We start from the raw sequence: 288358 nt of genomic DNA, 5'->3' as shown, positions 1-288358 counted from the left end.
ATCCTACAGTTTGATTGCACTCCTAGAATGTCCATTGAATGTCTGTTGTGCTCAAGAAATACTATACATCTTGAGAAAGGATATGAGGAAATAAGAAAATACAGTAAGAAAATCTGCCCAAAGTATCTTTATAGGAAGGAAAAATATATGCTTCTCAGCCCTTCCTATGGATGCGTCTCTTGTGACTGAAATGGAAGAGGAGTCTGCAGAGGAGAAAGCATCGGCTCGGGGTTATCAAATAGACTGGATTTGGAATCCTGGCTGCTTGGTTGTTAGTGTTTCAAAACGCTCAAATTTCTTAACATCATTTAGTTTCACTTTCTAAATATGACAAATTACAATTGGCAACACCTCATATTTTCAGGATTGTGAAGAACTTTACACATAATGTATATTAATTTATTATATAATAACAATAACAAGAGACAGAGCCAAGAGACTTACTGCTTACAATAACAGAACTCCTGGCTTCACTTCCTCTTGGTGGCTCTGAGCTGGACAGCCCCTCTGAGCCTGGCACTAACACTTAGCATCTGGAATTCTGGTACCGAGAATGAGACTAACCTGAGCATGCCCAGCTATGCCTCACAATTCTGCTTTGCTCAGGCTTGTAATTATTCACAGGTAATTATCTTTGTCTCTCTGTCACAGCCATGAAGCCCATGGCTACTTTCCTCTATGGCTTTTTTTTCAAGGATAAAATGGGAGGGACCCTTAGCACTGGTCAACCAATCACCCAGGGGATCACAAAGCTTGGACATCAAGTCAAAGGAATGTCAACTTCCCCATTTGCTGCTCAGTGATGTTTTAATCCTGCCCTGGGGCTTTGGCCTTGGGGCTCAGTCTTTGTCTTGCTCAGACCCCACAGGCCTCTTCTCCAGGCCTTGTCAGTCACTCATGTTCTTCCCGTTTGCGACTCGAATTCCCCTGGGCTAGTAGAGACCTCAGCATTATGGTTTCTTCCAGAAGACTGACAAGTCCCTTCACCAAAAGCTTTCAATGAATTGTTTACCGTACCATTATCTCTTTGCCAGAAAAGAAATTCCATTAAGGAACAATTCTGAGAAATGTAGAAGAAGACATTTTCAGTTACTCTCAAGCTGTTTCCTCAAAGCTAAATGACAGCTGTGGATTTTTCTTAGGGGTGTAACTTCATTGTAGGAAGCAATTCTTTATCACTATCAACAAATGCTATTGGTGATAGTTAATCTGTATATTGTTGAAAAAGTTGAGCACCTAATGGGATTACCTAATTGAGAAGTTGGAAAAACTGATTTTTTTTTTTTTTTTTTGCCTATTAAATGTTATTTGGTTACAGGTAACAAATCCTTTGAAATGTCTGCAGTTATCAAAAATGGAAAGATGTGTGTTTCAGCTGTGGATGTAGTATGTGGAAGGGCAAAAAGAATATAGTAACTGCCAGCAATAAAAGGAGGATGATCTGCTATAGCAATAAAAAGGATGAGCTTCCATAACTATCCATCTGTGTCCATTTCAATAAAAAGGAGGATGAGCTGCCATAGCTATCCATCTGTGTCCATTTCTATCTGTATTTATCTATAATATCATCTATCTATATTATCTATCTGTCTGCTATCTGATATTGTCTGTTAATCAATTGTAGATATATTATCTATCTATCTATCTATCTATCTATCTATCTATCTATCTATCTATCTTTCTATCTAAATTTGTCATCTGTCAGTCTATTATCTATATATCAGCTGTCTACCATCTATTACCGATTATCTATCATCTATCTGTCATTTATCATGTCTTTAATCTATCACCCACCTATCTTTCTATCAATCAAGTATATATTATCTATCCTGGTTCTTAATGACACATATATCCTATAAAATATGTTGTTCAGCCAAATTTAAATGTATTATAAACATAATTCAATTTGAATGTATGTTGGAAATATGAGGATATCTAATATCAGAACAGAAATTGGTGTAAATCACACATTGGGTTACTTCCAACAGATGAATCAAAATTCAGTAAGTTGGACATCAACTCACAGTAAGAGACACATCTGTAAAGAAGTTTGCTCAACCTGATAAAAACATATTTATAAAAATGCAAGTGTAAAAGCTAATGATAAAAATTGTTCCCTTAATAATAGAGATTATTTATCATTAATATAAACTTACTAATCTCATAAAGCATCCCTAATAAAGCTATAAATCAATGCACAAAATAAAATATATGTAATAATTTTATAGGCTAGAATTATTACAATTTTAAAGCATTAAAAAGATGTAAGTAAAGGACAAATATATCTAATTTTTATGTAGAAAGATAAAAATTTAAGTCCTTTCCAAATTAGCCTATAAATATATCCAACATCAGGAAAAATTCTAACAAGTTTTACTTTTATCATGGAGAATTATAAGTTGATTTTTATTACACAATGTCTAAAACTAAATTGATGAGTAAGCAAGAAAATATTATCCAACAAAGAAGACAGATTTATGAAACCAATATAGTTCACAAAGTTGGTGGTGAAGCAATAATTTCAAATAATGCCTTGATTTTTTAATGGCCCAACAGTTCAGACTCACACTCACACATCTTGGTTAACACAGTGAATAGTTGGAGGTAATACAAGCCACTGGAGAAAGGATGGCTGATCTCCTAAACGGTGGGGAGAGACACTGAAGGCTTTCAAAGCAAACTTATCTCTCCCTCATACCACAGACTGAAACAAACTCCAACTGTGTGAAGAATGTCAACAAAACCAAGCATTAAGATTCTCAACAGGGAGCTCACCTTTCTCTCCTGTGGGCTCCCATTACAGACAGTATGCTAGTTGGGGGTGCCGGGCACCATCCACTTAGCACAGCTGCTGGATCCATTCCCCTAACACAGCTCCTAAATCCATGTCAGCTCCCAGCTTAGCCAATGAAACCCCACTGTACTCAATCACCATGGAGAATGATGACCAGGTGACCATGAAGTGGCCGAGCAGGTGGTATGACACAGCTAAAGAGGGTATAACACTTAGTCAACTAAGGAAACATTGTGAACACAGGGGCTTCTGATGAGGCAGACAGGCTTCTGATCTGGTGAGAAGCCAATCACACACACACACACACACACATGCACACACACAAGCATACACATGCACACACAAACACATGTGCACACATGTGCGCACACACATGCACATGCAAACACACACATGCACACATGCGTACACGTGCACACACACATGCATGCACACACACAAACACGCACACATACACACGCATGCACACACACACACACAGCAGAGAGAAGAGAGTGAGGGCAGAAACAGGCAGGGTGTTTTCTCAGCGGGGAGCAAAGCTTGCTTCTGTTCTTTGGCTATGCCCCAAGAAAGGTCATGTGTCCTGATGAGAACACTGGCCTGGGATTGGCAGAGTCCATGCCAGCATGCCCAGGACCCTAGGTCCAGTCTTAAGCATCCCAAGCACAGATGTTTGGATTTGGCACCATGCTACTCTTCCATATTAATATATTTTCCCTAATACTTAATCCCTTCCCTGCAATCATTTTAGTTGTATATAAATCAACAAATATAGGCATATGTACTACATTTTATTTTCCAAGTAGATAATGGCATTATAAAAGGGCAAAATTACAATAAATTTAGGTTCTTAAAAATGTACTAGGGCTCCCCCTCCTTCCTGTGGCAATCTAGGAATCATGGCTGATCCTCTAGTGAGGCAGATCAAGATTCAGACTAGTGTGGTGAAACAATTGGTCAAAGAAAAAGTGACCAATGACAAAAGAAGCAAGAAGAAAAGGTTGAAAAAAAATGAAGGCTTTCTGGGTCTGGGTTACCTCACTCAGGATGATCATTTCTAGTCCCATCCATTTGCCTGCAAGTTTCAAGATTTCCTTGTTTTTAATTGCTGAGTAGGATTCCATTGTGCAAATGTATCACATTCTTTATCCATTCTTCAGTTGAGGGACATCTAGGTTGTCTACAGATTCTGGCTATTATGAGTAAAGCTGCTGTGAACATAGTTGAGCAAATGTCCTTGTGGTGTGGTGGAGCATCTTTCAGGTACACGCCCAGGAGTGGAATAGCTGGATATTTAGGAAGCACTATTCCAAGTTTTCTGAGAAAGTTGCAAGACTGATTTCCAAAGTGGTTGTGGGAGAGGGCATGAGGGAGGGAGGGTGGGACTGGGAGGTGATCTGGGAGGTGGCTACAATCAGGATGCAAAGCGAACAAATTAAAAATACAAATAAAAAAGAAGAAGAAGAAAGAAAAAATGAAGGCTGAAAAGTCTTCCATTAAGAAGCAGGCAGGGATCCTGCAAGAATCCTGGATGATCCCAGATTGCCAGAGCCAGTTAGAGGCCCCATATACCAATTTTCAGTAGATATTAGAAAGTGAAAAAGTCTTGGAAGAAGCCGAGGAGTATAAAGAAACATGTGGAGTATTGGATTCAGTGAAGTTAGGAGCCTGAAATTCTTCTGTATTGGGTGTTTTCTGCATTAAATCCTGGGGTCTAATCTACTATTTGGTTTTTTTATTTTGTTTTGTTTTGTTTTTTGACCATTGCCGTGTTTAGTAATATGAAAATGAGGTTCTTTGTATGCAGTTATGTGTGAATTAAATGAGTTCATCTAATAAAACTGTTTACTTCATACTTTAAAAATGCATCAGGGTTCAAGGCATTAGGCTTCATGTTGACATTTTTCAAACATAATTTATTTTTTCTCATTTTCCCTCCTCCTTCCCCATTTCCCTTCACTCCCTCATCTCCTCCTACCCCAGAAATCACTTCTGATTTCCTGTCTTTGTGAGGACCAGACAAACTCCATTTTTAAAAAGAAATTCCATTTTGTGTTCAAACTTGCCAAGGGCTGAACCCAGATTCCAGGAAAACCATAAACTAGTCTAAACAGAAGAATATTCCCTAGCAACGCAATCAGCTCACCTTGGGAAAGTCCAAATATACTCTCTGCTGATCAAGCTGACCAGCAGGTGGGCTGGCACATAACAACAACCAATTAGGTGAAGGCAGGCCAAAGTTCCTAACCTCCCTGTGACTGTAACCAATCTTTTCTATGGCCCAACTTACCCCTACACCTATTAGCCAACCATGAAACGCCAAGGCTTGTAACTCCCTGCTTGCTGCTTTTCTGCCCAAACGCCATCCGATCATATGCTGTAAAACTCATTACTCTATCTAAAAACCTATAGAAACCCCTCTCAGTTGAGACTCAGGACCATTTCCCTGCATGTGCTGTGTCAGTGCATAGGAGGTGTGGCCCAGGCTCCAACCTGTAATAAAGACTTCCTTGCGATTGCATTTGGACTTGGTTCTTGGGTGGTCTGCTCAGGGAGTCTCTCAAAATTTGGGCATAACATCTTCTGTCAGTCTCTTAACCCTGCCATGTCTCAATACCTTTTTGTTTTTCTCTCATGGTCTATTTTACATCATAGTCTATACGAAGTCTCACACCCTTAGTCACATACACACATTAAACGTTAATATCCACATACGAAGAAAAACATGTTTTTGTCTTCTCAAGTCCAAGTCTCCTCACCTGACACAACACTTCATATCTGTCCACTTTCTGCAAATTCTATTTTATTTTTCACAGTTGAATATATATCCCATAGTTTCTTCAGTCAGTCAGTCAGTCTGCTGATGGTATCCAGGATGATTCCATTTCTGTGCTATTGTGAATAATGCACTTTTAAGAAATCCTTTCAATAAAGTTGCAATCAAGATACAAAATCCAGAAGCTGTCATATATATCAATAACAAACTTCTAAAGAAATAAATTGTACATAAAAAAAACTATTCACAATCCCCACCCCCAGCCCAATATCTAGGTATTAGCCTCACCAAGGAAATAAACAACTTTTTCAATAAATAGTCTAAAACTCCAGGAAGACACGAGTCAGTGGAATGGTGGTCCATTCCATGCTTCTGGCTTGGCAGAAGTGGCCTCACTGCCCCCAAACCTAATGGTTCCACACAATCACCATCAAAAAGCCAGTAACCATCTCCATAAAAGTAGGAAAGGCGCATGTAGTTCGTTTGGAGGTCCACTTGACGTTCACTTGTGGTTCTAGAATGGGGCAGCCCCTGTTCTGTGGTGTAGAATGAGCATCCTCATGCAGAGGGAAGAACTGAGTCTACGAATTGAAGAATTGAGGAAAACAGAAACAGAACAAAGAATAGCGTGGCCTTTGCTGAGAGAAAGCAGGAGTAACTTTCATGTTACCCCTGCTGAGGCTCTGCATGACCAGCACCTGTGTTTCAGAAAAAGTGCCCATCCCAAAGTGTGGTTGAATTTCCATGACACCATGATTCACATCCTACTTTTCCAAAACTTTGCATCAGATTCGTATTCTCCATGTCAAAATTTCTATGAGAATCCACAGTTTGGTAAAAAGCTTGCTCTGGTAAGCCCTAGCATTATGACTGTTCAGAGAACAGAGCAGAACCTGCTAGCTGGCAGCTTTACCGTGCAGCCATTGCGTCATGCTGTGAATATCTAGGACTGGGGTCGGGGTGCTGAAGTGGGATCTCGGGGGTCTCTATCCAGAGGGGCGTGTCCACATAAGACTCATATATAGTCCACATATTGTAAAATGAAAATAGGTGTCTAGGCAACTGTGTTAGCTACAGTTTCTCATTGCTATGATGAAAATTTCAGCAGAAGCAACCTAAGGAGGAAGTGCTGTGTCTTGGCTCACAGTCTAAGGATGCAGCTCACCATGGTAGGGCAGCATGGCAGCAGAAAGAAGACATAGAGCCTAGCTAGTCAGGAAGCAGAGGCAGACACTGCAGCTCAGCTCATTTTCTGCTTTTTATCCAGTCCAAGACCCCAGTTCATGGAATGGTGTCACCCACATTTAGGGTGAGTCCCCTTACTTCAATAGCACAGTCTACAAAAGTCTACAACCTCCTTCACACATATGACTGGACGTTTGTCTCCTAGGGCACCGCAGATCCTGACAGTCTGACAATCACTATTAACCATCACAGCACCTGTTCGTTGCGGTAACAGACTTCTGGTGAGAAATATTGCATAAACTTGGTGGTCTCTGCAACTAATTTTCTAAAATTTGATTGTATATAAGGAGCTTTGTTCGTTAGAACATTTATTCATAGAAGAAAGTTATTAAAATTATTCATTTTTTAAATGAAATGGGAAAACTAGGTAGAATTTTCTTTTTTAAAGAATAAGATGCTGGTCTTTGGGCCTGGAGAGATGACTAAGCTGTTAGGAGCACTTCCTGCTCTTACAGAGGATGCAGATCGGGTCCCCAATTTTGTGACTCCAGCTGTAAGAGAGCCGCACTCTCTTCTACCATACAGACAAACTTATTCATGCATACATTAATGAAAAAATTAAAAATAGATCTTTTTAGAAAGATGTCATACCTTTGTGTGCCAAGGCCTACCTAGCTTCAGCTAGAAGGAGATATAGCTCTGTACTCTAAGGTCAGGGCCAAGGGCCTTGGGTCACAGGGTTTCCATTCCGTGTGAGGATCAAGATTCTAAAGTGTTGTTATTATCTCGGTGAGGAGGGTGTGATTTGCTCTCTGGTTTTCCTAAACTACTGCATATGTCCAGCATTCCAACCGCTGTCTTGTAAAGCTATACTCTCTTTCTCTGCTTGTATGTTTTTTATCTTTATCTCTGCCATTAGAAATCTACTATTATTGTGGGAAGGAACTTCCAGATTCGGCTCTCACAGCCTGCCTGGTGTCTTGAGCTTTCCCACCTACAGCCTTCCTCCAGCCACGCGCTAGTCCGTACCCTGGCCAGTTCTATTCCAGACACGTCCCCCATCACATCTTCTCTTTGCACCCGACGTCTCCTGTACTCAAGGTGCCACCTTCCCTCTTCAAAGACATTTTAAAATATTCTAACTCTCCAGGATTCTCAGGGACCACAGATCCCTTCCTTCCTTTCTGTGTCTTCCTGAGGCCATTTCCCTCCTGCTCACATTTTTCTGAGGTACCTCCTTCTTTCCTGTCTACCTCTGTCTAGCCAGCATTGCCTTCTCTGTCCTGAAGTGTTCAATTAGTTTTCAAGTCATATAGCCCTGCATATGACGAGAAACCCCAAACACCCTGTGTCCTGCTAAGCCCTGACAGCAGCAAGGTGACAGAGAACAAATTCAGAAAGGGGCAAAGAGATCGCCATGAGGATTCCACCAAAGGCCAGGGGAGTAAAGGTGGTATAAATAAGAAAGCCCAGCAAGGCCATATACAGCAGGCAGGAAGGAGTTAAAGACATTCCCTGCTGGTCCTAAGCTGTGACATTTTATTGCAAAGTCTCATTCATACAGTTTTTATTCATTTGGGAGAGAAGATAGATTTGAGCATGTAGTGTGTTTTGGGGTCGATAGCAATCTTCCTATAGCCCTGTTTGCTTGCCTTGAATCAGAAGCAAAGGTTGTTATGGTCGGTGAGAATGCCAGAGCCCCCGGGTTTTAATACACCGTCACCTACAGCATCTCTCAAGGCAGCAGACCCCTCTCCTTCCTAGCATTAGCAATTGTCTTTTCAAATCCTATGCCACGTACAACGCTAGCCTGTGAAAAGCCAGAGGTCAGCCTGGGCTGTTTCCCCACACTTCTGTCTTCAGTACCTTGCACAAAGCCTCGTATTCTAAAACGCTCGCCACACTGTATCTGGAAAACAAGACCAACCATTGACAAGACTATTAACCGCAGATTTAACAGATGGATTTAGCTCTAAGGTAAGAACCCTATTTTAAACCCATGAAAAGAATGTTTGAGAGCTGGAAGCTCCAAAGTCTAAGATGTGAACTCAGGTCTGTCCGGCCTTGCTTCAGTCATAACTTCAGCTCATAGGCTGTTGGCCTTATACTGAGATCTACATTCTTAGAGAAAATTAAGAAAATCGATGCCGAGAGTCCCAGGACCAGCAGGTATGGGAGCAGCAGATAGACTGATGGGCCATCTTTTAGCAGTGTCATTCGACATGGAGTGTAGAAGCCTCTAATCTCTCTCTGCCAGTTTCTATTTCACACCGAGAAAAAGCCAATTAAAGCCCCGAAGAAGGAAACTGCATAGACAGCACTGTGTACACTTAGGTATGTGTGTGTGTGTGTGTGTGTGTGTGTGTGTGTGTGTGTGTGTGTGCACTGTGTACACACTTATGCACTGGGGGGGCAGCTGCTTCATCACTGAAGTTTCTGTTTTATTATGACACAGGAGTGTTCAGGATATATATTAGTTAGAAAAGACAGATTATGTAATAACTATAGTCATCTTAACTTTGGGAGAAAGACCATAGATAACATATATTTTGATGAAGGATGCACACACATACAAGAAGAAGCCAACAAAAAATGTTGGTGTTGATGTTAAAAGCAGGAGGATCACAGGGGATTTTAACTTCCCAGCTTTGATTTTTCATGTATTCTGTAAGTATTATATATTACTTTCAAATTCTTATAAATAAAATTTACCATAAATATATTTTATTTAAAAATTATAGAAAGTATAAAGATAAAATTATAGAAATTAGTCCAAAATATCATTCATGAATTGTCTCTGTATATTAAAATATTGATTTAATTTGTTGTTGTTGTTTTTTTAATAATAATGCTTTATTTTAAAACACCAAGCAGTTAAGGGTTGGAGAGATAGTTCAGTGCACTGGTTCTCAAGCTGTGGGTTGCAGGCCCCTTGGAGTGTAATGACCCTTTCACAGGGCTTGAATATTAGATATCCTGTATATCAGATATTCATATTCGCATAAAAGTAGCAACATTATAATTATGAAATAGCAAGGATCATAATTTTATGCTTGGGTGTCACCACAACACGAGGAACTATATTAAGGGGTCAGAGCAGCGTTAGGAAGGTTGAGAACCTCCGGCTTAGTGGCTGCTATGGTAGAGGTCCCAGGTTCAGTCTCCAGGACCCATAAGAAGGCTCACAAGGGTCTGTTCCAGACTCGTCCAGGGAATCCAGCACCCTCTCCTGGCCAACATGGGGACTGCATGCACTTGCTACAAAAAGCAGCACTGCCAAAAGCCTTATAAATCTGCATTAGAATGAATTATCTGTTCTCAAACATTGTTTCGTGACTTTGGTTTCCTTTCATTGCACATAATTATGCTCCGAAAATGATGCTCTCATCAAATATTCACAACACGAGCGCAATCACGGTATTAAATTTGGAGCTTCAGTCATTTATCTAATAACGGCTTACAAATGTAGAGCAAACGTGTGTAGAGCAAAAATATGAGCCTCAAATCAATGAGCAGTCAGCAACACGATGCTGCTAAGCATCGTCGTCTTTAGGGCCACGCTGAACTTATTTTTCACCATTTCTCTGCCTAGGTGCTGGCTTTTTTCCCAGCTTAGATCTGATCTCCTGCTGGGGTCAACCAACTGCTGAAAACACGGAGCCCTGGAAACCAGAAGACCGGGAAAAAAGTCCCTCACACAATGAGCCCACGGTTTCACCAGCTGAGCAGCTGTGTGCAGGGGAAGGGGCACAGAGCAGCAGCCCCTGCCGTGGACAATGGAGGTCCAGACACGAGGGTGGTCTAGGTCTGCATCCTTTCTCTATATGTCTCCACTGCGTTCTTTTCACCTGATGCCTCATCGATGTCTCACCACTGAATAGCCCTCCATGATGGTTTTGTGTGGCTTCATATCCTTTGTTGAATACTACCCATTATTAGCAGGTTCTAACATTTCCTTTGCCTTGGTCAACTATCCCATGAGGTCATGTGTTAGCCTCCTCCTTGACCCAAGAAACACATCCCTGTGTGAGAGTCTAAGACTGGACATTTCTAGAGGTTCCTGAGATTATCCGCATAGCACGCCTTCCACCATTCAGTGAACCCCATGGAAATCCAGGCTGCCTTGAGGCTTTACTAGGATGTGTGGCTTACCTCAGAGTCAGTTTCCCTGTATTTATACACATGGAATAGAAAACAATATGAACAAAAGAATTGAGCAGACAATACGTAAATGCAATACAATACAAAGGCAGAGAAGCATCCTGCTCCGGAAATAAGGGTCAGGAGTCTTCGGTATAGCCCTCCCACAATCCCCTTCGCTGAAGCTCACTCCCACAAGCTCCTTTGCTAATGGGCACCGTGAAGGAAACTTCTCCCAGGAGAATCAAAGATTTATCGGTGTCAAAGAGTTGCCCACACCCAGAGTTATAAGACCCTGCTTACAGACCAGATGGGAGTATTTGGGAGCCAGGATTTTCAGAATTTTCAAGATTTTCATTTAAGGATCTGCAATACTGATTCCAGAACCTGACAGAGGTATCCAAAACGTCCTCAGCCCTGCCACCTCTGAGTCACGTAAGGGGCACCCACAGGATTTGAAAAGGGTCCAGGGCAGACCTTAATCAGAGTTTAAAACAAGTATCAATTACTATGAACATTTTATAGATGATAATTGAAGTTAAATGTACTTTATGCAACTGATAATAACAGGTTTTTAAATCTGTTATTCAAGGCCCTGTGATAAATACTCTGCCATTCTTCTCCGTCAGAGACCTGAGTGCAATGCCCATTTTACTGTCATTAATGAGTCCACAGGGGCCTGTCTATCTGTTCACAGCTGTACAGCTCATGCAGTTTTTTCTCAAGACTTGTGTCATTCATTATTATTGAATATACACACTATTTAACTGGCGTTCATCAGGAACCTACAATAGACACCCCTTAGTGTTTCCAAAACCAGCTCATTTATCTTCATTAACTCAGGTGCAAGCTTCAGTACATTTTTTTTAAAAAAATGCTAATCTTATATAACTTCATTGTACAGAAAATGCTACGCAGAGTAATGCTGTAGGAGGCAAACCTGAGACACTTCTGTGTACTCTGCCCATTTTTTGTTTTGTTTCTTATTATAAAATTCTCTAGTTTTTAAAGAATAAATAGATGGCGTAGAATGATGTGCAAAGTCTACCGATTCATCCTTGGGAGGGAGACAGGAAATGGACAGGCCCAGGCAAATGAACGGGGAAATGGGAGTAACCAGACAAAAGTAACAAAAAGTTTTCAGTGAAAAATGTCAATTTGGTCATGGCCATTCTGATAGGCATTAGATAGAATCTTAGAGTCATTTTGATTTGCACTTCCCTGATGACTAAGGACACCGAGCATTTCTTTAAGTGCTTCTTGGCCATTCAATATTCTTCTGTTGAGAATTCTCTGTTGAGCTCTGTACCCCAATCTTAATTGGATTATTTGGTTGTTGGTGTTTAATTCTTGAGTTCATTATATATATTGGATATTAGCCCTCCGTCAGATGTAGAGTTGGTGAAGATCTTTTCCCAGGCTGTAGGCTGTCATTTTGTTCTGTTGATGTGCCCTTTGATTTATAGAAGCTTTTCAGTTTCACAAGGCCCCGTTTATTAATTGTTAATCTTAGTGCCTGAGCTATTGGTGTTCTGCTCAGGAAGTTGTCTCCTGTGCCAATGAGTTCAAGGATCTTCCCCACTTTCTCTTTTTATAGATTTAGTGTTTCTGGTTTTATGTTGAGGTTCTTGATCAACTTGGACTTGAATTTTGTGCAGGGTGATAAATATGTATCTATTTGCATTTTTCTACATGTAGACATCCAGTTAGACCAACACCATTTGTTGAAGATGCTATCTTTTTTCCACTGTATGGTTTTGGCTTCTTTGTTAAAAATCAATTATTCATAGGTGTGTGGCTTTATCTCTTGGTCTTCGATTCAATTCTATTAATCCATCAGACTGTTTCAATGCCAGCACCATGCAGTTTTTTATTACCATTGCTCTGTAGTACAGCTTGAGATCAGGGGTGGAGATACCTCTAGAGGATCTTTTATTATACATGATTTTTCAGCTATTCTTGATGTTTTGTTTTTTCATATGAAGTTGAGAATTGTTCTTTCAAGGTCTGTAAAAAAATTGTATTGATATTTTGATGGGAATTTCATTAAATCTGCAGATTGCTTTTGGTAATATGGCCATCTTTACTATGTTAATCCTGCCATTCCATGAACATGGAAGATCTTTCCATCTTCTGATATCATCTTTAATTTCCTTCTTCAGAGGCTTCAAGTTTTTTTATACCAGTCTTTCACTTGCTTGATTAGAGTTATACCAAGATACTTCTTGTTTCTTGTGGCTATTGTGAAGGGTGTCGTTTCCCTAATTTCTTTCTCAGTTCGATTGTCTTTTGTATACAGGAAGACTTCTGATTTTTTTAAAAGCTAAATTTGCATCCAGCCATTTGGCTGAAGGTATAGAAGTTTCCTGATAGATTTTTGGGGGTCATTTAATGTATACTATAATATCATGCATGAATAGTGATACATTGACTTCTTCCTTTCCAATTTGTATTCCCTTGATCTCCTTTAGTTGTCTTATTGCTCTAGCTAGGACTTCAAGTACTATATTGAAGAACCATGGAGAGAGTAGGCAGCCTTGGTATATCCTTGATTTTAGTGGAATTGTTTTACGTTTCTCTCCATTTAGTTTGATGTTGGCTATGGCCTTGCTTCACATTGCCTTTACTATGTTTAGTTATGTACCTTATATCCCTGATCTCTCCCAGCCTTTTTAACATGAATGGGTGTTTGATTTTGTCAAAGACCAAAAACTCAAGGATGTGGAGAAAGGGAAATACTACTGCATGGCTGGTGGGAGTGTGAACTTGTACAACCACTTTGGTAATCAATCTGGCACTTTCTCAGAAAATGGGGAGAACAGCTCTACCTCTAAACCCAGATATGGCACTTTCTCAGAAAATGGGGAGAACAACTCTACCTCAAAACCCAGCTAAACTGCTCCCAGGCATATACCCAAAAGGTGCTCCACCTTACAACAAGGACATTTGCTTAACTATGTTCATTGAAACTTTATTTGTAATAGCCAGAAACTGGAAACAACTCAGAGGTCCCTCAACACAAGAGTGGGTAAAGAAACTGATACATCTACACAATGGAATACTATTTCGCTATTAAAAACAAGAACACCTTGAAATTTGCAGGCAAATGGATGGATCTGGAAAAGATCATCCTGAGTGAGGTAACTAAGACCCAGAAGGATACACATGGTATATACTCACTTATAAGCAGATATTAGCCACATAACACAGGATAACCATACGTTCCACAGACCTAAAGAAGTAACAAGGAGAACCCTAGGGAGGATGTTTAATTCTCGTTCAGAAGGGCAAATAGAACAGACACTGGAAGTTTTAAGAGAAGGAACATGACCAGAGCCTACTCTATAGTTCCTCTGAAAGCCTCCACCCAGTAGGGGATTGAAGCAGATGCTGAGACTCACAGTCAAATTTTGGGCAGAATTCAGGGAGTCTTATGGAAGAGTGGGTGGATAGAAGGACCCAGAGAGGATAGGACCCCCACAAGAAGACCAACAGAGCCAACAAATGTGGGCCCAGTTGGGGGCTGTGAAAACTGATGCACCAACCAAGAGCCATGCATGGAGAGGAGCTAGGCCCTCTACACAGATGTAGCTGATAGGCAGCTCAGTCTCCATATGGGTCCCCTAGTAAGGGGAGCAGGGGCTGTCCCTGCCTTGGACTCTGTTGCCTGCTTTTAGCTCACTTTCCCCTGGAGGGGCACCCTTGCCAGGCCATGGAGGAAAAGGGTGTAAGCAGTCCTGATGAGGCTTTATACGCTGGTGTCAGTGGGTAGGGGAGGTGGGCTCTTCCTTTCTGAGGAATAGGGGAGGGGGAGGAGGGAGGGGGAGGAGGGAGGGGGAGGAGGGAGGGGGAGCAGGGATGGGGAGGTAAGGTGGGACCAGGAGGAGATGAGGGAGGAGGCTATAATTGGGATGTAAAATAAATAAATTTTTAAAAGAGTAATTTATTTTTAAAATGCTAATTTGGAACTGAGGAGATGGCTTGGTTGTTAAAGCTTTTATTATCACATAAGCGTGCAGGCCAGAGTGATCCCCAGAACCCAGTAGATGTCAGGTGGGCTTGGCAGCCTACCTATAATTCTAGCCCTGGAAAGCAGAGACAGGAGCTTCCCTGAGCAAGCTGACTAGGCAGACTAATGATGTAGGTGAGCTCAAGGTTGATGGAGAAGGCCTCCCTGCATGAATAAGGTAGAAGAGCAATGGATGATGGTCCCTGACATGAACCTCAGACTTCTACATGCACAAACACACATGGGTGAGAACCCACACAATGAGAAAACTTACATAACACTCACACACACACACACACACACACACACACACACACACACACACACTGGGAGAAACATTTAAAATGCTTATTTGACACCAGGACCTTATGTTTTTGTTTGGTTGGTTGTTGTTTGATTTTTCGAGACAGTGTTTCTCTGTGTAGCCTTGGCTGTCCTGGACTCACTTTGTAGACCAGGCTGGCCTCGAACTCACAGCAGTCCACCTGCCTCTGCCTCTCGAGTGCTGGGATTAAAGGTGTGCACCACCAGGCCCAGCAGGACCTTATGTTTTTCACAGAAAGGGAATGCTACATATCTCCACTTCTCTCCTTGTTCTTGCCACCCAGAACTAGCAGTATGTTCCTTCTCTCTGCAGTACTGTCTGTTTGCCTGACAAGTTTAGACAGAGTGGGGATCAGCCCGCCCTGCATTTCACTCCACCCTGAGTGGTCCATTCTAAAAGCTGTGGAGAGACAAATGCCTCTTTACACCCTGTGAGGCCATGAACAGGATTCTCCAAGGCGAGGGATGCAGATGGGGACAGAGTGCTTGTCTGACAAGGAAAAGCCTGAGTCCTATTCTCTGCACCACACTAAAAAGCAGTCTCCCTAGAGAGAGTCAAGAACTTCCTGGCACAGTCCACCACAGATGCCTGTCTTTGTGTGTGTGTGTGTTTGTGTGTGTGTGTGTGTGTGTGTGTGTGTGTGTGTGTGTGTGTGTGTATAAATGAAGCTGTGAAAGGCATGATCAGGACATAGACCGCGACAGCCATATTCTTTAGGATTAATTTCAAATGACCAGATCATATTTAGTTAAGTGTGACTGTCTCTGACCCATGTTTATTTGTACTCCATACATAATGTTTCTTACCAATTTCTTTTGTCGTTTTGTTTTGTTTTTAATTTTATTAGCTTATCAGCTTTACATCCTGGCCATAGCTTTCTCCCTCATCTCCCCCTGGTCCTGCTGTTGCCCTCCCTCCCTCCCTCCCTCTTCCCTCCCCCCACCTCCCCTATTCCTGAAGAAAAGGAGTCTCCCAATCCCAACCCAGCCCAGCTTATCTCATCAAGTGGCAACAGGACTGAATATGTCTTCTTGCCCCTGTGGCCTGGCAAGGTAGACCCGCCAGGGGAAAGTGATCTAAAAGCAGGCAACAGAGTCCTTGTCAGGACAGCCCCTGCTCCCCTTACTAGGGAACCCACATGAAGCCTGAGCTGCCCATCAGCTACATCTGTGTAGGGGGCCTAGGTCCTGTCCATGCATGGTCCATGGCTGGTGCTTCAGTCTCAGCAGGCCCCTCTGGGCCCTGGTTTGTTGGCTCTGTTGGTCTTCTTGTGAAGCTCCTGTCATCTCCGGGTCTTTCTATCCTTCCCTCCACTTTTCCACAAGGCTCCCTATGCCCAGTGTTTGCCTGAGTCTCAGCATCTGTTTCAATCTGCTGCTGGGTGGAGCCCCTCGGAGGGCAGCTATGCTAGACTCTCTTATCAATTTACTATCATTAAAAATTCTATTGACCTATTGAAAAAAAATAGGAAATTCTCAAAATGATTTGATTGGCAGACTCTTAGAATGTTAAACTATATTCAATAGATACCAACAGAGGGTTTATCTGTTGTATGCTTATTAAGTTTTTTTGTTTTGGATTTTTTAAAAAAAAATTTGAAACAGGGTTTCTTTGTGTAGTCCTGGATATCCTAGAACTTGCTCTGTAGACCAGACTGGCCTTTTACTCGCAAAGATCTTCCTGCCTCTGCTTCCCCAGCACTGGAATTAATGCTGTGCTTTGCTGCCACCTGGCTGTCAGTTAGGATTTTTCCTCACATTTATTTATGTGTTTATATGTGTATTTATTTATTTATTTAGTATGTGTGTGTGTGCACCTATCTGTCTGTCTGTGTCTGTGTGTGCCTGCACAAGTGTCATGTGTATGCGTTAGCATGTCTACTGAGGTCAGAGGAAAATTTATTGGACTTGGTTCTCTCAAATGGACATGATCAAACAAAATATTTAAATCTATATGTTATCTACAACTTTAGAAAAATTGTAAAAATTTAGTCATAAAAATCAATATTTTTGAAATATAAATGTTGAAAGGAAGTAAATGCAGGGCTGGAGAAATCGCAGGTCAGAGTGATTCCCCGCTTCAATGGGCCTTAGCCTGGAACGGTGAGCTGAGGTGGCCCATGTCACACCTTCATTCCATTTGTCCGAGTACTTGATGGAAGCTACAGAAGTGGATGTGGTCTCCAAATCACCAGCTAGGAAGGATGTCTAAGCACAGGCAGCCAGCTCCGTAGGGCAAACTCCTCCCTCTACATAGACTGCTGTTCTACACTATTGGACATTTACTAACATTCACCAGTAAAATGTAATTAAAAGCAATCCCCAGAAGTTTACTCCATAGTAATCCTATTGAGATAGATTTGAAGAACCACTGTAATTAGAGTTTGCCTATACAATGCAAACAAACAAACAAACAATCCCAATTGAAAAGCATGCTGACCTTTAAACTCTGAAGTATTCTAGCTATAGAATTGTTAATGTAGTTTAAGTTTTTAAAATTCTGTTTAATTTACTAGGAGATGATTATGCAAAACAATTTTGCCTACTATACTTAATAACAAATCTAATAAGTATAAAAGAAATATGCAACCTTTTTATTTTAAAATACTGATAATTTTATTTTTTTTTCCTTCTTTTTCCTTTTTCTTTCTTTTATTAATTCATTCATGTTATATCTCAATAATTAGCCCATCCCTTGTATCTTCCCATTCCTCCCTCCCTCCCACTTTCCCCCTACTCCCCTCCTTTATGTCTGTGACTGAGGGGGACCTCCTCCCCCTGTATATGCTCATAGGGTATCAGATCTCTTCTAGGTAGCCTGATATCCTTCCTCTGAGTGCCCTGAGTGAAGGGATGTGGTCAAATATGGGGCACCAGAGTTCGTGTGAAAGTCAGTCTCCACTCTCCACTCAATTGTGGAGAATGTCCTGTCCATTGGCTAGATCTGGGTAGGGGTTTGATGTTTACTGCACGTATAGTCGTTGGCTGGTGCAACAGAATCCAAGAAATGGAGGAAAAAATTTCTGGACTTGAAAATATTGATAATTTTAAAGGCAAGGAAGTTTCTTCTAACATTTGTTTTCAGTTTTACCATTTTTTAATGTCTGGGGCATTAGAACCAAATGTGTGAAGAAGATTCCAGTAAATGCTTCTTTTTATTTTATTCTGATTCGTTGGGAAAATCTTGATGCTTTATCTTACAATTTCTGAGTTTAGAAGATTTATTGGGGGTTTTTTGTTTTGTTTTTAACTATATGGGACAGGGAAGAGGTTGGATAGGGAAAGCAGAGCTTTGTTACAAGGCAATTGTAGTTGTCCTGAGAGGGGATAAAGGTTGGGAGAAAATAGGACTGTAAGATCTCGGAGAGGAAGAAGGTGTGGAATTGAGAGTAAAAAGCATGAGAACTTGATATGGGCTTACAATGGACCTTGTAGGTTAGTAACTCTTAGGCTTTCTTCTTTATGTCATTTTATTTTGTTTCATCCTGTGTTTTGACTCAAACTGAATGGATAATAGTCACATTTACTCAATTAGGCAGGTTGGCGAGCAGACTGAGGACACTGGCATTTCTAGCTTTCCATTTCTGGGCACCGGTTATCAGATGTTTCACACACTTTCAAGTAGTCTACAGGGCATCAGGTGGGGCTTACAAGAAAGAGCAGAGCCAAGACATACATTCAGATTAATTGGTCCGTGTCATTATATTCCATGGGGCTGGGAGAGACGGAGACAGTGAAACGTAAGAGAACACCTGCTCCATCCAGATGCTGCTGCCATCCGGGGTCAAGTGGAGGAGAGGGCTGGCTAAAGAGACAGAGATGTAGCATCCAGAGGAGAGGGAGGAGACCCAAGAGAGCAGAGCAGGCAGAAGGCAAGAGAAGAAAGGCTTCCGGAATATTCATTGAAGCCACGGTCTTAACTAGACTCACTTTGTTTCTCTTGTCTTGCGTTTTTCTCTGTTTGCAGTGAGATTTGTTATGAAGCCCAGTCTATCCTCAAATGTAATCCCTGGGATGACAGAGAACCTGTCAGCCTGGAATGGATATATGCCATTTATAGCACATTCAAACAGTTTTAAGGCATAAACAATAACAAATAAGTATTTTAAAGGAAGAAAGTACAGAATAAAGGAAATAATCTGATTCAAGGGAATTCAATCTTTTTAATTATTAAGGAATTTAGATTATTAAGGAATAGACTATTAAGGAATAATAATAGACTCCCCCACCCTAGCCCTCCAGATCTACAAGCTCTGAATCCAGAACTCAGCTGTCACATTGACTTTATATTGCTATGATAAGATACCATGGCCAACACAACTTCTAGAATTCAGTCTTTGCTATGGGGCTCAAGGTTCCTGAGGGTTAGGGTCCACGACCATCATGGTGGGAGGCTTGTCTGAAGGCAGCAGGAGGCATGGTACAGCCAGAGCATTAGATATGAGATTACATCTTGATCCACACACATGAGGCAGTTAACTTGAAATGGTGTGGGCTTATGAAACCTCAAAGCTGCTTCTAATGGCACAGCTCCTCCAAAGGCCACACTTCCTAATCCTTCCCAAACAGACCCACCAACTGGGGACCAAGTATTTAAATATATGAATCGACAGGGGGAGGGTTTCCTCATTAAGCCACTGCATCAACCAACGGAAGATGGAAAATATTTTGTAGGAGGCGGCTGTGTTTGTATTGAATACGTGTAGTTTTCTTCTTGTCACTTTTATTATGCTTTTGGCATCATGGTCCAACAAGCCCTTAAGTACAGCATATATTTCTACTCGTAAACATTTCAAAACAGTATGATTTATTTTATATTTTATTATTTTTGTAAAATAGTGGTTCATGGGTATTTAGTTAGGGTTTCTACTGCTGTGATGAAACACCGTGACAAGAATCAAGTTGGGGAGGAAACCATTTATTGGGTTTACACTTCCATATCACTATTCTTAATCAAAGGAAGTCAGGGTAGGAACTCAAACAGGGCAGGAACCTGGAGGCAGGAGCTGACGCAGAGGCCCTGGAGGAGTGCTGCTTATTAGCTTGCAGGGCCTATTTCTTATAGAACTCATGACAACTAGTAAGGGATGGCACCACCCACAATGGGCTGAGCTCTCTCACACTATTCACTAACTAAAAAAACAACCTACAGGCTTGTCTACAGCCTGATCTTATAGAGGTATTTGCTCAGTTGAGTTTCCTTCATCTCAGATGACTTTAGCTTTATGTATCAAGTTGACATAAAACTAACCAGTACAGTAGTTAAGGTTCAATAAGTTTTCCCAAGCAGATGCGTTTCTTTAGACAATGTTTTCAGAATCATCACTGGCATTATCTCTGGGTACAATGTTGGGGGAAATCTTTCAAGTACTTAGAAGTCCTGGGGAACATGCCACCAGGTACTGGGACATTGTGGTCAATAACTGTAGAAATAGTTTCTGATCATTTTGCCGATGCTTATAAAGTCTCTAAGGCATTAGATATAAACTAGATTCTAAGAGTAAATATTAAAATAGAATGTCTGTGATTTGCTTTAAAGCATTCCAAAGAGAAGCTGAGGCTGGAGAGATATGGCTTGGTGGCTGAAAGCACTGACTGCACTTGCAGAGGACCAGGATTTGGTCTCCAGCACCCACATGGTTGCTCACAAACGTCTGTGGCTCCATTTCCAGGAAACTGGTGCCCCCTTCTGGCTTCCACAGGCACTGCGTACACATGGCTCACATACTTACATGGAGGCAAACACTAATACATATAAAATAAAAACGAAAATATCTTTAAGACAATAATTCAGAGATGCTGGAGTGAAAGTCAGTGTATGTAAGATTTAAACACCGGGGTCTGGTGAGATGGCTCAGCAAATAAAGGTGCTTGCCATGTGACTGTGAGGACCCAAGTTCAATTTGTGGGATCCAGGAGGTGGAAGAATAAAAATGACCCTCTGAACTTGTCCTCCAACTTCAACATGAGTGTTAGGGCACAAGCACACAGGCACACAGTGATTTCTAATTAGTTGAAAGGAGTAAGCACTAGTTAATACGTAACACTGTGGACAATATCATTCCCATTACATAAGTACTTGTTTGTTTATTTATTTTTGTGTAATTACCAAAGCTCACACATTGCTTTACTTCTTCAATAGAGTAAATAATCTTTATAGTTTTCCTTCCTTGAGCCAAATAATTCCAATATGGTTTTCATGCCCATATAAACTCAAGGGCCTTTCAAGTATAATGCTAACTTATTTAATTTTAAACATTTGGGGGTCAAACGTGAAATAATGGCGGCCTACATCCCATCCCCTAAGCAGCAATGCATGGTTCATTTTCTTATTAAAGACATTTTTCTTACTATGCTTCCCATATTGTTTTTCATGCCCTCTAACCTTACTATGGAGCAGATAACTAGTTAATGGCTCCAGTAAGATAAGGTAGGACACAGGCATATTATTAGAGCTTTGGGGTGTTCCCATGGGCATCATAAGGAACTCATAACTCTTTGACCCTTTTAAAACTTAATTGGAGAACATATATCAAACTCGAGTATATATATATATATATATATATATATATATATATATATATATATATTTATATAATAGATATTTCTTTAATCTCCTTTAAACTAGGAGCATTGTACTTTTTTGTTTCCTGCACAATATTAACACTTTCAGGATCTTGGTTGGTTGTCTTCACAAAAGTTCCCTTCCTTCCTCTCAGATGCTTCTGTCTGCTCAAGTACAGAGTCATGCTGGATGTTTTCAGCAGAGCTTTCACACAGGTTCTGTGGCGTCCTTGTGGATGTGTCTCCGTCTGACCCTATGTTAGTAATAATGAAGATTCCTCACTTGTTTATAATTAATAATCAGCCAGCGTGTTAATGTTCTATCCTCCAACACACTTTGACCCAATGGCTTATTGACTCCTTGTTGCTCACAGTGGGGCACCGAGCTTGACAGTTAGACAAATGCTGTCCCACTGAGCTGTACCCAGAATCTACGGAGAGTCAGAGCCCCCCAAAGTGGCTTACTAGGCTGCTTGCGATTTTTCCTCTCCTGTTGCAACTTCTACATTTGTCTGGTTGGCTTTCATCTCTGGAAAAGAACATTCAAATCTGCTCCTCTTTGGTGTATTTTTATAGTAGTGCACTTATTTCCTTCTGATCTTCAGTTTTTTATGACTGATTTTCTCCATCCCGGGGGGGGGGGTCTCCTACCACACCCCCTGTCCCTCTGAGCCAGGATCCTGTCCATGGCTAGCCATCACTTCTCGAGCACACCCATCATGTCTGTACAAAGCACAGACACTGTTCTGGGACTTCTCCATCACAGCCCCGAAGCCACACCTACACCTAAGGAGACCTGTGTTCTCCGTAAGGAGAAATAGCCTTTGTGTGACCAGAATGTATCATACATGAAGTTGTTGCAGAATAAACTAGATAAGAATTGATATTGTAGTGCTATGCTTGGGCGCTGCTGAGCAAGCTGTCATTGCTGCAACCTATTTGGTTCTACAACTGCTGTTTTCCTATGTAATAGTACATCCAAGCTCACCAAATTGTAGGCATTGAGTATGTGCTTGCTCTATCTATCAACTGTAACTCAGAAAGGCTTAATGAAGGAAAGGAGAGGTAGGAAGGAAGAAAGGAAGGGAAAGAGCAGGGACCACACATTACCTTGCCCCAGCATGAATATTAGCTAGGTATTATCACTACTCTAAGAGACTTTTCTATGGGTCTTATACAAACCCAAGAAAAGTAAAAAGACGTTCAGATGCGTTTTGCTTATACACATAAAGCACATGGCATAGGATAATCCTATATAAATAGAAACTCCCAATAGAAGAACCTGAAATAAACTGCCATTATCACCTGTCGTGAAAACCCAGACCATTCATCTTTAAGAGTTAAATTATTAAAAAGGAAACTTTGGAAGATGATGGAAGATCTCTGATGCAGAGTGGCAGTTTAAGTTTGTTACATACACACACACACACACACACACACAGAGAGAGAGAGAGAGAGAGAGAGAGAGAGAGAGAGAGAGAGAGAGACAGAGACAGAGACAGAGACAGAGACAGAGACAGACAGACAGACAGACAGACAGACAGACAGAGACAGAGACACAGAGAAACAGAAAGAGAGAAACTCCTTCTACATAAGATTTTGAAGAAGGGATAGTGTTGTTTTAAATGAAAATCCCAAACATTCTATTTTACCAATAAAGACTCAGGAGGAGCCAGACGCTGAGGTGAAAATGTGCTAGCTCAGAGAGGTACAGAAAGCACCCAGCTGACCTTACTACCTAGGTCAGAAAAGGCCCAAAAGGCTCACTAGCTCAACTTATAGTCCAGGAAGAAAAGGCCAAAAACCCAAGGCCAAAGGATTGCTAGATCAAAAAGTCAAAGGCCCAGAGCTGAGGACCTGAAGAGCTAAACAGCTAAAAGCTAAAAGTCCAAGAACCAAAAGGTCAAAGAGCTGCTTCTACTTCTGCACTCTGTCTTAAATTCCCCTCAGCTCAAAGTCCCTCCTGCTCTTTAATCCCTGTCAGCTGGTTCCTTACTCTGCCTTTTGACCTAGGGTTAATTTTATTAAATCCTGTGTGCAGAAAGTTATTGGATTAAAGGTGTGTGCTAGGGCTGGCTGAACCACACCTTAATCTCCTGTTTACAATAAGCAGAAAGTTCTTAGATTAAAGGGTGTGTTAGGGCTCAACAGCGCCAAACAAAGACAGGCTTTCACACAAATATTCCGCAACAGGACATTTAAACAGCATTGTGGAAGATGGCGATTGTTGGTGGTTTTGAACTATCATTGAACTATCATTGAGAGAGTAACAGAGACTGAAACAGTGAAACAGTCTGCTCAGTTTGGACATGGGGTGGGGTTCACTTCACTTGGAAGTGAATTTGACTTCTACCACAAATTATTACCTAGGAATGGGCTCTGCTCAGGATCCTTATGGGGCTGGAGAGATGGCTCAGAGGTTAAGAGCACTATGTGTTCTTCCAAGGGTCCTATGTTCAATTCCCAGCAACCACACAGTGGCTCACAACCATCTATAATGAGATCTGGTGCCCTCTTCTGGCATTCATGCACACATGGGGGCAGAGTGCTGTATAAATAATAAATAAATAAAATCTTTTTTTAAAAAAGAGGATCCTTATACAGTTAAAAATATGACCAGATATTTTAAGGTTTTGAAAAATATTTTATTATTAAATTACGGTTGTACTCAGGGACCATGTTAATAACTGCATCACAGTGATGCCGTAGGAAAAAAGCCCACAGTGCTGTCCAGTGAGCAAGTCATGAAGAAACAGAAACACCTGGATTGGCCTCTACTCTTGCCTCCCCAAACCCTGTTTTAGGCCTTAAAACATAGCTAGTTCAGGTATGAACTGTCATAAATAGCCTGCTTGTGAGGGAGCAGTTGGCTGTTTTGTTTGAAGGAATCCTAAGACTCCAGGGTGACATCTGGTGGCCACAGACACATCCTCATGTAAGATGCTATACATTTCTGCCAGTTGTGAGCTAACTGAAAATTCATGAAGGACTTGTGTCTTCCCTGAGTTGTAGATGGTGCTCAACCCCCAACATGAGCTATGAAGGCGGATCCTTGTAAGTGAGGAAGCAGATGTGAGGCATTGTAAATCACATTCTAAAGTAGCGGCTCTCATTGTCCCTAACTCTTCAACCCCTTAATACAGCTGCCTGGGGGTTGTGGGGTGGGGGTGGGGGGTGGGCATACAGAGGAAGAGGACACGGCCTGTAAGGAGGAGACCTGGTAGGCTGTGGTCAGATAGTGGGGGAGGAGGTCCTTTTCTGTCTGAGGTCTAGGGGAGGGAAGAGGACAAAAGAGGAAGGGAGGGTGGGAAAGGTAAGATACAATGGAGAGGCTAACAATCGTGATGTGATCTGAATAAATTGTAGTAAATTAAAAGAAAAAAGAATATTAAGTAAGTAATATAAGTAATGATACGAGTGAGTAAGTGATATAAGATTCCAAGGACCAAAAGAGAGGCCCTTGGATAAACACTGCATATATAGCATATAGAGTCCTCTATAAAAAGTGCTTATCTTTCCATGATTGTGTATGAGAGATTTGGGAATGTGGAAATATGATGGTTTCAGGCTTAAAAAAAAAAAGTACAGTTCCTTATGTTGTGGTGACCCCCAACCATAACATTATTTTTGTTGTTACTTTATAACTGCACTTTTGCTACTATTATGGATTGTAATGTAAATATATGATAGGCAGGACTGGCTTAGGTGACCCCTATGGAAGGGTCATTGGGCCCCCAGGTTGTGAACTACTGTTCTAACAGAAAGCTGGGACTGGAGAAGACGCGCTCTGCCACACTGAGGACCGTGCTTCGCAGGGGCTATGGCCACAGTTCTAATAGATAGTAAATACGTAGTCAGGGGATATTTTTATTTCATTTATTAGCTAAATACATAAAGAGACTGAAATGAACAAAAATAAAATTTATTCTTTCTGTTTGTAAAACAGCAGAGTGTGGCTGGAGCTGAAGGCGCGGGTGAGAATGTGGAGAGAAAAGTTTGTGAGGGGCGACTGAGGTCAGGTGTTTTGAAGAACCTTCCAGACTGCCTTCAGAGCTTACAGACTCGTTTTCAAAGAGATTGGAGCCTTCCTGGGACCGGAAGCAGGAAAGCAACAACCCCTATGCTACGGAAACTCTCAAGTGGCTGAAAGAGGAGGGAAGTGTTGGAGGGAGAAAGGATCCAAAAATGGCAATCATATATGAAATTCTTGAGGAAGAGGAGGAGGAAGAGAAGAGCTGGGCCACATGGAAGAGCTCATTTCCAGGGAAAAGACAGGAAATCAAACAAAAGAAAACGTCTTTTTTTTTTTTTTTAATCAAAGGCTATGTCAGGCAAACAAGGAACTTAAAAAATGTTTTCAATGAGAACACCTTACAGAATTTATTTTCGTCTTAATTCCTTTACTGGTATCCTTTATTTCCTTAAAAAAAAGAAAAGAAAAGAAAAAAGGAGTTTAATAGGAAACAACTTGGGAGTTCTGGAGTTTCTTTTTCTGGGCTAGTATTGTCTGCCTAGTATTGTTGCCCCCTCTAGTGGACACATCGAAGAACTGCACCGATGGACAAGGACTTCCTCCTCTGTTGGGTAAAACACACTTGTTTGCAAGAAAAAAGGTAATCCCCCTTAAGAGCAGTCATAGGGGAGGGGAATAAGGGGAAATGGGAGGGAGGGAAGAATGGGAGGATACAAGGGATGGGATAACCATTGAGATGTAACAAGAATAAATTAATAAAAATTTTTTAAAAATTAAAAAAAAAAAAAAAAAGAAAAACTGAAACAAACAGGTAGGCTCCACCACGGTCTTTGGTGCACTGAGAGGTGGAGTCAGCGCATAAGCAAGCATCTCCTTCAGACTTTCCTGCGTGTCTCTCATGTAGACTGTAAAGAGGGGTGCAGTACAGGCAATGCACAGCCTCTCCTACAAGCAAGAAATTTGCCATCAGTTTCAGCGCGGATTGGGGGTGGGCGGGAGCAAGCTTGGCTGCACCTGGAGACACAGGCCACCTTGCCCCTTCCCGCTTCCAGGTGCCTGACCGCCATTATCTCTTTTTCTCTTCCTGGCAGATTTGTTTCTCTGCCTCCTCAGGACGCTGTATGCGGTTACCTGGCAAACGCTCTGCCCACTGTGCTTCTCCCTGGACCCCCAACTTGGCTTCTTTTACTTCGAAATAAGCATTCACGTTCTTCCTGTCATTTCCCCCCTCATGAACTGATAGTTATTTCCTCTTACCAAAGAATAATATTCTTTTGTTCTTATTTATCACTGTGTGTAGTAATCTCTCACCTACAGAAGGGAGTCATGGTTGTGGTCAGTTTGGGGTGCTTATGGTTAAAGTATCTATTACAGAAAAAGGCCACAGTTTAAATGAGCCATCTACCCAGTGCCACACTGTGATGTGGTCTCCTGACATACACAGCGCTGTGCCATCTCTCCAGTCCCAGGAGTTTGACTTTTAATGAAGTCCAGTTTATTAAATATTTGCATGGACAATGTTGTGTTGAAAATCCTTTGTGGGTTCCCTCTCCCGTGGGGGGCTGTTGGCCACAGCCCACTGAGGCCAGAGGTACAGAGTGAGACGCAGGGCTTGGAAGGCCTTAAGGATGAGGGAGAGTGAACACTCCCTGGAACCACTTCAGGAGATAGTCAGACTTTACTCAGGGAGAACAAAGTCTATACAGCCCTTGGAGAGTGGGCGGGGGGGGGGGGGGGCTTCCGGGATCGGTGTACATTATTGGTTGGATTCAGACACTTTTAGGATGCTTATTTTACACTTGGCAGCATGCTCCAATTATATGAGCAGGAACACAGTGCTTAATTATTCTATAGGTGTTGGGAGGGAATCTTGTCAAAAGCCACACATCAAATGTAGTTGGGGCATCTATGTCTAAAAACACTCTCCAGATGGAGTCAGGAGGAGAGCCAGAGGCCCTCTGGGGAGAGGGAGTCCTGCACCTAAAGCCAAGCTCAGGAGCTCAGAGTGGCTATCCCGACTGCAGCCCTTAACAGCAGGACTCTTCCAACAGTCATTCATGAGTTGAAGATGGATTTTCTCAGATGTACCTTGTAGATAGATTTTTAGTTTTGTATTTTGTCTTTATTCCGTGATCCATTTTTTTTTTTACTCTTGCAGAAGCTGTAAGAATGTGTCTGGGTTATTTATTCCCTCAGTGTCCATCTGTGCTGGACGCACTTGTTGAGGACTCTGTCTTTGATTGTCGGGGCCATCTTTGATCCTCCATCAAAGATGAATTGACCAATATTAGTGAGGCTGTGCTTCTGGGTTCTCCCCTCTGTTTCATCTATCTGTTTACCTGCTCAATAGCAGTCCACACCGTCGTAACCACTGTATGTTCTTATCCAGCAGTGGACTGACTATTTGTGGTCTTTAAGATTGGTTTATTGGAATTCGCAAAAGAAGTTGCTAGTAGTTTACTTAGAAGTGCGCTGAATTTGTGTCCCGGCCCGCGGGGTCTTCAACGGGTACCTGTGGAGGGGGCAGACGAGTGGGGTGACAGTAGACACAAAGAAATGAGGGTAAGTCTGGATTCTGATCAAGCCCCATTTATTGAAAAATTTCAGAGTTTTTATAGACACGGGGGCATGGATATTTGTGTAAGTGAGGGTTGCTATGGATACCTAACCCTGGAATGCTCCAGCAGGTGTCTACCTTTATAGCTGCTATAGTCACAGAAGATGGAGAAATTCCAGAGAGAAAGATCTGGTTAGTCAGGAAAGAGTTCCTGAAACTGCTGCTCACAGGCAGCTGGCCTTTAATCTGATTTTACCAGTAGTCTTACTGGAAAAGCAGGTTTATAGCCAGAAAGGAGTAGCTCTTACTATGAGCTCGGGGGTCTTAGAATGACCATCCCCCACAATAAACCACAACAGGTGTCTAACTGCCGAACCACAACAGGGTGAGCTGGTTCCTGGTAAATGACAGACTGCTGGAGAAATAGGAGCTTAAAGGTGTAGGTTTTGACAAGATGGCTGAACACTGGCCATATGGCCTACTGTCCCCAACAAATCTGTATATCATTTCAAAGGAAACTGACAATATTGACTCTCCCTGTTCATGATATGGGATATCTATTTCTATATCTCTTTTTATTTGTTCCATAAAAGCTTTTGTTTCCTTCATGTATGTTTTCTATTTTTAGATGAAAATTTAAGTGCTTCAATATTTTTGACATTAATAGAAATGACATTATGCTATTAATTCAAAATTTTTTATGTTTTGTTGCTCATAATAGAAAAGCAATAGGTTTTCTAATATTACCCTTATATCCTATGATGTTGATTTTATCAGTTTTGGTTTTCCTCTAATCAATTCATTAAGATTTTAAAAGACAGAGCATCGTTTCACATGACCACTGAAAGTTTTATTTATCTTTATCTGTGTCTATACCTTTTAGTGCATTCTCTTATGTTATTTCACTCTCTGTGACCTCAGGTACAATATCAAATAAGAATGCCTAAGAGAGCATATAAGAACACTAATACCCTTTTTTTGGTGGAAAATACTCAGTTTCTCGCCAATAAATATGAGATGAGTCATAGGCTTATAAAATGTTCTATTCTGTGTTCAGAAACCAGTCTAAACCACCTATGAGCAGTTTGTTATGAGTGAGAATGGAGATGCTCTCAGTGTCTTCAACAGAATCACTTCATTCATTTTCCTAGACTGCTGAAGCAGTCAGTACATTGATTGACATTAATTGTGGTCCCAGCCTCACATCCCTGAAAGACCTTCTCTGTGCTTAGAGGGAACCATTTTTGTGTGTTGTTGGGCTCAGTTTGCTGCTATTTGTTGAGGATTTTTGCAGGTACAATTATGACATCAGCTGTGGATTCTCTCTTGCTCCAGTGTTAACATAATGAAAGACTGTAGGAATTAGCTAGGAACTGTTCTCTGTGTTCTCTGGACAGTGTTACTGCTATCATTTACACTGTATCAAATACTGTGTTGAACTCACTTATGAAACAACTGAATTGATGTGTTATTTTGGAGGTTAATAGGTCTTTGTTTATTTATTTAATAAACAACACCTTATTCAGAGAGTCTGTTTCCCCTTCTTTGAGTGTTTACAACTTAGAACATTAGTCTAGAACATTAGTCAACTCAGGTCATCTACGTTATGGAAACTATTGACACAATTGTTTATAAATCATTCATTAGACATTTAATATCTGTGATACTGGTAACACTGATTTCTTCTTTCATTTATTATATTAATTTGTCTTCACTCCTTATTGGCTAATATGACAAGCACTTTATCACTTTTCTGTTCAAATAACTAGCTTTTGGTATTGTTGGCTTTTGTCAAATAGGTTTCCATATTTGGTTTCTTTGATTTCTGCTCTCTAACATTTAGTTTTTTCTTCATCATGCTTTAAATATCTCTTATGATATAATTTCAAATGGAATCTTAAATTTAGCCAATGTTCTAATACATGTACAAAGTACATGTTTTTCTCTAAGCCATGTTTCTACTGTATTATATAAAATTGATTTGTTCTATTTTTATTTTACTTTATAATGTTTTCATTTTGAAATTTTTTATTGGGCATGTTTTACTTAGTAGTGAGGGGATTAGTCTATAGCTATCTTATAGAATTTTCTCTAGTTTAGTTCTATATGGTTCTGAGATTATAATTTTTATCATTTATATAGTTTAAAGCTCTTAATATGAAGCTTACTGCATACAACATAGTCGATCTTTGTGTGATTGTCCAATGTGAACTTCAGAATATTTATCCTGCTATAATTTAATTAAACATTCTCTAAATGGCAATTAAACACAGTTGATTGGTAGAACTTGTCAATTCATTTACACACACACACACACACACACACACACACACACACACACACACACATTTTGATTTCCCCTGATGGATCTATAAATTACTGAAAGAAAATTTCTTCAAATCTCCAAGAATAGCAATAGATTTATCCACTTATTCCTATCAGTTTGTTAGGTTTTGCCTTATGTAGTTTGATACTCTGATGTTGGTTGCGTAGGTATTAAGGGTACATACACATACATATCAATAGCCTAGTTATCTGTACTAATTCTCCTTGGCCTGAACTCTGCTCCTGTGGTATTTACACGGGTCCTCCAGCATTCTTCTGAGTAACACTGGTGTGCACACTGGAGCTGTACCTGAGTCTCATACACATTTTAATCTATAAATCTTCTCTTGCTGCTTTTTACTTCTTCAGTGAAGCAGCCGTGAAAGCTTGGGAGTCACTATGGGTTCTCATTCTGAACTTTGCTGATGTTTCCTGTGGGAAGTTTTCTGCTTTCCTTGGGGTCTTACATTATCTGCAAAACTGAATACTTGATCAGATCCAGCTGAGACTTGTGGGGTTGCTATGCTACCGGGGTGTAGTGTACTTCTGTTGATAGACATTTTTATGTGTTTCTAAGAGGAGGAGGCTGGTTTGCTGTGATCAGCCTGACCTGCCATTTTAAATCTCTCTATTAGCAACTCAATCATTTTAATAGCTATGGATGACTGTTAGTCCCTCGGAAGTCAGGTGGCAGAATTCTTGCTTTGGGGTAGCTGCTGTATATATTTACTGAAATTCTTTATGAATATCTCTTCTGAATTCACAACTTGCTAACCTGCCTGAAATGCTATTTTTACAAGATTGTGTCTCCCAGTTTACTAGTTTCAGAATCAATGATGGCTCTACAGCACCTCCCAAAGGTGACCAATGAGAGATGCTTGTGGGTAAGGACCATTGAGAACTGATGTGTTTTAGTACATCCGAAGTTTCTCAGTCCATGGTCATTGTTTTCCTCTTCCCTTGCTAACATTACCCCATCTCTGGCCATCTCATTTTCCTTCAAATGGGTGATTGTGTCCTTGTTAAAAGGACATTTACCCATCTGTCTCTAATTGTTGAGAATATAACACAGAGGTCCTTTCACCCAGGAATCCAGATCGCCAGAGAAACCAAGAATGTGAAGCACACAGGGTTGACTTTCCAATGGGAAAAGTAGAAAGCCTATTCTTCCATACAGAAAGATGAACCTTGGAATTGGAAGTGATTAACAGCCCAGTGGTCTGTGTTATCTGTTGGGCCAAGCCATGTCAATCTCCTGAAACCAGGACCGGAGGCGGCTAGTAATCTAACTGACCCTTCCAGCAAGAGGCTCCCAAAACTCCCACAGCCAGGACCAGAGGTGTCTAATAGCCCAAATGACCTCTAAGCTATCAGAATGACCAAGACCAAGCCAGACCCTTAGGGACTTAAGCTAGTACAAGTAGCTTATCTCTATACCATCTTCTTAGAAGAAATGGCATGTACCCTGAGTTGATTCAATGTAATTGCACTTCCTTGTGCAAGTATCACACCAGGAAACTTTCTTCCAAATAATGCTGGGCTTAAATATTGGGAATAAATTGTCTGATATTAGACTCCCCATGTCTGATCCAGGTTGACAAGTTGATTCATACCAGGTTTTCATTCTTAGCTCTCTGCACAGTTTGTTTCTCTGTCTGACACCAGGAAGGACCTCCTTGTCTAATAGCCTGCTCCGTTTTCAATATGACAGGATATTCCTGGATATTGCATATATTTCCTGGTTGATATTTAAAAGCAGCAATTTCTTCAAGGAAACATACACCCTCAAGATTTACCTTCTTAACCCAGACCAGCCATATATGCAAGACAGTTTGAAATATTGCAATAGACACCAACTCATATTTGATTTCGTCTTGTATGCTGTGTACATTTAACCATTCATAGGATGCTTACCGTGGCAACACGGGTCATTATTGAAGGTGCTTCTCTGAAGCACAGCTCATGTCTCAGCCAATAGTCGGCATTGTTTGAAAATGAAATGTCCCCCCATAGGGGTTATTGTCAGTTGGTGCCCAGCTGGTGACACTATTTAGGAAGGTTGTAGAACCTTTAGGAGGTAGAACTTTGCTGAAGGAATGGGTCACTGTGGGTGGACCTTGAGGATTTTTAGCACAGCCCCCAGTTCCTGTTCACTGTCTGCTTCCTGACTGTGGAGGTCATGTGACCACACTCTTGCTGTAATTCCATCCCCACCTTCTGCCCTGACTTCCCTATCTTGGAATGATCCCATGAAAATGCGAGGCAGAATAAGTCTTTATGTTCTGAGATTGCTTTTTGTCAGGTAGCTGTCTTTGGGATGAGAAAAGAAGCTAATACAATGATCTGCTTGATGTCATAGCTTTTCACACACTATGACGTCACAGCACCAACATAGTGTTTGTCTCTGAAAACATCTTTGGTATATTGTAATCCTGAGGGCCATTTGTATGTGTAACATTGTTTATTCTTCCAACTTCCATTCTCAAGCCTACGCTTCCAAAATGGCATACCCTCCCCATGTAGATCTTCATCCCATTTCAACTCCATGTAAGGACCCAATATTTACCCCGGATGTATGAAATTCTCAATGCTAGATAACCTTTAACATTTCGTAATGTCTTTATTCCCATCATAATCTTTCATTGTCTCATGACGAAGGCATGACCTAGTCAAGCATATGCACAGCAGTTATCGGTCCTCACCCATTACTTACCACTCTTTGAACCCTATTTGTCAACTCTTACTCCGCCAAAGGATCAGCTGTGTCCTTTGAAGGGGAAATTCTTATTCAGAACCTCTCCCATGGGACCCTGCCTCAAACAACAGCAACAGCAACAGCAGCAACAGCAGCAGCAGCAGCAGCAGCAGCAGCAGCAGCAGCAGCAGCATTTTAAAAATCTAAATACCAGACTATTCTACCAGTTTTCACTGTTATTCAAATGATAAGGCTTTTTGGAATTGGTAGGTGCTAAGGTGCTAATCGTCGAGTTGGGTGGGACATTAAGGCTTGCTGTAAGGTGAGGAATGGAAGAGACAATTCCCAGTCAAATCCAGTTCAGAGCCAGAGCATAATTTGCAGCATGGCTTGCGATAGATGTGATAATGTTTAACAGCCTAGTCAAGGATGAGTTTGCAGCCAGTGAGGGTAAGTTGTTAAAGCCCTCATCTCCAGATATCAGTCATTTATTCCAATATCCCAGTCACCTATCTTTTCCTGAAGACCATTAGGCTTTCTCTCAAGATAGAACTTAAGCTCCTGGTCTGTCTTTTGAGGTCCTTTCCTCCAGGACTCTCCTTGCCTTTCTGTCTCCTGAGTTCCCGTTTGCACTGTTCATTCCACCTCTCTGTCAAACTATAGCACAGGCCTCTCCATAAATGTAACCAACGCGTTTTCTTTTATACTCAAACTTTGCAGATTCTCTTCTTTCTGGAAGAAAGGCAAATATCCCATTTTTTGTGACACCATCTCAGTCTCCTTCTTAACATCCCCTGGATAGCTTAATCCCATCAATTGTCACCTGAAATGTCCTGCCCCAGGGCTTCTGAGGGCCATGTCACCGTTCCGGGACCTCTCTCAGCATCCCATCCTATCTCCATCCTATGTAGCCCTTGGTCTTCTCTTTTCTGTCACACGTTTAGAAGGACATTGTGCAGAGCAGCTAATGATTGTTTCTTAACCTTGTATCTTTGTAATGTGCACAACTAACTAACACAACACTCAGCACACAGTGCACTTATAGTGTTATGCTTTATCTAAGAACCGCCTGTACATTCCGTGTGTGTGTGTGTGTAAAAACAGCTTGATTCAGACATTTGAACTTAGGCTTGAATTTCTAAGGCAACCAAGAGCTAACTAGATTGAGTGAAATATGCAATCAAAACTTTGTCCTTTTCCTTCCTGTTTTTGTTGTTTTGTTTTGCTTTGTTTTTGGTGAGGGCTACGGCAACAGCATCACTCCCTCCTCACCCCCAAATGATGACACACTGAGTCTGATTTCTATGTGATTTTTAACAACTGTCCCAGAAACCCACAGCCATGGAAGGATTTGAAATGTGAGAGATGACATCTGATGAGAATTTCCAGCCTGCAAAGAGGAGTGGCCCCAGTGGAGAAGCAAACCCCGAATCTCAGTTTCAGGATCCCTTTCCCAGCTTGCGACCTGGCTGAGAATGAGGCTTCTCTGGTGTCTTCTTTCCCTTCAGGGAAGTGTGATGGATGCACTGCGGGGCCAGAGGCCCTGGCACCAAGCATCAGCAGCAACTTCAGGCTTTATGACAACCAGAAATGTCCCTGGGCGGAGCCTATGAGACCCTACACCTTTCTAAGAAGTGAATGACAGTTAATGGTTGTCTGAGAAGGGGTCACATTTTCTTCAGTGCTGTAGTCACCAGTGAAAGCCCATGTGCTGGCAAATAGCCCCGGCAAGCAATCTTAACTAAGGTCAGTAGGGAAAAAAAAAGTCATAAAAGGAGGAGGAGGAGGAGCTGGGGACAAAGTACAGGTTTATAAGGAGAGGAAAAGGGCTAAGGGCAGGCAATGTATGGTAAATATAATTACCATATATATGTATATATGAAATTTTATACAATCATATATATATATGAAATTGTAAATAATAAAGTTTAAAAAGCACTGCCATAACCCTTTCTAAATAACTTGTCCATGTCCCTGGCCCTGGTGAGGAAGTGCTGGCTGTCAATTTGCAGAAGAAAGAGGGCTTCTTATGCATATAATATCTTAAAACTACCATGTTATTTGTTTCCACACGGAGAAGCTAGGAAGATGAACAGACACTCCTTCTAAGTGAGGATCCCTCTCAGGATGAAAGTCCTGTTCCTGCAGGTGAGGTTTTCCCACTGTTCTCTTTTGAAGGCAAAGGTGGGGGGCTTAACACAAGTTCTACTATATGCCAACACCCACACACCCTCCTCTAGATTCATGATTTCAGTTTAGACATTGACAACTTGGGGCTCCTGCAAAGAAATCTCCAGTAGCCTCAAATTGCTCTCACAAGTTAAAATGGGTAGAAAAGAAATGGCCATTAGATTATCTCACCCCCTAGCCCCACCCCAAGAAAAATAAAATAACACACAATGATCAGATTGTGCTCCAGCTAAACATGCTCCAGTATTCTTCTAAGATATAAAGAAATCTTTAATACAGCTGTCCTGTCCTGTGCCTGATAATGAAGAATTAATAGTAAAAAATAAATAGATAAAAGGGCGCAGGATTGGGCGTCATACAATGAGGTCAACCAAGGAGAAATTCTGATGTGCATACTCTTGGTGTAGAAAGAAGCAGACATCTTAGTGTAGAGGAATGTTAATTCAGAACATGCCTTCTCTGACAAGAGATCACATCCAAAGACCTTCTAGGTCTCTGTGATCTGGCTAGAATATAAACATGCCTTTAATTCAGAGACAAAGGCAAGCAAATCTGAGTTCAAGGCTAGCCTGGTATAGAGCAAGTTACAGGCAAAAAAAATCTTGGGTCCAGGTGTGGTGGTTCACACATTTAACCCCAAACAATGAAGGCAGAGTTAGTTTATGGAGGGAAACAGCCATGTTGGAAAGTGATGTCTATTGAGTGGCAGAAAAAGTGATGAATCAGAGAAAGATTTGACAGAATAGGATATGCCCAACTCTCACAAAAACAGGAAGTAAAGGGAAGCTACTTAAGAGAGCAACAAGAGAATGAGAGAGAGAGAGAGAGAGAGAGAGAGAGAGAGAGAGAGAGAGAGAGAGAGAGAGGCAGTTTTACCAGGAGAATTTTATAGAGGTTGAAGGCAGACTGAGCCAGAGAAGGAAAAGGAGCCAGAAGATTAGAGCAGATTGCTGGAGTGAGTTTGAGGCCAAGCAGAGCAATTCAGAAGCCGAGAGAGAAGACAGATTAAGTAAGTCAGCTGGGAGAGGAGTTTCAGCCGAAACAGCTGAGTTGAACCAGCCAGCCCAGAGCTCAGTAAGAATAAGAAAGGATGAGCTTATTAAGCGGTAAGTCTTAGAGGCTGGAACCATTCTAGGCCTAGGTTAGATTGTATAGAGACTAGAAGCTTCCAGAACTGGTCTAGGTAAGCAGACAGAGGCAGTTAGCCTCGCAGACAACAATTGAAACAGAAGAATAAAAGTTCCTTTTACATCTTAGCATGCAGGGCACTAGTGAGTTCTTAACAAGTGCACAACGCAATTTTGTCAGAATCCAAAAATGTAATAGATGTACACTAAATATTTGATGAGCAAGTAATGAAAGCCCAAATGTATCTTGGTTATTTCATTAGGTATGCACAACCCAAGGGGTAACTCATCAGAATCCACTGGCTTCTCCTCACAGGCTAACTGGCCACATTGAGCCAAAAAGCTGCCTGATGAAATGAGATTTAGAAAGGACAGAGGCAGAAGGAGGGATGCCCTCAGGGAAATAAGGAGTTGAAGAGGAAACCAGCATAAAAAACAACTGAAGCATCTCTGTGGCATGGCCTCACCTGCATCAGCCGTTTGACAAATTTATCAGCAAACAGAGTTATGGAGGAGTCGGGCCACTCTGTGGATTGCTACCATCGTTGCCTCTGCTTCCCTGATGGACAATTCTGATATTTCTCAACAGACATGGAATCTCGCAGATCAATACATTGTATATAATGTTGGAGCTGGGCAGATGCAGCTGGGATCCAATAAGAAGAGTGTATGTCACTGCATCCCTTCCCTCACCTTCTGACATCCATTCTCCTACCGCATGAACAGAGCTTGCTTGCACTGCTAATTAGAGGAAGTCAGAAAAGATCTTCAGGGTGAGGCAGCTCACTGCTTCTGTGCTTGGCTGTGTCTTGATGAAAAATGTAAAGTAATATTTATAATAGCTTTGGAAAACTAAGAATCTGCAGATGTTTTACACACATCACTGTGGTTAGAATGAACACATATCTGAAAAAAATATATATGTATTTTTTCAAGTGCCATCCTAAGTTAGCACCATTTTCTCTATCTTATTTTTTTCCCTTAACAATATCAGTTAGACGTGTGGTATGCTATACATATTTTAGATGCATAAATCTATGGATTTAGCCCCTCTTCACCTTAAATACCTTTTCTTATTTTTAAAGCAGTAGTTCCAAGGACTTACAGAGTTTGGTACATGTCAGACTTTCCTCTAAAATTTCCACCATGCATTGACTAATCCTTTGAAACTTTTCCAAGAGCCACATGCCTTGTCCTGAAAATTGCATAAAAAAAGACACCAGCATGCCAGACAGTTTAAGAACCTTACCCCAGATCACAGGACTTTTAAGTGGAATAGGATTCCCGATCCAGCCAGGGCATTGAAGAAACTGACCGAAGCTTTGGATTCAAGTAGTCAACGGTACCATTGCATCATGGTTGTTTATTTGTGGTGAGTTGCTTATCTTTTGCAAACTTTCCTATGTTCTCACCTTTAAAATAAGATGGTAAGGCACAATCCTTAGAGTTGTCATAAGAACTAGGACAGAGCCTCCCTGGACTGCGCACACTGTCCACTGTGCTGGTGAGCTGAGACAAGGAGGCCAGCACCTGTGTACAGCATCATGTTGTTTGGCTCCTTCATTTCCAGAATCAATCTTCCAGGTACATCCTGTAAATGATTAGCTCTGCTTTAGAAACACAGTTCCTGGGGCTGGAACCATACATGCCTCAGTGGCTAAGAGCCCTCATTGCTGTCAAAGAGGGTCCAAGTATAGTTCCCAGGACCAGATCAGGTGGCTTTCAGTCTCCCATCACTCCAACTCCAGGCAATACAACACACACTCTCTTTAGGACTCAGAGTGCACACATGCACACACACACACACACACACACACACACACACACACACACACACACACAAACACGCCTCTTCCTCAAGTCAGGAACAAGCAGAGGACATAGACGCTTGAGTGAGAACCTTCGCTCCTTGCTTCCTGTCTTTCCCATTTGTATTTTTTTTTCAGGCAGAGTCTTCATTGGGGTTTCTATTGTTGTAATAAAGCACCATAGCAAAAAGAAACTTGAAGAAAACAGTTTTGTTCCATCACATGCCTCATAGTCCATCACTAGGAAAATCAGGGAAGGAACCCAGAGACAGGAACTGAAGAAGACCATGGAAGAACGCTGTTTCCTGGTGTGTCTACATGATTTGCTCAGTCTGTTTTCTCATACACTCCAAGACTGCCAACAAGTGACACTAACCATAGACAGCTGGGCCACCCCAGAGCAGTATCGGTCGATAAAGTGCACAACAGGCTTGCCTCCAGGCCAGTTTGGTGGGAGCATCTTCTCTTTGAGGTTCTGTCTTCCCGAACAACTCTAGCTTGTGTCAAGTTGCCATGAAACTGGACAACACATGCAGCTGTGATTACTGTACATGTCTGTGCTGCTACTGATGAGATAACCAAACATTCTATCAGCTAAAGGCTCAGAACAAGCTGGCTTCTTTCCTACAGCAGCAGCCTCATTCACATTCATGATTGCTCTGATGTTTGGCTATGCACATGTGTGTGTATATGAGTATATAATGTCATATTTTAATAAGGAGAGGAGCATGCAAAAACACCACTGTATCATCTGATTTCTTTTTACTTAGTAATATATCCCATGTATCAGTTTTGTAATGCCACCTTTACTCATCTGTAATTCATCTCCTAGATCCAGAGTCCTAACCAAATTATTTATCATCAGAAAACATCTTATGGGGCCTGGAGAGATGAAGAGCATTTGCTCTCCAGTGAGGACCTGTATTCAGATCTCAGTATCCATACAAGCTGGATATCATAAACATATCTGTAACTCTAGAACCAAAAGAGGTAGAAAAGATGATTGCTGGGACTTGCTGGTGTTCACCCTAGCCACAGTGTCATACTAGTTGAGATGTTAGCCCCATGGTCAGCGAGAGACCTGTTCATAAAGGTACAGGCAGACAGTAATAGAGAAAAGGTCTCAGTGCCCTCTTGTGGATGCCACTTAAACACAGGCACACACACACACACACACACACACACACACACACACACACACACACACAGAGAGAGAGAGAGAGAGAGAGAGAGAGAGTATTTGTACCTGAAAGTTGCTCCAGATGTTGTTTTTTTGTTTTTTGTTTTTTTTGTTTTGTTTTGTTTTTTTACATAAAATTGTTGGTCAAAGCACACATGCTGTTTTGGGACACTTAGTGTGTATTCACATAATCTAAAAGCAAAGTGTTTGATGTTGCCTTAAATGAGGAGATATAAAAATGGATGTGCCTTAATCTGTTCCCCAAGATCCGATCCATCCTGTAGATTCATTCCCAGCTTTGCAACAGAACACCAGCTGCAGCCTTCCTTCTTCCCTGCCCACATCCCCTGTGGATCTCCCACACTCCATCCACTCCTAACCTCCCTCCCCTAAGTTGGTTTCTTTATTCCAGCCCCCAGCCCCATCAGGCACCTCCTGCTAACCAAAGGCCACGAATCAATAAGAGACAGGGCAATATGTTACCACAGAAGCACAGCATCCTTACCGCGGCAGTTTGTGACTGTTCCAACATAGCTGAAGCTCAAGGAAAAGACCTTAAAAGGAACTATATGAAGATAATAGAGGTCCGTAAAGAAGAAATGATAAATCCCTTAAAGAACGCTAAGAAAATACAAACAAACAGCTGAAGCAAACAAATAAAACTGTTTAACACCTAAAAATGGAAATAGAAACAATAAAGAAAATACAAACTGAGAAAAGTCCTGAAATGAAAAATTTAGTAACTCAAAGAGAAACTGTAGGAGCGAGTGTCACCAAAAAACAATACAAGATACGGAAGAGAGAATCTCAGACATGGAAGATGTAATAGAAGTGGATTCATTGGTTAAAGAAAATGTTAGATCTAAAAATTTCCTGACACAAAGCAAACAGGAAATATGGAATTCTATAAAAACAACCAAATTCAAGAATAATAGGAATAGAAGAATGATAAAAAAACCCCAACCTCAAAGGCCTAAAAATTAATTTTTAACAAATTCACAGAAGAAAATTTTCCTAACCCAAAGGAGGGAGCTGTAAAGGTACAAGAAGCACACAGAACACCAAGTAGATTGAACTAGAAAAGAAAATCCCTTTGCCACATAATAATCAAAACACTAAACATACAGAACAAAGAATATTAAAAGACGCAACATACAAAGGCAGACCTACTAGAATTATACCTGACTTCTCAATAGAAACTCTAAAAACCAGAAGGGAATACATAGATGTTTTAAGACTCTAAGCGACCACGGATGCCAGACCAGGCTACAATACTCAGAAAAACTTTATTTATTTATTTATTTATTTATTTATTTATTTATTCATTTATTTATTTTGAGACAGCGTCTCTTTGTGTAGCCTTGGCTGTTCCAGACTTGCTTTGTAAACTAGGCTGGCCTCAAACTCACAGTGATCCACCTGCCTCTGCCTCCTGAGTGCTGGGATTAAAGGCGTGCACTTCTTTGACTTTTCATGGTATTGAGTCAGCTTTCGGATGTATTATCCTGAATGAAATGGCTGGGTTTTTTTTCTTTTTTTCACTTTTAAAATTGGGGTGTTAGTGATAATGAACATATAATACATCTAATTCATTAAGTTGATAATACCAATGTAAACGTTGTTTAATAGTTAACGTTTGATGATTAACTTATTAAGACTTCCTTTGTTTATCATCAGACATTTTGCAGTAGGCACTGTGCTATTTGTTGGAAATGCAACTGAGTGTGGTTAGATCTGTGTTTACAATCTTCTGCCTTTAGTTCTGGGTCCGTGCACCCCGTTGATGGTCTGTGACTCAGACTTTCCATGGCAGCAGTACGTAACTACCAAACTGCATTTGAGCTGTTCATTATTTTAAATGCCAACTATTTTGTGTCCTTGGGTTCAGGGGCTGACTGGGGTCAATAAGGCAGGTCTCCTGCTGCGGCTTTGCTTGGACTCTGTCCAGGACACCATCAGGCAGCTGCTCAGGCTGGAGTCCTTTGGAAGCTTGAGGCAAATGTTGATCTTCTTCTTCTTCTCCTCTCTAGAACTGCGTTGTGACTGCTAGCTGTGAGCACCAGCATTCAGGAGACCTGGGCAGGGGATGTTTCGCTTGTACACTCTAGGGAGCCCTGCCCCGCTGTGAGAGAAATATGACTATTAGGCTTCAGAAGAGCCCACATGGGAAGTCACATGGGAAGGAAAGGTGGCATTTAAAATAACTGAACTGAAATGCAGTTTAGTAACCATCTACTGCTGCCATGGAAAACTCGAGTATCAGTGGGGGCCGTGGATCTAGAATGAAAAGTGGGAGGGCCTCACAGAGACTGTAAATGTGGATTTAGCCACACTCAGTGGAGCGGGGTAGGAGCTGAGCAGACCACAGAGTCAGAAGAGAAGCTGGGTGAGGAGCTGGGAGGAAACTAACAGGAGGTGATGAGGCAGTTGTGCTCTGAGGAGTTGATAATGGAGCAATGTTGATCCGATTTGTGGAGCAGACCAGATTCACAGAAAGAGGCCAGTGAAAGACAACCCAGCAGGTGAGACTCTGGGATCATGTTCTAGCCTCAGCTCTTCTGTCGCTGTGATACAATGCCTAGCCAGAAGCAACATAGGGGAGAAAAGGTTTATCTGTGCTCAGAGCTCCAGGGTACAGTCCCTCCCAGCAGGTAAGTCAAGGCAGGAAGTTAAAACAGATGGTCTTATCACACCCACGTCAAGAACAGGAAAGTGAATAATGCATCAGTGCTCACTGCTCGGCTGGCACCAAGAATGGCACTGCTCATTTCAGGCAGGGTCTCTCTCCATCAGTCAAGGCAATAAGCATGCCCACAAGTGAACCTGATGCAGACGGTCCCTCACTGAGACTACCTCCCAAGATTGTTCCTAGCTTATATCAAGTGGACAAATAGGGCTCTTCTCAAAATGATGTTTTCCACAGCCACTCAAAAGCCATAGTGAGTCCAAAGCAAAGGACCTCTGGTTCACACCTTTCTCTCTTGCCTGTGCACCTGTCCCTCTCCTTAGGCCAAACGAGAAAATATGTCTAAGAGTCTGTCCAAACATTAGGCTTGCCCCAAGTCATAAATTCGAGTTCCGTGTGAGTGCTCGAATTGATTTTTCTTAGCTCACTGATGAGAACTAGGTCCCAACCATAGAATGCCCTGCTCCCTGACCCTTTCTGAGATACTAATATAATTAACTTCTGGAAATTAACTTCCTTTCATGTCAAAGTGTGCAAGAATCTACGAGGTACTTTTTCTTCTGAAAACTACAAATTGCTAGCACTGAAGGAAGCAAGGCTGTAGTTGTTCATACAGACAGCAGAGCAGTCACAGCTACAGCAGTTATAACTGTATCCAGGGCGTCTGTTCTCTTCTTGAATTGTGTCCAATAATTATTCTGTTCCATGATCAGAATTTGGAGCAGGGGAAATAATAACTGATTACTGTTGCAGTAACAGTCAAATTATCCAGTGTTCACCTTCACTAAGACCCAGAATTCTCTCACTTAAAAATGTATTGACTTGTATTTTCTCATTTTTCATTCACCGTGGGAACTTCTACAATATGAAGAAGAAATGCATTCAATCTCAAAATCAAGTACCAGAAAGATAGTGTGTCTAAATGTTACTCTTCACCTAAACTATTGTATCATAGGGCTGATTAATGGCTCTGCTATCATCAAGAACCTGGCAGCATTCTTAAAAGTCTGACTTACACAGGCTCATAACTTTTTGAGAAGGCAGTTCAAAGATCTTCAGTCTCACTGTCACTTAAAAAATTTTCACACATGCTCACTCATAAATATCCCTGAGTTAAATTATTTTGTATCCTCCAAAAATGGTTTTATAAATCTGTCAAACAAAACATTAAATATTCCAGCTTCTCAGAAGGCTGAGGTAGGAGGATCATGAAGTCAAGACTTGTTGGGTAATTTATCAAGAGTGATCCAGATTAAAAGGCAAAAGTGAACCGGGCGTGGTGGCACATGCCTTTAATCCCAGCACTCGGGAGGCAGAGGCAGGCAGATCTCTGTGAGTTTGAGGCCAGCCTGGTCTACAAAGCGAGTCCAGGACAGCCAAGGCTAACACAGAGAGACTCTGTCTCAAAAAACCAAAAAAAAAAAAAAAACAAACAAACAAACAAAACAAAACAAAACAAAACAAAAACAAAAAACAAAAAAAAAGCAAAAGTGGGTCCAGAAGGCTGAAGATAATGATCCAATGTTACAGAGAATTTTGGGTGACTGTTCAGGCAGCAAACTGTCTCTGTCATCTTCTCATTTCGGAAGCTGCTAACCTGTATCCCCTGTATACTCAGGTAATTAACTTTATTCCTTCTCCAGTCTCTGATGGGGTTCAAGACCAGATATTTTAGTTTTTCAATTAAGCTTTATTGTTTAGGGATTAAGATATTTTTAGGCCTAGATAGATGTTTTATGTTGATAATGATGAGATATGATAGATATTGATTTACATTCAGAATTTTATACTCACCAAGATAGGAAAGATGTTTTCTTCAAGGCTGCCAAATACAAATAGCCAAAACACTAGGAATTGAACACACACATATATATATTTCCTGATTGTTTTATTGTTCTTGCTATTGGTAGTTTATTGTATATATGTGTAACATTATAAATGCATATACAAAATATTTAATAAAACATTTTTTCAAAAAACAAAAATGGTGCAGGGGCTACAGCACAATAGGAAAGTGCCCACCAGACATGCACGGAGCCCTGGGTTCTATCCTTAAGACAGCACAATAGGACAAGAGAAACAGCAACAGAAGTCCTGAGCAAAAGATTGGTGATGCGATCTGTCTTTATTAAGACCACGTGGTGAAGAGAAACAATGATTGGAAGCCTGTGAGGTTGATAAATGAACCCAGCTTCCTCGTGGGAGCTAGTTATTAAAGTAGGATATGATCCCACAATAGGTTGTTCCAAGAGTCTGAGATCCTGAGCCAAAACCACAAACATCTGACAACCTTATTTTACACTTTACAATCCTATTGTACATTTTAAGCATTGATTTGTAATTTTTGTATGTCCGTATCAGAAGTCGTTGTTACACTTTCTACTTTTTCTTTTAAATAATGCCAAATATTTGCATTGCTTTGAATTCTCAATGTTTTAGTGTTCAAACAGGACTATCAAATGCTTATTGGTATTTCGTAAAGAGTCATATACGTTAGCCTCTCAATCTATGCTAATTTTCTCTCCTGGAGAAGCTCTCCTGCATTCTTTTTCTGTTTCCTGGGCGTACTGTTCCTGTCTGGTTGTGGAGCCGTATCTTGGACTGAGCTTCCCCTTCCATGTTTTCATAAGGATCTCATGCACATCGTGTCATCCTCTTTCTAATGTTTCTGCTAAAGATGCCCTTCTCAATTTCCTTTTTAAAATGTGCATGATTTAAGGTTTTTCTTACATATTTGAGAAGAAAATGAGTTACAACAGGCTGATAATTTAGTTGGGTATAGGATTCTATTTTGAAGATTCTTTTTTTTTTTTTTTTCTCAAAATTGTGTGGGCATCCATGATCTAGTCTAGTATTCTGTGTGGTGCTGTAAAGAGCAATGATGGCCTCAAGCTGCCATTGGTGCCTTAGTCTTCTCCCTCTGGCGACTCAGCCTGTCTTCTCCTGGGAAGGTTTTAGAAGTGCTTCATTGTCCCTGGGACTCTCTAACATCGCGCTAACATATATGTGCTATGATTTTACCTTTGCTTAAAGACCTTTCATTTATTGTATTCTTTAAAAAGTTGTAATTACATTTATTTAGGAATGCGTTTATTGCAGGCAGATGGGACGCGTGTGCCATGGCTTGCTAGTGAAGCTAAGCAGATGACTCAGAGGCCGTCTCTCCTTCCACAATGTGGGTCTCATAGGTCAAATCGTGTGAGTATTGTCACCGAGTGCCCTTACTCACAGAGACATCTTGCTATCCACAAATACTTTATTCGTTTTTTAACTTTAATTGAATGTCTATGATTTATACTAGATGCACCAAAATCCCTTTCCTCCCTCAAGTAAAATAAAACAAACAGACAAACAAAAAATCTTGTCCCAGAAGCTGTAGTGTATCACGCAGTATTAGCCTTTTGTCCACATATGTTTACTTTCAAATGTTCATTGCTATGAGTCACGGGTGTGGTTGGAGGCCTACACTATCGTTCCCGGATCCTCACTGGTACTGCTGTCGGATATCCCGTTGTTGCTGTGTGTCAAGGAGATTCTTACTCTTTGAATCTGCAGGTCTGGCCCCTTCATGTGTTCTAGTAGGTCATACATGGGGTAGATGCTGGGGTGAGGTTCACTCAGAGCCCTGGATCAGGGTCTACTCTCTTGTTCTCAGGGCAGGGCCCACACTCCCACTCCCATGTCACCATGGCAGGGCCAGCTTTCCTGCTCCCCTGTCATCAGGGCAGGACCAGCTCTCCTGATCCTGTTTCATCATGGCAGGGCCTGCTCTCCAGCTCCTGTGTCCGTGGGGGCAGGGATAGCCTTCTACTCCTGTGGGTACTGGACCTTGTGGGCCATCAAGCAGGTGGCAAGTGGAGGCCCCTCAAAGTCTTCATTGGTTAGCTCACAGAAACCATGGATGTTGGCCCAGCTCAGCTTCTTTTCCTGGAGAACTTGTGGGCTCTGCTGATTCGCACCTCCCAAGTCTCTGGTTCCATTGCATGCTCCATCCACCATGGTCCCACCCGCCTTGGTGCTGCCCTTAGTATCCACCTCTGCACAATCCAGCTCTTGGCACCAAGCATGGCCCTGGCCCATGAGAGGAGGTCCATGAGGCCTGTAGTAGTGTGCGTGGTGCAGTCCTCGCTCAGGCTCGACTTGAACAGCACCCCCTCTTCGAACGCCATCTCCTTAGCCAACACTGTGCCAGCCGCAACTCAAAAGAGTCCCTGGGAGCTCACTTGAGCATGGTCCCATGGTCCTGAGGAGGGATGGCATGGACAATCCACATGACAGGATTTCCTTCTTTCTGGGAAACACCAGCACTGTGTTTTGGAGCTCTCAGTATGGTCCTTTGGTGGCTGTGCAGTCACTGCTGTTCCATGGACCGGACACAGTGTGTGATCGATGCCATCTTGGATGATCTCGGCTTGGGTATTTCTAATACATTGAGTTAAGTATTTCCTTTTAATCAGGCTGCTCTTGGGGGTGAACATTTCTGTGTAGCTCTGGAACACAATCATCCTCCTCAGAATGCATTGAGGACGTCACTTTTTGAACCGTGTGGACCCACGTCCGCCCTTATTTTATTCTTAATGATAATAATTGGCAAAATAAAAACTGACAGCTTGTATTCATTTCCTCACATTTTCTTTGTAATGTTATTTAGAACTGTGGAATTTCATTTTATATTATTTTATTTTATTTTTTTGCTTGATGAGACATAATACTTATATATCTATATGGGACAGATTGTGGAAATTCCATAAATGTATACAAGGCTGAAAAAATCAAAGTAATATTCATTTCTTCTCTATATACATTACTTATTTTCATGTGTTGAGAGTTTGGTGCTCCCTTAGGTATGTTAAATTATTTCGTAGACTGTTTTACCAACAGTTCCCATATCCGCCTATAGGATCCCGGTTCTACAAAATATTAGGGCTTGGTAGCTTCACACACACGACCCTTCAAAGCTCTACAAAGCCACCGCAGCACACGCACGTGCGCACACACACACACACACACACACACACACACACACACACACACACACGACCCTTCAAAGCTCTACAGCCAAAGCCACCGCCGCACACGCACGCGCCAGGGCTACTACACAGGGAAACTATGTCTTGCAAAATAAACAAACAAACAAACAAACAAACAAAGAATTTGCCCTTGATAGTGCCTTACCAGTGAAGCAATATACTCAGGCTGCTAATAAAATCCTTGTCCTTGCACTCACTTTCCTGCACACAGTAGTTTAACTATGAATGGATTATGAAAGAGAGCATTATGCCCTCGTTTATAAACCTCATTTATAAAGTGGGAGGGGAGAGAGAGGACTCTTTGTAACTCAGAATACTTTTTAAAGAACATACGTAGAGGCACACACATGGGATCCTGACATCTTAAGAGTGACAGGGAGGAGTGTCGTATGCTTCAGACACTCTCAAATAAAAATAGTTATGAATGTGAATATATCGAAGAGGTAAACAGGTAGCATCGAAAGGCCTCTGACATTCCATTTCAACTTAAAAATAATCAATTATTGGGACCAGGGAGATGGATGGCCCAGCAGTTAAGTGCACTGGTTGTTCTTTTGGAGGACCTTTATTAAGTTCCCAGCACCCACATGGCAGCTCATGCAAGTCCCAGAGCGTCCGATGCCCTCTTCTGAGCTCCACAGGCAGCACACACATGCGGTCCACAGCCAAACCTGAAGAAAAACAACCATGCACATAAAATAATACATTCTTAAACAGTAATTTAAAAAATTATTGAGGAAGGAGTTGGGGAGTTGAGAAAACTCCCATTCGGGGTCATTAATATTCATTTATCATCTCATATTATGTAACATATTTAATCCCAAGAAGGAGAGAATTCCGCAAACCCAGCAAGAAACAATAGAGAGACAGAGCCACATCAAATGGTGATCACCTTGACTGTAGCGATTCTGTTGATGAAACCTCTCCTAAGAAAATATCCAAACCCAACGTATTTTATCTAAAAATTAAAAGCCAATACCCTGTACGTAGAAAGCAGTCATACTATAATATATTGGCTTAGTGGTCTTTTTTACAGCCAGAAAGTATGAGGATGACAAAAACCACCTGGGTGCAAAGTAACCTTTCTCTAAGGTCCCAATGGAAAGTATATGAACGACACCTGTATAATACGACTGTCATATGGAAAGATGATTTTGCAAAGAGATAAACAGGAAACATTACAATATGTGCTGGTAAACATGGCTATTTCTGGTAATCATAGTTTGGAAGATATTTTTTTTTTCTTTTTCCTAGTCTGTTTATTTATTGTAATGCACTGACTCCTAGGAAATCAATTTATACTAGGGACAGTGAGATGGCTCAGCAGGTAAAGGTGCTTGCTGCCAGTCCTGACAACATGACGTCAATCTCCAGGGCCCATATAGTGTATGGAGAGAAATGACTACTGAAAGTCATCCTCTGACCTCTACACGTGTACGCGTGCGCGTGCGCACACACACACACACACACACACACACACACACACACACACTCACACACACACACACACATACATACACACATAAAATTTACATGTGCAAGTAAATATCAATAAAGCAGACAAATGTAGCACAATGTAATTAATACTGAAAATACACCCAAGTGAATGTTTCTCAGAGAATTTAGGAAAATACTGAAATATTGTCCATACAAGAGGGAAATAACATATTCATGTGGTTTGTGATTCAGAACTTGCAGAGCTGGATTTCAGCTATAGTATCTTGAGCATGGAGCAGGAAAGCAGGAAAACGGAGAAGAGGAGAGCATGCTATGATGAGAACAAACAACTGTGTGCCACTAGTGTGACTCACACACCAGTACCGACTGTGTCCTGTGCCACGGGTGTGACTCACACACCAGTACCGACTGTGTCCTGTGCCACGGGTGTGACTCACACACCAGTACCGACTGTGTCCTGAGCAGAGACTTATAAACAGTTCAAGGTGTGTGCAATGTTATTCACAGGTGGGGCTTTCACAATGGGGCTTGGGGGGGGCTCTTCACCCACAAATCTGGCCTAGGAACTATTTTGATTCCACTAATGTAGAGACAGTCATCGATGGATTATGTTATACTAAATGAGACACTTTGTTCTGTTGGCAGCTAACTAATGAGGAAGTTTTGACCCTGAACTCTACCAGCCTCTCAAATGTAAGGCAGGGCCTGTCTTTTCCAGGGAAGGTTAAGTGGGATGTGGAGAAGCAGGCAAACATAGAGGCAAAAGAGAAGTCTACTCCCAGAGAGGTGGGAAACAGGCTTGTGTGGTGGTTTGGGCTGAGCTTGGTCAAGGCTCAAGGGCGGAGAAGAGAGAGAGAGAAAAAAAAGTCTAATTAAAATATAAGTAAAAGTATCAGGTCGTATTTCAAAGTTGGTCAGTTGGCACAAATATCCGTTAACCATTCCTGACAGGCTAACTATTCAGGAGAGCCCTTGGCCAGCCTGCTCAAGAACAAACAAGAGCAGTGTCATGTAGCCGCCATTTGCTACTTTGTGGGCTCTTCCTCCTTTCACTCTTCCCCATCCCCTTTCTTCTTCCCTCTCAACTGCCTTACACTAGATATAAGAGATAAAGTCAGGGGTTGGGCAGGGGCCAATGACATCATTACAATACTTCCTGCTGATTAGGGGCATCGAGTTCCTTGGGGCAAGTTTTATCTTTACTGTCAGGATATTTAGTTTCTTTCTTTCCTTCCTTCTTTCTTTCTTTCTTTCTTCCTTTGTTTCATTTATTTACTTTACATCCTGATCAGATCTACCTCCCTTCTCTCCTACCTGTCCTACCCTCCCTCTCTCTCCTGCCTATCCCCCTTTCCCTACTCCTCAGAAAGGGAGAGCCGCCCCCCAACAACAACCTACCCCAACACATCAAGTCACATCAGGACTGAGTGTAGCCTCTTCCACTGAGGCTAGGCCAGGCAGCCCCACCATGGGGTCATGATTAGAAAGCAGGCAACAGAGTCCATGTCAGAGACAGCCCTTGCTGCCCGTTCTAGGGACGCACATGAAGACCAAGATATCTAATCCCATTGCCCTCCCTCTTTGTGGATGACTACTTAACAAACCATGACCAACAGCAGCTAACAACAGCCAAAAACCAACAACCAACAACCAACCATCAACAACTGATGATCAACAAATACCAACCAACAACTCCCCAACAACCCACCCCCTCATGCTTCTCAGGGCCCTAGCATTCATATACCCCCTGAAAAGTACCCAGAATTCCAAACATCACACGAGAGCAGAAACTATCTGCAGCTGGCAAAATCACGCCCCGAACAGAGCAAGAGGAAAATCATAGCTAGCTGCTGCAAAGCAGCCTGGGATTGTAACAGAAACATATTCTTATAATATTCCTATGTTTTTAAAGAAAGCAAAATTCTAAAACTCCCACTACAGTATCAGGAACATTTCCTCAAGCCTCTTGGGAAGGGGCTCCCTGAAAACTCTTTCTAGAACAAAGGTTTCTTTACCCTTTGTTATTGTTGTCTTCCAGGGCCACAGGATTCAGATAAACCCAGCACTGGCACCAGCTACACTGGTATAAACATGATGAAACAGGCTGGACTTGGTGGTGGTGCAAGCCTGGAACCCCAGTAGTTGGGAGGTCCAGACAGGAGGAACCTGAGTTTGAGGCCACACTGGGATACTGAAGGAGAGCTTGTTTCAAATGAAGCAGAATTACAGGAGAAATGACTCACTGGTTAAAAGCAATGGATGTTCCTCCATAGGACCTAGGTTCAACTCCCAGTACCCATATGGTGGATCACAAACATATGTAACTCCAGTCCCGTAGGATCTGACTCCCTCTTCTGGCCTCCATGGGCACTAGGCACACATGCGGCACACATAAATATATGTAGGGAAAAAAAAAACCTCTTACACATAGAATTAAATATGTAATTTAATTAAAAACATTTTCAAAAAGAATTTCAAATAAAGAGGAAATAAGCAATAAACAATGTTACATTTTTACAATCCTGTCTTGAATCCAGAAACTTTTCCTTCCCAGCTCCTATTGTGGGTTTTGAAAGCATCATGGACCTAGGCACCGGACCTGATGGAGTAAGACCTGGGACAACAGGATGGTATGGGAAACATTAAGCTACGATGGCAGAGGGCAGAGGACAGCAACTAAGTACTCAGCTGTTCCCACACTGTGGGCCCCTGTGAAAACTAGAGCTGAGGGCTCTGCCCAGAAGGTTGAAGGGCGTCTCAAGGATGAGGCACATGTGGACTTCCTCCCTTTGATGCGTATTAGAGGTTAGAAGGCATAATGGAAGTTCACTGGAGCTCTAGGGAGGGGAGGCTGGAGCCCTTGACAGTGACTGGCTGCGTGCATGCTGCGTGAATTCCCTCAACAAAGTTTTAGGTACCTACTGTAGGCTCCATGTCCCATCTACGGCCACAGTCTGGCAGAGGAGGTCAAGTAAGAGCAGTGGCAGTAAGCTGTGGTAACTGTTGGGATACAGAAGAGGGAATTGTGAGGGTAGCTGGCGGGACAGCAGTGCCTGGGAAGGGAAGTGGGGCTCCAGCTGGACCCAGAATAGGAGGCTAGTAAGGCATGGAGAAGGTGAGCAGGGAGGCCTTTCCTAGGAGCTCTACAACCTTGGAGTCAGTCATCCTGCACAGGTCACCATGTCCTGAGCACCTGAGAAGCCAGGCATTATTGAGAAGGGAGGGGCTAAAATCTCTGTCTACCTATTTGCAGCGGCTTCCTAATCAAGACACTGCATGGTTTGAAGGGTGAAACAACTGGGTGACCTGAGAACTGCAGAGGGGCCCTCCCATTTTCCCAACCCCCCCCCATCTCTCCCTCTCTCTGTCTCTGTCTGTCTCTGTCTATCTCTGTCTCTGTCTGTCTGTCTGTCTGTCTGTCTCTCTCTCTCTCTCTCTCTCTCTCTCTCTCTCTCTCTCTCTCTCTCTGTGTGTGTGTGTGTGTGTGTGTGTGTGTGTATGTGAACCAGACAACAACCACCACCTCAGGAGCCATGCAGCCTGTTTTTGAGATAAGGTCTCTCATAGCCTGGAGCACAGGCACTCACCCAGGCTGCTTCCTCATGGACTGTCTGCACCTTCCTGGAACTGGGATTATAAATGCACAGTCCTTAGCTCTTTGAAAGCCTGGTAGAATTCTGTGCTAAAACCATCTGGTCCTGGGCTTTTTTTTTTTTTTTGGTTGGGGATACAAATTGAAAAGGAAGAAGTCAAAGTATCCCTATCCCTGACTTCAAAGTGTACTACAGAGTAATCGTAATAAAAATGGCATAGAAACAGACTGGTTGGTCAATGGAATCAAATCAGTACAGACATAAACCCACACACATATGAACACTTGACTTTCGACAAAGAAGCCAAAACCATACAATGGGAAAAAGAAAGCATCTTCAATGGTGCTGGTCTAACTGGATGTCTACATGTAGAAAAATGCAAATAGAACCATACGTGTCACTTTGTACAATATCCAAGTCCAAGTAGATCAGAGACCTCAATATAAACCCATAAACACTAAATCTATTAGAAGAGAAAGTGGGGAAGAGCCTTGAACTCACTGGCACAGGAGACAGTTTCTTGAACAGAACACCAACAGCTCAGGCTCTAAGATCAACAAGTAATAAACGAGACTTCATGAAAGTGAAAAGCTTCTGTAAAGCAAGGGACACAATTAACAGAACAAAACATCAGCCTACAGATTGGGAAAAGATCTTCACCAACCATACATCTGACAAAGGGCTAATGTGCAAAAGATATAAAGAACTGAAGAAAGTAATACCAACAAACCAAATAGTCCAATTAAAAATGGGGTACAGAGCTAACCAGAGAGTTCTCAGCAGAGGAATACTGAATGGCCAAGAGAAACACTTAAAGAAATGTTCAACATCATTAGTCATCAGGGAAATGCAAATCAAAATGACTCTGAGATTCCACCTTACACCTATCAGAATGGCAAAGATCAAAAACTTGAGTGACAGCACATGCTGGTGAAGTTGTGGAGAAAGGGGAACACTCCTCCATTGCTGGTGGGAGTGCAAACTTGTACAAGCACTTCGGAAATCAGTCTGGCGCTTTCTCAGAAAACTGGGACTAGTGCTGCCTCAAGACCCAGCTATAGCACTCCTGGGCATATACCTAAGAGATCCCCCACCATACAACAAGGACATTTGCTCAACTATGTTCATAACAGCTTTATTCATAATAGGCAGAATCCGGAAACAACTCAGATGTTCCTCAAGGAAAGAATGGACAAAGAAACTGTGGTACATTTACACAATGAAATACTATTCAGTCATTACAAACAAGGAAACCAGGAAATTTGCAGGCAAATGGATGGAACTCCAGAGTGAGGTAACCCAGACCCAGAAAGACACAGGAGACCGAATCCTAGCATGGCTGCCCTCTGAGAGGCTGCATCCAGCAATAGAATAAAACAGAAGCTGAGACTCACAGCCAACATTTGGTGGAGGATAGGGAGAGATGGGGTAGGATAGAAGGACCAGAAGGGGACCAACAGTGCCAACTAGCCTGGGCCCAGGGGGGCGGGGCTTGTGGAGACTGACACACCAACCAATGACCAAGCATAGACTGAACCTAGGCGCCCTACACAGATGTACCCAATGGGTAGCTTGGTCTTCATGTGGGTCCCCTAAAAAAGGGGGAGTGGGAGCTGTCTCTGACAAGGTGTCTGTTTTGATCACTTCCCTCCGCTGGGGCTGCCTTGACAGAACACTGTGAAAGAGGAAGTGCTCAATCCTGATGGGACCGGATTTGCTGGGCGGGTTGGGGGAGGGGCTCCCTTTTTCTGAGGCAGGGTGAGGGGGGGATAGGGCGAAGAGGGAGGGGGGAGAGGGAGAGGAAAGACTGGGAGGAGATGAGGGAGGGGAATGTAAAGTGAATAACTGCATAAATAAATTTAAAAAATAAATAAATAAACGCACAGGCCTCCAAGCTAGATATTTTTACTGGCTTCCGAACTCCCTGCACTTGTGAGGCCAGCATTCTAAAAAGTGCAGTCCAGCTCTCCAGGCTCACAGGAGGCCCCCTCCGGGGAAACTCCCACCCCTTGTCAAAGTTCTCGGTGCTCTGGTACCTGGGCCCCTTGCACTTCAGCTGCAGGGTCACTTGAAGGACCGGCTGGCCCTGGTCAGCAGCAGGAGAGAGGGCGGCAGGAAGCAAGAGAAACCCAGCCAGCTTGGCCCGCTCCAGCCGGGGCGGGGCAGGCAGGTGGAGGCGGATCCAACCTGAGGCTTCTTAGGCGGGTCTGGTCACCTGTGGGTTTGGCTTTGCTGGGGGAGAAGGCGCCGGCTCCTCCCTCTCTGGGAATCTGCGCTTCAGTGGGATGGGCTGAGGACAGCCACTCATCGCCATCCCTTGGGTTCTGCTGGGAAAGCTGCTCCTGTATACTTTGGGAGACTCGCTCTTCCCCTAGGGAGAGGTGGGTGGGTTTTCTGTTTGTTTGTTTTGTTTTTGTTTTTGTTTTATTTTATTTTTAGGACTTTACAACTAGCTCCGCAGCAGGGGGAAGGAGCCAGTGGAAGTGAGCTCCTGCTGGCTATGACAGCTGAAGGCTGACACAAGGCTTAAGTGCTCTCACCTGTGGCCAACACAGCCCTAAAGAAGACCTGCCTGCTGGACTGTTGTAAGTTTGGATTGAGGGGGCAGCAAAAGCTCAAGGGGCGGCAGGGAGATGCCTGTTCTAAGAAAACTGCCAGAGGTGACCTGCTAGCAAGACGCCCTCCTCCGGGCTGGCATTCCTCTCCGGGCTGGCATTCCTGTCCAGCCGCCCTCATTCCTTCCAGCTCCTTTGTGTACAGTTAACAGTGGTGTGCACAGAGCCTGGCTCTGCCTTAATGTTCTTTCTTCCCCCTCTTGGAGGTCATCTGTCCAAGGAGTTCAAGGTCAGCTGTTGGACACTAGGCCAATTTGGAGGAATATTTTTCATCTGATGCAAATATTTCGAATCTTCCAACTCTCTTCTTTCATCTGGCCTCTGTCCCTGACCCTGTTCACATGCAGATTGTTTTTTTGTTTTTTGGGTTTTTTTTCTTTTTTATCTTCCCTAACTCTTTTTTTCCCCTCCACCTTTGAGATGTATTTTTTTTCTACACAATATTTTTTTATTAATTCTTTGCATCAGGATCATATTTACCCCCACTCCTTCCCCTGCCTCCACCCAAATCCACTCCACCTTCTCAACTTCAGGGCGTTTGTCTGTCTGTTTGTTTGTTTTTGTTTTTAAGTAACCCACAAAGTCCAATTTGGGCTGCCCATATACACATGTATCCTGGACCCTCCACCCCTCCACCGAAGCATGGTCTGTCTAGCAGGAGCCACGCCCTTCTAACTGCCCCTCCCTGGCCACAGAGCTGTTGGTAGCTCCTCAGCGAGGGGTGGGGGCCAGTGAGGCAAGCCCCTCCTCCTGTCTCCCGGGACTCTCAAGCACCCTGGGAAAAGAAAGTGAGCTAGTGTTTATGGGTGCTTGGAGTTCCTTCTCTCTCTCTCTCTCTCTCTCTCTCTCTCTCTCTCTCTCTCTCTCTCTCTCTCCTTCCTTCCTTTCTTTTTCTCACTCCACTCGTTCCTTCGTTTCTTTTAGTTCCATCAATACTAAAAGCCTCCAAAAATGTGTTCAAGAATACACCAAAGGAGAAGGGAAACTGTCTTCCTCGTGACACTGTAAAAGGAGCCTGATTTTTAAAACCATACAAATTGACCTTCTGTGTTTAGTCCAATACTGTTGCTTCTTTGGGGAATAGATATTTGTAAATTAGAACTTCCTTCTCAAGCTAATGTCATGCTTCCCCATATGTGACAGGACTTCCACTGTCTCTAACCAAGGGGGGACATGAGAAATATGGGGTTCTCATGTACAGAGACTCACTGAGAAACGGTATAGTTAAGTTCTAAGATATTTTGAGGCACATTGAAAGTATTGGTATCAGGGCATTCCAGGGTTTCAAGGATGCTTACTTGCTTACTTTTGAATAATAATAATAATAATAATAATAATAATAATAATAAAATAGAGCTGCTTACAATCACTTATAGTGGCAGCCCCTGTAACCGCTCTGTTAGCACATTGTAGGTGAAACTTCTCTGGATAATTTTTTAAATGTAATTATTTTTTCACTGGTTGTTAAGAGTTCTGGACCCTGCTCCCCCCTAGGCAGAATCAGAGGCCAGAGGTTAGGGTGGGAACCTGGTGGCAGCTGTTCTGAGCTTTAGTCACAGCTCAGTCTTGAAGTCCCAGTGAGTCCTTTGCTATATTGATTCTGAGGTCTCCAAAAGTCCTTAACCTGTGGTGTGTGTGTGTGTGTGTGTGTGTGTGTGTGTGTGTGTGTTTTCTCTTAATTTTCAGAATAAGAACTTCTCAGGAAGAGCACTTGAACTTTTTTTAGCATTCTGTATGTCCAGTGCTGGGGAGCATCGCTCTGCAGAATTTGGACTGTGGACTTTCCTCCTGGTTCCAGAAGGTATCCTGGCAGGCTGGACATCCCAGCAGCTGACTAAGGGTTCAGGACTGATGGGACCTTCGACAAATTACTCTTGCTTTTCATGTCTTATTTCCTCCTGGCTGGAGAGGATAATATTCTAACATGTACTGCGAGTTAAGTGGGCATGTAACATAAACACTGCAGGGCGTACAGCTAATAGTCATCTAACAAACGGAAACAATTTCCTCAGTGTCCATTTTTTTAATGATTGTTTTTTATTCTTGACGATTCTCTTTTTTATTTTTGCTTTGACACAAGGTCTCATGATTTGTGTCATGAGGCTAGCCCAGGCTAGCCTCAAATTCTCTATGTTGTTGAGGGTGACCTTGAACTCCCAATCCTTCTGTCACTATGACTAGTCTCTCTTTCTTTAATTAAGATAATTTATCTCAAAATAAGTAGCAAGTCCTACACGAATGTGTCTGACATCTAAGCAAGTACAGGATGAAGGAGCCCCAATGTAAGTTCACAGATGGTGACTGTGTTGCATGTGAGTGACAAGTGGCTTGTGAGCCCAGAGAGCAGACATGATCTTAGGCGGCTTTAGGATATATTTGAACGCACAGCCCCAGCCAATGGTATTTTCTTGGTCTGCCCGTTGCTCTGTATGCACACCTGAGAGCTGCATTCTTAGCGTGAGTATTCACACACTGCCCTGTCTAGGGAATGTGGAGTCTCACAGGGATTCACACTTGTTCCCAGCTAATGCACAAACTCCTTGGCTTTCCTTCAAAGCATTTTCTCTGTTGACTCTGGGTAGACCTTGCCAAGTTACTGCGCCTTTGGGCTTTGCTGTCCTCAGATGTCACATGGAAGCCTCACTACTTTTGAATCACCTCTAAAAGGGTGTTTCCTTCCCAAAGCTGGAGGAAGACTAAGCTGTGTAACAGCACTTTTCTGTGGGGTGAAGTGTCATCACTCAGCCAGTGTCCTGCCCTAGGACATGCATCTCGATTAGACACAGTGAAACACTAGCGTGTGCTTGTGCCCTGGGAGGGGGCACACATATCGCACATACCACACAAGCAGACCATGACAGGCTGGAGGGGTGGCTTCATGGCCAAGAGCACTTACTGCTCTTCCGGAGGATCAGAGTTCAGTTCCCAGAACTCAAGGCAGACAGCTCATAGCTGTCAATAGCACTGGCTTCAGGGGATCCCATACTCTCTTCAGGCCTTCAGGGGCACTCATACACACATGGCATACATACATACACAAATACACACCTGTAAAAATATTTTAAAAGCAGACCAAGAATATGTTAGCTGGCATCATTTGGAGTAAATTCTAAAATTACATTTACTACTATTGCTGCTGCCCGTGTTCTCCAAACACTACATGCTATGCTTTAACTAAGGTGTGCCCTTGGCCTGAGGTGGGAGAAGGTCACCCTCTCTGCACAGGTTCTTTTATCAGGAAAAAATATCAGCCTTCCTATGTGGGCCTGATGATATCACTTCTGCTTCCTTCTGAGCAATGTAAGTGAATGTTAGAAAAGAAATGGTACCCAAGAGGTATCAGGGATAAGTTCATCATTTTTGACTGAACATTTCGGTGGGGAAGTTCTTATGGAATTTCACCCTCTTGATTTCTCCTTGGTATTGTTAGATTTTAAATACAGAGGTCTTGCCAGGAGTGGCGGTGCACACCTTTAATCCCAACGCTCTGGAGGCATAGGCAGGTGGATGGCTGTTAGTTTGAGGCCAGCCTGGTCTACAAAGTTAGTCCAGGACAGCCAAAGCTACACAGAGAAACCTTGTTGCAAGGAAAAAAAAAATACAGAAATTTTTTCCTTTAAAATCGAACTTGAGTATGTATGAGTTTGCAAATGTTGTACAAGCTGGCTGAATAAAAATGGGTAGAGTCAGCCCTCTCTGCCTCTTACAACTATTTGAATTTAAAGGAGAGAGTTTTGCTGCAAGGTGTGGGAAAATTCTACCTATCACATAGGTACCACCAGTAGACGGGAAAAGGAATTTAGTACTTTAGGTTTCATTCATTGTAGAGAAAGTTTTTTTTTTTCTGCAGGCCCAGATTAGCTCTACTGGTTACTGAAAGCCTCCATCAGGCCAGGCCCTCATTTGTATCACACCATCATTATCTGGCCTAAGAAATTAGGTGAGAATTACTTTTTGGAGTATTCCTTCCCTTTGTTCATTTTCTTAGTTTTAGTCAATGGACTTGGACATTTGTTCGTTGTCCTGTTAGACATCAGGTCCAGCCAGAATCGAGCAGAGACTGAATCCAGCTGTTCAGCTTAAGTGTACATGTCCAGAGCCCTAGTCAACATTCTGACTTCTGGACTCATCCTGAGATGTCCCAGAACTTCAAGGCGATGCTGCTCTCATGGCAACCGTCACTTTGCGCATGTGGTGCACTTGCAAGTGTGTGTTCAATGCGTTCATGCATGTACAGGTGCACAGGTACCTATGTGGAAGTTGACATCAGCTGTCTTCCCTGACTGCTCTTTGCTTTATTCTCACTGAGCCTGGAGCTTGCTAATAAGAAGACTGGGCTGGATGGCCCGGAAGTCTCAGGAGTCTGCCTGTCCCCACCTCTCCAGGGCTGGGATTATAAGCATGGTGCCATGTCCAGCCTTTTAAAAGTGGGTTCTTGCATGGTAAATAAACTACCAACTGAGCCATGTCTCTACCATCACCACCACCACCACCTCCTCCTCCTCCTCCTCTTTCCTATAGTCCCTGTGTCTGTGTGCTGTGTGCTGTGTATGTGTTATGCAAGTGTGCAAACATGTGTGTGGAGCCCAGAAATTAACATCAGGTTTCTTTTATCTTTCTTCTCATTTCTTACATTTTGAGGCGTGGTTTTCAGCTCAGACCAGACCTACTCTGGCTAAACAGGTTTTCCCTTAATTCAATGCTTTTTTTTTCTTATTTTTAATATCAAAGAAAGCCTCATTTAACCGGTTTTCTCTGGGCACGTGCAGATGAAGGTCTTTCGGCTTCAAGAGTTACTAGAGGGAATGAGTTCTGGGCCAGGAAGGTGGAGCTGAGGCTCGTCATGAACGATTTTATTAGATTGTTCCACGTTTCCTCTGGATTCTGGATATAAATTCCCAGCTGAGTGTTTCAGTATTTGATCCGCCTCTTCTGGCACCCAAGAATCCACCTCACTCTCCATCCAGGGCAAATTCTAGCTCCCCGTGTACCTTTGGAAAGGAGGCTTCAGCCCTCATCCCTCAGGGCACACAGGTTCCATGACCTGTCGGCATCTTGGGGGAGGGGCATGCTTCCTCCAGGTGTGTGGGAGGCTGCAGAGTCAGGTACTTCATAATGGGGCACTGGGGTGAATCAACCCCCACTTTCTACCAGACTTCAGAATCCAAATATCTTTGTGTGTGTGTGTGTGTGTGTGTGTGTGTGTGTGTGTGTATGTGTGTTTGACATGGTTTGTGGATTTCTCCTCTTTTCAGCTTTGAGAAACTTTACTTAATTCTCCATGCCTGCTTTCAAGAAACATGGTATATTACAATTTTAACCATTATTTCAGAGTTGAGAGCCTCCTTGTGTACTTCTCATATTTCCGTTTACTTATTTAGCTTAAGAGACCGATTCTAAGCAGCCTACCATGCCCTGGGTGATGCCTTGTCCTGTGCTCCCCCAGAAGGGCAGGGTTTGGAGAATTCTGTTTACCAGCACTTCAGTTTTCTGTTGAACAGAACTCTGACAGAGAAAGCTTCAGCCTTTAAAAAATTTTTTTTATTTTATTATTTTTTTCTTTTTCCCAGTGAAATAAAGAAAACAAGTCAGAATGACCCTTGAATTGCTAATGTCTGTCACCTGAAGAAAGAGCAAATTATTTTCTGACCTCCGTGTTGCCGTGTATAGAACATGTGTTCTGAGTAGTTGGCTTTTTCTCACTGCCTCTTTTGCCAGCTGAGGTGCAACATAAACTATTTTAATTAATACCGTGTCACCAAAAGGGATTGAGGTAGCCAATTGAATTCTGCCAAGATAGAGTCTTTTGATGAAAACATATCTTTATTGATTGAGGATGAAAAAAAAAATCATTCTTAAAATGAAATCCAGAAGAAAAAAAATCACGTCCCTCAGAGAAAATTTCTGAGTGGCAGGCCGAGATTAACATCATAAAATTGAATTTGTGCTTCAAGCCTTTGATGTAATCAGCAGCTGGGAGATGGTGCTGCCCTAGCTGTGTGCCCTCCGATTATTGCAGAGAATGAAATAAGGGTTTCTGGTGTCCCTCCTCCAAGAAATACAAACAAGGTATTACTAGGTAGTTTCTTGCTAGTTAAAATGGGTTGGATCGATCCTAGGCCTCTTAGGCCCTCATTGGCCCATGAACGGTGGGAGTTGAGCATTTATTCATGCCCCAGGGACAGAATTTGTGGCTGTTGCTACAGAGTGACTTGGGTCAGTAGGAACCTAGCAGAGCAGAGCAAAGGGGGGACCTCTTTGCCAGGGACAGCTTTGGGGTGGACAGAGGCTGGAGAAAGGCTAGAAAGCAGCATAGTGCTGACTCTGCCTGCTCAAAGGCGCAGTCAGTCTGGGGACTTGTAATTGGAGGGCATGCCCAGCGTGAAAGTCCTCTCAGAGGTGTGGTCTTAGGATGCTTGGTCACTCTTTCAACAGGTCTCTCTCCTGGTTTTCTTTAGTCGTGGTACTTTGAAGGAACCACTGCCCACACCTTTGACACTGAGTGAGTAATGAGTTGGTTTTGTAGATTAAGTAGCAGAAATCTCTTGGCAGCTTCGCCCTCAGACTGAACAGCGGCTTGCCCTTCGGTCACCCTGTGGCTGTGTTCAGGTTGTACGTATTTTCTGTTGTTTCCTTTCCTTAGGGGTACAGGCTTGCTCATGTGGACCATACCAGGAGACGACGTACTCCTAACCCTCACTCTCAAGCCCTTTGCGAAGCGGGATGGGCTTTGAGGTCAGACAGACATAGGATATAATTATCCCTAACCAAAGGATTCAGCTTTGCCAAAGCCTCTTCCCCCCCCCCCCCCAAGAATAAATACTAAGTGGCAGGTATACGATGGAATCGGAGGAAAGGTGGGAAACACCCAAGTCCAGCGTTGATCTGGCATTTAGTAAGCGTGTGTAAGTGGGATCTGAAAAGGTTTCCTTAAGGCTGAGGAGGAGAGGAAAAGAGGGTGAAACTGAATGTGTTCTCAGAGAAGGGGAAATGAGAAGAGTCAAGGCAAAAGAGATTCACATACACACACACACACACACACACACACACACACACACACACACGTGCACGCAGGCAGACACACACACAAGAGAGAAAGAGGGAGGGAGGGAGAGAGAGAGAAAAAGAGAGAGAGAGAGAGAGAGAGAGAGAGAGAGAGAGAGAGAGAGAGAGAGAGAGACACGGGGGTGGGGGGAGGGGGGAGGGAAAGAGAGTGAGAGTTTGGTGGGGTTTTTGTTTGTTTGTTTGTTTATTTACTTTTTTATTTTTAGTTTTTCGAGACAGGGTTTCTCTGTGTAGCCTTGGCTGTCCTGAACTCTGTAGACCAAACTGGCCTCGCAGAAGCAGGCAGATGGCAGTGAGAGAGAATTTTTAAAAGACCCTGGTGTGGCCAGAGCACTTGTAACTATGTAACTAGCTCTGGGGAGGCGGAAACAGGCAGAAGCCTAGGGTCAGACCCTCAGCCACATTAGCCTATCAGTGAACTCTGTCAGCGAGAGACCTGGTCTCCAAGAAACAGGCCCATGTCGCCTGAGGAATTGTCCTCTGGCTTCCACAGGCAACTGAGTATAAATGGACAAACACTCACATTTACACGATCAGGTATTAGATAAGACGAGGTGTCTTTGTGTCATAATCCTCAGGCCCTGTGTCTCCACAGGGACCACCCTTCCGCAAGCACCCTGGACTTCTCAAAGTGTCAGCATGCAGTGCAAGCGATGAGCTTAAAGCAGTGGTTCTCAACCTGTGGGCAGTGACCTAAGGCCATCGGAAAACACAGACCTTTATAGTATGATTCATAACAGTAGCAAAATTACAGTTCTGAAGTAGCAACAAAAAATAATTTTATCCTGGGGGGGGCAGCACAACATGAGAAACGGTAGTTAAATGTTGCAGCTCTAGGAAGGCTGAGAACCAGTGGCTTAAAGGCTTCCCGTGCTGCTGGTCCTGTCCACCACACTGAAGGCAAGTGTACCTTGTAATCCCAGCACTTGGGAGGTGGAGGCAGGAGGATTACACTAAGCTGCATAGAGAGTCGAAGGCCAATCTGAATTATGAGAGACACGGCCCCCCAAAGCTCAATCTGGATTATGAGAGACACGGCCCCCCAAAGCTAGAGTGAAATGAAAGGTAGAGAAAAATGTCTCCCGGACACAGTGTGTTCCAACAGCACACAACAAACATATGTGTTAGTAGGTGCTGTTTTGCTGGGCATTTCAAAAAACCATAATATGCAGGGTCACGGTTCTATGGACATTTTTTTGACTCCTAAGGATATGCTTATGTGATATAATTTATTCCTTTTTATTTTTATTTTTACAAGTAAAAGCTTATTTCACACAGAGTTGTGGAGTTGAGGGGACCAGCACTGACGTGGTGTTGCCTCCACTTTGGTGGTGGAGGAGGGATCCCATGCCAAACAGGAACCAGAGACATGTTCTTACACGGATTAATTTAATATTTTCCGTGTGTCAACCTAACCAAATGTACTAGGCAATTTTTGTCATATATATTGTTCTTCCTTGCGAGAAAAACATATGACTCAATACTGAAGTGGGCTTGTAGAATTCACAGGCACAAAAACAACTGCTTTGCCAGCAACACAAATGCGTATTTAAAGTTAACCACAGAGTGACTCAGTGGTAAAGACATTGAGAGTTTGTTTTTCCCCCTTTCCTGTTCTCTGCTGGGAATCTAACCCAAAAGGCTCCTAATACATATTTTTTTTAATTATTTAATTAAGAATGACCATATGGCTCAGGGTTTTGAGAGCGTTTGGGGCTCCTCCAGAGGACCTAGATTTGGTTCCAGCACTCACTCCCACTGGTTTACAACTTCCTGTCACTTCAACTTCAGGAGATCTGACGCCCTCTTCAGGCCTCTCTGGGTACTGCACTCATAACACATAATTTTAAAAAAATATTGAAATAGATCTTTTAAAAATGGACTAAAGCATGCTAGATGGTTTTAGGTTTTTAAAAAATGGCTTCTAGTTTAACTATTTGGATAGTTAAGTGTAACACAATCTGAAACAAAACAACAACAAAACCTGAAAAAAACAAAATCCTTTTAAGGCCTAACCCTAAGGTTTTAAATGTGGGGACGGTATTTCTCTGAATTGTTCCAGACTGAATAGATGTGAAATTGAGTGTCACTCACTAGAGGTCCCCCCGGGCTTCTCGAGTTTCTTTTCCCACACTAACGCCCAACTCTCTAACAATGACTGCATGCAACACGCGCGGCGGTTTTATTTTGCTAGCGCTGTGGATCCACAGTTTAAGAAGCAGCAGATGAAGTGTGCAGGCGGCGCTTCCTGAGAGCCTGCAGCTGGGCAGGTAGAGCAGGGGACAGCGCTGGAAACTTAAGCTATGCAACAATGGGGGGGGGGGGAGCGGGGCGGGGGTTTAGGGCTGTTTCTTGGTTGGCTTGCATTATTGCGTATTCTGGGTCATGATTATTGGAAGTGCAGTGATTAATCTGCATATCTGCTTAACTCCTCGCTTGATCTCGGAGTGATTTTTGCATTGTTAGGACCACTGAGGTAATATCTGTCAAAAACTTTACCTTTTAAAAAAAAAAGATTTTCCAATTTGGTGGAGTACAGGTTTTTGTTTTTGATTTGTTTCATTAAAAATTGAATTATTTTTATTACTGTTTCAACTCCCTCTACTCCTCTTAGATTCTCCCATCTGGATTAAAACAAAACAAAACAAAACAAAACAAAACAAAATACACCAGATAGAAATCTAAGGGATAATAATAAAAATAAAAGAATATCAGATAAAGCAAAAACGAACAAATTGGAATAGGACAAAACAGCCAAACAAGAAAAAGAGCCAAAGAAAAAGTACAAGAAACACATATAGGTGGACATGTTCACACACACAAGAATCTCATAAAAAAAAACCAAACATCTTCTGAGATCTTCTTCGATGTCTTTCTGCAGAGTCTTGAAGTTTGATTATACAGTCTTTCACATACTTGGTTAGAGTTACCCGAAGATATGGTATATTTTCGAGGCTTTTGTGAAAGGTGCTGTTTCTCACTCTGTCGTTTACATGTAGGAAGACTACTGATTTCTGTGTTAATTTTGTATCGAGCTACTTTGCTGAAAAGGTTTATCAGCTGTAGGAGTTTCCTGGTAAAGCTTTTAGGATCCCTTATGTATGCTACCATATCGCCTGCCAACAGGGAGACTCTTTTCCTTTCTATTTGTATCCCCCTGATCGCCTTCAGCTGTCTTATTGATAGTTCTGGCTGGGACCTCAAGCACTGCACTGAGTAAGAACAGAGAGTGCACAACCTTGCCTTGTTTCTGAGTTAGTGGAACGGCTTTGCGTTTCTCTCCATTTCAGTTGATGTTGGCTTGTGGGCTTGCTGCAAACTGCCTGTACTCTGCCTTACAGTTTCCTAAGTAGCAGGCAATCATTTAGTCCTCCTGGTGGGGAGCTTGGCTTGAATGTTGGGTAAGGGTTAATGTGGGAGTAGTTATACATCCAAGGGTAGCAGACAGGGCCACGCTTTAGAAGGTAGAACACAGGATGTGTGTGTGTGCAACTCAGTAGATGCATTTATTGTTGTTGTTGTTGCTTTGCATTTTCTAAGGGGTGGTCTTATTCAAGAAATCTTCTGCTTTGGGAACGAACTTCTGTAAGCAGGCAGGCTTCAGACGACACACTTCTGTGGGGACCATGACAAGCACACAGGAGGCCTCAGGTTCCCATGGGTCTAGGCTGCTTCGTACCCTCTGTTGCCATGACAGGGACCACGCAGATGACAAGGGGCCTTGTAGAAACCCTGTCTTTTTCTTTTTCTTTCTTTCTTTTTTTTTTTTAATTTGCTTTTGCCTCATTTTCCAGGACAAAACTGGACTTTGCTACCAACCAGCCAGCTGTGTCATGGCTCCAGCCGTTACTTCCTGCTTGACGTCTCTGTCCTTTTGAGGTTTATGAAGGCAATTTGTGCACAATAACCAGATTAATTTGGTTTTTAGGTAAAAAATATTGTGTTGTAATTAACTCACAAATAAAATATCTCACTAATAGATAAAGGGGGCCACTCAAACACTTGCCCACTTCCAAATCCTGTGCAGATAAAACGGCCTTCCTGCATTCGTGGATCAGGATTTAGGGTTTTACACCTTCACTAACAATTATTGTTTTATTCTCTTATCCAACACAAAAAGTGAGAAAAAGGTGATGATTGAAACTAGAAAAAAACTGATTAGGCTTTCATGATCCTTGTGAATCAGCGTCATTGAATGAGAGAGATTCAGTGAATTTTAACACTGGAATTCCCGTAATCTCTGCTTAAACTCAAAAATCTATAATAACACTCTCTGGCTTAAAGCTGACCAAGTTATCTTTTCTGAGAAAAAAAAAACTCACTTAAAAAAAAAAAGCACCATTGATGTTTTGTTTTTTTTAAGGTGTTGTGTTTTTTTTACATATACATTTATATTATTATGCATATATACAGTAAACTACCTACAGCAAGAAGAACCATGAAACAATCAGGAATTATATAAATGTTATATTCTTAGTGTTTTGGCTATTTGTATTTGGCAGCCTTGAAGAAAACACCTTTCCTATCTTGGTGAGTCTAAAATTCTGAATGTAAATCAATATCTATCATATCTCACCAATATCAACTTAAAACATCTATCTAGACCTAAAAACATCTTAACTCCCAAACAACTACTGGGCAAAATGTCCTTGTTTTTACCACAGACAGAATTCTGCCTAAAAATGGGCAAGCTTGGATGCAGGCAGAGTCGACATGAAACTTTGCCTAGACAGGGTAAGCAAGTGCTCAACAGTTCCTGCTTCACAAATATGTCTGTCAAATATATTGGGACAGAAGGCTGAAGATGATGCTCCAAAGTTATAGAGAGTTTTGTGTGGCTGTTCAGGTAGCAAACTGTCTCTGTCATCTTCTCATTTGGAAAGCCACTAACCTGCACTCCCTGTATACTCAGGTAATTAATTTTACTTTCTTAAGTCTCTGATAGGGTTGAAGACTAGATACTTTAGTTAACAATAACAACAACAACAAAAATCTCTTGAAGCGATGACGTTAGTCCCTTTCAGTGGCTGTGGGTTTAGAAAGGACACAATGTTGCTCTTCTTCACTTGGCAGAAGGACTCATAGCAGCCACACAGGTCCCACCTGAGACTCAAGCTCACATCATTAACTGATACACTCTTTCCTCGCAGGTGTTCTCCTTCGGTCAGGAGGCTGTTATGAAAACTCATACCTTGTCCTGCGGGACTTTGGTATATTTTCTGGTCTGTCCTCAGCCAAAGGGTTTGGACTGGTCCGTCTGTGGGTCTGGGTGTGTCCTCAAACAAAGCTATTTATGTTAGTTAGCAACCCCAGTGTCCAGTAGACACCAACGGCAGATCCATGTGTTCCTCATGCTAGTCGCTATGTTGATCTCAGATAGGTGAGAAATGTGAGAACAGATTGTGAGGGAAAATGATGGAGGGGGATGTAGGAGAAATGTAATGGTGTCATTCCTTGGGGCTGCCTGGTATTGTCTCTATAGAGAAGGGGTTGGAAGAGCTAGCACTTCCCTCCCTCCCTTCCCCTCCCTCCCTCCTTCCTTCCTTCCTTCCTTCCTTCCTTCCTTCCTTTCTTTCTTTTTTAGAATAATCTGATCAGCAAAGGAATTTTCCTGGGTTGATCAGTAAGATTTTCTGGCAGGAGAGTCTGGGCCCTTTGCACTCTGTTGAGTTTGCTAGCAGAGTGCTTTTGGGTTCTGGCTCAGCTGTTCTTTCCCCGGGTTACCTTGACCAAGTGATCAACTTCCCAAAACTTTGATTTTTGTTTTTTGTTTTTGTCATCTGTAGAAAAGGAAGAGGTGCTTGTGACCTCCAGCACTGTTGTCTTCAGCTTGGGATTATTAGAGGCCCTCAGACACTTATGCAATGATTATATTTCAATTTTAAACAAACAATAATTGATAAACACGTTACATATATAAGCAGTGGTGTGTGTGTGTGTGTGTGTGTGTGTGTGTGTGTGTGTGTGTGTGTTTGTGTGTGTGTGTGGTTGTGTTAGCACTTTCAGGGTTTTGAATAAGCCACGTGACTGGTTGGTTTTAAGAGTCAACTTGCCACAACCTGGAATCAGTTGAGACGAAGCTTCAGCTGAGGAGCTTACTAGATCAGGCTGGCCTATGGGTATGTTTGTAGGGGATTGTCTTGATCCTTAATTAATATAGAAGGGCCCAGTCCACTGTGGGCGGCATCATTCTCTAGGCAGGGCGCCATGAGCTGTCTGAGACAGGAGACAGCTGTATGAGAAGAAGAGGCACCAGGTAGAATGGGTCCATTTGTTTCCCTTGACTGTGGCCTTGGCTTCCCCCTCAGTGATGAACTGTACCCTGGAAATGAAAGCCAAATCGATTCCTTTATTTCATAAGTTGCTTTTGGTTAGGATGTTTTATCACAGGGAGAAAAGTAAAACTGGCAAACAACACTTACATAAAAGAAGTATTATTCACTTTTAACTAGTTAGCTTGTGATTTTATTTACTGTATACGGCAGCTGTAATTGTCTCCCCAACAGTTGATTAGAGTTGAATTTAGAATTAGTGACAATGAATTGGATGTTGTCATGGCCAAATGTCCTGGATATACCCACAATGCCTCTGAGAAATAAATAGTAGTACCCATTTAGTAAAATAAACACAGAGACTCTCCTACTGGCAAAGTTCATGTTAGACTGCTGTAATACACCCTCCAGCCACAGAGAGAATCGTAGTGATCCTTTTCTCTGCCAGTCATTGAGGAGACACACTGAGCACCAGTTATGAGTGAGGCAGACAATGCGTATTCTGTGTAGAAATTATTAATCCAGTGTCAGTTTTCAAAGGTAATTTCTTCCAGTTTTATAGATGAGAAAAACAAGGCTCTGAGATTAGTTCCTCAGTGCTAAGATAGAGGAGAAAGAGACCAAGATGAATGTGACTCACCCGGTCTATCTTCCTTATCTTTCTCAAGAAAGTATATTTTCATTGGAAATGATAGAGATTATGATGTCCTGGGTACACACACAATGTGTCTGTTCTTATTGGTGAAATACAGGCAGAGGGCCTGAAGTGATCACTTTCCTGTGGGTGTACTTTCCTGGACCATCCTCCCTAGAGTGGCCATACCAATTCTGCTGTATTTTTTCATTAGCATGATGAGAGTTTACCTTCATAATTTTGTCTTTTATTTTTAAGTGTATGCATGTGTGTGAGCGTGTGTGCATATGTGTGTAACTGTGTATGAGTGTGTGAGTGTGTGTGTGTGTGTGTGTGTGTGTGTGTTTGCATGTGTGCTGGTGCACAAAAGCTGGAGCTGGGTGTCAGATCCCATGAATCTGACAGTCATAGGTGGTTGTGAGCTGACCCAGAATTGGGTCATCTGAAAAAGAGCAAGTGCCCTTAACTGCTATGCCGTGTTTCTAAGCCCCAACACCCACATTTTAGAGCCCCTCCCTCACTGTCTAGATTGAATATCATCACTGAAGAAATACTTAGTGAATGTCACGTCTGTCGAGCAGGGTGCTAGGGTGAGGGTAGGGTAGTGGCTCACTGCTCCCAGGGTGTTTCCTACGTGATGGCAGAGACCAGCTTGGAAGCCTTTCAGTATGTTTTAGTTGCAGTCAATCTGAGTCCTTGCTGAACTCCTGCAGCTCTCGTCAGCTGTCAGCATAACCACACGACGAGGAGGAGGCTGGATTCTAAGGGGCAGGAAGGTCTTCCCAAATCTGCCATGGCGTTTTTTTAAAATGACTCCCACCCCTGGTCATGTCTTCCTCTAGTTAGTGCTTTCCATCCCTTGGAAACACAGCTTAGAAAGTTTTCATTTATTCCCCAACCCTGCCCCCACCTTTTCCAGGTGATGTGTGGCAGGCACGCTGCCGGGAAGCTGCTCCCCCTCTGTATCAGGTTAGAGATCTACTGCTGGAATCCAGACAGCAGCTCTGCAGATCTGGCTGTAAAGATAGGCATGCCTCCATCTGCAGGAGTCATCTGATAGGCGAATTCTGGATACCAAGCCACTTCTACTACTTGTTAAAAAGACATGCTCAAAAAGGGGCAGAGTCATGATGATCTCACTGCACAGGGCTGAAGCCGAGATAGACACAGTAGACAAGAAGAGTGAAAGCCTGTTCCCTGACTTGGTGGGTTTTCATTCCCAGAAGACGATAGGAGGAGAAAATACAGGAAGGTACGGGGCAGGTTTCTAAGCAGGACCAACATGGGTAAAGGAGTAAAGGGCGGACCTGGGGACTCCTAGCCTCATGCCCCTTTCAGCCTGAAGGGATGGAGCTGATTTTAGTTAGGTAGTAAGTCAGTAGTCCATCTGTTAGTCCATCTGTTCATCCATCCATTCATCCATCCATCCACCCATCCATCCGTTTTTCCTTTCTGCATGGTGTGGTCCCTTGGCTTTTCTTGAGGTTCTGTTATTTGTCTGTAACACGGACTGTGCTCCAGTCTCCTGGATGACCACCAGCATCCCCATCACAGGACTTTTCGTAGAAACTAAAGAGAGTCACAATTCATAATTTGCCTGGTTTAAAACCGTTTACAGACAACAGTCTCAGAATCTTCTCTAATTCAAGAGCAAAATGCACAGTTCCCTTCTAGCTCGCCCCACTCTGTACCTGTAGGATAATTAGGCACAGTGTTCCCATCCACATGATAGGGATGTGCTGCCAAGTGCAAATCATTAAAGTGCCTGGTTTCAGCCAGTTATGTACACCTATCCTGGAAGCTCCCCTCCTCCCCCCACTCCCCAAGGACTATGTAGCTTTTGTTCTCCCTAAGTAAAGTTGAGCTAGCTCCCTGAAGTGGTTCCTGGAGTGGTCATTCCTTGCCTTGCTCAGGGCCTTCCAAGCTCTGTGCCTCTCTCCTTCTGCTCCTCTGGCCTTTGTGGGCTGGTGGCCAACAGCACCCCAGAGAAGAAGAAGAGACAGAGAGAGAGAGAGAGAGAGAGAGAGAGAGAGAGAGAGAGAGAGAGAGAGAGAGAGAGAGACTGTAACTATGGGCTTATTCATTTCCGTTGATAATTCTGTCCATCTGCTATGACCATCTTGGAGACCTCCCTGAGAAAAATAAAACATGATATCTAAGTAATTTACAGTCAAGCATTTGAGACGTTGTTATCTGAGAGTCGCTTAGGACTGAAGTTTTGTATATATTTCCTTGTTTACAATCTTGTTCCATATCTATTCTGATCATGTCAAAGGACAGTGACTACATTATTTATATAAGTTATATTGCATAATGCCAAACCCAAGGATACACTTGCTAATGTGAATAAAGATGGGAAAGGAGGCAAATTTATTTACCCTTTAAAAAGTCAGTCATATCATCCTGTGCCTCTTTTTTAATACCTGCTTTTGTTTGTTCATTTGTTTTGTTCTGTTGTTGTTTTACACAGAAACATGTGTTTCAAACTCATGATTTAGAATTTATTAAAGGATAAGTATGTGTCCATAGCTATCTCATCTCCCCCCCCACCAAATCACTAGGCATTCAAATTAGAGATATACTCATTGTAAGCTGAGGGCTGTGTTTTAAACTTGGCTTGACTTAATTGTTCGAAACAGAACAGGCAACCTTCTTGGGTACATCAGAGAAACTTGATTATAGGGAGTTTACATTTTTTTTTTCACAGACTATTCTCAAATTGCTGTGGTATGTACCTAAGAAGATTGGTACCCAAAGAATAAAGGTTGGTTTATTAGAACTGAGTAGATGAAACCATTGCCTCATGTATATTAGATCTTGGACTTGACTCTGGTACTTAAAGGTTTTCTTTAATCAGGGTTTTCCTGCGATGTATAAAGTACCTCAAACAACAGCTTAAGACTTATTAGGAGCCTCTCACATATTGATAGAAACATTTCAACTTTATGGAGTCACTTAAATTCTATTTTTATTTTTCATGGGGTTTTTGTTTTGTTCTGTGTTTTGAGACAGGGTTTCTCTGTGTAGCCTTGACTGTCCTGGACTGGCTTTGTAGACCAGGCTGGCCTCGAACTCACAAAGATCTGCTTGCCTCCACCTCTCTGAGTGCTGAGATTAAAGGTGTGTGCCACTGCACTCACATCCAGCTCAAAATAGAAACTTGACTGCAAATAATTGAAAGTCACAACCAACCTGCATTCCTTCTGTCGGATGAGGTGCAGTTCTTTTAGCTTGTGAGCTGTAAAGTGGGCTGCCATTTTACTCAAGACAGTGTATGTACGTGCTGGCAATATTCAGCAGTAGAATAAGTAATGTTCTAGCGAAGCATTAGGGTTTGGTTCCCGGCACCCACGTCACACAGCTCACAACCTCCTGTAACTGCAGATCCAGGAGATTGACACACTCTTCTGGACTCATGTGCACACACCCACACAGGACGCACGCAAAAACACATGATTAAAAATAAAGTACATTTCAAAATATAAACGATGTAGGCTGATCCTATATGTTTTCACTCATGAACATGTGTTTATTAGTCCTGCAACATTACAGCTCCACTTCCCTGATGTATCTAGCGCCCTGAGATAGTATATGATATATAGTTTAGATAGCTTATTCTTTTTATCAGTGATTACAGGCAACTCAACTCAACTGTGTTTAGTTCATAGATTAGTATTACTTTTTCTAATAGTGTATGGTTTTCTCTATATTGTTTTCTTTGGAATTCTTTGTGTCTATTTAGCTTTTCCTGCACATAAAATTGTACTTTTGATATTTAAGTTGCTATTTTTCATTCTTCTTTTTATTTATTTATTTTAAACAATTTTTTAAATCTTTTTAAAATTATTTATTTATTTATTTGTTTATTATGTATACAGTGTTCTGCCTGCATGTATGCCTGCCCACCAGAAGAGGGCACCAGATCTCATTATAGATGGTTGTAAGCCGCCATGTGGTTGCTGGGAATTGAACTCAGGACCTTTGGAAGAGCAGACAGTGCTTTTAACCTCTGAGCCATCTCTCCAGCCCCCTCTTCTTCTGTTTAAATATATGCTTTTAAGGCTAAAATATTCCATCTAGTAGGAAAATCTAAATTTGGCAGGTCTCATTATACAAGTCTTGTTTTAGGGCCTTGGTAATATCTAATTGTGATGTTTTTCTTGGTTGGTCAAGGACCATTTAAAACATATTGTTTCTATTATAAATATTTATAGGGGAAATACATTGTTTGTGTATGTGTGGTAAGGGTATTAGAGGAAACATAATTTAAAATTTTTTTTAAAGTTCTGGCTGAATGCAGTGGAACATGCCTGTAATCTCAGCATTCAGGGTGTCAGAGGCAGGCAGATCTCTGTGAGTTTGAGGCCAGCCTGGTTTATAAAGTGAGTCTAGGACAGCCAAGGCTACGCAGAGAAGCCTGTCTTGAAAAATACTTGGACAAATATTTTTTCCTGTGTAATATTACCATTCTCTAGTAAATGGTATATTTAATAATTGCACAGTGGGTTCTTTTATTTCTGGTTGTGCCACATGTGGAAGCTTTTGTAAATTGGACATGTTCTGAGATAGCCTAATTAAGAAGCTTTGTCTTGGGGCTGGAGAGATGGTTTAGTGGCTTAGAGCACTGGCTGCTCTTTCAGATGACCCAGGCTCCGTTCCCCAGCACCTGCATGGTCTTTCTCAACCATCTGTAACTCTAACCTTAAGGGATCTAATGCTTTCTTCAACTGTGAACATGCTTCACCCTCATACATGATGCACGGGCATCCATGTAGACGAGATACTCACACACAAACTCATAAAAAGAATCTTTATATTTTTACTAGCAATTTCCTTCCATGTACTTTTACTGTACTTTCTGGGATGTTTGAATGCGAATTTACATTTAATTTTGCACTTTTCTCTTTCCTATGTTGCTTTTTTTCTTTTTTCTTTTCTTTTTTTTTTTTTTTTTTTTTTGCTCTTAGTTTTTTCTCTTCTATTTGATCCATTTTTTTTTTTAATTTTATCTCTCTACTGGTTTAGATGTTAACACATATTTGTTTCTTTGTGCACACTATCATAATTCCTACCATAATAAGATTTAATCAGTATCCTTTCCTTCAGAGTAAGTTAACATGGCTCTAGTTTCTCTTTCACGCTATGACCTAAATTTTATGTTTCCCCTCTAGTGTGTCAGTCAACATCCATCTTTACAACTATGTTAGTCCTATTTGTTTCCTGTCGCTGTGATAAACACCATGACGAAAAGCAATCTGAAGTGAAAAGCTATATACGTTTCATATTTCCAGGTCAGAATTTCATCATTGCAGGAAGCCATGGCAAGAACCTTGCTCAACCTTATGTCTTACACAACTCAGAACTACCCGCCTAGGGCTAGAACTGTCCCCCTGTGGGCGGCGCCCTCACACATCAATCAACAGTCAAGACACTTCCTCACAGACATACCCACCATCACGCTGATGCGGTCTAGCCTTCACTGTTTGTACCATTGCACCTATGGTCTCACGAATATGACGTAAGGATGCACACTGTCTCCTAGTGATCTGTATCCCCAAACCTTAAATGAAAGAGGGATGAGGGGATGGGGTGGGGGGAGGGGTAGGAGATTACTAAGTAGTTTAGGTCAGGCTTTAACTAGTATCCTCCTGCCTCAAGTTTTTGAGTCTTTTGGATTATAGGTTTATGTCACAAAGCCTGGCTTTTTGTTCTATGCTTTTTTTTTTTTTAGATTTTAATGCCCTTGTTATTGTAATAATTTCTAACAGTTTATTTATTCTTTTAATGGTTAATTTTAGGTTACTCATTATTAGTTCCCCAGGGTACCCTGGTTGCTCATGGCTTATTATTTTCATGGCTGTGTTGTAACTTTTTATTGTAAATTTATTTACCATTGTAATTATATTTCCATAAGAATTCTCTTCAGACTTAGTTTGTTACAGCGTCTTTCAGAGTTCTATCCCCAGCCCTGTAGGCAAACAAACAAAATCCAACTTTAGTGCAGTATATTGACATGTAAAATACTTTAATAAATATGTAGAAAATATATACATTGGACGCATGTTTTATTCCCTGTACAGACTCATATGCCCACCTAGCCAGAGTTAGTATAATGAACACATTTGCCATCTTCAACACTATCAACATTTGTGGCCTGTGGATTATTCATCAGCTAAGGCACCACACTGCCCTTGCAGAGGATCAGTGGGCAGTAACCAGCACCCTCATCAGACAGTTCACAGCCCCTGTAATGCTGGCTTCTAGGAATCTGATGCCCTCCTTTGTCGTCAAAGAGGCTGCACTCATATGCAGAGAAACACATGCATGCATATAACTGCAAATACAATAAACTTTAAATGAGAAAAAATGCTCTCCATGTTTCCTTTGGGGTCCTCACACTCTTCTGCTACTTCGTTCGATCCACATGGCCTCGCGGTCCTGCCGTCTGCTTCCAGCTGTCATCCACTAATTAGAACTTTCTAGTATCTTACCCAGAGGATCATACAGCATTATTCTTTGCAGTTACCTGATATTTTTAATAATAATTGTTTTGGGATCCACATAGTGCGAGTCAACCGGCCATTTATTTTGTTTAGGAATAGTACCCCATTGGGTAGATATGCCTCTGTTTATCTGGTTACCTATTAATTGACACTTGGCTTGTTTACAGTTTTTAGCTATTGTGAGTAAGGCAGTACATGTAGCTGTCTTCCTATAAACACATGTTTTTTCTTCTCCTATTGAGTGAGAGGTAGAGTGTATTGGTTGGGTCATGGAGTCAATATGTATCTGGCTTGTCAAGAAATGGCCTCAATGTCTTCCATCACAGGTTCTCAAATACAGTTCATCCAGAACTCACTACGTAGCCCAAGTCAACCTTGAACTTGTGTCACGGCTCCTCCCTCAGCTCTCTCCATTGCTGGAATGACAGATGTGAGTTTCCCCAAATTTCAGAAAGATAACTATATACATTTCTCCCCCAGTTTCTCTGTATCTGAGATTCACCCAGCATGAGGAGTGCTCTGCAGGCCGTGGCCCTCTGGGGAAGAAAAGCTCCTCCCCACAGCATCACCGCTATCATGATCACAGATGACCAGCAAACAATCGTGACTGGAAGCCAGGAGGGCCAGCTCTGCCTGTGGAGTCTCTCACCTGAACTGAAGGTGCGTAAAGGCCATAGGTATTAAAGCTGCAGCAGCCACTCTGCCTCTCAGGCCTACAGGACATGCGGGTGGAAAGGGTGTCCATTATAGGACAGATCAGGATGCTATGGAAAAATTATGAATAGTGTTAATCTCAGCTACCAGCTAAGTACTAGCCCCCTTTAAGCTGCATGGAGTTTTACTACTTTCTGTGCTGAATTATATGTGTAAGTAAGTGAACTATAGACATTTAGGATACTTCTCAAGAATAATGGTCCATTAATATAAACAAAAGGCACTCCTGACAGCTACTATTAACTAAATGAGTAATATCTTCATTATCTGGACATTTCTGATGGGTTAGGCATCTTGCTGTTCTTTGAGTCTCTGCTTTCCTGTGATTTTTTTTTTAACAGACCACATCAAAATCTCTACATTCAATTTACTGTTTGCCGTCCTCTGATTTCAGAACCTGACCTCACCTAGTATTGGACCCATCGATTAGCAATTAATTGTTTCTGTCCCAAGTCATAAACATTTAACATATTGGAATAGATATTTGCTTAACTCTAGCAGCCTCTAGACCCAATTTGAACAATTAAACTAATGATGTACTTAAAGTGTACTGCCCTCATTAAGAAGCCTTTTAAAGATCAAAACTATTTTCAGCCTTTAAAGTCTGTCACTTTTAAACCTAAATTAACAATTAATTGTAATTCTATTTTATGGTGTAATTAATTAACACCGCCCATCACTGGACCCTTATGCTGTAGGGCTGGCGAGAGCTGCACAGCAAGCCAGCTCAGCTCAGTGTTTATGAACACTTCTGAAGGGGGTGAGTAGCACTGCAGAAGACGTGCTTTAAAAACGGTGGTCATATATATCTGAAGATGTATGCATTCTATTAACGTTTAAACTCAGACTTCCAAATGGCCTTAAAATCTCTCACTAATCTTTTAAAATCCTTTTTTATTGTATTACTTTCTGGCTGAAGTGGCTGCCTAGCAATGCGTATCTCATTATGAACTTAAGTAATTTGAATTCCTAGTATCCTGTGGGTTTTTTTTCCTATATGTTTCTGATATTCGTTTAGTATTTGAGCATTCTGAGAACATATTAACAGTTAGCTGGATTGAGTTCATACTTGCTGGGGGACACATATGCTGCTGTCCCAGGAAATTGCAGTAACCAAGATGCAGGACTTGGCTAATTACACCACCTTATGAGGATCCTAAGTAGGCAGTAGGCAGTCATGTGGTGGGCACTTGGAAAGTTCTGTCATGTTCTTTTAGAAGCAAGTCATCTCCTTGGGGTTTGAGCAGTAGTTCTTAACAGGAGGATAATTTGCCTCCTAAGAGATATTTGGTGATATTTTCAGACACTTTTGGTTGTCAAAACAGGACTCAGGAGATGTCACTGACATTTAGTGGTTCCTGTTAATGTCTTAAAGTGCATGTGTTTATCTAGAACAAAGGCTTTTCCAACCAAAACCCAGTCATACAGGTACTGAAGGCCACAGCAGACGTGGGGTGAAATGAGACTCACATCAGCATGGTGGGAGGAACAGTCATTGTATTTAAGGTAACACCCTGATCCTTTGGGAAAGTGGAGTGTGCCTGCTGCTGGACCCAGGTATGGACTAGGGTCTAAGAGAGATGAGCTAGGAGAAGAGATAAGATTTGGCCATGGAGATGTTTTGGTGCCCAGGAGAAAGACTGTGTATCTTCTGGGCAAGCGGAGCCTCTGGAAAGATCTGATCTAGGGATGGCATGAGCCTTGTGTTCTGGATGTTGTGTATGGAAAAGTAGCCATGCAATAAAATATTGTGTAGCACAAATACAGTACTTTATGTCTCTGATTTTTGCCTGCTGTGTATCTCATATGAGTGGCATTACTCAGAACTTATCTTTTAATTCAGGGCTTATTTCATTAGTCCATGGCCATCAAGGCAGGGAGCATGGCAGGCAGGCATGCCACTGGAGCAGTAGCTAAGAGCTTACATCTAATCCACAGGCAGGAAACAGAAAGAGAGTGAGAGTGGGTCTGCCATGGACTTTTGAAACCTCAAAGCCCACCCCTCAGTAACATACCTCTGACAAAAGGCCACGCCTCCTTATCCTTCCTAAACAATTTCCCTAACTGAAGATCGAGCATTTAAACATGAGCCTATGAAGACCGTCTCATCCAAACCGTCTCAGAGAGGCAATGGTGATCGCCTCTGATATTTGCTCTGCTGTGGATTTTTCTTTGTGGGTAGAGTATTTGTGACGTGTCTGGAGTTGATGTGGCTTTTGGTCCATTGGGGGGAATGCCACTCACATGGTACTGCACCCAGTGTGGAGTCTAGGGACAAGGGGTATTGTTTTCTGAGTAGTGACCTTTGGAAATTTCTGGGAACAATGTAAAATTAGAATTTATTAAGTGATCTTAAGAAGATAGAAGACACTCTTAGCACAATTTTAATATGACAAGAGATCTTTTAAAATAATTCTGATTGTGGTAGAAATAAAGGAAACCATTCTATTAGATAGATACATTTGGTAACCAGCCATGTGTATGTTTATGTAGTTTGGACAAAAAAAAACCCCACTGATTATTGGTCCATGTAAAATATAGATATTTTATTATCCACAATACATTTTAAAATTATTTTTGGATTTATTACGTTTTTTCTTCATTTAAGGAAACATTATGCATTTTCTTTAAAAATGATTTTTTTTTATTTTTAAAATTATGTGTGTATGTCTGTGTCTATGCACACATGAGTATAGGTGCTCACAGAGGCCACTAGAGAATGTATGATCCCTTGAAACTTGGGTTACAAGTGGGGTCTGAGCCCATGTGGATGCTGCGAGACAAGTTTAGATCCTTCCCCAGGACTCTTAACTGCTGAGTCATCTCACCCCCATGTTTTCCACCTTATAGTTTTCATTTTCAAAATCCTTTTTACAAAATAGGAATATAATTCTTATTTCAGTCATGAGATAATAAAAGAATAAGGACGTAAGGCTACACATTAAAATGCTCATAGGGCAAATGACACACTGACACTGTAAATAAGCAGTTGGTTGTTTTCTTATATGTAGAAAAGTTTATTTTATCATTTTTGAGGAGGGGAGTCAAATTTGGTATTTTTAAAATTCAGGACTAATTTTAAAGGTAGTTTAAAGTTGGCGGCTAACGTAGAGTTCGGTATCAAGACAAGGCCACACCTACTGAAGTACCTGAGTGGAAAGTACAGGGTTCCTCAACCCATGCACAGGATCACCCGCCGCCATTTTGTGTTCTAGTATGATTTCTGTTGCTGTGATAAATAATGTGAAAAAAAAAAAACCCTTGGGGGAGAAACTGATTGTTTGGCTTATAATTCCAGATGACAGTTTGTTACAGATGAAAATTGGGGCAGGAACTCAAGGCAGGAACTCAATCAGAGGCCATAGAGGAATACTGCTTATTGCCTTGTTTCCCATGGCTTGCTACTTGCTTTTTCATTTAGCCCAAGCCTTCCTACCTAGGGGCAGTATCATCCACAGTGGACTGGGCCCTACTACCTCAATTGTCAAAAAAAAAAAAAAAAAAAAAAAAAAAAGGTCAGTTTGATCTATGCAATTCTTCGGTTGAGGTTCCCTCTTCCCAGATGATTATAGGTTTGTGTCAAGTTAACAAGTGACACTAACTATGCCATGCTGTCACCCTGGAGTGGGGTACTGGGCACAGCAATGAATTGAGACCTTATGATTAATGACCCCCATGCTTCACATTATAGTTAATTTCTCCTTGGTGCCCCTGATGGACATTCTATGGGCTTATGTGAACTGACATATGATCACAATTTGTCTTGTGATACAGAATTATTCCATTGTTCTACATGACCCTTGTGTAAAAGTATGAGATTCTTAATCTCATGGATGTGGGCACCAATGTAAAAGTATCCTTTATTCACCTGAGATAATTGTAGTCTCTGAGGCTTAGCGCTGAATATTCTCACCCTTTCTAGTCTTTCTAAACTCTGCCTGGCTGGTTCAATTCAGCTGTTCTGGCTCTGACTCCTCTCCAAGATGACTGATTCAAACTGGCTTTGCTGGACCTCAGACTAATTTACTCTGCTTGGCCTCACACTGACTTTGGCCTCTTCTGGATCCTTCTCATTCTCTGGCTCATTCTGTTGTTTCCTGTGTCTGGCTTGTTCTCTCTCTGCAGCCTGTCCTTGTGTAACTGTCCTGGTAGACCGGCCTCCCCCATTCCCTGTTCTGTGCTGCTCTCTTTTAAATTACCTCTCCCCTCTCTGTGTTATGAGCTGTGGGCGTATCCCATTCTGCCAACTCTTTCTCTGATTGGCCACTTTGTCTGCCTCTCAGTTAGACATCAAAGGGGTGCTTCCTTCTACAAACTAGCTTTACCCTCACTGTTTGGCACAAACGGAGTGGACTAAGGGTGTGTCTGCATTCCAGCCAGACCGCACAGACCTAGAAAGTCTTTGGATGTGATCAGAGCAGCCATGTTGCTGGATTAAAATTCTTCTACAATGTCCTGTCCTCCCAAGCCCTTGATGGGTACCAGCTTTTTTTTTTTTACATCCCTAGTTCTGCCTTGTCTCAAATGTCACAGAGTTGGAGTCATACAGCAGTAGGCTTTTCAGGATGGCTTCTTTCAGCTAAGCAACACACATAGCTTTCTACTGGTCTGGCAGCTTAGCTGCTCATTTCTTTTCTCATCGTTTTCCTACAGTCCTGTAGCTTATGTTCTACCGAGGGGCAGCTTGGTTGTGTTTCCATCTTTAGTAATCCTGAGCAAGACCACTACAAATGTGCATAGGTTTTTTATGTGGATGCTGCTTTTCAGTTTGTGTGGGAGAATACCAACGAATCATTCCTGGGTTGTGCATGACCTTCAGCGTGGGGTCCTCCTGCTTTACTGCTGGAGTTACAGTCGTTCAATACCACACCCTGGATGAAATCTTTGCTTCTCCAGCCTGGGATCATGGTGGAACTTCTGTGGGTGAGAAGCACCCACACTGACTTATATGTATTCAAAGCTGAAATGTTGAGGAACTGGTCTGATGCTCATCTGAATCTCAGGATGGAAGCCAGCACATACCTTCATCTCTTTGGATTTTGATGTGCTGTGTATCAGTTTTCCTGAAACTTGTACACACACACACACACACACACACACACACACACACACACACACAAAACTTAGCATACAAAATTTCCTAATCAGAACATGAAAATAGTATTGATGATGATGATGATTATTATTATTGTTAATTATTATCCCTAGAAGTTGAAAGTTGTTCAAAAACTTCATTTCAACATTTTCAGATTTCAGCTAAAGAACTTCTTTTTGGCCACTCGGCTTCAGTGACATGTTTGGCAAGAGCAAGAGACTTCTCCAAACAGCCTTATGTTGTGAGTGCTGCTGAGAATGGGTGAGTGACATGTGGCCACGTTTAGCTCCATCTCCGTCATCTTCCTTTGTAGCTAAGAGGGTGGCGGGTGAGTGGAGGGGAGATGGACCTGTGGGTGCAGCGCTTGTACCCAAATGTGAGCGCTGGGTTTGCTTCCTAGCGACCATGATAAAAGCTATAGCCCACAGCTGAGGAGTGAGACGGGAGATCCTGAGGCTGCTGTCAATCCACTCTGGCCAAACTGATGAGCTCCAGACTTCGTGAGAGACCAGGAGAGAGTGTAATCTAGAAAAACACCCAATGTTGACTTCTGGCCTTCAGAGATTTCATGCCAGCTGTGGTACTGAAGACCTGTAGCTCTAACACTCAAGAGGCTGACAGGAAGACCACATGTTGACTGTCAACCTTAACCCAGGAAATTATATTCACGTCTATTATCCCAAAGTGGTTGAAACATAATCCACACAAAAACTTAGATGCAGTTGTACACCCACTTTCCATTTCTCTCTCTCTCTCTCTCTCTCTCTCTCTCTCTCTCTCTCTCTCTCTCTCTGTGTGTGTGTGTGTGTGTGTGTGTGTGTGTGTGTATACACATAGAAAGTCATTCAAAACAAAGTGGAGAGTGATTGAGGAAAATGCCCAATGTAGGCCTCTGTCCTCCACACATGCAAAGTGAAGGCACAACATAAGATAGTTGAACTAAATTTGGGTAAAATATTATTTTGATTATCTGATAGGATCAAGCTTTACAGCTGCATTGCAATGATTGCCAGAAAATCAGAAAAAAGTTGACATCATGGAAAACTATAAAAGAAAATGAGGTTGGAAAAATGGTTGTAAAAATAGATCATGTAAATGTTATTTTAAAAGGAAAATGGATGGGAAAGATTTATCAGGTATACCAAATAAGGTTGATGTGGTAGTATTAAAATTTTATATTAATAAACATACAGACTTAGTGCAAATTGGTTAGTTACATTTTAAAACAAAAAGTCTTGGTATTCGTAGAGAGGATTTCCATCTGTTAAGAGAAATTCTCACCAGTGGTTTTTTTATTATTTTATTTTAATTTTATATTAATAAACATACAGAGTTAATGCAACATGGCTAGTTACATTATAAAGCAAGAAGTCTTGGTATTGGTAGAGAGGATGTCCATCTGTTAAGAGAAGTTTTCATCAGTGGGTGAGAAGTAGGTAAGTATTAGGACTCAGGACAGAGATTCTGCCAGAGATGGCTCAGAGGTTAAGAACATTAGCTTCTCTTCCAGAGGTCCTGAGTTCAATTCCCAGAAACCATAGGGTGGCTCACAACCATCTATAATGAGATCTGGTGCCCTCTTCTGGTATGCAGGTGTACGTGCAGGCAGAACACTATATACATAATAAATAAATACATCTTAAAAAAAAAAAAAGACTAAGTGCATCTTAGAGGTACCTGCCGAGGCTCAGTGCAGATTTCTGGGCCTTAATCCAAAGATATGAGTTCACAGCGGTGACCTTGGGTCCTGTAACCTACATTTCTAGTACAGTCTGAGGCTAGCCTTCTGTTCAGACACCCTAGAGACTGTATTTGAAGTCTCCTGTGCCCATTTAGGGACAGCTGGGGAAGTGTGAGGGAGGCTGAGTTGGGAATCTTACAGTGTGGACAAACCATTCATTGACAGAGGACCAATCAGGGAAGAAGGTGTTTTCATGAGGCTTGTGAACTCCCAAACACTGTACAGATAGAAACAGCTGTCATCAGGTGGCTAGGAGAATAGGAGCTCACCAAGCACAGAGATAGCAATAAAAAAAAATTGAGAGAAGATAACTTTTAGAGACAGAGTAGGAAACAAGACAAGACAGTCCAGATCTGGGGGGCTGGAGAGATAGCTTAGAGGTTAAAAGCATTGGCTGCTCTTCCAAAGGTCCTGAGTTCAATTCCCAGCAGCTACATGGTGGCTCACAACCATCTATAATGGGATCTGGTGCCCTCTTCTGGCCAGCATGCATTGCATGCAGGTAGAACATATATATATATATATATATATGAGAGAGAGAGAGAGAGAGAGAGAGAGAGAGATATGTCGGCTCAGCAGTGAAGAACACTTACTGCTCTTCTGGAGGACTCAAGTTCAGATCCTAGCACCCACATGAAGGTTCGCAACTGCCTGTAAACCCAAATCCACAGGACCCGATATCCTCCTTTGGCCTCTATGGGAATTACACTCATATGTGCATACACGTTAACCCTATCTGACACACACATACCCATAAATAAAAATAGGATAAATCTTTAAAAACTGATTACTAGAGATACCAGCTTAAAATTAACTTACTCAAAACATAACAGCTTACCAAAAGTTTTTTTTTAAACCACACATGGCATTATCTAATAACAGCCACGGAGTGAGGATTGCTGGGGTCACTTTTTTAAAAAGTACTTTGAGATGTTTGTTGATTTGAGGAGGGGTCAGAAACTACAGTGCTAAACTATGTTACTGTGTTATTTTTATGCTGTTGACTACTTAGAATTCAGTTTTTTCACCTTTGATTTTTATATTTTTCACTTCCCTTTCAGATATATTGTTAGTTGTTTTATTTCTTGGATATATATATATCCATATATATATATGGTTTAAATTTTTGTCTTTTCTTCCTTGTTATTTTTCTCCTCCATGCACACAAATGCACAGTCATATGTGTTTGTGACATCCACATTTTCCTCCCTGCTGTGTAGAATTACATGCACTTTCAGGTTATCTTGAAAACTCTTTGGGATGCAGTTAGTTAAGAACAGAGGGAAGGTCAACGGATATTTTCTTCTCGTTCTAGGGCACACCCACCCTCCCTGCCTCAAACTGCAGGCATTTTGGGATGAGCATCCTTTGTTGTGCAGACTTGCTCACTGCCAGGTGCCTGCTGTTCCTCTGCTCTCCACCCACCAGATGTCAGCAGCGTGTTCCCAGTGCCAACAAGGTTGTCCCTGGGAAGTGGTCCATAGTAGGGGAAAAAAAATCAACCCAGTTTCAGAGTCAGTGGTTTAGAATATTGACTCCTAGTGTTTTATTAGAAAGTCAGCCCCCCCACAACCCGTGAAATTCATGCAATATTTAACATGATTAGTCTGTAATTTTTAATTTTACCTCAACTTCAACATTTCTCATAGTACCCATAAAGTTTGTTTTTCGTGTGTGTGTGTGTGTGTGTGTGTGTGTGTGTTTGTGTGTTGTCTGCTTTGAAATTTCCAAAACCAAAGAATATTTTACAATGCTGATTTGATTGTCTTTAGTCTTCTGAACAGAAATCACTTAGGTTTAAATTATTTTACCTGGTGCATTTCGTAGCTTCATTGTACAGACTGTGTCTATGTCTTTATAAAATGCATTAAAACAAGTAAGAGGATACCTAAAAAATAAAACCGGGGGATTTCCAAATATTACGTGTTAGGATTTGTTTATTTCAGTGGGGAAAAGATCAAAGAAAGAAATTGGATCAATGATAGGCCAAATTTGGCCTCTTGGTGGTGCTGTTTATTTTCAAGAGAGAGAGAGGGAGGGGGGGATGGTGGAGAGGAGAGCAGGATGGAGGGAGGGAGGGAAAAAGTGAGAGATCTTGCATACACAGATATGGTGTGTTATCCTTCCCAGAATATGTAGTTTAAACTCAGTGAAATAAACCGTTTTTGAATGATGCTATTTCCATAGAGAGACCTGAAGAAAACATGGTACTGTCCCTCTTGAAGGCCACAATGGCTGAATTCCCACAATTTTTGTCAGCCAGGGTAGCCCTAAAGCAAAGCTTGCAGGCTGTAGGCAGGGTGTCATTACCCAAACAAAATGATACAGCTACGGTGCGCCAACCCTGCTAATGACCACAGCATTTTCTTGCTCAGCAATCTGTAACAAAAAGCCACATGAACGATCAGGTTGCGCCTAAGTGCATCACTAAAGAAAAACTTGGAGGCACAAAAATTATTCTAGCCAATTGTGTGGAAATGGCACAGAATAATACAGCGTTCTCTGTTGTAGGGAGATGTGCCTGTGGAACGTGAGCAGTGGGCAGTGCATGGAGAAGGTCACCCTTCTGTACAGGCACACTGCTATTTGTGTAAGTCTGGCACATAGTATTTTCTATCTGAGCACTTAATATCTTTGGAGAATAGTCTCTTCTCAAACGTTCTTCCTTTCTTCATGATGAAAAATGCTACCAGTAATTGTCTGTTATTTTGGCTTTCCTCTCAATCCAAAGATATTGTTCAACAACAGTTGTTCCTGGTTATTTTATTTTTGTATCTTATCTTTAAAAATAATTGTTAGAGCCTGGCGTGGTGGCACATGCCTTTAATCCCAGCACTCGGGAGGCAGAGGCAGGTGGATTGATGTGAGTTCAAGGCCAGCTTGGTCTACAAAGTAAGTCCAGGACAGCCAGGGCTACACAGAAAAACCCTGTTTTGAAAAAAAAAATGGTTTTTATGTTGTTTCACATTTCCTAAGTGACACAAAACATCCACTAATACAATGAAAAATTTGACTTTAACGATGTGCTAAAACACAATTTTTTTTCTGGGTCTGGAGTTTGGCAGTTAAATCTGGTTCAGGAGTTAAGAGCATTTATTACTCTTCCAGAGGACCTGAATTTGGTTCCCATCATACAAAACCTTCTCTAACAACAGCTCCAGGGGGCGCTGTGCCCACTGCCAGCCTTGGCAGGCAGCGCGCTGATGTGCCCATACCCTGCCCCCCACTCATGCACACACGCCCATAATTAAAAGAACAGCTAAGCCTGTGCCACATTTTAAAATTGCAACTAGCTCTTTTTGTGGATTTCTTGATTTCGGCTATTTCCTTTTTATTTGCCAAAGGAAGAGAGACCTCGTTATAATTTCTACAATCACTTTTCAGTTCAAAGCCTTTTTATTTCCCCTGGTGTTGGAGGTTGAAACCAGGGCCTCACCTGAACCATACCTCCTGATTTTTAGGGTAGCTTTTGGATTTTGAGGGGGCAGATTATGAATAAAGGGGGTCATTTCACCACCCATACGTCTTCCTACTTTCCCCATTGTTTTGTGCTGCTGGTGCCTCTCCTATAGTAACCCTCAGCCACTGTTCCCTCTTCTCCTGGACCAGAGCCCAGTTCCACGACTCAGGGGAGGTAGAATGTCTATAGAACCCGGCCTTTAATAGAAAACACTTCCAAAATTTATTTGGTAAAGAATATCTCCCCAATCTTCTGGAAACGCTTTCATTCTTACCGGTTTTTATCCGTGCTGCTGGGGTAGAGAGGCCAGGTTGTTCTTCTGTAGCTCCGAGTAACACTGCAGGAATAGTATACCCGTCACTGTCCCATGATTCATACTATTTCTTTTTAAGAGGTCTCTACTTTCTCCTGGGGGGGATGGGATGGAGGTTGAAGCTAAGCTGAAAAATCAACATGGGAAGAGTGTGGGGTTACTTCAGGGAGCCTGAGGTGTTACCTAGTTCAGAGGTTTCCTTGAGTAGAGGATGACTAGAATTCAGCTGAGAGGTCTTTACACAGCTAGAATGGTGCCGATGCTACCCGTCTTTGAGGTGCTGTCCTTGGAATTCCGTCCTGTAGTACTACCACTGCTCCTTCCGGATGACGGGCGAGGGCTGGCTGCTGTGCTGTGGGGAGTACCAAGACGTCCTCATCCTTGACGCTGGCACCCTGGCTGTCCTGCACGCATTCTCCTCGCTGCGGTCCCCCGATTGGATGAAATGCATGTGCGTCGTTCACTCTGTGAGAGTTCAAGGTAATGGTGGGTGCCTCGGGACTCTAAGGCTGGGCAGCAGCTGGTGAGGTGAGGTGAACGCTGTTGCTGCTCACCATGTCCTGGAGGCAGCTCTTGAAGCCTTGCCAGGGAAAACCCAGATCCCCTCTACCAGTGGGTCAAGTTATTAGGAGCTAGCAAGGTGTGAAGACAAGAGAAAGAGAATCTGTTTCTATGTGGTGGTTCTCAGTTCTGCTTGGGGTAGTTGGGCTGTTTGTCCTGTCCTGTCTTTTCCTTTTCCTTCTCCCTAGTGCCTTGCCCTTCCTTTTCTTTTTCTTTCCTTGTTTTTCTTTTCCCATGTGTGTGTGTGCCTGTGTGTGTGTGTGTGTGTGTGTGTGTGTGTGTGTGTGTGTGCATGTGCATAGGGGTGTGTGTGCATGCGTGTGTGTGTGTGTGTGTGTGTGTGTGTGTGTGTGTGTGTGTAGCAGAACACCATTTCTGGATATACTACTGAAATTCAGTTTCTGCAGTGGGTACTACCTGAGTAAAGCGGGAACTTATTCTACATTCCTGTCTGCTATGGGTTCAACTTGACCAGTGCCTGATAGGAGCCACAGCTCTTCTTTTAGCTGTATTCTACACACACACACACACACACACACACACACACACACACACACACGGAGTTAGAACAAGGAATGAAATCATTCCTTTAAGCCAACAAAAATCCAGGTCCACCAGCTGACAGCTCATAGTCGACCTTTCTTCTTTTCGTAGAAGATTCTCTCTTGGTTGTGTCTGTGACCGGCGAGCTCAAAGTCTGGGACCTCTCCTCCTCCATCAACAGCGTTCAGGTTGGCTTGGAAACCACTCGTTTTTCCATTATTTCAATCACCAGTCATTGAGAATTTCAAACGATGAGGGTGATGCACGTTCACAGTTGAAGGTTTAAGCGATATATTTCCAGGGGTGGGCACTGAGCAGTTGAATTGTATTCTTTCATCCATGACCCCATGCATAATGTAAATAGATTTATTTACACACACACACACACACACACACACACACACACACACACACACACACAGTAGGGAAAGGAAAATATTATATTTTTAATTTTTTAAAATGATAGACATTGTTGTGGGAGCTGTAACAGACAGATGCAGCGGGTGGGGGGTCACTTTCCTGGGGATGCTGGCATACACATGTGCTTCCTAGTCTCAGACTAGAGTCAAAGTAACAGACTAGAGCGGAAGCACAGTGTGAGTTAGGCTGACTACCCAGTCTGAGGCAATTCCCTCTTGTGTTGTGTGCCACTCTTTGGGAGCACCCACGCCACCCAGCACTATCAGGAGCTGACATTAGGTTTTGCTGCGCTGTGTTGGCTATGCCTGTCTCTTCTCAAGGAGCTTGTCTCGCTACCTTTTGGTTTTAGTGACTATGGGGTTGGGTTTTGTTGTTGATGATGATGTTTTTATTTTTTCCCTTTTGTGCACCTCCCCTTTCTTCTCTGTCTGAAAGCCAGTGATTTGATGGTCTCAGCGCTCATCATGGTCCCTCATAGAATAGGTTTTGGTTGATTATCAATAATCAGTCCTTGATTTCTACTCACAGCTTCTTTGCGAAGTAATGTTTAAGACAAGACGCTGGGAAGAAGGAACCTTGGATACTTTCCCCTGTACAAAGTAGGAAGGGCATGTGTCAAGCCATCTGAGGAGGAACATGTCTTCTGCTTATGTGTACAATTCCTCAAATTTATATTAATTTTTTTTCCTTTTGAAGGAAAAGCAGGATGTCTATGAGAAAGAATCGAAGTTTCTTGGCTCCCCGAACTGCCAGATGATACGATTTTGTACATATACAGAGAGACTCCTGTTGGTGGTATTTTCTAAGTGTTGGAAGGTATTTAAAAGCACCAGTGATGTACAAATGCAATGCCATTTTTGTTGAGTCAGATAATGACAATACATTGTAAATATTGAGAAAAACCCTTTGAGTAATAACATGAAGGCATGAAATGATTAGCCGTTTGTGTCTCTTATGTTTTATGTTTTATGCCTCTTATTATTTTGTATAACACAGATATGGTATATGGACCATTAAATTCTATTTTTATCAACCACAAATCATGGTAATAATGAAAATAGTTTCTGAGGGCTGAGACGGCTGAGTAGTTAAGAGCTCTGGCTGTTCTTGTAGAGGACCAGGTTCTGTTCATGGCAGCTCACAAATGCCTGCGCTCCCTTACCAAGATACCTAGTGTTCTCCTCTAGGCTCCTCAGGGACTCGTGCACCATGATGCATACATGCAAACACTCATACACATAAAACAAAAATGAATTACTAAAAAAAGGAAATGACTCTTCAAATTAAACAATGTCTGTATTATTTTCCTTTCAGGAAGCTAATACCACATAGATGGATCATATTTCTGGATTTGTTTTTTCTTTTGTGTCACTGCCATGCTTTTAGGGAATGTTCAGTCCTTTCTTGTGACTATATTCAGTGATGATCCAATGGGCAGGCATCTTTATTTTCTTTAATGCTTCTCTTAGTTGCTATCGGAAGTCTACCTGGTTTGTACTGTACTGATATGTTGTTACCAAAGATTAAAATATGCAAGCTAGCTAAAGATTTCTGGTACACAAACATCTTATGTATATGGAAGTTTTAAGTTCTATGCTGGGACTACTCATGTGGAAAGAAGAAAACTATTTTAAGATGTAGGATTTGGGCTCCCAGGCTTAACAGATACAAGGTGGAATGGGCCAGCTAGAGACCTTCATCCACTGCATCCTACTCAGTAGGCTGTTGCCTTGCTGCCATCATCATCATCACCCCCCACAGTCTTGATAAGCATATTTCAAAGCTAATCCTACTGACAGACTCCCTCTCCAGCCTTTACTAAGGCACATTTGCACTGCCTTGCAGGTTTATGACTATTGTGACTTTTCCCTTCTGTGGACTGAAGTTAGTAGGGACGGACAGTTCTTCGCTGGGGGAGAGGTGCTTGCCGCACACCGGATCCTTGTTTGGACAGAAGACGGTCACAGTTATATCTATCAGCTGCCGAACAGGTGGGCTCAGATGGGAGCGGCATTCAGAACATTCAGGTAGAAAATGAACTTGGGGAGGTTTATTATGGAAAAGCCTCCGCGTGCAGCCCCTGATCAAAACCCAGAACAAAACAACTTTGGCACTGGAAGATTTCCTCTGGGCTTGCACGGCGCTCTGCCTTTGTACAGCACAGCAGGGATGAAGGCATGAGATTAGCCGCGTAGAACTTGTACAGCTGGCGCAGGGCTTTCAAAAAGTCACTCGTAATTATTAACCCAACAATTTATAACTAGAGTTTAGAAACTTGAATGGTGCCATCCGGCTTTTGAAAGTGGAAGGGGGGAGGAGGCAAATAAAGGGCCCTACATTTCTAAATTTTGCTTATAATTTCCCCCCCACGTAGTGGGCTTTCCAAATGCATATGCCCTGCCGACGGAGGAGTTCTTAAGGACACTATCTACCCTCACTTACTGTGCTTCACTTCAGTGGAGGAAAATAAGGTAAGACAAGAAAAGCAGCCTCAGATCAGCTTCTTGTTTTGTAATAGACTCAGCCTTGCAAAAAATAAAATCAAAGCATCGGATCAAGTTGTTAATGAGAAAACCAACTTTGAGTATTAATGGCTCCTGAAGAGAAAATGTCACCCTTAAGTATAGTTGATTGATACAGCAATGCCTGTTTATTATAGGGAAAGTGTAAGTGTGGAAGAAAATAAATATTAAAATTCTGATTTCACCACCATAAAAATTGACTGTTTGCCTACTGTAGCTGGGAATATTTCAATTGTGGAAAAGTTGTAAAAAAAAAAAAATAGTATGAATAACACTTACTTGTCCTTTACCTAGATGTGCTGATTATTGGAATTTTATTTTATGCATTCTCTCATACATATGCACACACATCCCATGTTTTCACTTGAGTCTGTTCCACAGCTCAGTCTTAACATTTTAATATACCTGCTCCAATTGTGAAACTTCACGGAATGGTTTTTATACTTGAAAAAGAAACCCTGCCTATACATCTGGCTCATTTTCACATGTACTTAGCTATTCTTAGGAGAAAATATCTTCTTCAAACAAGTATAATTAAGGTTTCTGGCAGATGATTGAGAATATAATTGTGAGCTTTCTACGTGGCTTAACTATACCTTTGACAGTTAACCACATCTGAAATCTAAGGAACTGTTTTATTCCAGGCGTGTTATTCAAAAAATGATTTCTGACCTGTAGAATCAGTCATCAGTTAATTATCCAAGAAAAGGTACTTCATAAGGAGGGAGGGCTTTAGCTCCGGTGACACATGAAGCATGAAATGATGCGGCTGTGTACACAAGGATAGGATGCTTTGCTTAATTAGGGGGCAGAGCTCTCGGAAGCCCCATAGCCATGATGCCCCTTGAACGTTTTCTTGCAAAAATGTGGTTAAAAAAAGATCTCTCGGCCAAAACTGAGCCCCCTGCCCCAGGTGCTTCTGGGACAGAAAAAAAAAAGCCCCTTAGCATTGCAGTGTGCACCGGGACATTTCTACAATCCTTCATGGACAGCAGTGAAGCCTTGTTCCAAAGCAGTGCTGTGGCTCACCCAGAAAGGCATTTTCACTATTCTGAAGAGCCTGCTGTTTGCTCTCTTTTGGCTTCACAGTGAATTTTTTACCAACACAGCTTTCCACGGAAGCCAGCCGTCACTCGGGAATTTCTACCCTAACAAGCAAACATCAAAGCTATATAAAACCACTGCTATAAAATTGGAAAGTTGGGGCTGGAGAGATGGCTCAGCAGTTAAGAGCACTGGCTGCTCTTCCGGAGGACCTGAGTTCAATTCTCTGCACCCACGTGGTGGCTCACAATATCTGTAGCTTCAATTATAAAGGACTTGCTGTCCTCTTCTAGGTTTCGCCAGCACTGCACACAGTTGGTACCCAGATACATATGCAGGCAAACGTTCATACATGTCAATTAAATAACTTTTTAAAATGGGAAGCTTTCTAGCACAAAATGAACCACAAAAAGGCTCATTTCCCAATGATTCTTCTTTAGATACCCATGTTTCTCTGCCCCTCAGCCCACAGTTTAAGTGGAAGAAATACACTGAGGCTAGTGAACTATAAATGGAATAATCTAGTTGTAGGAATTTGATCATCGTAAACCTAGAACAAAAGTCTTCTGTAACAGCGCGGCATTGGCTAGTTTGGAGCCCTACCATGAAATGACATCTGCCCACTTCAGCACCACTGAGAGTTCCCATTGCTTCCCACTGTGAGCCTGTCTGCTGATGGGTTTGTCTGTCTCCTGGAGGGGACCCCTGGCACTCTGCAAGTCTCAGCTGAAACGGAAGAAGGCTGCAGGTCCAAGGTGGGCATGTACACACAAACTGAGACTGATGGTGGTGGGGAGAGCTGACTTGTATTTCAGCGTTATCATTTACAAAGATATAAAACACCTCGTGACTTCGGCTGCCACCAGGAGGCCGTTTTCAAACTGACATTCAGGGAGAGATTAAGTGTAAGGTTTTAAACTTGAGAGCTTTAATCTTATGATGGGTCTGAGTATGAATTCTTAGAGTTAATAGTTGGTCAATAGCTCTGGAGAAGGATACAAAGGACTGCACGTTAACAGGTGCTGTTTTAACTGCCCAATAGCACTGAAACAGCTGAGAGAGGCTGGGCAGCTTTGGGAAGCAGTGCCATCATCATCAACCCATGTGGTTTTGATTCAGAGTTCTTAGAGTCAAGGCCCATTGCTGTCTCCATTACCATGGGTAACCCAAGCCCTTTCTCTTGCCTATATAAGCTGAAAAAGACCGTGACGGTACAGACTCATAGTACTGGATATTTTTTTTAATTGATGAGATGTTTTAATTAAATATGTACCTAGCCCTTACTGGTAATGCTTTCATGAAAGGATGTGTGCAGTACCAATACACAACACCAAGGTTAGATACTTGTGTCAACTCTCTGAACCTTAGCCAGTGATCTAATTTCTAATTTTTAATAGCATATTTATTTTTATTTTATGAGCATTTGTTGGTGTTATATATATATACACATGTGTGTATATATATATATGAGAGTATCAGAGCTGAAGCTACAGACAGTTGTAAGCTGCCATGTAGGTGCTGGGAACTGAACCCTGCTCTCTGAGAGAAAAGCCAGTATTCTTAATTTCTGAGCCATCTCTCCAGCCCCAAAGATTTCGTTTTGTTGTTGGTGGTGCTTTTGTTTTATTTTGTTTCGTTTCTGAGACAGGATTTCTCTGCCTAAGAGCCCTGGCTGACCTGGACTGTATTTTCAGACCAGGCTGGCCTCAAACTCACAGAAATCTGCCTTCCTCTGCCTCCTGAGAGCTTGGATTAAAGGTGTGCACCACCATTTCTAATTTTTAATGGAGGCTTTTGTTTTCTTCTACCTTAAGTCATGAATTATTTCATTTAATTCACTTAAACAATTTGAAACAGTGACAAATTGTTTGCCAAGGTTTAGTTCAGGTTTGAAGTCTCACTCTTCCCCGTGGTCAGGACCTTCAGTACCACATCCCCTGTGCCAAGGTCATGCTTTATTCTTCAGAGCCTGCGTTCTGTCATGGGCTACATGAATGAACGGAAGGAGCCTTTTTACAAGGTGCTTTTCTCCGGAGAAGTCTCAGGAAGAATTACTTTGTGGCATATCCCAGACGTCCTCATATCTAAATTTGATGGTTCTCCTGGAGGTAAGACAGCTCTGTTGTCCACCCCTGTCTCCTTCCAATACAGTGTCACATTCGGTAGACCAGGCTGGCCCTGAACTCAAACTCATAGAGCTCTGTCTGCTTCTGTCTCCCAAGTATTTGGGTCAAAGGTGCTACTCCACTATGCCTATATTGACACTTTCCATTATTTTTTATTTACTTTTAATTATGTGTATATATTTATTGTGAATATGTGCCTGTTAGTGCAGGCTCCCACAGAAGCCAGTGCTGTCCAATCCTCTTCGGAGCTGGGGTTACAGGAGATTGTGGGTGCTGAGGACTGAACTTGGGTCCACGGTACTCCAACTGCTCACATGGAAGTTTCTAGAACACTGCTTCACGGTTTAGTTTAGTTTAATCTTCTGTGATCAAGAATGACACTTTTCCATGTCTTATCATCACAGAAACACAGTGTCAATTTCTCCAAGTTTACACTATCTGGACATAATTTTATAAACCAATCTAACTTGCCTTGCCAAATACTTTTTCCCCCAAAATTTAGTTCACATTTTAACAAAAAACTCAGCTCTTTTCAAACTGGATTTACGCTGACATCTCATAGGAAGAGAGGAACTATTGTTATGTCATCTTCCCCAGCAAGGAAGATAGATAGATAGATAGATAGATAGATAGAGAGAGAGAGAGAGAGAGAGAGAGAGAGAGAGAGAGAGAGAGAGAGAGAGCTGTGCTTCAGCTGTTTCCTAAGTGTGAGCATCTTTTGTTTCCTCAGTGCAGGTGCAATGTGAGTGCTGCCCAGCGCTTCCATAGCCATGCCTCTGCTCCTGAATTCTGAGCTAAAATAAACCCTTCCTCCTTTAAGTTTCTTTTGCCAGACATTCTATCAAACAAATACCAATATAAAAAAGATATAATTAAAGTTTGGGGATCTAATGCACAAATACAACCAACATAATTCAGATGACCTTCAGTTGAACATCCCAAGATGTGTGTGTGTGTGTGTGTGTGTGTGTGTGTGTGTGTGTGTATGTGTGTGCTCTAAATGGGACTGAGCTATTCCACCAGGCTCATATTTCTGAAGAGATGACATCTTTGCCATATTTTCATATCTACGGAGAGTAAATAAGCCAACTTGTCTTTGTGTATGTGTTCCTTTCAGAAATTCCAATAACCACCACCTGGACTCTTCAGGATAATTTTGATAAGCATCACATGGTGTCACAGAGCATCACAGACCACTTCTCAGGGTCCAGGGATGAAGTGGGAATGACAGCAGCCATCACCTCATCAGAGTACGTTCCAAATCTTGATAAACTCATCTGTGGCTGTGAGGATGGGACCATCTTTATCACTAAGGCTCTGAATGCTGCCACAGCAGGACTTCTGGAAGGGGGCTTTTTATTAAAAGGTGACTAGATTTTTCTCCCTACCTACATAATTTATCTACTCTTCTACAAGCTCTACAAAAAAGGATGCAGAAGCCTCAGGTCCTTGCTAACATGTGGAGATAAATTTGCACATACTTTAAGACCAAATTAAGCATGCATACAAGTTTTGTGAAGACTTGAGCAGAGAGTTGTGCTGTCTCACCACAAGCTTTTCTCTCCATCTTAATTTCCATTTTGATGGCCACTGTGCAAAGCAGTTTCACTATATGTCTTGAAAATGTGTGTGCACACATGTGTATATGTGCATGTGTGAGCACAATTTCATACCAGCACACTGTGTGTTAATTGTGCTACTAAAATAGATGCCATACCAAGTTGTTATTAAATAAATATTAGTAAAATATTTCTGATGCTCATTCTTCATGAGCTCATTTTAAATGACAATTAATAATCAAAATCCAAATTGAAGATCTTTCTGTTAATCAGTACTTAGGTTTTGCCCTCTTTAGCTACTATGGAAGATTCAGAATCGATTATCCTTGAATGAGTACATCAATATTAGTTTGTGATTTTGATTTTGGAAATTAAGCTACCTAAATGGTTCCATAAAGGACTTATCTCAGTATATACATGAATATGCAATAATAACCTGTGAAATTGCAAGTGTTCTCCCAAATATTGGCTACCTTTTACATTTTTAAACATTTAATTCTTTACTAATGAGGAGTAAAATGGCATCTTCCTGTATTCATGTATATTTCCTTGTTAATTAAGTCTGTGTTCTTATTCATCTCTGTGCACTATGACAATATCTACTAAGTATCATTATACAGTGAGTCATCATAAAAGGTGGGGGGAAGATAGGAAGCGGTGGAGATTTCAGGATATATAGTAAAAGGTATATGTACGCGTGCATGTGTGTGTGTGTGTGTTTGAGAGGTTCAACTTAGAGCATCCATGCACTCTAGATAAGCATTCTACTGTGAGATCCCCACACGAATTTCCTTTCCCTTTCCCTGCGGCACTGCTGATCAAACCTAGGGCCTTACACATCCTAAGTTTCATGTTTTGTCTCGTTTTCTTTTTACATCATATTTCAATTAGAACGTCCACTTCTGGTCCCCAGTCTTTCACCACACTTTAGCTACTCACCGGGTGTGGGCGGCTGATGATTCTGTGATTGACAACAGGGGAATAAATGGCAAGGAGACCAGAAGAGATAATAAGCAGGTAAATGGCTGCCATTTAAAGTCAGAGAAAATGGGGAGTGTAGACATTTTAATCTAGGCTGATTTATCCTAATATCGAGAAAATAAACAGAAACCTGCACTTGACTGACAGCTTCTGAACTGGCATTCATTATGGCTCGCTATAAGGCCAGAACACGAAGCGAGACAAAAGAGCACGTCTTTGAGATTCCATTTCAGTTTGAATAGAGAGACCGCCAAATGGCCTTGTCCAATTTGGAGAGCGTGGGTAGCCATGATGGGAGCAGCTGGGGGCTAGTTGGTGAGGAATGGGTTTACCAGGAGGTCTCGGTTCTTGTACAGATCAGGTTTGAAAGGCCACGTGCTCATGTGCTTCCCAGATGCCAGGCACTGTGCTGAGAATATACGCATTTTACCCACCAGTCTGTCCCAAGTCAGGGTGGGCGTGGTCACCTGTATCTTAGAGAGATGGGGAGAGTCCGTGAGTCAGAAGAAAAGATGAGTGTGTCCATATCTGTGGCCGCACAGGTAGGAAGCGATTGACTCACAGGCAACGGGGAAGATTCCATGAGCAGCGAAGTTTAAACATGGTGCCAGCCTTTTGACACAAGGAGTTGGATTGACCTCTTCAAGCCAGAGATAACGTTATCTGTAAACAGTGAAAAAGAGGTAGGACTTGATAACTTCAAATATCTTTTGTAGCCGAACGTCCTGTGACATTTGCTTTTCTTTTCTGTTAAATTTAACTTGGCTGCTCACGTGAAGAGGGAGTGCACGACTGACTAGTCCCCTCACGTTAGAGGATGTTGACAGCCATCAGCAAACAGGAGACGTGAATGACGGAGCTCTCTGCCTCGTCCGAAGCTTGGTCTAGCTTTGGATGAAGCATTTCGCTTTTTGAGATGGCCCACGAAGGCTGCTCCATAATTAGCCAACTGTGTGCATATGATAAAGATGTGTGATCTTAGAATTACCTGAAAGATAATTTTGTGCTACTTGGTGTTTGACCAATTTCCAGATTCCCCCTGCCACACCCTCCTCAGAGGCCATCACCAGAGCGTGACGTCATTGCTTTACCCTCACAGTCTTGCTTCAAAGTTGGACCAAAGTTGGATGGTGTCTGGGGATCGAGGCTCCTGTGTGATCCTGTGGGACATTTTTACTAAAGAAATTCTGCACACATTCTTTTTGGAAGCTGGTCCAGTAACAAGACTTTTGATGTCACCAGAGAACTTGAAAGTGAGTGAACCCAAAGAGGCAAACACAGCACATAATGTGAAAAAACAAACAGCAACAAAACCTTCTAGTCCCACAAGGAAAATCCAACAAACCAACCAACCAAACAAACAAAAAACCACTCACCTTCTGTCTGCCTTCATTTAGCTAGTTGCTTCTGCCAAGTTTTTTTCTAACTTTTCAATATGAATTTTAATTTTATTATAATTCATCACACAAATAATGTTTCTAAAGTAAACATTGGATCACGTCTATCTTTATGTAAGTTCGCTTAATTGCACACTAGGTAATCAGTTTTTTTCTCTCCCTAGTTTTGTCTTAGTTTTTAGTATGGAATTTTTTTATGCATACAAATTTATTTTATTTTATTTTTTCAAAATATTTTTTAATGAATTTATTCTTGTTACATCTCAACGGTTATCCCATCCCTTGTATCCTCCCATTCTTCCCTCCCTCCCATTTCCCCCTTACTCCCCTCCCCTATGACTGTGCGTTAGGGGGACTTCCTCCCCCTGTATATGCTCATAGGGTATCAAGTCTCTTCTTGGTGTTAGTATGGAATTTTAAAATAATTTCAAAGATTATGCAAAAACAAGTCAAGGAATATAGGAATATATAAATTGAAATTTATCTTTTATTTCCTTAATAAATTTTGAGTGAGAATTTGACAAATACTGAATTTATGAACACCTATCTTCCTTGCTGGGGAAGATGACATAACAATAGTTCCTCTCTTCCTATGAGATGTCAGCGTAAATCCAGTTTGAAAAGAGCTGAGTTTTTTGTTAAAATGTGAACTAAATTTTTGGGGAAAAAGTATTTGGCAAGGCAAGTTAGATTGGTTTATAAAATTATGTCCAGATAGTGTAAACTTGGAGAAATTGACACTGTGTTTCTGTGATGATAAGACATGGAAAAGTGTCATTCTTGATCACAGAAGATTAAACTAAACTAAACCGTGAAGCAGTGTTCTAGAAACTTCCATGTGAGCAGTTGGAGTACCGTGGAAGATATTTTATTCCCAAGGCTCTCTGCTGCCTCAGAACAGAAGTGCAAGTCTATGCCACTCCTGTTCTTTTTTCCTTCTGCTTTATCCACAGGTGAGGCAGCTCTTAGTGTCAGAAGCCATTCAAAATGCAAGCCAGGGAAGACAGGGCTTTCTTGGACAAGTGTGTGGGCATCAGCAGAGGGGCACTATCTGTATGAATTCGGAAGCATTGTTCCTACCACAAGAACATATTATTCTGCAATTTCCCCCTCTCTTTTCCTATGAGCTGTTTTGTCTTCTAGCATTCAAGTGTTTAGAAAGCAGTGCTGGATTGACCTGGTATGGGCCATATAATGTGCTCTGTATTCTTGTGACGCTGTGTGTGTGTGTGTGTGTGTGTGTGTGTGTGTGTGTGTGTGTGTGTCTGTGTGTGTGTGTGTGTGTGTGTTGGGTTTGTGTCTAGGGTGTTGTGTGTATGTGTGCTTGTGTGTATTTGGGGGTGTATGTGTGTTGTGTACTCATGTGTGTGCCTGTGTATGTCCATGTGTGCATCTGTTTGTGTATATGTGTGTGTGTGTATGTGTGTATGTGTGTATGTGTGTATGCGTGTGTTTGTATGTTTCTCAATTATTTGGAGCTGCACATTCTAGAAGCTTTGTTGCATGCTTGTTCTCCACAAGGTAGGGTGTCTGGGGAACTATGGCATCTTTCCCATTCTGAAATTTAGACTCCAAATGTATCACATCTGCTGGGTTTTTTTATTTTTATTTTTCCTTCTCCTTAGGATTTTTTTAGTCTCCACAGAATTGGAAAAGAAAACGAATGCCCAACAGAGCATTGGCCATCAGTGGCTAAGCTGTGTCATTCTGGGTGCCTCAGCCCTCCCCATGTCAAGCTAAGGACTGAGTTTAGGGCTGTGTGCATGCTGGCACATGTTTCTTACCACTACATCCCAGATCACTTAGGAACTTTGCTTAATTTTTTTTTTCATTTTATCTATTGGCTGCCCAGGTTGGGTGGTGAAGGTGACCACTGATGACTTTGGCAAATGTCTTTAGGGCTGCTGTCCTCTGACTCTCCTTATGCCCTTGAGTTTCTGAGGGATGAGGGAATGCCTTCAGCAGGAACCATCTAACGCTGCCCGGCCTGGTTTCAGATTATGGCTACATCAGGTTTCCTGTTTGGATTAGAATCTGTGGAGTTCTGGGAACTACACCAAATCACATTTTGAGGCTTTAAGTGCAAAGTCTCAGCTCTCAATACCCTTGGGCCTAAGTTTGTGTCCACAAATAGCTTCTTTTTGTGGTGACAAATGAGTTCTGGGGTTTATTGTGTTCTGCACTATTTCCGACATCAGCATTGCTGACTGCATTTGCTGAGTGGTTGGAACTCTTCGCTATCTTACAAGAGGATCTGGCTGCTCCTTTTCCCCTTCACTGCTGCCTGCTGACCTTCCTGGTAGGCTGATGAGTTTAAACTCTGCTCTGTATCTATGGCTGAGCCACGAGTGTCTCGTGAAGAAGTTCTGTGCAATGCAGAAAAAAACTCTTATAAAAAGCTTGTAAATAGGACAGAGCAGTGTGGATAAAATGAATGCCTTTATCAAGGTCACGTTGACTTTTCACTTACTTAAGCCTGTTGTTTTTCTACAGCTGAGGGACGGGCAGATACTCTGCTGTGTGTGTGAGGACCACTCTGTGGCTCTCCTTCACCTAGAAGGGAGAAGGTGCCTACTGCGAGCCCGGAAGCATCTTTTCCCTGTGAGGACAATCAGATGGCACCCAGTCGAGAACTTTCTAATTGTTGGTTGTGCAGATGACTCTGTCTACATCTGGGAAATTGAAACAGGTGAGCAGACAGGCTAGGTCTTTCTACTCTTGGTCTGTCTGTGGTGTGTGAGCGTTTGTCCAGAAGAAAAGTTCCATAACTCACACAGCGATGACCTTAGTTGTTTTCCCGTTGAGTTGCGCTGCATTTATAGCCTTGGTGGAAGTGTGGGAAATGAAACACAGTGGCCTAAGTCAGATCCTCACCAGCTGATGATTAGCTGACAGGGCACTGCTCAGGAATGAGCCGGATATTTCTGGAAGCTATAAATAAAAACATAAGTTATCTACTTTAATTATTAACAAGAGAGAAATTTAGTGTCCTACTGGTCTCAAATTATCATTAAATTCTGCCTCCTTCAGCATAGTCACCAACTCAGCAACATTTTGAGCTAATTGATGACCAGTAATAATGGAATATAATTAATTATAAAAACTCCAAAAAAACTTGAGTCAGGGAAACTAAAGACTAAGTAGTTCAACTGAACTTTTTGATGTCGTACCATAGAGATTGTGTATTTTGAACATTGAAGGGATTTTTCTCTTTCTTTTCAAGTTTGATTAGATGTTTGAAGGCAGAATAATACATTTCAGAAAGGGCTGGGAACACAGAAAATAAGGGAAGTGTAATTACTGAATATGAGTTAGAGGGGATCTCTTGGGAGTGTGTTCCACAGACTCTACTGCACAGTTTTTATCGATCAAACAGTGGTGGTTTTGTGTTGGGTGTTGTTTACAGACTGGGTAGTTCCTAATATAGTTCGGCTTTATATTTTGCCAAGGTAATTACAGTTTTCTCTCCATTTGACTGTCATGGCCTAATGATGGTGATTTGTATCCTGGCGTTTCAGGTGCCTCCTGACACTGCCCTGCAATGGGGGACCATGTTTAACAGCTTTGAGGTTCATTTCCTCATTTGATTCTCACAGCTTGTAGGGTAGAGAGGCGACAGTAGCCATTGCCGTATCGATAAGAAAAGCCACACCTGCTACAGAAATTTGCAGGTCATCAGAGCTAAGAACTGGGGACTGTTCCATGTCCTTGGTGACACTTCATACAAAAAAAATCCCAAATGATGATCATTTTTATTTGAGCTTATTATTGTTTGCTTTTATTTTATGGGTGCTGTTCCTATGCATATTCTTGCACGTCATGTGCCCCTGGTACTTGTAGAGGCCAGAAGATGGCATCAGATCCCCAAGGACTGGAGTTACGGTTGAGAGCCACCACATGGTGCTGAAAATTGAAATCAGGTCCTTTGCAAGAACAGCCAATGCTTTTAACTACTGAGCCATCTTTTCAGCTCAAATTAGGACAAAAAATGTGTAAATCCATAAGTAATCTGGCTCTGAGTGGTAGTTGGATATAGTGGGTAGAAGAGACGCTGAAGCATTGATTAGCTTCCAGGACCTTTTAGGGAAGAGCTATCTGGCCATGGACAAGTCACATGTCTGTGGAGTAGATGTAATCACACAGGATTAATTCAGATAATACCTCTCATATTGGAAAATAGCAGTAAGTCACTAGTAACATTAAGTAAACCACCACCACCACCATCACCATCACCACCATCACCACCACCGTCACCATCACCACCATCACCACCACCATTACCATTCTCACCATCAACATTACCTTTATCACAACCGTCATCATCATCACCACCATCACCATCACCACCATCATCAACATAACCATCATCACCATCATCATCATCACCACCACCACCACCATCATCAACATAACCATCATCACCATCATCAACATCATCAACATAACCATCATCACCATCATCATCATCACCACCACCACCATCACTACCATCAGCATCATTATCACAGACTATAACACATCTTAACTCCTGCTGTGAAGCCCTTACCTGCCAAACACAAGTGCTTACTCTTGTATGCAGTTGCATCTTTAAGTGTGGATACTTGACGACCAGAGCTAATTTTCATAAGTAATAGAATTGAGAACAAATAAAGAACTATGTGGGCCTTCATAAAGGCTCATGGTCGTACTGTATAAGCTAAAGCAAACAGCTCCATCTCACTATCAGAACCTAATGCTAGAAATGCTCTCTCCTTGCTGCCGTGCGCATTTCCCTGACAGAGAGCAGATGCCCGTGTTATATTTCAGTCATAGTTCTGGCAGGAAGCTGAATCCAACTCATATTTGTCAAATGATGAGAAATTCATGAATGCAGTATTTGCATGTGTGTGGTGAGGGAGCAGGCTGGGAAGGAGGGAGTGGGTGGTGAGGGCATGTGGGCACAGGCAACATCAGTGGGCTCTCTCTTCCTCCCCTGATACGTGGAAGCAGAAAGAACCAGAATTCAACTGAAAACCAGGAAGTGCAGGGGATGCTTTAGCCAGACACGCAAGGTCAAAAGAGGAAGCGCTGAAGCGATTCTCTCACAATCGCCTTCATTATTTAATCCCACTAGACATCAGAGGCGAAGAGGCTGGCTCTTGGCATTGGCCTCAGTGAGCATAGAGCAGGTGACAGGAGGTAGGAGCAGACGGGCTGCGCTGGCCAATGGTCAGCAATCAGCATCATATCTACCACATATAGAAAATGTTTTGATTCATGGGTCTCCTGGAACTGACTGTGAATATTGTTTCTGTAGAAGCATTGGGTCAAATAATAAGTGCATGTTTTGTGCCAGATCAACTATGAAAAGTTTGTTCTGAATGAGGTTATATACCCATGTTGACTATGCTGGTGTTTATTTGGGTTTTGTTTTAATGGCATCAACTCAATCTAAGAACACACACACACACACACACACACACACACACACACACACACACACAGAGTCTTGATATGGATGACATATCCCTAACTTCCCCCAAATTCCACCCTAATGACCATCAGATCTCTGACCTCCTTTAAACTAAGTTTACCTAACCTGTTTTAGCCTTGTGTCTGCTACTAGTTTTGTTGAGGGTTGCCGTCAATCTCTGAAATTCTTTTTGTTGTTATTAAAGGGTTCTTTTGTTAGGTTTATGCTTCTTTTATGAGTACAGGTATTTTGCCTGCATATATATGCCTGTGTACCACACGCCTGTGGATGTCAGAAGAGGGTGTCAGATCTCCTGGAACTAGTGTTATACATGGTTTTGATGCTAGGAATCAAACCCAGGTCCTTTGGAAGAGCAGACAGTGGTCCTAACTTCTGAGTTATCTCTTCAGCCCCATTTGCTTAAGATTTAAAAGACCACCTCTCCCTCCCCACGCAGGATTCCAGCTGGCTACTGGGGAACCGTCATCTTTCTCATGCTTTATTTTTCAGTTTGTTCTTTTTATATAAAGGTGGAAAAGTCTGGAGTCGGGAAGATTTTTTTCCATGTGTGTTTTCATAATGTTAGGGAGCAGAAAATACTGGTGGAAACCAAAACTGCTTAGGAGGACCTTAAGAAATAGAATATGCCTGCTCATTGATGTGCTTGGCACATGGGTAAATGAACTAGCGAGCAGATGGATGAGTATAGCAACACAAGCGTTCCTGAGCCTCAGTGGCTGCAGGGTTGAATCCCCAGTTTCCACAGTTCTTGCCTCGCTGCCGCCTGCTTTATGTAGTCCCAAGCTTTCTGTTCCATCCATCCCACAGGGTCCTGAGGCTGATGCCTCTCAGAGGGAGGACAATGCCTCTTCTACTCCAGGAGTTTTTCTGGGCCTTTGTCCCCTTGCCTGTGGTTGTGCAATTCACTCGGCAGGGTTCGAAACACGTGACTGGGTGTGTTTATTTTTTGTTCCGGTATTCAGCCTCCTCTAAACAAAGGAGGAATCAATGGGCTGAAGTGAGTCTGACATTTCCCAGAACCTCCACACCTCCGCAGCCCAGAGGAGGGGGAAAGGCAAGTGTCAGTGGGATAGGACACCAAGAAAGAGGTTCTGGAAAGAAACGAGATACTCTAGAGCTGCACCCTGTGCCGATTACATGCTGGAACTGTCTGCCGTCTCTTTCTTTCTGTGACAGGTGGCAGGGTTGGATGCATGTCCGGGTGATGCTCTTGGTTCAAAGGTGGGCGTGCTCACCTCATGGATGACCAACATAGGGGACTGTTGGTTAGCATTGAAGGTTCTTGTCCTGGCTGAGGGCAGAGCCACAGCGTCGAGGGCCGAGAGCTTCCAGTTTCACTTATTGATCTGCTGGATGCCCAGTGATGCTTAGGCCTGATTAGGAAGGGGAAAAATTGGAGATGTCATTTTGATTAATATTTGTGCTCCCACAGCGTGTTTGGCACTGAGGACTCTGGGCCTCACTGCCACATGGCTGACACAATAGGGACAGGGCATTACCGATTCTTCTCCGGCGTGAACACCAGAAATAATTTTCAGCTCGGAGCTAATTATTCCTTTTAGACGTTAAGTTTGGTATGTTTCTGAGGGCTTTTGTATTTACAGTATCAGATTTGCAGGGCAGAAACCTATACATTGAGTTTCTCACGGCTGTTAATGTAATGGTTATTCTTATTCCTGAATGTTTTCTGCTTAGCTCATGGTACTGATAGAACACAGTTCATACTGAGCCACCTAATTATTTTTTTGTGGGAAAAATGAAACCCCATTTGTTGGAAGATAAAGCATTTCTTAATGGGATGGTTCAGTAGTTTTTAAGCACAGGGCTGGACTGTAAATATTGTAAATATTCAGCTGTTGGGGCGTTAGGATTTCTCCTGTGACTTCCGAACTTGCCCTTGTGGGCCCAGAGAAGCTGTAAACAAGACTCAAAGCTCAGACAAGGCTGTGTTTTAATAAAGCTTTATTCACAGGACAGGCATCAGGCAGCTGTGGATAATACAGTGGTGAGCGTAATGATTGTTCTTCTTAATGGGTATTGTTAGGGTTAGGGTTAGGGAGAGAGCTCATCTGGTAAAGCGCCTGCTGTACAAACGTGAGGCCCAAGTTCCGTTTCCAGAGCCCGTGTAAGTGATAGCGGGGGCATATGATTATAATCCCTGTCTGGGGAAGGCAAGACAGGAGGATCCCTGGGGCTTGTTGGCCAGCCAGCCTAGTCAAATGAGCACACTCCAAACCCAGTGAGACTCTGTCTCAAAAATAAGATGGAAAGGCATTGAGATGACCCGGTGGGAGACAAAATAGAAAGAAACCAGTGACCAAGGCTGATGACCCAACTTTAACTACATGATCTATATGGTGGAACAAAAGCGCAAACTGTAAGTTGTCCTCTGTAATTTCAGGTGCACTCCTAGGCATGTGTGCACCCCCAGAACTGTGGAGAGCAATTGAGGAAGACACCCCAAACCAACTTTTGATAGCCAAGCCACAGGCATCCACACATACATGTACCCGTACACCTACACATGAACAAGTACATCACTCATACACATTTTAAAAATATCATCTTCATAGCAACTCATTCTTAGTTCAGTCGACCTTGCTGGCTGTGCTGAGTTGGGATTGCTGCGCTCATTTCACTAGTGAAAAAACAGAGTTGAGATAGCCTTCTGAGGCTAAGGCGGCTACCAGGGAGTGAGCCCTGCACGGGGCCACATGTCCCTCCCTGTGTATCACAAGTTACAGTTCCTGCAAGATGGAAGCCAGTGTCCTGAAACCAGCAAACAGGAGATAGATAAGAAAAGCGTTGAGAAGAGAGGGGGCAGCTGCTGGAAGATCCCTAGGTACCTTCTAGAAGGACACCGCTGGGGCCTCATTGGAAGGAGGGTCTCTGGCTGTCTCTCAGAATGTGGCTTTTGATTTACACATAGCACTAACAGCTCTGGCCATCTGATTCCTCACCTGACAGACAAGAACAGCAAAGCTTGAGCAGGAGGTGGTTAGTGACGGGGCGGGGCACACCTGAGAGCCTGAGAGCAGAAGGGACAGCTGAGGGGAAGGCAGGGGAGACCGATGTATACCAAGGCTCAAGCAGGCTTCCAAGTTTAGCAAAGCTCTCTGGGGAAAATAATGCTGAAATTGTTTCTACCACAAATATTAAACTTCTAGTCCATCCATAATTTTTTTCATAATTGATTTATTAGAACTATCTGAAAAACTATGGTTTTTAATGCTATTGTCTGTTTGGGGGATTTATTTTCATGGTTTCAATGGAAATAGCAAGAACTATTATTATTATTATTATTATTATTATTATTATTATTATTATTATTATTATGAAAAGAAAGATGCTAGGCTGGTAGATAGATCTGTGGTTAAAGACCCACAAGCAAGAGAACCCAAGTTCAAAAGCCCAGAAACCAAGTAACTGGCCAGTGGGCATGACAACTGTTCTGTAATTTGATCCCCACCTCCCACCCCCAGAAAGCTGACTAGCCTTATTGGTGAGTTCTGGATTTGATTGACAGACTCTGTCTCAAAGAATAATGTGGAAGAATGAAACAGCAATACCCTACACATCAATCTTAGCTACACAGATACCCACACATATGCAAAGGTGCATACACACATCACATTCATGAGAAGAAAATGAGAGAATGCATGTGTGAGAGATGAGTTGTGTGGGCTAAAAGCTAACAGACCACGTTTCCCATGTATATCCAATGTTTTGCTTGCAGCTGTGTGGAGGGAAAGCTATGAGGAGTGCACGGGGGGGTGGGGGGGCAGTGTACATTTTCCCAGATCGTTGGGCCCATTACACCAATAGTATAGAATCTGTACTTAAATTCAAACCTTGCCTTAACAAAGTAGCACACAAGTTGACTCTGGGAAAATTTTTTCCCAGTGCATAAGTTTTAGTCCCTCAGGATGCACAATGGCCAATATTGTTACACATGTGAAAGAAAAAATGTTGAGATGACCCCCATGGCCAACAGCACCACCCTAAGGATAATTTGCTTGGTTTCTTATCAAGGTCACTATTGTCTAGCTAAAGTGGTAAACTTACAGCATGTGGAACGCCTTGTCAGCAGGGCTATTGTTTAGTGTTCACTGCACACGTGGAAGAGGTAGGCTCAGAGTGCGTTGCAGCTTCCTGCCAGTAGCAGTGTCTCCAATGTGTCATTTTCCCAAAGCCGCTAGGTTTTGTTGTGGCAGATTGCAGATGGAACCCCCTTGAGATGATTGCTTTTAGAAAAGAAAATGAGGATGCATCTAAGTGCAGGGCAAGGTCTCTCCTGTGTCACCTTGTCTAAGACTGTTTTCCATCCTCACAATAATTACTGGCGTTATTACCCAATGTCTGTTTTTCCTGGGCAGCCTGGTTTTGAATCTTCATTTTCTCCTCCTTGGCCTTAGTTATCCCAATACTGAAATTTAGAGTTACGTGTGTGGTCACATGTGTACGGATAGGTGTATAACTGTAGACTTGAACTTTGAGACTTAGCAACTGAATAATTATCCAACTAAGTTTAATCTTTAAAGTAGGAGGCAGTGCCCAAAGGCAGTAAGGATATTAGTGTCACGAGTCAAATTGCCCAGGTTCAAATTTCATTCTACTGTGTGTGTGAATATCTGAATGTATGTGTGTGCATGTGTTTATGCAGGTATCTGTGTTTGTATTTACACATAACACATACGTATTTTAATTGAGTGATTACTTAATTCTGTCTTTTGGCTCTCCCGGCATCTTAATACATTGGGCACATTACTGTGGTGTTCACAAGACATCTTTAGAGCATTTTGTGTGCCCAGAAACGAACGTGAAAATCAATATGATGTCATTCTAATTAGAAAAACAAACGCCGTCTGCTTATCAAATTGCTTTCACAAGTCAAGTCCTCCCTCTCCTGCTGCCCTTATTGCATCCGTTTGGCAGTTGCTACCTTCCTGGATTTTGCTTTGTGAAGAAAGTTCACACTGTAACCACTCTCAGCAGCTCCTGTGGTCATGCTGCCCCCGGACACAGAGTGCTGGCTGGGTGTGTAGTCACATGCTTACAGCTAATGTGCAGAGGCTCACACTGCAGAACTCCGGCAGCTGCCGTGCAGCTCCCCGTCAGTGAGGCGTCTTCTACAAATGTGTTACACTGACACCCAGAACCTTGGCAAGGCCCTCAGCTGGAGGGCAGGGTGGAAAGAAGCCCAGAGGAGCCATCTGCCCTCCCCAGGTTCCCTCCTTTCAGTTTGGCTCCATCTTCCCAGCAGCCAGGTGCCACAGAAACGGTTTGGAAAGCAGGACTCGGTGGACTGGGATGATTGGTGCTTAGGGGGAAAGCAGCCTCTCTGATCTGGCCACAAGATAAGACACCGGGCTTAACTTCATTAGTCTAGGAGCATCAATAATATCCACCATCCACCATCCACATGTGTTGCGATTAGATGGGGGGAAGGTCTTTCATGTCTCTGGAATGAGCCAAGTAAAATTAGTCCAGAGGTCACATCCTTGTCTTGGTGAGCCAAGAACACTGTACTGGGGGGGGGGGAGTTGTTGTTGGGTTTAATATTCCATATCAAAAATAATACTGGTTATTGATCTCTGCCTTGTTGGTAAGATCTGGGTATATATTCACCCGCCTCCTGCCCCCATTTTCTTTGTGCAGACCCGATACCAATATGCCCATCTACGCTTAGAAGCATGGATGTTCTGGCAGTGGGTAATCTCAGGTACACTAACAGGTGTAAGATGCTAAAAGTCATGGGTCAGGGGGCGTGGATGGCTCAGCAAGGCACTTGCTGGGCAGATGTGACAAACTGAGTTCAACATCAGAAGTTATAGCTGCAGAAATACAGACGACGGAAAGAAAAGACAGTTAGAGGGACATAGGTAGACAAGTGAACGTGGGTCCCTGAAATGTCAGCTTATTGTTTTCAAAGAGCTGAAGAAGGCGATGGGAGAACTGGCTGGAAGGCGCGGGGGTGGCTATATAAACGGAACCTGCACAGGGAAGGGGAGGACCCAGTGGCCCTGTAGACTATCCAAGCCAGCTTGCACTGAGGGGCTCTGGCCTTAGGACTCTCCCTTCCAGAGCAGGAAAGCTGATGTTTTCCCTTTCTTCAAAACTTGGTTTTCTGTTTCCCCCAATATCCAATTATTTGTCTGTGCCGTGGAAAGGACTTGGGGCTGCCCTAGGCAGCCGCCAGCACGCTGTTATGGTAAGACGGGCAGTGTGTAATATTCTGTAACACTATGGTCAAATACAGGAAAAACGTCAGTGGTTCTATCCAGTTCAGAGCGCATCAGAGATGCCTGGCTGTGTAGGGAACTATATAGTTCTGAAGCATTTACCATTTCTTTCCCCCACTTTTACCAAAATGTTTAGTGAGAAACTTGAATCTTTCAGAAAAAAAAAAAACGTGCACTACCAGTGAAACAGGAATCAAATAATTTCAGAGATATTGAAAGTGTTTAAAAGCAAATGGCTTAGGGCCAGATGGATTATGGTCTTCATCATCCTTTGTGTGGACTATTGACAGGTTTGCCAACTTATGAGCTTACCCGTCAGGGCCTTTCTTCAGCTTCCTTTTCTCTATCACCATTTGCTCATCACATATGTTAGAAACACCACCAAATTTTCTAGCCCCCTTTGGCATGCTGGCTCTGCTGCTGGATTGAATTAAGAGTTAAATGACACGGGAGGTGGCGGGGGATATGTGTGAAGACGTAGCTAGTGTAGAGGGGTTGCCTGGCATGCACAAAGCCCTGGGTTCCATGTGCAGACCACATAAACAGGGTGGGGGGTTGCATACCTGTAATCCCAGTGCTCAGGAAATGGAGTCAGGAAGCTCAGAAGTTCAAAGTCATCCTCAGTTACATAATGAGTTTGAGGCCAGCCTGGCCTACATTATACCCTCCCTCAAAATAAATGGTATAGATAGTAGTAAATTTAATTATGAGAACTGAAGAGTAAGAGGATTAAAAACCAAACTTTTGCCACTTACATATGATTCCTCCAGAAAGAGAGTGTTGGAAAATGAAAGTGTCAGTGTGGCACATGATTTCCAATCTGTAGTTATTTATTGACTGTCTCTCTGGCTTATTGTATTCAGCGTAAAACAGGAGATCGAGTTATTTTCTGAGGTTTAAAAAATGTAACTGAAGTACCCCCTTTTTTAATCTCCTGATGCTTTTATGCACTGAGTTACTTGTTTCATAAGAAAAATATTGGGAGAAGCACCACAGACTTGAGTGCAGGTAGATGTACCATCAGGAGTCTCCTATGCATCTATGTCTGGCTTTGCCAGCATGGCACAACAGTCACAAACCTCATAGCTTAGAAACCTTTAGTTTAATGCCTCACAGTTTTGCAAAGTAGAGGTGCAGTTGAACGTTCCTAGCTTCCTGGCTTTAAAACTTACATGGCTAAAATAAAAGCGTAAGCCCACTGCTTGCAGCAGCAGCAGCAGCAGTGGTAGCAGCAGCAGCAGCAGTAGCAGCAGCAGCAGCAGTGGTAGCAGCAGCAGCAGCAGCAGCAGCAGCAGCGGCAGCGGCAGCAGCAGCAGCAGCAGCAGCAGAGTTCTAAGGGCTCCACTAGCAGTTTAAGCAGGGGCTGGGGAAACGTGCAGTCAGGAAAATGAGCTTGGATTTCCAGTATTCACTTTAAAATCCATGCATGGTGGTATACATTTATATGCCAGCAATGGGGAATTGGGGTCAGAGGATACGGGGGGCTTAAATGAACAGCCCACCTGGACAAACTAGCATGCTCCAAATTCAGGGAAAGACCTTGCCTCCAAAAATAAGGTGGAAAAGCAACCAAGGAAGAGACCGGACTGTAACCTCTGGTTACAATTTGAGAACACACACATGCTTATAAACATAAACACAGACATGGGGGGGGAAGGGTAACTAATGAGAACTGGATTAATAGAAGGTTCCCCTTTTGAGGTCAAGGAATTAAAAACCTTAACAACCGTTGCACTGCTATGACATCACAGCCGTATGGGAGAAGGCTGCATAAGGATGGCAGACACCGGGGATTATTTACAGACTTCTGCCTGTTTCCTTGGTGCTTACACATAAGAGTCTGTAAAGGCTTCAGGAGTGAATGAACCACAGAATTTTGAGGCTGAAAAGTGGAAAGAACACTTTTTGCATACCAGGGTATGAACATAGTATAGACTTTCATAGGTAGATTCTTGTGGGGGTAATTGATGCTTCCAAATAAATCCCAAACTCCACTGATGCTGTGTTCACTCATCATTTGCCCAGAGCAAAGAATTGACCACAGTCAAAACCCTTCTATCCTCTCTATTAATACCCTCGCCCTCGGAATACAAGAGAGACGGGGCAGAAATGGCGAGACTCGGCATAGATGCCGCCCTTCGCTCAGCACCTTATGCAGGAGAGCCCACTTCAGGTCTGTCTTTTCCAATATGCTTCATCTTTCCAGGAAAAACTCTAGATCACCGAGGCAAGATAATGACTTAATTACCTAAGCTGATGCCAGGAGCAAATAAATGACAGACTGGAATGTCTTCAGGGCCACTGCAGCCAGTGAGTCAGCTAACCCTCAATAAGACGCAGGACGGACAAAATCTGAGACGGTTATTTTAAAATTAGAAACAAATACACCTGGTGTCAGAATGCAAGCCGTACAGAGCGAGTGGCGTTTTCTGTTAGTTAGAAATGTCACGATTTGAATGCTTTGCGTAAGATAGGTGAGTTGTCAATTTGAGCATAATTTTCATTCAGTAAAGCAAAACACCCCTTTCCTGGGCACATCCTTATCAGTTAGCTCATTAAGTTTCAGAAAGAAGTTGAAAATTAAAAATTAGTCATAGACAACGTTGCTAACATGTGTTTAAGAAGAGGTGGCATTCAATAAGAATGTGACAGGGAGAGTCTGGCTTAAAATTTGCTTATAGTCAGTACTTTATTTAAATTGGAAAATACAACAGCAATCTGAAGCCTCTACATATCTGTCTCATCCCTTTCACTCGCTCACCCGCTCTGAGCCCTTCTTGGCATGCTTCTGGAGGTCAACGGTCAGAATTCAATGTGGGGGTCGAGTGTGTCCCTCTGGTAAACGCCAGGATTTCTGTGAAGGTGCTGGAGGCTGTAGCAGAGCTGGGGTTTAGGTCACAGAGGTCAGGCACTTTTAACAAGAGGTATTCTATACCCTTAAGGTCTAGGAGGTTGGTGAAAAGCCAGTCCTGAGTTTGTTAACATACTAGGGTCTTTGCATAGTGCAGAAACGAGTCAAGTCATTGAAGATCTATTTTCCAGATGGATTTATTCCGTTCTCTGATAGTTGGGAGTGAGGCAGGTGCCTTTATGCCTGGTTTACTATTTTCAGATCCATCCTCCTTCCCCAAGCTTCCATTTCTTTCTAGTTAGCTAAATCTAAATCCCATGCCTCCAGGGCCTACCCTTGGTCAAGCTCACATCAGTTTCGTATTTTGCAGAGTAAGATGCAGTCACTGTGAAATGCTTTTATTAGAAGGGCCGCCGCTGGGTCAATCTCCATACACTTCTATGAGCAAGCCACTGAGCTTCATGCACAACTGAAGATAAGTGAGAAATCTCACAACACAACCAAGGGCAGCTTCCTCCACACAGGGGATTTGATTGCTTCTGGCAGCCATCTGTTTGACTGGAATCTGATTGCATGAGTGTGGCTACCGAGTTTGGTAATGAAGCTGCCTTTTTAAAATCTGTTCTATTCTAGGTATAGCCACTTTCACATATAACCATTCCCAAGCACTGCCCCATAGCACATCAGGTTCGGTAGAGAAAATCCTGCGGAGGGAGGCAAGTCCTAGCTCTATCGTGCAGTCTTTCATGTTCTTACTGTCAGGCTCTGTCCACGCAAACACATGCCTGCTACTAAGCATAATGTCAGGTTTCTTTCTTTCTTTCTTTCTTTCTTTCTTCTTTTTTTTTTTTTTTAGCAAATTCAGCTAATGTCTTATGTTTTCACAATGCTATGAGTAGAATATTTAAGTTGAATCCATGTCTCTTTTTATGAAAATGTGTTGGCTCACAGTGGGTGAGCTTTTGGTGGCTCTGAGAATTTGTGTGCCTGCAATGATATTTTTAATATAAATTTCACTTCAGTCATCTGTAGATAGATTTGAGGGTTTGTGATTTTGGTTAATAATGTGTCTTTTGAGGGGGCATATTTGGTGCTAATCCTTAATAGACCTAGTTACTAACTGATAGGAGGAAAGCTTTCTGGCTGGAAATTTAAATATAGGTGGGAAATTTAAACAATTTATTTGTTGATAGTAGGTTATGATTCTAGGAAGCAGGTATCAGTGGTACTTTAGAATATATTTAATAGAAGACCAAATGTGTTTTAATTTACTGGAAATTAACAGAAAGACAAATGGTGAGAACTTCCGGCTCCTGGGAAGGGAGTTCCGGTATCCGGCTATGCAGTTCCTTCCTGATCCTTGTGTATTCAGGAGTACCACACTGCTGCATGTTCTGTGTTCCCTAAACTCTCTGCCCTGCTCCTCTACCTTGGCGGAAGTCCTGTCCTGTCTCCTTTCTTGTTTGAAGAGAGCCTGACACTTGTCAGTTCTCCAACATGCATCATAAAGATCATTTTCTCTATTTAAAAATGAGACCAACAGGAAGCAGTACAGTAGGTCACCTGTAAATATCAACAGCCCTAATGTCTTTGTGCTTATCTATTTTAGGGACATAAGTACTTCACAGAAGGCTGGGTGGGAATCGTCCTCTCTTCTTTATATACAGAAAGACTCAATGGTCTGTCCTGGCTTCAGATGATCCCAAGTCCCTTAGGCTCCAAGTCTGTCACTGGAATTTAACCTCAGCTCATTATAGGACTGTTTAAGTTTCCGTCTTTCTGCTCTGGTCTCTACCTGGAAATCGCTAGGCTGCATATGCAAATGGCTGACCTTTAACCTGGCCAGGTCTGTCTCTGAACCTCCATTATTAACACCCATTAAATAGAGAACAAGAGGCAGGGAGTGGCAGTGTTCTCAGAAGGAGGGTTTTGCCACCAGGATGGCAGGCGCACTGGTCCTTCGGATGGGATGAGAAACAGCTGGAAAGTTGAAAGCCTTCCTATTCTCCACCAGCCTTCTCTGCTTCACTCTCCTTGCCTCTGTCTAAGCATTTTCTAACTTTTTCCCCTTTGACTAGAATATCCTGCCCTTGGGCTCATGGGAGAGTGGGAGAGTTCACACAGGCCACATTAACACAGATTTTAGGCATTCAGAGACTGACTCCTGCCTGTCTTTGGGCGTTGCGAATAACCAGGCAGTATAGCCGTGAGCTCTACCAGCATCTAGCATGGGTTCTGAAAGTCACCTGTCAGAGCCCCTGGCTCCCTTAAGCCCTGGATATAGGCTTATAATAAGCACAGTGAGAGTTAATGCCTATGCAGTGAGACCCAACATTCTCTGATGTTCTCTAGCTGCCCTCTTGCTCTGCCTGCAGGGAAAGAGTAAACTTTAATCTATCCATTCAGTGAGCATTTATTGACCCCTGCTTGGCTCCACACTCAGAGAATATAGTTCACACTCATTAGCCAGGGCCCACAATCTAGTGAGGAAGCGAAGGATTGTAATGCACCAATTTGGAATGTATGTGCTCTGAGGGTGCTGAAGTTGAAAATGAGGCCAGGTAGGAGAGGAAGCTGCTTCAGGAAGGCCTGTCTGAGCAGCTGGAGTTGTTAAGATATACCTAAAAGAGGAGCTGGAGCCTGCAAGGTAATGGTGCACTTGTTTTCAAGGAAACTAAATGGAAATATAAGAGAAAAGGCAAGTGTGTGTCTGTGGGACACACTGTGCTGAGAATAGAACCTGTAGATGAATGGGCTGGATTCAATCCCAAGTAGAAAATCCCTCATCACCCAGATTGCTGCTAGCACATAATCCATTAAGGGTGACATCCAACCTGTAGTTTATACAGGACCCTGCTCTGCTGGACTGAGGAGGATTTAAAAAGCGAGCCAAGGGACTGTGGACGTGTTGCTAAGTTGGTAGAGTGTTTGCCTACTGTATTTAGAGCCCTGGGTTTCATCCCTCCCTAGCCCCACATCAACTGGACGTAGTGGTACAGTGCATGTCCATAAATCACAACACCTGCGAAGCACAAGCATAAGGACCAGGAGTTCAAGGCCATCCTTGCCTACATAGTGAGTTCAAATCTATGCTAAGCTACATAAAAATTCGGTATTTAAAAAAAAAAAGCCAAACATACCATTGTGCTATGAGTTTGATTATATATAACCTGGGAGGAAAGGTGATCTGATGAGGCCACCTCTGGGGTGCAGGACAATGGTGGTACCCCAAACAACTGATTAGCTTGGTTTGAATGTAAGAAGCTTTCCAGAACAGAGAGGTGAATTTGTTTGCTGTACAGCTCCTGATCAGCTGAGTGTACGCGGCTGTCACACGACAGAGTGTCATCATTGCTCAAGCTCACTCGGTTCTAGAGGTTAGAAACCCAAGATGTGTGGCCCAGAGCCCACTGGTTGGTTGTGGCTCCAAACACAAAATTGTAAATGTACTTAATATTGCAAGATATAGTTGTGTGGTTTTTAGGTGTGAACTTTATAGATGATGATGTCCTTTCTTGTCTCAAAGTCAAGAACGTGAGTCAAATGCCTATACTATTTAGGCTGCTTAATAACTCTGTGGGGGTGAGAATTATTATCCCCATGATACAACCAAAGAAAATGAGGCTCAAAAATCCACAGTAACTATGTGTGGAGGTTTGAGTGAAAAATATCCTTCATGGGCTCATGTGTTTGAACAGTTGGCCCTCAGTTGGTAATGTTTCTTGGGTAGATGTAGGAGGTGCAGCCTTGCTGTAGGAAGAACCTCACTGGGTACAGGTGTTGAGGGTTTAAGGTGTCCTGCCATTCCAAGGACTCTGCCTCTCTTTAAGGTTTTTTGTTTCAAAACATGAGCTCGTGGCTTGCTGCTCCAACCACCCTACCACTGCTCTATTCCCTCTTACCTCTTATCTATCTATTATCTACCATCTCTCCGAAAACATAAGCCAAAATAAACTCTTTTTTTCCTTAAGTTGCATTACTTATGATGTTTTATCACAGTAACAAAAAAGGGATTACTAGACCTTGTAGCCTTCAAGAATAAAGCCAGTATTTGGGAACATGAGCACACAGTAGCCTCTAGCAGGAGCTAGAGGGTTCTCTGTCCCATAGTGGGCTGACCCTGATGTTAGACTCAGAGGCTAGGGAGGAGGTGTGTCAATGGGACCCAGGAGCCACCTGTGGTGATAAAGGGGGCTCTGGCTTTAACAGTATGTTGACTAGGGATGTTATCACCTGGTGGGCTGAGTCAACAAGTGAAAAGCAGCATGTGACAGTGCAAATACTGTCTGAATGGGTACAAGGATTTGCCAAGAGGAACCGGGGTCTTTGACTATCTCAGTTGATCCTTTGCTTCCTGTGCACTGACTTTTTGGGAGAAAATGTAATTCTGGATTCCTTACAGTAGGTCCCTTACAGTAGGTCCCTTACAGTAGGTCCCTTACCGTAGATCCTTTATGATCATTGTTCTGAGTGTTCTTTTCTTGTAAATTTTTTTCCTCTGATATACCACAAGCTGAGGATGTCTTTCTCAAAATTCTTGGTACCATAAGTCTTTCACATATCTGTATCATTTGAACATCCTTAATATGAAAATCCAAACTGTAATAGCTTTTTAATGCCATGAGTTACATAGAATAGCTTAAGTTGAAAAGAAATTACGGCAAAACTCATATCAATACAATATAAAGTAACAATGCGTGATTTTACTGAAAAATATTTTTTAAAACGTTTTATATGATGAAGTTGTGGGTTGTTTTGGCTTGGTTTTATGACACAACAAAGTCTAGCTCTGTATTGAAGGCTTCTCTGAAACTCACTGTGTAGCCCAGACTGGCCTCAATTTTTTTTTTTACATGATATACATTTCATGATATTTTTCACATACCTACCTGGAGGAAAAGAGATGGTAGTTGATAGTGTGATCTTATTCACATGCCACTCTGTACATTTTCTCGTCATGTCCCAAGCTGAATAAGGGAAGAGTGTGACTGTACCCTTCCCGCTCTTGGTGAGTAGAGGGTAAATCAGTTTGACTTACCATTGGGCTTCCACGGTGAAGCAGAAACTCTCTTGAAGTTGGGAGTTGAAGTAAGTGATTTATAAACGTTGAGTTTCTGGCATGAGGAAGCAGTGACCTCCGTCTGCTACAAAGGCAACCGTTAGAGTCATTGCAGCTACTGTTGTGGCACATTGTCTTCCCTTCCGAGCATCGCCCATCTTCCTGAGAGCATCCATCAGTGATCAAGTCTGTGAGCTGTTGTAGGCGTTCCCATCACAGAAGGAAGGATTTGGGCGGCTGTTGGACTGTTTGTGTGTGGGGGGGGCGAGTTTCTAGCCACACTTCCCAGACATTTATGTGCAATGTAGCCCTAATTGCACCCAGCCTTGAGTCTAGGGTAGGTACTACAGTATAGAGGCCTTGGAAAGTTAAATTAGGAGGACTGTGGGACGTGGGGAAGCCATCCATCCTCCACGCTGCGTGCAAATCTCCAAGTGCGTCTGTTAACGTTGCCCACACGCCTTTCCTAGAAACCCCCATCACTGCTCTGTAAGCAGACCTAACATACTCACTGCTGTCCCCAGCTGAACTTCGGTGGAATGGTACTTTGGTTTGTTACTGGTTTCTTAGGAGAAGGAGGGTAGGTTTGTTTACACATCCATGTAATGGAAGTTTTGTTTTCTTTATAAACTCAGCTGTGTTATGCAATTTTGTTTTTGTTCTAATCCCCAGTGTGGGATTTTAGTTTGAGCTTTAGCTTGTTCATACCTGTTAATTATCTCGTGAGGGGGGGGTGGGTTTTGCCAGCGGGTAAAGGCCTTCCTTGTGCAGCACAGAGAGGGCCGTGGTCTACAGCTCTGAGGCTATAGATAAGAGCTCAGAGAGAGCAGGTTGCAAAGCATGAGGCAGTGGCCTGTGGCGTTGGCATGTAGGGTATAGCAGTTTAAAGAGACCCGAGACAGACAGTATCATGATTTGGAGGAGACAGAGAGGAAACACTTCATGGAGCAGTGGCTTAGAGGAGACTGCTAGCTCTATCTGCTGTTGGAAAAGATGAGTATAGCCCAAAAGAACCTAATTGACCTTAAGTAACTGGGAAAAGTAAAGGGGCCCCCTCTCCCCACTTAGCCTTTTCTCTCCTATATAGAATTGGGAATTTGGAAGGGAGGTTGAAGCCTAAACACCCCATAATAAAGTAGAGTGTAAAGGAACTTCCCCAGGGAACGAATTCACAAGAACACACTGACAATCTCCCTTGTGGGGAGGCTCTTCCTCTAGATACCGGTAACAATTTAAAAAATGTTCTGGTAGTCCAAATTCTATGAATTCTGATGAGAAGTGACTTAAAAGGGCTTATCAATTAGGAGACGTAAGCAATAATAATTTGATAAGAAGTTTTAAAATAAAGCATTAATTCCCATGATATGATTTATTATCAACAAAACCAAATGCCCAATGTTTGTTTTTATTAGGTTGGGGCATATTTACCTGTGTGTAGAATAGAATGTTTGTACTTTAGATACTGCAGTAAATTAGCCTTCAATGTCTCTTGCTTTTTTGATGTTATGAGCCTTTGAGGGAGCTCCGAACCCTGGGAGGAGCCATTTTTGTTTGCTGTATGCTGCAAACAGGTCACATTGAATGGTTCCATAAATGAAACAGATTAGATATCTGTGCAGAAGCAGAAGAAGGTCACATAAGGAGGTGACAGCCACACACACATGTGGGTAAACTACAGTTATGCCCGAGCAATTCAAGAGATGCCTTGTAAAAAAAAGTTTAGAATGGAACACATGAATATATAAAATACATAGAATATATAAAATATACATGAATATATAAAATATACACCTGGTCACGTGATTAAAGCACAATAAATTATTTCTCTGCCAAAAGCCAAGCCTGGTAGTGCACACCTATACTCTCAACTACTCAAGAGGCTGAGGCAAGAGGCCAGGAGTACAAAGCCAGTTCTAGGTAACTTAGAGAGACTTGAAATTTCCTGAAAATATTTTCTAAATATCACACTGTCTTGCCACCGAAAACTCCGGAGAAGATTATTCATGTTGATACCAAGTTAAAAGAGAGATCTCTCAGAAAGACCATAAATTTTGTGGTTGTAAATTCTGGAATGCAGTTACTTTCCAAGAAGATGATGTAGCCTTTGATCTGATAAAGTTTTACTGTCTTTCTGGAGAGATTTTCCTGATGTTGCTGCTGCCATCTTTTGTTGACAGAATCTCAATTGTTGTGGCAAAAGACACTTTTATTTAGAAGTTGATATTCAAGACATTTACTTACAAATTTAAAATGAGTACAATGGGGGGACATTGTCAAGAGTCCCCTGACTGAAATTGTTCCTACTGCTGTAGCCTGATGGCCAGTACCAGTTTAGAGTGCCAAACACCAATTAATGGTGATGGTGTTAACAAGTGAGATGAGGGAGACCAAGACTGCATTGAATGGTTGTTACTAGAGTTTTCACATCAAGCTTCCTATCAGGAGAGCGATCTATAGTGGTTACTACCACTTTCCTATTATAATTAATTTAGCTGATCTTTTCTTATTATTGATGAGCATTATCTTTAACACATACTACAACTTTCCCCCATTGGTGGGGAAGGAATAATAAGAAATTAAAATCTGTGTTAAGGCATTAATTATCAACTTTCTTATCATTTTTTGTTCAGTTGGGTATGAGTTATATTTAATAAAAGATTACTAGTACTTTTTTTATATATGAATGTGCAAGTATGAATGTAGTGTGCCTACATGTGTTGTCAGGTGTCTTCCCTCATTACCCTTTACTTTACTTCTTTGAGGCAAGGTCTCTCTCTCTCTCTGAACCTGGAGCATGGGTTTTGACTAGTCTGACAGCCAACAGTGGCCCCTCCTATCTCTATGCTATGGACTTGCAAGACCATAACTGACTTACTATTGGGTTCTGGGTCCCCAAACTCAGGTCCTTACAATCGGGCAGTACCCCTCTACTAAGCTTTTTGGTCCTTTGATCAGCGTGTGTGTGTGTGTGTGTGTGTGTGTGTGTGTGTGTGTTATAATGAGTTTGTGTGTATTATGTGTTTATGTATGCCAGTTTTCTGGTATATGTGGGCACACTTACATGTGTATGAATTTGGGGGCAAGGCCATGATGTCTTCTGTCTTCCTTGCTTGTTCTATGTTGTATTTATTGAGGCAGAGTCTCACTGAACCCAGAGCTCACCATGTGGGCTAATCTAGGCAGAGGATCCCCAAGTCTGTCTCTTGAATGCTGGAGTTACAGATGGTCTGCTTGGCCTACTAGCAGCAGTTACATGAGGACTGTGGATCTGAACTCTAGTCCTCATGCTTGTATAGTGACCATCACCCCAGGCCAACACTGGTAAATTTAATAGTTGTTCATTTTTATTTATTTAATTTTTTCAAGACAGGGTTTCTCTGTATAGCCTTGGCTGTACTAGACTCTCCCTGTAGACCAGGCTGGCCTCAAACTCACAGCAATCTGCTTGTCTCTGCCTCCCTGAGTCCTGGGATTACAGGCATATGCCACCACACCAGTCTACTTGTTCTTTTCTTAAATATTTATTTTATTTATTTTTACATTTCTTTTTATTTTTTACATATACATTTATATTATTACACATATATACAATAAACTACCTACATCAAGGAGAACTATGAAAGAATCAGGAATTATATAAATGTTACATTCTTAGTGTTTTGGCTATTTGTATTTGGCAACCTTGAGGAAAACATCTTCCATATCTTAGTGAGTATAAATTTCTGAATGTAAATCAATACTCACTGTATCTCATCATTATCAACTTAAAGCCTCCATCCAGACATGAAAACATCTTAACCCCTAAACAACTAGGTTTAATTGTAAAACTAAACTATCTGGTCTTCAAACCCATCAGAGACTTGAAAAGGAATAAAATTAATTAGCTGAGTATACAGGGAGTGCAGGTTAGCAGCTTCCAAAATGAGAAGATGACAGAGACAGTTTGCTGCCTGAAACAGTCACCCAAAACTCTCTATAATGTTGCAGCATCATCTTCAGCCTTCTGTCCCAATATATTGGACAAACATATTTGTGAGGCAGGAACTATTGAGGACTTGCTTACCCTGTCTTGGCAGAGTTTGGCCATCGACTCTGCCTACATCCAAGCTTGTCCATTTTTAGACAGAATTCGGTCTGTGGTAGAAATGAGAACATTTTGCCCAGTGGCTTGTTTGACACATTTGAAGCCATCTCCACAAGGAGGTTCTTTGAGGCTCATCATCTTCTTTGAGGTAACCTGGGTGTTGCCAGGAGTTAACCTGTCTCATTGTCAATGAATCTTTAAAATAATAAAAACATCTTTAAATGCCATATTCTGTAGGTCTCTGAAGTTTGTGAAGACCGTATATAATGATTTTACCTTATCTTTCTATCAAATCATATCTATTTGTTACACCCAGCATGTATATTCTTGTGATAAAAGTAGACTGGTAATCGGCATGACCATGGTTTGATCAATTAACAATTGATTTGTATAACTTACTTATCCTAAACAGCCTGCAATAGCACTTTCAAAGTATTGGAAGTAAACCTTGTGTTATAATTGAGTTGTATGTATACAATACCTCATATTAGAATAGAATTATATATAATAAGTGTGAAGAATTATATTAAATTTGAATTCATACCAATGTATCAAAATTAAACGTATTTTGCATCAATATACAAACACCTTGTAAGTAACAGTTAAGGCATTAAGTTGAGGAGTAGACTCACTAATCTACTTTTTGTCCTACCGTCCCCATGCATTTCTATATTCCTTCTTCTTTCTTTTCAACCCCTATCTCCAAACCTAAGAAAGAAAGATAAAAGAAAAGAGAGGCATCCCTGAGTCAAAACTTGTTTTTTTCTCTAAATAAGAGCAAAAATGTAAAAACAACTCCCAATGAAAATAAACATCTATAGCCCCAAAATCAACCAACAAACTACACAGATTTATTTTAATTACACGTGCGTATGTGTGTCTATACGTGTGTATACTGCATGAGTGCAGTGCCCACAGAGGTCAGAAAAGGGCACTGGATCCCCTGGAGCTGGAGTTACAGGGAGTTATGAGCTTGAAAACCCAACCACAGCTCTCTGCAAGAACAGCCAGTGCTCTTAACTGATGAACCATCTCTCCAATTCCCATACTTGTTCCTTTTAAACTTAAATTGGACTTGTCAGCACCACTTCTGGAGCTGGTCAGATGTCAGAGGGCAGAGGAGATTAATTCCAGTTCTAACAACATAAGAAATAAAACAGAAAGGCTCTGATGGTAACAAACTCCAGCAATAAAAACAGCAAAATCTGGGGAGCTCTGCGTGAGGGCAGATGCGCTCTAAGCCCTGCGTCCTCGGCAACCCTAATCATTTAAGTAAGTTATACATCACCAGTAGAAACACTGCAAACCTGGGAGCCCCAGACGGCCACTTCAGAATCTCTGTTGTCTGTGAGCTGGGACATTAGGAGACAACACAAAGGTAGTCCATGGTTGTTCCTAATTGATCACTTTCACACTGGATAATAAGAGGGATTTTAGTTATGGAGACTCGCAGATGGACTGTCGGTTCTAGTGGATAAAAAGGCTCTGGGTGGGGGGTGCACTTTCAAGTCCACTGTTTCATAGTTGATGACAACATTTAAACTACCTAGACCGAGCTCTGAGGCTGGCTCTTTCTGTTGTAAGAAGGCAGGAGTGACAGCTTAAAGAGCCAAGGCCTTTCTGTGGAAGTGTCATGTGAGGTCTCTGTATTCTGTTGTGGTGTGTGTTTTGCTTACATTTATTTTGTGCCCTGATTTTCCTTTTCCAGGCACCTTGGAAAGGCATGAGACAGGAGAAAGGGCAAGGATTATCCTCAACGGTGGTGACGATGTGCAGCTTGTCAGAGCTGAGCCTACACTGTCAGCGGCCTCTGAGACACACAGACACAGAAGCATAGAGCAGAGATCATCCAGCCCCCACCAGCCCGGGCTGCTGTCCTGCCCTGGTCTGCAGCTGGAGCCTTCGTGTAAGGTGAGGCCACATCTGTCTTGTGTTCTGCAAGGAAATAGCAACTGGGGTAAGAAAGAGCATGTCTTTACAGAACAGGGTGCTAACCTGTGGGCAGAGGAGCAGAGGGTCAGGTGACGTCGTCGGCTAGTGATATTGGGTGGAACAGGATGGGGAAACCTACCTAACTCTGAAGAGAATGCTATCCTTGCAATGACATTTGTGACAGCAGAGTTTTCAGCTCATTAAAAAATGAAGTTACTATTCCATCAACTCACATGATAGATCTTTTATTTTTCTAATGGTGGTGATTATATTCTGTAGTTTGGATCCATTTTTAATTCTTCAGTTGAATGTATTTAGTGTGTTTTACTCAGGATTGCTGCTCATGTAAACTAGCTTATTTTAATTTTCTAGACATGCTATAATGATTTAATCTAGTTTCTTGAATATATTATTATCCGTTTTTGTCCTTCATGCTGTCTTCTTAGCATTTTTATCTATGCCATTTGTGTGGACATACCTAGTACTTTTTCATGGTAATATCTTTTATAACATTATCTAATAAATTTCCACTGTTCTTAGGGCTACTATATACTCTACATTTCATTGTTCTTATTCTGATATATTTTCTTATTAATTAATACTTTATATATAAATTTTCAGTAACGTGTTTGACTCTAAGGATTTTTAGAAAATCAAAATTGGTGGCTGGAGAGATTGCTCAGTGATCAAGAGCACTTGCTGCTGTTTCAGGGGACGACTGTTTAGATCTCCAAATCCACATGGTCCTTACCACTGTGTATAACTACAGCTCCAGAGATCTGATGTCTCTGTCTTTCTTGGGCATCTGTTCTCCCATGCTTATACCCGTGTGTAGACACGTACACTTAAACATAATTGAGAATAATCTAAATAAGATTTTTTTAAATATTAAAATTATTTGAGTTGAAGATGTGGGAATTGAGGATGTTAAGTCATGATTTTCATATCTTACCACTTCCCACTATTTCAATGCTCTTAAAAAAACTTAGCAAAGATCCTAATTTTATCTTGTGTGAACATTTATATTAGAAACAGAAGATGTCTCGTCATTCATTAAGGAGATAGAAGCCAAGCCACATGTCTGAGCTTCCGTACCCACCTTACAGGGTTAGGGACCTGATTTGGATTTTATCAGAGATTTCATTTGAGATGTCAGACGCTAACTGAACACCTAGTAGGAAGTCTGTCGCCTGACAGTGTTTACTTGCCGAGCAGTGAGAAGTATGGCTGGAAAATCACACTGCTTCATGGTCCAGTCTCAAAGTGCAAAGCTGGAAGGCTACAGAGCACAGATGCTGACACAGGGCCCCATGGTCCTTGTGATGCCAGACTCGGGAACTGGCTCAGTGCTTTCTGAAAGTCAGATACTGTCGGATCTAAGCCCATTGTGCCACCAACTCCCCGGGTCATGGTAGAAATAGAGTGAAAGTCCCCTAAAGATTGCGTTTCCCTGTTTACTATTCTGTTCAGATAACCTACTTCAGTTTATGTTTTCCTTCTTTAAATGTTAAACCAAATAGCTTGTTCTCTCTACTTTTGCACTGTTTTGAGGCTGCCAAAGTTTGTATTTATGTATTTATTTTGGCCTACATGTATGGACCTTGTACAGTGCCTGTACAGGACAGAAGAGCACATCAGGTCCCCTGGAGCTGGAGTTACAGATAGTTGTCACCCACCTTGTGTTGTACTGAAAACTGAACCTAGATCCTGTGGAAGAACAGCCAGTGCTCTTAACCCCTGAGCCACCTCTCTGGCCCTGGCACTTAGCATTCTTAACATGAAAACAGGATGTTTGTAAGGATGCTTGCGTAGCTATGATACAATTTCAGTTGAATCATGTGTGTGGTTGGGTCAATGAGGCTCAGTTATTGAGCCTAGCTGGCTGTTCACCCTCATCCCAGTGCGGCTGCCTTCTCGTCTGTTGTAGTGGAGCGCGCATCACCGTGGAGAGCACCGTGGAGTAGAAACAAGGTGCCGGAGGCAGCAATGTGGGGGTGAATCTGAGTAGGCTCTTACATACCTGTGTCTGAAAGTATCATAGAAATGAACCATTTTGTGCAATAAGCATGCACTATAGTGGAGTAGGGATTGTTCTAGAATAGTAGACAAGAGCTAGGTATCTGTTGACCTGTGTGTTTCAGAGGGAGAGGTGTAAGGTCTGTCTGGAAAAAAAAATCACTTTCACTGGGTGCCAGATTTTCTCCCTGGGGTCCCAGAAGGTAGGTTAAACTGGCTGCTGTTTCTTTCTGAAGGTCAATGTTATCCTTTAGGTAAGTGGTAACAGTGTTTACACATTTCATTTTCTGTATATAATTTTGTTTCTTTCTTGACTTCAAGAAGCAATAAAATGCCCTGGTCTTGTCATCCTACTTGTAGGCTGATTCCCACTCGATTTTCTAGTTCTTGCCCTTTGCCTGAGCAGTGTATACAATTTCCAGCCCTCGTTCTCTGTAGTGGAGAAGCAAAGGAGACGGGACAGTCTTCTCTTTCCTCCACATGCCCCTGCTGTCACTAGATTTGGTGTGGCCATGGGTATTCATATTTGTGCTCCCACTTTCCACTTTGCGTTCTGTATGAGATGTCACCCTTGTATGTCACTCATGTGTTGTTTTAGGATTTGTCTTAGAGCCAAGGTGCTGAGATCATTTATCTTAAAGTGTGAAATCTCAGAGGTGAACTTGTACGTTATTAACCTATGCCGCATTACAGTGGCGCGTGGCTGTAATCCTAGCACTTAGGGAAGCAGAGGCAGAGGCAGGCAGATCTCTGTGAGTTCAGGGCCAGTCTGGACTACAAAGGAAGTCCAGGACAGCCAAGGCTACACAGAGAAACCCTGTCTCAAAAGAAAAGAAATCTATTTCTGTGTGCATGTGATGCGCATGTAAGAGTGTGCACACACATGTCCTGGTGTATATGGAGTTCAGAGAACAGTTTCAGGTGCTGGTACTTGCCACCCATATTGCTTGAGATGGGGGTCTCTGTTGTGTACTGTCATGTATGCCATCCAGAGTAGACGACCTGCAAGCTTCCAGAACCCTCCTACCTGCCCCTCTATCTCTCTTCTCACCATAGGAGCGCTGTGATTACAAATGTCTGACACTGCGCCCAGCTTTTCCATGAATTCCGGGTACTCAAACTCAGTTTTTCATATTTGTAAGAGCTCTACCTGCTGAGTCATCTCCCCAGCTCATAAGGGATTTACTCTTAATATAGTAAATGCTTCATGAATTTCATAAGAAAAAACATCTCCAAAAAGTGTGTGAATTACATTCTTTCATAAGTGGGAAACCTGGGAGACTACAAGCCTGTGAGCCTTACACCCTCCAAGACTGTTTTGTATCTATGCCTGTGTTTGTGCACATATGTCACTGTTAGTACGGCATAGGCAGGCTACTAGGTAGCAACAGAACAGACTATTTAGATAGGAGATAAAACGTAGAACTCATGTGGGCCAATATTAGGACATTCCTAGAATTTTTTATTCAATTTTTTCATGCATTTGGATAGTACATATAAATGGGGGGCAGGTTGTGGGGAATAGAAAATACCATAAAAATCATTTAAAAATTATGTGCACTTTGAATTGCTGTTAAGAGCTGAATCTCTGCTGTTAAACAAAGAGGGGTCTTGGGGCTGAGAGGAGGAGGGTGAGGGTCTTAAAGGATTTACAGCGACAATACCATGGTGGTGGTGGGAGCTGCTTTTCTTAGATTGGGCAGAGGATGAAACAGGATAGAATCCATTTAAATAGCACTGGGAGAAATTTAGCTTTGAGGTAGGGATTTAACAACCGGACTAAAATCATTGCTACACGACACTGATCTTTGTGGCTACATGGTATCGTACAAAGACACAACTCATTTTGTTCGTTGGTTGGCTGGTTTTTATTTTATGAGTGTGTGTGTGTGTGTGTACGTGCGTGTGTGTATGGTGTGTGTGTATGATGTGTGTGTATGTGTGTGTATATGTGTATGTGTATGTGTGTGTGTGTTCAGCTTTTCATTGTGCTTCTTATCTATAAAATGGGTAAAAGGAGTATTTTAATTGACACAGCGTATGCCATTTGCAGTGTCTCAGAAGGTCTCCGATGAACTGAGTAGAAAACATGACAGTTCGAGCTGGTGTTTGGAATAAGACCAGAACAAAATGCTAAACACATGCATTTTGAAAATATGAGATTAAACAAAAAAAATTATTCAAACCAACTTTGCCCGTTTTCTATTTATGTTGTTTTAAGATGTCCGTTGTGCAATTCAAGATTATACCTGTGATCTGCATTTTATTTGTTTAAGACAATGATGATCATGAAGAAACTTATGCGAATCTCTCAGTAAAAATCAGGGAGTGACTATATTAGGGTCACAGCTCAGAGCTTTGCCTAGGTTCCTACTCAGCTGTGCTGTTGAGTGGAGCGGTAACCATGGGATAGATACTAGGGAGACTTGACCTTATAGCAGCAAGCAGTGGCCCAGACATGATATTCTGGCTGTGGTTTGCCAATCTATGGTTCAGTAGACCTGTTTGCACTGGATGGTCAGGAGGTATCGTGAGAAGAATCTGTAACTCCCCTTTTTTCTATGTTTGAATTTTTTTGTTTGTTTTTTCAAGGCAGGGTTTCTCTGTCGAGCCTTGGTTGTCCTATAGACTAGCTTTGTAGACCAGGCTGGCCTTGAACTCACAGAGATCCACCTGCCTCTGCCTCCCCAAGTGATGGAATTATAGGCATGCACCACCACACCCTGCTCTATGTCTGAAATTTTAATTGAGTCATTTATTTTAACTTCATATTTGTGTACATGATGTGATCCCAAAATATATATGTATATATGATGGAATGTAAATTGGAATTATTTTTTTTTGTCAATACATTATATTCTATTCTTGTATAAAAATCAGTACTTATATGCACTGGAGGTACCATCCTTTGTAAAACAAACAAATAACAACAACCAAAAGCCCCTGCAAATTTTGATTTCCAGTGTGTGTGCATTTATACGTGTGTGTGTGTGTGTGTGTGTGTGTATGTGTGTGTAATAGAAAGTAAAGAGCAAACGTATCCCGGTACAGGAAGCCTGTGGTATATATGCGCTTATCCTATAACCTTGCTTGGCTTCTCTCCCAAGATTAGGATGTTTGTTCCGGCTTTGAGACATATCCCACAAGTGCCCAAAGTTGTAATCTGCCTGTGAGCCCACTATGAGTGACTCATAGTGGGGCAAGCCTTCCTTCCTAAAGAGTGATCTAAGCAGTGCCTGGCTCCACATGGTCCTATGGCTTCCCTTGAGCTCCTGCTCACTCTTGTTTGGAGCCTTTAAACGGGGCAATCTGACAATCAGTGGCTTCCTGTGTTTCTACAGAGACAAAGACATGAACTTTCAGTGCCACATGCTACGCTGTCCTCGTGTGCCCATAGATCTCTCTGCTTTGTGTGTGGCACTGCACATACACAGCGTATACACACATATATGTAATCAAAACTAAAATTTTAAAAAATATAAATTTCCCACGCAGAATGTTACTTTTTACCTCTTTGGTAGGTTATTTGGATGGTGTGCCCTTTGATGGTTGATCAAAGTATAAGCGACATGGAAAGTTTTGCATAATTTTGTAAGAAAATCAACTTTTTATTAAATTAAAAACATCCAGTTCTTTAAATTTAGGGTTCTGATTTTTGTTCTGAATATTTTGCTTTATTTAATCGCTACTTAGAACCCAGTGACCGGCTGGCAACACCTCCCCACCTCAGGCAGTATAGGAGAACGTAAGATAGTGTTGATATGGGTGTGTCAGTTTGTTTTTTGAACCATATATAAAGCAATGGATATTTTTGACAGAAGGTAATTATTTCTCAGAAGGTTCTGTAAGGTGAATAAAAGCTTCCATAATTGATAATGCTTAAAAAATTATCTGACTTGTGAAAAAAGCATCCTATCACTTATTCAGTGGCATGCATTTAGACTTTATTTTTATTTATTTTTATTCAGAAAGTTGCCTCAGCTACAGGAAACTATTAGAAACTATTAGAAACTATTAGAGGCTATCACAGCTTTGTTTTAAAACTACCTCAGGAGGTCGGGTCACCACAGAAAGACTAAGCATGGTGAAGTGACCCCAGCTGCCAGCCTCCTGCACAGGACCCACCCAGAATTTCCTCAGAGGACTTCAAAGCCTGGCTCAAATCTAAGCATTCGTCAGCCATGTAAATCAGAGTTACAAAAGGAAAATGCATTTATTTCATGGTGCACGGCTGGCGAGAGAGGCCAGCTTTGTGCTGCACGTGCCGGGGAGGGCTGTGGGGGGAGGGGGAGTGCCAGCCACTGAAGGGCACGGCCCCCACCCCTGTGACAAACGCAGTTAACACCAGACCCATATTAATGCTGTCAACTTTCCCTTGATGCATTTAAACAGATTTTTAAATTATTTGCAGCATTCCGAGGCCCAGGGTATATAACCTCACAGTTCTCCAGAGAAAGCTTGCTTAGTGTGTGAGCATAAAAACCTCTCATCAAAAACGAAACTTTGATACCGGCCTCAGCCACCGCCACAGGTTATTCATCCCGTCAGCAATTTGTGTGGCAAAGTGCCATTTGAATAGCGTATTGTTGGGGGACTTACGGTCCACTTGACAAGGGCTCTTTCTCTAAATAGTACAATTTGACTCCAGCTGTTAGAGATTGCCTTTGACGGCAGCCACACAGAACGGAGACTCACTGCTGAAAAAGGAAAAAAAAAATCAATATCAGCTTCTGGCTCCTAGGAATCTGTTCTTTTCTTTTCTGTGGACCTATCAACAGCTATCGAGGGCGGAGAAGTGGAAGCTTAAATATTGTTTTAAATGCAATCCACTTTGAGTTTCCAGTTAAGACGCGCCACAGACAGTACCAAGACTTTTAGGATGTGATTTCCACACCCTGATTCCTGTTGGGAACCAGTTACGGGGCAGCTGAAGCTGGCATTTCTGCTCTCTGTAGAAAAGAATTAGTGTTAAAAACAGGCAGAATCGTGCCTGATGTTACAGAGCCAGACCCATGACTTCTTGATGTTCGCTTGTCAATGTGTCTTCCACATCCCCTCCTTTCTCTGATGGCAGAATCTTTTGTGGCTGTGCCCATGGCAACACCAACAGATGTTGGCAGTGTTGTCCTCCCAAAGTAGTTTTGTGAGTTTGGGGACTAGGCTTGGGGACTTTTCTAGCTCTCTCTCTCTCTCTCTCTCTCTCTCTCTCTCTCTCTCTCTCTCTCTCTCTCCTCTCTTTCTTTCTTTTTAGCAATGCAAGGTTGCTATGATACCTAACTGGCGGAAATAGCTATTGTATCTCTTAATTCCAATAACTCCCCACAAGAACCCGGCTCCCTCTCGCCCTCTTTGATTGGGGCCCTCTATTATTTCCTCTTTGGTCGGGTATCTCTCTTATCACTAGACATTATGCTTAACGCACTGCAGAGAGAGTAAAATTGCATCCTTGAGATGAAGGGTGAAAAAAAGTCTTAGGGTAAAAATCTCAAACCATAAAACATTTCAAGTTATAAAAAAAACCTCTACTGACTATTGATCTCCCAGGATTGCAGATATAATTTGTTTAAATTATTTCTTGCTTTGACTGTATGTGATTTTGGATTTTTATTGGTATTTCCCTGAGATGTCGTAAGTCTTCATCTAAGGTGTGCTGAATGCAGTCTAGAAGAGCTGTCATTTTTAACATAGAAAATGCCAGAGTGATGTGTCCTCTCTCAAACCCTTTCCACTGAGCTTGGCCGAAACAGCTCTAGGTTTGCTGAATCCTTGGCTGCAATAGCAACTGAAAATTCATAAAGCCGATGAGCCAATTGTGAGCAAAGACCTTTAAGGCGCACTCAAGGTCAACATTATTGTTTTTATAATTGCTGATAGGCAATCCTGATTTCTCCCAGAGAAGGGCTTTGCTCAGCTTTGATTTCTGTGACTGTTATCTCTTTTGCTAATTCTTGTGGAAGATTTTTTTTCAATGAATAAATGTTGGTGCCACCTCTCTAGTGCTCCATGCAGCCTGGGTCTACTTCATGACCCTTCCCCACGCAGGGTCCCGTCAACTCTGTTGGGGTGCAAAGCTCTGGGATCTTGAAAATATTCCAGAGCTAAATTCTTTCTGTACTTATCAGTTAACGGGTGGGTGGCTGAGGAATTACTCAAGCATAGAAATGCTGAGAAGAATTAAGTTAATCAGGCACCCCATTTTGTGCTTAACTTAACCAAGAAACACCACTAACATGACTTACTACATATGTTTTAAAAATTTGTCTTTATCGACATGAATAATTTGATAGGTCCTTAGTGCTATGATTATGGTCCATGCTGTCTGACCTATGACAGCTTAGGAGCATTTTCTTCTCCTGTCTTTAGTTTCTTTCCTTCCTTTTATTTTCAGTTCTAAATCGTTTGTTTGTTTGTTTGTTTGTTTTTAAGCAAAAAAGAAAACAACAGGCAAAGAAAACCCCATGGCTTTTTAAATTTGGGTTTAATCTCTTCCTATCAACCTCACTGAGAAAATCAAACCACTATCTTGCTAAAGCAAAAAATCTCCCCAATGGGGTCAGATTTGTCCTGTTTGAGGCCCTTGTTTCTGGTGGTAAAGCTTCTTGAAATAAAATCATCATCTTTCATCAGGAATATTCTCTTTGTATTTGTATTTATTACTAGCACACTGGACACTAGCTTCAAGAACAAGAAAGAAAAATTATAGAAATTCAGATGTTGAGTTAATTCAAACAATTTAGAACAGGAAAGGAAAGGAGAATGAAATCTCCCCTTAGAAGCTGGCCATGTCACTTGCTGATTGAGTACACCCTCTGGGCCCATTTAAGGAGACACAACAGGCCAGTGCTGGCATCAGTGACGTATGTTGATGCTGTCTCTAAGAGCGGAAAATGCAAAAATGTTACAAGAAGCAGTTCTTGGACAAAAGCATTTATTCTCATGGAATATTTCCTCTGGGCTATTAAAAGAAAATGTATTAAAGTGTTAGCTTTGTTTATTGAGGCTAAGAGTCTGAATGTGTTTCATTACAACACACAGCCAGCTAGGGTTCTTTCCTAACTGTCTTTTCAGAATTGAATTTTCACAGTGGCATCCTGGGAGTGCCTTCAGCTCCAGACTAGTTAGCGTCTCTGAAAACAACCATCTTCATCCTAAATGTAAACATCCTACAGAACCTTTTCCACCAATTATAACTATTCCTTGTGGATATTAAATGTTCCTAAGATGCTGTGTGCGCAGCAGGGCTTTGTTTTCCTACGTATGTAGTTTCATACACAAACAGATCTGAACACTGCATGGTTTCTATTGATGGTGGTAGGATCCCCCCACCCCCACCCCCCAGCATCCTGGCATCTAAGATGCTTTTTCAAAAGCCATTCCCAAAGCTAATGAAATACACATCCTGCTCACTCCCAGCACTTTCTTTCATACCTCTTAAGAGGTCTCTTGTCATTATATAAAACCTGGTTTTGTCCATTTCGTGTTTGGCAGCAAATATTTTGTTTTCCTTCTTCTGTCCCACCAGACTGAGTTTTATAACCCTACACCTTGGCATTTACCATGTGGCTGTGTCTGGAATACAGAGAGACGAGCACTGGCACTGGCTTCCTGTGAGACCACCCGGAGACTTGAGTGAGAATATTTATCCCCGGTGGCTATGGGTGGCCACATCTAAATGCTCACCTGGGTCTGGAATGTCTGTAGAGTTCATGTACAGTGGGACTGCCAGCTGTCCACCACACATAAGCACCATAGATCTACATTTTCTTCAGCTCATAGTTGAAGTCAAGTGTATGATATAAAAAATATTGTCTTCAGGACTCCAATGTGTCCCCCCTGCCCCTTGTGCTTTTGATTTTTGCATAAACTAAGGATTATCTTATATAACCCCTAGGGCACACTTTACCTTAATCTCTGGCATGTTGAAGAATGAAATTACTATGATGGTAGCAGAAAATGTCTACTTTTCCATGTGTTTATGGTTTATCCCTTCATTACCGTTTGTTTTGCACTGACTTACATAATCTACCCCGTGAGTGCATGCTTTGACAATGCACAGACCCTCCAACATTTTTTGTGTTTTTTTCTGCATTACTTTAGATTATTATAATTCCATTTGTAACACGGGGTTTGTTTTGAGACAGGGGTTTCCCTACATGGTGCTGGCTGCCCTGAAACTCACTGCATAGGCCAGGCTGGCTTGAATTTACTGAACTCCTCTTGCTTCTGCCTCCCATATCCTGTGATTAGAGGCTTGCACCACTGTGCCAGCTTTGTCGAAACTGCAATAGTTAAAACCCACCTTTCCCTCTCTAATGAATACGTTAGAAAGGATTTGGATGCTTAGTATGTCTGTCTCTAAAAGACCGTACAATGATCAGGTAACACTTCCATAGAAACACCACAAAATATAATGAGAGCAAGTGCCACAATCTGCTGGCTTAATAAACTTTAAAAGATTATTCAATAATGGTAATGAAATCAAGGATATTTGGCACACGGGGAGTCAAAGGCTTCACTTTAGGTAAGACGCAAATAGCAGTTCCCTTATAAGAGCCAGATAGACAAAAGGTGACATGGTTAAGGTGGCTTTGTTCACCAGCCAACTTTATGGTATTGCCTCCATTTACCTGTCTGTCAATCTAAGGCTCATTTCTCCTCGTCACAAAGTTATCTAAAATAATCACTCAGATGTAGCCTGAGGATTGTATTGTGTGTCACGAGTCCTCCTCGTCTCTGGGATAATTACTTTCCAAGCCCACTCCTTAATATAAAACCCCCAAAGCTATATCAGCCATCTAATCAACAGGTTTGCAATAACGTTTAGAGATGGATGTATGATAAATATGAAGAGGGTTTATTTATGCTTCCTTTCCCAAGCACAGGAGCCCTCAAGCAGCAGCTTCCTGTTTTGGAAAGAGGACAGGAGAGAGAGAGAGAGAGAGAGAGAGAGAGAGAGAGAGAGAGAGAGAGAGAGAGAGAGAGAGAGCGAGAGCTGATTTCACTCCAATGTATGGCACTTCAAATACCCACATCTTTCTCTTTGGGTGGGATTGGTTCAGAGCCCAAGAGACTGTAAGCCTTGAAGGATTTCCTCTTCTTCACTGTCTCTGTCTCTTAATACTTCACCGAGATCTGGTGGGTGAGGCTGCTCAGTAATTTTCAGTAGGCTTATGTTTTTCCACATGCTGGCACTGCTGACTCTGGTCCTTACATGCCTCTTCCTGGCCAAGGCTCTCTCTGCCTGCTCAGGCACTCCCTGGTCAATAAGCACATGCTAGCTCGCTTTTGAAGTACCAACGCATTGCCACATTTATACTAGTTTCCCAAGTAGGCCTTGAGCTCGTTGGTATATATGTTGTATAAATTTTGTAGTGAGTTAAGTCAGGCAGAAAATTCATTCTTCAGATACTTGTTGAATACCTACTGTGTGCCCCATACCCTGGACACTAGGGATTTCAGGAGCGTGGACTCACACAGCTTACGTGTATAGGGAGAAGAGATGGACCATAACTTAAGAAAAAAAAGGTCAGGGTTGGAGAGATGACTCAGTGGCTAAAGACAGGTGATAAATAGCTGTCTCACGCTTCCTAAGGAGAATGGGAAGTGTTAGAATCTAGACTTGGCCTTATTGTTTCACTCACTGCTAATTCCTACTGAGCACTGCTATCAAACAGGATGCTTTCCAGGGGACCTTAGGGCTTCTTCAGTTTGCTGGGCGAAAACTTTCCTGTCCATTGACTAATAGCTTACCCCACCCCAGCTCCTGGCTGGTCTGTGAAGGTGACTATTTTGTGTCTCTTATAAGTAGAACCGTGCGGTGTTCCTTCTGTATTTGGCTTTTGTTATTCAGCATCAGGTCCATAGCATCTTTGTTATGGAGGAATCTTTGTTGTTGTTTTTGTTGTTGTTTGTTTTGCTTAGTCATCGGTTGGGTGGATAACACTGCAGTGGGCGCTCATGTTTCTCTGAAATCTTGATTGTAATCTTTTGGTCAGTATCTAGAAGTAGAATTCCCAGGGGTGTGTGTGTGTGTGTGTGTGTGTGTGTGTGTGTGTGTGTGTGTCTGTCTTTGTGTGTTGTGTGTCTCTGTGTGTGTGTGTGTGTATGTCTATCTGTATGTCTGTCTTTGTGTGGTGTGTGTCTCTGTGTGTCTGTGTGTGTGTGTGTGCATGTGCGTGTGTGTGTGTGTGTGTGTGTGTGTGTATGTCTGTCTGTGTGTCTATCTTTGTGTGGTGTGTGTCTGTGTGTATGTCTGTGTGTGTGTGTATGTCTGTGTGTCTGTCTTTGTGTGGTGTGTGTCTCTGTGTGTCTGTGTGTGTGTGTACATGTGTGTGTGTGTGTGTCTGTGTGTGTGTGTGTGTGTGTATATGTCTGTCTGTGTGTCTGTCATTGTGTGGTGTGTGTGTATGTATATGTCTGTCTGTGTGTCTGTCATTGTGTGGTGTGTGTGTCTGTGTGTCTGTGTGTGTGTCTGTGTGTGTGATTGTCTGTCTGTGTGTGTGTGTGTGTGTGTGTGTGTGTGTGTGTGCACCACAACACATGACTGGAGATCAGAGGAAAACTTGTGGGAGTTGGTTGTCTCCTTCCACCGTGTTGGTCCCAGGTATCCACTCAGGGTCGTCCGTTGCTTGTGAGTAAAGCCCTCTCAGTGGTCCAGCACCGGCTCTAACTTTCAGAGGACTGTGGGTATTGCTTCCCCCTGAGTTTGAGTTCCACTATGTGAGGATTCACTTCCCCACCCTCTCACTGAGACTTGATGACCTTTAGTTTTATGACATTTTCACAGAGCTGAGGGGTGATATTTTTGCTCTTTTAATTTTCATGTTTGTGATCATTTGTGCCCATCTTGTTGGCCACTGGTGGATCTTCTTTAGAAACATGTCTGTTGAATTCCTTACTATATTCTGAATCTGACTTTTCAGGGTTTTGCTACTGAAATGTAAGAGTTCCTGAACTTGGACCACAGCTTTTATCTGTGGTGGAATTTCTTATTTGTAATGTAGGAGTCACTCGTAAGGCATAAGTCATGTATACACACTACTCACCTAAATCAAAGGGACCTCATTTCTTACTTTTCTTCTTCATGTGGCTTTGTTAGAAAGCAAAGCAGAGCATTGGTGGGTGCATTTAAAACCCCTGTTTGTGTAGGATAATCCAGGTATTAGAGAACGTTTTTCCTGGAGGTAAGATGTGAAATGCTCTTGTCTTTATGGATTAATTTGTCTCTGTGGCAACCTCCCAATTCTGCATCTAGAATGCAAAAACCATCATTAGTTGACTCCTGTGGAAAGGAACAGTCCTGTGTTTCAATAAAACTTTATTCACAACAAGAAGGGGCAAAGATGATTTGAGCGTCAGGCACTTGCTCTGGCCCTTCCAGTAGGATATAAATAGGTGCAGTCTGGAGGCATCCCTCTTGAAGGACTGTGCTTTCTTGTCATATCCTTCTGCTTAAACGTGTGGGAAACAACTGCCTCAGAAAAGGATGTTGGCCACTTGCTTTTTATTTTTTCTAAAATATCAAAATCTGCAAGTTATCTCTTGGCTTCACTCTCATTCCAGAGGTGAGGCATGTGGGTAGATTATTTCTCTTTTAGTTTTTCTCTGGAGGGAGGTGGATTTGTCCCCCAAGTTTTTTCTCTAATCTGCTAATTGCCTGAAATGAACCTGGGCATGTCTTCCACCTGACCTCTTGGTAATTTTGATTCTCATAATTTTGCTTGCACAAAACAAAGGAAAACTTCAGGAAGCAGGTGCTGCTCTTGCAGCATGAGGGTTGAACCTGCATGCATGCATTGGAATTTCAGGGTTGAACCTGCATGCCTGCATTGGAATTTCAGGGTTGAACCTGCATGCCTGCATTGGAGTTTGAGGGCTGAACCTGCATGCCTGCATTGGAGTTTGAGGGCTGAACCTGCATGCCTGCATTGGAGTTTGAGGGCTGAACATGCATGCATGCATTGGAGTTTGAGGGCTGAACATGCATGCATGCATTGGAGTTTGAGGGCTGAACATGCATGCATGCATTGGAGTTTAAGGGCTGAACATGCATGCATTGGAGTTTGAGGGCTGAACATGCATGCATGCATTGGAGTTTGAGGGCTGAACATGCATGCATGCATTGGAGTTTGAGGGCTGAACCTGCATGCCTGCATTGGAATTTGAGGACAGTAGTTAGAGGGTTCTCATTTGGTTTGTTGGCTTATTTCCTATTTCTTCTATAAAGCAATTTATAAAGTCTTGTCAATCAATTACCAGATTGTGAGATGTCACTTCAAGGCCCCTTTCCTCTTCACTTTATGTGTAAGAAGGTCTGCCTGCATGTCTGTCTGTCTGTCTGTCTGTCTGTCTGTGCACCATGTGTGCAGTGCTATCAGAAGCCAGTAGAGAACATCTGATCATCTGGATCTGGAATTATAAAGAGTTGTGAGCCGCCATGTGGGTGCTGGGAACTGAACCTGGGTGTTCTCTAAGAGTAACAAGTGTTCCTAACCACTGAGACATCTCTCTAGCAGCTTTTAAAAGGGACTTCTGTCCTCAAGCATTTCATATGCTTTGCTTTCTATTACATATTGTTTTAGCCAATGATACTTTCTGTACTGACTTCAGCTTAGCAAGTTATTTGAAGGGACTGAAAAGATCATAATATCTGGTGGCCACACAGAGGTATAGCTTCCAGATATATAAACACTGTGGTTAAAAATTCTTTGTTTCAATATATTTTTAATTTTTAAAAAATATGTGGATATACCTATGTAAATATATCACACATGTGTCAATGCCCTGGAGGTCAAATAAAGGCATCAGATCTCCTGAATCTGGAGTTATGAGCATTTGTGAGCTGCCTGATGAGGTGCTGGCAACGGCACCCAGATCTTCTGCTATGGTAGCACAGGCTTTTAACAGCTGGGCCATCTCTTCAGCACCAAGTCTTTATTTAAATATGTGTCACTCCAAAGAGGAGAAGCGCTTAGTAAATAAAATGTTGTCCCTTGTCCTGTTTAGTGGCAAGCCAGTTCTGGCTGGCTTTTTCCCCCCCTCTGGACCTACACCTCTGCTGATCTTCTGGCCAATTGTCAGTTTATTGGGATGGAGTTTATAATGTGTAAATGTGATGCCGCCGACCGAAGTGCCATGGTGGGAAGCAAAGGTGTGTGGAGTGTGTCACATCAGCATGCCCACAGCACACACTTTTTAATTAGTGTTCTTCCCTGGAGGCTGAGTTCCTAGTAATTTAGTAACACACACACTTGTCATCTTAATTGACAATTATATACTGAGTAAGAGGTTAAAAAAAATAAATAAAAGGAAATAGTTGCTGTTTAAGGAAAGGGCCTGAGACAAGTATCTATTTTGCCATTTAAGAGTGAGCTCCTTAATAAACATGCTTTTGAATTTGATTTTTTTTCCCTATTAGTGTCGTTTATTTTATTACAAACTAAAGAACAAACCAAAGTTGAGTAATAAAACCTCTATTCAAACAATTGTGGGAAGAATGGTTTTGGATCGTCTGGTAATTTTTAAAGGACGCAGAAAGTATTCTCTCTTTGTGTGCTCCTGAGCACGCTGGTGTCTCATTTCCACCAGGGCTCCTCAACATTGGTTGATTGAATAAAAGGCTGTGTGACTTTGAATGTGTCGCCAGGCCTCTCTCCACTGTCATCTGTCTGTCTGTCTTTTCATGCATCTATTGATTCCAAATTGAATAAGAGCCCAAGTCTCATTAGCTAATACAACCCCAGTTTATTTCTTGTTTATTGTCAGCACCAGCCTGCCCTTTGCTCATTATACAGACAGTAGGCTGAGCAGGCAGTAGAAGCAGTTGACTCAAAGACATCCCAGTGGTCAGGCACGTCAGTATTTCAAAGGTTATATCCATAAGAACCCAGAGCCTTTCCCTCAGGAGGATGCCTTCCCTTCCAGAGAGGCACTGCCTCAGAGAAAGGTGTTGCCTGTCTGTCTTTTAGAAGTTTTTCTAAGGTATTGAAACCTCAGAGCTGGCTCTTGGCTCCACTCTCATTCCAGAGGGGGGGAGAGGCAGGTTGTTGTTTTTCGCTGGGGGGTGGGTGGGAGGGATTGTCCCCCACTTTTTTCTCTAACCTGCTAATGCCCTGAAATGAGTTTGGACATTCCACCAAGCCTCTTGGTAGTTTTTTTCTTGTCTTCCTTCTCTTCCCCTCTAAAGCTCTCCCTTACCTTGGTCTTCAAGGGCTGTCGAAAAATGAGTCCTTTTTTGCTATTAAATCAACTATAAATAGAAGGTAGGATGTAGTTCAGTAATAGAGCACTTTCCTAGCATGTGTGCAGTGCTAGCTTCAATCTCCAAAATGATAAAAAAAAAAAAAAGGAAACACATCAAATAAACCTATTACATACACATGTGCATTATTTCTTACTAACTCTGGCTGTGTTTGTTCATGTTAATAAGTTTAGCCAACTACTGAGGTATTGTTTTAGAGATACCACAGTAGGACACTGGTGGCATGATTTTTAGAAGTAAAAAATGTGGAAATAAAAAGTTTTTTATATTATTCAGTATTTTTAAAAAAGATTTATTTATTATGTAAACAATGCCGTATCTGCATGTACAACTACTTGCCAGCAGAGGGCACCAGATCTCATTATAGATCGTTATGAGCCACCATGTGGTTGCTGGGAATTGAACTCAGGACCTCCGGAAGAACAGCCAGTGTTCTTAACCTCTAAGCCATCTCTCCTGCCTCCCAGTGTTCCTTTTAATTGGGCCCTTGGCTTCTTTTTCATGAGCTATAGAATTCTGAACTGCTTAAGGGCTGAAACAAAATTTCAATTCACAAGTTTAATTTATTTTCATGTGTATGGGTGTCTTGCCTGTGTGTGCATGCTCTTTCAGAGCCTAGAAGAGGGTGTCAGGGATCCTGGAATTAGAGTTACAGAGATAGTTGTGAGTGGCCATTGTGGGTGCTGAGAATTGACCTGGGGTCCTCTGCAGGAGCAACAGCAGCCAGTGCTCCCGACTATGAGCCTTCTCTCCAGACCCATTAACCTGGAAGTTTAGAAGAAGAAAAAAACTAGTTTTTCCAGTTATTAAAATTATTGATACAGTTAAGATTAATTTTCTAATGTTATTTATGTATGCACACACACATAGTGATTAGAGGCCGACTTTGAGTGTCTCTCTATATTGCTCTCTGCTTTTTTTATTTTTTCCTTTGAGATAGGGTCATTGGACCTGAGGCTCTGGCTAGACTAGACAAATTTCCTTAGGCTTTGGTTGGACTGACTACCCAGCAAGCACCTGGGTTCTGCTTCTCTCTGCTGAGGCATGCTGGCCATGGGCAGGGGGCTGGGGTGGAGTGGGGAGCAGTCCTACTTCTAATGAGCTCAATACAAGATGTCTGGAGTTTGGGTATGTCTCAACCCCACTCTCGCTTTGGGCCAGCGCCCCTGGTCTATGGGCGCTACACCTGGTTTTTATATGGGTACTAGGATTCCAAACCCAAGGCTTTATGTTTGTGTTGGAAGCACTTTACACAAATAGAGACATGTCCACAGCCAGAAGTCACGTTTTATGAGTGACACAGAAACATTCATTATTTTTCATAAGTAAATTAATGGCCCTTACACATGTGAGTTCATGTGGGAATGCGTCCAGGTTGGCTGTGACGGCCATGGCTCTCGGCTGTGGTTCTAATATGATTATTAACAGCATACTATTTTACTCTAAAACATAGTCTGACCTGAACAATAAATAACATACTCATTTTATTTAAAGGAGATAGCCTTTAAGTGAAGAAAAATATATCATAGGCTACCCAAGGTTAAACTATCCATTTAAAAAATATTCAAATAACCATGGTAGTAAAGTCATATAAATATGCCAAAAAAGGTCACAACAGCAAGAATATTCACTTGTTTCCCTTTTATGTTCAAAGAAGCAAAAATACCAGAGTCGTCTTTGAGAAAGTCAGTGATACAATACAAGAAAAATTATACAAGAGGCAAATTGGAACATTCATTCCACATGTACACTTTATTGTGGAGTGACATCCTCTATCCGCCATTAATAAAAACAATAGGCCTGGAAAGCAGTGCCCTGCACTTCAAAAACCAGATGTTGTATTAATTAGGACTATAGTCAACTCACTGAACATCTTACAGAATTCTACCATTTCTCAGACTTAAATGATAAAGCCAACAATTTAAACAGAAACAAGCCATCTTTTCTATTAGCTGGGGTGAGATTATAGACTTTAAAACCGGAGGTTTTACAGAACAGGCTCATAAACCAGCTTGAAGTCCGAGACACAATTTCATTTATCTTTATATTCTAAGCTTTATGGTGTTGCAGAAAGTGTCCATCTGTTCAGCTGAGATTGCTGCAATAAGTGAGTGGTCAGGAAGACTTAGTAGAAAAAGGTCAAAGGGGCCTCTTGACCCTGAGGGACGTGCCAAGGCAATTGGAGCATCGGGGCTGATACATAGTGAGATACAGTTGGCTGAAGCAGGCTCTCTTTTAATTGGTAATGATAGTGAGGCTACACGGGGAAGTCACTGGCGAAAGAAAACAAAAAGTGTCCAATATAGTAATTTATTACCAGGCAGTGGGTCTCGAGTGCTGAGTTGTCTTACCCCTGCAGCGGCGAGAGCCAAGGAAAAACGTTCGCCAGCACTTAGCTGAAAATGGATGCCCTGCTGGTACCTGGGATGCACGGTGGTCCGGTGATTGCCCCTGCCATTAGTTTGATAATATTGTCTCTGCTGCAAGCTCAGTCCCCCAAGCTCTTCCGTGCATCTGCAGCAGAGGGAAGCCTTTCTCCTTTGTCTACTGTTTGCCCGGCCAGTCAGGCCACCCTCCACCTGACCAGATGGACCCAGATGATTGTACTGCCAACAACTACATCCAGAAACCTAGGGCTCCGGCAGCCTCAAAGAATGGCTGACACTTTCATTTGCACTTTATTGTTTGAGTGACACATTGATGGTTTCATTGCTATTGGGCCGGTGATGGTTCCTGGATTTTTCATCTTTGTAAGATGAGCTTTTCATCAGCAGCACATCCCCAGCTGCTGTGGTGTCCTGTGAATCAACGTATTTGTTATAAATGCTAAAGTGTATTTGGTTCAGAAAGAGCAAAGCCCTTTGCTGACCTTTTAAATTTAGCGATCGATTTTTAAAAGCCCTTTTAAAAATTGTGCCAGTTTCTGGCAATTCAAAATTATCACTAAGAAGTATAAATGAGCTCTTTGAAGAGTTAATTTTTTTAAACAAAAAATGTCTTTTTTTCAGGTTTACTTATATGTGTGAATACTTTGCCTACATGTGTATCTGTGCACCATGTGTGTGCTTGCAGAGAACTGAGTTACAGACAGTTGTGCGGCACCATGTGGGTGATGGGAATTGAACTCAGGGCTTCTGCAAGAGCAGCCAGTGCTCTTCCCCATCAAGCCATGTCTCCAGCCCCTATAAAAATGTCTTAAGTTGAGCAATATAGTACCAAGAATGGACACCAAATTGCTAGCACAGGCATGGTAAGATAAACCTTATTTTACATTCACAGTGCTAAATGTGGGGTGCACTTTATGCTTTCAGCTTGCATTTGTGTGTGGTAAAATGACATCGCTATTAAAAACAAGTTAAGATAGAGAGATGATAGATAGATAGATAGATAGATAGATAGATAGATAGATAGACAGATAGACAGATAGATAGACAGATAGCATAAATACTCATAACTGCCTCAAATCTTTGTGCTGCAGCAAGGATCACTTTATTTCATGACTGGAAATACCCTGTTTTTTTTTTTTTAAATCAAATCCCAACATAAATTTATCCCTAAGATAATTATAGCAACTCACTATTAAATTGTCACTTAGGGCTATAGCCAAAACTTAAACTTGACTTTTATTTTACAATTGTAATTCTGGCTATATATATGAAATGTTTATAACTATGTACATTTTCAGTGATTAAAAACACTGTTCATACATTTAGTTTGCATAGGTAAATTAAATTCTGTATTATGTAATTCTCCATGAAAGTGACCTTGCAGATAAATTTTGATATATTAAGCTTGACTGTGGAAATTGGTGAATTGTTGAAAAGATATTATGTCTTCTCTTTCTAGATACACACAAATACACACATGCATGTGCACATATACATGAACACATACATGCACACACACACACACACACACACACACACACACACACACACTCATACTCAGTTTTAACTTAAGCAAACAATACTACCCTAGTTGGGGTTACTATGGCTATAATGAAATGCTAATGATAAAAACAAGTTGAGGAAGAAGAATTTATTTGATTTTCACAACCACATTATAGTCTATCACTGGAGAAATCAGGACAGGAACTAAAACAGGGCAGGAACCTGGAGGCAGGAGCTGATGCAAAGGCCGTGGAGGAGTGCTGCTTACTGGCTGGCTTCTCCTGGCTTGCTCAGCCTGCTTTCTTATAGAACCCAGGACCATCTGGATAGGGATGGTACCACTCACAATGGGCTAGGTCCTCCTCAATCAATCACTAACTAAGAAAATGCTCCCAAGCTTGCCTGGTCTTATGGGAGCATTGTTCTCAGTTGAGGCTTCCTCCAAAGAGATAACTCTAGCTTGTGTCAAATTGACATGGAAAATTAACTAACACAAATAATATTGTTCTGAGGATAGACCCACAGAGGCCAAAAGCCAGAAAGACCCAGACTGAACAGAACCTTCCACCAGCAGCAGTGTGCAGGTGGGCTAGGTGCTCTGCACTGTGCGGGTCACCCCAGAGAAGTTTTGATAGGACATGCCCCCTAGCTAGAACCCATCACGTTTAGAGACCATGGTGCTGTAGGCTTCGGAAACATCTGGACTCTCAGGATTCTAAGCTAACTGCATCATCTTTGCGAAGAAAGATGCACAAAAATCTCGCATCGCCTGCCTGTGCCTTGTGAGGGATTGCTTGATTTGTTTGGTAAAAGTCTCCTTGGTAAACATTCAGTTGTTATTAGTATCCGAATTCATTAGCCAATTTATTAATTGATTTGCTATTGAGATGAAGACCAGGCACTCATTATACCATGCATCATTAATCTTTATAAACTAAGGCATTCTATGGCCAATATCTGTATCAAACATATATATATATATATATATATATATATATATATATATATATATATATGTATATGTATATATGTACATATATGTATATATTTTTAGAACACATGGTTTCCAAGTGAAAATTGCATGGAATTGCTTTACCTTTGGATAAATATTCACTTCTTACCGTATTTATAAGGAATTCCACCTAACTTGTGCTTTATAGCTTAGAGTCTGATTTAAAAAAAAAAAAAGGCCTGCAAAGAGGGTTTGTGCTCACCAGGAACTTCATCGTGTCAGCAAAATGACTAGGCTTAGGAAGAGGGTGCAGTGAGGGGAGCCAACATGAGGCCCTTCAGCAGCTACCGGAAATAGATGTTTTAAGGGAGATAGCTGAGTTCCCAGAACCAGGTGGACCCCAGTGGTAAAAGCCTCCAGAGACCAGGTGAGCTAGTAAGACAGCCTCTGCACTGTGCTCGCCATGAAATTTTTATGTGCCTGTGTGTATTAAATCAGTTAATGCCTTGATGTTCTGGCGGGGGCGGGGGGCAGGTGCAATAGGCTTTCATTTTCCTGGATATCATGTCAGTAACATGTACATTAAGTTGCCTTTTCAGGTATGGTTTCTATGTCATTTAAGACTTTCCAAAATACAGTATAGCAGTATTGGTTTTCATACATCACTAATGGACCAAGGCTGAATTTTAGGAGTGAATGCTTGACAGAATAGCGAGGACCCTGACATTTATGGAGAGGAGAAAAAACATCAACAACACACACACACACACACACACACACAAAACCTTGCTAGCTCTTTAGATCACAGCGCTGGCTCACCTGTGCTGTTAGGCTGTGGGCATGATGCTTGCGAGAGTACAAGACAGAAATTTGTGGGGGAGTCGGGATGTTTGTTTCCTTTCATATGGAATTGAGACTGTGTTACAGATGCTACATCTAATGAGTAAATTGCTTTAGATTAAAATGGTTCCTTAATTTAGAATAACAACATTTGGCCAGGACAGGGAGATGGCTCAGTAGTTAGGAACACTGGTTGCTCTTACAGGGCCCATGATTTGACTCCAGGCACCAGCTAGTGGTGCATGCCTGTCTCTAAGCCCAGTTACAGGGAATGTGATGCCCTCTCTTGGCTTCTGAGGGTACTGCAGGTACACAATGTAAATACTTACATGAAAGCAAAACCCTCCTAAACATTAAAAATAATTATTGATAGCCACATGTGATAATGCATATATATAATTTCAGTACTTAGTGAAAGCAAGAGGATGGCAAGTTGAAGACCAGTACTCGCTCGATGTATGTTGAGGCAACACACGCACACACTCACACACACTACACACAGACACAAACACACACTTATACATACACACACTCACACACACATAGACACACATGCACATGTATATACACATATACACACACACTTACATGCACATACACACACACTCACACAAATACATACACACAGGCACACATGTACACATACAAACACAGGCACACACACACACACACACACACACACACACACACACACACTATTCTACTGTTATTTAGACCTTCTATATAAGTTTTAGCAAATATCAACTTTCTTTCTTTCTTTACTTATTTATTTATATTTGGTTTTTCGAGACAGGGTTTCTCTGTGTTATCTTGGCTGTCCTGGACTCGCTTTGTAGACCAGGCTGGCCTTGAACTCACAGTGATCCTCCTGCCTCTGCCTTCCAAGTGCTGAGATTACAGGCGTGCACCACCATGAATTCTTAATAAATAGGACCAAATGCAGAGAAAGAAACAAGCTACATTCATTCAATTATTGAAATGGTGCGCATCTTGTTAAGTGATTAATGAATCAAAAAAAAATCTATTGAAAATGTTTAGCAGAGTAGTTGGATAAGAACAAAACTCTTATAAAAATATTAGCATTTTGAGAACATATCATTCAATTGTAAACAGCCATGAGTATAAAATAAAAATGTAATTCATAAGCGTGTAAGGGGCCCATACAAAACTATATTTAAAAATGCTACTAAAATAGAAAGGCTATTGATTTAATGAAAATATGTAATTCCAGAGAGAAAACACACTATTTTAAAGAGGCTTATACTCGCAAGTACATACAGTTATTTATTTTAAAGAGTTACATGTATTTTATGTGTATGAGTGTTTGCCTGTATATGTGTGTGGGCATACATGTGTCACATGCATGCAGTGCCTGCAGAGGCAAAAAGGCATCAAGTCCACTGGAACTGCAACTGCAGGCCACGTAAGCTGTAATGCATGCTGTAGGAACTCAACTCCATGTCCTCTGGAAAGACAGCCAGTGCTCTAAGCACCGAGCCTTCCCTTTGGTGTATTTAATATTGAGAAATGTCAAAGTTTCATTGCCTGGATTTTTAGGAACTTAAGGATTGCATTATAAAATTCTAGAAAAGTACCCATAGGAACTGAGCCGAGAAGAACGTGAACAGAAGAGAGCGGAGGGTGAGAGCCCTTCTGTCTCTCTCCCCATCCACCCGCCTCAAGCCATGCAGTGTATAACAAAGCTATGGGGTGTATGCTCCCTTAAGAACAGATAACTGGACAGACGGAATAAAGTAAAAAGGAGCTCAATAAATAAATCACAGCCTGTTCTTTGAAAAAAGATGGAGCTTAAAAATCAGGAGAGGAAACCTCACAAGTGGATTTTGTATAATTCATTGTCATTTTATATAAACTATAAAAATCATATGCCTGCCTTCTACAAAATATACTCAGGACCCTACAGGTTTTCCACACAAATTTTTAGAAAAGCATAAAATGTAATAATAGTTTTAGTAATTGCGCTATAAAGGGCTTAAGAGTACCAAAATCAAATCATTGAAATGATTCTTTTTATGTTTAAAACCATTTTAAATACATAACAGAACCTGTAGTGTAATTTAAAAGCTTAATAACAAATTAGGAATGTCTTAGTAAGATATCCAATGGATTACTATCACGTTCATAAATGGGTTTTTACAGTTGGTAAAAGATACAGCAAAATGACAGAGCTGTGTGACTGTCATTTAAGTCACAAGAAAAATATCAAGAGTGTGACAGTTTCAGAATCATATAACCTTATGATTCATAACAAGGCAAAATTACAGTTATGAAGTACCAGAAAAATAACTTTATGGTTAGTGGTCACCACAACCTGAGGAACTATATTAAAGGGTCGCAGCATTGCCAGGCGTGGTGGTGCGTGCCTATAATCCCAGCACTCCAGAGGCAGAGGCAGGAGGATCGCTGTGAGTTTGAGGCCAGCCTGGTAGCCAAAGTGAGACCAGGACAGCCAGGAATATACAGAGAAACCTTGTCTCTAAAGAATAAAAGAAAAGAAGAAGAAGAAGGAGAAGGAGAAGGAGAAGGAGAAGGAGAAGGAGAAGGAGAAGAAGAAGAAGAAGAAGAAGAAGAAGAAGAAGAAGAAGAAGAAGAAGAAGAAGAAGAAGAAGAAGCAGAAGAAGAAGAAGCAGAAGAAGAAGAAGAAAACGGAAAGAAAGAAAGAAAGAAGTCGCTGCATTAGAAGTTTGAGAACCGCTGTTCTAGAAGCACCTGGGTAGAGAGTCTCATGAAGAACTTTCTACATCAGTTTTGTCTGTGGATATATATTGTCTTAAGTTAATTGACATGGAGAGACCCAGCCCACTGTGGGTGGCACTGTCCCTAGGCAGGGGATTTCAAGCTCTGTTAGAGTGGGAAAACCGGGCTGAGCACAGCAGGTGAGCATGCGCGCACTCATGCTCTCTGCTCTTTTCCCTTAGATGTGATGTGAGCGGCGGTTTGAAATGTCTGCATTGGCTTCTCCGTGGTGATAGGCTGTGCCTGGAACCGGGAGCAGAAGCATACCTTTTCTTCTCTGAGTCGCTTTTTATCAAGGTCTTTAATTCCAATAACAGAAATGGAACTCAGATAGTTATTAAATATTTCTCACTGAAACCCAGCCATAACATTTCCCGTTTTTGTGACGGAGACTATATGGAGTGCTGACTGAATAATTAATTACTGCTGCGCACCTGCATTTGCCAAGTGTGTTTTGGGGTAGTCTTGCCAGAACCATCTAACAATCTCCCCTTTCGCCTTAAAGGTATCTCTGTCGCGTCATTCTGAGATTTCACTTCAAAGGATTTTTAAAAGAACCAAGAATGCATTGATTTAGGTGCCTGTGTGTTTACATAAGGGATACGAAATAGGTATTTATTTGTAGTCTGTGGAAATAGCCTAATCAAAATCTTTTGTCTTCTCTAATTTCAAAATCACGATCAGAAAATTTTCAAAGAGAAATATTGTATTCAAGTGTACCAGAACCAGAGTGAGGACTCCTGAGTGATGCTCGGGGTGCACAGGGGCCAACAGGCCTGGGGAAATCTTGGCAGAGTGACTGTTGACTGAACTGTAATTAGGGCCTTAAATGGGTAGGTGTTTGGAGACATTTGTTTTGTACTTAGGAGACAGTTTCTTAAGTGAATTTCCCTGGTCAGGTGGAAGTTGGACATGGGCTGAAGGGAACCATAAGAATAAGGCTTAATGGCTGGATTTTAAGTCACCAAGAATAACAGCAGAGTTATCAGTCATAATAGTAATAGTCTTCTGGCTTTATTTGTTGTTTATTATGTTTTAAGTTGGATTTATTTTTATGTTTGTATGGGTGGGAGGAGGGTGAGGAGGTATTTATTTATCTGTCCTGGTGTGTATATGTGTGAAATAAGTGGTTTAAAGGTTTATTTCCTTTGATATTTTAATTTCATTTATTCGTTTTATGCCCCAAAGTAGGAATAATTTACTAATTAACTTGTAATTAGGAGTTTATCTGCCAAAACTCCTAGCCTTTGCTTATCTGTCTTTTAATTTTTGCTCTTACACTTCTATTCAGGTGGGTGCTTGTTTGTGGGGAGCTGCGGGTTGGGTTAACCTGCTTTTCTTGATACGACAAAATGCCTGAGGCACACAGTTTATAAGGAGGGAAGGTTTATTTTCTTGGTTGGTTTCAGATGTTCTAGCCCATGGTCACTTGTCTCTATTGATTTTAGGTCTTTGGTAAATGCCACTGGGAGTGTGGAGGGGGGCATTGATAAATACTACTAGGGGTGTAGGGGGGCACTTGGGGTGAACAAACTTGGTCAGTATCTAGGAGCCAGGAGAAAAGGAGCCAGAGATGTGAGGGTCAGAGTCCCAATATCCCAATTCAGTGAACACTGAAAGTAATCTTGCTTCAGCTGCTGCAGGGCCCTCCAAACAGTGCAATAAACTCAGTATCAAGCCTTGTCACATGGCATGAGGGTGGGGGTCACAAGCTCAAATCATAGTATGTTAATGCCTTATCAATTAGCACTATTTTCTTTGGCAACACTGGTGGCTGTTTTAAAGGTATTTGTTGGTTAGTATCATAAGGCATAGATTTTGCAGACATTTTAAAAACAGATAAAAAGAGAGATATTAATAAATCCCTAACTTCATAATTTGGATTATATTTTTTTAAAAACTTGTTATCTCCACCAGCAATGCCTGCAGATTCCTTGCCATGACATCATATATTTGGTGTGTTCTTGCTTTAACGGCCAAATGACAGTTCTTTAGGAGTGCATGCCTGATGACTTTAGACAAAGTGTGCCATAGACCATTTATTTTGCAGCATGTGGACATTTTAAAAATCTGTGCTGTTCATTGCTTTTATATGACTTCATGTATCTTTGAAACTGTCTTGTGGGATAAATTAGCTTAAAATAATTTCAATATTAAATGGCAGATAACATTTTAAATACGTTAACATATAATAGCAGTTGCTTTCCATGTAGCAGACGTCATGTATATTGGTTCTGTGGTGTGTGAGAATGCTCATTTTCTCTATAAAAACTGATTTTTAAAACTATTGCTCTCACAAACCCAGTTTCTATCCATTTGTAAGTTAATGTCCTAAACATTAGTTCTACTAGACTCTCTAAAAAATAATAAACAATTTATATTTCTAATCTCTAAAAAGAATGCTTATCTAAATTAACAAGAAACTTAAGGAGGTCTGAGATGCTAAAATCAAAATGGGAATATGTTTCCAGAAGATTCTGCAGAAAGGTGCAGGTGCAAATGTGTTCCTGGGAGTGTAGGTTAATTGTAACCACTCCACAGGCGATTAGACAGAATGAACCAATCCAGGCAGGAGTGAGGTGTTGCTAACAGCCTGAGTCCATCACTCCTGAGGAACTGCACACCCACTGAGAATGCGGACTATGCTGAGGGTGTGTTCCCCAAATAAATGAGAAAACACAACTCTGCCTTTGCTGGTCTCCACCTTGGGGAAAATAGTTTTGATTCAGAATTGAATACTATGATGTAAGAGTCAGAATTCGTAATATCTGCAAGGGCTGAAAAAACATTTAAACTGAACATTTTACTCAAAGTGTCTGTGAGTGACAACCCAGCATGTACAGAGGCAGTCATAAACTAAGGTTTTCTCTCGAAGAATATGCCCTTACCCTGGGCCTTAAGGGGCTCTCCTGACAGTATTTTATACAGTCACACGTAGTCAAGTTCATGCAAAGGACCAGAAAAATCATAGACAAAATTCAAAAGCAGAGTAACATATAAAATAAGCATGTTCAGGGCAGGGAGAAAACCAAAAATATAGTCTTAAAACACAACTGATAAGCAATCAACTGAAATTTGAAAAAATATATACATAAAAATATTAATGATACATAGATCTTAAAAAAAAAAAAAGACAGACAGATGGAGTGACAGTTAGCCCAGCAGCTGACTTTTTCACTACAAGAGAAAGGAGACCAGAATCTGCAGAATAGTGCCTTCAAATGCTGTGAGACAGGCTGAAAGCGTGTGCTCAGCAAACCTGTCCTTCAAGAAAAACATTATTCTGTTGAAAAGCTAAACAAAGTTAAAAGTTGTTTCTTTAAGAATATCATCAACATTGAGAAACTTCCAGCAAGAAAAAGAGAGAGAGGCAACAACAGCAACAAGAAAAAGGCACAATGACCTCCAGTGAAGGTCAGTACATGGTTATCAGATAAAGAGAGATGCCCGTTGAACAATTATTTAAAAACTATTAAAAGATGAGAAACATGTGTTGGAACTTGGCATGAGTTTTCTGATTTATGGTAAAGACTGGAAGGCCAAAGATGGCCAAAGTAAGGTGACTTACTTGATCAGATGTTGTCCCTGAGTTTTAGTATTATTACACAATTTGTGTCCAGTGGTGATAAGGACATTGAGTGGTGTCCCGAGTAATTAGACCAGTGAGCGATACTGGGGCAACTGGGCATCAGGAGAGAGACAGGAGGAAACCATTCTCCATTGCAGGGCAAATCCAGGAGCAAAAAGTAAGAAGTAACTACAAATTTAAAGTCATGAAAAATTATAAATTTTGAAAAAAACTCTAGATAACTATTTTTTTAAATTTTCTCTGAGAAGAGATCATTTTTATAAAAGAGAAATGCAATGAGAATAATCTTCAACATGCTTTCCGAGCTGGAGACCGTTGAACTCGCGTATCCCTGACTTTCACATGAATGTGATAGCATACTCTTTCTCATTTTCATTGATTAGCCCTGCTTCGCTGAATTTTATAGCCATAACATACATATTTTTTGATGACTCTGGGTAGGTCAGTTGAGGCTACACATCAATGGAAGACTAATGTGGAATCAGAAGAGTCATAAACCTGAGACCCTTAGGTCTAGGGAGCAGTCCTGACATCAGGACGCCTTCTGCTGTGGAGTCGGATGCTTGTTGACTCTCCTTCAGTGTTACTTTCCTTTATATTGTTTATAGGTTCAGAGCAGATAAGTAGGTAGGTAGATAGACAGATGGATGGATAGATATAGAGAGATTGATATATGGTAAATAGAGAGATATATGATAGATGATAGATACATTGATAAATGGTGATGGATAGATAATAGGTAGATAAATGATGGATAGATCTGGAGAGATATTCAGCAGTTAACAGGATGTATTGGTCTTAAGAAGGACCAGAGTTCTGTTCCCGTACCCATTTGATGGCCCACAGCCAACTGTAATTCCAATTCTAGGGTATGTGGTACCCTGGTAACCTGGTTGGATTTCTGTGGGCACCTGCATACAAGTTGCATGCCCATGCTGACCACCCACCCACCACCCCCCCCCCCGAATTTCCAGAACTCTAGTTTTAATTTACTTAGGGGAAAATCTTGGAGGAAAGAAAGTTTGTGGTGGATGCCAGAATCTACGATCTTCAGTTTAGAAAAGGAGTTTCATGACTGAAACAAAACCAACAGTCACAGCTTTAGCGTTATTATTTTTAGCAGACTTTAATAGTTCTTGCCTTTAACTGTCACTAAATATTTCTTTTTCTGCCACAGTTATATCATATCATGCCACCAATGCGTATCATGAACTCTGATATGCTCATATCTTTCCCCTCAGGTTGCTGATGCCTCATCAATCCCAAGACCTTTTAATGTCTTGCCTGTGAAGACAAAATGGAGTTACATTGGCTTCCATGTTCTCCTGTTTGATCTGGAAAATCTTGTTGAACTACTGCTGCCCACTCCCCTAAATGATGTGGACCCTTCTGGCTCATTCTATGGAAGTGACATCTTGAGGAGAGCCAAGAGCACAGTAGAGAAGAAGACACTGACGATAAGAAGAAACAAAGCATCATGTGGCTCTCTCCAGGCAGAGGCACAAGCCAAGCCCGGTGGGGACAGCCTGGCCCCCGGGGACAGCACCAATAAGCTCCCAGAGGAGAGTGATGGCATTAAAAGACAGAGGAAAATGAAGAGCTCCAAAAAGACATACCCTAAGCCGTCCAGGAAGGTCGATGCCAGCCTCACGATAGACATGGCGAAACTGTTTCTGTCTTGCGTTTTGCCGTGGGGAGTGGACAAAGAGTTAGATAACCTCTGTATCCGGCATCTCAGCATCTTAAAGCTGCAGGGTCCTGTGTCTTTGGGACTCGCTTCAAACGAAGACCTCTTCTCCCTGATGCTGCCTGGGTGGGACGCGTGCAGTACCGAAATGAGGGAGTACTCAGGAGTCAATTTGTGTTCCAGAAAAGTTTTGGACTTGTCAAATAAATACACAGCCACTCTTCCACACTACGCTGGAATTCCCAGAGGCCCGGAAAATCACTGTGATGCTTTGCAACAATCAGATACTATAGTGTACTTACTGAGCAGGCTTTTTTTAGTTAATAAGTTAGTCAACATGCCTTTGGATCTGGCCTGTGAAATGGACAGGTAAGAAGCGCTCGAGGGACCGACAGTTCTGACGCAGACTTCAAGGCTGTTATGATCACTCGCTGTGTTCATCCTTCTCATCTTCCTCCCTTTCTGCTGGGAGACAGAGTTAAAGATGCAACAACCCTTTTAACTGGGGACCCATTTAAAAATATTTCCCTATTACTTCTTCGGGCTGGAGGTTAATTGTATGTTTTAATATTAATTCATTTAGGTTCGGGAGATGTTTTGATGTCATGCAAAGATGAAGAGTAGGAGATGGAGTCTCCAGCACTGGTGTGAAGGCTGGGTGGGGCAACGGGTGCCTCTAAGCCCAGCCTTGGGGACACAGAGGGAGGTGGGTCTCTGGAACTGGCTGTCCAGATAGTCTAGCACAGTCAATGAGCTCTAGGGTCAGAAAGAGGCCCCATCTCAAAACATAAGGTCAAAGAAGGCACTCAGTACTGACCTCATGCCTTTACATGCATATGTGCACACATGCACACATGTGAATATACACATAAGCACACAAATAAAATTAGGGATAATATTGGTTCACTCAGAAGATATCTGTTATATTCATATGTGCTAGGAAGGCCATAGGGTTAGATACTTAGTGAAAGCATAGATGGATGTGTGTGTGTGTGTGTGTGTGTGTGTGTGTGTGTGTGTGTGTGTGTGTGTGCGCGCGCGCACTTACATACATCCATACCCATGGACATATCTTGTGATTCATCTAACATAGTGTGAATTAGATCTGAACAAAGAATTTCTTAACAGGTGCTTATGGCAGTTGGAAATGTCATATCTTAACTCATACCACAAACTTGTGCCTGGCACATTCAGGTAAGGGTGGTGTGATTGTCTGTTATAGAAAACACAGCTCACCAGTAACAGATGGCAGGTGCAGTTTAATACTTGGCAGTTACTATGTTGTCCTTTTACATACATGACAACATTTTTTTTTCATTCTGATGCTATTAAATTAAATTTAGTCCACCAAATGGTTACTAAAGTATGTCCACAGCTTATGACCTACAGAAGATAGAGAAAATAGGTTTTTGATTAAGGCAGGGGAATCATTCAAATAATAAAAACTCTACACATAAAACAAATAAGGACCACTGAATACAGGAAGGGTCCAAGGAGAAAGGGAGGTGTGATGTGCATGGTGGGGGTGGGAGAGAGAGAGAGACTCACCAGTGTGAGGCAAATCCACTCTCCTGTCCAAGGGCAAGATTCAACTTACTTGCTGCAGGGTACAGGGTCTCTGCAATCTTTTTGATAATCGCTCAGGCCAGCAAGCCTTTGTCCCAGATGCTGAGTGACAGCACCTCTGCCCTCCTGTGCTTCCAGTCTGGGAGTCCAGACAGACATCATAAGCTTCTGGGCTGCTACATACCATAACACTGCCATGTTACAGGCTTTTAATGCCTACCTTCCTGGTGTTAATGTGGAGAAAACAGACTTGGGGGTAAGGGAGAGCCTTGCATCCACTGGGGCACCCCATGTGCTTCAGGCTAGCCACTTAACCTGACCAGGCTTTAGTTTCCCCTTTTTACAATGCGAACCACCATCCTACCTCCACCCCCGCCCCCACTCCCACCCCCAGCAACTTGCTGGACTGTGATTGCACCATGTGGATGTAGGACAGAGGTTTATTCTTAAAATTGACTCTGGGGTGGAAAACCTGGCTGGGGTCCTACGGGAGGAGTCCAGGTGCTTTTAGCATGCTTCCCATTAAAGAGTCTTAAAAAACTATTAAAACAGTGGCTGTGGTGGTGCAGGTCTTTAATCTTAATACTCTACTGTGGGGTGAAGGGAAAGGCAGGCTGATCTTTGGTGTATAAAGGAAGTTCCAGGGCAGGCAGAGCTAGTGAGACCCTGTCTCAAACCAAACCAAGCCAACCAAACCAAAGCAAACAAAACAAAACAAAACAAAACAAAACAAACAAACAAAAAAAACCCCAACTATTCATTCAAACAAACTCTGGAATGGAGGTATCAGAGTGAGAATTTTCTAAATCAGCTCTCTGGATTTGATCTGTGGGGGCCAGGGTTGTTTGTTTTATTGAGACATCAAAATGATATGTTACCCGGTATGTCCTATCAAATCCTTCCGACAAATTTTTCCATTTTGCCAACACTTTATTATAGTTGTGAAGGCTGAGACGCCCCTGTATAAATGCACTGAATTCTGAAGAAACAGCCTGTGGTGGCAGCATCCCTGGCTTTGTCAGGAACAGTGGCCCAGGACAGAAGCTGATGGTACCCGGGGAAGAGTTGCCTGGTGGCATTGACTGTGGGATTCCTAAAGCAGTCACAGCAGCTGGATACGCTGCTCCATGGTAGCAAGACTTCTCCCGCCAAAAGGGCCACAATGCATTCTGATGAGCTAATATCTGAAGTTAGTTAAGAATGAAGATAGGTCAAAGTTGAGAAATTAAGTGTACAAGATAATGTGATAATAACTGTGCTCAGTGCCCAACCTGCTAGGATAGTTGTGAGCATGTGTCTTCAGTTTATTTTCTCAAAGAGGTTACCATACTTTTAAAGTTATATCCCGGAAAACACTCTCTCTCTCTCTCTCTCTCTCTCTCTCTCTCTCTCTCTCTCTCTCTCTCTTTTTACAACAGACCCTTCAAGATGGAGTCTGTGCACAAGGGGAGATTCCCTGGAAGTGATATTTTGAATATACCAAGCTTCTACAGTCACCTAAGAAATGGTAAGAAGAGTTAACGACACAGATGTGATCTGACGTATTTCTCACTGTAAAATAAAATAACAGTTCTATAGCTGGATGGCAGTAAGTAACTTTATAAAACGTGTAGATTGTACCCCACAGGCCACTAGGCACCCAAGTAGCTAAGACTTATCAGTGGATGAAATATTTGGATAGTAAAGTCCTGTGTGGTTTACTAGAAGATTCACTGCATCATGGCTTTCTTAACCCCGCCCCCTTCCCAAAAGCTACTACCAGAGAGTTCTCTGGCTATTTCAGGAGGTTATTTTTATCTGCATAACAATCTCAAATTCTTCTGAGTAATCGTCTCGGCCTTTAGATTATGTTTTGATGCCAAGTGGCCGGTGTACTTCCCGTTTGCCTCTCCCATCCTTAGCATCCCAGGGACCTCTCCCTCAGTCCTGTTGCTCAGCTCAGAACTTTGATACCGTTTTCTCACTTTCTCTTCTTTCTGTCATCCAGCGTCTGATGCACCCCATGTGTGAGCCTTCAGTGTCGTGTGCTTGTTAGCTGAATGGCTACAGTAGGTCTCTAACCACTCCCTGCTCCGACCCTTGCCTCTCACACTCCATTCCCAAGTGGTATCTTCTCTTCCTCTCTCTGTCTCTCTGTGTATCTGTATCTGCCTCTCTGTATCTCTTTCTCTGTCTCTGTCTTTCTCTCTCTCTCTTACACACACACACATGCACACACACATGCACACACACATGCACATACACACACACACACACACACACACACACACATACACACATATGCCCACACACACATACACACCATCTTCCAGTGTTTTTTTTTCACTCTGGATACAAGCTACATCACTCCATTAATCCCTTGGACTTAAGTTGCTCCATCCACACATCATCGCTGGTATAATGTATGTAGTATGAGGTCGCCACTACATTTGCCTCTTTATCCTTAAGCAACATGACAAACAAGCCTTAAGACTTCAGCCTTGGCTCTGCCTTTGTCTGGATGGTTCCTTCCTCTGATGTCCTCCCCAGGACCCTACCTACTGTCCTGTCATTCATCTTCATCCTCCAAATTTTCCTCACATGCTCCACCTTCTCTCTCTACAACATCCCACCTCTTCTCCCATTGTACCATTCTCCATATGTTTTTTCACTAATAATTATCTTTCCCATTTCTATGACAGTCTCATTCGTTATTATATTCTAATGCCTAGAAAGAATTGTCCAATTGTTCTGGATTAGTGTATAATGAATTAACAAGTGAGAAAACTTAAAAGATACATACTGACTAGAACAATGTTTGAGATATGAATAAAACAGGTGAGTGTAGATTAAGGTCCAGCTGTGTAGATTACTCTGTATACACCCTTTGAAATGTGTTTTAGTTTTTATTAAATCCCTATTTACAGTGAGAAAAAGGGTCCTGGCCTAATGCGCATGCTACCTCTGAAGCTAAGCAGTGGCTGACCTGTGTTGCACAATGGCCCTACTAGACTACTAAAAGAGCATTTAAGGTTCTTTCTAGAAGCTTTTACTAATAATATCCAGTTAGGGTATCTGAATGTGTTCCAAGAGTTCTGTTAATTGTTTGCATATGAAGTTTCACTTGATGTATAAAAACCTCTTTGCACTAAAAGTATAAGAAGATTCTGTTATCCTCCGGGACGGGGCCACAGGGCTCCTAAAAAACTAGATGGATCAATGACACTCAAACTGCTGATAACCAGAGAAACAGCAGTGACACGCAGATCTGAGTCACCTCTCTCTCTTCTGTCTTCATTGCCTCGCTCTTCATTTGCATGCCTGTGATAGCATCCCTCCTAGGTAGACCATGACCTGCCTTCTTCTTCAGATATAGAAGTTCTTAATAGGGCTCCTTCCTCAGTTTCCATTTTTTTAGGACTATCAAAAGGATTCGAATTTAAGGTTTAACACACATGTTTCAGTAAAGATAGAATGGCTAACCAGGCCCAAGGATGCTTCTCTTTCTCCTGTGTGTCTGCGGGTCAACAGCCTTGATAACTAGAGTTACTGCTGAGTCATACTGGTGTTTAGGCTCCGTTTGTAACAGTTAATATTAAATCAGAGAGACATGGAAACGATTGGGTAGGCAAATGCTTACGGTGCAATTATAAGGACCCGAGCTCAAATCCACAGCATCCTCATAAAATCCGGGGATTGCGGCCCATGCTTGTGGTCCAGGTGCTGGCAAAAGGGAAACGAATGGATCCCAGAAGCTTATTGGCGAGCAAGCCTAGTCAGTCAGCGAGCTCTAGGTTCAGTGAGAGGCCCTGTTTCAAAAACTAAAGTGGACAATCAAGGAAGACACTTGATGTCCAACTTGGACCTACAGAGGGACACATAAGCACACACATGCTACAGAAGTACACATATGCACACACGTGCCTCCCCCTCCCACAAAGTTGAAATTAGAGACAAATAAAGGTAACTTTTTTTTCATAATAGAGAGATGAGGTGAGTGGAGAGATACAGGAAAAGACTCACTTCTTGGCAATTGATTTTTAAAGCCGACCCCTGGAAAGTGAAATAACACTGGAGTTCTCTTTTTCAAGGCTTGACAGGAACTAGTGCCCACTCCTGTTAGCAGAAATGGTGACTGAGTAATGCTGACAAGGCTGGGATGTTTTCTTTTCATCTTTACCCCTGAAGTTGCAATTAATTCTACGACTCCTTGACACTGCCAAGAAAAGTTGGCTCTGGTCTCTCTATCATATTAAAATTTTAACATCGCATTAAAGCGTACTGTGAAGTGCCCCACGATGCCAGTAAGTAGTTACAGTTGAGACCAAGACTTAGCTTTGAAGGTGAGTCACAAGGTCAGCAAGATTAGAGAGGAAGCAGGGAGAGAGATCAAAGGAAAATTTCTTCATCGGCACTTGTGGAGATGTGGGAAGTGTGTTCAGAATGGGACTGTTCTGGGACACAGGTTTTGTGCAGCGTGGCTCGTTATTTCAAATTCACATTGCACACTCCTTTAGGAAAAAAAAACCCAGAGTAGTAGGCAAGCATATATTATTGCCTTCTTTTATGTTCTTAACCTGTTTTATACCCAGTATGCTTGTTCCATCACCGTTCTTTGACCACTAATATAATTTAATGAAGATATACATGTATAAAGCAAGATACATGAAATGTTTCTTATAAGGCAATTCATAGAGAATGTAATGGATTAACACTAATATCACTTGTTGTTACTAGAATGTCAAACATGAATTAATACCTTGATTTTTAGTAGACAGCAGTAGTTGCAATTTTCCCAGCAGGGGAAGGCCTCATGCCTCCCACTTTTCTCCGAGGGCCTGAGACCTGTATGACGCCTTCAGCCGTCAGAGCCTTCAGTGATTGGCTTCTTTTTTTTTTTTTTTTTACATTTAGATGATTATGCATACATTCTCAATTAATGAAAAGGCACTTTTATTTTTCATTAGTTGCTCTTTTGTGTGGTGAACTGTTGGTCCTGGTATGGACCAGTTTAAATATAACAAGCCCTTCTCATGGTTAGAACTTCCCTCTGGACTTAAGGCAGAGATAGGACAGGTAATGAAGAGACGAAGAAACAGAAGAAACAATGTCCCACAGACAGTGTGAAGCGTTGGTAATTTTCCTATTGGTAGCAGACGAATAGGTGGGTGAGGACACACCAGTAGAGTCCGATTTTATCTATGATGGGTACCAACTCATTGCAAGCCTGAGCTCTTTGTATGAGGAGCAGTTTGGGAGAGGGGTAGAGAGATGAAATAAGTGTGATTTGACAAGCATCTGTGTTTGTCTAATTAGTCTGGCTGTATCTGAAAGTCATCTGAGATACTTTGGCAGAGTGTTACTGGCTGCCCGTTCCCATCCTTGGACCCACTAAATTACACTCCCTGAAATGCTGAACCTGAGCACTGGTGTTTGAGAAACAAGCTTCCCTGGGTGGTTCTAACGTGCAGGCACCAGGGACTGACCATGCTTTGCATTAATAAGTGTGTTCTCTGCATGTCTAGGTAGGAGTGAATGCCACACACAGGAGGCCGACCTCTCGCTTTTGAAGCTGGTCTCCTGCTGGAGAGAGCAGTCTGTACAGGTATGACGTAATCCACATGCCTCATCCTATCAGAGGAGATCCCTGCTGCTGAGGTCCACTGAGCCCTTTCTCTGAGGAAGCAAATAGGCAGTTATTCTCATCCTGCAAGATGGCTTTCTACAGCATCCTCGTCACCAAGCCTAATGTAGAGACAGGGATCTGGTAGACCATAGCGAAGCTCCATAAGGATCCAGGAAGATGGGGGCAAAGAAGATGGGCAGGGGAGGCGGGCTCATCCCAGAGGAGGCAGCCCCTTGTCTGATGGAAATTCTCCTCGAAGCAAAACTAGTTATTGTTTGTGTTGTGTTGTGACTTGCATTGGTCTTTTCTGAGGGATTTCCTTACATGACATTGGCTGACTTAGAGACCAGCTTTGTGTGATGTCTTGTTCACATCTTTTCTGGGACCCTGATGATTGTACTTTGCACAAGTTTTTTTTCACCATCTGAGAAAAATTAAAACAGCATCATTAGACAAAGAAATTAAAAACCGCTCTTAAGTGCCCTTGCACTTAAAAAAAGAAAAGAAAATGGATGGAACTGGAAAAGATCATCCTGTGTGAAGTAACCCAGACGCAGAAGGACACGCATGGTATATACTCACTTACAAGTGGATATTAGCCACATAATACAGGATAACCACATTACAACACACAGACCTAAAGAAACTAAATAACAAGGAGAGCCCTAAGGAGGATGCTGAATTCTCACTCAGAAGGACAAATAGAATAGACGCTGGAAGAGAAGGGACAGGTCAGGAGCCTACCATGGAGTTCCTCTGAAAGACTCCACCCAGCAAGGCATAGAGGCAGAAGCTGAGACTCACAGCCAACCTTGGGCAGAGGGCAGGGAGTCTTATGGAGGAGTGGGAGAATAGAAGCACACAGCGGGTACAGGAGCTCCAGCAGACCAACAGAGCCAACAAATCTGGGGCCAGGGTGGCCAGCGGAGACCGTTGTACTGAACAAGGACCAGGCATCAAGAGTGCCTAAGCCCCCTGCTCAGAGGTAGCCAATAGGAAACTCAGTTTCCATAGGGGTCCCCTAGTATGGGGAGCAGGGGCTCTGTTGCCTGCTCTTTGATCACTTCCCCCTGGCGAGGTGCCTTACCAGGCCACAGAGGAAGAGGATGCTGGCAATCCTGATGAGACTTGGTAGGCTGGGGTCAGTTGATAGGGAAGAAAGGATCTCCTTCTCTGAGGACTAGGGGAGGGGCGTGGGGGAAGAGAGAGGGAGAGTGGGACTGGGAGGAGATGAGGGAGGGGGCTACGATTGGGATGTAAAGTGATCAAAATTTTAAAAATTAATTTAAATTAAAAACAAAACAACAACAACAACAAAAAGATTTCAAGGCTGGTGTTTGCCCCTGGATTCTTGTTTTGGTTTGTTTTATTTTTTTCCAAGACAGGGTTTCTCTGTGCAGCTTAGCTGTCCTGGAACTTGATCTGTAGACCAGGCTGGCCTTGAACTCACAAAGATCCACCTGCCTCTGTCTCCTGGATGCTGGAATTAAAGGCGTGCGCTTGCCTCCGCCACCACCCTACCCTGCTTGGACTTTGTTCTTTATTACATTTTATTTTTTACTGTTCTGAGTTTACAGTCTCACTCGTGTGTGGTGAATACTGCCCGCTCTTGTTTCTACTACCCTATCACCTCTGTCCACCCTCCCTCCTCCCCACAGCTCTCTCTCTCATGCTCTTCCTGTTGGTGTGACTTTCTCGTGAGGACTGTCTGCGTGACTGTGGGTATGGAGCCTTTTGGAGCCTCTTGGGCTCAGCTACGGGCACACAACTAAAGACAGTGATGTCCTTCTCCCAGAATCTACCACTAGCTAATAATTCAAAGGTGAAAGATAGAGCCCCTGGCTGGCTGTTAACGGGGTATGTGTGCGTGCTCCCAGTGCAGGTAACAATAGTTGATAGTTGTTTTCTGTTCTAGGGACTGGCGCTTTGGAGCCCTTCACCCTATCTGTTGGCTCCTACATACACCTCATTTGCTTTTTTGCAATTTCTCCTTGGGTATTAGACGGGGCTAGGTCCACATCTGCTGCTTGGGCAGCTCTGGGTCTCTGCATTCATTACTGTTACTCACAAAGAGAGATATTTGATGTTACTTTTAGCAAAATGAGATGATATCATTTGTGGACAAACTCAAATCAAAATTCTGGGCTTTGGATGTATTTTTTTTATAAGACTCCTAGTAATTTGGAATAATATGTAATTCATGAAAAAAAACTGTTCCAGGTAACTGAAGCAATACAAGCCGTCCTCTTGGCGGAAGTTCGACAGCACATGAAGAGTTTGAGAAATGCACCAGTTGGCAGTCAACCGGATCCGGTGTTAGAGCACGGCATATGTGAGAGGATGCAGGTCCCATTGAAGATGGAGCGGGCTGAAGAGGTAGAGCTACAGTACATGGGAAACTCTCCACCTCTGATAAGTAAGTGAGCAGTTGGCCTGCTTGCTCTTCCAGCAGAGCTCTCACACCACTTAGAATGCGTTGGGGAACATGAGTTGACAGGGTACCGTTTGCTCATGCATCAGGTCATACACTCCATTTCTGACTTATTTTTTTTAATGGTTTGTATCATTAGCAAGCTCCTGAAGAACTTCTGGATTCTATTGTAGTCATAGATACCTTATAGGATGCCCTTGAGGACTGAGTTCTAATCCCCACTACCCTCATAAATATCTGGGCTCGGCAGTGTGTATCTATAACCCCAAAGAAAATGCAGGACTCCATCATGGTTGTCCCATTGGAAACCACTGGAGGGTGGGACTGGGGGCAAAGGAGGGAGAGCACTATGACGGGATGTAGAAGGAAACCACCAGATTTCTTGAACCATCTGTAGAGGTGCATATGGGAATCGCCAGGAATCATAGTATATAGAAATTACATAAGGTGTGTTTGAACTCAGTGATTTTGCAGCTTACTCACTTTGCAGCATTTGCTTATATTTCCTGGTGTGTATTTTTTTTTATTTAATTAATTTGTTTAGATTACAATTCAGTTGTTTTCCCCTCACTTGTATCCTTCTATTCCTCCCCCCTCCCTCTTTCACCCTACTCCCCACTCCTAGGACTGTGGCAGAGGGGCCCTCTTCCCCCACCATATGGTCATAACCTATCAGTCTCATCTTGGCAGCCTGCTTATCCTCTCTCTGAGTGCCACCAGGCCTCCCCACCAAGGGGAAGTGGTCAAATATGGGGTACCAGAGATCATGACAGAGTCAGCCCTCATGCTCCACACAGCTGTGGAGGATGTCCTGTCCATTGGCTAGATCTGAGGAGGGGTTCAATGTTTACTGCATATATTGTCCTTGGTTGGTGCAGTAGTTTGAGCAGACCCCCTGGGTCCAGATCCTCCCATCATGATGTTCTTCTTGTAGGTTTCTAGGACCCTCTGGATCCTTCTATTTCCCCATTCTCCCATATTTCTCTCACCTAGAGTCCTGATAGGAAGTCCTCGCATCTATCCTAGTCTCTTGGTAAGTGAAGACTTTCATGGGACATCTCTTTTGGGCTAGTGTCCAATTATAAGTGAGTATATACCATGTGAGTCTTTCTTCTTCTGGGTTAACTCACTCAGGATGATCATTTCTAGTTCCATCTATTTGTCTGCAAATTTCAGGATTTTCTTTGTTTTTAATAGCTGAGTAGTATTCCATAGTGTAGATGTACCACAGTGTCTTTATCCATCCTTCGATTGAGGGACATCTAGGTTGTTTCCAGGTTCTGGCTATAATGAATAAAGCTGTTATAAACATGGTTGAACTTATGTCCTTCTTGTGTGGTGGAACATCTTCTGGGTATATTCCAAGGAGTGGAATAGCTGCATCTTGAGGTGGCCCTTTTCCCAGTTTTCTGAGAAAGTGCCAGATTGATTTCCAAAGTGGTTGTACATGTTTGCATTCCTACCAGCAATGAAGGAGTGTTCCCCTTTCTCCACATCCTCGCCAGCATGTGCTGTCACTTGAGTTTTTGATCTTAGGCATTCTGATGGGTGTAAGACAGAATTGAGTCATTTTGATTTGCATTTTTCTGATGACTAAGGACATTGAGCATTTAAGTGTTTCTCAACAATTTAATATTCTTCTGTTGAGAATTCTCTGTTTATTTCTGAGCCCCATTTCTCAATTGGGTCATTTGGTTTGGTGGTGTTTAATTTCTGAGCTCTTTGTGTATTTTGGATATTAGACTTTTGTCAGATGTAGGGTTGGTGAAGATCTTTTCCCGGTCTGTTGGCTGTTGCTTTGTTCTATTGACAGTGCCTTCTGCCTTACATAAGCTTCTCAGCCTCTTGAGGTCCCATTTATTGATTGTTGACCTTAAAGCCTGGGCTGTTGGAGTTCTGTTCAGGAAGCTGTCTCCTGTGCCAATGTGTCCCAGGCTCTTCTCCACTTTTTTCTGACAGATTTAGTGTCTCTGGTTTTATATTGAGGTCTTTAATCCACTTGGACTTGAGTTTTGTGCATGGTGACAAAAATGGGTCTACTTGCATTTTTCTACATATAGACATCCAGTTAGACCAGCACCATTTGTTGAATAAGCTATCCTTTTTCCATTGAATAGATTTGGTTTCTTTGTCAAAAATCAAGTGACCATAGGTGTGTGGATTCATTTCTGGGTCTTCAATTTGATTCCATGGATCAACCAGCCTATTGCTGTACCAGTACCATGCTTTTTTAATTACTCTTGCTCCATAGTACAGCTTGAGCTCAGGTATGGAGATTCCTCTGGAGAATTTTTTATTGTACAGGATTGCTATAACTATTCTGGGGATTTTTGTTTTTCCATATGAAGTTGAGAATTGATCTTTCAATGTCTTTAAAATATTGTGTAGGTATTTTGATAGGGATTGCATTGAATCTGTAAATTGCTTTTGGTAAGATGGCCATTTTTACTATGTTAATTCTCTCAATCCATGAACAAGGAAGTACTTTCCATCTTCTGATGTCATCTTCAATCTCCTTCTTCAGAGATTTGAAGGTTTTTTTTTTTCCAAACGAGTCTTTCCCTGCTTGGTTAGAGTTACTCCTAGATATTTTATATGGCTTGTGGCTATCGTGAAGGGTGTAGTTTCCCTATTTTATCTGAGGTCTCAATATTTGCATATCTGTGCTTCACAGGAGGGTTGTCACCTTCGTCTGAGTTTACATTTCCATGCTGAGTACATCTGATTTTCTTTGAATTCCTTAAGTAAGAAATTGTGTAACAAATACATTTCAGAGTAGAGCACAATTCTTAGTGTTTAATTATTCTCATTTTATGTACATATGGATTTTTTTCTGCTTGTATGTCTGTGCATTGTTTGCGCTCCAGGCCACTGGGCACCCTGGTACTGGAGCTACAAAGGGTTATGAGCTGCCATGTGGATGCAGGGAACCACACTTGGGTCTCCACGGGAGTAGCCACTTTTAACTGTTAAGCCACCACTCCAGCCCAACTCATCTTAAATATGGCAAAGGTTTCAGGTATCAAATGTATTTTGGAAGTTATTTCCCTTTATGTCTGTGTCTGTGTGTGTGTGTGTGTGTGTGTGTGTGTGTGTGTGTGTGTGTGTGTGTATTTGTGTGTGTACAAATGCGTGGAGGCCAGAGGGTGATCTCAGGTGTCATTCTAAGGAACCATCTCTCTTGTTTTCTGAGAAAGCATCTCTCACTCGACTTGGGCACTATCAGGCTAGGCTGGTTGGCAGGCATGCTGTAATGATCCTCTTGGTCCTTCTTGCCCAGTACTGGGGTTACAAACACACACACATTCATGTCTGGCTTTTCTGGTGGGTTTTGGCCATGCTTCTTCCAAATTACTTCTTGGGGCCTCCCTACACATTTTGCCATTACATATATATTAGTTGAATAATCCAAACTATTACAATAAGTAAAGCATTTGTCACAGATGTGGAGGCTCTGTAGATAAACTGTCCCTTTGGAATTATTGGTCAAATTGATGTTAGGCTGTGTTTGGGGGGGGAGGGGCATTGATCCATGGAGACAAAGATTGCAATTAATCTTCCCACATGTTTCCTGTTCAAAGGCTTATCCAGAAAATTAAATAACAAACCATGTTTCGTGTTTTTCTTTACATAGAACATAAGCGTCTGTTGAGCAGGAAGTTGGCTGATTCTGCGTTTTAGGGCAGGAAAGGGGCACCCTCTGTCTTCAGAGCTGGACGGGAAATCTAACTTAAAAAAGAATTTGATATGCAGCTAAGTAACTCATAGGGAACTGCCTCCTCAACTGGACATAGGTACTAACTGTCTCTTCATTTAGCTTCAGCGTGGTCTCTGTGCCCAAATGAGACATGTAAGTTCTTCCTGGTTATAAAAGTTGCCTAGGAAATCTCCATGGATGCTGAATTAGCAAGGAGCAGAAGCACAAAGGGACACATCGTGGGAGACCTACGCATCAAGAATATCTAAGATGCTTTCTGATAGAACCTCATCTGGTTCTCCTTTGCTGGGCATGTTATTCTGTGTTTGGATGTTGAGAACAGTAGTGGCTGGGTTAACCCTGGGGAGCTACCTTGACTCCTGTGTGTGGCAGGGGAGCATCAGGTCTAGGAGTATCATGGTATCCTGAAGGTCAAGTACAAGACTCACGCCACAGAAGCTGCCCTGGGAGCCTGCTTTCACGAACATACATTTAAGTGATCTATAGATATTCTATTTTTAACTAAAGTACTCCCCAGAAAATGGACGAGAGGTATACAAGTCTCTTGACAAGAAATTTGGCTTAAAGGTGACACGAACCCCGCCAAGCTTGAAATGCTATTGTCAGATGCAAGTTTTTGTGAGGGCTTGCTACTTCCTTCTCCTATTTGTGTACACTTTGTAATTAATGCAATGAGGAGGTACTGTTATGGTGTGTGTCATTGATAAACAAATATGTATATGTTGATGCATATTTGGGATTTTTCATTACTCTCTAGGAAAGTATCTCAAATATATCCTTTAGGCAGGCTGAGCCGGGGAACTAAGACTGAGCAGTGCTGGTAGACTGATAGTCACTGGTAGGCAGTGCCTTCTCTCCAAAACTTTGAGTCAATCTTCATACATCATATTATTTATTTATCATTTTTTTTGCTAACTAACTAACTAACTAACTAACCAACTAACTAACTACTTAACTAACTAACAAATCCTCTGTGATGCGTGATGACTGAAGAGAAGCATGCAGAACTCACTGGCCTCCCCACTGTTATTCTGGAAGGCTGGGATGAAGAGGGCAGGTTATGGATGCAATGAGACTTCAGAAGAACACACATCTAGAGGGAAATGATTCTTCCTAAAATTGCTGAAAAGGAAAAATATGTATCAGGGTGCCATCTGTGATCTTAGCTAACAGCTGCACTCTTGCATCTCAACCTTTCCCTTGGCTGATTCTGGTGTAATACCAGATGAGAAAGAAAAGATGTTCACTCCTGCCACTTTTCTTTATTATAGCACACTAGATGTTTTATTAAGAGATATCAAGCAAAAGAAAGAAATTTTAAAAAAACCTTGCAAATATGAGAGAAAGTAAAATTACCTCTGTTTTCCAAACTACTCCACCAAGACTATCTGAGTTAATGAATGAATATGGAGAGTTGCAGGGCACAAGATAAACATACAAAAAATGGTAGGTCCTTTATATGACAATAATAAATTTGCTGCAGAGGAAACTATGAAAGCACTCCTATTAGTGAGCATCAAAGTATTTTTGTTACTAAATAGTTCATTAAGGTGATATGTAATAATGATAATCTCTAGGAATAAACTTAACTAAGGAAGTAAACATGCCCACAATAAAAATTATGAGACATTGATAAAAGAAAAATACATATTAAAATGTGGAAAGATCTCCCATGTTCATTTATAGGAAAAGGTAACAAATTTTTCAATAAATGGTATTAGAAAAGCTGTCTCAATCTGTGTAGAAGATTGAAACTGGAGTTCATTGCTCACCCTGTACAAACAAAACAAAACAAAACAATACCAAAAAAACAGTTAAATTCAGTCAATGACCATAGTATAAGATCTGACAATATGAAACTTTTACTGAAACAGAGGGTACACACATCAAGATACCAGACACGGATGCCAGTTCCAAGTGAGACTCTGAAACACAAGAAGCATTGACAAAAGGGATTATACCAATGAGTTAGACAGCAAAAGAAACAGCACAACAACGAGAAACCTTAGAAAGGAAGAAAATATATGATGACTAGGCATCTGACAAAGGGTTCGTCTCCAGAATATAGGAAGAGCTCCAAAACTTCAACGAAACAAGTAATCCTGTAGAAACATGAGAGAGTGATCTGAGTGCTCTATATGGAAAAGTAAGGATGATCAGTAAATGTACAGACATCACTAACTTTCAAGGGAATGCAACTCAAAACTCTAAGGAGATGAGCTTGTCCCACTTCGAATTACTGATCTCACAAAACAAAAATAAGAAATGTTAGGTGAGTGTGGAGAACAAGGAACTTTTCCGTTTTGATGGAAATGTGAATTGCTGCAGCCTCTTTGGAAAACAGTGTGAAAGCTCCCCAGAAAACTAAAATTAGAATTAACATAGATCCAGGTACCCAACTCCTTCATGTAAATTCACAGGAAATGAAATTCTCATACTAAGGAGGAATCTGCATGGCCATGCCTATTATGGCCCTATTCACAATAACTATGAGGTGGGGTCAGCCATGGATGCTGTCAGCAGATGAGCAGGTGACAATGATGTGGTACGGAATTCCCAGTGGGATAGTACACAACAGTAAAGGAATAAATATTCTTGTTTGTGGAGAAATGGATGGAACCTATGGACATTGTAGTAAGCAAAATAGGCCAGATACAGAAAGGCAAATGCCACGTTTCCTCTCAAATGGAAAAGCAGTTATCAATCATCCTGAAAGTAGAGTAAGTGTTACTAGAGAGGAGCACCATGAAGGTCATGAGGGCAGAAGAAGAATGAATGAATAGGATCTACAGAAACTGCACCCATGTTATAGAAAAGTGTGAGCTTCTGTCCCTTAATAAATACAGGTTTTTAAATGTACAAATATATTATGTATTCTTCCCTTCAAAATAACAAAAGAATAAGAGAAAGAGAGAAAATCTTGCCCAAGGCCTTATTGCCAGTGTGTGATACAGCCACACACCACCTCATACAGTCTGTTTCCCACACTAAGTTCTTCAAGGTAGCATTGCACATCGCATCATCTCCAGTCAGCCACAGTTGTTCTTCTTGTTCTTCTTGTCTCTCTCTCCAGTTCTCCAGTATGACACTCTCAGAGGGAGGCTTGTGTGTGTGTGTGTGTGTGTGTGTGTGTGTGTGTGTGAGAGAGAGAGAGAGAGAGAGAGAGAGAGACAGACAGACAGACAGACAGACAGACAGACAGACAGACAGAGAAACAGAGAGACAGAGAGACAGAGACAGAGACAGAGGGACAGAGAGAGAGACAGAGAGACAGAATGGGAGACAGAGACAGAGAGAGACAGAGAGGGTGTGGCATTTGGTACTCAGGTATGAATTGCCCTTCACAGGCTCCAGTCCCCTGTGGACGCCTCTGATTTTGGAAGGCCTTTAGAAGAGGAGGCCTCTCTGGATCATTGAGGGTGGGCTTTATTTTTAGTTCAATCCCACCTTGCATCTGCTCCCTGCTTCTTTATTTTTAACATCATAAATATATAATCATAAAGCAGCAAAAACCCAGACACTCGATAAGACAGAAGGAAAAAAAAAACCTCTCTAGACCAAATCCATCAACACATATTTGTGCCTACTCTCTACAAATCTTTGAGTGTAGTATTGTCAGCCATTGCACCAGAGATGGACTTGATTCTAAAGGTCTGACTTTCGAATATAAATCGATGCTTATGTAGACTTTAGTGGTTAAAAAAATATCTAGGAGTTTTGCTAAAACATAGAACTTCTAGCATGGCCGTGTTAGCTTAAAGGGAGAAGCAATAGGGAAGAAGAGTAAACCTCGCTGGGTCTACATGAAACACTCGGTAGCCCATCTCATTTAAATGTCAGATAGTCATGTCTCCAGTAGATGTTACCTGACTACGATAAGTAAGAAGTTACGGCACCTAGTGTGTACTCCATACCTCCCTCAAAGGCAGTAGAGGCAGCTTGGGCTTGATGTGTGCCCTGTCTTACTTTTAGCTCCATATAAAACCGAGATATCTCATTATGTAGCTCAGCTGAGCCTCTGCTGCTTCTGCTTTCTGTGAATTGCCTTAAAGATGCCACTGCCCTTGAAAGGCAGACAGTCTTCACCTTTTTATTTTGTTTTTTTTTTCCTTTCTTAAAAGTTGTTTCCACCTCTGTATATGAAAACCTGGAAATTTTGTCATCTTTTAAATCTGAGACATCAGATTAGCGGTTGGGCTCGGCTGTCCCAGAGATGGTGGTTTCAAGGAACAGAGTTAAGTATTTCCTTAATAAAGGTTTGCAAGCGCCATCACATCGATTATTGTCCACACACCCATTTAAATGTATTGACAAAGAAAAAGTGATCTAGACTCCCTTGCTGAAATCAATGCTGTGTGCTATTGTTCTCTGGAGCTGAGGGTGGCCTCCGACACAGATCATTCAGAAGCAGGGACGGGGCCAATCTGTCTTTTTCTCTCTCGTCACCTAAAGCACTCTTTCACCTAGCAGCCAGTCGGAAGTATTTATTGAATAGATGAATAAACAGATGAGCAGTGGGAAATTTTGTTCTGAAGCTTCAGCCGACTCCTAGTTGGTAAGAAAGGGCAAGGATGAGACCATCAGTTGCTCTCTGTGCGCTAGCAGCCAGGATTCCTGTTTGATGCACACTGGGGTTTGTGTTTCCCCAGAGGCATTGTCCCAGGGACATGCCCTGTACACAAAACAGATTCACACACTCAGGCACACACACACACACACACATGCGCACTCACACACACATATGGCCATACATAGATACACATATACACACATGCTCACACACTCACACATACACACACTCACATACACTCACACACACTCACAGCCACATATAATACACATACAGACACAGGGACACACATAGATACAAATACACACACACACACACACAGAGACACAGACATAGTCACACAACATAGAGTTTCCAATAGGCTGGTGGACATCTTGCAGGGTCTGCACGGTGAAGACAGCACCTGTTGCCCAGGCTTGCATGTATTCCTTCTTTGAGAGATATTCCTTTCCAGTCCCAGCCTTTGTTTCTCTAATTCCACTTCTGGAAAGACCCAGCTGATACCAGTGGAGAAATGACAGGGAATGTTGCAAGGACACTCACAGAGGCAGGCCACCAGATCCTGGCCAGGATGGGGAAAGCGTGGCTAGAGCAGAGTGCAAAAAACTAGGACCTGCTGGGCAAAGCTTCTGTACGGAGCTGAAAGGTCCAGACAGTCCTGAGACGCATCATCCAGGAAGAACTCGCACATTGTAAACACTAAGAAATGGGACACACAGAAACTCAATTTTAATATTTATCAAATTATTTGTATACTTGACCTGTTCGTTGTAAAGTTAAACTCGTTTATAAATTTGGTGTCCATATTAGCTTTTCTTTTTTTTTTTTTTCCATCTTTATGAAACTGGGTTTGTGTTCTAGTTTAATTCTATTGCTGTGTTAAAACACTCTGACCAAAAAAACCAGCTTGAGCGAGACAGGGCTTACTTGGTTTATCCTTCCTAGCCACTGTCCATCATTGTTGAGAGGTGTCAGGGCAGGAACTCAAGGCAGGAATCTGGAGGTGGGCTCCATGTGGGAACACACTTGATGGCTTTCTCACAAATTCATGCTTAGCTATCTTTCTTGTATATCCCAGGACCATATGCCTAGGTATTGTGCTGCCCACAGTGGGCTGGGACCCTAGAGCATCATTTAAAAACCAACACAGACCCCCCACACACACACACACATGTACACATGGCAATCTGATCTGGGAAATTTCTCAATTTCTCCTCTAGGCTGTGTGAAATTGAAAATTATAGCTAACTAGACAATATTAGTGCTTCATACCCCATAAAAAGAAAGATAGTTTCTTCATAAAAAGAAGGAACTTTTACCTCTTTTCTTTCAGACCAAACAATGACCAAAGCTCATTGTAATCACCAGAGCTCAGACCTCACTGGCAACGCTGTGTGTGGTTGTGGGTTTTGCCACAGGTCTCTTCTCTTCCTTTAGGGTACTTCATATCTCTCTCTCTCTCTCTCTCTCTCTCTCTCTCTCTCTCTCTCTCTGATACATTTCTAAAGTTCACCCCATCAATGTTTTATTCCTAGTTTTGAAACATGGACTTATGTAAATATTATTCTTTTTTGTTGTTGTTGTTGGTTTTTCGAGACAGGGTTTCTCTGTGTATCCTTGGCTGTCCTGGACTCCCTTTGTAGACCAGGTTTGCCTTGAACACACAGTGATCCACCTGCCTCTGTTCCCCCCCCCAACCGAGTGCTAGGACATTTTTTTTAAATAACAGACATCTTGAATGGAATCTGGAGCTCCTTAAGATTCAGCTTGTTAAGAGCTTGCCATTTGGAAAGTTCCAGGAATTGGCTCTATTATTTCTCTTTAGCACATGAAACCGTTTTGATTTTGTGAATGGAATTTAGCAAAGCGAGGCGACACTGAAAGATGCAGGATGCAGTTTGGTCTTCTTGTGCTGATATTCACCGTCCATCTACGGTTGAGTCCTGTGACCTAAATCTTGAGGCCATCTGCTTAGTCGCAGAGTTATTTTACCACCCACTTCCCTTATGCCACTGACTTGTGCGGTTTTCATACTGCTGAGGTTGGACGGTCTCGTTTTCTTATCTTTTGATCTGACATCTTTGCAGCCTGAAGCTCCTTCAGAAAGCCATAGCAGAATCCCTGCAATGCAGTACAGCCTCACCACATCACCTGTGTGCCTCAGGGGCATGCCGGATGCCCTGGGTCTGAGGTGCTCATCCTACCCGCAGAGAGTGAAACCAACCAATCCCTCTCTCTTTCTGTGGGAAGCATTTAATGCTGGCAGCTGCTCTGGGATGGGGTGAACTAGATATTCCTCTGCTGGGATCTCAGTCTCCAGGTTTCCAAGTGAAACCAATTCAAAATAGTCCAGAGAAATAACAAGTTGAAGATTACAAAGTATCCATTTACCCTTATTTCGAGGTGGCTGTGGTCAAATGATTATAAAGCTTCTCCTGGTCTTGCCACTTTACTTTTCTAGAGCCTTCAGAAAAATGCTAACGTGTTCTATCTGTCATCTACCTATCTATCTTTTATTTATTTATTTATTTAACTAATTTTAATTACCAAGTGAAGTGATTCTCTGCCTTCTTTATTCAGTAAACCATCAGGACATGTTTGCCAGCTTTTGCCTGCTGACCTGAACTGTTAGAACACGGTGTAAGACATGTCATTGCCCCTATTTGACAATCCTGGAGTTGAGTTTTCTGTTTGTTTTCTTTGAAGTGTTACGATATCACAGGACAGGATAAGAAGAATGGAGTTTTTTTATTTTAACAAAAAAGTAAGTCTTTGTATGTATGAAAAATGAATTTCTTTCTGGATTAGCTCAAGCCTTTCCCAAGGAAAATGTCCCTGATTCTCTATGTCCAATGGCACCTTTTAAGTGAAAACAAGCATTTAGAAGAGTGAGTTACAGTCTCCCCACTGTCAGTGGCAACCCACTGCTAATGTGTTCATGTTTGTAAAAGCCTGGATTATATATTACTCAAAATTATAGTTTGATGAATGCAATGTTTTCATAAATTGAAGATAATCATTGCATTGGCCCCCGTAATAAATTTGTTTTAAATATTAGTTTATTATATGTGTCGGCTTATATTACAGATATTTCCAGTAAGCAAACACAAATCACTTTTATATTTAGCATTTAAAATGTATCTTAACTTGACTGTTAAATCATTTATTAAATATTCAATTAAAGTGAGGTTTGGTTCTTATTTTATTTTTTATATTTTTAATTCGTGGTCAGGTATTCGGGAAGCAAGCTGGTACGATGTTCCTGGTGCACAATTTGCTTCATTCCTTGTTCTGTGGATTTTGTCAGAGAATGCCTTAATGTAACAGAAATCAGATTTGGTGTGTATTTTTACACCAAATCAAATTGTGCAGGCGCCACCCTCTGCTCTCTCCAAAACATGATAAAGGATTAGATTCCACCATGGTTTAGCTTAAGAAAGCCACACAGTTCTGGAAGAAGGCTGTGCTGGGAGAGCAGGAGTGTTTACTGGAAAGCACAGCCCACAGCACCCAGCGCAGGACAGAACTTAGGAAGTTTACTGATCTGAGCTTTAACTCCTTCTGGAATGTTGCTGTGTGTGAGGCTCTTCTGGTTATTCTGCAGGCGTAAATCACAAGTATAAAAGATGCTGAAAAGATGTAAGAATGGCGCTGTGGTACTGTGCTGACTGATTGTGAAAAGCACTTAGGACTTACCCATTACGACAGCACCGGGGCGGGGTAGCGGGGGCATCATGAGCTGTCATCTTTATTACAATTGGCAGGCTTCCCTTCCCTGCTGCACTCAGCCCCACTTCCTCCCTCCCCAACCCTCACTTTTCCAAGTTCACCCACCATAATATATATAAATTACAACATTTCTAATCTGTTATTTTATTTTAAGGTATAGCATTAATACCTTTTCTCAAATCAAGAAACTTAAAAAAAAAAAGTTCAAACCAGGCATGGTGGCACACGCCTTTAATCCCAGCACTGGGGAGGCAGAGGCAGGTGGATTTCTGTGAGTTCGAGGACAGCTTGGTCTACAACGTGAGTCCAGGATGGCCACGGCTACACAGAGAAACCCTGCCTCAAAAAAAAAGTTCAGTAAAACTTCATAGGGTTTTTATAGTGCAAAGTGCCACAACAGATTACAAATTTTCACTTTACAACCAATTCCTGGAGGTAAGAGTTATTCGCTGTCTTTCTAGATAAGGCTGGTAAAACAAAAACAAAACTATTCCTTCACTGTGAAGTAAACTAGGCTGTTTCCACTATCATTTGGGAGTCATTATTTGAGATAATTTTTGTACTTTCTCTATAGCTATAAGTTGAGATTTTGCAAAATACTAGATAAATATGTGATTTCACCCAGAGCTTCCATTTTACCTATGAAAAAAACCACAGAAATTTCTAAAGATTTCTGCCAGTGACATTTGAGAAATGTCATTTCAGAAATTATCTAAATTTCAATTTCAAAACTGCCTTCCATATCGGAACCATCTATAAAACTGAAATAACACAGGAAACTGTGTTACTTATTGAATTTCTGATCACGTATTTTTAGTAATTTGTATTTTGTGATATTAGGCTTTGAGACGGGACACGTTTTCATGAAGTGTGTGGTCTGAAATGAGGCAGTGATGAGAGTCACGTCAACTTTTGCTCTCAACGCAAGACGTATCTTTCTTTATTGAGGCAGGATCTCGTGTAGTCCAGCTGGCCTATGGCCACCTTGAACTTCTGATCCTTGGCCCCCTAAGGCCACGCCCTGGGATCACAGGCTCCACCCAGCGTGCCTGGGGTCTAACCCCAGGCTTTGTCCATGTTAAACAAGCACTCTACTTTCTGACTCTCAAATTCATTTTGATGCACAGATCTGGATACATTGTAGGGAAAACGTCTGACTTATCTTGGTAAGCAGAGGCACATTTCACCAAGAGTATTTGGTTGAAGAATTTTGCATGAACAAAATTGCTTTAAACCAACATTTTTACACACACACACACACACACACACCACCTGTTCTTTTCTCAATAGTGCATCTTATAAATTAAAAAGTAACAACAAATTAATCTTGCATTTACAGGCAATAGTAAAAAAAATCAATGTTTATTAGTTGAGTGTATTAATCATTAGTATAAATTTCGTATTTAAAAATGAAATTATTTAACAATGGACACAGTAAAAATTTGAAAACATAATTTGAGCCAGACATATAAATCTCTGTTAAAAAAAAAAACTTCTGAGAAGCCATGCTAGTGTCTGCATGCTTCTCCTGCCCAGTCCTGAGTCCCTGGGACAGAAGTGGCAATGTAAGAAATGTTTGCCAAATTCCCCACTGTCTTATGTCTCTGCTTTAGTTGTACATGAAAACAGAAGGGGCTGGAAACTCTCTCAACTGGTAAGGTGCTGGCCATCCAAGCTTGAGGGCCCATGTGACAATAAGCCAGGCCTGTGACATGAGCTTGTAACTCCAGATGTGAGGAGGTCCCTGCAGTTTGCTGGTCAGCCATCCTAATTGGGTAACTGATCCCAGGCCAAAGGTGGAAAAAGCTAAGCAAGGCTGACCACACCTAAGGAATGACATCCAAGCTTATCCTCTGGCCTCCACACTCAAGCACACACATGTGGGCGCGCACACTCACCCACGAGAGCTCACAGTGTGATTTGAATTGCCACGTCCCTTTGAACAAGCCTTTAAGTTCTTCGACGGTCCCTGATGTGCGGTGAAGCTGTCTGCTGTGTGAGTGCCCAGCTTGTGCCAAGCGAGCTGTCGGCTCACAGGGAGAGGAGTTCCAGGAAGTGACTGGGGCCTTTTTCCAATAACACTCACTGGCCTGCAGACCGTGCAAGGCTCTTTTGCAAATGGCTATTGCAGTGAGATCATGATGAGATTTCCTAGAATCACATGCAATTCTTTTCGCTAAAATTTCCTACTTCAAAACTTTCTATAAAAATGTAGATTTCCTTCTACCTCCTTCCTGCCACATATGCATAATAAGTCAGTGCATCCTAGCTCCCTCTGCCAAAGCATCAAAGGGCTTACGTCACCTGGGAACAGGCTTTAAAAATCATGATTTAAGTGTTGTGTCATTACTCTTACTTTTTTTGTGGTGTATGTGTGGTAATCCACAGCACCTGTGTGTAGGACAGTTGACAAGCACTACAAGAGTCAGTTAACTCCTCCCACTGCATGGGTCCCAGGGACCAAACTCAGTTTGTCAGACTTGGTAGCAAAGTGTTTTTGCCACTGAGGCACCCAACACACTGCTAACACCACTTTCAATGTATGTCTTTTTGTTTTAGATTTTAGGCTTTAGTTACACTGGATCCTAGTGTCTTTTTTTTTTTTTTTAATTGTTGTTACATCTCAATGGTTATCCCCTCCCTTGTATCCTCCCATTCTTCCCTCCCTCCCATTTTCCCCTTACTCCCCTCCCCTATGACTGTTCCTGAGGGGGATTACCTCCCCCTCTATATGTTCATAGGGTATCAAGTCTCCTCTTGGTAACCTGCTGTCCTTCCTCTGAGTGCCATCAGGTCTCCCCCTCCAGGGGACATGGTCAAAGGTGAGGCACCAGAGTATGTGAGAAAGTAATATCCCACTCTCCACTCTACTGTGGAGAGTGTTCCGTCCATTGGCTAGATCTGGGTAGAGGTTTAAGGTTTACCGCCTGTATTGTCCTTGGCTGGTGCCTTAGTTTGAGCGGGACCCCTATGCCCAAATCTGCCTATCATAATGTTCTACTTGTAGGCTTCTAGGACCCTCTGGGTCCTTCTACTTTGCCTTTCTCCCATGATTCTCTCATCTAGAATCCCACTAGAATGTCCTCTCCTCTGTCTCAGTTTCCTGGTAAGTGAAGGCTTTCGTGGGACATGCCCCTTGGCAGAAAATGCAAATCAAAACAACTCTGAGATTCCATCTTACACCCATCAGAATGGCTAAGATCAAAAATTCAAGCGACACCACATGCTGGCGAGGATGTGGGGAGAGAGGAACACTCCTTCATTGCTGGTGGGAATGCAAACTAGTACAACCACTTTGGAAATCTATCTGGTGCTATCTCAGAAAAATGGGAATAGGGCTTCCTCAAGACCCAGCTATTCCACTCCTTGGAATATACCCAGAAGATGCTCCAGCACACAACAAGAAAATTTGCTCAACCATGTTCATAGCAGCCTTATTCATAATAGCCAGAACATGGAAACAGCTGAAGTGTCCCTCAATAGAAGAATGGATAAAGAAACTGTGGTACATATACACTATGGAATACTATTCAGCTATTAAAAACAAGGACTACCCGAAATTTGTGGATAAATGGATTGAGCTAGAAATGATCATAATGAGTGAGTTAACCCAGAAGCAGAAAGATCCTAGTGTCTTAGTTCAGATATTTCATAAACACAGGAGCATTAAATAGTTAATTATCTCTGCAAATTCCCTCAGTTGCTAGCAGGTCCCTGATAGTTTAAGGTAGGGATGGCAGAGAGTGCTCTGCAGCCAGAAAGCTGTCCTAAGTGATTCCAGGACAGACTGACCTTTCTGAGCCCTGAGCAGCTGCCGGAGTTGAAAGGTCCCTGCGTTTAGGCAAAACTCAAAAGGAAGATCCTTTCCTGTATTCTTCCTTCTCAGGCTTCCATCGTTTTCCAGCAAGGCTAGCAGTGCATTCTGAGCCATCCACTGTTGACCCACCAGTCTTCCATCACTAAAGAGTCCCCTGTCATCAAATTTGTCCCCACTTTATCTCCTATGGCAGCTCCTCAAGGGTGCAGTGCCTTCTAACAGACCCTGAGACTCTCAGGAGTCAACCACGTGCTTGTCTGCTCGAGGGGCAGGGGTGAGGAACCAACCGCGGCTGGCCTCTACGCAGCAGTGAGTTGGAAGCAGCCTTGCTCAGCAGCCTCAGGCGTCTCTCAAGGACCCTATAGGTATAACTAGCTAGGTGCACCTGCAGGAAAGTTCAGGTGTATACAACTCGGTGTTTACGGCATATTCAAAGTCCCCTTGGTCTGGATGCAACTACAGGAAAGCATTAACTTTTACAATGAATCATATCAAACTGCATAGCAGTGCACACATTGAATACCAACATTTGGGAGGGGGAGACAGGCGGATCTCTATGAGTTCGAGGCCATCCTGCTCTACAAAGTGAGTTCCAGGACAACAAGAGCTGCATAGTAAACCCTATCTCAAAGAAGGAAGGATGGAAGGAAGGAAGGAAAAGGGGAAAAGAGAAAAGACAAAGAAAAGAAAAGAAAAAAAAAAAAAAACAACGAGCCCTGTTATCTGGGGACTTGGATGGCATGGAGATCCAGAAAACCATTTATTTTATTTTAAGGTTCTGTTGTAAATAACCTCTCCTTTCCTTTAGGATAAATCATGTTTTTTTAAAAAAATATATATACAAGGCTCCTTAACGAACAGGCCTTGGTGCCTCTCTAGAGTTATCCTTTACCCTTCATCTTCAAGTCTGCAACTCACCCGAAGCAAACTTTCTCATTTGTCTTAGAGATGTGTTGTCTCTGTTTGCTTGCTGCCTGCTAGTTTGTGTACTTGCTTAGAAAGTTCTGTGTGCCTTCCATGAGTCAAACGCTGAGCAAGGTCCCCGGTGTACAGCAGTGACAGAGACAGTCTGTCACCATCGGGTCTGCACCATGATGCTTAACACCCCCTTCCATTCTGTGTCCCCAGCATCTTCTGGGACAAGTGGTCTGCTCTGCGTTATACCCCCAGCTGCCCCCATGTTGTGTGTGCCTGGTGCCTTGTCTGTCCTGAGGAGAAGGTCCTGTATCTAACTTCTTACCACTCTTGTGTCCTGTGTTTCCATCAGGCTAGGCTCCTAGAAGGTACGCAACAAACATGTGATGAGCAAAGGCCGGGAGGTTCTAGAACTGCAATGTGACAAAGAGTCTACTCCTCAGGCAGAGCGTCTCAAGTCCTGTGAGAGCCGAGGTTCTCAACCCTCCTGTGCTGGAGTCTCATACAGTCCCTCAGGTTGTGCTGACCCCCAACCATACAATTATTTTCATTACTACTTCATAACTGTAATTTTGCTACTGTTACCAGTTGTAATATAAATATCTGTGTTTTCCTATGGTCTTAAATGACCCCTGTGAAATGGTCATTACACCTCACCGCAAAGAGGTCTCCACCCACAAGTTGAGAACCGTTGTGTTAGAAGTGATGAGCAAGATATTTGGGGTTGATGGGAGCCATACATCTGTAATCCCAACATCTGGGATGCTGAGGCAGGAGGATGGTGAGACTGAGCTTAGTCTGGACTACAGAGCAGATGATATGAAAATCTTAAATAGGAATGGAATTTTCTTCTTTAACAAACTTAGTAACAGAAAAACAATATACATAATGAAGTATTGAAACAACTTGGGGAGTATATAGGCTATTTATTCTCACATGATGTAGTTTTTAAATTATCATACAAATCAATGGATTTCAGGATAGCAGTTTTATATATTCAGTGAGAAATGTAAACGCTCACTTCAAAATGGAGCGCTGGAGACTCCAAGTAGGGAAAGCCAGACAGTTGATGGTGTGACCCAGCAAAGGCAGGCTCAGTTCCCAGTGGCTGCCGCACTGACTGAGGAGAGGGAGCCACTTTACCACAAACACAAGCCCCTTCTTCCCTCTCCTCATGGCTGGGTCACTAGGTGGGTAGAATCTTCCACGCTATCTGGTTCTAGTGTTTCCCTCAGTTGCTTGAGGCTGTCAGCTTCTTACCAAGAGCCCTTGTGTGGGCTCACCTCCACATTTACACTGTTTTCATGAAGGCTTATCAGGCACACAACTCTGTCACATCTGCAGGCAAGCTTGGCTGTTGACAATTCTCTGATGTAAACTTTTAGTAGGGGGTGAGTAGTTATCTAGTGTAAGTTTAGAAAGGGTCGAGCACCTTCTGTTTCGTCTATATTTGGACCTTCGACGGACAGATGCACTTTTGAATAAGGCCATTCCTTACATACACTTTGTTCCTGTTTGATAGAATGTAGTTTTAAATTTGGCCTGGTAACTATGGAAACAATTATGTAAGTTGTTTTCCTGGAGGCTGACATAGATAGTGTGTCTGTGAGGATGAGGATTCTTTCTTTAAACGTATCACATGAGTTCTCATGTAACCAGTGCTCAGTTGCATGGTCAAATGTCTCTCCAACCGGTTTTCCAAAAGACACAGGTGTGCTCTTGACCAGGGCTCTTTTAGTCTCAGCCTTCTGTAGGACCAAAGGACATGGCAGAGAGTCAGAGCTCCGAAGCCAGGTCTCTTTGATTGACTGAGATAATGCAGTCCCAGACATTATTTTTTGATGGCCTGAGAGTACAGAGATAGAATTTGGAATCGGGTAGGTAAATGGAAAGTTAACATGCCATTTAGGCTTTTTCTCTCAAATATCAAATATCTTAAATGAGCTTTGGAGAGGTGCTGGACCACATTCAATTTGCAATCAGCTTCCTTTAATAAGATTTTGCAGAGCAGGAATTCTTCCTCGCTGATTAAAATGAAAGCCATAAATTTATGAGTCATGCCGACCACATTCCTTGCATAAGAAAGGACAGTGTACTCACAAGAAGCCCAGAACACCTAAGTAGCAGTTCAGTGTTTTGGAAGGAATATACAATTTTTTTTTGCAAGGTCAGATGTGCAGTTGTAAGTCCCATGGACCAGTGGTACTCAACCTCTGGGTTTCGATCCCTTTGGGTGTCAATTGACCCTTTCACAGGGGTCACATGTCAGAAATTTACATTATAATTCAGAACAGTAGCAAAATTACAGTTTTGAACCAGCAACAAAAATAATTTTATGGTTGGTGGTCACCACAACATGAGGTCACATGCATTAGGAAGGGAGGGAGCATTCACTATTGTCTCAGGTGTGTGTGTGTGTGTGTGTGTGTGTGTGTGTGTGTGCGTGTGCGTGTGCGTGTGTGTGTGTGTGTGTGTGTGTGTGTGTGTGTGTGTGTTTTGGGGTAGGGGTTGATGCCAACACAAGGGCTTTCCCTACCCTGAAGTGGCCAGACTCTGCTTAATTTACATAGTACTTTCCAGAAAACAACAAAACAAGCCCATCTGTTAACAGTTTGTTTCACTGTCAACAGCTCCTCAGCTGGTCTCCTTGCTGGCATCCCAAGGGGTCTGTGAGAGATACTATAGCTGAGATGCCACTTAGGGATGGTTATCGCGAAAGACAAAAGGATGCATCCACGGGCTGGCCGGCCTCCCTACTTTGCAGTAGGCACTTTAAAAACAATCTAGATGAGGATTTGATATCCGATAGAAGAAAGCACAAAGCTGTGAAAGGCTACTTCAAGTGCATAACTTAAGTGCAGTCTCCAAGGAGCATGGGTGAGCAAGGTCCTAGGTAGGTTTGGGGCCAATCTGTAGTTTTATATGCCACACCATAGGTTCTAGGACGTCTGAAGATATAGAATTTAAGCATGACTCTATAAGGTGGCTACACTAACTATCCAGCTCACTGTAAAGATGAAAGCTGTTCTCCCAGTGGTTCGTGAAATACCTTTCTCAACTACAACATGAATGACTGGTACTCTCTGTGATGGTGAAATGAGCTGAGTGATCACACAGCCTTAGTGTCAGCAATCAACTCTCTCCGTGCTGTGGGCATCTGAACAGCTGTTAACACGCATAGGTCAACGTGTATCCAATTATGGACCTCTATACTCAAGTTCAAATCATTTGTCCATTCTCCAGGTTCAGAGTTACGCCTGAAACGCTGAGAGCTTTAAACTCTCATTATTTAATTCTGTCACGAGTATGTGAACCTTTTTTTAAAAAATTAATTTTACATTAAAACAAAGTAAGTTCAACCCCTCTCCGACAATAATTATTTGCCTGCATTAAAAGCAACAAAAACACACAAGGGGCTGAAGTGGAAGCTCAATGGTTAAGAGTGATTACCTCTCTTGCTGAAGACCTGAATTCAAGTCTCAGCACCCACCCACATCAGGTGGTTCACAACTAACTGCAAGTCCAGAGCCAGAGGAATCTAATGCTCTCTTGTGGCTTCAACAGGTACTGCACTCAAGTGCACATGCACATACAGAAAGGCACACATACATGTAATAATAATGTGATTCATACATTGTACATAATGGTGTAATTTATAAAGGCTAAGGCTGTTCCTTTGAGATATTAACATTCTAAAACTTAAGAGATTTCTCTTGGCATAGATATAAAATTATCTTCAGGGCTGATCTGAGACTGCACTCCAAGATGCACATGTTTGTATCAGTGATTGAAATTTCATTTTCAGAAGAATCATGGTTTTATTTCTGTGGCAGAGCATGTAGCAAACAGTATCGATTATAGTGTAATACATGAGGTGTCAGCACCTAGATTTAAAGCGTCTCCCTGACATATTGCAGGAACTGGCTAGGAATCATTTCTCATGACCATCAAGGATTAGTCCACATTTATACATGAAGTGCGTGCTCACTTGGCAATTTCCAGATACAATTAGTATGATGAGTTTGGAACATCTCATATGTTAGTTCTCAGGAGAAAACACATCTACTCCTAAACTTCCTCCTTCGATTTTTAAAATGTGTATACATCAGAAAAGCGTGATATCATAACATAGTAAATGTACATACTGTGTCTAATTTTTAGACAACTATTTAAATATATTCTAGAACAATTTCTGTTGTCATATCCCCTCTTTTAATATTCTAGTTGTCTGATCCTATGGAAAACTCTTCTCAAGATGCTATGTCCTCCCCCGTCCCCAAATATACTTTCTTATGTGCAGTCACAGTGGAAATAAATAGTGTGTCTCCTACAGAAAACTTTTAACTTGTTTTCTAGAAGACAAAAGCAAGGAAGAGATGTTCCAGGTTTCATGGAATTTTTTATATAAATCTGGGATATTATTTCACATCAGGAATTATATAACAAAAAGTATTATTTCATAGAAAAGGTGAATATTCAAGTCTTCCCTTTAGGAAAAGTTAATAAAATCAAATGCATTAGAAATAATTGAATCCAAATGTAAAAGAAAACTGGAAAGAGGCCTTGGTAGATAAAGAGCCCACCCTAAAATCAGGAGGACATGATTTCAGGTACCCCAGAGCTCCTGTAAAGCCAGGAAAACATGACAGCTGCCTATAGTCTCAGCGTTAGAGAGCTGCAGACAGGGCAGTCCCCTGGGGAAACTGGCTGGCTAGGCCAACTGGAGTTGGAGAGCTCCATAGAGAAACGCTCCATCAGTAAATAACTGCAAAACAATTGAAGACGTCACCTAATGTCAGCCTCAAGTCTCCATGTGAACAGATGTGCACCCCCACACATGCAAAAACATATGCACTCGTGACTACACACCCCATATACATGCAAAAACAAATGAATAGATAAAATGATATCATTAGAGAGAAAGGAAATGTGCAATGATGCCAAGCCCTTGTGCTTCCCCTTCTTCTAAGATACATGGTACATAGCTTTAGTCTTCGTGAGACTGGGCACTGCCTAATTCTGAAGAACAGGAGTACAGCAAACGGGAGAATTTTATCCCTCTGTGTCATCAGAACTAAGGTCAGTGCCTGTCAACATTGAATAGACTGGAAATAAATTCCTGTGGGATGACTGTGGATCTAAGTGAAAAGACAGTTACCAGCCCCCAAAGGAAGACAGTCTTTGTCCAGCATGACCTTCCTTAGGCCTGTATGCAAAGCACCTTCATCCAACTCTCATTTTTTTTTTGGAAAGTTATTACTTTTATATCAAGTTTGGAATTTTAATTATCCCTTAATAGCCCTTCAATGCATTATATTAAGATACAAAACTAGGATATATTGTGATTTTCATATAGCTGTCAATTAGTTTACATATTTTTATTTTTGTTCTGTGTGTGTGTGTGTATGTGTGTGTGTATGTGTAGGGAAAGAGATATGTGCAACAGGAGTACAGGTGTAGCTACAGGCCAGGATAGGGTGTTGGATCCCATGGAGCTGGAGTTAGAGAGAGCTGTGTGCTGCCCAGTGTGGGTGGTGGGAACCAAACCTGTTTCCTCTGCAAGAACATCCCCTTAACCACCTGCCATCTCGCTAGCCCCTGATATGAGTTTTAGTGGCTTTTTAAAAACAGATCTTTATCAGCCAACAATGACAAATCAACTAAATTTTCTTTAAAAATAGAAAATGTCTGCAATGAAGCCTTTATTTGGAATATCCAAACCACCCTTTTCTTCCCCACTTTACTTTTTCCATCTAAGATGACTGGGGTTGTGTTCAGAATAGTGAGTAATTGAGCTTAAAACTAAAGCTTGACCAAACTGAGGAGCACTAAATTGAAGACACTTTGAATAAACCTTAGAAATAACTGATTTGTTTATCAAAAAATATAAAATTTGCCTTAATAACGGCAATTACCTATTAAAATGTAGCAAGCCATCTGAGTTAAGTATTAATAACGCACCCCAGACTTACTTTTCATATAACATAAACTAGACTTACATGTTAATAATATTATGACTTCATATAAATTTCAGCGCTTCTGTTTCTATGCTGACAATTTCTGCATATAAAGATGTGTTTGCACTCAGGGCTGGAGCTATGGCTCAGTTGATAAGGTACCTGCCGAGCCTGCATAAAGTCCTGGGTTCCAGCCCAGACATGATGGTTCACACCTGTGATCTCAACGATGGAGGTGAAAGCAAGAGAATCAGAAATGGAGGGTCATCCTCAGCTACACAGCATATTTGAGGCCAGCCTGGGCTACGTGAGACCCCACTGCAAAAAAAAAAGTATTTATATTCTATTTTTGTGGGATGATCATTTTCATCTGGGTGTACTTGCTGACATGGGTGACATCACTGGTCCTTTGTAAGACTGATTGGACGAACTGAATGACAGTTCTGCCTGTTCAGGTCAGGCGGGCTTGTGATTGTGTGGGATTCTATAGAGAATTAGCCTGTAAAAAGCCAGTCTTTTCGTTATTCTTTCTGAGGGATCCAAGGAGAGCAAGCCAGCTGGAACTTCTTGGTATGAATCTATCAACTGATTGACAGCACCTACATATCCTTGCCCCAAATATATTGTATGAACAGCATATTGCAGTCTGGACTGTCTCAGAAAATCTATACTCATTTCTTGATTCCAAATGTGAAGGTCCCCCTTAAAGCTGGCAGACTCCTGGAAGGATTTACAGGGCAAATACAACAAGACTGATTTTCTAACACGTGTCGGACACACAGCTCACATAAACCTCTGCGCAGCCTCTTGTAGATTTATCGAGGTGGTGCGAGAGGATTCTGCCTGCCAACCGCTCAGTGTGGCTCTCCTGTTTCTGAGTTATGTCAGGTACACGGAATCACTCCCAGCCCCTCTCTGGGACTATGGCTGCTGCCTTTAAATCTTCAGTTTGACACTTTTCTGCATGGTGATTAGGGCTTTTAGGAAATGTATCAGGACTCTCAGCTAGCCTAGGGCAAGCGATTTTCCCAGAGACAGTATTGGTGGGGTGCTTGGTAACCCGTGTTTGGGGAATGTTTCACGAAATGTTGCTTACTCAGAAATGAGGGGTATGGGGAAGAAAAGGCTTTGGCAATTTACTTGTAAAGTTTTTTCAGAGTCATTCATGGGCTATTTTTTAAATTGGCTATAGGATGACATTTTCCTCCGGTTTTCCTTCCGTCTCCATCAGTTGGCTTGGTGGCCATCTCCTTCATGGTCCTGTTCACGTTCCTCTTTTTGTTCTGTAGGTGAGCCATGTTGTTGGCTGTAGGTGAGCCATGTTGGCTGTAGGAGAGCCGTGTTGGCTGTAGGAGAGATGTGTTGGTTGTAGGTAAGCCATGTTGGCTGTAGGTGAGATGGGTTGGCTATAGGTGAGCCGTATTGACTGTCGGTGAGCCGTGTTGGCTGTAGGTGAGCCATGTTGGCTGTAGACTATTTTGGCATAGCGGATGTGGCCCATATCCACCTGTTGCATTTACTTGTCTTGGGGCAATGCGGTCAACCTCCAGTGGGTACCATTTGGTACAATTTTACAAAAGCCCAACTTGATGAGAAAATTAGTTTATTTGGCTGGCTCCAAGGGTACCCAGCAAAGGGTTACTGACAGGAACGTGGTTGAACCCATCCTAGTATATATGATGGCTCAGCATCCAAAATACAGAATCAAAACACAGGTGCAGAATCATGCAACACACACCTTATCCTTATCCTCACTGGAACAGACATGCCACAGATGCCAGTACAGTACTTCTGAGATACAAATTAATTATCTCTGGCAAGACAGACAAAATGACTCCCCCCCCCCCCCCCAGAGGAAATAGGTGAGGTGAGAGGCTCTTGGCTTCTTGAGATGTGCTTCCTGTCTTTGCCCCTCAAGCTTCCTTAAGCTTGCTGCCACAGGAAGCTACATCTTTCTCACATGGGCTCCTGCTGGGGACATTTGCCTAATTTTTATCATCTTTTAACCCCAAAAACACATGAGATAATTTATGTTTCCAGGGTTACTTCCAAAATCCTTTTTTGGATTTCTAGAGCTAAGCCATTTTTTTTTTTATTTAAAGATAAATAATCACATAAAGATGTGTTTGCACTGTTTTTATTTATTAAATTATTATTAAAAGTTTATTAAAGATAAATAATCAAAGTTTATATTTGACATCATATATGTATATATATGTATATAAAGTTAGAAGTATAATGAAGCTCTAAAATATGTCCTAAAAATGACCTGACTTAAGCTTTGAATCCAATGGTTTTCCTATTTTTATGGATTTTTATTTTATGTTTATTTTTATTACATATTATAAATTCATTTATATTCATATTACTGCAATATAATATTGATATAATTAATATATACAATAGAAATACATTTGTTTATGAAATGTAAATATTATGAATATATTTATTTTCTTTATCTTTATGGATATTGTTTATGGATTTATGGATTTTGTTTATAGTTTTATGGATTAAAATCTTCATACTTCCATAGAATGTGTTTTTATGGAGTCCACTCCTCATTCCCTCCCCTCAAATTCCCTTCTTATTCCCAACTCCATAATTTCCTTGTGATTTCTTGTGCTCTCTTTTAAACTTACAGAGTCCACTTAGTGCTGCTAGTATGTGCATGGGTGTAGGGCAGTCTGCTGGGGCATGGGTGGCCTCTCTGCAACCACATACCCAAGGAAAGCTGATGCCCCCCCCTTCCCAGCAGCCAGCAGCCATTCACAGCTCCTCAGCTAAGGATTCCCCGACTGCTGTCCCCCTGACAACCTGGGAGTTTTGTCTGGCTGGATCTCATGAAGGCCTGTGTATACAGTAACGGCCACTCTCAGTTCATGTGTGCATGCGCCCTGCTGTGTCTGGAAAACACTGTCTTGCTGGAGTCACTCACTACCTCTGGCTCTTACTGTCTTTCTTTTCCCTCTTCTGAGGCAGGGTCTCATATAGCCCTTATTGGCCTCCAAGGCACTGTGTAGCCAAGGTGGACTTTTAATCCTCCTGCCTGTGCCTCCCACCCATGTATGGGGGTTAGAGGTGTGAGCCTCTACACCTTGTTTACTTGGTGCATCCTGGGCCCGCCCCTAAATGGTTTTGGCAATCACTCAGAGCAGTGAGGCCTTACTCTGCCCCAGGTGGTCCCTGAAGCAGGACCCCTGGAGTCTTTGTTAGAGAGAGGCAACAAGTCTAAGGCTGGACCTGTGCGCTCACTGTGGGACAGTTCTTCTTCACTCTGAAACCACCATCATACTTGTCTGATTTGGGATTTCCTCCTGCTGAGCCGTCGATAGAACTTGTGCCTTCTCTGTTTTATTAGCAGCATGTATGGAAAATGGTGATGTTTTTTTTATAAATACTGAAGAAGAAATGTCTCTTCGTAAGAAAGACTTTGAATAAGCCCCCCCCAAATATTATTATAATTATGAATGTGCCTGGCAATATTAAGAACAGCCAAGCACCTCATATAAGAACACACAGCCAGACTTAAATACAGGACCCCAAATAAAGCAAACTTCGTAGTTACTATAGTTACTATGCCAATATTCTTTTAAAGGTTTGTCATTGACCTAGAGATAGTTTCTTTAAAGTTGAGTTTGGTGCTAGAGAGGTGGCTCAGTGCATAAGGACACTTGCCACCAAGGCTAATGGTCTGAGTCTGATTCCCAGGTCCCATGTGGCAGAAGGAGAGAACTGACTCCTGCGAGTGGTCCTCTGCAACCCCCCCATGTGCATATTAAGGCAATATCCTCTCCCTCAGGCATGCAAAATAAGCAAAACTGTAATGAATTTGAATTTGAAGTCCAAACATTTTAATCTTAGCAAAGGAAACAATGCAAAGCTTTAACTACCCAGTAGTTTGCATGACATCCTGAGTTCTGGGACATCATAGAACACACAACTAGAAACATTAGATTGTCAGTTTTAAATAGTTTTAGGTAAAAAAACAAAATTTTAGATTCTGAGTTACAGCTGACATTTCAGAATTTTTTTTCTTATTCCTCACAGTATGTAATTCCTCCCCCAAATAAATCTGGCTTCACAGAAACTAATTATCATATTGGATCATTCTAGCCAAGCCAAGATGATAACAAATAGACACCTTGTTTATTAAACTCTGCTGCAGATAAAGGTGCCAGAAATAAATTAATGACTGTGGTAACAGCCAGGCTTTCTTGCTTAGAAGAAAAATACCTTGACATATTTTTGACTCTGTGATTGGTCTACATTTCTAGGATATAAATTAATCTTTAGAAGGTCCTAAAAAAAAATATCTTCCCCGGACACTTCACGTATACATCAAGCTGGCCATATTAGCAATCGAATCACAACCCAGTAATTCAGAGGATAGCAATTGCTTACTGTGAGTAGCACCGCAGCTCTCGCTCTCATTTAGGTCAGCCTAGGATTGCTGATACATCGTATGGTCCAGGCCAGGAATGATGGATGGTGAGCTCGGATGCCCATCCCTAAGTGATTGGGAAGATTGAAGACACACAGTTCACTTAAGCTTGCTTACTATTACATCAAGTAATCAGTTTGATAGGCAAGCCGCACTCTGTGTCGTCCCACTGACTGTCTGCAGGAGCGGCATTTCACATCTTAAATAAAAAGAAAAAAAATCTGAAGACTGGTGTTCAGGCTCACGGTGCCATGACTGGATTCGTGGTTGATCAGGAAGGCTCACCTCACGCCTGAGATGGGGGGTTACTGAACATATAAGGGAGGGTTTGACTTTCTCCACTAAACTACTCGAAGTGGGTGTCGCACAAATTATAGCAAATAATGCAAACGTGTCTCTTTTAAACTTTACTTAGGCTGATAATGAAAAGACTGTCAAATGACGTCACGATTTATGCCTGACTTCCAATTTAAGAAATGAGTCTAGTTGATAACTAGAGGAAGGTTATTCTCTGAAGGTCTGACTCCCCTATGACTGACTGACTCGTGGAAATACCATTTTATGAATCACACCAGACTAAAGTTCACCACATATAATTAGGACCACCTTTCTGGTTATTGCTCTGTGGGGTAGGGAATCTCATCCTAAAAAAAAAAAATGATGAGGAAAAACCAAGTATATATCTTAAATTGTCTATTTTTTCACCAAGAGAATAAATCACCAAGATAAATCCAACAAAATCCCCTTGCCTTCAGTGTTTCAGATGCTGTAATTTATGACCTCAAGCAACAATGTTTGGTAGAATAATTAGATATTTCTTACAGGGCTAAGAAACTTGGGGACAGCGGACTTGAAGTTGTTCATTATCATTCTTTTGTCTTCAAAACAATGCCATAATTGTTTCTTTGACTTCTAGAATATTCACATAGCCTCCTGTCAGACATCAAGTCTAATTTTAGCTTTGTGGGGTGGGGTGGGGGGTGGGAAACTCAAATCCATTTATCCAGCAGGAAGCTCTTGTAGCAGAGGATGAAAGTGACTCCCTACTTTAAGTTTTGGTTTCGGTTCTAACAATAATCATTGCTCTTAATATCCTCCTCTCCCTCTCCCTGCCTCTATGCATAATGTTTGCTTTTTTAAAATGGTGTCTGCTTTTCACGTAACAGAGCTGCAGAAGCTTGTCATTAAGGGGGCCCGCTAGATAGCATCCATCACAGTTGATCCTGCTCATCCTCGAAGCTCGACTCTTTCAACCGGCTCAAGTTCTCTGGTATAGTGTCCCTGTGTTTGTTTCCTTTTAAGTATGAAGATGGCAGGCCCTTATTTAAAGTCAGTGGTTGGCTACCCAAGTCAAGGGTGTGCATCGCGAAGTGGCCGGATATGGAGCGAGGGGCAACGTCAGGCTGGGCCATAATAAAGTAGCTGCTCATCTGTGGTCAGAGAGAGCCACAGAAGCCCTTGAATTCCTTCACTGTGTTTTACAGAAAACCATTAGATAGCTTCATATCACCCAGCTTTGTCTATCAAGGGCTTCAACCACCACCATTCAGTGCTGAAAGCTTTCCTGTTTGGCTCTGGTTTTGTTGTTGTTGTTGTGTTGTTTTGCTTTGTTTTTTTTCACAGACAGCTCAATAAGCTGCCTCCTTAATACTGGCCTGTATTTCAACTTGTAATAATTGCATGTATCAAAGGCTTTTTATTTATTTGTAATGAACAGCCAGCAGGCTTACCATTTTTATTTCTCACATCTCCTCAATGCGGTGCTGCACACAACAGTCTGGCAGCTGACTTCTGATGTGTCAGATTTGTTAGCGAAAGAGCCGTTGAGTTCAGAGACCATTATTGGCAGGATGCCATAGCCCATGCATACTCTTAACGATCCCCCCTTCGCTCTTTCTAATCACCTCGTCTCAGCCCACAGTTTCAGACAGCAGTTTCACGACTGCATACTGTGGCTGTTGGAAAGGAAGTTTCCTAGTGCTTTTCTCCTCTTGTGTAAGCATGGTAGTCGGGATCGCAAAACCTTAGTGGGGCACAATTGCTGGTTTCTATTAATAGCACCCATTACAGAGCTACTATAGCCAATGAAGAACTTCTCATTTTGAAAGAAGAAGGTTCTTTCAGATCAGCTTGGAAGGTCAGTGCCAGAACAAGGAAAGCCAGCTCACATGGCCGCTGTCTGGGGGTGAATTTTGCTTGCAGACATTGCAGGTGAAAATAAGTTCTCCAGGGAGGCTGGTATTCACCTGATCTTTAAAAACGATTTTCTAAAACTTAGTTTTTAATGTTTTATTTTATCCAAGTGTGTATGTGTATGTACCATGTGAGTTCAGTGCCCACAGAGGTCAGCGTAGGGCGTTGGAGACCCTGGGGCTGAGGGTATCCCTGTTTGTCATCCACCAAGAAGGGGGATAGAGAACAAATCCAGATCCTCTGTGGGGGAAGTAAGCCCCCTCAACATCTAAGCCATCTCTCCAAACCCCAAAAGTTCATTTTCCAAAAGGAAAACTTGTACTTAAGAAAAAAAAAAAATAAAGCTGGGCATGGTGGTGCACACCTGTAATCCAGCACTTGGGAGAAAGAGGCAGGCAGACTTCTGTGAGTTTGAGGCCAGCCTAGTCTACAAAGAGATCCAGGCTACAGACAGAGAAACCCTGTCTTGAAAAACAAAAACAAACTACAACAAACAAACAAACACAAACAAACAAAACATGCATTTTGTATACTTTGTCATCATTCAAGGTCATTTATATAGGGAATGGAAACTTCTGATTTTGTTCTAGGTGGGAAAAAAAGGGGAAGATATAAATGATACAAGCAAAATCCTTGTTTTTCAATCAAAAGGGGGGGAAAGTGCTCTCACCCAAACCAAGAGTACAACACGGAGCTGTAAGTCAGCACCCACTGCTGCCTGCCATTGCTGATCAGTTACCGCTCTGCTACCCAAGCCCTTCCGCTGACCCTGTGCCACGAACTGAGACACTAACCCCACACTCTGCTCTTCTGCACACCCGAGCTGCTAAAACGCAGTGACTGCGGACTTCATACAGCTTACCTATGTAATGGAAACGGATAAGAAGTGGGTGCTGAGTAGATGGTCTCTAAAGATGAAAGGTGATAGCTAGCGCCTGGCCTTGTCCACTGACCTCTACTTACACACAGCACAGGCAAGCGCAGGCCTGCGCTCACACACAGGAACACTGGCACCCACGAAGTTTTTTTTTTAAAGTAGGGTGTTCTTGTATTCTGAAACTATTTCACTGTTGAGAGTAGAATAAAAAGTACCATATTTTCTGGTGTATAAGATCACTAGACGTATAAGACTTCTTAAAAACTTTTTCCAGTTAAAATATAGAGTTTGGAATATACTCTCTGTATAAGATTACCCCCTTCCAATGCACACTCTGTGCATCAGACTCGTGCAATGTGCAATTTTCAGGCAGGGCACAGACATCCAGGCAATAAAAAATTAAGAAGTCATATATGCTGGAAAATACAGTACTTGCCATTGATGGCTGTAAGTCAGAACTCAGCAGCTTCACTCATTATTTCCATTGGGAGAAAAAGGAGCACATGCCCTCCAGAATGATCTGCAGAAGGTTCTGGAATATTTTCTAGCATTGTCTTCAACAGCAACTTAATAGATGCTAACTTTATTAAATTCATAATTCAGAAGTCAATCTGCCATTGCATTGAGAATATACTTTAATAGGTGCTGAGTTGCTGAATCATCATGTTGAAAGATAATCAAATAATTCTTTCTCCTCCTCCTCCTCTTTACCTTTAAGCCATTTCTTCCCAGATCAAAGATGCAGGGTACTATCTGTGGAATGCTATTGAGTAGAGTTGCAGTGGTCCAGTAAAAGCCAATACAGTGTTTGCCTACAAGCCAATTTTTCAGAACGTGCTTTAGCTGTTTCCCCCCCCACAATTTCATACATGTACAATGACCTTGATTTTAACCCCTGAGAGCCTCTCTTACTCCTCCCCTCTGAACCCATCTTTTCACCATTGACTGTATTGTATTTTAATATATATTGGGCTACCTTCTTCTCCTCATACTTCTAATTTTTCTTTTCTGTGGAAGCATGCAAAAATATACTAGGAACAGACAATAGCAGATTGAGTGTCCTGTATAGTGTTTAAAAATGTGGTCAATTAATGACCTACTATTAAAAGATAATTGCCCCCAAGATTGGATGAAGCCATAAGCTGTGCATTATAGGACATGTGCTGAGGAGGTGGGGCTGCATCATTTGAGGTCTGACTAAGCAGAGTCAACGTGCGTTCCCCAAGATGGTTGTGATTGCTCAAGATGGTCAGTACACATCTAACCAGCTTCTTCCTCCTTGCATTCTCACACCAGCCAAACTCTGATTGTTCTCAGGATCCACGAGTAGCTGGGTCTTGGAGGGGAGAGATGATGTGCTTCTTCGTGCTGCTCTAGCTCAGGCCAGGGAACGCTGCTCACTGAGGATATTGAGACTTGCTTCCCCACCAGCTCCAACAGAGATGCACTGGGGGCTCAGCAAGAGCTGCAATGATGCAATAGTGATACCCATGGCAGGAAGGAATGGGGACACTTGATGGATGGGGCAGGGGTTTTCCAATTGAAAATTTGCTATGAAGGAGACAGCTGGCATGTCTATCGTAATGGGCTACATTGTGTGTGGCACGTGGGAAATTCTTCCTTAGATGGAGACCAAACCTTGAAGTCCAGCTCCACTTTTGATGTCATTTTGACTAGCTTCCTTGAACTTCGTCTTCCTTATCTAAAACATAATATGAGTGAGGTAAGTTAATATACAGATCTTTCAAATTGTATTTCTATACAAACATTGGGTGCTTTGAATTATCCCACGGCCCACGAGAGAGCCTTGGAAATTTACTGGTAGGATCCCTTTCACTTAAGGGGGCGGGGACTGGGACTTTGGATGGCCACACTCCTGTCAGGCCCATGGGCCTTGTCTTCCTTGACCTTACCCAGGTCTCCTACAAATCATAAAAATGTTGCACATAGCTGCCTCTTTTTGACTCCTAGCTTCCGAAAGATTTTGCTTAGTAGTCCAGGCGTTGCTTCTTTCTGGGTTCATATACTGTATAAGAAAGTGCCTGAGCACGTTGTTCCAAGCTGTCAAGGCCCAGCACTGACTTTGGTTGGCATTTTGATTCCCTCCTCTCTTCTTCGCTCCCCACCCTCCCGCCCACTCCCCACCTCCCCATCCACTCCCCAACCCCCCTTCATCAGCCACTCCAAATCTCTCTCGCCCCCACGCCCCACGCCCCACGCCCCACGCCCCACGCCCCCACCCACTTCATCCCCTACGCCAAGTCTCTCCCCGCCCCCCATGCCAAGTCTCACTCCCCCCTTCCCCCTCGCTTTATCCCCCACGCCAAGTCTCACTCCCCCCCCCCCCCCCCCCCGTCCTTCCCAAGTCTTGCTCCTCTCCCAGCGCCACCCTCGCTTCAGCCCCTACGCCAAGTCTCACTACATGGTTAAGCTGGTCTGGGACTTAGAGTGCAGTCCAGACTGGACTTGAATTTGCAATTCCATCTCATCCCCTAGAGTTCTAAGATTGCAGGAGTGTGCTGCCAGGTACCCTGGGTGTTCTTTTTTTTTTTTATCATCATGCTGAAAGAAGCAGTGGGTTTGATTCTCTAAGGTGGTTTGAAGGTTCAGGAAACGTTCCCCTAAGAATGTGCAAGGCATGGCTGTCCCCGCTTACGATAGAGGAAGGAGCGTAAGTAGGGAGTAAATGTTTGCTCTGACTGTACGCCGCTGCCCCCTTGGCATCCATGCTCTCTGGAAAGCCCAACATATTAAGAACCAATAACATAAATTACCTTGCAGATGAAGTTTATTACTCTAGCCAAGTCCAACTTGGCAAATGCAATAGTTTAATTGTTGAAGCCAAATCTCTACTTTCAATAAAACTTATTTTTCTTTTAAACTACGTAAAGTAAAACCCTTTGTCAGTATTAATTTTCTAATCTAAATTCTTAATTTAGGATATTGTATGTGTATGTGTAACATATATTTGTATTGTGTGTGAGAGATATATGAATATGTGCTTATTATGTGTATGTGTGTATTATGTGATGTATTTTGCATTCTGTATGTGTAATTCCTGTATATTACATGTGTATGTGTGCATTTTATATAGCTCATATATCTATTATGTATATAATACATGTATATGTGTATTGTATTTATAATGGATATAAATACATTGTTGTATGTGACACACATATGTGTGTGTTGTATGTATAATGCATGTATTTGTATGTTGTGTGTGATGTTCAGGTATGTGTGTTGCATGGGATGTTTGGGTATGTATGTTGTGTGTGATATTCAAGTATGTGTGTTGTGTGTGATGTTCAGGTATGTATACTATATGTGATGTGCTCACATGTACATATACTCAGCATGCGTTATACTAAGAATTTACATTTTACTGCAGCCTGTCTTCATGCTGCATTCTGGGGCAGTTTATGTAAGCCTCGCAGTAGTCTAGGGACTGGATGGGCCTGCTGCCAGAGATTTATTCATCTGAGAGAGCTCATGTGGATCCCCACAAAGGATTCTTTGTTCTTTCCCAATGCAATTGTATTTATTTTTGAACTTTTATCTGGCTGGTCAGTTTACTAGGCTGGATTCACCAGGTAATTGCCAGTGTGGAGCATGCTCTGCTTTCTCACATGGATGCCTGGGTGATGTGGGTGACAGTTGATGAGCCAGTTCCATCCATCCATACCGAGGGACACTCCTAACTGTCGCCCTGCTGATTTCCAGACTTCAGTCTTTTAGAAACACTTGAGTGAGGTAACAGATTTGGGAGGAAACTGACTTCATGGCAGCAAGTTGAAAACTAGAGAGGAAAGAAAAGCAAGTTCTTTGTTGCGAAACAGTTTTGACCTGTGTCAACCACTGTTTTAAACATCACCAAACCTCATAGATGGATGCTGAACCACTCGGCCTCATTATGGAGCTACTGGTAAACCATTTTCCCTGAGAGGATCAAACACACACAGACACACACACACACACACACACACACACACACACCACTTTGATGCACTTCCATACGCTAGAGACTATCATAGAATAATATAATATAGAAGCATGAATTCACGCCTCAGTTCAGTTTGCTAAATGGTTGAAGAAAATTACTTCATTCCTTTTGTCCTTGCTAACTTTGTAAAATAAAGGTGGCGTCCACTACTGAAAGTGACCTAAGTCTTGTTAAGAGACAGGCATAAGAGCTCCCCTCCACTCTGTTGAGGAAGGGTTTTTAACAGTCAGTACTTGGGGCAATAGTCAAATAAATGTCTTCGACATAAAATCTGGAAACTTCATCTTTAGTCAGTTGCGTTTGGGTGATGAGATAGAGAAACAGGATAAATGCAGGGAACTATGAGACTCTGGGTGATTTGCTATGGCCAGTGGGGGTCAGAAAGGACAGAGAAGTTACAGCTGAGGCATATATTTCTTAATGCATGAAGGATAAAAGTGAGAAACAGGCAAGAAAGCAAATGGAAATTAAAGATGAAAAGAAAGGCATCTCTTGTGGAATGGCTGGACCTCTCTATAACATTTTGATTTATAAATGTCTGCGCTGAAGAAAATTCAACTGTACATTTTCTTTTGAGAGTTACAGGGACAATGTGTGACGTTATCTTTAATCTGCCTGATTGCCTGGATGACATTAACTCAAAACCCAGAGGTCCCTCGCCCTATTCTAGGTCCTAAGTGTGGAATCATTTCTACTGTTCTGTGGAATTTGCTCACTGAAACCATACACAGCCATTTTGACTGGACTTGCCTTGCAGTTCGGAGAGGCGGGGATATCTGTACTTTGCCTTTTCTTTCAGTTTTGAGCAAGTAGATTGGTTCGTTGGCCTCTTTTATCCGCCACCCTTCACAGCAGCTCCTTTGGCCTGCAGTCTCAGCTGAAAGTGGGGGAGAGGGAAGAGCCCGAAGAGAAGATGAGTTTTATTCAAGGACACAGTTGTTCTGCGCTGCTGCAGGAAGACCATGGTGGGGGCAGTGTGTGTGTGTGTGTGTGTGTGTGTGTGTGTGTGTGTGTGTGTGTGTGTGTGTGTAGTGGGGTACTCTAGAGCACACAGAGAAGTCTGGGTATGCTCAAAATAATTACCTGTGTGTGCGCTCGTGTGCCCGTGTATGTGCATGTGTGTACGCCTGTGTGTGAGCCTTAATGAATGGAGAGGCCAGAGGTCGACTTTAGGTATCTTTCCTTATCCCTGTTCAATCTTATTTTATGAGTCAGAGTGTCTACCTGAACCCAGAGCTCAGAAATCCACCCATCCACTCATCCCTGCCTCCCTAGTGCTGGGATTATAAACACACCCGCCATGCTTGGCTTATTTATGTGGGTTCTGGGAGACCGAAGCACAGGTGTCCCTGTGACTGTAGAAAGCACTTTACCAACACAGCCTTAGCCTCCATCAACAGAGTCATTCTTTTGAGCACAGGCTTAGAGGGGAGAGGGGCAAAGCAAGCCACACTCAGGCAAGGAACTGGAGGCCAGGCAACAGCTTCCTGCCAGGGAGGAGCTTTGGGCTGTTGTTCTCCCTTTTGAGCTCCTACTTTCCTCAGTGTGCCCTCTCTCTGCCTCTCTGTCTCTCTGTCTGTCTCTGACTCTCTGTCTCTCTGTCTGTCTCTGACTCTCTGTCTCTCTGTCTCTTTCTCTGTCTCTCTGTCTCTGCCTTCTCTGTCTCTCTCCGTTCTCTCTCTGTCTTCTCTGTCTCTCTCCGTTCTCTCTCTGTCTGTCTCTGTCTCTTTCTGTCTCTGTCTCTGTCTCTGTCTCTTTCTCTCTCTGTCTCTCTGTCTGTCTGTCTGTCTGTCTGTCTGTCTCTCTCTCTCTCTGTCTCTCTCTCTCTGTTTCTCTGTCTCGCTGTCTGTCTCTGTCTCTGTCTGTCTATCTGTCTCTCTCTTTCTCTGTCTGTGTGTCTGTGTGTCTGTGTGTCTGTCTGTGTGTCTGTCTGTCTGTCTGTCTCTCTCTCTCTCTCTCTCTCTCTCTCTCTCTCTCTCTCTCTCTCTCTCTCTCTCTCTCTCTCAGGGCAGGGGAGAGAGTCAAAGGGCAGAGCTCAGACGCTGACCTGTGAGATACAACCCTCCCAGTTGCTCGTTATCTCGCAGACCTCTTTCTTCCAGGACAACGGCACATATTGCTATTGTCACTGGTTTTCTCCACCTAGTTGCTTGTTTCTTAAGAGCAGATAGATGGTGTCTAGCTTACAACTGAATATATCCCACATGCAGTTCATTGCGAGGTTAACATAAAATGGCATGTGAAGTGCTGAGGTGGAGCAAAGTGACCCCCTCCACAGTGTATCATTACATGCTCTGCCAACTTGTAAATGAATTTCTTTCCGGTGCACTGTAGTTCAGCTGGGATAAGGCAGTAATACTCCATAGTATTATTTAGAACATGGTTTCAGCATACATCCAGGTCAAGTCCCTTGTGCTTTAAAAAGCTTGTGGCTATAGAAGTACTCAGACCAGACAACACCACTTCCTATAACGGATGGCGGGTTAGCAGCCCCTGGTCACCAGCAGTGTTCCATATATGTTTATGCAATAAATCAGGTTGAATAAGCTTAAAACCAATTGAGCAGCAACTGGCGTTCCATGCTGTTTTTCTTCTGGCTGGAACAAATATGGAGATCTTTATGAATATTTCCCATTATTGTCAATTTTTTTCTAATTATAGCAAACAAAAATTCATTCAAAATACTCCTTCCTCACCTGTTATTCAAGAAGAGATAGCAGTATTTAACTAAACGGCCCTTGGCAAAATCCAGCAGTTGATAAGAATTTAATATGAATGGTAAAAGAGAATATAATATCTAGTTGAAAGCTCAAGGGAGACACAGCACAATAAATCTAATTAGCTAAACTGGAATTTGGCCAAGTTCTGACATTTAAAAAAAAATTAAAAACAGCACCAGGTAAACAGAAATTAAATGCATTGTACATGCTGTTAATCAAGTGTGTCAAAACAGACATTTGGAGTATTTACTAAGAGGATATAACCATTTCCCAAGTTGACTTTGTAACAGATGATTATTTTCCAGAAGCAACATGAAAATTTAAATAGCAAAGATGGATGGTGTAGTTTAAACCTTTACCTCCATTTTCATTTTCCTAGAAATTTTATGCTATTCATTAAATCCCTATATTAGTCTAATAAACCCACATGGTAAAACTAGTTGTAATATCAGATGTCATTTCATAAACCTTTCCTAAGAATAGCCTTACAGCGTAGCGTGCCCATCTAAATCCCTTGTCTAAACACAAAGGGCTGCTTGCTGTCTCGAAAGACAAGGGTCACTTTATAATAAAGCCGCCCTCCTCTCATCAGAAAAAAAAGAATAGAATCACCATGCTGACATTGTGCCCAAAATGCACGGATCAAAAATGAACAATTAGAGGGAAACCCTTAGCCAATGCTTAGGCTTCCACTGAGTGCTGCGCAGGTTCAGAGGAGGCACAAGGATGCCCAGAACAAACGTCTTCAAGGAAACAACGGAAGTCGTCCTGTAAATACCTCTCCATGTCCTAGCGGCTTGAAGAACACTCAAGCTCCTGCTCCACCAGACTGAAACCCAGGGCGCAGGCAGGTCATTAGCTGGCTGTCCGTGCAAGTGTCTGCCTCCAGCATCTGCTGAAGGACAGAACACTCTCACCCTGCCAGATTCAGGTCAGAAGGTCAACAGGTCTCATTTATTATTCAAAATTGCTGCCTAACCTTTGATCTGCCAGGTCAAAGGGCTTTGTATTCTGGTTGGTTGGATTTTTTTTTTTTTGTTTAATGATGAAGCCACTATCTTTCCAGATTTAAAAAAAAAATGACTTCTCTTTTTTTTTTGGTTACCATGATATTCTTTCTCTCTGGTTAGAAACGTGACGCTTGGAATCAGTGGTCGAGGAAAGACCTATAAAGAAAGCCACCTATTTCAATTCTTTCCCTTGTTATTGTTTTCCACATGATTCCTAGAGTTTTAAATGATAGTGAGTCACAATAATCATGGATATAATGTTTGCAGCTATGATCCAAACATTTCTACTGCCCTTTGGGACAGATTTCTGTGGCGTTTCCATAGCACCCCAAGCCTAGTTCTTTTCAGAAGGACTACCCGTTGTAACTGGGAAGCATCCGACCCAAAACAAAAGGGAGAGATATCACATGGGGTGGGACTTTCAGTGGTTAATATTTCCTTCACGAATATAAACACTAGGCAGACAAACATGTACATGTCCGCCAACTCAACCTTTGGGAGAAACCTTCAATTCTTTGACAACACAGATTTTTGTCATCACCGAGAACAAAAGGATTTTCTAAGCACTTAGAGATTGTCTAGATGTCATCTCAGAGCCTGCGAGCATAGCAGCCGTTAAAACACACTAACAGAGTCCTTGAAAATATCCAAGCACCTAGCATCCTATTACAAAACTAGCTATTACCATTTAACAGGCAATACTGAAAAATCCAGGCTACACCACGGCATATCGGGTCACTGTGAAAACAGATGATATCAACCTAACGGGTGATTTTAGCCTTTGTGAAACATGAAGTCAAAGGTCACATGGGTTCCACCCTGGAATCGGACACATGAGATGTGGCCATGTGCTTTGTGACAATGCCTACAATGAATAACTCTGACAAGCTGGTAAACAAGCAGGGGATACATGCCATGAGCCCAGGAGGTATCAACATGCTACACAGCTGGACTTTAGCTCTGTCACCAAGGAGATTCAGTCTGCATCTCTTGACTGTTTCTACGCAGGGAGTGCACACACAGAAAAAGATGCGAAATGGTTTGTTTGAAGATAGTCTAAAAATGTCAGGTGACTCCGGACAGTTCTGAATAGCCACGTTTCTGTCCTTTCTCCGAGGATGCTCGGCAGCAGATGGGCAAATGGTCACTTCGCTTCCTCCTGTCCCCACTCTGATCTGGCAGGACAGTTGCTGTCAGTGGAAGCCAGCTGTTCAGACAGGAGGAGAGGCTGTTGGCTGTGCAGTTTGTTTGTCTTTGTGTGTGTGCACACACACATGCACACATGCACACATGCACATACACAGATGTGTGTGTTCTTAGCTGCATTCCATGCCTTATTGTTACCACCTCCTCCACTGATGCCTGTTATTGGCTTACAGGAACCTCCTTAAAGGAAGGTTTGCCTCTGGCACCCTGGTCCCTTGTTACAGCTGTTTGAAGTACCTTTCACTTGAATCCTATTGTTTTGTTCAATGATTCTGATTTCCGAATGGGAATGATTTTTACAGAGCATTTGTACGTAGCTTTTGTAATGATGTAAATTCATGTAAATATGCATCTCTACATGACTTATGGGCATAAAATAAACCAGAAAAGGGGGTATACAGGGCTTTCTCTATTTACCTTTCTTTTCAGTATACAGTTGTTACTTAATGATGAAAGAAACAACTACAAAAATCCAGAAACCTCAAGGTTGGGGAGGAAGTGATGGGAGAAAGTAGACAGTGGTTAATGGAAGCGTTGAGGGAAGGCAGGAGAAAGGAGAAAGAGTTTGCTAGAAAATTCCCTCTAAGCCAGAGGTCCCCAACCTATGAGTCATGATCCATTTGGGGATCAGACAACCCTTGTATAGGCATCACCTGAGACCGTCAGAAACCACCAATATTTACAACTCATAACAGTAGTAAAGTTCCAGTTATAGAGCAGCAACAAAATAATGTAATGGTTGGAGGGTGTGGTCACAACATGAGGAACTACATCAAAAGGTTGCAGCATTAGGAGGGTTGAGAGCCACTGCTCTAAACCACTGCTCACACAATCATAAAGAGCTTTCAGGCAGGTAAGCTGAAGCCTGTGGTGCCCCGCACGAATTACTCTCGTGTCTTCTCATGAAGTCGAAGACACAGTGTCCCCATCAAGCTCTGTTATAGGCTGTGGGTTCATCCCTCAGACTCTCCAGATTCAGGTTTCTCAGTCACCTCCCCATTTTCCTCCCTGAAATGATGCTGGCCCCCTTCTTGTCCTCAGGTCTCACCAAGCTCTGGACCCACACATCCGCTTAGGCAGCTGGCTGTCACACAACCTTCTGTCTCTCCTGTCACAAATGCTTTCACCAGGGTTCTGTCTGTGAAGTTCTCGCTCTCGGCGTTCCTTCATTGAGTTCCGAGCTTTGTGAGCGAGTACATGCTCATAATGTACTGGCCTGACTTTCTGATTGCGTATTTTGGTGCACAATTATTAAGTTTATAATTATGCACTTACTGCATGCTTCCTGCTCAGAAACTAAGCTTTGTAATTACAGAGGCCATGTGTGTTATTTCCTACTGCAAGACTGTGTATTATTTCACACAGTCAGCACTTAACAAATGCTCCTTGAATTAATGGTTCTGCTCTCACGGTCTTCTCTCCTTTATCCATAGCACCTTCTATAGTGGAGTCCCATGTGTTTTCAAGAAGATAATGTGCATATATAAAGGCCACATACATCTCCCCAGGGAAGGACACAAAGCCTGGACCAGGGTGGTAGTTGAAAGGGTTCAGAAGAGGAACCTCATGTCCACTTTGCAGTCAGTGCCTCATCATCAGAAAGGATAGAATTTTCTGTTATAAGCCTACAGGTGTATCCAACCTGACACTGTCATTTCCAAAGTTCACGCTTGGGAACTACACAGTTGATTTAAAGCATCGCAAAGACTCTCATAGTGGTTTTTGTAAGAGTAAGATTTTGGCCGTGACCCATTTATAACTATTTTGGAATGATAAGCTTTCAGCATCATGGTAGTCTCCAGCTCAGCTCATAGTTGGTATACCAGCCAAAAATGCTCAAGACTGTGGGCCTGTGGGCTGGATCCAGGCTGTAGCCTGTTTGGTAAATAAAGTTTTGTTGGCACACAGTTACACTTTCCTCCTTGTGTTGCATGCTACGGCTTCTGTGTCCTCACTGCAGTGCTAAATAGTTAGGATCTGCTCCATTGTCTGAAATATTGGCCATCTTGACCTTTAAGATATGGTTTCCCAGCCCTAGTCAAGACCCATGAGACAGAAAAGCAATTGTAGGGCCCAGATTATGTCCCATCAAATCTGTTTCTTCTATACTTGTCACCGTGGCGTGCCCTGCAGCCCTGTGCAAAGAACAATGGCTGGATCCAGTGAAGCTTGTCTTATTTGGGCCAATTGAACTTCTGATCTGTGCCATTTCTACTACCAGGGAGGATGCCATTGATGAGTGGTTGAAAGGAGAGCAGGTAAGCCAGAGTGGGCAAGTTAGCTGTCAGAACACTGGGCTTGGGACTTAGGTACTTTACTTTGAGCATGTGTTACAGAATTTGGCACAATTCAAGACTAAGGCAAAAGTTTAAGTAGGAAATCACCCCTGCTGCATTATAAATCACAGCCTAGTGTGAGCTGCAACTTCATATTGGTTTAATTAAACATTAATATGCTTCTAAAATTGACCTCTGTTGCCTCTGAAAAAATTCAAATCTACTTGTTTTTGTTAGGTTGACCCCTGTCAGGCAGTCTGTGGATTTACGTATGTGAATAAGCCATGATGCTCTAACTATCTTGAGTTTGGATTTTTCTTAATTAGTAAAAGGAAAACAGGTGCCTATCTGTCAAGATCGCCTTGAGGATAAAAGGCACAGAACTGAGAACTGGCCTGCAGGTTTTCAACCGTGTTGTACACTCTCCAGTTCTCCCTAGAAACTAAGTAGCCTCATGTCTCGCATCTACCTCCCACATCATAGCTCTCAAGAGCATCCGGTACTCACTCACCTTAACATCCCTCCCTCATGGCAATGGCTCGATCAAGGTGGCTTGTGCGTTAGACTGGCATATCTGTGAGGACAGCAGCCACGTCACCTTTCAACATTGCTTCTTCTCAATGGCACCTTGAATGGTATCTAATGTTTGAGAGTTCAAGGGTGTGCACGCACACGAATACACGTCAAAAGAATCAACTCTAAGAAGGAGCGAAGGCGCATCATCCGTATGAGTGTGCTTCTAATGCTACCTGCTTATGTGTTTGTGGGGATTTTTTTAATAATGAGGACAGAGCTGCTTTCTCTTTCTCCTCTGTTCCCCCCCCCCCAAATTATTTCTAAAGCTTTTTGCTCGTCATCCTTCACCATTCTGGGTTGGTATTAAGATGAAGCAAACTTTGAGAGTGCTTTCTCTCTTGACTCTGGGTTTGGGAGTTGTCTTCTCTTGTAGCTGGTTGATTTATAACACGTTCTAAACAATGGCTCTTCCATTTTTTTCAGAGATCAGAACAAAAAAAAAATTTTTTTTAAAAAGATTCTGATCCAGTTTAAAGTACTCAACAGTATATACTGCCTTAACTTTAAATAGCTGCTCCGCCCCAAACATCACCATCATGTTGTTCTGTGAGAAAGTCCTTGCTGCCTGCTCCAGAGAGCACCCTCAGTCCTTGCTTCCTAGCTCACCCCAATTTCCACTGCCTGTACGAATCATTAAATGGAGCTTAGCAGAGATGACTTCATCACCTTCCCTCTTTGGTGACTCACTTTCTCCTTTCCAAATGTCCGACACAGGGGCCGGAATCCCGTGTATGGTATAGAGGCGTGAGTGGGGGGCATTCCATCCACTGTGTGCTGGAGTAGTCTTGCCGCCCCGCCTCCCTCCCACTTCCCACCACTTAGCTAGTCGCTGGGAAGAAAGCAGTGTAGCCCTCACCAGTTAGTCTCTAGGAAGAAAGCAGCGCTGGTGCTTTCTCTAATTTTAGAAGGCAGCCCTCTGAAGTGTGTCTTAGCACCGGTGTATTTTGGAACATCTTGGGAATGTTGTTAGTGCTACCATAGTCTATTGTACTAAAAGCAAAGAAAAGGTACTCTGTGATCACCTGAACATAGCTCTAAGAGACCTTGAGGAGTGACCAGGTGAGAAGCGCCCTGCCACCTGCTTTATTCTTCTTATTTCTCACTAGAGGAGGTGGCTTCCTGTTTAGTATGCCTCACACAGCACAGAAGGCCAAGACTCAAAGTGACTGCTCACAAGAAGTCTTGCTAGATTTCAGTTTCATTGCACTGTGACTTTGAGGCTGTTTATACTGGTTCTATTCCTTGGGATATTTGTGGGGAGTTTTCTTTGTAATAAAAATGTGAATGTTTTGTGTTTATGTGAAAGCAACCTGTGCTATTATTACCATTCAAAGCACCAGACTTATATTCATTTATAGATTTTTCTATACATCTGTCAACATTTTGTCTCCATTTCTGTCCTATATTGAGAGATGATAATGCTATGTCTTACTGATATTTGCTATCTCTGCTTTCCTGGGTGGGGATGGAAGAGTCTCATCTTTATTAAAATGATGATAAAATTATATGCACACAGATTAGTAAAATTATGTCTTCAACGTAAATAGTACCCTTAGTGTGAGAAAAAAAATTCTTCCCTGCGTCTTTATTTGATGCTCTTTGGCTTGTGTTCCACCCTGTGCAGTATCGGAGTAACAGCTGCTTTCTTTTCATTTATTTAAGGCCTGCCTATCCTTTTATGTTTAATCTTCCTTAATTCTTTGTGGTTGGTGATTCTCTTATATCCAATACAGTGTTAGATAGTATTTGTCAGCTGATTTTTGCATTTTCTCTTTCCATAGATGAATTAAGCTCTTTGGCATTTACTAATAATATTGCTCAGTTTGAATATATGCTAATATAAATTGTTATTTAGTTGTTTTTCTATCTAATTACTTATTTAAACTCTGGTTGATTTGATTTACCTTCCTCAAAATTTCTCTCTTCCCCCCCCCCCCTTCTCTCATGGTGTTTTGTTTGCTTACTTCTCTCTCTGCTTAGAGGAGTTTATTTTCTCTCCTGATGATGACACCTTTCTGTAGTATGTGTTATGTAAGGCCAATAGCATGGCACTCACTTTCTAATATGTAAACACAGCTTCAAGGACCTTGCCAACTCCCAGGGAGTCTCAGCTTTACTTGTTTCTTTTCAGCGAAGATTAGTTGAAATATTAACATGAATATATTATCCATTAAGATGAATACTAACATGTCCTGCTTCCAAGATCTGACCTGCAGTTTAAGGAAGAGATTGCCTTCATGGTTGTGATTTGGCTGGCTGCCTTCTGGTGCTCTCTTACCTAGCAAGGAGGAAGGAGGGGAGTGTCAGCAGCAAGGCAGCAATGGCTCAGGCCTCCAGCTGTGCCCACCATCAGGGAATCGCCCTCCTGTTGTGGATTTGCAGCTGATGGAGCCCAGCTGGGTTAAACTTTCACTTCCCAAGTTAGCACTTCTCTAACTTAAAGTAAGTAGAGGAACAACTCAGAAAACCAGGGACCAGGCCAGGAAAGATGAGTTGGTGGTTAGGGGCTGCTCTTGCAGAGGACCTGGGTTTGATTCCCAGCATCTCCATGACAACTCACAAATATCTGTAACTTCAGTTCAAGAGTGTCAACAACCTTTTCTAACCTCCATGATCACTGAACGCATGTGGTACATATGCAGACAGACAGACCCATACCCATAAAACAAAAAGAAATCAATCATTTTTAAAGAATCGGGGGTCAAGGGACCATACATAAATAATAGCACAGTATTTGTTCTCAGCTTCAATATAAAAGATATAGCTGCTCATTTAAGAAGGCATGATGAAAACATCTATAATCTGGAACTGTTGTGCATATGCAGTAATTTAAATTTCCAAGGCCAAGTCAAGTTTTTATGAGGGTCATTGTATTTCTTAATGGACATCAGTATGTCACCATTTCTATTTAATTTACTTTACTTTTAATTTATTAGCTAAAAACAAATCTGTCACTAGCAAATTTCCAATGAGACTCCATGTTATCTGGCCAACACTGTCAGAAAACTGCCTCTCCTTCCTGTCATACCTGGCACAATTTATCAGAGAAAGAGAAATTGCAGATGGCTTCAGGCAGGGTTTTATTTGGTCACCACATGCCTGTGCACGCTGTTAAAGTGAGAGGGGCCCCTAAGTATCTCCTAGAGCTCTGAAGTCTTAAGTGAAGATGCAGATAATAGAACCACTTACAATGCCCTGTCTCGCTGTCATAAATCTTATGTATCACTGTAGTGCAAGCAAAACGAGGTGAAATGCCTTGATATGAATGCTGGACATCACACTGGTAATAGCACATGTTTCTAGACAAACACAGATATGAAACTATAATAACACCTGGCTTACTCAGGCCTTTCACATTCCAGCCACTATTCTAAGCACTTTTCTTACTTTCTCTGTCTTAGTCACGGAGCACAGTTCTCCTCTGATGAACACTATCCTCACTGTTGTGTTGTAAAGGAGGAAACTTAGAAGGGCTAGCTGACTTCTCAAGGTCATAAGTTTATATACGTAAGCCAGGATGCTGCTCAGTTTGGGTGCCTTAAAAACATAATGGCCAACATCCATGGCAATTACGTCCTATTCCTTCCTCATTGGAGAAAGCTGTTCTTTTTAGCAGCTGAAAACTAAGTAATTACCTTGATGCTTGCTGCAGAAAACATACAGTCTATGTCTTTGTAACTCTTTAATCGCCGAATCACATGGTATCGTTCAATTAAACCATCACTCTTAGAAGTTGAATCCCTGCATCACGAAGTGCAATCCTCACTGAACAGCCAGACACAATCAAGGGCTTTAAGGATTACAAGTCTCATGATAAAGGATAATGAGCTAAAATTAAGCACAGCAACCCAGAACGCCAGGGCTGGCATGCTCAGTGTAAGTCAGAGATCTATTAGATTTAGTGTGAGGTAAAGGAGCTGTGTAGCATGCAATTATGCCACTTTTCATTAAGGACCAGTACAGTGGTGGTTCTCAGGGAGCGTCTACCTTCTGTTTGCATCTGTTTAATTGGTTTGGGGACGGCTTGAACATCTTTAACTTTGAGCGTTGCCTTCGATGATGATAATCTGTTCCTCAAAGCTTCAGGCCAGCAGCAGTCACCACAAAACACAAGCAGAACTTTAATCCTCCCTTTTGATGGGGGCTCAGCCACTGCTGCCTAGCATTTAACCTCGTAAGCATTAAACACACTCAGCCACTGCTTCCGCAGATTTGCTGTTGTTTAAGATTAGTGTTTAAGTTTGTTAGCTTCAGTGTCATTAAATGATCTAAATTCAGTGGCTGGAGGGATAGCTCAGTGGTTAAGTGGCCTTGCTGTGCAACCATGAGGACCAGAGTTCAGATCCCAGAACCCAGGCAACAAACTTGGTACCCTATTAATGCCGGGGCATGGAGGCAGTAGGCTCATTGGGGCTTGTTAGCTTCTAGCTTAACCTAGATAAACATGAGCCTTAGACTCAGAGAGACACCCTGTCTCAAAGGAATGAGTAGAGGGATAGAGGAAGATACTTGATGCTCTCTTAGAGCTTCCATATCAGGAGTGTGTGTGTGTGTGTGTGTGTGTGTGTGTGTGTGTGTGTGTGTATTATTCAGATAATAAATAATTATATAATTATGAACCAAAATATTCCCTCTGTCTTTGAACCCTAGCTATGTGAATGGCTAATACTCCACTACACTTCTCAAATAATATAACTTATCTTACCAGGTTCTCTTCCGTCTGGTTGTTCTTTTGATAAACACAGAGCCATTTTGTCTCTCCCCAAGCTCTATGGTAGGCACGGGAGGGCAAACGTAAGGGCTTCCTTTCTTCAGGTGTAACTAACCAGCTGGCCAACCCTAGTGTGGCCTTTCAGCTGGCTCTTTGGATCTCACTACCAATAGCAAATGAAATTAGTTGGTGTTTTCCTTTGATTTTTTTTTGTTGTTGTTGTTATGGATCTCAACTTTTATTGAATGTTTTTCTTAGGTGATTTCATCCATGCATGTAGGACATTCTGGTTACTCTCACCCTGCCCCTTCCTGTCTCTCTCTCTTTATCATCACTGTTAACGCTATTCCCCAGACTGTTCCCACATTCATGCCCTCCCCCCCCCCACCCCTTTTTATGACATGGGCCATTTGTGTGGTCATGGGTCTGGAACTATCCAGCGGAACCTGGTGGGTTCATTCAGCTGAAGGTGGTGGCTGACCCTTCCTCAGAAACTAGTAGCTCAGCATGGAAGGGTGAGCCTCTATGGGTTCTTTCCCAGTTTATGATTGACAGATGACAGGACCAGTCTTATGCATTCCCAGAACAGGCAACCTCCACTGCAGTGAGTTCATGATTGCAGTGGACATGTTGTTTCTAGAACTTGGCATTCTGCATGACTTCTCTCTACCTTCCGGAATATTTAGAGAGCACTCCATTGAAAACTTACTAAAATCAATGATGTCATAGTATTTAAAGAGCAAAAGTGCGCCTGCACGGGTGGATCTATCACAAAGTGCGCCTGCACAGGTGGCCCCATCACAAAATGCGCCTGCGCAGGGGGCCCCATCACAAAGTGCTCGCCATGGAAACATGAAGGTCTGAGTTAGCTCTCTAGTACCCAGCATGTAAAAGCCAGATGTTCTGGCCTGTGCTTGGAATCCTAGCACTGGGGAAGTGGAGACAAGAGGGTCCCTTTAACTCACAGCCAGCCTAGCTGAGGTGTCAACCTCTGACATCCACATTCATGTATGTACGCCTTCACACACACATTCACACACACACACACACACATACCCAGAGTGAGTAAAGATTAATGGCCAAATTACAGTCCGTCCTCTGCTCCCCTTCCCTGTTCCAAGTGGGTATGTGTCCCGGAAATGTTCTAGTCAGGAAGAAGACACGGCTGATACTCAGCTGCTCTTTCCAGTCAAACAAGCTTTCTGGTCCCTTCTGTGCCTTGGGATGTGTTCTGAAGGTGCCTGCTCTTCTGTCTGTGAACTGTCTTCTGGCTCAGGTTCATCAGGGACTGCCACTTTAAAAACACACGCAGGCAGGCGTCCTAGGATATGCCATCATAAGCTGCTGCCAGGGGATCTTCTAAAAGATAAATGGAATCTCTGTGAAGTAAATTAGTGTGAACCAGTCAATCTGTGTGTCAGCCGTGAGCCACTTCCATGGATAACTGCCTGGCTGAGTGGAGGCCAGGGGCTGGTGCCACATGTGGCTCAGAATCTTAGATACGGTTTCACAGGATAAGGGGATTTGGGAGGGGATGTTTAGTCTTGGGAGAAAGCCAATTTGATCTGTGCTTTAGATTGGTCAATGAAAGAGACTTCTATGGCATTTTCGTTTCATCCCTCATCTACCTGGACTGTGTGACTCCAAGTTAGACAACTTCCTTACTGTGGTAAGTGGCAGGGATGCCCAGAACAGCTGCCTCCTTCCAGAGAGCTGCGGCTCTTCAGGTCTCTACTGTGCTGGCCTTGGGCGGGGCCTCCCAATTGAGATCTTCAGGGCTCTAATAAAACCAAACAGCAGCAGCAACAGCACCCATAGTTTGGCCAAAAGAAATTAATTCAAATGGGTGATCTTTAGTTCATGAAGAATAAGAGACGCTACTCAGAGGCCCATTACCATGGTCCCTTGCAGATACCCAGAAGAGGAAACCAAATGTTGTTTATTAGAGATTAGAAGAACCCCTACCCCCAAACCCAAATAACAGTTGAGTGAGGATGCATTTTAAAGTAACTTAACTGTAGCTGGAAAGATGGTACAGTGGCTAAAAGCTTGTGCAGAGGACCTGGGTTCCATTCCCAGCAACATGTGGTGACTCAGAGCCACCTGTAAAAACCAATTCCAGAAGACCTGATGCTCCCTTCTTGCCTCTGAGGAAAACTTCAGGCACCTGATTCCCATACATACGTGCAGACTAAATCACATATACATAAGATACATCTTAAAAATAAGTGTCCTCCAAAAAAGAATTTAGAGACCAATCCCCATTCAATTCCCTAGAGACATTCCGGTTACTGTTTGATACAACTAAGTAGTGAGTATCAATGGGACTTTTATGCAAAACCCATGTTTTCACATTTGAATATTCCTTTGAAGATTGTAGCCTGCTCTTGCATCACAAGGATTCGTTTTATCTTGTTAAATTATGCCAAACTATCTTCATTCATTTTTGCTTTTATTGCATTAATAAAATTTTTATCATCTTACTTCTGTAAAATGATATATCAGTGAGATGATTGAACCTAACATAAAAATGTTAGAAGAGGATGAGCAGAAACTCAGGCCTTATGTTTGTGGGAAATGCCTAAGAGTGTGTCTGAGTTGTGGGGAAAATTGTATTTTTGAAGAAAGAAAAATACATCTGTCTTGGAACAGGAACTCTAATAATTGCTTACATACTAAGTACCTTTACTTTCTATCTCTGGTTACCTTTTTTAGACTTTTTTATACCTATGTTGCTTTGGAAAAGTATTACATTTAGGTACTACCACTATGGGGTCTTCTGGAATATATATAAGTATATATGTATCTGTATGTGTGTGTATAAATATATACATATATATATGCACACACACATATGATGCATTCAGTGCTTAGAATGCAGCTATGGGTGGTAGTCAGCATGAAGCACAGCAAATATCAAACTAAACACTTTAAGGTTCAAGTGACCCTTTCCTTGAAATAATGAAACAAAAATGCGATGTCCTGTGGGACCAAATTTTGTTTTATGACTGTACATTATGTTCAGAGGAATGAAATCCCAAGGGTCTGTTTAGCTTGATGATTTATGAGGATCAGGAAAGATAATGGCTATCTATGAATGTTCCCTTGGATTGTAGGAGGCAGGTAAGGTAGGTATAATTTTTTGCAATGATACTGTCAACTTTTTCTTGAGAGGCATGAATAAATGTGCACTCATCCCAGACAGGGCACAGATCAAAGCGGAGATTCCACCCAAGTCCCAATCAACAGATCAACGAGTGTAGGATTCACAGAGCATATTGGTATTCTTCATTGTCACAGGAACGGAGTGACTGCCTCACTTAACCTTCCGTGTTCTATATAGTTTGGCACCTGCCACAACATATGCATCAGGGGCAGCATTACATCCAGCTAGGAGAGAGCTATATGAGGGAGTGGTTGACATCTCAGGTGACTGCCCCCACCTTCTACCTTGAAGGAGTGTTAAGAGACCTGACCTTAAGGGTCCCTTGCACCAGTCACAGCTGTTCTGATGAAGATGTTAGTGGCTGGCATACTTAGGGAACAATGTTCCACACCAATAGCTCTTATTTTCATCCTTTGAAGGTTATGGAAGAACTTTTTTATTTTTTAAAAATAAGCAATCTTTTGGCTTAGAGGTTTTTCTTAGTATGATGCGCCTAGGCACCTACATAAAGATCCAATTCTGAGAAAATAGATTTTCCCAGCCACTGCTGCCTACAATTACACTGTCCCTGGAGAACCAAGCTTATTACATTGGGTACCAGCATTCGTATATTCCCTCTCTCTCTCTCTCTCTCTCTCTCTCTCTCTCTCTCTCTCTCTCTCTCTCTCTCTCTCTCTCTCTGAGTTTCCAACTGACTGAGGCAAGCTTGGGATGTCAGAAACCAACATATGGGTCTTGCTTCTGATTTCTGTAGCCTAGCCTTCTGATTCTAACACTAGCAATTCCATTTTAGAGGAACCGGCCTCACAAGGCAAGATGTGTCTAAAATACCTGGATGTCCTGTTAGTGTGCCCAAGTCTGGATAAAGAATAATCATAGACATATAATTTAAGTCAGTCAACGTGCTAACGAAGACAGGGGAGGGGAGAGGTGTATTCATTGGTGGGTTAATGAAGATTCTGTAAAAAGGTAGAATTTGGGGTAAATCTTCAATGGAGACATATTTTAGTAAACAGAACTGGAGTGACATCTGCCCCTAAGGATCTGCACAAAGGCAGTGGTGCAGAAAATGGATGCCCTATCCGAGGGACGATGAGTGATGTCATGGTGTTGAAGTGTATAGCATGACAGCCTGGAAGGAACTGTTGGAAAGTAGGATTGGCTCCCTTCAGAAGCCAGACAATATCACTTGAGCCTGCACTAGGATTGGTCATAAACTTCATGAACTTCTAGAATTTTCCACTGTGGACTAAACAGGGCTCATTGTAGGGGATCATGTTCTACCTGGTAGCTGTAAGATCAGACCTTAGTTTTGAGCTGCAGTGTTCCTCAGTTCAAAGAATGACGGAAGAGAGAGAGAGCCATTTGGTTGGTCCCAATAGCTACCACAGAAGAGAATTCAGAAGGCAAGTATGATCACAGGAGGGGAAGAAACTGGAGACAAGAAAATGATAGTAGAACTATTTAGAACGTTATAAATATGTTTCTTCTCATTCCTCAGATTTGCTCCCAGGCTTTAGTCTTGATCGCTTTAGATATTTAGATATTAGGGTTCTTCTCCTTCGTTCTTTCCGGAGCTCGCATTGCGCTCTGGCATTCCTTTCCATCCTAATAGACAGCAACGATCCACGCAGTGCCCCGAGAGCAGAGGCCTCCTCTTGGGCTCACTTGGCTCTTCTCTCTTGCTTCTGTGATGCTGGGCTTACTGCGTTGCTCATCCTTTCCCCGGGGACCCCAACCTGACATCAGCCATTTGCCTGGGTCTTTCTCCCTTATGAAACAATGTCTCAAAGTCTTACCAAATGTAGCTCAGCATCCTGTTTTCTTTTTACAAGTACTTAAGTTTGTGTTTCCCTTGAATGCTTTCCACAAGGTTACTCTGTCAAAATGTGTGCGCAGCATGTCTTCTCACAGATTCTGTCTCCTGGTTGTTCCCATAGTTCATTGATTCAGTCTAACATTTTACGACCCGGGAACCCTTTATGCCCATGCATTCTTCCAAACAAGGTTTTAAGCCATAGCAAGGGGTATTTTACCCTAAGCTAGGGAGTTGTTTTATCGAGAAGCAGCCATACAGCCCTTGCCGTTTGCCTACTATTTCTTTGTTCTCATAATATGATAGCATCTCTATTCCTAGATTATAGGGGGCAGTTTTTCTTTGTTCATGTACATGTTTGATCTTAAATTATTTTCCTTGGATTATGTTTATCTTTCTTATTATATATTATCTAGTATCAAATGGAGACTCTCAGATATGTACAATGGTTCACATCTGTATGCCTAACATTTGAGATGACAAAGCAGGAGAATCATGCTCTCAAGGCCAGTGTGTGCTACATAGAGAGATTTTTATCATAAAAGTAATGATAAGGGCTGGGAGGTGGTGGTGCATGCCTTTAATCCCAGCACTCAGGAGGCAGAGGCAGGTGGATGTCTAAGTTGGAGGCCAGCCTGGTCTACAGAGTGAGTTCCAGGACAGCCAAGATTACACAGAGAAACCCTGTCTCAAAAAACAAACAAACAAAAAGTGCCCATTATATACTTAAAGGGCACTCTCTATTACTTACAGGTCATTTCTATGTTTTGTGGATAACCAGATCTTGAGAGCATCATTGAAATATCCTGGATATGATGTACTGACTGTTTTAGGGGTATGAGAAGCCATCTCTCTTTTATTTATATTTCAATAAATATTTGAACATTTAAAAATGCATGGCTATATTTCATATGTATAACCATAAAATTGCATGCCAGCCACCACCTATACCTCTCACATTTAGTGTGACTGCATGTGTGGGATGGAGGGCATGGAAGGACGATCCTCATTCCAGACTGGATCATAATGTGGTTGCAAAATAGGTCATTAGTTTCCAAGCATGTCTCCCATTCCATTTTAGTAAGACTTCCCACTTTCATATCAGGCAAGACTACTACTTTTGGAGCAATTAAGACTAATTATTCCAAATGTCACAACTTAGACCTCTCCTTCCTTCCTTCCTTCCTTCCTTCCTTCCTTCCTTCTGTTGACAAAGGAAAACAAGGTATCAGTTAAGCAACATAATTTACTTGTTTCCATTTCCTATCTAGAGGCAGTACCATCTGCTATGACTAAACATCTGGGACATATGTATCCTGAGATACAGGACAATATAAGCTGATGGTTGACTGCTCTGTGGCCATTCTCCTCCCACTGATGGGCCTGGCTTAGGCTGGGGAAAGTTTGTAGGTCTTGTGGATTTGAGACTCCTGTGGGTCTACAGCTGTCTCTTCTCCCAGTGATCAAGAGGGAGCTCTTTCTGTTATTTTCTCTTATGGGGACCTGCAGGTTTTGTTACAGTTTAAATTGTCCTCTGTAGTCCTGACCAAGTTCATATATAAATCATGTTTATCTCTGGTCTCAAATGCTAGCTTGATATTTATTTTATTGAAAGGTCTGCTTTGTTTTTCTGACCTTCTTCTCAATGTTCAAAAACAAACTGTAAAGATTCCTGTAAGTTTTTCTCAGGGTCTCTCTTTCTTCAAGTTTCCAGTGTATGAAGACCTATTTGTTTTCTTCTTTAGACTCTATTCTTGCTTTCCGATTCATATTTTCTTATGGTTTTAACAGTAAGTAAAGGTAACGCATTTCTGTATTTACCAGAGGATTTGGCCCTTATGAGAAAAAAATGACTTTTAGCAAACTTAAATTACATAAAGAGTACAAAAGCTAATCTCTGTATGCTCTTGAAAGCTGCCCATCATCCATGCACCTCCTTAGTCTGAAGAGGTCTCTAAGATGAGATGCCCTGGGGTTATTTTTCCCCTTAAGATGTTATTTTTATTGTGTAGGAAGCTGGGATCAAGACGGATAATTTGTCCAGATTATTTTTTATGAATGTGCATACATGTGTATGTGTGGGTCAAAGCATGTGTGTGTGCATGTGTGCATGCATGTGTGCACGTGTGTGTGTGTGTGTGTGTGTGTGTGTGTGTGCGCGCGCGCTATACATGCATATGCCATACATGTGCATGCAAAGTCTACAGGACAACCTTGGGTATCATCCTCATGAGGCCTGATTACTCTCTTTGACACCTTCCTCCCACATTGAGATACAATCTGTCATTGCCTGGAATTAAAAGGGGCTGTTGGCCAGTGGGCCCCCAAGGGTATCATCCATCTCCGCTTCCCCCGTGCCCGGATTACAAGCACCATGACACTTGTTCTTTTATGTGATCTAGAATCAAACTTGGGTTCTCATACTCACAAGACAAGCTGTTTACTGACTGAGTTGCTCCCAGTCCCAGAGCATATCTTGCTCCCTCCATGCACGGAGGATGGAGGCCGCAGAGGACCCAGGCTGCTTGCTTATGTTAGAAAACCCTTAGATCTGCCTATCATAATGTTGTAAGTGGAGAGTGGGATATGACTTTCTCACATACTCTGGTGCCTCACCTTTGACCATGTCCCCTGGAGGGGGAGACCTGGTGGCACTCAGAGGAAGGACAGCAGGTTACCAAGAAGAGACTTGATACCCTATGAGCATATACAGGGGGAGGTAATCCCCCTCAGGAACAGTCATAGGGGAGGGGAATAAGGGGAAAATGGGAGGGAGGGAAGAATGGGAGGATACAAGGGATGGGATAACCATTGAGATGTAACAAGAATAAATTAATAAAGGAGAAAAAAGAAAAAAGAAAAAGAAAACCCTTAGAGGCCTTGAAGAGTTTCAAGTCTCTTGGCCACTTGCTTCCTGAGCATCCTGTTCAGTGACACTCTGAGTGAGTCGTTCTAACTGTGACAATTCTTGGGCTTCAGAGTTGTGGTATAGCAGTGGGCCTTCCTGGCCCAACCCCCTCATTCTATACAGAGAAGAACTTGAATCAGGAAAATAAACCCCTATGCCCAATGTAAAGCTAAAGAGGAGGGGTGACATTGGACACTAGACTGCAGACTTAGGAGAGGCATATCTCCCAGCCCCTACACACTGTGTCCTTGAGAGTCATGAATTCTTTCCAACAGTGAAATTCTTTATATTCTTTTATCTTGCAATGAGTACATATAATTTGGACCCTAGAGAGTGATATCTTGACTATTGTTTTCTTTTTTAAAATATGCAAAAAAGGCATTTAAATGCAAACTGCTACTGTTGTTAATAATAAATTATTGGAGGTGTTTGGGCAAATTTGAGCTGTACCACTAAATAGAGCCTTGAGATTTTTCCCCCTTAAGCTACAATTAAGTTTGGTAATTTTCCCAGCCTTAGTAATTATTATTAGTATTTTACCTAGGTTATATTACCTGTGTAATTTACTTGTTTTCTGTGTGTGTGTGTAAGTTTATGTCACATGTATGCAAGAGGCTACAGAGAACAGAAGAGGGTGCCAGATGCCCCAGAATTTGGAGTTACAGGTACCTATGAGACACCCCGAAATGTGGGTGCTGAGAACTGAACTTTGGTCCTCTAGAAGAGCAGCGTGTACTCTTAACCATGAGGCCATCTGTCCAGGCCCTGAGATCAGCATCAATAAACAGCTTGTGCCTTGTGGTAGGTCACAAATATAGTATTTGCTAATCAAAGTAACTCACTGCTCAGAAATTCTGGGCGACAGAGGAACTTGTGCTTCTGGGAGGAATTAAATCATGTTTAAAGAAATTTAGTAAATAATTGATATCTCTCCCTGACACTAGCCTGCCCTCCAGTCCCCTGAGTGATCTAGCAACATGTCTAAGCCATAGATGTTAGCTATAGAAGAATATTCCCTCAGCCTAATTAGTCAACAATTTGACTCTCTCTCTCTCTCTCTCTCTCTGTATATATACACATAATTATATATGTATAATAATTTTATTGTTTTACACATATATGATATGTACTATAATTTTTATTGCAATAAAAATATAGTTATATTATCTATCTATATACATATGTACATATATGTGTAAAGCAATAAAATTATATATGTACAAAATTATGTATATATATATATACATATATATGTAAAGCAACAAAAATTATATGAACCTGGGTATGGATACTGACATAACAGTCACGCGTCATGGCATTTTGAAAATATCAGTTAAAAACTATATCAGTCTTGAAGAAATTTATACAAGAAAGATTATGACCACATGACAGTGCATCTTAAGCAGCAAGCTCAGGGAGCAGAGGGTCACAGAAGTCTGACGGTGCTCTTACTGAACATCACTTAGTGGTGATGAAGCATCAAGTGCTTAATTTAATTTTTGATGTCACTGCAAGATTTTGTTTTCCACGGAAAACAAAGTAAGCTCAGAGTCTAACACAGGATATATACTCAAGAAACACTACCACTTGGTTATCTCACTAGACACTCCTTAAGGTATGGGGAATAGTTACGTAGCTCCTTAAGTAGATAACGCTGTCCTGACACAACAGCTGTCCAGAGACAAGCCGCTTTGTGAACTGAATCTGGAGTCTGTCCAGATGACATTTTCTGTGCTTACAGAGATGCTGGCAGCTCTGAGATTTTCCTTGTGTGTTTTGCTTCCTTCTGATGTTAAATTCATTTCCATGCATTGGTTAGGAGCATCTGCTGCTCTTGCAGAGTACCAGCAATTGGTTCCTAGCCCATGACAGTCATCTTACAGTTACCTGTAACTCCAGATCAGGAGACCTGATGTCCTCTCCAGCCTCTGAGGGCACCTACATTCAGGTAGCGTACATGCACCATAAAGAACATGGATCTTTTTTAAATGAAGCACATAACAAGAAAATGCACTTGGAAATAGGTGCAGTTACATTAGAAATGCCACAGTATTAAATTTAAAGTTAGATATTTGGGAGGATTTTAGAATATGGAAATATTTTAGATGTAATCTTCTTAGAACCACTTATTTGCAAGTGAGAAGAAGGTGCAAGCTTCATTGACAGACCCAAGCTGAAGAGGATCGACACGAGGGGTGTTGGGTACAATCGTTCTCTTGGGAGATGTTATGAACAGAGTGTGATTGCCCCATTGGGCATGGGGAGGGACTGTCTCTTCTAAAACCATCCTTTATCATGATTCTCACCAATGGCAGAATGTTAGGGATGGTCAGCAAGCAGTGTGATTGGTCAGTGATTGCTTGGCTGGGGAGATCATGTGCTGTTTGTGGAGTGAATGGGGTTTTTATGGGTGGCGTATAGGCTCTCATCCATCCATGATGGGCGTGTACCTCCTGGAACTGTTTCTAGGAGTGTGAGGTGTTGTGTCCCCTGGCTCCTGTGTTTGAACCCTTGGTCCCCAGCTTGTCAGAAGCTGTGGAATCTTTTTTACATGGCACCAATCTACCAAAGGCGAGTCTCCGGAGACGGGCCTTTGCAGGCTGTTCCTACCTCCAGGTTTGCTCTAGCTTTTTTGGCTTCCTGTCTGCCACCATGATGTGAAAAGCAGCAGCCACTTATTCTGGCCTCCCTTGTGTTCCTCTGCTTCACCATGCTCAGGACTGAAACACCCTGAAATCGTGAGCTAAGATAAAAGTCTCCTCTTTTAAGTGTTTCCGCATTTGGTCACAGTGATGAGAAGTGAAACTAATACCCTAGGCCTAGCTGCCTTTGGCAGTAAATGTCAGAGTTCTACAATTGGCGAAAAGGAGAAGGAAGGAGGTTTCTAGGAAGTAACAGAAGCCAGAATAGAGACCAGAGGTGTGTGGAGGATGCCACTTGGAATTGTGTGGCTATGTCTCCACATAATGTATACAATAAATTCTCCCATAGAGTCATCCTCATAAAATATTTGGGATGTAGTTTTAAACTACTGGTTTGGGGGCCTGGAGAGGTGGCTTAGTGTGAAAAGTGCTTGCTGTGTAAAGATTAGAACCCAAATTCAATAAGCAGCACCTACATAAAGCTGGGCGTGGCTCAAAAGGAGAAGAACAGTTGAGGAAGACACATGACATCAACCTCCCGTTTCCATATGTGTGTGCGTGTATGTGGATATGAACCTTTACACCAGAGAGAGACAGACAGACACTGGCTTTCTATCATCTTTGCCTGAACCTTCCATTCCCTCGGACCTAGAAATAAACTCAGTAGAGATAGCATACTTCCACACGTTCATGTAGAGCATACAGACTCCTCGATCTACTGTCTGGAGATATTGGAAAGATATTGTGAACATCAGCTTTTGGTTGTCGATATTTGAAAGCATATGATGACTAAACGGAACAGCCCTCCACCTGCCAGTGACCAGAATGGACTTCCGTGCTTTAGTGGAGATGTGTGGAGAGGAGTGTGTCTTAGGGACCCCCAACCCTCCAGATGTAGACAGCTTCCCAATCCATCCCAGCTGATGCTAAGCTGAAGATGGAGCCAGCTCTACCATTTGCACCATATCGACGTCAAGATGCCCCTCTCTGAAAAGCACCTTCAAAAACTACTGAAAGCACCCAAGAACTTTAGTGATGAGCTACAAATGGACTGTGCTATTGATAAGGAAAGGTCGATACGTAGAGTGAAAGGATGGCTACTGTGATAAATGGGTCCTCCATCAGTAAAGATCAAATTATTGACTATCTAGGTCAAGGGAGGGAAACCTGTCTATAGCTGCTTCTACAGGTGAGAAGAGCCAGCCAACAACAGCAATCCACGGACAGCTCCAGGAGACAAATAAGGAGAATTCATTTAAAACACCCTAAGTGGACAGCTGCATTAGCCAACATGTCTGTGGCAGGAGATATTCAGTAAGACTTTGGCCATACCTGTGTCCAGGCCTTATTTTTGGTGTGAAAATGGCTCCCTGTAGGTTATCCTTTATTCCCATTCAAGAAGACTTAGGTCAGACTCCACCTCCTTAGCCCTTTACAACGGAGAACTTCTCCATCCTCCTAAAAGGCATGCCACCCTTAGACTGCAGGCTCTAAAGCTCCTGAATAATTTCATTAGTTAGTTGTACATCAACTAGATCACCAGTTGAGTGAACGTGCATTGAAAGTACCTTTGTTTCTTTGCTCCTTGTGGTCCTGCAAAGAGCTATGCCAATAATAAACACCAAATCAATGTGTGTTGATTTCACTGGTTTTGAAATGATTCATTAGAGGAACTCCAGTCACTCATCTTGTCAGAGTTTAATGAAGAAACACGGCAGGAAGCACCCAAAAGGACAATCGTGAGGATTAGCCTATCCAACAAACAAACAAACAAAAGGCAGACTGGCAGTAATTAACCTCTCAGAAGCCTGCTGTTCCCAATTGACAGGGCATCCCTCCCTTCTTCCACAGTAAATGTAATTAGATGCTCTGTGAACCACCCAGAAAAGAGTGGCGAATCATGTACCGCCTTAGATTTGAAAACTAACCTGGCATAAAGAAGATACCTAAATAACCTTCTTCAACACTCACCCTCACAAGAACCAAGTGTCTCAGAAGTTAGAACTCACGGCCCAGAGTAGCTGCACGACACCTGCTGGCCTCAGTTCCGGAAAGACCTGATCCTACTTTCTAGCCATCCTACTTTGCCATCACTTGGCATATCTTCTCATCCTGGATCTAGTCTCTTGCCACTCATGACAGGTGTGGGCATTTCTTTCTTCTAATGCCATGCCCTCTTCACTTTGAGGTCTCTAGTGAACAGTAGCATGTTCTATTGGACACATGTGTTCTTTGACGATTTCACACATGTACTGCACTGATCTCATACCCCTTTCTTCTATAACCATTCATCCTGTTCAGTTTGCCTACAAACTTCCCTAATAATCTATTTCTCACAACTGTACCTTTTTGTTTGGTGTGTGACTCCCTCTGAGTTTAATCAGAGCCTTCTACGTGGCCATGGATCTGGAACTATCGTTTGGAATCTGCTGGGCTCACCAGTGGGTATCTTCCTGAAAACAATGGCTTCCCTTCGCGCAGAGTCTGCCAGTGGTAGTTCACCACTGAGGGATAGGGACCCACTAGAGTAGCATTGATACTATCAGGTGCTTGGTAAAGGTGTATTGGAGGAATGGATGATTGGATGATTGCTGAAAGGTGTTCAATCGTGAAAAAACAATATGTTGTCTGGGAATAGAGATGCAACATCATTAGTGTTAAGCAAAAGATTTATCTGTGTGACCCACTCTTCATTGTAAACACCACTGTCACTGCTTCATAAAGTTAGCAAATAAAATACATGGAGATAAAATCCATCTCAAAAGACTATAAATGTTGACCAGCATAATAGTTTCCCATAGCTTTGCTGCATTTAACTGTCCTACTTAAACACCTCACAAAAATCTGTAAATTCAAAACTAATCAACACGTATGGTTTAAAGTGAGGAAAGTTAAACTCACGGAAGCCACACCAATGACAATCAGCATACCCACACAGGCATTTCTCTGTAGATCACAGACTTGGCCCCATGGTATGAAGTGGCACTCTCCTGGTGAACTGAACTGAGCATGCGCCCTTGAGCACACACAGGCTCTTGACTTATGAGGACAGCTTGTCCATGCCACTCCCACCCCCCACTACAGTCACTGGCCCACTCATTTATTTCAGACATCCTTGGAGAATATGCCCTGTTGGCCCAGCCACTGCTGCAGACACGGTAAACAATGGAGGAAACAGATGTGGCGTATGCTTTTTAAAAAAGTTTTCCAGAAAATTAAAATGTGCAAAATAAAAATATAGATTTATTTACTTAAAATAAGAACTTCGTCCTTCCACTGTGTTTGCTTCTAAAGGAAAGGTTTTCAGGAAGTGGTAAATCCAAAGTCTGCCCACTGTTCACAGTACTGCTCCTCTCTGTGCTCCCAGAGGGCTGCTGACCTGTCTGGGAATGGTCCCTTGAAGTGCTACCAACCTCTTTTAAAGAGTCACTGCCAGGCCTCAGGTTCTGAGCACAGAGGAGCCCAGACTGCTGATGCTGCTGATTCCTGCGAGGTTCCATCAGGACACCTCGATGTCACCTACCCAGGGTGTGAAATAATCAGGCTCCAGTCTCTGTGGCTCTTTCATGTCCTAAAGGAGGTTCAACAACAGTGACCCTGAGCCTAAGAACATTCCTATATGAGCTATGTAGGTATATATTATTTACTACATTGATTACTAATAAATATGGTATATTTTCAAGAGCTGAATGCAATGGTAGCATGTACTATAGAAACATAAGGGGAATAAGATTCTAGTGCTCTCAGAAGTGTATCTCTGCATATACCTGTGTACATGTAGGAGTATACTTACATAGTCAAATATATATATATATATATATTGTGTGTGTGTGTGTGTGTGCATTTGAATTTATATACACACACTCAGAAGTATGATATATATGCATATGCATGTATATATGAGTATGTATATATAGTTATTAGTATGTGTCTGTGTATATATAGATGAATGTTTGTATACATATATGAATTATATATACATTTAAATGTACCTATGTGTACATGGATATATGTTTATACATTTATGAGTTATATGTATATTTGATCATGTATATACGTATACGTATGTGCAAATACTACTATATAGACATAATCAGTAGTGTGTATATATGTGTATGTGAGTGTATATATATATATATATACACACACACATATGTGTGTGAAATAAGAAGTATGTATATGTGCATATGTAAGTATGCATGTATAGAGAGAAGCAGTGGTGTATGCAAATGTTTGATGTCTACATTAGTATATATACTCAATAATGTATACATATGTGTATATGTAAGCATATATGAAGACATCTATGGACAGTGGTGTGTGCATGTTGAAACTTTGCAGGGATGCATATGCTCAGCAGCATGTGTGCACTTGATGTCCGATCAGTAGGCATTAGCTGCTCCTAGTGAGCAGCACTCAGTTTGTTCTGCGCTCTGAATACCTTCATGCTGAGCAGACCCACTTTTCCGGGCAGATATTGACTAGCGCAGAGGTAACATGAGAGCATGTTGCTCTCGGACGTCATTTGCAGCAAGTGTTTCAACCTGTGGAAAATCACGGGTATTTAAATCTGCATGTTGCAGAGCTGGTACTGATGACAGGCTTACAGGACATGTTGGACCTTGTCCCAGCCTCCATTTCTGGTGCCCGTTGCTACTTAGGAAATGATCCTGTGAAAGGTTGCTAGGTGATCTATTGTTCCAAACATGGGGCCTTCTTATCTTCATGTTGAGTGCATTCCTGCTTTACTCGAAGACTTGCTTTGTTTAAGACGTTTTGTGGGCATGCACTTGGTACCATGGTTTTTGGTGAGATGAAAAGAGAGGCAAAGTGCAGACAAAGAGTCCATCCCGTGAGCTGAGCTGCAAAAAGAGACTCTCCGTGGGGCAGAGCCGGGCTTCTCTGACTGAGTTGGCTGATGTGCGTTACTCTGTGCCCATGTGCTCTTAATTGACTATATTGTTTTAGATTTATGCATTAAAAATACGATTTCTACTTCGAAAGCATCACTTTGTCACTTTGTAGCTATGTAGCTTTTAAGCCAATGCTAGAAGCTTATTTTTCTTCTGAGATAAAGTCACATCTATGGATTTTTCAACTAATTACGTGTCTGCCAATAAATACTTAGAGGATACACTTTATTTCAATTTATTATTTGTTTCCATAGTGTGCCCCACACTATCTGTGGGGCTGAAATGGTCTAATGGTGTTCACAGCTACTTTTTCATGGCTGTCTTTCTCTCCCTCTCTCCTTTCTCTCTTTTTAACAGCCTCAGTCAGTCCGGTCAAGCATGGCAACGACTTGAACTCGGCAAACTTCCAAGATACGGAGGACGTTCTTGACAGATGTGTCTTGGAAGAGTCGGAGAGTGCAGGTGGAAGCCATTTAAACATAGTCAAGTATAAAATGATAAATTTGACACAGCTTTGGGGTCCTTGGGAGTGTGTGGGGGAGGACATTGGAAGGCCGCCGGCTCTTAGCAGCTGCACTCTGAAATTAACGCCCCCCACCCCCACCCCCACCCCAGAGGTCATGGTGAGGGGCTGTTATCTTTTCCTCTTTCATCAGGAATTCAGTTGGACCAAGTACAAAGACGTTATGACAGAGAAGGGAAGCCGACACCATTAGCTCATTATCAATTCTAAGCTAAACTGCTTAGCCCACACAGGAGCTGGAACTAGAGAAATGTTGACATTTCAAATATTTCAAATAAGGAGCTCTAACAGGAGAAAGGCAGACATGCAGAGATGAGGAGCAGAGAGGAACAAATGGCCACCGCGAGAATCTCCTTACCTTTCCCCGTTCAAACAGACCTCTGACCTGGAGGAAGGCGCTTTAGCAAAACAGGGGTGGGTATGGTCAAACAGTGGGACAGACAATCAGAACCGTTAATCAGGAAGTAAAATTTACTCTGTGTCAGAGTTGCTTACATTGATATCTCTTTGTGGAAAGAAAGATAAGAAAACTGTACCACGAAAAGATAGCCGGAACGACTGAGTGGGCATTTATAATTGTGTTCTGGTTTTGAAGCACACCCAATTTTAATGATTGATTGATTACAAGGAAAAGGGACTGTTACTAAAAATTGAATGTCATTGTTGGTTCACAACAAGCCATGAGATCCTAGTATACACCTTATTAGCATGATTGAAAGAGTTAGCTATCTCTCCGGGCTGGACGTTTCTTCCGTTTCTTCCGTTTCTTCCGTTTTGTGTAGCTGCAGGGTACCCTCCACCCTCTCGCGTCTTTGCATCATATTTGCGATTCATCCTTTCTGTAGGCTGTCAGCTTAGTTAAGAGATTTCCAAATCCTGTCGCCTTCCCTGACAGGGGGTGCAGCTGCAAACAGTCCCCTGATCCTTCCCGGAGGAGAGATACTGAGATTTAATTTTCAGTGAAAGGTGTAGCCTGCAATCTATGTCAGGTCCCCTAAGTCATCGCGGAACCCCAACAGGCCCAGTGGTGATGGCAAGGGCGCATCAGCCCCCTCCACTGTAGTGGGATTCCTCAGAAGAGGCGCTGCAGCTGCGCGCCCGATCCCAGCCACGCCTTCTCCTCTGCGTCCTGGCGCACAGAGAGGCAGCATCTTTTTTATGACAGAAATTGTTAAAGAACAAACTAGCCCCGCTCCCAGACACAATGCTCTGAAGAAAATGTCAATTCGGTTCACCTTAAAAAGGAGGCGGTGATGGTAGTGTTAACTGTCTATACTAAAGCTTAATCTTACATTACTTTTAGTCAGGACTGAAAGTGTCTAATTCTGACTAGGTTTTTAAAGTCCCTGATGATCTGTTTCCCGTCAAGCATTTTGTCAGGAAGTTAAATCTAGGAGTCAAGTGTTTACTTAAGCACACACTGTTTTTAGCATGGTGCATCAACATGATGCCATTTCAAAAGTCGAAACAGGCCCCACCATACCTTAATATAAGTGGACCGAGAGTAAAATTCAGATATGGCTTTTACCACCTGACAGTTGTAAACAAAAGAACATGTCAAAAAAAAAAAAAAAGCAAGAGTAATTAGAAAATACAGGCGCTGGGGAAGAGTCTTAAAGAGAGAGTACCATTCCATACATCGGACATCGTTAAACCGGTAATAAAGAACGAACTGCTCTGGCTCTTTCCGCTGTCCACCCTTGCATTTTAAGACATCTTACCCTTATAGGCCTGGAAACCTCTGGAGGGTTAGCTACTGGTCTCACTGCCTTCCACTGAGAATTTGTGGCTTGGTTGTCATGGAGACATCGTATTTCTCCAAGAATTGCTCATATTGATCCGTAGCCAGGCGTAAATGGCCAAGCGAGTGTGAGGAAGAGAGGGGGCTGGGCAGTCCTGTAAAATGACCAGGGCTTGCGGGTCGGAGAGCAGCTCATAGCAAACACTTAGGGGAAAAGAAAGAAGCTCTTTCGTCTTGGTTCGGATTTCTTTCCGCACTTTGGACCGTCGTCTTCTTTTTGGATGAACTGAAAGGAACTTGTTAGTTGCTTGTCATGTCAGATCTTGGGTGCCTGGTCCTGACCCAGCTGTCAGCCTCCCAGCTCTGTGCAGTTCAGGGACATACAACAAAGAGGTGGTGACATGAATTATTTATTACTCTTCGTGTGGATAAAATTCTGGGATAAGAAATTAAGACACTTCTGACAGAGGTGCTCATTTGCTGAGAAAGATTTTGACGAGACATTAAATTTCCTAGAAGCATCTGATAGACAAAAGTCCTAGAACAGAACAGGGAAAGAGAGTAAGTTCCGTGTTTCTTATAGGAATTTGGTGGCAGAGAGGGACATTTTTGGAGCTTCGAAATTACGACAATCCATTTTTCAGTGCCCAAAGATAAACTTCCAAGTCTAAAGTCACATCAAGTGTAGGGGCCCTGCAGTGATGAGTGTTATCTGGGTGATGTACCCACCTCTGTTTACTTTGTGGGGTAGGCATTTATTTTGGAAAGACTAACCATCTTTAACACGCGCACAGGCACATGCACATGCATGCGCACGCATGCACACATGCACACACATACACATGCACACTCACACACAAGTGCATGCATGCACACACACTTAGGAGGTTTGAGGTGGTGATATTCGAGTCCCTAACTAAGAGAAGTGTGTCAGTGGCTAAACTTACAGTGACGTTGTGTGGGAAGGAATGTGCTTAAGTCTGGATCCATCATTCTTGCTGTTTTCCCCTGGAATGTCATCACTGCACTTGAAATTCCCTTAAACATCTTCATGGATGTACAACCCCTGCCGCCCCCCCCCCACACCAGTTACAAAGCTGAGTGTGCTCAGCCTTCTCACTGTAATGGATATTGACCTTATGTAGTTTAATGTAATGCTAACTGACTAATATATTTATTACCTCATTTTAAATGAATAGACTAAATGTTTAAAGAGTATTTAGAAAAGGAAAACAGAAATGATTTTCCCATAGCAAGAGCATCACTTTCTCTATTGTTCTACCCAAATTCTGTCTTTATTTTTTAAAATCTTCTCAATGTATAACTTTATTCTAGCTTCTGTAGCCACATAACACTGACTTCAGCCCTCGTTTGTAGGCAGAGAGTAGGAAGGACAAGGCAGCATGGAGACGCTGAAATATATTTTTGAAAAGACCTGAAGGTACTATTTTAGGTGCCGCTAGTGTTTAAGTGCTGTTAATAAAATGAAACTTAAAAATTTTTTTGAATAAAATGATACAGTTGACTCCCCAAGTGGTGTTTGGAGACAGTGGCTTTGTTTCCACTCTGACATTGCACCCCAGCCCTGAGCTGGCCAGGCAGAGCTGTTTATAAGTGGGCCATTCTGCATATGGGTCACAGCTCAGAGGCCGTGCAGAATGTGCTCACCTGTTCTCTGGAGAGATGTACCTTACCCATCTTGCCATTCTGTTCTTTATTGGTTCAAGCCTTATACCCAGGTGAGTGCCTGGAGTCCATTAAGGTTGGTGAAGCACCTGTCAACCAGAGCATCCCTGCTATTTCGACCTTGCTGGTGAACCTAGAGGTCTGGTCAGATGGGGAAAGTAACCCTCGGACACGTCTTGTCTTTGAAATAATTCATCAGCACTGAGTTTTGGCTCACAGGTGAATTCCGTATCGGAGCGTGCATCTCCCGACCCTGTTGAAGTCTATCTGTGCCTTGCCTGGCATTTATATGTTCCTGATGCCTGTGGGGATAACGTTGATGTTTAGTAATAGAAGCTCCAAGACAGCATCGCACACTTGCAGCTCCCTTCCTGCGATTTGAGGACCATTAGGCTTTCTTTCCTTGGCTCTTTAAGGCCTGGCTGCTTCTGAATTTGAAAAGCTTTCACAAAAATAGTTTCAGGCTCATCTAGTTAACTTGTGGATGAACCTCAGCCTTATTCTCCAGACTGTTTTAGAAAGGACCCATTGATCCTCATGCATAACGATAAAAAATACAGGGCAATATTTGCATTTTTATGCTAGTATAAATGAGAGACCTTGGCTTAGACAATTAATAACCTAACCTCCTAATGTTCTAAGGACACTGTACTTCCAAATAATTGCAGGGGCTGGGCAGGTGGCTCTGTCAGTAAATACTTTCCAGCAAGCACAGGCTCTTGAGTTTGATCTTTAGCACCTGTGTACAAAAGCCAGATATAATTTTGGGAAGGTAGGATGGGGGTGGGGGAAGGGGGTTCCCTGGAACCTGCTAGCCTGCCAGTCTCACTGAATCAATCAAAGTGTGCCGGGCTCAGTGAGAAGCCCTGTCTCAAAAAGTAACTCTGAGAATGTTAAAATAAGATACCCCGCATTAATCTCTGCATGACACTCCCACAACACACACACACACACACACACACACACACACACACACACACACATACATATATACATACATACATACATACATACATACATACATACATACATATATACACATACACATCTACACACAGGTAGTGTCAGGTGAAAAATAGTGGACAAGAGAGGGTTCAGAAGTACCAAAAAATAAGATGTATTCGCTAAGTTTTCACATCAGTTTTGAAGTAGTTTATAATCAGTGTGTGCTCTGCTGCTAATAGAGCATTTTAGTGGTTTCTGCGTTGCACATTGTACACGAGGATCTATATACATCACTGTCAATCAATACTACATTTGCATGAGTCTGATGAACAAAACTAGAGTCCTCACAGAGAATGATACATTGTGAAAAGCCAAGGTGAGATTTTTTTTTCTTTTACTGTTCTGTCTCATGAATCACTAGCAAAACCCCAGAATCCAGAAGCAGGACAGCTTGAGGCGGGTGATGCTGGAAAGGCCTGATGATGATGATGATGATGCATGCGGCAGGCAGCACACGTGGACAGTGAGCCGAGCATCAATCATGACCGCCCAACACAGGCTTACGGCTGGGGCCGAAACCTGGGCTAGAGAAAGGACGGATACTGTCAATAATGAAGTAATAAGGTCCTCCTGGTTTTGTTTAGCAACACCAATGCTTTAATTAATTTAACCAAAGAGGAAAGGGAAACATCCTCACAAATACATTGTAAAGCAACATAAAACTGTAGACTGACTCACAGGAATGCACATACACAACAATGCACAGCCAAGTATTCATTAAAGCCAAGAGTCTACTTTTTTAACTTTGCCAGGACGGATGAGACTTTACTACTTTGGGGTTGTGTGGTTAATACAAAAAGAAAAAAATATATAGTTAGTGAAAGCACAAGGCTCTACTTTTTGAATAGTCAAATAAATTTACATTATACCTCCCCATTTTGTTAGCCTACACAGATGGACTACCGAAATGCTTGAGACATACATATTTTGATTCTGCAACTTAATCCACACTTTAGCAAATACATAGGAAGCCTGGCACTGAGCCAGTGGTTGAGGATTCCTCTAAGAACAATTGAACTGCTTAAAATGTGTGAGAATTTGCCTGTTTCAAGCCAAATCCACCTTTTGGGAAGATTTTGTTGCTGGGACGATTAAAAGCTATTGGTAACATGTGGGGTTGAAGTGTTCAAACTTGCTTTGTGAGACAGGGTTTTTAGTTATCATAGGATGCACTTTACCTCAGGGTGGGAAAGCAGTGCAGGAATCACAGTCAATAGTCTCCTTTCCCTCCCCCCTTCCCAGGTCCCTCCCCCAGCTGTCTTTTTTCTTTTTCCTATATCGCACCGTGTAACCCGGACACCTGCTTTCTTTCTAGGTCAGCCAAGGCGTCGCCCATGGATAGCGAAGGTGTGCGCCTGCAGGATGTGCTAGGTGGCGTCTGGAAGGAAGAATCCAGTGTGAGCTAACGAGAAGCACAAACACACTCTCTTTTCCATCAAATAAAAACCACGCTGTCACTAGTCTGCAGTGGATTGATTCGCTAATACGTCAGCCAAAGTATCTCAAAAGCATAAGCGCTGATTGAGGATATCCAAATCCTAATTCTAGGAAATGGTTGTCTGAGTCTCCTTGCTCCTCCTTATTTTCCATCAATATTTGCAACAAAGAAATGCCAGCCTACAGGTGTAGATTTTAACATGACTTCAGCCGTTCATCTTCTCAGCTGGTGAATTTCAACAGCCAATGGAACACACCACACACTCAATTTACTGTCGCGTCAAGGTATTTAACCCAAAACATTACCAACTTTGCCATGTTGAGTTTAGGACCTGCTGTCTCAGTGGGCACACATCTCACCCTTAAACATGAAATGTCCTTTAGTCAATTTGTGACACACAGTATCTAGCCTTGTGAGGTCCAATCAGCAAGCTCTAATGACACAGTGGTGAATGTCTTTAATTAAATCTTATTAGCCGCATAGACCTGAACAGGGGGAGGGGATTCTGCTTAGAACATACCACAGTCCGTTCTTTGTTAGTATAACATCCCCAGTTCTTTTCCCAGAAAGAAGCTGGGCTAGCAGGAATTTTAAAACTAAAATATGCAAAGCAATATCAACAGAAATGGATGTAAAGTGCTCATCTGTTAAAGCTATCTGAATTATGTACTGTGTGATTTTTATTGAGTGCTTGCTTAATTTATAGAAAGTCATCAAGATTATTAAAGTATATTTAAATGAAGAGAAATATGACTTAATCTATAGAAAGATGAAATAAAATATATGATATATACATATATATGTATATATATACGTGTGTGTGTGTAGTTCATGTCATTTCATACAATTTTAATTCAACAATTTTCTGAGCATCAGCCTCAGATCCAGTGTTGGGATGGGGAAAGAGATACAGGAAGAGAAATGCATTCTTGAACTGACTTGCTCTGTAACCTTTGGGATTTACAATTAATTACTGAATTGGATGACTGGATCTAACATGAATGTCAACAAACTATCCCTTCAAAGGGGATGAAAATTCGTGTTTCCTAAAATAGCATGTCTCTGCATGAAATCAGTTTTGATTTGTATTTAAGCTATAATATGTCATTAACAACAATAGCCACAGAAACCACTATCTTCTGGGCGTTTTACCTGTTTAGCTATGAGTTATTTGAAGCAAGTTACAAACAAGGTAAGCAGTGGGCTAGATTCTGGCTTTCAAGGCCATCACAATCACTTCAGAGAATGAAATAATAAATAAGTGTATGTCTTCTAAAAGGGGAAATTTAAATAGTTAAACCCCAAGTATATGTTAAAATTCTGGCATGTTTTTTAAAGGTGAATTTTATTATTTTCATTGATATGTCCTATTATTCCCTTTGCACAAAAGAATAACAACATATTTAAATAATTGCTGTATTTGGCATATTTTCAGGTCTAAAGAAACTAATATTGAATCTTTGATAAATATTTCACGGTGTCAGCAGTGGTCGGAAATCAAAAATGTGGATCTCCGACTATACTAAGCACCGTTTTAAGATTCTGCCGCACTCTAAGTTTAAATTACTACAAATTCATATTAAATGATATCATCATGATGTTTTAAATCAATTTCTAAATGCCAACACTACTTTTTAAAAAAAGCTTTTAAAACCTAAAAATGAGAGTGTACAAACTGGATATATTCCTCATGCTAGTCCTGTTTAAGATGCAAATCCCTGGGGCTGTTTGAAAATGCTCTCTCTGTGTGCACTGCCTCATGGCCACAGCTTCAGTGACTTCTGTTCTAGGAAGGCTTGAACTAGCAAGTTGCCCTGTGAGTAGTGAGGATCCTGAGCACATGGCACCACAGCTCTCAACTTAAAATTGGTTTCTTAATTGGGGTAGGGTGCCTTCTTAGGTCTGTCACTTCGTCAACAATGGAGTGTCCTCCTGTTCTTGTAATGAGTTGCTAATTTAAAATAATCTTGCCTTTCCTTTTAGCAATCATCTGGTAATATGTATGCCTGTGTACACCTACCCACGGAAATTCAGAGAAATGTGGCATCTTCAGACATGCTCACCAGCACCTTTTGTGTACTTTGGGGAGTTGTTCTGGTGCTACTTTGCCCGTGGGGCATAGGATGGAGTTTAGAGCGTTCTTAGGGCTGAGAAAGAGGCTGCTCCAGGGTGTCTTGGCAGCGTGGGTTCCTCAGAGCCTCATTTCCTTGGCGTGTTGCCAATCTTTCTTGCAGTGCTCACCCAAAGGTGGCTTCATATCATGGCTTGTAGGTGACAATGCCAGCCCTGGAAAACACTCAATAAAAGTCAAGAGTGTGGTATGACAAACACACAGTGGGCAGCCTCAAGTCTTCCCTTGATGGTTTAGAAGCTAAGCTAAGAAGTCCTGGAACATGTTAGTATCAGGAAATGACAAGAAAACATTGTAGCAGGTTAGCCATCTTCAGGGGCTAGCATCTGGGTCCACGTTTATCTCCCTTGTGTGTCCAATTTCTTGCAATTTTAAAATCCCTTTAGAATTAGCCAAATCAACATTTTCAGAAAGTATACTGTTTTTTCCTTGACCTTTCAAGGACGCATTATGATAACCTAGTTTTCAAAAAATTAATATATATGTTGCATATTTAAATTGGAGCATCGGAATATTTTAATCCGGACTCGTTTCAGCCTTCATTTCACAGAATGAATTCTTGTAATTTTGACATTTAATTTCCATACAGTTCATTTAATCAGCTGTTTTAAGGCATTGGCAGACCCTTTTGTTCTCAACAATGGATTCTAAGATGTGTACAGTGTGGCACATTTGTCATTAATCTCACAGTCTCTACTGTGTAAACACCTGTGTAGTGCTTAGCACTTGTTAAAGATTTTCTAAATTAGAAACAATCAAATTTAAGCTAGTTAAAATTGAATGTTATCTTCCACACACAGTTAAATGCCATCCCCACCTCATGGCAGTGGCTCTTGCCTGGTTCATTTTGGTCAGCAAGGATCTTGCAGAGGGCATCTGGAGTAAAGGCATAAATTATAATGCCCAGTCTCCCAAAGAGAGCCTGATGCTCCGAAATCCCTTCTGGCTTAGCTCCCGTGGAGACTGGCAGGTGTTATGTCACCTCCTGGCTGGAGCATGGACCAGGGTGAGCCTGTCCTGACACAGCTCCCACACCCTCCTTACACACTCAGTCCAACTTCCCCGGATCTTAGCTTTAAACTTAGGATATCATAGACCTTTTCCCCAGTTATTAGGATTTGATAAATACTGCACTAAAAATGCTTGTCTTGATTAATGAGAGTTTTAAACCATTCTTTAGCTTTGGATCTGCTCATTTTCTTGTTAATAAATATACTGTTGCCCCCCTTCCAATCAATATGTATATAAATGGACTGTGTTGATTGCATCATTACTAGTGTGATTATTATGATACAAGAAAGAAAGAAAAAAAAGAAAGAAAGAAAAAAGCAGGCATGTGCATGCCACATGAAACTGGTATTCATAAGCCACCTGAATATTGGTGTGTGTGTGTGTGTGTGTGTGTGTGTGTGTGTGTGTGTGTGTGTAAAAGGAAATTCTTGGAGTCTCCTGTCCTTCCTTTTGACAATTTCTCTAAACACTTTTACTCCATTTCTGCAGCACATTTTCTGTCATCCTTGATAAAGATATTGGTGGCACACGCCTTTTATCATAGCACTTGGGAAGCAGAGGCAGGTGGATCTCTGTGAGTTCAAGGCCAACCTGGTTTACAAAGTGAGTCCAGGATAGCTAGAGCTATTACAGAGGATTGCTGTCTTGAAAAACCAAAAGCAAAACCAAAACAAAAGATCCTTTTTGTCTTCTGTAGCCTGATCCTTGGAAAGGCTATAAAGATTTTTATTTAAGGATACAAGGTCTTTAACAGCAATTACAAACAATTCATATTTAGTATACACCCAGCCTGAATCTGCAACGTGCAAATGCCAGCAAAATGCCAATATTCATAATGTTACGTAAAAGCAATAATTAGTTGGCACATGCCTCCTAAACCCATCATTTACTCACTTAGCAATCATTTTAATTGCAATTATCTGCAAAGTCATCAGTTGCCTTTTAGATCCTAGTGGTGCGTATTCTAGGAGGAAGGTGTTTTCATGATTCCTTCTCTGATAAAAGGAGAACGTAGCCTACATCCTTAATACACCACAAACTTCCTGTTGATTTTTTAAGGGATTCCCTGTTAACGCTGCACGGTCAACTGCATTGCCTATCAATAATAGCCTCTCTCAGCTGTCATCAGACCCACCCATGTGACTTTTTCTACCTCCAGTTGCATCCTGTGTTTCAGCTTCCATTTTGTATTTTAAAGATGGGCACTGGGGGTCCGAGACATAGAGAGCCCAGGTCAAGATTATTTTTCCTTCGCCTGAGAAGGAAGTTGCCAATAGGGTTGTTTTTGTGATAGAGGCATTTCCCTGAGATCAGCTTCTAATTCAAATAATCAGTGTTTTTGTTTTTGTTGTTGTTAGTTTGTTTGCTTGTATGTTTGTATTGTTTGTTTTTGTTTTGAGGAGTCTTTGTTTCTTTTTTTTTTTTTTTACTCAAATCTAAACAAAGAACATACTTCAATTTCTTCTCTGAGAATTCAAATAGTGGGGTGGAAATAAATACTCCTTTGTTAGGGATAGCCAAGAGGACAAATAAATGTGGATGTCTCCAGGGTATGTGCCGCAGGGCGGGCTATCACGGGTGCCCTCTGAGAGGAGCTGGTCTGGTCATAGTCTTTCTGCCATGTAGGTGGCAGCAACAGCCAAGGTTAGAAAATATCCGTCTCATTCCTGGCTCTGGTCCAAAACGTAGCCTAACTAAAAAAGAAAAAAGAAAAAAAAATGCTTGTGGATGAGGAATAGCTTAAAGCACAAAGACGAATTCCTCTCCGTCCTCCCCTATCTCTAAAGCACTATTTTAAGGTTATGCTTAAACTCCTTGCCATAACGTGGAGACATCTGTCACTTCCCTCAATACTGAACTCATAGTCGGCTGCGGTCCAGACCTCTAGAATCTGTTTCTGTTTCTATGTTTACTAGGGTCTGATTTCTTTCGCTTCTCCTGGCCGCAGCCTTTCTTTGTAGGGAAAGGAAGGAAACTGCTTTCAACCCCCACCACTTCAGCTCCTGGAGAAGTAGCGCAAGGCCATCTAGGTACACGTTGGGGCCCGGGCAGCGGAGGGCCTGACCTGGGTACCTTTGGATAGACAATTTCAATTCCCCCAATATCCCTCCCCGGAAGTGACTGCATACGTCTGTCAAATGAAAGCCTCATCCACACCCAGAAGCCCAGGGCACCTGAAAGGGAGGCCAGAAACCCCAAAGCAGCCACACGGCCAAGGAAAGGGTGTGGCCGCGCTGTGTGGTTGTGGATGACCTCCCCGAGGAAGCTGTTTATTCACATGTGCGTAAAGACTTGAGACTGGTTTGCACACTGCTACGTAAAAACGTGCGCGTTTCCTTGTACTCGAAAACTGGTGAAAAGCAAGCAGTTCTTCTGCTCTTGGTAGTTTGGTACAATTCACATGCGGCATAGAAAACAGTTTTTATGGAGGCAGCTTCAGGGCATTCTTTAAGTCCAAAAATACTAAGAAAATGTTCCCTCTTCCAGGCAGGTAAGCTCATGACAACTGACTCCCAAGGCTAGAAGGCAAGAAAGCTGCGCATCTAATTTTTCAGCTTGGTTTCTCCTTTCTTTTGTTCCCTCACTCAGTGGTTCTTAACATGTCTAATGCTGACCCCTAACCATCAGATTATTTTTGTTGCTACCTCATAACTGTAATTTCGCTACTGTTACACATCACAATGTAAATATCCGTGTTTTCTGATGGTCTTAGGCAACCCTGTGAAAGGGTTAAGAACCACTGCTTTGCCAGGCTGTGGTGGCGCACGCCTTTAATCCCAGCACTTGGGAGGCAGAGGCAGGCGGTTCTATGTGAGTTCAGGCCAACCTGGTCTACAGAGTGAATTCCAGGACAGTCAGGGCTACACAGAGAAACCCTTCCTCCTCCTCTGGGGTGGGGGGGGGGGGAGGAGAACCACCGCTTCACATCCTTGCTCTCTTCTCACAATCTATGTAGCTTAATAGAAATATTATAAGAAATCACATTTTTACAGCAAGCATTGAATGTGGGGCAAGTGCTAAGCATCCTGGCTACTTGGCCTTTCTTCTTTTTTTTCTAAAAGGCTTAGTGTGTGTGTGTGTGTGTGTGTGTGTGTGTGTGTGTGTGTGTGTGTGTGTAACTGTTGACCGTCACATGCTGGGGGTACATGTGTGAAGTCAGAGATGTCAGTTCTCAAAGGGGAGAGACCGGGCCCCTTGTGGTACACCACTGCATGCACAAGTCTAGCTGACCCACAAGTTTACAAAGACTCTCAGTTTCTCATCTTCCATAGGAGCATCTCCATTATAGACGTCATTATGGGGGGTCTTCGGATTCAACATTAGGTCTTCATGTTTACGTAGTGAGTACTTTAGCCACTGAGCCATATTTTCAGCCTCTCCTTTACTTTCTTACCAGAAAATAGTGGGAGAATAGTCTCACATAATATCCTGAACCTTATTCTTATCATATATACATAGGCTAAAACTTATAATTATGAGCATCATATGCTATTATTAATGAACTTAATATTATAATTAATTAAAATCGATATGCACACCTGAATTCCTGGTTATTATCACCATTACGGGCAACAAGAATGGTGGTCTGGTTCCTGGATAGTCTCGTCGCTCAGATTGGAGAAAGGATTTGGCACACACAAGGCACATTGGTAACCTTAATAAAACTGTCCTTTTAAAAATGTTTGATGTTAACCGGGTCAAAGATCAAGGGCTGTGTGGCCAAGTTTCAACAACTGATTTAAAGGCCACTATCCACAGCATAGTGGATAACAAAAAGACAGCAAATAGTTACTGTTCTGTATCATGAAAGATAACTTTCCAGGAATGCTTGCATCTGAGTAAGCTTGCCTGAGTAGCACAGGTGATAGGTCATCTAAGGTTGTTCAGAGCAAGCAACGTCCCACCTGACTAGGGTCAGTGCTAACAACCTGATCTAAAATGCATGTTTTAGTGACTTTCTGTGAGTACCATGAAAGACCAGAGTAAATCATATATGCATCTCTGATGGGGCATTGAAAACACAGAAAGCCAGAGAGCTCCTGACAGATAGGATGCAAAGCGTGGCAGCAAGAAATTCTGGGATCTGCCTTCCCACACAGGGGGACACATTTTGGAAGTTGCTTCCTGTTAAGCTAAACTGTAAGAATGGGGAAGCTCAGCTGACTCAAGGCAACGCTGACATAGTGTCCTGATTTCCTTGAAAGTCATCACACCAACAGAGTCAGTCTGGAGATAGAAGCTGGTCTTTGGGGGAAGCGCAGTAAAGGGTGGTGAGATGTTTCATCACAGATTGGCTTCATCTATTCTCTTTCCCTCCTCTATTTAGGTGGAAAAAAATTAGAAGAGATAACACGAATGGTTAAAGACCATTTCTGTAGGGGAAACCCCAATGCTCATACTAATAAAAAGTCCAAAGATGTCAGAGAGAAGTTAATAAAAGTGAAAACAACTCAGGAACAACAAAAACAAATGTTGTGCAGAAGTAAACCATGATCTCCAATGAAATTACTGAAAAGTACCTATATCAAACTATACTCAAGTGAAAATTCAGAGTACCAGAGGCACAGAGCTGCTCTTACAGTGACAGAAAACAAAATGGCATCAGAACCCCCAGCTGCACAGGCTGGGGTGTAGCTCAGAGATGAATTATCAGCTCGCATTCTGGATTCTAGAGACAAAGGTACCCTGGCCTAAATGATTTTTTGTGTGTTTTGGGTTTGATTTCTTTCAAAACAGGCCTTCACTGTGTAGCCCTGGCTGTCCGGGAACTCACTGTGTAGACCAGGCTGGCCTTGAGTTCACAGAGATCCTCCTGCCTCTGCCTCCAAAATTCTGGGATTAAAGGCGTAAGCTACCATACCTGGCTCTAAATACTTTGATGAGAACCATTTCCACACTGAGATTCCATACCTAGTGAATCTATTTCTTCCATGAGCCTTTCTCATGGGTTGGAAGGTCCAGTACCCCCAGGGACTTGAGTAAATCAACAGGGGACATCATGGGTAACCTAGGAAAAAAAAGAAAAAAAAAGTCCTCCAGAGGACAAAGCTCTTTTTCATGTCTACTGCCGTGAACAAGCCTAAGGAGCAACCCATCCAGACTGTAGCAGGAGGCAGAAAACTCCTGTCAGGATACGTTTCACATAAAGAAGCTACTAGGTTACCTCATAAAGCTGGGACAATTTCCGAACATCTGGGGCTAGAGTTGGGGATGAATTCTTGTCAGATATTGGTGCTGTGGTTTGGGTGGGATGTGTCTCCAACAGGATTGTGTGCTTGGACAGTTGGTCCTCTGCTGAGAGCTGTTTAGGAAGGTTGTGAAGCATCTAAGAAGTGAAGCCTTGCTGAGGAAGTATGTCATGGGAGGGGGATGAGCCTTGAAGATTTAGAGCCAAACTCCGGTTCCTGTGCAGACTCTGCTTACTGTTGACTGTTGGCAGGTGCAGCAGGAGCAGCTGCCTTCTGCTCTGTCTGCAGTGTCCTCGAACCAGGCTCTGTGTATTTCCCACCAGGGTGGAATGCTGCCCCACAATCTCTAAGCCAGAAGAAACTCTTCCTGTTCTAAACTGCTTCTTGCTGCATTTTAGTTCGTAGCAGAGAGAGAGAGAAGAATGAAACATTCGGTGACAGAACACTAAATGAATGGAAATCTAGAGAGTAAATACAATCAGTGTTGTGTGGTCCAGTTTTGGACCATACTGTAATAATTACAAATAAATTATTCTTAATAAAAACTACCCTTCTTAAGAGACCCCAGAGTCAGTCCTTTCCCTCATCTGCTCAGGGACCATCCATCCCTCCACTGCACCAATGCAGGACCGCCTGGAGTCTGAGCTCAGGGTTCTAACCAGAACATCAAGTACCTTTTTGCACTAATCTGGGCAGTCAGAGTCTGAACCCCTAAACTCAGATGTCTCCAGTGCCGTTCAGCTGATGCACAACCTGGCAGGTTGGAGCAGCAGCAGATGGAGACCCCAACTTCCGCCTGACAAAGGTAAGATGATCTGTCCAAAGCCAAGAGACATCACGGTGCATTAGGCTCAGACACCTAGATCCCATCACAAAAATACAAGGAAGAACAACCAAGACGATATCCCTTCTCCAAAAAGACCATATTATAATATTCCCCGGGCAAAGCAACTTAGCTGAAGCACAAGACAAGAACCGTGAGGAACCATTCTGAATCTGTCTAAAGACCTTAGGAGGAGAATGAGGTGATTTTATAAAGAGAATAGAAAATGGAGGAAAAGAATGCTAAACTCTCGTCATCTTGGTTAATAATTGGTCAAGCCATTTCTGGATACTCCTTCTGGATATTCAGAGACATGGAAACAAAACAGGACAGCAATTGGCTAAAAGATCACTAAATGTGAAGACTGATTAGTCTAAAAGCAGATTTTTTTTAAAAAATCACACGTTACAGAATATTAATTTTTAAGTGTTAGGATTTTAAATGACTTATGCAAAGAATGACATGGAATCTTCAGCTTGGTCTCTAGTCCTGTTTGTATATTTCTCTGCTGGTTAAAGATCGTAGATGAAGGTGGGGCACAGTGCTGACAGTTCCCTGGGCCCTGGGGCAATGCCACAGCTTAGGCTGCCACGGTGCAGTCTGTCCTGTGCTCTCACACAGACGCCTACACCAGAGATTTCCCTGCACACAGGACTGGATCTTAATAACTTCCTTTGCCTCCCAATGAGTGCCCTAAGTTATCAGTGACTGGGATTAGGGAAAACTTTGAGCAGCAGGCAATGACACCAAGTACCTGCTTACTCATAAGGTCTTATTTTAGACAGCAGCTAAGGGTGCCTGTCAAACATTATGTGCCTACACGGACACCTACCTATCCACAGAACCCAGAGGCCACTTACTCCTGTACTTCCCAAAAAGCCACACAAAATTCCAAGAATACACTGTTCTAGTTTGCTTTTTGATGCTGTGCTTAAACACAATGACCAGAGCAAAATCAATTTGGACTAGGAGGAAGCCAGGGCACGTGCTAAAGGCAGGAACTACAGCAGAGCCACAGAGGAATGCAGCTTATGCGCTTGCTCCTTACAGCTCGTTCAGCTTGCTTTTTTACACCTCCCAGGCCCACATACCCAGAAAAGGAACCCCTGCATGGGATGGACCCTCCAACATCAATCAATCATCAAGAAAGTACCCTACAGAGTATTCATGGCACATTCTGATGGAGATAATTTCTTAAATGCAGGTTCTTCCTTCACCAGGGAATCTAGTTTGTATCACATTGACAAAAACTAACCAGCACTGCCACAAAGCAGCTCACCATAAAGCTAACGTCTCTCTTCTGCCATGTGGCTTATCTTTTGGGTTTATTTAAATATTGAGTGCATATGCATTTTGTATGATAAATTCATAAAAATTTAAAAGCTATTGTTCCATCAATACTCTCTGGATGTGATTTGTCTTTGTCTATGGCTTTATGTATACTTTCCTCAAACTCCATAGTCCTTTATGAGGTAAACTCTATTTTCATTCTATAAAGAAAGTCACAGGAACTCAGAAAAGATACCTGATTTGACAAAGGGCACACAAGTAGCAGCAGGAAAAAAGAGGATTTCAACTTGACAGAGTGTACAGATTCTGTGTACAGGTATTTTGGAATAATTCTGGATATTTTATAATAACCTGGATTTTCAGTAATTTCCAGATTTTTATCAGGGGTTGGAGAAGTGCAACTTAAAAATAATGAACCTCTGTATCTGCTATCCAGCATGGCTGGCAGAAACAGCAGCCAGAATGTCACCACTTTTAGCAAATAACGACCAGCAAGTTATTGATTTGATCTAAAATGAAAGAGTAGGTGGCAGCATGCTCTCAGCATTCCGTGGCCAGTGTCTTTGTGCCAGGTACCTGGAAACCCCTAGGGCTTTGGAAGTCACTTTGGAAACAGCAGGTCTAGGCCTTTTTCTGTTCCACCGCCTACCAGGTAGATTACTAAGGCACATGCAGATGGCAGAAACAGTGGAAGCCTCTCTTATGCCAACTAGTCCACCAACTCTTTCTGTTCAGTTTCCTGTTGGTGTGATAAAAAAAATACCGTGAAAAAAAAGCAATATAGTGAGAAAAGGTTTGTTTTAACTCACAATTCCAAGTTAGAGTCTGCCAGTGAGGGGGAAGTCAAAATAGCAGCAAGTCAACACAGCCAGTCACGCTCACAGTTAAAAACATGAATGAATGGATGGATGGATGAATGAATGAATGAATGAATGAAAGAATACACATTTGGCACAGCTTGCTTTCTTCACTTTTATACCATCCAGAATCCCCTGCATAAAGAATGGTACCACCCACAGGGGGTAGGCCCTCACATTTTTATTAAAATAATTAAGATTATCCTTAGTGGCATACCCATAAGCCAACGTGGTCTAGACAAACTCTCACTGAGAATCTTTTTCCAGGGGACTCTAGGCTGGGTTGGGTGGACAATGGTCAATATATCTGTGTATTTGGCGTTGCGATAGCCAAACTTCGTGGTCATGTCCAAGCTCTGGTTTCAGTTGTTGTCTGTGGCCTTTGTGTTCCTCTCTGCTCCTGTAGTGTTGGACATGTCTTCACACGCATGGCTGCCCTCCACATTGGGTCTACTGGGTCAGTGTGTGGCATGTCCTCAGAGCCCTCCACGTGCTTCTGTGTGCACAAGGGCTTTTGACCAGATAAGTGGCCTTTTGAGTGAGAAAAACTAACTGGGATGGACTTCCCAGCCAGCATACCGAGGTCCTCCCCCTGCACTTCAGCGAGGTCCTTCTGTGATGTTTCTTGATGAGAAAAGCAATTTAAGGATGATTTCAGCTCTTTCAACAAAATTGCCAGCTCGATTGTGGAAGGCAGGAATCTCTCACCCTGGACACCATTAACATCTTCAGTCAGGTGATTGTTTCTCTCTATGCTGAGGGACATTTGGCAGCACCTCTGGCCTCTCCTAGCAGAAGCCCCATGTTCTACTAAAGTTACAGCAATCAAAAATGTCCCAAGACAGTGTCAAATGTCCCTTAGGGAGCCACATGGCACCTGGTTGAAAAACACAAGTCTACGGTAAAATTCTCCCAACAGAAATCTCCAGGCAAACGTTTTATAAACGTGCTTCGCTCCCTGGCTTCAACGCAAAACTAATTCTTTGCTGTCTCACCAGCCTCTCTGCTAAACTGTCACTATTCTCCTCAGTTCGGCTGTGGCTGCTTGTAAAAGATGCTCCCAACAGGGCTCCTGTGCTGTGGATGTCCCCACATAGAGGGACAGCCAGGGAGGGTCATGGGACTCTCACCTGAGTATTTAGCCATTCCTCCTAACCAATTCTGCCCTAATTGGACATGGCCTCAGGGAGGGCATAGAGTATATAGGCTGGGGAAGACTGGCAGAAGGGGGACTCCACCTTTATAACTGTGGGAATACCATTATCTCTGCCAGGTGCAGACCTTACAGTGTGGCTCGCTTGGGGTTATCCATACTTTGATGAGCAGCCTCTCATTCATTTCACCCAATAGACTCATTGAGTTTAGTTCAGGGGAATCACACACTGGTTTGTCTTTGGGACCTTAGAAAGAGAGTAGACCTTGCTTAGCCGCAGCCCCAGGAAGAAAATCCTCACGATTAGATTTCCCAAAAAACAAGAAAGTAACTTCTACACTTTTCTTCTATCTTTGCCCATGTTTCTTCCTTTCTCTAATTCTTATAGCCTGACCCATCAGAGCACATGCTGCTCGGACGTAGCGTCATGCATTCCAAATGCACATATTCATCTGCAAGGCCCATCATGTCTTGCACCCCCTGGCCTCACAGTGAGCTCATTTTTCGCTAAAGAATCTCTTTCTCTTCTTTTTCCCTTTCGGCATGAATGCAACCTCCAATTATCTTTTGGTGGATTCTCTAAGCAGGTCATAAGAATGCCGTCACTGCGCCCGCAAGGCAGCTGCCTCAGTCCAGCCCATCCAAGTTGTCACAGGCCACATGAGGCTTGTGCAGCCTCTCACCCTGCACGCTGGGTCCCAAAGTCACTCTCTGAGATGCATATTTAGCATGCCACTCCTCTGGACTTATGTAACCCTCCATAATGAACCCCTTGCTTCCTACCATCTTCTAATAATAAGTGAGTGGAGGAAATGTATTTCCTTCTAGAATACACAGTAAGAATTTGATATAGAAATTATAGGCATAATTGTATATATCCTGTTGTATTTAAGTAATGGATTGGAAGTCTGCAATAGATTTGAGAATGCAATATCCTTAGTTCTAGGCTTATAACTTAGGAGAAATAATAAAACTCCATGCATATTTTGGGTGTGCCAAAAGTCAGACTAAATTCTCTTTATAAATGAGCACAATTTTTAGTTTTAATTGCCTAACTCATTTTTTTCCAGGTATTAAAATGTTAGTCTCACCTGGGTCAGAGTTCCTGTCCTTCTGGCAGAAACTGTGTTATGTGTTATGTCTACGTGCCAGGACTTGGGCAGCTAACTGCGTAGACTTTAGTGCAAGCAACACAACTTTCCTCACAAGAGAGGCTACTGCTTAGCAAGGTGGCATGAGGTAGCTGACATGAAGGAAGACTAACATTCACATGCTTCATTGTGAACATGTAAGAGAATATGATTCGTCTTTCTTTTTTCTTTCTTTCTTTCTTTCTTTTTTTCTTCCATGTGTGGTTTTTCTTTTCTTTTCTTTTCTTTTTGTGGTAAAATATTCTATCAAAAGTAACTAAAGGGACACAGGTTTTATTCAGTCTCATAGTTCAAGGACACAACAGTCTACCCTGCTGGAATGACATGACAGCAAGCAGCAGGCATGGCAACCTGGGCAGGAAGCTGAGAGCTCACACCTCAGCCCCAAGCTTAAAGCAGTGAAAGTGAGCTAGCAGCAGTGGGAGGCTTTAAACTCTCAAGTCCTGCCTTCAGTCGCATACTCCCTCCAGCAAAGCTCTACTTCCTAAAGCTCCCCCACACCTCCACCTCTGTCAAGCAGTGCCACCAACTTGGGGACCAGGTGTTCAGAGACCGGAGCCAACGAGGGACATTTCTCTTCCAAACCACAATAGTACCTTTGACCTGTCTTCCTGGTATATCTAGACCCCAGTGAGATGATGGGAAAGGATTTGAATTCCCTGCAGTTCGCTGAGGTGGGTCACAACATCCTCACCCAGTCACGGAACCACTCCTGCGCTGTACCAGAGAAAGAAGACCGTGGATTGCTTAGTGTCCCTGTCCTCCCTTCAAAAACTCAAACAGGGCAGCTACTGTAACTGAGCTGGCAGAGTGCTTGCCTAGTGCTCACAAGGACCTGGGTCCCATCTCTCCCACCACATACACTGAGGTAGTGTAGTGGCAAATTCTGGTACTTCTGGTACCTGCTAAGGGAAGACAGGGAGGTCAGGAGTTCAAGGTGATTTCCCACTACATAGAGAACTTGAGGCCAGTCGAACCACATGAGACCTTCAAATTTCATAGGGAAGAAAGAGAAAAATCAGATTGCTCTATCCCGGTGATGTTTCTCTAACACTAGAGCCAAGTCCAAGTTGTAGCCTAATCTAGAGATAAAGAGGACAGATGCCCAGCCTCCCGAGGCAGCCCCATGTACTCAAGTGAGTCCTTGAATGATGCTGAACTTTGGTGACTCAAGGGTAGGATGACAGGCATCTCTCTCGTGTCCTGTTACATAAGTCTGAAGAACATATAGATAGCCAGGGGACTTGGGTGGTATAGCTACCTAAGGGGAATCATTCAGGGACCATACAACTGTCCTGAAAGGAGAGTACAGCATTAGACCAGAAACCTTGCGTTTATTGAACTCCCTTCCAACAAACTACACATCCCCAGTCACAGTGGCTGCACCATCAGAGCATATGCTAGAATGAATCCATTAAACAAACACAGCACATTCTAGGCATTAAAAGAAAACTCTGATTCCTTTTTTTTTAAATGGCACACTCATGTAAATTCCTTCCTTGCTGCTGGCCTCAATCACAATACTGAAGAACAAGCGAAGAAAAAATGTAATTTTTCTACTTTTCAGCCTTATTAGCAAATATTTTCCTGTCCTGTTCTGAACCACCTAGGATTATAGGGAAGGGGGGGGGGGAAGAGTAAAATATTGGGCAAAATACAGAAAAAGGGGGCCATCTGCTCTGCTATTCTCGCTGCTATTACCAGGAGGGCTATCATCTCTGAACCACTCAGCAGAGAATCCATGCCAATAAGTGGGCACATTGTTTTTACAAGAGCTGTGTAATAGCATCTGGCATGTGTGCAGCACCTTCCCTCTGCAGGAATCCCAGATTCATAGACAGGAACCTGGGGTCACATCATTACCAAATGCCACGGTCCTGGAGAGCGCTGTGGTAACCCTTCTCTGCAGGCAAGTCACCCAGGGTATACACCCATGGGACCTCTGAAGCAACTGACCGTGTTCTAAACTCAAGGGTACAACTCTTTACTTAGCTCATGTCTACTTAGCTGTGGGGCAGCCTTTGTGAGCCTGGAGGGACTTTGTCCAGGTCAGATTTAGTCTGCTTTTTCATTATTTGGAGAAGGGAGCTTGAGAATTAATTTTTAAATGGTAACAGAAACTAGGATGATTGCTGATATGTAGTTCAGCTATTTTCTCAATGAAGATTGGAGGCAGGTGTGTGTGTGTGTGTGTGTGTGTGTGTGTGTGTGTGTGTGTGCGCACATATGTGTCCATGTACTCTCACATACGTTTGTGTCGGATGCACATGTGAGTGGGTGTGTATGGAGGCCAGAGGTTGATATTGGGTGTCTTCCTCGGTTGCTTCCTCTTATTGCTTCTCTTGCTATCCCTGGAGTTCACTTCCTCAGCTGCACTGGCTCGTCAGCAAGCCTCAGAGATCCTGCCATCTGCAGGTACCCAGGGCTGTGTTATAGCTGTGCTCCCCCAGGTCTGGATGTTTCCAGAGGTCCTGGGGATTGAAAACAGGTTCTCACGCTTCTATGGCAGTTACTTTACCAACTAACCTGTCTCTCCAGCCCCAAGGAATCCAAATTTCATCTTTAATGAAGATTTATCTTTAAACGTGATGGTGCTAAGACTTTCTGTGAAGTCACAACGCATCTCCAAAAATGACCAATAGAGTCCTTGGAGTCACATGGGCATGAAGAGCATGAGCCTTTCTTCCCTTTGCACTGAGCATGCCTACAGAGAGCACCCTGGGCTACCGATCACATTGGGTAGACAGGGGTTGAGAGTGGAGCTGTGTTATTACTTAAGAGAGAGGTTCACTTTCATCATGGTAGTGGTATAGATTAGAAGTCAGGGATTTGATTTAATAATCTTTGGGTGTGTCGGATATTTGATGCCTCCAATTAACCCTGTCTACTGAAAGGAAAAAATAACTTCCTGCAGTTTCTCTCACTAAAGACTTAGAGTGTGTGTGTGTGTGTGTGTGTGTGTGTGTGTGTGTGTGTGTGTGTCTGTGTGTGTGTTGAGCAGCATGGTAATAAAGCTGCTTCCGCGTCCTGTGAAGATGATCCGGGGGTCAGACTAGGGAGGACTGTTCAGGAGGACCAGGTGAGGAAGGAAATGACAGAGGAAAGAAAAAGATTAAGAGAGTTTGTATGAGGATCAACAGATGATAAAGAACACAGATGCTGCCACAACCGACCTGCTGTGCCATTTCAAGATCAGAGAGATGTGGAAGTCAGTCCAGGGTGAGCCACCTGCCTTTCTGGATTAGAACACAGACATAGAGTTAATCCGTAGTTATCAAGCGTGTAAATTGTCCCACCAGGAAGGCTTCAGTCTCAGGTCAAGTTAGAAGAAGCTCTGATCAGCAGGTATTTATTTATTTATTTATTTATTTATTTAGTGTCTGCTGTGGACAAAGTAGCACGTCCTGTCTCAACATGAAATGTTAGAACGAGAGGATACAGCTTTATCTGTTAAGCAAGGAATTCATGTACATGGATGCAGGCGTGTGGAGAATAGCAGACGAGAAAGCATGGCATAACTCTGGGAGCATGAGCTTTGGAATCAGCCTGTTTTTTTAAAAAAAGTAACTTTTCCATTTACCAGCTGTTTGGGAAGTTTTTCATATTAAATGCATGTTATCTTAAGCATGCAACAAACTTATGCATCAGAAATATTTGAAACACCTGGCCCGTCATATTCATTTAATCATATTAGTTTTAAAAGTAGTACTGGGACTAGAGAGACGGCTCAGTGGTTAGAGTGGCTGCTGCTCTTTGAGAAGATCCAAATTTAGTTCCCAGTATCCACATTGAACAGTTCACAACAACTACCTATAACTCCAGCTCCAGGGGATTTTAGAATACCCTGTTCTGGACTCAGCAAAAACTTGCACTCACAAGCACACACACACACACTACATACACATATATGCATAATTAAAAATAACCTTTTTAAAAAAATAAAGTGACTCTATTATGACTTTGTTGTGTTCTGAATCAGATAAACTTGTGTAATTGCTCTTAGGTTGGTTGAGAAAACAAACTGCATTTTAAAAACAAAATCTCTAAGTGGGTTTGAAGTCTAGAAGACGGCTACAGAGAGTTGGATGTAGAAGAATATCCATCCGGCCGTCTCGGTGAACAGAAATGAAACGCCTTTATTGTCACGGCATCACAGAAGTGAGAGCACTGCTGTCGGCAGGCATCTGCAGAGCTGTGTGTGTGTGAGCCCCAGCCTCAGCACCCTGCTGCCACACTGAAGAGAAGATGTGAAACACTGAAGCACTATAGAAAGAGTTTCTAGTCTGTCTCCCAGGGAGTAGACTTCCTGTTCAAGTAAGTAACTCTTTTATGATGTAGAGAGTGAGAGAAAGAAAGACATAAAGAGGCAGTCACTCTCCCTCCTGAGGCAGAGGGTAGTATAGTGATGCTGAGGTGACTGGTCTTGGGAGGGCTGGAAGCCCTGGGGAAGCATCCAAGAGCCAGAGGGAGGGCTATGCAGTCCAAGCTGGGAAGGAGTGAGTGGTGGGGGGGGGCTGGCGGGGGGAGGAGGGGAGGGTGCGTGGAGTGGGGGGGGGTGTGGGGGGGGGAGGGGAGGCGGGGAGAGCACCTGTGGGCTGTGCTTCAAGTCACTGCAGCACAGACAGTGACGGAGGAGGAAAGCCTGTCTGTGGTCAGGAGGGTGGAGCCTGAGACCATAGGGATAAGACCCCAGGCACTGCGTTCATGCAGAGGAGTCCCACGGTTGCAGTATGTGCTGATGAGGAAGTGCATCCCACTCAAGACAACCTTCTGGAATATTCCAGGCCGGAGGCTTTTTGCACTCACTCACGGGGCCTCTTTAACAGTTGGCAGTCAGGCTTCCTAGACCGAGCTATAACTCCTTTTGATATTCCCCTTCCCTAAGAATAGTCAAATGTAGGAGCGCTGAGTGTCCGCTGTGCGCTGATGATGTTCCCAGTGCTTACTGGGCTTACAATATGGGTCCAATGGGGTAGGATACAGTGTTGGAGAGAGGCATGAATAGCTCACTAAATTACAAATTACAACAAAATCAGTGGTTTAAAGAAGGTTCTTTGTATCTACAGAGGAAGGAAGCTGTTAAATGACTTGGGAATTGAAAGATCACAAAGAAGATAATAATTGGCCTGTATCTTCAAAATCCTATATATAAAGATGTTTTATTAGTCAGGGTTCTCTAGAGAAACAGAACTGATAGGATAATATATATATTTTTAATGATTGTATATATATAGATAAATAGATATAAAGATGTGGGAGATGATGATATGGATACAGATGGTAGAGATATCAATAGATAATATAGATAGAGCTATATAATTAATTGCTTTCATACAGATATTATTTATTAGCTTGACTTGGTATTTCATCCTGGGCAGTCTCGTATCTGAATATTGAGATTTTTAATATTTTCTCAGTCTGTAAGGCAGAAAGAATGTCTCAGTAGCGTCAGCCTGGGGCTGAAGGCCTGGAATCATTCCTGAGGATCTTAAGGCCTTCAGTCTACACTGAAATCCTGAGCAGGGTAGATGAAAGTATCAACAAGAGTGTAAGCAAGCAGTCAAAAGCTACTTTCCTTTTTCCTTATCCTTTCATCTGAAGGTGCTCCCCACATTTAGGGTGGGTCTTTCCAAATAACATGACCCAGAAAGTCCCTCACAGAAGGGCCCAGTGGGCTGCATTTCAGTTGATTCCAGTTCCAGTCAGATCGACAACCAAGGTTAGTTGTCACTTTGTCACGGGTGCTAGCGGACCAATGCATCTGTATCTGACCACGGCTTACTCCAAACACTGTAACCAGTTAGGGAATTGAAAAACTGGAACCTGAAAAGAAGAGAAAGCTGAAAAGGAAATATTATCTCTGTATAGCTTAAGGTCCACAGTCGTGGGCAAGTAAGGTGATGGTTCTAAACCGTGTTCATCTAGAGGGAAGAGGGGAGGGCCAGGGCTCACGAGCGTTGATGCAGAGCAGAACAAGAATGAGACCAACAGCAGGGGTGGAGGGATGGCGTTCCCCATGGCATCTTTCATCTGTCCTCCTAGGTCACAGTTAGAAGAGTGCTTACTGAGAAGCCTCCACCCAGCAAGTACGGGGAGACAGCTTCCCTGAGCACCACAGAAATCTGGGGCTAGCCACCTACAGAGTATTTCATTCATTTCCCAAGTAATGGTGTTGTGAAGCTTGGCTAGAAATTTTTACCTCATGTAAAGAAAGGTTGCATATAATACATAGTATATTTATCAGCTTTCTGTTACTGTGACAAAATACATGAGCTAACTTAAAAAGTCGGAAGGTTCACTTTGCCCCATGGGTTTGATAGCTTCGATTCATAAGCAGTGGCCTATTGCTAGACCCCTGTAAGTTCATGAGGTGTGTGCACAGGAGAGGAAACTGTTCAGCCCATAGCCAGGAAGCAAAGAGAAATGGAATGAGGTTGGGTTCCCATAATCCCCTTTGAGGTCACATGCCAACCCTTCCCAGCAGCCCTCACCTTTTAAAGTTGCTATCTAGCTCCTTTTTCAAAGTCATGCTGTAAAGGAGCCTTGAAGAAACGGGCTTTGAAGAGCATTCCAGATTTAGATTACAAAGCATTCATATATATATATATATATATATATATATATATATATATATATATATATATATATATATATATATATAAATCAGGAAGAAAAATGGCCATTTCTGAGGGGTTTCTATAATTGTCAAACCAGAGGTCCAAGAGTGACAGAAGGTATACACTGTCATGGAAAACATATCCAGACCTGCCCGTTTCTCTTGGCATTAATCACCTGTCAGGAACTGCCTCTCCCTCACCTGACACTGGTACCCTGACAGCTTTTGCTTCCTTGCTCATGACTGATGGAAAGATGGTTAGGCCCTTTCCATCATGCATTTTGATCATACTGTCATCCCGAGGTGACACACATCTCCTGTCTGGGACTTGGCCCCAAACATGTCAGCCCCAATGAGATATCCTGTGGTGGTTGGCTAGAATATTCTGAAGATAGATTGATGGCAGTCAGGATTTGCTAGGAGTGAGCACCAGATCACCTGCTGTGACACATGAGCTATAGGCTCATAGAGGAGTACAGCTGACAGATGAGACTGGCTACACTGGCCTCTTCCCTGTAAGGCCTGGCCTAATTGCAAAGGTGCTCAGCTGTGCCTCTCCCAGGGTCAAAGGCAGGTCAGAAGTGGCCAGAATTCTAAACCAGAGGGGGAGGTGGAGTTTCTGTCTTGGCACCAATGACTGAGAAAACCCCTTGATGCAAGCCTTGGCAAGGAAAGAACGAGAAACATGAAAAAAAGGTTTCTACGACTCAGAGGACAAACATTCCAAGAGGAAGACAGAGCAGTTAAGCCCTGAAGGCCTAAGAATGGATCCCACTTGAGGAGGAAGCATGCTTGCAGTCAGCATCATACTCCAGAAATAGTTTTCCAATTTAAGTCGATAAAATCCTCCCCTCGTAGGGAAGCCAAGGACCATGTCTTATAGCACTTGATCTCGCCTCAGCATTTCTTGTTTCCCGCCACCTCTTTTTCATTTTAGAATACATGTTTTATTAATTCTTTGAGATTTCATACACTGTACTTTGATTGTGTTCATCCCAGACTTCCTTCTTCTCCCATACCCATTCTTATGTCACACCCACCCAACCTGTGTTCTCACTTTTTTTTTTAACCTCTTGCGTCTCATGAATGCCATCGGTATACTCTCAGATGTGGGGCCGTCCATGAGAAATGGTTGGCTTATCTTATCAGGGCTCAAGTCCTTAAAAAAACAACAAAACTGGTTTTTTTCTTCCTGGAGCTCACAGCTAAACTATGTGTCCTCAGCTAGGAGTGGGGCTTTGAGCTCACCTCTGATCTCCATGCTGAGACTCTGTCTGGCTTGAAGAGCAACTTAATCAATGAATGATTTCTTTTGGGTCACGGTTTGAGGATGCAGTCCTTCAGGCAAAGGAAGGCATAGCAATACCAGTGTAATAGGTAGCTGGTCACGTGGCGTGCACAGTAGACAGTAGAGAGAGATGGACAGTGATGCTCAGCTTGCTTTCTCCTTTGTACACAGTCCAGGATCCCAGCCTAGGGAGTGGTGCTACCAAGCTAGGGTGGATCTTCTCACCTCAATGAACATAACTTAGAAACTCTCTCTATAACTGCGACTGAGGGGGAATCTCTTCTCCCTGTATATGCTCATAGGGTATCAAGTCTCTTCTTGGTAGCCTGCTATCCTTCCTCTGAGTGCCTCCAGGCCTTCCTATCCAAGGGACGTGGTCAAATATGGGGCACCAGAGTTCGTGTGAAAGTCAGACCCCACGCTCCACTCAACTGTGAATAATGTCCTGTCCATTGGCTAGATCTGGGTAGGGGTTCGAAGTTTACTGCACGTATTGTCCTTGGCTTGTGCCATAGTTTGAGCAGGACCCCCTCAGTCACAGTTGTAGGGGAGGGGAGTAAGGGGAAAATGGGAGGGAGGGAGGAATGGGAGGATACAAGGGATGGGATAACAATTGAGATGTAATATGAATAAATTAATAAAGTATATTTTTAAAAAACAACTGTAAAAAGGAAAAAGAAACTCTCTCATAGACATACCTAGGGATTTGTCTCCAGGATAGTGATAGATTCTGTCACGTTGCCAGTTAATGTTAACCACCGAACTTGTCCCCTGCATGGAGAGACTGTCCTATAAATCTGCATCCTAGTTCCAGCTTAATCTCCCACTTCATGACCATTAGAAAGACGTTGTTATCTGAAACCATCTCTTGTCTATTTCCTACCTGTTTGCATCCCAGCTTATGAAAGGTTAGTATGTGTGCTTTGCCAGCCGACACAGGACTAGACTGAACTACTGCTGTCTCCTTTAGAAATCCATCTTGTAGCCCACTGCAGACATATCCTGTACCTCTCCCTGTGCACACAGATTCCCGTTTTTTTTTTTTTTTTTCATTCTCAAGGTCACAGTCTTCAGAGCATTTCTTGAGCATTCAAAGCATTTCTTGAGTTCACAAGGTAAACTGTACTGTTGTAACGGCAGCGATTTCAAATGCCACTGACAAGAGTGGATAATGACAAATGGGCTTGGTCCTGGCCACAGAGAAGTGTGCTAACTTTCCCCCAAACAGTGTATTTTGTTGTTATCATGAGTGAATTTCACTCCTTTTTCACTAAAGAGTCTCATCTGAAGGGTAATTCCTTTGGAACACTGTCCGTGCTAACAAGGGCACTCCTTTCCCACCCCCTGGCGTTGTTCTTAACTAAATGTGTAATTTCTTCTAGTTCCTGATACTTGCTTATTCTGTGTTGTTCTTCACACCTTCATTCAAGTATTCATTAATCACCATTTACTGTTACTGACATTCATTTTTCCCCTTAGCATCAATGTGCTGTTAGGCTTCTTCTGGACTCAATTTTCCCATCCTTAAAACGGAGCTAATGACATTGCTTAAGAAGGCAACTGCAAAAATGTGACTGTGCGTGCACTGTTGTGTGGTCACACTTGAGGACCACAGTAGCACATTATAAGACTTTGTCCTTTGTCCTTTCAGAGGGAAATGCAGTGTTTTCCCTCCCCTGATCTGAATTGTATAACAGCAGCATTTTAATAGTCTCCAAATACAGATTTGATTGCATTGCTCTTACCCAGGGAGCTTCCTGCTGAGCTCAGGGAAGAGAAAGTCTTGGGGAAAGAGTTCCACGACAGGGCTGCCTGAGAAGATGCTGCAGACCCCAGCCCATCCTTGATTTCCTGCTCACTTATTGATCTGCTAAACTGTCCATCATTAGAACATTCATAAGCTCCCGTGTTTGTGATTATGATTTCCTACTGAGCTGCAGGGGCAGAGAATTAAAGATGTCAAAGGCTGTCAGGAGACAAAATTAAAACATCTCCAAAGTGAGTTTTAGTGTGGAACCAGCATTTTCCCACCAGGCTCCTGAAGAATTCTTGGAATATTAAACAACAGAAGATGTGTTAGGGCCAAAAGTACAGCGAAACTTGAGCTGGCTGAGCTACCATTGCCTGGTGTTGCCTTCTTGGTCCATATTGCAAGACACTTCTCCCAGGTTTACCCCATATCTGCCTGCTGTGGGTTTCTGCCCGTCCTTGCCTTCCACCTTTGTGTGTAACCTTTCTACGCTGGCTGGAAGAATTCTTGTTCCCTCTCACTGTCAATAGCATGGGGGCATGTTCTTGTTTTCTTTTGTTTTACCAGGTCTTTAAAGTCCTTCAGCAACCGAGCCACAAACCATGTTTCCAATGCTCTTTTGAACACCTCACCTCTGCCACCCCAGAGTCTTGCTCTTTCTTGAGTCTGTACACATCCCTTGAGTTTGCTGATACTGTCTCTTCCGCCTAGAATGACCTTTTGCTGTTCATACATGCTCCTTTAATTCTCACACCAACATTGGAAAGACTATACTATCACCCTACTCTACAGTCGGATAAAGAGGTAAAGATGGGTAAGTGATTTTCCAGAGACTGCACATGTCCTGATAAGGCAGCTGACCCGAGGCCAGATAGCGAAGGTCTGGAGCTTTTGTCCCTACACCTTGGACATCTCTTCACCAGGGAATTTGACAAGGAGACAGGTAACACACTAGGCAGACCCAAGCTTCCGTTTGACCAATTTATATACTCCCTTCATCCTCCCAGAAAAATAAACAAAACATTCTACATGTTTCTCCTACCAGACGCATACATATAATATTAGATATGTGTTTATGTGCTGCACTATACAGAGCCCTAGTTTTAAATGTGTCGAAATTCTCTCACTTCCGTTTCTCGCCCTTCCAGCTAGATGCAATGCCTGGTGCGTGTCAGGCACATAGTCATTATGGAGCTGAATTAAAATGAATTTCCTTGAATGACACGGGAGGCAGCAATGACAGCTTGGTTATGAGTGCTATCCAGCGGTTCCTAGACACACACCGATAAAATGTAAACTCCTTGTCAAAAATGACAGTGTCTGCCAAACTGTGTGTGGCAATTGTTTCTGACCTGCAATTGTCCCAGCAGGTCTGAAAATGGAGCTTGAAGTGTTTTTTGAGAGAGTCCACCATTGGTCAAGAACTTCTCCTGAAATGGCCTTGGAAAGATCAATTTGGCTTCCTGTCTGAGAGTTCATAGTCAATTCTAACAGCTCAGGTATCCTTGGCATATGCTAGCTCTTCCAAGGTCCTCTCAGTACCAATTGTGAACCCTTAGCTCTTCTCTCTCTTGGTGGTTATTGGGCTTTGAAGAGCCCTCCAAGAAGGCAGAGGGCACACTTCACTGGTACACGAGAGTCCTAAGCTCTGGGCTGTGCTGAAGGTTAAAAAAAAAAAAAACAGACAAGAAACAGCCTCTGTACAGCAAATTGTCCCAGACTTACAGATTGTAGACATAAAGTCAAAATTGTGGTGTGCTAAATTGTAAACACTTATCATAGGCTGCTCTGAGAACCCTACGGAGTCTCTAGCTATTTCTCTGGTTAGTTCACAATAACTTTGTCGGAGAGAAAGCTCTTTGGATGAACTGAAGAAGAAGTCTAGATTCCCCTATTAATTCTATCTCTGAATAGCTTCTGCATCCATAGAGTCATGTGCTGTCTTTGGCCTTTGCACTGGCAATTGCACTGCCTTGTTTCTTTCTTTCTCTCTCTCTCTCTCTCCCCCTCCCTCTTTTTTGCTCAATTTATTGTTGGCACAGATGGCAAAAATACTTTTAAATGATCCCTTACTTAAGTCCAACTAATGATGCCCTTGGAAGAAGACTCCCTGCTATGAGGGACGACGTCTTGTGATGGCACACAGCTACCCCTTCCTCTGAACCTTGTGTCTCCACAAAGACATAAGGCAACCACATTGGCTTCCTTTCAATTCCTTCTGCCTTGGGAAGCTTCTTACTTTAGAACTTGTACATATTATTTCTTCTACTTATGTTTGTCATGGTCCTCATGGGATGCTTTCTTGGGGGTGTTTTGATTCTTGTGTTGGTTGCTTGTTTTATTTTTAAAATGTTATTTATTGATTCTTTGAACAATATATATAATGTCATTTGGTTATCTCCACCTCTACCTCTGTTATAACTCCCTCTACAACTTCCCTAACATGGCTCTCTTCAATTTTACATATTTTTTTAAAAAATAACACACTAAGTCCAATTAGTGCTGCCCATGTACACATGAGTGTAGGGCCATCAACTGGAACATAGGAACCCACCAGTAGCCACCCACCCAAAGAAAAATGACTCTCCATCATCCAATGGCTATTAAACATAATTATCTCATTAGTCAGGGGGGGATGTCCCTAGGCCTCATGCTGCCCTCCCCATTCACAATAGAATGTTGGCTGATCTTATATAGGTCTTGTGCAGGCACCACAGCTGCTCTGAATTTGTGAATGTATTGTTTTAGCATGTCCATAGGACAACACTTCAGAGAACTCCTCCACGTCCTCTGGCTCTTTGACTTCTTTTTAATGTTTTGGAATAAAGCAGGCTTTATTGGAAGCTCTCTAAGGTCAGTAGACTACACAGTAACTGGAACTCCATTCACAGCCCACCTGGTATATGATAACATTGCTTGAATGGCCCTTTTATCATGGCAATACTCACATTGGATCTTTGTCACTCTTAACCTTCATCACATTTTGTGATTATTTTGTCTTATATTTATTTTTTGGTAGGCACAGTTTGCTATTTTAACCTACTGTCCCTACTAGAACATAAAGCACGTGAGAATTTGGATCATGTTGACTGTTAATTAGTATCTGGCACATGACAAGGACTCAAGAAATAGGTATTGAGTGAGTTAAAGAAAAGCACATGGGCTTTGCACATCTAAGGGCCTACAATAATTAACAGTGACATGATGTGGTGATGAGTGCGTGAGTAGATGGAGGCAAGACTGCACTGAGAAGTAGCTTGTCTGCCACTCAGAATGGTGAGGGTGTCCTTGACAATCACTGGGATATAGCACAGGGAGTGTCTTCAAAGCACTTTTGAGTTTTGTCCAAATTCACCTACATGAGAAACGTGACCTTAGAATCTGGGCTGAAATTGCTGGGTCCCTGCACTCTGTACTTCCAAATTCTGGGGCATGGGGGTAAAAGCTATACATTTTACAACTCCTCTAAACACACAAAAATAATCTATTTCCTATTCTCCAATTGCTTACTACATTATTACTTTTGTTTTATTTTTTTCCTTTAAGGGATAAGTCTGAAAAGAAAAATAGAGTTGGTAGGGTAGTTTCTGATCTTCTTGGTCAAATGCTGACAAGAATTTAAGAGGAAGTGTGATGGCTGAACACCATTCTCTGTCTTCTGTTCCTACCTGAAACATAAGAAGAAATTTATATGTAACCACATGTCACTCTTCCACTCTGACAAGCTCTCTTCATATTTTATCACCAAACATTGTAAACTGTTCAGACTTATGTGATATAGTGAAAGCTTTATGCTGCCTTCCAAAAAGACTCCATTGCAAAAGAAGCAGAAGCTGCCACCCAAGATATATTTGCACAGAAATGGCTATAACCGGCAATATATTTGGGATTCTCCCTTGTCCAACCCTCAGCTACCTGACCAATAGAGAGCTTTGCATTATTTGAACTGGAAACGTCCTTTTGATAAATTTGTTCAAGTTTGAGCTTTACTTACAAAAGGCATCCACTTCACGTATTTTTCTGGGAAAAGCAATATGTTGAATCTGAGAAAGATTCTTTCACTGGGCAATATTAATCAAACAGTAAATCACATGACAGCCCCATATGAATGACCTAAACCCAGTCTTTTTCTCTCTTTGAAATATAACCAGGATTGAGTCACAGAGGCATGCTGTCCAAAACTCTGCTTGTTCAAGCTAGGATCACAAGATAGCTTGTCTAATCTAAATATATATACTTTCATTTTCCTACCAACTTCTCATAGAATTAAATTTCAAGGTATTAGAATACCTGATCTTTAGTTTGACTTTAATAATGACCCAATGTTTATATCCTAATCACTTCTCCTATCTCAGTATTCCCCACCAGAAACTAAACAGCTCTGTCAGTGCCCTGCAACCTGGTTCCTAAAACAGAGATTCCTGGCAATTGAAGGAAATTTCATTTTAGGAAACTGTGTCCATTGGTTTGCTCTGAGCATCATCGCCAACACCTGTCTTTTCAATATCGTCCTAGTCAGCTTTAACTGTCATTTTGACAGTTCCTAGCCATGCCTGAGAGAGGAGTCTTGGTTGAGGGATTCTCAGATTAAATTGGCCCGTGAGAATGGCCTTGGTTGTTCGTTGATGCGGGTGAGTCCAGCCCACAGTTGGCAGCACCATTCCCTGCACAGGTTTGGGCTGTAGAAGAGAGCTGTAGACGCATGAGCTGGCAAAGCACCATTCGTCCGTGGTTTCTGCTTCAGGGTCCTTCTTGAGCTCCTGTCCTGATTTCCCTCAACCGTGAATTTCGACCCGGAAGTATAAACCAAATAAACCCTTTCCTCCCTACATCGCTTTAAGTCAGAGCGCTTCCCACAATTATGCTATCTAGATTCTCCTGCCGCTAAGTAACAAGCAACTCTACCCTATACACGTAAGTAAAGATACTCATACCAAAGGAGGGCCCCCATCTCCTCTGTAAGCCCCCCCATCAGCTCTGTGAGCCCCCCATCTGCTCTGTGAGCCCCCCATCAGCTCTGTGAGCCCCCCATCTGCTCTGTGAGCCCCCCATCAGCTCTGCGCACTGTATCTGCGTCTCCGCGCACGCTGGGTCTTGCTGGAGGTTGAAGAATGAACTCACAACGAAACCAGAGCTTCAGCATTTACAACTAGGGTTTTTTTTTTCAAGGTGATTTGGGCAGTAGAGCCTTTCCCCCAAGGTAGCTAGCTCACTGTAGTTCTGCCAACCTCTGCAAGAGGCTGAGGCAACAGTAGCGTGAGTCAGAGTGGAATGGAAGGGTCCAGGCTTCACTTTCCACTTTCGTTTTTCAAGAGCAGATCTGTTATTGTCAAGTAAGTCTGAAACTCCACTTTCAGATGAAACTGAAATTGAGCTCTGAAAAAAACCTCCACTGAAGAGCACCAAATTACGAGGGAATTTATGTTTAAATGCCAGACTCTATTTTTCTAATAATTCCTTCTGGGTGAGGAGGAGATGTGCGCTCGGAGTCTGGGGAATGGCCAGATCTGGCCCTTCCCCCACCTCCTGTCATGGCTAGCGGCTCCCTCAGCACCTCAATATGAAAACTTCTCTCTTACATTTACTTTTAAAATGGGAGACTTCGGGCTGTCAAAAAGTGAACATGAATGTTTATAAAATTAAAAAGAAAGTGCTGCACAGGTTTCTTAAGAAAGAGCACAGTTTGACCATGAGAGAAAGAAACAGTGAGGAGGAGGAACACTTGAAATCAGATAAAGCTATTTGTTGGAAGAGAGAAAATCAAAAGTCTTCCATGATAAAACCGATTCTATTTACTTGTATAATATTTCATAGTTTATAAAGCTTATAAAACTTTTTTCTCAGACATAGTTTCTCTGTGTAGCGTTGGCTGTCCTGGACTCACTTTGTAGACCAGGCTGGACTCGAACTCACAGAGATCCTCCTGCCTATGAGTCTCTGAGGGCAGGGATTACAGGCGTGCACCACAGGGCTGGCTAAGTAGACCCAAATATTTAGTTCAACCAAAAATGCTGATAAACATTCTTCCTTGATAATATAAAACTACTGCATAGATTCTGACACAAGGTGTGTTCCAGGCTACAGGGTAGGAGAGAGTGAAGAGCCTAAATGTGTGCTGTGACACAGGAGAAAGCCGGACAGGCCCCACACCCCTCCACACCCCCTCTTAGCATGCCTAACCCTGCATCCTGTGTTCTGTGAGGACAGAGTGCTTAAACAGCGCCGACAGCTGCCCTTGCCCTGTGGCTTCCAGTGGGTCCTCTCCACAGAACACACTCTGGGATGAACACAGGTGAGGGGAAGGTGGCAGTCCCTGATGCTGATCCCCCGACTCCCACCAGGCCCCACCAGGTCCCAGTGGACTGGATACATCACCCCACCACCTCCATCCAGGGAGTTTCTCCTTCCTTACAAGGACCTTACACATTCAGTGTTTCTTCCATCTGTTTACTCAGAGTTAGAACAGCAACTATACAGAGTACCAACAGACCTTGAATCAGGACCAGAATTTATTTTGCTAAACCCATCTGCCTATGATCTTTGAAAACATCTCCTATGTTATGCCCAGCCCAATTGTGAAAGATGAGCACACCGTTTCTCTCCCCAAGTCTCCTCAGAAACCTGGCAATATCAAAGTTGCCTTATGCAAACTATGTTTGTTTCCTTTCCTGCGTGTTTTTAATAGATCTTATTTTTAGAAGAAGGTTAGGCTTACAGTAGAACAGAAAAGACAGCGGTTTCACATGTACCCCACACTACAGACGCTTAGTCTCCCTGAACGTCAGAGCCCCCCATACGAATGAGGCTACATTTTCTACACACAGAAAACTCTACAACTGATCTTAGATTTAGAAGTTTATTAGAAATTCCAAATTACCTACATTCACATAGTAGAATGAATTATTTCTGCCTAAATTGCGATAAGGTGGCAGAATTTAAAAAGCACAAGAGAAAAAAAAAACCCAAACAGCAAATTTTTATGCATTAGAGGAAAAGTCCATGCAGACTAGTTTAGAATATTTAAAAAAGAAGCCTCTGAGCATGTGTTTTGCTACGAATCATGAGACTCAAGAATTCCTAGGAGATACGAGGCCTTATTTCTTGAAGTTGCTTCTTGGCACTCTCACGCCCATGGAGGTTTGGCAGGTAAACCTCTCCTTACACATTTCTAGGGCTCCAGAGCTCCTCGCCTGACCCTCACCCCCACCCCCACCCCCACCAAGGCAACTGGTTGCAAGGAGAAGCTAGTTTGTCATTTAGAAAGCGTTTTCTTCCTTGGGCCCCCATCCACGAACCTAGGGTGACTGCGGAGGGTGGGCAGCACAGAGAGGCTGCTCTGCCATCCCTCTGACAGCCTTTCCTAGAATGAAGGCAGCAGACAGATCCCTGCTACATTTTCTCACCTCTAGGCCCGGATCCCAGGTGCCAGTGGCAGAGGCATGCTTCTCTGAGCACACGTGGTATTTTATTTATCTGTATCTTGCACAGAACATTGTGTTTGAGGTGTGCCAGTCCCAGAATACACTGGCAATATTCCCTTCTCCTTTACAAATATGTTTCTATCAGCACAAACCAAAAGTACATTAGCTAAGCCAAAAAAAGAAGAAAAGCGCCGGTGACATTTGCTTAAACTTCGAGCAAGCGCCCAAAGTCCAGCCAGCTAGGCTACTCTCTTTCAACCACCTCTGGGTTGAAAAAAAAATGTCAACCACCTCTAGGTTAAGAAAAAAATACAGATGCTAACATTCTGTTACTCTAAGCATTGAGTTTACCCCTGCCTTTTGGGAAGGGAAGAAACTGTGTGCAGGCCGAGGGAAGCCTGCTGAATGTGGCCACAATGGAGCAGGCTCTAAATCCACTTAGGCATATATCTACCTTTAGATCTTTCTGGAAGAGGAGAGCTCATCTCTGCCCTTAGTGACAGAGTGCTGCAGTGCTCTCTGTGGGCACCTAGCCACTGCCAAGTGATAGATTCTGAGTCTGATATTTTTTATTTGAGTGTGTGAGGACAAAAGCCAACAGAATCAGTCTAGTTGTTTATCTCTTGACAGGTTTCAGGTAGACTTGAACTATGTCAGGATAGTCAAGAGGAGCCTGCAGGACCACTGAAGACAGTTTGTGGTTTCAATAGCAGCGTGGAAGACCGAAAGATGGTCCCTGCTAAGATAACACCCACGGTGCTTAGACCATGTATATGCAGGGTAAACCAACTTAAGTTCATTTTCCAGAAGTTTCCTTTGTAGCAGCCCTCCTTCCTTTACTTTCCTAGGACTCTCAGCAAGCCTCACAAGGTTGTCGGCACAGCGACTGTTGCCCCGTTCTACAGATGATCAGTTGGAGTTCCAAAAGTGTAACACATTCACTTATCCTTACATAGAGATTGGAACGGAAACAGAGTTTCAGAAACTTCATCATAGTGACTCCACGAGTAGGCGAGCATGCATCAATGGGGGTAGGTAGATCTGGGACGACATTCCTGATGTCAAGTTCAAAGTGGTTTTGATTAGCCTTAAAGTATTCCATTTTGATGCAATGGGAACCATTTGGTAAGAAAACATTCTCCGATGCACACGTGAGTGTTATAATGTTATGATGGACAGCAGACACTTCTTATGGCATTTGCACCTCTCCTCAATAGAAACAAAAAGAGAAAAGAACAAGACACAGAAAAACTCTTTCTTTTGTCATTAAGGCCACACTTAACATTCTTTGCGTGTGTTTGTGATCATGTTTCTTTTCATTCTACCCTGGGAAGACGGTCTCCTCCTGCTTTCCACACCAGTCACACTGAACTGTCCTTTCCTGGTGGCGCCTGCATTCTTACTGTAGCCTTAGACCTCACATGCAATGCTTGGCACCCAGTGCTCACTTAAAAAGAATAAAATCTAGCATCTAAGCCAATTGGACCAGAGTCTAGAAGCATCAAAGAGTCTTGCCAAGGCGCACTCCCACTTTCGATGTGGAACTGACAAAACAGCGCACAGGTCAGCACTTATGTCCGCACGCTCATTTGCTTCTAGCCTCCCTTTCTATTTTCATTTCACTTGCTAGGATTAAACATCAAAAGCATCATAAAGACAGAAAAAGTCCAGGTCATAGTCTGTCCTTGAGGGGAGTCAGGTCTTGACTTTGAAGCAAAAAGCGTGGAGGAAAGCTGCTTGTTGGCTAGCTAATTTTCTTGTTTAGCCCAAGACCACCTGCCTAGGGAACTGTGCCACTCATGGTGGGCTGAGCCCTCTCACCTCAGTGAACAATCAAGATAATCCTCCATCAACATTTTCATAGTCCAGTCTGATCTGGGCAATCCCTCAACTGAGATTCTCTTTTTTGGCTAATTAGAGGTCATGCCCAATTGGCAATTAAACCTAACTATGCCACCAGAGGTAGCCCATGCCTGACACTGCCTACATGGCCAGAGACAAGAGACAGGGTTGCCTAGGGATCCAGAATAGAACCAAACAGAAAAATCAGTGAAATGATCTCTAGTTGTACTCTGCTATACTCAGAGACGGGTGCTGAGGCCAGTTGCATCAGAAGGGCACCATCCAGAAACTGATGGGAGCAGATGCAGCCAATCACTAGGTGGAGGAAGGGAGAACCTACAGGAGCCAGAGGCTTTGAGAAGACTAGGAGAACATGGGCCACTGAGTCAACTGAGCAGGACGCAAGGGGACTCACAGCAACCGAAGTGACAAACATGGACCCTGTCTGACCTAGGTCCTCTGCACATACCTTATGGTTGTGTAGGTTGGTGTTCTCATGGGACTCCCAATAATAAGAAAGTATGAGTGAATGTGTGTGGTTGGGGGATGTCTCTGACTCTTGGGACCTTATTGCTTCTACTGGGTTGCTTCATCTAGCCGTGATAAGAGTATTTGTGCCAAGTCTTGTTATATCTCGTTAGGCCATGTTCAGTGGCTGTCCATGGATGACCTGCTGTGTTCTTTTCTTTTCTTCTTCTTTTTCTTCCTCCTCCTCCTCCTCCTTCTTCTTTTTTTGAAGGGAAACAGAGAAAGAGTTGATTTGGGAGATAGAGGAGGTGGCCTAAGGGCCTAGGAGGAATAGAGGTGGGGGAACTGAGGTTGGGACATAATGTATGGGAAAAGAATAAAAGTTGAAAAAAGAAAACAAGCTAACTAGGCCTTCTTTAGAATGCCATTGACACTGGGGTAAAGGCTACCACCAAGAGAACCCATTTGAAACTTACTAGCAGGACCGTCTTCAGAGGAAAATTCTCTGACTGAGCTTTTGTCCCTGAGCTGTGCTGCCCTAAGGCTCACTGCCTTTTGGTGGGTATCCCCTATTGTGGCACTTTTATTTAGTATTGACGTCGGCATTTTAGATACAGATCAAATTCCGAGTGTCATGTCTAGATTTCTTTAGATCACGGTCATGATCTGTTAGCTCTTTCAGTTTTCCAACTTGTGTTCCATTGAGTCAAAATATTCAAATCCCAGTGTGCTTACCCAAGAGGCCATGGAGATGACGTATGGGCTACAGTGCACAATATTTCTCCTCTGTACTTTATCTAGACAAATAAGCGTTTATAACTCTGGATTCAGGAAAGGCTGTTTATTCTTCAGAACTGACATCCCATTACACAGAAAACAAAGTACACATTGGGACTAGTCTCCGAAGCGTCCATCATGTCGTTGGCTATGAATGTCTGTGTGTTTTTCCCTGTCAGTTCCCGACATGTGTGACACATTTTTTTTCTACAGAAGGTAACATCCCATCATTCGTTTTCTCCCCTCAACAGTTGACAACCTTCTTCCAACTCGCTCACAAAAATCAAGCTCTAGCTCTTTAGTAGAATAATAACTAAGAAATCAACACTCTTGCAGGGTAAAGGTGATACGTTACCTTCACAGAACTATCCAGGCACATAGAAAAATAGGTCGTGGATGCTCTGAAGTTTCACTGAAGGCAAACATGATGCTCCTGTGGTTTTAGGGGACCAAGAAGAGTAGAGAGTTGAGGGAAAAGCAAAGCAAGGGGTCAACTTCTATTTTAATGGGCCACACAAAACCAGCTTCACCAATCCAATCAATTTCTTGGTTATTCTTTTGGTCACCTGAAGCAGAGAATCAAGAACATATTTGGTCAAGAAATTATAATGCAATATCTTTGAGGTCTACAATGCAGGAAAAAGAACATGAAAGGCCCAATGTGAGTTTTGCAGGCAGGCCACCAGCTGGCACTTGTGCAGTGAGTGACTATCTCAGCTCTGAGTCTCAGTGTCCTGAATCCTACTTTGTGGTTTCTCTGATATTTCACAGATGACCCTGAACATCTATGGTGTCCGGAAGACAGGAGGAAGAGGCATAGATGTACTCTTCAATGCATTCGTGGGAGAACTCACCGCTTACTTCTCTGGTCATCCGTTTTCTCTTTGTGATGTGGAAATAAACACATCTTATTAGGGCATTGCTGAGATCAACTTTTATCCTAAGTCTGAACTCCCCAAGCTCAGGAAACCACTCAGTTAAGTGTAGGATCCTAGAGTCATGGGAAGCAAAGATGGGTTGTTAAAGCTTTGGCAGACAGTTGTTAGCTCACTGAGCTCAGACATCGTTCGTGGTATCAACTTGGGCTTCTCTGTTACTAGAATTTAAGGGAAAACACATTCACTTGTTCAAACAGGCTGTTGAATTTGCCTCCTGGCTTGATTTACCTTTCTCACTGAGCTGTAAGTACACAAGATCTGTGTGGTGGAATGCCCCCAGAGTTCCCTTGCTTTTGTTGCCTGAGGATTGAGTTCCTTTCCAGATAGGCCCACCCAGAAAGGCAGGCTCTTCAGACACCCTACCTACCTACCGACCTACCTACTCACCGGCGGCTGCAGAATAAAAGAGTGCCTAAATGACAGACCCATCCACTGGACCTGTTCACAACATTTTAAGCACAGGCTCCTGCCAGGGCAAGCTCAGGCACATTTTGTCCCTGCTCTCACGATGTAGGAGACTTATCCAGGTAGAGCAGACTATACAGATGTGACAATCAGGGGAGGGGCAGTCATAGGTCCCCATGTAGAGCCCACGTTTCATTGCCTGAAAATAATTCATTAGTTCTGTCTTGGGGACTTTTCTGTCATTTTTTTCCCCACTCTGAAAAGGATCTTTTTTTTTTAAAGGAAAAATTGAAAAATCTTTAAAAGGCATGTTTCTTAAACCAACTTACAAATGTTCTCTACCCAATACCTCTCCTTTCCAAATCCTTCCTGAGACTAGACTCCCTGGAACAGGCCTTGCTCTCCAGCCACCCCAGCCCTGAAAACCTTTCCAACCTCTCTCTAGGCTCAGCCTCCTTTCTTGGGGAAGGGGGAGGGGTGTCACAGAACTCTTAGGATTAGCCAGAGCCTAAAGTCAAAGCTATGGTTTTGGGGCCTCGGCAACATGGATTTTAGACATGGTTTTAATACAGAGGTCTTCAATAGAGTGGTTTAAAAAATGCATGTCTGGCCTCTGTCAGCGTTCCCGCCTCCTGGCTATGCCCTCTTTTCTCTCTCTGTCTCTGTCTGTCTCTCTGTCTCTCTGTCTCTGTCTCTGTCTCTGTCTCTCTGTCTCTGTCTCTGTCTCTGTCTCTCTGTCTCTGTCTCTGTCTCTGTCTCTCTGTCTCTATCTCTGTCTCTGTCTCTCTCTCTCTCACACACACACACACACACACACATACACACACAAACACACACACACACACACACACACACACACACACACACAGAGCTATTGCAAACACTTGACTTCAATAGTATAGGGTGTCACTCAATATTGACTAGATGTCCAGCCCTGAGTAATATGTTCCAGCCTCGGTTTCCTCATTTGCCCAAGCGAGTTCAGTGGAGCCAGAGGCAATCCACATTTCAGCACTTTGGAATGTGAATCCTTGGGATCTGACTTGGACACTAGCCTGGTCTGCATAGGAAGACCCTATCCAATAATGATGATGAATAATATAAAAGGTTCAGTGGGAAACGAAGTCCCTCTTGGTGTGTGTATCCCAACGCTGAAATGAACAGTGAGTGGGTACAGCGTGGTTTTGAGTACCAAAGAACAGTATTTCAGGAAAGTGAGATTTGAAGATCTAATTAGTGCTTCCTTGCTACTGAGGAACTAGGAAACCCCGAGAGAGAGCATAGAACAGATAGGATTCCCACTGGGTGTTGGCAGAGCAGTCATTTCAAAGTCCCAGAACACTAAAAGGAATGGCCAGAGTGCAAAAAGCAGATCTGTTAACGTCAGGTTGCTTCCTGTAAGTTTCCTTGTAAAAGTGGAAGAGGCTGAAGGCCTCAAGGGACCCGGTCATCTTTGATTAGCTGCTTTGAGGTTACTATTTTTATAGGGAGCTGACTTGTTTGGAAGAGTGGCTAATGTACTGATTTCTTAGCCGGAGCTTACAAGTAAGCAGTTATGTTTTGCTTTATCACATAGAACCTTAGTATGTATGGTCCTATTTTTATGTTCATTTCCGGGGGACCCAGAGAAGAGCTGCAGTCCAAGTAAACACCCACTCATAAATGTTATTTGATGTGTATTTTTCTATCTACCTCCTTTCCTACCAAGTAAGACACTATCTTTTCTAATGGCAGTTAAGGGCTGGCAGTGAGTAATTCCCTGGCAGGAAGCCGCAGAATATTCTAGATATTGTTATCTAAAAGCACTGGGCCTCGGTCATTTATCCTGTAGGTGGGCACCACTGGGAGATGGAGACAAGCGAACATTGAGCCTGTCTGAGGAAGCAGCCACGCACCATTTGCCAGCTTCTCTCTTTGTGATGTCCCTTTTTGACCTCAGTTTTACCGAGAGGTGTGTTTTCAGGAGACATACACTTGAAGCTGAGGCCTTCTCTAGAAGGTTCCCCACCCCCACCCCACACATGCACAGAACTGAGTGAATCCAACATGCAAAAGAAATTAAGTAAAGAAAGCTTATTTTAAAAAAGCAATCTCTGTGCGAAAGTCCACCAAGAAGAGAGTTTTGGAGGCATAAGAGACCCAGCAAATAGAACTAATCTTAAAAACAAAAACAAAAACAAAGAAACAGACCCAATGTGAGCTGCCGTGTACCCTTCAGCAGAAGATTCTACTTTTCCACGAGCCACACAGCTCACGGTCGGTTAGATTTGTATCCAGGTCCTTAGGAAACCGATTCTGAAGGGATTGGGAAGGTGTAGGTGGAAAAGAAATCTTGAAATTGGCTAACTTGAGATCATTGTTGGTTACCGCCAACATTCTGGTTTGAGGAGCCAGGAAAGGATTTAACCCTCCACTTGATGTGCGGATGTGCCTGAGGGCGATGAGGTCTTTAGGTAGTGGGGTAGATGGGGTCTTGTCGTGCTTCATCGGTTTATCCCCGAGACGCTAGGCAGATGCTCTCAGCCCTGTCTTCTTCCTTAGCAGATTTTTCTGCCCTGAATCATCACACATGTAAAGCACTGATACCGTAGATATCTTGAGGGGGTGGAAAGCAAGAGAGAAGGATGTAATTGTGCCAATTCATCTGGCCAGGAGACTCGGGGCACAATGTCCTTTGGGCAGAATAAATTGTTATTTGGGGTCCTTGCGTTGATCATTTTGGCAGTGGTATCCTGGAGGGACAAATCCAGAGTTGCAGAAAGATGTTTGAGTGCCCGGGGCAGGAAGTCAATTAGTTATAAGACTCTCTGTGTTCTCACTCGTATTTATACAGGGCAAATTGCCATTAACTCTGCAGTGTGATGAATGGCAAATGCTCTGTATTTTATAGCCTGGCTTTAAAGCTTATGGTGTTCTATATTTTATTATTTTCTCATACATATATAAACAAAAATAATTACCCATCACGACCTCCAGTATTAAAGACACATCAGAACACTAAAATTATATTAGGTCGGTGATAGATAGATAGATAGATAGATAGATAGATAGATAGATTCTGAGTCTCTTTAGCTCTAAATTTCTATTCTCATACTTCAAAAGAATTTTACAAATTATAATGTTAGAAGGAAAATGTTTGAGTTCTTTAAGACCATCTGTCATTTCCAATGATCCTGGCAAACTTGACTTTTTAGCTACATCTCCACTGTTGGCTCAAGCAATTCTCAGATTAAAAGGCTAAGAGACCAACAGTGTAAACACTCTGAAAATACACACTCATCTTTACACAGGCATATATAATTATACATGTGTGTATATACATGTAGAAACATATATACATGTATGTATATGTGTATGTGTATATATGTATACACATATACACATATGTATATGTGTGTGTGTATATATAATATATATATATATATATATATATATATATATATATATGTATGCCCTACCAACATAATTTACGTTTAGTAGTTGTTTTATTTTGGAAGTTATATTTCATTGTTCTCAACATGTCAGACCACAATAGCCATGTCTTACTATCCAGTTAAATACATTCAAATCCTGCCAAGTTTTCTTCCTCAGTCTTGGCCCAAAAGAGAAAGAGGAAACAGCAGCATGCAGGCTGCCTCCTGGCCATTTAAGTTCAGCAAAGCAAGGTGATTGTGGGGTTGGGGTGCTGGGGCTGTGGGGCTCCTGTTTTTCCGGTTAATCCCCTCTTTAAGGTTAGAACTTCTACCTTAGTCTTCTCCCATCTTTTTTGGGAGGGAGCTGTCTAATAGAAAAGGATCCACTTTGAGAGAAGTGGTCACAGAGGCTCTTGTTCATGAGGAAGTCATCTGCAAAGGCAAACTGTCCAGACTCTGAAAGGAGAAGAGTAAACAAGTTTCTGTTCCCATGAAATTGAGCTAAATGTCACCAGTGGCTCTACAAAAAGGAATGGAATTGCCTACATAAATTGGGCTGTTTAGTGTGTGTGTGTGTGTGTGTGTGTGTGTGTGTGTGTGTGTGTGGTGTTACTATATGCCTTCCGTATACAGTCAATGGAAATAAATGGTGTTTGCTTCACATTTCCAATATATACTGATATTAGAAAATATACGTCCTTCCTACCCTGCATGAGCAGCCTACGCAGTGCAGGGGGTATGGCGTTCATTCTGTGCTGATCCTGACCTTTCACCTCAGATGCCTTCTCTCCCCTGTGACCCATTCCACCTGTCACTAGAGCATCACTATAGTTAAATTTTTACAGAGCGAAGAATACATCATTGCAAAGCAAACATTTCTGAGATTTTTTTTGCATCTGTGTTAAAAATGCAGCTTGGATATTATCAGATTCCTGTATTTACCCTGTGCTGTGTCCCACACCGCTTGTAAATATTTGATAAGTGTTACCTTCTAATTCCTGATAACATTATGAAAGTGCTAAGAAATGTTATGGCCGATAACCCCTTTCTGAGCCTGAGATTCACATTTACCATGTAGGGTTATTGATTGACTAGAGCAAAATGATTTTGTTTTCAGGGAAACAAAGTCTCTCAGAGGCCACATTCAAACTTTCCCTTCATTTAATTGTACATTTTCCAAGGACAAAGATAAGATATTTTTTCCTGCTGCCTCACAAGAAGGCTAAGCGAGGTCTACGTAGGCCAAATATTTATGACATGCCTGAGTGTGTAGCTCCCTAAGGACAAATGTGTGATGATGTGACATGCTGAAAGATTTTTGCGACAGTAATGTTGACTGTCTGCATGGGGCATTTACTTAAGCTGCGTTGCTGGGAAGCAGGTACCTGGCTTTTCACAACAAGACACATTTCCCAGTGAGTGAGATCACAATCTAATGTATACCCTCCAAGCTCAGCAAAGCCAGGTATAAAAGGCACAATGGAAGCAAGTAGAAAAACTCCACAATTTAATCCACAGCCTGAGAGCTTCATTCTAAGCCTTTGTTTGCATCAAACAAATGTTTGCTAATTTAGTTTGTTGAATAAAGCGTCAAATAATTGGTCAAATAATTGGTGTGACTCAATTGGTAGAGTGTTTGCCTCACATGTAGTCATCAGACTTGGGTTCCATTCCTAGCACCATGATCATAAGCCAGGTACAGTGGTGCACATCTGAAATCCCTGTTTGGGAGGTGGAGGCAGAGGATCCAGGGTTCAAAGGCATCTTTGGCTACATAGGGAATTAGAAACCAATATGGGCTGCATAAGACTCTATATGAAAAAAAATCAGAAAAAAACATCAAATAATAAGTTGAAAATTTGATAGGATGATGTTTTAAAAATTGTCCTTTCGGGGTTTATATAAAGACAAAAATGCATGCTATTTGCATGAAAGATATCAGTTATCCTAAGCTGCAACCAAGAGAACCGTGAGGGACCCTGGGAAATCTATATGGTATTCTTTTCCATCTCTGTACTGCTTAGAGCAAGTGTGTCCAGTTAGTGCAAGTTCAAGACAGTTATGATCCTTAGAGATACAGCATACATATTTGATAACATTTCCATTTGCAAGTGTCATGTATACACACAATAAAGATTATCTACCCACAGACCCACACATCTGCCTGTTTCCTGGGGCTTTTGCTTCCGTTTTTCTTTAAACAAAGATATATTTTCTTTCTCATGACTCCAAAGACTCTTAGGAGCAAAAACACCATTATTTTATTTGAGGTAATCTCTTAATACATCCTGTAGTGTTTTTGAGTAGCTGGAAGCCTGTTCTTGCTACAGTCCCATGCCTTCAGCTCCCTGCAGCAGACAAGGATCGCAGCATTTTTATGCCCTAGGAGCCAGGTATGTGGGAGGCAATCAATACTCTCGAAACATTCAACAGACCAGGTAATGCAGGATTCCCGATTGTCCCCAGATATGACCGCCCCAAGCCCCTCTAGCTCTTCCTATTTAATAGTTTCATGATATTGTGTGCTAAAGGAGTTTAAAAAAAATAACAGCTGCTTCAGCAGTTACTGGGCTACCTGATGTGAGGAGATGCAGCCCCAAATCAGGAGAGATTTCACAAGGACCAGGAAGTAGCCAAGGACAAAAACTGAGTGAGTCACTTCATCAGTGTTGGACAAACAGCAGCTGGCACAATGGCAATGCAAAACAGAATGAGCTCAAAGTGCAAAGTCTTGCCAGGTGTCTCCCTCTACCAGGGTGGGCCCAAGGCCCTTTAGACTCAAGCCTGGCAAAATGATTATAGTGAACATTTACCAGGCAAAAAATGGCTTGTGTCCTTCATGATGTGCTCTGGTGTTTAATCTTGCAGTGGAGGTAGTAATCTAGTTTCATAGATGAGGTCAGTGAAACTCAGGGAGTTACACAACTTATTCTTTGTCACCAAGTAAATAACAGCATTGCTGTTTAAATCTAGATGTTTCTGTTTCCAATATATGCAGCTATTAGCCCTGGCAGTGCAGTTTCCTCATCTATGAAAGCTGGCTAAAAAAGAAACTATGTCTGTCCTTTCACAAAGCCCAGTGCTGGGCTAGCAAGATGGCTCAGTGGGTAAGGGTGTTTGCTGCCAGGTGACAACTTGAATGTGACACGAGGGATCTACATGGTGGAAGGAGAGAGGTAGCTTTTGAAAGTTGTCATTGGACCTTCACAATGCATTGTGCCATATGAATGTCACAGAGAGAGAGAGAGAGAGAGAGAGAGAGGCTGTGCCCTAGAGTTCAGGAGAGCATTCTACCAACGCCTACAGCAAGCTCTGGCTATGATGTCGCTCCCTAATGCTAAGTTTTGAGCAGTTTTAAATTTCCTCATTTTGTATAAAACAAAAAATTAATGACACTGGCTTTTTGAAGAACTAGCAGGATAATGGCAGATCAGATGGCATTGAAGAGCAAAGAACCAAAAATAAACCAAGTGCATAGTGACATACGAGGTTAGAACCAGAGCAAGAAGGACTCGAGAGGTATGAGATGCAAGGACAGACCCAACCTAAGAGAGAAGAGGACTTTCCCGATGTAAAACCATCTCCTCGCTTGCTTTACTCTCATCCTGGGGTTGGGACAGAGAGAAGGCAAGCAAGTTTCCATAGTGACCTAACAAAGAGAAGGCGAATGACAGCACATGAAGGCACGGATCAGTGAGTTGGGAGCCCGGTGAGATGGTAGGGACCGTGGGACGACTTCCGGTTTTAGGGAAGGGAGATTTGACTTCCGGTTTTGGAGAAGGGAGATTCTCACAAGGTGATTATATAATGCAGCGGTTTGGCTGGATTCTAGAACACAAGCCAACTGGGTCTGTAGAAGCTCCAGTTGCTTATTTCATTTAGGATTTGGATAGGGAGAGTGGTGTGCATAATCACATGTTGTGTTAATTACTTTTATGTTGCTGGGATTTTGGAAAAAGCATTTTTAGGAAGAAAATGGGTATTTTGGCTTATAGTTCCAGAGAGGATGCAGACTAGCATGGTGCAGATGGCATAGCAGCAGGAGAATGAGGCTGGGTCGGTAGTCAGGAAGATAAATGTTGTTAGTTATCTTCCACACACAAGAACAAGGAGCAGAGGGGAGAGAGAGAGAGAGAGAGAGAGAGAGAGAGAGAGAGAGAGAGAGAGAGAGAACAGGAGGTGGGGTCAGACTATAATGTCTCAGAGAACATTCCAGTGACTCACCTCCACCAAGGCTTCATCTTCTAAAGGTTCCATAACATCCTGAACAGAGCCACCAACTGGGGGCCAAGTGTTCAAGTACATGAGGCTACAGGGGACATCTCTTATTCAAACCAAAACACTTGTCAGCTATTAAAATCATGAAGATGTGAAGTTGATGAAGAATTGCCAAGGGATACCATGTGATGACACAGATATTGATGATCTTGGCAGAGAGCGTCAAGCCACTCATACCAAAGAGGGCTTTGCTGTCATTCACTGTCCAGCTTGCCTAGTGTGTCAGGAGGCAGCACTGAGAGGAGCTGGTATTTTATTACAGGAATACTTGAGCATATAGTTTGAACAAAGTTAATTTGGAAATTACACGCTGCCAAAGATGTTAGTGTCATTTGACACTTTTCCGAGGGAGACAAGAACCCCAGATATGAAACCAACAACAGACAAAAGCAAGGATACCACCAAAGTCCAACTTGGTGAACCAATGATCTTACTGGGATTACTTACAGGAGCATGGGTGAGGGTTTACTTACATGAACAGAAAGGACCCAAAAACAACTGTGTCGTTAATGTCCACCAGAAATCCATGGCTGATGGCTCCAGAAAGCTGGCTGCTTGGGGCTGACTGCACAGCTTTCAGGCAGATGAACAGGTTGGAGAGTGTCTCTTTCAGTTAGCTACGTTAGTCTGAGCATCTTCTAGGAGACTTCAGGAACTTCCTGAAATTATTGAGTTGTTCACTTCCTGACTCAACATTCTCTATAGGATGCAATGTTTTCATCTCTCTTTAGAAATCCTGGCCTTTAATAGCTTCCTTCTGATATGGAAGGTTTAGTGCTTGGAACAATCTCCACATGAGAGGCAAGAGTTCATAGCGCTAAAGAAAAACCCTACTTTCCTTGTGTTATGGACAACTCAAGTTGTGCAAACCAATGCACATTATCTGCAATTTCCCTCTCAAAAAGCCACAGAATGTTCTATTTATGGAGCTTACTAAAGGAAACTTCAGAATCAGAATCTTAATTAAAATTTCTGAGTAATGAATTTATTTAGTGTTATATTTATCCAAATCACGTCTCTCTTATTTGTTATGTAAACATAACTTGGGAGTCATCTCTTAATTTTATTTTCTGCATGTATTTACTGGAGATATTTTGTGGTAGCACCAGCCATGTCCTTTCTAGTCCATTCTACCAGAAATGCAGCATAACCAAGGAGACTTTTGCTGAATCCGAAGCAGATTCCTAGAAAACAGGCAGCCATTGATCTATTTTTATTGATGTGCTTTTACTAACCGACAGGAAGTGCTCTCTGAACACCTCTCCCACCCACTCCACTTCTATAAGCCTCTGAGTTTGATCATTTCCACTACATGGTCCCTGCTGCTGTCTGGTCACTGTGAGTTTCACAGCCATAGAGCTAAGTGGGCACATCTACCAAAGTGTGCCCCATGAGGAAGCAGTGACCTCCTGACTTGGCTTTATACCCTGACCTGGTTCAGCCCCTTGCTGTGGGAAGAGTGGATGGGGAGGAATTCTTTGGGCTACTCTTCCTGTTGAGAGAAGGGGCTGGTGAGGGGGCTCAGTAAGTAAAAGGGTTTGCCACCACACTTGATAACCTGGGTTAGATCCTTGGGATCCACACATTGGAAGAAGGGAACCAACTCTTCAAGCTGACCTCTGGCCTCCATATGTGTGTGTCTGTATATGTGAGTGTGGGCACACACATCCTAACAGGCATGCATGTGTGATTGAGAGTGCACATGCACAAATAAAATGCAATGAAAGTTCTTAAAAATAAAATGGAAACAATTTGAAGTTATCTTTAGATAAATTCAAGACAGCAATGCACTTATCCAAAGCATGTGGGGGGAAACCCACAAATTTTAGGGAAAATGTTATCAGATTAGTGGTGAAGAAGTATCCCACCCCAACCTCCTCGGAGCCAGATGCTTAGATGACCTTGCGGCTTGGATGTAAAACGTCCAGGCAGGCACCTACAATGAAACATTTGGTCACCAACTGGTTACACTATCGGATAATGTGGAAGCTTCAGGAGATGTGGCCTGGCTGGAGGAAGTAGGTCACTGTGGGGATGGCCCCGGTTCCAACCCAGCATCCTTTTTCTTCCTGGTCCATAGAGACTGTAAGCAGTTAGCCTCACCCTCCTGTTTTAGACAACGCAAGCCACTCTGTGCCATGCCTTCTCTAGCACAGTGGACAAATGTGAGATTAACAAAATATCTCCCACAGGAGATACAATATACCTCTCCTCCTTTAAGTCACCTCTTGTCAGGTACCCCATCCTAAAACTGAGAACAATAACTGCTACAGACGTCATTAGCATCAGGTTTTTGGCAACAAATTGCTTGTTAACTCTCTGGTCGAAGGTGTTTTGAAGCCCAGAGGGGCAGCATAGATCACTGCTGTCAGGAGCAAGGTGACATAGCCCCTCCTTAGTGAGAGCACCTGCTGGCCCGTTAGTGCCCAGTGGACTACCCACCTGCCGGAGAGCTGTGCTACTAACAGGTCTCATTCATTTACAAAAGGCTTTAGCCCAGTTATATTTTTCCCTTTAATTTGTTTATCTGCTTGGTCATTGATTGCTTTGTGAGACAGGGTCTCATTATGTAGCTCTGGCTGATCTAGAACTCTCTAGGTAGACCAGGCTGGCCTTGAAATTCACAAAGATTCAGCTGCCTCTCCCCTCCAAGTGCTGGGATTAAAAGTGTGCACCACCAAGCCCTGCCCTTGAATTCCAAAGAGGGAACTCAGATTGAAAGGCATGTGGGGCAAAACATATCAGCCAGTTTCATTTTTTGTTTGTTTGTTTGCTTGCTTGTTTTTGAGACAGGGTTTCACTGTGTTAGCCTTGGCTGACCTAGACTCGCTCTATAGACCAGGCTGGCCTCAAATTCACAGCGATCCACCTGCCTCTGCCTCCCGAGTGCTGGGATTAAAGGCGTGCGCCACCACGCCCGGCACGCCAATTTCATTTGGTATATTTTTGTGAGCTTGCAAGTTACCACAAGTTGTTTATCGTCTCATCGTTGTTGTTGTCATCATCATGGTCATCATCATCATCAGGAGCAGCAGCAGCAGCAGCGCTGCCATGGACATCTCATTCATGACCAAGCATACCTCTGAGAATTCCTCAGCCTATATTCCTTTGGTTAGTTTCTCCTCTCATTATCGCTTGCACTCTCCTTTCCAAACAAGTAGATTTATTCTATACTGTTTACAAATGGTTGAGGCATTTAAAATATTTGAATTTCTGCCAGAAGCCTGTCTGCCGCTTCCTGGGATGCAGCCTTGGCAAGAGTGAACACAGCTTCGGTTTCCCACGTTCTCACGTAAGAATAAGCTCTCTTGGGAAAGGGAAGACAGCGCATAGGGTCCCCAACAACCTGGGTACAACACTCCTTTGTACTGGGTGACCGTGGTGGGGACATCATTGAGAGGCCTGCCTGAAATGAAAATGGCACTTTTACAGCTATGGATGTGTTTGTCCAAAGAACACTTAATCACTCTGAAGGTCTACCCGCCCCCCCCCCCTTGTCTGAAGTAAGCTGCATTTTGTAACTGTAGAGTTCTGCTAATGTACACTTCTGCCGGGAAGCTTCCCAGGGTGGGGCACAAAGGATGCTAAGTGGCAGGGGGGTAGATGGGGAGAGAGCCATTAACACTGCAGCACTGAGGTCAGTTGGGAGGCCGCCTTTTGTTTGCAGGATCCAAATTAAGACTCTGGCTTCTCCACTTTCCCTTCTGCCTCCCACCTAAACACACTCTTGGGTCATCTCAGGCTGGTCACATCTTTTGACAATTAGCCACCCATTAACAGGATGATTGAAAAGGAGCCAGCGTGGTTTACACATAAAGTGCTTACTCTTTTCCAGGAAGGACACGTGTCTACAGTTTTCATTAATGCTTCGGTAGATTCGTACACAAAATAAAATACTTATGCTCCTGCAAAGGGAAACGAATGGGAGGAGAGGAAGAAAATGAAAGGACAAAAATAACCCACGGAGGGTTTTTAATCTTCTTTCTTTTTTGCAAGCATGACTTAAGGTGTGTGTGGGGGGGTGCTCTCTCGTCTCTGTCTTCTTCACCCTTGTAGCCAATATTACCAGCCGCTTTACTTGTACTTTGCCGTTATTATCTGGGTGATGGCCATGACATGTTGATCATATACGGCAGTGAGAGAATTGATTTCCACCAACAGAAATGCTTCCAATTTTCCCAGGGCCATAATTTTATGTCCACAACAAAATAAAAGGGTCATTTTCCTTAAGATGAGGGGAATTGAAATCTTTGATAAAAGCTATGGTAAATGTTGTACCTTTGATTGTGGAAACTGCAGTTTTCACAAACATCTGGCCTGTCTGATTTGGGGGTGTGGGCCGGGGGCACGAGAAAGGGTTTTGAAGTCTAAGAAATGGTTGCTTTTTTTTTCCTTTAAGGAATTGAATCGGCTTTAAGAAAGCTCTGAGCCCCACAGCTTCCTTGTCTAAGGGCTCATATTCCCATTAAGAGAAAGCTACAGGAATGCTGTTTTCAGATACCTGCCTGCAAGACTGAAAAGCACAGAGCTACCTAGATGATGCATGCACACACACCTATGCAGGCCATCGGTGCACAGAGAGCCTCTCACAAAGCACGTTCACAAGCTTACAGATGTCACAGGGCAGGCAAAGATGTTTCATACTACAGAAGGGTGACAATAGGGTGATGGCTGAGGACAATCTGGCTTTTCTCAAAGGTTCAAAAAAATGTAGAAACAAAGACTGCTTCCTAACCAGGGTCCTCATGGCTGCATTGTTTGGTTAAGCAGGTTTGCTGGAACCAATTTCCCAGTAAGCTGATGGAGCAATATTTACCAGCAAATATTTAGAATCTGAGAATGTTGCTTCACCCAGAATCTACACAGGCTGACCAACTCAGAGTTCTGTAGGCTCAGGTTTGAATCTGCCTCTGATGGCATAGCAGGAAACTCTCCACAGAGTGGCCAAGACACACAAAAGAAGACAAAAGGATGGCAGCTCTTACTCTTTTTAATTCTTAAATTTGTGTGTGTGTGTGTGTGTGTGTGTGTGTGTGTGTGTGTGTGTGTGTGTGTGTGTGTGTGTGTACAGGTGCCCATGGAGCCTAGGATAAGATATTCGATTTCCCAGAGCTAGTTACAGGAAGTTGTGAGGCACCTGACTCTGGTCGTCTGAAAGAGCCATACTTGATCTTACTGAGACACCTCTCCAGGCCCTGTGCCCTGCTTCTAAGTGGCACATCACCGAACTTAAAAGAAATTGATGCTGAGAGATTTTTTTCCCACGTACACTAAATTAAACTAGCACAACAGCTATAAATGATGATTTTTTAAAATTTTTTCAGCTTTCTAGACAAAAGGAGGGATGAATAGTCATCCGTTAGAAAACAAATTCCACATTAGGAGTTTAAACATATCTTCCTGGGGGAAAATCCTTAAAATATAAGCAAACCATGGTACAATTTCTCAGAGCATATTCTCCAAGGGAAATGCAATTGTTTCTTGTCTTCCCCAACCCGTTTTCTTCTATCTACAAAAGAACAGCTTGGCGTTTCTACTACTCAGTCTATCTTAACCACGGCTTTGTTGACGTCATTCATGCAGGTGGGAAGCCCTCACATCAACAAAGAACTCCAAGGTGACATGGAAATGAGGAGACCAAATGTCTCACTGTCAAAGTTATGTGTTAAATTGGGAATCAACAAACCATGAGCTGGGTGCCAAATCCAGCCTATTCTGAGTTTTAATATGGCCCAGTCATAGGAGAGCGAATGTTTATATTCTTTATTTGTTGAGAGATATCAAAAGAAGACATTTTGTTACATGTAATAATATCTGAGGTTCAGTTTCGGTGTGGCCCATAAATTGGTGCACATGTCAGTTGCTCATTCAGCCATTCTTTGTCTCCAGCGGCTCGCATTCAAAGATGAAAGCCTTGGCCAGTTGGAGCTGCAGTGCATTCTCTCTCTCTCTCCTTCTCTCTCTCTCCCTCCCTCCCTCCCCCCCCCTCTCTCTCTCTCTTTCTGTGTGTGTGTGTGTGTGTGTGTGTGTGTGTGTGTACTAGAATTCTTTCTGCCTTATTTCACTTCATTTTAAGATTTTTTTTAAAAGTATGTGTACGCCTGTGTCTCAGCGTGGAAATGTGCATGGGATTGTAGGTGTCCTGGGAGGTGCTCTCCTGCAGCTGCAGTTACAGGCGGTTGCAAGCCACCCTGCTCAGGTGCTGGGAACCAAACTCTGGTCCATGGTGTCATCTCTCTAGTGCTGTGACCCAGCTTCTTCTGTGGGTGCTGAGATTTAAACTCGGGGTTTCATGCTGGTACAGTAAACACTTTACTGAGAGAGCTCACTCCCAAGACCCCTCAAAATCTTTCCTTGCTGCTTCTCATTTTGCTCTTACCTGTTGGAAAAGTAAATGATATGATTTCTGCAAAACATTCTGTGCGTGAGTTATCCTAGAAACACCCATAACATCCTGTGATAAGGGGATGAAGTTTACCTCTTGACGTGGGTAAACTTAATGAGCATCTTAGCTTCTCAAGTCACATTTCGGATGGAGAGGGGCTGCAGTGGACTGTGCAACCATTTTACGAGTCATGTTTTGTCTTCTCTGAGGACTCAAGGCTGGAAATCGAGAGGCACTTTCAAGGGCACCCTTCAAACAATAGAAATTCTTAAGCACTTAGAAAAGTCTGAAATCAGAAGAAATCTAAGTACTTGCGCTTGGCTAGCTAAGAGCGTTTGTGCCCATCCATTCAAGGGGTCTGGGCAGGGGCAGAAGGAAAAAAGCCCCCTCGATTTCTTAGCAGATGTGCTCTTTGGATATTGTCTGGATGGCAGCAATTAAAAGGCCCTCTGAAGATGCTGGACCAGGTGGGGTGAATGACAAGCCAGGTCCATGACACCCATGCGAATGGCCCCGCCTCTTCTATGTTCAAAGCCTTGCATTCAGAACCGTAACCATGAATTAGAGTAACTTGCCTGCCTCATTAACATGTGGTCTGATCTAGGTAAATCAATTTGGAGGATGTCAGTGTATTTAATCTTTCCCAAGGGTGAGTTGTGGCTTTTTACAATTTGTTGACCTTACAGCTATCCCCAGAAGAGCCTCCACATGTCATATATATATATATATCCACACTGAGCCTGCCTTGTGCACTGGTATATCTGCTGTGAACCAGTGGCAAGACTGGGCTACTTTATAGCTCCTCTCCCAAGCACACTGGCTTGATTAACATGGAGTGGACACCAAGGAAGATAAATGTATCCGTTTAGACCTCACAGCATATCACACTGACAGTATCCATCATTGGAGAAGTGACACTGCTCATTGCTGGCATTGGATGGGTGAGCCTCCCTACCCAAATTAGAATTCTTAGGAGTCAGGCTCTATGGAGAGACATCTCAGCAGGAAAGGGTGCTTGTTTCTCTAGGAGAGTACCTGAGTTCAGTCCCCACTACCCACATGGCAGTACATAGATATCTGTAACTCTGAGTCCAGGGGATCTAGTGCCCTCTTCTGGCCTCCACAGGAACCTTCACTCATATGCACATACCCAGACTTAGACATACACATACACACATGCACGTGATTAAGAACAATGAAATAAATCTTAAAAATAAAACAAGTGTCAGCCTCTGGGAAACTGGAGAGTGTGGTGTGTCTTTATGACAAAAGAGCCATGAATGAGTGTGATTTGGGAGGTCAAATGTATCTTTCAGGATTGCTATTCTCACCTGAGTTTGGTTTTGAAAGAAGAGAACTTGCCTAGAGATTTCACTTCTCAAAAAGAAAATCACAAGGACTGCCTAGCAATTTCTCAGCTTCAGCATCTATAGTAACCATGGGAAGGGGCACCCTCAGCCTCCTCCCACCTTGGCACCTGGGTCCTGGCCTCTATCAGAATGTTTTCTCAAGTTAACACTCATTACGGATTGATCAGTTCTCCACAGGGGAAAACCTGTATAATGAAGTTAGAGAAATAATAAACTGAATAACACTGTACAAAGTTCTTTACTATTTCTTAGAATCTTTACTTTCAATATATGCACCAAATCTTTCAAGTAGGACAATGTCACGAGCATTTCTGAATATTATTCATATGGCCAGGGATACTACTTCTTTTTTCTTTTAAATTTTAATTTCTTATTATTTACTCAGGTTGCATCCTGAATGTTATCCCCTCACTTGTATCTTCTTGTTTCCACCCTCCCTCTTTCTTCCTTTCTATTCCCCTCCTCTAGACCTCTTACAGAAGGGGACCTCCTCCCCCATCACATGACCACAGCCTATCAGGCTATCATCTGGATAACCTGCTCCCTCTTCTTCTGTGTGTCCCCAGGCCTCCGCACTAGGGGGAAGTGATCAAATTGGGGCCACCAGAGTTCACGTCAGAGGCAGTGCCCGCTTTCCCCATAACCATGGAAAATGAGCTGTCCATCAGCTAGATCTGAACAGTGGGGCTAGGTTTACTGCGTGCATTGTCCTTGACTGATGAAACAGTTTGTTCAGGCCCCCCTGGGTCCAGATCTGCTGGCGTTCATGATCTCCTTGTGGGGCTCCTGAACCCTCTGGGTCCTTCCATCCCCCCATTCTTTCATAGCACTCTCATAGCTCCACCTGGACTCCAGCAGCGAGTTCCAACATCTGTCCCAATGCCCCTACTTGGTGGAGACTCTCAGAGGACATCTATACTGGGCTAATATCCACTTATACATGAGTATATACCATGCATGTCATTCTAGGTCTGGGTTACCTCAGTCAGGATGATCCTTTCTAGTTCCATCTTGGAAATTTAAAGATTTCCTTGTTTTTAATAGCTGAGTAGTATTCCATTGTATAAATTGTACCACAGTTTCTTTATCCATTCTTTAGCTGAGGGACATCTAGGTTGTTTCCAGATTCTGGCTACTATGAACATAGTTGAGCAAATGTCCTTGTTGTGTGGTGGAGCATCTTTTGGGTATATTCCAAGGAGTGCTATAGCTGGAACTTGAAGTAGTACCAAACCAAATAACCCAATTAAAAGTAATGTACAGAGCTAAACAGAGAATTCTCTACAGAGGAATATCGAATGGCTGATAAACACATAAAGAAATGTTCAACGTCCTTAGTCATCAGGGAAATGCAAATCAAAATGACTCTGAGATTCCATCTTACACCTATAAGAATAGGTAAAATCACAAACTCGAGGTGACAGAAAGGGGAAGACTCCTCCGTTACTGGTGAGAGTGCAAACTTGCACACCACTTATAAAATCCATCTGGCACTTTCTCAGAAAATTGAGATACAGTAGTATCTCAATGAGAAAACAGATAACTGTTGTATGGAATTTATAAAATATTGAATTAAATGTTCCAGAAGTCAGAAAGTTAAGGCACTGGCATCCACATTGAAGATAGAGGAGCTAACAGAATGGGACAATGTTAGAGGTAGCACGTGCCAGGGCTGGGGGATTGCTCACTTGGTAAAGTGATTGTGCAAGCATAAGGCCAAGCCTGGGTCCACAATACCCACATACAAAGCCAGGACTGAGCTCAAGTGCATGAATCCTAACTCTGAAGGAGAAGAGACAGGAGAATCCCACGAGTCTGCTGTCCAGCCAGACTAGTTCATCAGTGAGTGAGAGGTTCACTGAGAGACCCTGCCTCAAAAAGTAGATGACATGTGAGTGAGAAAGAGAAACAAATGTGATCTTCGGCCTCCACATGCACATCTCTAGCATACATATGCATGCACAACATAACACGCACACACAGCACATGTGCACACACACACAAACACACACGTGATAACAATCATTTTTTTGTTATCTATCAAACACATAGCTTGTATTCTATGTGAGTCAAGGATATTTGTCTAGGGTTTATAGAGTTCTTCCACTGTTCATTCAACATGCAAATGGACCATCATCAATCTCACTATTAGTCTAAGCAGAAGGGCTCCCTCAGAGTGTCTTGGTCATTTCTTTTCCCCTCATGGTTGGACAAGAAAATGTAGAGTCAGTGTTTTCAATAAAATTCGGAGGCATGGTGGTATATGGAAGAGGCTTCCACCATGCTACAGGAAGCCTGAGGTTTCGAGAATAACAACAGAGTGATCTGTGAGTGGGCTCCTTGCTGATGGTGATGAGGCTGGGATGTTTCAGGAACGTGCACATTTGCGTGACTTCAACTTAGCCAGAATAGGATGCCAGGAAGCCTAAGGAAGGTTGAGGATGGTTTAAGACAGACATGACAATAGATCAGAGCATCTTATCTGTATGCCCTTGGAGAGACAATCCCACACAGGTTGTCAATCAGAATAAGCTGTATGAATCACCTAACAAATGTGCATGAAGGCATTATTAAGTCAAAGTATCAAATCTAGCTCCAGTTAGGACGCATGAGGACACCTCAAATTAGTAGTGACGATAAAAATGGAGAGAAGACATTTAGAAATAGAATTATATATTTAGTTGATTCTGCAACAATGCCTGAAGCTTAGAAAGTAAAATAGACAGACTCCCCCACTTTAGGGGTTTACAAACTGGTTGCTGAAAAGTAACTAAAGGCAATTGAGTATCTTGTGACAAGAGAGGGAACAGATGTAACTGCAGGTTGCTCCATGAAAGAGAAGCCCTTCTCAATGATGAGACAAGGTGGCAGGATGAGAAACAGAGTGGGGATTTTCAGAAAAGTAATGGCCGAGATTACATCTGAAGGGCACACAGTGTCATCAGATAAAAAGGAAGGTGAGAGACAGAGTTGTTGCGTGGGAGGACGGTACATAAAAACCTTGGAGTGAATGACACTCGTGTCAAAATTCATTTGGAAAAACAAAAGTAGTTCAGTACAACTTTGGGAAGTACGCTTGTGGGGAAAAGGAACAGTCTGTGTCTGGTAAGAGAAGGGACACTGCCTGGGTAAGTGAAGCTAGTCATTAAAGCTATGTATGGACTAACTACAAACCATGAGAAACTCCAGGATTTTTTAAAAGCAACGTGGTCATGTATTCCCTCAACCTTGGATTTATCGGGTTTGAGGACCAATACGAGACGGAATAATTACAGAGCAGACCAAATCAAAAAAGCAAGGCTCCAAGGGTGGTGATGGGGGGGGGCTGGAGAACATAGGTGGAAAGTAAATGTGAAAGGACACAGAGATTTGTTGGTGTGTAACAGTGAGTTAAATGTGGAGCCTCACATTTGGAAAATAACAAAGGCGTCTCTCTGTCTGTCTGTCTGTCTGTCGTCTGTCTGTCCATCTACCTATCTATTTTATTTTAGAAGGTATCAGTGCCCCGTGGAAAGAGCATTGGGCAGCCAGCAGTTATGGGCCACTTTGGGCATGGTTAGGCACCATGCAGAGTCTGAGGACACAGCAGGGTCCTGCAGCATGCGGGGATGCCTTAGTAAGCACCGGGCCCTCTGTGGATGAGCTGGGGGAGACCGATGAGCAGCACAATGAGTCTCGGGCCAGGATCAGGCATGATGGAGTAGAAGAGATGTTTGGCTCAGGGTATTATTAGGTTTTAATAGATGCTTTAATACTTGGAGGATCAAAACAATCTAGATATATTGCCTTATAGTGATAGATGTCACAAGTCCAAAAACGGAACTCATGTGTCTGAAATCAATGTGTTGGCAGGGATGTGTTTTATTTTCTCTCAAAGCTCCAAAGGGAAATTCAAGTTCATTGCCTTTTCCAGATGCTGGATGCTGCTCTTGTTTCTTGGCATGTGGTCCTGCTCCAACAATGGCATCACTCCAAGCTCCGATTGCCTCATCTCATCCCATCTTCTCTCATGTCATCTCATCTCATCTCATCCCATCGCATCTCATCTCATTTCATTTCATCTAACTTTCTTGCCGCCTTTTCCCTTCTAAGTATGTACGTGTTTTTATTGGACCCACCGGTTAATCTCATCCCAGTATCTTTAGTTAGCCCCGTGCCAATTATTTTTCTTGTCACTGAGATCAAACATCTAACAAGAGCCACTAAGGAAGGGAGGATTTATTTGGGGTCACTATCTGAGGGTACAATCCATCATGGAGGAGAAGGCATGTGGACAGATCCATGAGGCTGTTGGACACAGGACGTCCATAGTCAGGAGCCAGAGAGCTGAATGGCTGCTACTGAGCGCCCTTTTATTTTTTGTTCAGTCTAGGACCTCAGCCTACATGCTGCTCAAATTCATGGTGAGTCTTCTCTGCCCAGCTAAACCTTTCTGAGAAAAGCATCACAGCTTGGATGCTGTGTCTCCACTGTGATTCTAAATCCTGCCATGTTACGATGAAGATAGACCTTCAGAGCTCACACCTGCAAAAGGTTTTTACCATGTGACCTACCATAGTCAGAGATCACAGGGACGAGAAGAAGACATCTTTTTTTAGGGGTAAAGCATCATTCTGTCATCTTAGAGAACACAAGAAGCCCCATTAAGTTAAGGGGTTCACATGCGCACAGTAGAAGAGTTGCAGGCCTTCCAGTTGCCAAGGGACTTTTAAGGGAGGCCAGACAAAGTGGATGCATGGATTTTAGATTCCCACATGAAAAATAAGAAAAAACATCCCCCAAAGGTTGTAGGAGAGCCATGAACTAAGCAAATAAGGATTCAAAGCTTCAGGCAACCCCAGGAGGTCGTACCCATCTCCCTAGAAAGGTTTTTCATGGTTTCTATTCATTGTATTTACTCATTCATTAGAGAAATGCTTGTTGAGCCCATACCTATTGTGAGCTGGGTAGAGTCTAAAATGATCCCATAAAAGAGGGTAAGACATAAGGAACCGAGTCAGAAGTGGCCTGGAGTCTGCTACAAGGCCACTGCGGAAACACTTACTAATAAGTGTGCCGGGAGTCATTCCTTAAATCTCACCAGGCACTTACCCCTGAATTAAGGAGGTGAGAGTGGGGATGCAGAAGGTGGGGGGCAGAGGGAGGGAAGTGAAACTGTGGTCAGATGTAATGTATGAGAGAATGAAATAAAATAATAATAATAATAATAATAATAATAATAATAATAATAATAATAATAAAGTCCTGGCAGGTTCTTTCTTCTTATATTGGGATACATGCACACAAAAATTCCTCCTAAAATAAATTTGACAAAAATATTTAAGCCAGAACTAAGGAGTAACATTTGGTATATACTGATTTTAGAAATATAAATAGTGACGAAAGAAAACACACAAGCTAGAGGTGCAGACACAACTTAAAGTCAACAGCATAGTGATTGCATTGAAACAGAAGATGATCTCCCACCAAGGGATTTCATCAGATAAAAGCTTACGCTTGAGAATTGGAGACTCCCTGTGAGCAAAGAGAGTCAGAGGCTGGGAGGGAGAGAGAGGGGGAAGGAGGGAGGGAGGGAGGGAGAGAGAGGGAGGGGAGAAGGGAGGAAGGGACGGAAGAAGGGAGGGAGGGAGAGAGAGGAGAAAAGCATGAAGGAGCCAATTGCTGGAGAAAGTATCGTCAAAGACTCAGATGAGAGGTGCCAGAGTGAAGAATTAGAGTCTTTGGACATTGGGATGAGGCAGTAAGTAGGGGGAAAAGTACTACACCTGTAAGCCTGGTCCACAGTTCAGAGACACTTCAGCAGATTCCTTGAAGATGGCTTAATCACAGACAAATATAGACTGTAGACTTCTTTGAAGACAGTGGTGGTATCTGATGGACTATTTTAGTTTACCATGCCCCGTGCTCTTAAGGTTATTCGTGTGAAATCTCTTTGAACTGGATGTGTGATGGACCCCCAAAGCCCCATGTGCTCAGATTCCCAAAAGGGGACCTTAAGAGATGAGACCTCTTGTGTGTACCCAAAAGGGATG

The 288358-nt window shown here is 42.4% G+C and overlaps 1 protein-coding gene and 2 long non-coding RNA genes across 12 annotated transcripts; 1 reads left to right on the top strand and 2 right to left on the bottom strand.

Annotated features, from left to right (window-relative positions):
* Window positions 1-47965: 47965 nt before the first annotated feature.
* On the bottom strand, window positions 47966-54616 carry LOC311581025. Its single transcript, XR_014773633.1, has 3 exons — window positions 54451-54616; window positions 51065-51191; window positions 47966-48034 (listed from the first exon to the last, which is right to left on the bottom strand). It is a non-coding gene; the product is annotated as an uncharacterized lncRNA (long non-coding RNA).
* Window positions 54617-54678: 62 nt separating this feature from the next.
* Window positions 54679-231792, top strand: WDR72 (WD repeat domain 72). 7 transcript variants are annotated; one of them, XM_084752885.1, is made up of 22 exons: window positions 54679-54999; window positions 71708-71764; window positions 75984-76163; window positions 81467-81573; window positions 85565-85643; window positions 87132-87306; window positions 88042-88118; window positions 89047-89166; window positions 90196-90341; window positions 90725-90821; window positions 93883-94024; window positions 95160-95408; window positions 97615-97835; window positions 100473-100668; window positions 123397-123599; window positions 153166-153980; window positions 154740-154805; window positions 156596-156684; window positions 160682-160761; window positions 163003-163198; window positions 225735-225864; window positions 231648-231792. In XM_084752885.1, exons 3-22 carry the CDS (start codon window positions 76011-76013, stop codon window positions 231736-231738), a joined length of 3432 nt encoding a protein of 1143 aa, XP_084609011.1. In that variant the 5' UTR covers window positions 54679-54999; window positions 71708-71764; window positions 75984-76010; the 3' UTR covers window positions 231739-231792. The 7 variants fall into 7 exon arrangements, with proteins under 7 accessions (XP_084609011.1, XP_084609010.1, XP_084609013.1 ...); XM_084752884.1 differs by lacking the exon at window positions 71708-71764 and adding an exon at window positions 61465-61531; XM_084752887.1 differs by lacking the exon at window positions 71708-71764 and having other exon boundaries at window positions 88045-88118.
* Window positions 196837-229218, bottom strand: LOC311581026. 4 transcript variants are annotated; one of them, XR_014773635.1, is made up of 4 exons: window positions 209927-210248; window positions 207409-207499; window positions 198184-198310; window positions 196837-197229 (listed from the first exon to the last, which is right to left on the bottom strand). It is a non-coding gene; the product is annotated as an uncharacterized lncRNA (long non-coding RNA). The 4 variants fall into 4 exon arrangements; XR_014773636.1 differs by having other exon boundaries at window positions 207432-207499; XR_014773634.1 differs by lacking the exons at window positions 207409-207499; window positions 209927-210248 and adding an exon at window positions 226259-229218.
* Window positions 231793-288358: the final 56566 nt, after the last annotated feature.

The sequence above is a fragment of the Acomys minous genome (genome assembly GCF_964271855.1).
Source record: "Acomys minous genome assembly, chromosome: 13".
In the NCBI taxonomy this organism is placed as follows: Eukaryota; Metazoa; Chordata; class Mammalia; order Rodentia; family Muridae; genus Acomys; species Acomys minous.
The sequence above is the reverse complement of the archived record's forward strand: the minus strand, read 5'-3'. Positions and strand labels throughout refer to the sequence as shown.

Coding starts and splice junctions, on each gene's coding strand:
- WDR72 (XM_084752885.1), top strand. CDS start 76,011: ATGAGGAGTGCTCTGCAGGCCGTGGCCCTCTGGGGAAGAAAAGCTCCT. Junction 90,822..93,882: donor CTTCAGTGGAGGAAAATAAG/GTAAGACAAGAA, acceptor TTTATTCTTCAG/AGCCTGCGTTCTGTCATGGG. Junction 100,669..123,396: donor CATCTGGGAAATTGAAACAG/GTGAGCAGACAG, acceptor TTCCTTTTCCAG/GCACCTTGGAAAGGCATGAG.